The sequence below is a fragment of the Peromyscus leucopus genome, chromosome 7 (assembly GCF_004664715.2).
Source record: "Peromyscus leucopus breed LL Stock chromosome 7, UCI_PerLeu_2.1, whole genome shotgun sequence".
Taxonomy (NCBI): Eukaryota; Metazoa; Chordata; class Mammalia; order Rodentia; family Cricetidae; genus Peromyscus; species Peromyscus leucopus.
This window is the reverse complement of record NC_051069.1, coordinates 113,379,786-113,653,341: the sequence shown is the minus strand read 5'-3', so window position 1 is coordinate 113,653,341 and position 273,556 is coordinate 113,379,786. Positions and strand designations below refer to the sequence as shown.

The following is a 273,556-nucleotide window of genomic DNA, read 5'->3' as shown; positions in this document are numbered from 1 at the left end:
CTGGCTGCTGTTGCAGAGGACCTAGGTTTGGGTCCCAGCTCTCACATGGCAGCTCACAACCATCTGTAACTCCAGTTCCAGGAGATCCAATACATTCTCCTGGCCCCTACAGGCACTACATGCAAGTGTTTGAGTATTTGCAGGGCTGGTTACCTCACAGTGTAAACATGAGGACAATATATACCAAGGCAAGACCCCAGAAACACACTTCCTCCAATGAGTAGCTTCCATGCCCCTCCCCAAGTAACACCATCGAAGTATTAATCCATCAATGAATTAAACCACTGATTATCTCAGGCATCTCATGATTAGTCAAATTTCCCCCAAAGCCCCATCTCTGAGCACCTGCATTGGGGACCAAACCTTCAACATGTGAGTTTTGAGGGGTACGTTGTATACGTAAATGAACGACTGCTTCAGCCCCATAAGACCAGCTCAAATAAACAGGGAAAATATCCAGAGACACAGCCTCCTAGGAGACTGTTAACTTATATGGATGACTCACGCTGTGACAGAGCCAAGGTTCCTCCATCTTGTCCCTGCCTGCAGCAGCCATCTAAGGTCTGACTCAGAGCTGAGCCCCAACCCCCACCCCACTTACACGGCCTCCTGTGGGAAAATCCCTTAGAAAATCAACCAACCATGTCTCAGGGGCCTGAGGTTAAGATGCCCCAGATAACTGCTTGTTTTGCTGTATTCCCGCCCCCCGCCGCGCCCCCCCCCCGACCCCCCCCCCGACCCCGGCCCCGCCCCCCCCCCCTGCAGCTGCCAACCAGGATATGGTTTCTGCTTTTAAAACTCCCTGCACACAGCAGTCAGCAGTCAGCGTTGCTCTGGGAGAACGGTTTCCCTCCAGGCAGTTGCCGCTGCCGGCGTAATAAAGACTCTCAAATCGGACTCTGGTCCTGGGGGTCTTTGCCCAATGACCACACTGCCAATGAACTGCAAAATGGCGCAAGCATGCCGCACAACAGGCTGTTCTTATAAACTTAAACACAAACTTGCCACTTGCGATGGCTACTCTTCGTTGTCAGCTTGACTACATCTGGAATCAAAAACTCAACAGCTAACACCTGGGTACACCTGTGAAGGTTTTTTTCTTAATGAAACAATCGATCTTTGAGGTGGAAAGATATGCCTTTAATCCAGATCTTTTGAGGTGGGAAGACCCACCTTTAACCTGGGCCATGCCTTCTGCTGGCAGCCTCTATGAAGGACATGGAAGAAGGACATGCTCTCTCTTTGACGGCTTGTCCTTGCTCTCGTTGGCAAGTCCATTCCTTCACTGGTATAGAGCCTACTTATGCAGGATTCTGGTGTCTACTGAAGACCAGCTGAGAAATCCAGCCTAGTGGACTGAACAACCACTGGATTCTTGGAACTTTTGTTGGTAGACAGTCATTGTTGGACTAGCTGGGCCACAGCCTGTAAGCTATTCTAATCCCCTCTCTATAAGTAGATAGATAGATGGATGGATGGGTGGGTGGGTGGGTGGGTGGATGATAGATTCTAGAGCAACAGATGTATAAGGATGAATTTTGTTAAAGTATCTGGAATAGGCTCTCTAGTTTGCCACCATCTACAGACACTGAAGCCTCTCCAGAAGCTCAGAGTGTGTTGAAAGCCCATGGTGTGAACTATTTTACAACTACAAGGAGACAAATGCATTTGATTATCCTGATTCACCAATTGTGAGAGGCAACTTTTGACAATTTGTGAAAAAATAAGGAAAATGATGGTGTTGGTTGGTTGTTCCTAGCGTTTTTGGATAAACTGACAAAGAAAAAGCATGCGCTCCATGATAAAATTAATCCATGTGGAGGTCTGAATGAGAATGGCCACTATAGGCTCATAGATTTGAATACTGGGTCACCAGAGAGTGGCACTATTTGAAAGGATTAAGAGGTGTGGTCTTGTTGGAGAAAGTATGTCATTTGGGGTGGGCTTTCAGTTTCAAAAAGTCCATTCCAAGCCCAGAGTTTCTCTCTTCTTGCTGCCTGCAGATCCTGATGTAGAACGCTCAGCTACTCTCCAGGACCATGTCTGCCTGCATGCTGCCATGCTCCTGCCATGATGATAATGGACTAAACCTCTGAAACTGTAAGCAAGTCCCCAGTTAAATGCTTTCTTCATGAGGGTTGCCATAGTCATGGTGTCTCTTCACAGCAACACAACATCTAAATCTAAGACAACCAACTTTTAGCATCTCAGAATATGGTGAAGGACAACAGTAAACTCAGAGATAAAACTGACCGACTCCAGATACACAAATAGTCTAAAGGTTTCTAAGTGTGCCCTGGAAGAGAACCTTCTCAGCAGCCACAGAGCTCAAGTTCAGAAAAATCAAACCAAAGCCTGCATTATAAAGTTAGCTAAATTACAAAGAAAATCCAAGTCCCAGGCTCAGAGGGTATTGACGGTTAAAATAAGGACATTAATTGGTAACAAACAGGATCCTGTAACTTGGGGGAGGACCCTATTGAGGCTGAGAGCTTTGAATTCTCAGATTCTCAAGAGTTTATCTCTCCACCCACAGCAGAATATGTACTCCCGCCTCCATCCTCTGAAATATTTCCTTTCCCCCCTTTGACTGAGAGAAAACAATCCTTCATTGTATGCTAAACCAGCAGTGATTCTTCCTGAAGGAGACACTCTGCCAGACCTTTTCTTTCGGGCCACCATCCAGCTCCCAAATCATGACACGGAGACTTCCTACAAGTTTTAAATGCTTGGCCTAGCTTAGCTCTTTTCTGGCTGGCTCTTTTAACTTAAATTAACCTGCTTCTCTCCATCTACCTTTTCCTCGGGTTTTTTTTTTTTTTTACCTTTCTTTCTTCTGTATGTCTTCCTTTGACTGCTTCTCATGTCTGCTGGCTGGCGTCTGCTTCTCATGTCTGCCTGGCTTCTGGCCCCAGTTGTCTCCAATTTCTTCTAAAGCCTAGATTTCTCCTCTTTATTCTCTCTACCCGCCAGCCCGGCCTATCCTTTCTCCTGTCTAGCTATTGGCCATTTAGCTTTTTATTAAACCAGTCAGGTGTCTTAGGCAGGCAAGGTGAAACAGATGTAACACATCTTTACAGAATTAAGCACACATCCTTACATTGTTAAACAAATGCAGCATAAACAAATGTAACACACCTTTACACAGTTAAAGTAATATTCTGCAGCATAGATAAATGTAACTCATCTTTGCCAGTTAAAATAATATTCCACTGCAGGACAATATAGATGTCTCTCAGGGCCCACCAATAGTTGCCTCTGAGACCTATAGCCAGACTTAAAGCAGGCTCCTAGAGGGGAGGTAAAGAGTGTAGTCCATGGGGAGATGCACTACACTACTAAGAAGCTTAATGAGTTTACTAATTAATTCAAGCAGAAGTCTGGGGAATATGTGCGAGAATGGATTTTAAGAGTATAAGGTAATGGTGGAAGGAACATAAACCAGATAAGGCTGAGTTTATTGATATTGGCCCCCTGAGTGGAGATTCTAAGTTTAACAGAAGCTTGCACAGTTAAAAAAAAAATGTTGCTGGCTGGTGGTGGCGCACACCTTTAATCCCAGCACTCGGGAGGCAGAGCCAGGCGGATCTCTGTGAGTTCGAGGCCAGCCTGGGCTACCAAGTGAGTCCCAGGAAAGGAGCAAAGCTACACGGAGAAACCCTGTCTCGTAAAACCAAAAAAAAAAAAAAAAAAAAAAAAAAAGTGTCAAAGGTTTGTTTGAATGGTTGGCTGAAGCATTTGTCAAAAGATGGCCTAGAGAAAAGGAGTTGGGGATGCCTGATTTCCCTTGGCTTAGGGTTGATGGGAGGATTTTAAGACTCAGGGAAATTACAACGCTAGAGTGGGTGTGCTGTGTAAAACCTGATCGTCCGTCCGTGATGGGAAGACCCAGAAGAGCCCTTCACTGATCCTGTGAGACACAAATGGTGCGGCGGGCACCAGCTCATTGAAGAGCCTGGTTGTTGCTCTTTTCCTTGTGCCGGACCTTACGGTTGGAGATGCTGCTGCTCAGATGAACGGGATACATTGGGTTTAACTGAGCCTGACGTAGCGGGGCCCAGGTGGCAGCCCTGAATATTCAAATCCGAGGTGATCATAGTTATCATCACCGGCAAAGCAGTGTCCATAATAGCCTGACCCCTAATGGGCAGCACAGGCTAAATGATTTTCAAGGTGGTATGACTTGTGTGGACCTTTGGTTCTGGCTAATTAATAATGGTGTTTCCAGGCATGAAACAGACCTGAGCCAGTTTGCAGACCTAGGACCCCTTGAATAGACAGACAACTTTCCCTGAGGAAGGGCCTTGATAAAAATATCCAAGAGTTTTATTGTTAAGATTTCTCCAGTCCTTCCCCAGGGGGACCTATAGCCTTTTACATGGGTAACTGTACACTGGGGGAAAGGAAGCAACCAGACTTTCCAGTGTCTACTGGTGTGGTGGTTTGAATAAAAATGGCCCCCATAGGTCCATAGGGAATGGCACTATTAGGAAGTGTGGCCTTGTTGGAGGAGGTGTGGCCTTGTTGGAGGAGGTGTGGCCTTGTTGGAGTAGGTGTGGCTTTGTTGGAGGAGGTGTGGCTTTGTTGGAGGAGGTGTGGCTTTGTTGGAGGAGGTGTGGCTTTGTTGGAGGAGGTGTGGCCTTGTTGGAGGAGGTGTGTCACTGGGAGGGGGTGGGCTTTAAGGTCTCAGAAACTCAAGCCTGGCCAGGGTGCCACTGTCACTTCCTGCTGCCTGAAGATCCAGGTGTAGAATTCTAGCTACTTCCAGCACCATGACTTCCTGCATGCCACCATGTTTCCCTCCATGATGATAATGGTCCAAACTTCTGAACTGTAAGCTACCTCAATTAAATGTTTTCCTTTAAAAGAGTTGCTGTGATCACTGTGTCTCTTCACAGCAATAAAACCATAAGACAATTACATGCTGGTTCTGAATTGATACTGATTCCAGGAGACCCCAAGTAACATTGTGGCCTCCAGTGGAAGTATGGCTAGTGGAGTTCAGGTGATTAATGGAGTTTGGCAAATGAAGACCAACTTAATAGGTAGAGTGGGTCCCTGAACTCACCCTGTGGTTATTCTCTCAGTCTCACTTTAGCATGGTCCCTGCCAAGAAAAACAGTGAATTAAAAACAGTATCACTTTCCTGCAAGAATTGTTGCAATCAGTGCCACCATTGAGGACTTGAAAGATGCAGGGGTGGTGGTTCCCACCACATCTCTGACAGATGGATTGTGGAGAATGACAGTTGACTATCAAAAACTCAATTGAACAGTGACTGCAGTTGCAGCTGCTGAACCAGATGTGGTGTTCTACTTGAGCAGACTAACACATCTACCTCAGTGGAATTCTTAGGAGCCCAGTGGTGTGAGGCATGCAGAGCTATTCCTTCCAAGGTGAAGGGTAAGTTATTGTATCTGCTCCTCCCACCACCAAGAAAGAAGCACAGCATTTAACAGGTCTATTTGGATTCTGGAGACAGCACATTCCCCACTTGGGTGTGTTACTCCTGCTCATATACCAAGTGACTCAGAAAACTGCTAGCTTTGTGTGGGGCCTGGAACAGGAGAAGGCTCTTTGACAGGTCCAGGCTGCTGGGCAGGCTGCTCTACCACTTGGACCACATGATCCAGCAGAATGGATAGGACTTGAGATGGCAGATAGGGATGCTGTTTGGAGCCTTTGGTACATCCCTATAGGTGCATGGCAGAAGAGACCTTTGGGATTTTGGAGCAAGACTCTACCATCATCTGCAGACAACTATTCTCCTTTTGAGAGACAGCTCTTGGCCTGCTATTGGGCCTTAGTGGAAACTGAATGTTTGACAACAGGCTAAGTTACCATGTGACCTGACCTTTCCATGTTGTCAGACCCATCAAGCCATAAAGTGGGACATGCACAGCAGCAATCTATTATTAAATGGAAGTGGTATATATGTGTTAGGGTCCAAGGAGATCCTGAAAGCACCTGTTATAAGAAAGTTACATGAAGAAGTTGTCCAAATGTTATGGTTTCTACTCCCAATACAATGCTGTCTGCTGCTAAGCATGCACCTATAGCCTTATAGGGTGTTCCAGATCAGTTGCCTAAGAAAGAGAAGACCATGTGACCTGTTGCAGAAACAAGGATTATACTTGACATGAGTGTTTCTGTTATGTAGCATGAATCCTAATTGGTCTTAATAAAAACCTGGAGGCAGATATTGGGGTAAACACTGAAAGATCAGAGAGACAAAGGAACAAGCCATAGCCACCTCTTACCTCACCAACGCCTCAGCTAAAAGATCTGAGCTCCTGTCTTCTCCCAACTTATATTCCTTTCTCCCCCCAATTCATATCACTTCCTGTCTCCACCTCCCTAGTGCTGGCATTAAAGGTGTGTGTGCCTCCCAAGTACTGGGAGCAAAGGCATGAGATCCCAAGTGTGGGGATTAAAGGTGCATGCTACCACTGCCTGGCTTCTATGGCTAACTAGTGGCTTAGCTCTGTACTCTGATCTTCAGGCAAGCTTTGTTAGATCACAAACAAAATATCACATTTCCCTTTTTTTTTCTAAAATTAAAAAAAGGTTATAAGAAAAACTATATACAATAAGTACAATAACTATATACAATATATAGGCAATAAATACATCAACAATGTCTAGTCCATTTGCATTTGACAAATTCAGAGAAAATACTCCATTATCTATCTTATCTTGGTGAGTCTAAAGTCTTGTACCTAATTTACTTTCTATCCTAACTTGCATTATCATCTAAAACTATCTTTTGATATCTCTCAACCTTATACATTTTACATCTCTTTAGTGAATTTCTTTTCTAAATCTGGACAAGAAAAATTATAACTGTAAATATCTAGTCTTCAAATCACTCAGAGATGCCAGAAGGAAATAATATTACCTGACAGGAAGTACAAGCAAGTGACTTCCAAAAAATGTGAGAAATGACAGAAACAGATGGCTGCCTGGACAGGTGACTGTAATGTTGGGGCAACCATCTTCCACCTACAGGCCTGGAATATCTGACAGACTTTTCTGTGAAATAGGATATTCGGAAGGGCTGTCCTACCTTGTCTTGGCAAAGTTCAGTAGTCCTTTATTTCGTGCCCTGCTTGTCCCATTTGGACAGTATACTGTCAGCAGTTGAGGCAAGGGCATTTTCTTGCCCAGTGGCTAACTTTTGCCACAAATCGCTTCTGGTGGCCCTTATGGAAAGGTATCAAGAAAAAGGTGTTTGCTAGATCAACAGCCACATACCATGTACCAGGAAATGTGTTAATCTCCATATGGAGTTTCTTTGATGCCCATCACCTTCTCTAAAGTAGATTGATGCTGCCAGGAGCAGACATGTCTCACTGTCATTTAAAAAAAAAGAACCTATGTTATTAAAACATCTTAAATGCCACATTCTGTATATACTGAAGTGTTTGAAGACAACCTATCTAAAATATATCTGTTTGGCCTTGAAAACATACCTAATATGACTATGAGCTTGATTGTAATAGGTGACTAATTACTAACCTGCATTTATTTATTATTTTAAATAGTTTTTTTTTAAGATTTTATTTATTATGCATACAGTGTTCTGCCTGCAGGCCAGAAGAGGGCATCAGATCTCATTACAGATGGTTGTGAGCCACCATGTGGTTGCTGGGAATTGAACTCAGGACCTCTGGGAGAACATCCGGTGCTCTTAACCATTGAGCCATCTCTCCAGCCCCCTATTTTAAATAGTTTTTAATAACTTTTAAGAACTAGCAATTTTGCATTACATTGTTAAATGAGAGGTATAGGTACAATACTTTGAACAAGATTAGAAATGTATGTACAGTATGTTCTAACAAAAATAATCTCAACTTTGTATTAATATACAGAGATCCATATCAATGTAAAATATTTAAAACTAGTACATGTTTTTAAAAAGTAGATTCAATTATCTATTGTTTTATACTATCATACCTATATCCCTACTTTTCTTTTCAGAGTAGATTCAATCTTTCATCCTATCATATCTGTATGCCCCTCTTTTCTTTTCAAAACAAGAAACCTAAATCTAATCTCTTTTGTTTAGTTTTTTTCCTGACCATTACCAATAGCAACTTGTAACCAACCACCTTAAATGATGACAAATACCCATAACCCGTTGAAAGGCCAAAAACCACCCACCCCACCTCTTGAGAATGTGGGCATCATGTTCTTAAGTTTATGTCCTGCTGTCTGGGGGTGATGGCATCTTTAGAGGACCCTGAAAAGAAATATGTGGGTTAACTGTCAAGTACTGGGAGAGGTAGCTGTATCATTTGTTGTTCAGTCTCTACATAATGGGAAAGTGCATGGCTTGTCTCAAGTCCTGGCTAGAATAGTCTGTGAGGCTAGATCATCTCAGCTAGCCACTTCAAGATTGTCCTGAGCAGTTCATAGTCCAAAGCCTATCTTTAGGTGGTGTTTGTCAGGTTAGTGGCATTAATTATCATAGTCCATGTGGAATTATCGTTGCAGGACCCCATCATCCTTTTGGAGACTTCAAAGGTCGCTGTTAGATGTGTCATGGTTCATTGCAGAAAACTTAAACATTTTAAATGTCATATGCAGCAGATCTCAAAAAGGTTAAAGGATCAATATTTGTCATGTGTATCCAGAGTTAAAAATCTTAATTCCTAGTCACCTGATAGAGACTCAAACCTGTCATCATGTACAGGAAGCTAGATGAAGCCTTTTTCTAGAATTAGTTAGTACTCTATATGACTATTAATATCATGACAAAAAGTTTAAAATATAGTTTATATTTTGATAATGTTTGTACAGATATTTACATTTTCTTTATCATGAAATATAACATCAATAAGAGATAACATATTTAAGTTTTGAGATTCCAGCTGGGCTGTGGTGGTGCATGCCTTTAATCCAGCACTCGGGAGGCAGAGCCAGGCGGATCTCTGTGAGTTTGAGGCCAGCCTGGTCTACAGAGTGAGATCCAGGACAGGCACCAAAACTACACAGAGAAACCCTGTCTTGAAAAAACAAACAAACAAAACAAAAGTTTTGAGATTCCAAAAGAATATTTCTCAAAGGACTTTGACACTTATTCTAAAATTTATAATGTGTTTGCAGTTCTGTGAGGGATAGTTATATCATGTTAGGTGTAGTTATGACCTGGTTAAATATATAATACATTTACAATTGTATGTGGGATAGTTAGACTATATTAGGCATAATTATGACCTGCTTATTGTTTTCATTTGGAAATTAATCATGACATAAGGAGGTACAATTGTGTGTCAAATTGACAAGGGGTAGATTTATGATGGGTGTTCTTGCTATATCTGGAATGAACTAAACCCCAAGTGGCTGGGTACATCGGTGAGGGATTTTTTCTTCTTCTTCTTCTTTTTTTTTTTTTTTTTTTTTGGTTTTTTTTCCAGACAGGGTTTCTCTGTGTAGCTTTGTGCCTTTCCTGGAACTCACTTGGTAGCCCAGGCTGGCCTCGAACTCACAAAGATCCACCTGCTTCTTCCTCCCAAGTGCTGGGATTAAAGACATGCGCCACCACCGCCCAGCTTTTTTTTTTTTTCTTTTTGATCTCAAAAAATTTTTATTCAAAGAACATTCATGGTTTTCAGTAAAGTCCATTCGTGTGTGTGTGTGTGTGTGTGTGTGTGGTTTATTTATTCTCTAAGTAGCACTGGGCTGTCCTAGAACTCACAGTGTAGAACAGGCTGATCTTGAACTTAGAGATCTGCTTGCCTGTGCCTCCCAAGTGCTAGAGTTAAAGAGATGGGCTACTATGCCCAGCTGCATGTATAGATTTGTGTGTGTGTGTGTGTGTGTGTGTGTGTGTGTGTGTGGTTTTTTTTTCTTCTTAATTTAATTATTTTAAGTGGGAAGACCTAGTTTTAATGCTGGATCTTTTGAGGCAGAAGAAAGACCCATTTTAATCTGGGTCCCTCCTTTTGGTGGCAGGACATGGAAGGAAGCTCTCTCTCTCTCTCTCTCTCTCTCTCTCTCTCTCTCTCTCTCTGATTTCTTGCTCTCACTCTTTGGCAAGCCCATTTATTCATTGACATTAAAGGCTACTTCTCTGGTATTCTGGCATATACTGAAGACAGCTGAGACATCCAGCTTTGTGGACTGAACAACTATTGGGTTCTTGGAGCTTCCTTTGGTAGACAGTCATTGTTGGATTACCTGGACCAAAGCCTGTAAGCCATTCTAATAAGTCCCTATTTTATATATATTCATTCTGTAAGTTTAGAGATCCATGACTAATACACATGACCCCATAATCCTATGCCTGGCTATTTATCCAAAAGAAATGCAAATATATTTGTGATGTTGAATATTGTCAACTTGACAGCACTTAGAATTACCTAAAAGACAAGCCTCCAGGCATGCCTGTGAGGGATTACCTCTATTAGGTTAACTGAGGTGGGCAGACCCACCCTGAATGTGGATGACACCCTTCAGCTTGCTAGTGCATAAAAAGACTAACTGAGCCGGGCGGTGGTGGCGCACGCCTTTAATCCCAGCACTCGGGAGGCAGAGCCAGGCGGATCTCTGTGAGTTCGAGGCCAGCCTGGGCTACCAAGTGAGCTCCAGGAAAGGCGCAAAGCTACACAGAGAAACCCTGTCTCGAAAAACCAAAAAAAAAAAAAAAAAAAAAAAAAGACTAACTGAGCATGCACATTCATCTCTGCTTCCTGGCCAAGGAGTCAATGTGGCCGAGCTCCCTCAAGCTCCATGCCTTCCAGGCCATGATGGACTGAACCTTGAACTGTGAGCCATAATATAAGTCCTTTCTCCCTTAAGTTGCTTTTGTCGGGGCATGTGACCTCGACAACAGGCAATGTAACTAGGACAGCACTGTTCACACAGATACACTTACATGCGTGCCCACAGCAGCTCTAGTTACAATCACAAAGCCAGTGTAAACCTTCTGGAGCTGGGTGAACAGTGGGAGGCTCACAGCGTGCAGCAACAGGAGAAACAAACTTGATACATGTGACAATTGCAGGAGCCTCCAACAATGGCTTACATAAAGCTTAGTTGCACTGCTATGACATATCTGTAGGGACAAAACCAAATGAGTGGTTTGGGCTAAGCCTGTCACCATACCAGCATGCTGTAAGGCAAGGTTCTGGAGGACAGAGCTGTCGTGCACTGATGGGGGGTGTGTGTGTGTGTGTGTGTGTGTGTGTGTTAAAATGCCTAAAACTATACTCCATAAGAATTCATCAGGGCCTGAGGGATGGCTCAGAGGTTAAGAGCACTGACTGCTCTTCCAGAGGTCCTGAGTTCAATTCCCAGCAACCACGTGGTGGCTCACAACCATCTGTAATGAGATCTGGCGCCCTCTTCTGGTGTGAAGGCATACATGCAGGCAGAACACTGTATACATAACAAATAAATAGATTTAAAAAAAAAAGAATTCACTTTATTGAATGTCGATATTTAAAATAAATACTTACAATGTGGCGATTGGTCTGGGAGGCTCTCCTCTGTCAGGGAGAGTGGGCAACTGGGTGGACAGTAGGCGGTGGACAGTAGGCAAGGGCAAGGGCCTTCTGAGTCAGAGGGTGCCGGGGGTGTGAAGGAAATGGAGGACATTGTGCCGAGTCCACGTCAGTGGTTCTGCCTCAAGTAGGTGAAGGAGTTGGTCACAGAGGGTCTGCAAACAGGGACAGGAAGTGAACCGGGAAGGGGGCGGGGCTTAACTAGAGGGATACAGCTGAGACTGGAAGAGGTGACAGAAATGCCAGAGCCACGGACCCGCCTGAGGACTGCAGGTTTGGAACTGCTGCAGGGGCTGTTGGAAGTGGCAGAGCGACTGGTTTTGAGAGACAGGACCGGGGAGCCTGCACCTCACAACTCAAGACAGCAAGGGCACTTGGCTGCGGCCCACTGATCTTGCCGGTTTTCAGTATTGCTGCCAGGCTGAGCTGCACAGCCTCTGTCCCGGGATTCACTGTGGGGCTGGGGATGCACAGGGGACTGTGGGTAGGCAGGCTAGGCTCAGCCCAGGCTGGAGTGTGAAGGGGGCAACAGCTACGAGTGGAAGAGGACTCTGGGGCTGTGCCACTTATGAAGTCTGGGGCCCCGCTGTGGGTGGTGGCGCCCGGCAGCCCCAGGGTGCTGTCTTGGGCCACTTCCTTCTCCAGATTCTGCACAGCCCTCACTCAGGTTTCTTGTGCATCACCAGAATTATACTTCCCATATCAGCTCAAGCACAGGGCAGGCACACGGGTCCCTTTTCCAGCACAATGAATAGGGTATCCAGCAGACAGCAGCTGGACAGACCAAATGCTCACACCAGGACCAGAACCAAGACTTCAGACGGCCATAGTTCCATGATCTATGAACTGCTCAGAGCCCCCAACCCTGGGGAGTGTGGCGGTTGTAAGCTGACTCAGGGTCACCCCTTGCCAATGTCCCCGCTGCTGCTGCTGAAAACTCCATTTGCACAGGTGAGGCCATGGGGTGGCAGTGCACCTTCTGTCCACAAACATCCTGGTCAAACGTGAGGCGACCCCTCATTTTTTGTGCGTGGGTGTGGTGGCCAGCAGGCAGGATCAGGCGTTTCTCTGCTCTGGAGGAAGGTACTTGAGGCCCAGGAGTCTGAAAATGTCTTCCTCAGAAGTTGCATGGAAAAATGTCTTCTGCAAGGAACAAGAGGGTCAGTGGCTGGGGCCCAGATCAGGCTTCCATGCAGTGTGGCTGGCCCAGGCCATGCTACGATCCAGTGCAGCTGGGCTCACGCCATGCTACGATCCAGTGCAGCTGGGCCCAGGCCATGCTACTATCCAGTGTAGCTGGGCCAAGGCCATGCTACTATCCAGTGCAGCTGGGCCCAGGCCATGCTATGATCCAGTGTAGGTGGGCCCAGGCCATGCTACTATCCAGTGTAGATGGGCCCAGGCCATGCTACTATCCAGTGTAGCTGGGCCAAGGCCATGCTACTATCCAGTGTAGCTGGCCCACGCCATGCTACGATCCAGTGCAGCTGGGCCCAGGCCATGCATGGCAGGGCCAGGTCCATGTCATTGTGCAGCGTAGCTGGGACCATGTTATACTCCCTGGCAATGTACATTATGTTTGAGATTGTGGACCAGGACCCAGGTTATAGGAACCGTTTTTCACCCTGGTTTCTGGCAACTTACCCGCTCGGGATCAAACAGCCCATGGCTGTTCAGCCACAGCCCCTTCTCTTGCCGGCTGAAACGTCGTAGCTCCCGTTCAAAAAGCTGGGGAGGGATGGGGAGGACACGTGCCTTTAGCCGGGCCAGCCCACCACAGGCCCAGCCCCCCCAAGGAACACAAGACCTACCTGGGAGCCAGTCCAGCCAAGAAGAGCGAAGGGGAACTGACTGTTGGGGGTGACCACAAGATCGACCCTCACGGCTCTCCGGGCTGGACAGGGCTGCAGCCCCCCGACTAAAGCTGCACGCGGGGGCTGGGGCAAGCACAAGATGCAGAAGCTCCTCTCGAAGGCGTCCATGGTGTAGTTCTGCCGCAGGAGGCGGCCAGAGTCTAAGTGGCTGCGATGATATTGGTGATAGAGGACAAGTCCCTGCGAGAGGGGAGGCAGGTGTGGCCGGGTGCTGCCCTGGTCCTGGGAGGGCAGAGGGCTGGTCAGTCGTCACTGCTGGGCAGGGTGCCGGAGTTCCTCACCTGCCTCTGCAGTTGGCTCATCACTCGGGGCAGCAGCCCCACTTCTTGGCCCTCCTCAGGGTGAGTGATAAGGAAGTCCACATCATGACCTTCTGACTTCCCCCTGAAAGAGAACGTTTGATTCTCTGGCTTCAGCACAAGGCCATGTTCCCTTCAGTGAGTGGAAAGGCCACCTCGGCATCCACAACTCACGTCCCTACCTTAGGGAGGAGCCTAGGGTATCCTCGGAAGGGACCGTGGGCCCTCTTACCTCCGGAAACCGCCGGTCAGCGTGACGGTGGCTCCAGGCAGGGTCTGTCTCACAGCGGCCTCCACCAACTGCTGCAGGGCCTCTGCGTCAGCTCGCCCAACTGGGGTGCTCAGGTCCTCGTAGTACTGGAGCCCTGTGGGCAGCACAGCCCGTCTTCCTCACAGAGCCCCACCCCCCCAGACGCAACAGCCACCACAGCCCTGTGGCTGTAGGAAAGGCAGAGGGAAGGGTTGGAGCCGGAGCAGATCGAGATCCTTATTCATGGTCCACTCCTCCTTTTAAAATAAATTCTTATTTGGGGATAACTATAGATTCTCATGCAACTGAAGGAAACAAGATCCCTGGTGCCCTTTACCCAACTCCCCCCACAAACTTAGTATCTTGAAAAACTCCAGTGAGTTTGAGACCAGCACGTCTATATATAGAGTTTCAGGCCAGCCATGGCTACATCCCAGAGAGCTGGGCCAGAGTTTAACATGTGCCTTATAAGGCCCTAGGTTCAATCCCCAACATTACAACAAAACAAACCAAAAAATCCTTCACAGAACTACATGGCACAATGAAGCTAACACAGGCAAGACACAGCCTGCCCGTCCTAGGTTTCGGCTTCTCCACTAATCAAAGGCAACCAAAAGGTGATTAAAAAAAAGACGTGACAAAGATGAGTCCGCTCCTAGCCACCTCTCCTTTGACCCATTCGTCTTCTGGCCTGTCAAAGGCACTGCTGTGCCCTCCATGCCCAGTTCAGGAGGTTTAAGCATGAGAAACGGCAAAGCCTTGCACACAGCAAGCTCTTAGTAAACACTGCTGGCCATCCTGTCTACCCTGCCCCCCCCCCCCCCAGGGAAGAGACAACTGAAGCATGAAACACCCCGGGAAGGACAATGGCAGGCCGTGGCGCCCTTCTGCAGAGTCTCCAGCCAAGACCACTGGAGCGACCAGGCAGGCTACACAGACCAAATGCCTGCTCATCACCTGCTGGCTTCCAGAAGCACTCACGAGTTTCATGCTATCATTTCTCTGTGTTTCCCAGAGAAGGTAACCAAGACTCATAGAGGTTAGTCCTGAGGCCATGGTTACATACCATGGAGAGGAGAGGACCCAAACCAGGCATAACAAACCCAAGGCTTATGCTGTTTTCCACTCATGGTGGCACCTATACCCCAAGACTATGTACACCAGGCACCACTTTGGACAGGCAGGCCCAGACCAAGACTGTCCTCAACACAAATTGAGATCAAACAGGAGGAAACATGAGGCCCAGATGCCACAGCAATGTTATAATAACAATCACTGAGGAAGAGCCATGGTAGACCCCAGCTCCGGGGAGAACACCCCAGGGAGCCCATCCACTTGCTACCAGGATCCCTCTGCACCAGCTGCTCCCCGGCACTCAGGCAGTCAGTCAGCATGATCCCCAGCAGAGCGAAGGGCTTCCGTGTGTAGGGCTCCCCAGGTCCAGGCGGCTCTGGAAAGTTCACCTGCTTTCTGCTGCTGGGTCAGTCTCTGGGGCTGCCCTCTGAGCTCATCCAGGGTTCGCAGGCCTTCCTGGTACCACCGGTTGGCAGTCTTCACACCAACCCCAAAGATTTGGGTGAAGAGCTACGTGGAAGAAGAAGGGGTGGACAGGTCAGGGGCAAATTCCCTGGAAGGTGTCCCTGAGAACGCTGCCTTCATGCCCAGTGCCACAGGAGGAGGACTCGATCCTGGAGTCTGGCCCACCCAGACCACTCTCACAGGGGACTGGACCCACATACCCCGAGAGTAGCCCCACTAGGGACAGCATATTTCAGCAGCCCAACCACCAGAAAACTTCAGGAAGCTCTCTCTTCACCCCTTATAAAAGGTCTGTCCCCTTAATGCCCAGGCCCAGCCTGAGTGGAGTTATCCTGATATACTGGCTCGCCAGGTTTTTAGTTCACTGGGAAAATGCCTCCACTTACTACAGCTGGGATTTACTGTGTGTTCCCTTCAACAGCCAACTCAAGGAAGAGTGAACAAAGAGGGCGGGTTCAACAGAGGCACAGGAGGCCTGGCCAGCCTCTACCACAGCAGGTGTGGAGAACTTGCTCCCAAAGGTTCAGATGCCAAAGGGTCCGTGGAGCCCTGGACTAAGAAGCATGTTGTCTGCCTTGGGCCAATCATGGAGAGACTCTCCCAGGAATTTTGGAATGAGACTAAGGCCAGCCCACACAGTAGTCGAGATTGTATACATGGTCCAAACTCTTCTGGGGCTATGTCTCCTAGCAGCGGAGGATACCCATACATATCAGGAGGATGAAGGCCAGGTGTGGCCATGCACGCCTGAGACAGATACAGGAAGATCTTGGATTCTAGGGCAGCCTCGAATTCTATCACAAACAAACCAAATAGAGCTGCCTTGGAGAAGAACTGTCTCAGCCCTGCCCTTCCTGGGTTTTTCCCAACCCTGTTTCCTTGATTCTCTGAACTCACAGTATAAGACAGAACCTGGCTTTCAAAATCTGGTACTAGCTCGGTAGCGGTGGTGGCACACGCCTTTAATCCCAGCACTTAGGAGGCAGAGGCAGATGGGTCTCTGAGTTCAAGGCCAGCCTGCTCTATAGAGCAAGGATAGCCAGGGCTATACAGAGAAAGCTTGCCTCGAGAAAACAAAGACAAAAACAAAAAAGATCAAGTACCACTCTTGCAGAGGACCTGAGTTCAATTCCCAATACCCAGGTCAGGGAATCTACAACTGCCTCTATCTCCAGGAGATCTGTCACCTCTGCCCACCTCACTCACCCATACTCGTGAGTGTGTATGTGTGTATGTGTGTGTGTGTGTACATACATGCACACCTACCCATGCATGCATCTGTGTAATTTAAAGAATAAACCTACAAAAAAACTAATCTGACACGATTTGAATAAGGCAGTGCATTCTGGTATCTCAGCATCTGGGAGGGGAGGGCAGGGGGAAGGTGGGCTCAGCTACAGTGTTCTAGCCCAGCTTGGGCTGTGTGAGATGCAGTCCACCAAAACCAACAAACCAACCCCTGGTGCTGTGGCACTTGTCTGTAATTCTAGCACTTGGGAGACTGAGGCCAGCCTGCACTACAAAGCAAAACTGTCTCAAAACAGATAGATAGAGAGACAGACAGAAAAAGACAGACAGACAGAAAGACAGATGAATAGATAATAGGCTGGCGAAACTCAGCAGGAAAGGCAGGACTGCCAAGCCTGGAGCTTTGAGTTCCACCTCTGGACTCTACCCAGCAGAAAGGGAACTAACACTTGCAAACTGTCCTCTAACCTCCACATGTGCCACGGTGTGTGCCTTCCCCCAAAGAAATAAACAAAGATTTTAAAAATTAAATATGCTAGGTCAAGAGCACCGGCTGCTCTTCCAGGGGTCTTGAGTTCAATTCCCAGCAACCACATGCTGGCTCACAACCATCTATAATGAAATCTGGTGCCCTCTTCTGGCCTGCACCAAGAATGACACCTGAGACCACAGAGATGGGGTGATACCCACATTTTGTTCAGTGTGCTCTTTAATACATACAAGAATATTCCATCAAAAAACCAGATGGTACTGCGTAATGCAGAAAATTCCCTGTGCTCAAAACAGCCTCTGCCTGCATTCCCCGTGGCAGCCTGGTGCCTATCAGGTATCAGTTTAGCTACCATTTCTTAGTGACCCACTATGACCCCAGGCGGGGCGAAAAGGCCTTTGCTGGCTGCTTGCTCATGCTGTGGATTATGCTATGCAGGGTCCTAGCCATCCCCCCCCTCCCCACCCCCCGACACACCTTCATGGTCTGGTGCCTTTCTGAGCTGCGGACTTGTTCCACCTCCTCACATGTTCCATGTTCCAGCAGCTCCTGGGACAGGAGACAAAACAAAACTCTGAGCCCGAGGGTGAGGCAGTTCCCTCCACACCCCGCGGAGAGGGGCTCTGTGATATCAGGGACCGGCAGTACTTGGAAGGGAGACTGCACCCAGGGAGGTAACCACAGCTGCAAGGCACAGCTGGGGTGGCAGGGCTCCAGCCACAAAGCTCTTCAGGGCTGGAGTTGTAACAGTCAACGGGACCTGTGATTGGCTCACTCTTCATGTGAGTCCCAGGATATACCAATGTTTACCTTCAGAAACATATATGACTTCATCTAAGAGCGGCTTTGCCACAATGGGTTCTTGAAGGAAAAGTATCCAAAAGGTCGGTTCAATGTTGGGTCCTCAAAAAACCCAGACATCCTGGCACTAATGATGGCATCAATGCAGCAGCAACCTCCACTGAATCTGCTCATCCACCCTAGGGCGGGGGAACAGCTCACGTACCCGTGAATCTGCGCTGGAGATGGTTTATTGTGGCCTCGAAGCGGCATCTGTGTGCATGCCCATACTTCCAGACTGGGCTCTGAACCACCAACTCTCCTGCTACCCCACCAGGTCCAGGGCCCCCCACTCCACACACTCACCCCACTCAGTACGACAAGCACCTACCTGGATTACTCTAGAGGAGTGTTCTCCAAAGAGGGGCAGCCCCTGCAGCTGGCTCGGGGATGTGACAGGGCAAGGAAGAGACTTGAGCACCGAGGCGGCTCTGGAGAAGGAGAGAAGACGGCCCTGGTTGCCTTCAAAACCTGCTGCCTCTGCCAGGGTCTCCAGAGCCTCCTGCGGGGAGGGCCCTTGGTTAAGGTACAAGGTGGGCATGGGACCTTGCCTCAACCTTTTAGCGACCAACCAGCTTTACCCATGTCCCTGCTCTCTGGGGCAGGGATCTGCACACAGACGCAGCTTACTGAGAGGGTAGTGTTATGGTGTGTGAGAGGTGTGGGACGCTGACAGGCGTAAGTTGGCATCGTCACTGAGCTTGGGGGCTCCTTCCTGGGTTCAGGTACCTGCAAAAGGGCAAGGCACGGGTCATCATGAAGCCGCAGGACCGGCATGTCCTCTACCCGTCAACTCTATATGTGTTGGCAGAGAACTGAGGTCTCAGAAGCGAGGGAGCTTGCCTCCTGTCTCCTAGCAACCTGGCTCCCGAGCATCTGGAGGACAGGTTCCTGTCAACTCAGTTCATCCCAAGTACTAAGGAAGAAACACCTAAATATACCAGAAGTTAGTAGGTCCCAAATGCTCACAACAGAGGTGGGATAGTCTAGCCCCCAAATCCCTGCTATGGTCTCTATCGGTTTCTCAGTCCCCACCTGCTCCTGAGGACACTGAGGCACTGTCACAGCTGAGCTAGTCCTTCACTAGCTCACCTCCAGGTGGTGCCGGACCTCCTCAGGGACAGGTTGCCCTGCCGCCATGCTCTCTGTAAACCAGCTGATGTCCAGCAGAACTGGCTGGGGGCGGCCTGGGAGAAGAGCATCCATGTTCTTCTGCCAGCAGATGGCCTCCTCGGCTGAGGTCTGCTCCATCACCACATGTGTCACCTCCGAGCTGGGGGGGGGAAGAGGAGGAGAATGAGACCCAGGGCCTCTGCTGCTCTGCCCTTATACCAAGCTTTGCTTTTGTAGTGCCCTCTACGGTGACTGTCCTGCTTTCTTCAAATGCCTTCTTCCAGAAAGCCTTCCCAGCCCCTCCTGAGACGGATGCACCCCTCTCCATTCTTCTACCTGGTTCTTAGTGCAGGGACACTCACCAGCCAGTTTGGTTAACTTGTCTGCCAGGGCCAGGTGGTTCTGATCTCAATGCTAATTGTTTGGAGACTTGCTATGTAGGACAGAACTCTAGCACCCTTGCAACCAGGATTACAGGCAGGCAACCCACCCTGCTAAGATTTAAATACAGACACAAGAGTCTTGCCCTATTTGTTCAAACCCCAGTGGGCAAACCCTTGCCGCATGCCCCAGGGAAAGCATGGTTTCTATATTTGCTTCGCATTGGAGAAATCCAATGTAAACTCTTTTGTCGGGCTGTTGTAAAAACGTAGAGCCATGTGCAATCCAAGTTGTTTTCTTCACTCTTATGTGAGTCTGGTGCACTAGTCTTTAGGGATGTTTCATTATTTGGGGGCAGGGTGCAAACAAGCTAGCCAGACTAAGGGGGCCAGGCTCCAAGTTCCTTTATTACTCTCAGTCGCAGAGTTACTCCATTGCCCTGGGCATGTTCTCTACAGGAGCTGGTTGGTGACTTCTGCAAACTCAGGACATCCTTGACCACTGGCTCACTGGGAGGGAGAGCAGCTAGCAAATATGGCTCACTAACTACTTTTCCTTGTATGGCTCTTTAAGAAGTCTCTGGCTTGATGGCACCGTCTTAAAAAAGAGGAACTCCGAGTTGGAGGAAGGTACTGTGACCGCGAAGTGCCAGGGTTGGCTTAGGTCCCAAAGCCGCAGGTGCTGCCGTCCGCAGCTGCGAACCATCTCCCGCCCTGGGCCACGGGTGGGTCCATACCCTAGGGTGGCGGGCTTATACCAGCCCCCCGCGAGGCTGGCACCCCACCAACACCGGGCCCTCGCGGGAGCCGCACACCTGTAGGTATCTAGGATGCGGAAGCCTTTGGACCGCGCCAGACGCGCGAGGAAGGCCCGGCGGCTGCGGCCCATGCGCGGCTCGGCCAGGTAGATGGCCACGCCCGGGAAGCGCACCGGCGGCGGCGCGGAGGAAGCACCAGCGCGGTGTGGGGACTCAGGCCGCACTCGCCGCCGCTTGGGCAGCATCTGGATACGGAACTCAGGAGGCACGGAAGGCCGCAGAAGCGAGGGAGCCGAGGTCCGGAAAGAAGGCGGAAGGACAGCGAGGAAGCTGGCGGGGAGAGGAAGCGGTGTCCGCTCCACTGCGGGGGGTGGGGGACTCGATGCAAATGAGGCGCGCTCGGGGAAGGGTTGGCTCCGCTCCTGAGGCCCCACCTCTATGCAAATAACGCCCGAGGACTCGTCTGCGGCTGTGGACCTCCTCCCTGGGAAAGCACCATTGGCTTCGCAGACCTTAGACGGGGAGGGCCTGGGTCCGTGGGCGGGGCTTCTTCGACTGGGCGGGCCTTTTTCTTCGCTAGGGGGCGGGGTCTTTACCATCCCTTTCCTATACTCCCCCCCCCCCCCGCAAAGGGCGGTGCCTCAGCTTACCCTGGACCAGCTGCCTCTGTTGGTGACACTGCGCCTGCGCGGCATCCTCTGCGTCTGCGAAGGAGAGCAGATATGTAGTCTGCGAGTGAGCTAACGGACTGTGAAAAAGTTTTCCAATCTAACGGCATTGGGACCAGCTGGCCGGCCATCTGGAAAAATAGAAATTGGCCCCCTCCCTCGCTGCTTAACGTCAAGTAAACCCCAGATGGATCAAACATTTAAATCAGTCTGAAAAGAAACCAAAACTGTACTGGCAGAAACTCGATTTTTTTTTAAGTTTCTAAAAATTATTTATTAAATTTATTTACTTTGTTTTATGTGTATACGTGTTTTTGCTTGCATGTGCGGCTGTATAACACGTGGATGCCTGGTGCCTGCCGAGTGAGAAGAGTCAGATCCCGGGAAATGGTGAGCTGCTGTCCCTGTGAATGCTGGGAACCTAACTCAGGTCCCCTGCCAGAGCAACAAGTGGTTCTTAATTGTTAAGCAATTTCTCTGGTCCCTTAATATTTTTTTTTTTTTTTAAGATTTATGTGCTTGACTGTTTTGCCTGAATGTATATATGTGTACCACATCTATGCCTGTAAAGAACCAGCCTTCCGCTGGCCGGCGGTGGCACATGCCTTTAATCCCAGCACTTGGGAGGCAGAGCCAGATGTATCTCTGTGAGTTCGAGGCCAGCCTGGTCTACAGAGTGCGATCCAGGACAGGCACCAAAAATACACAGAGACCCCCCCCCCCAAAAAAAAAAAAAAAGAAGAACAGCCTTCCTCCATTTTAGGCTTAAAAGCCATCTTATAGTAGAAAACAAACTAAGTCTGTTCCTGTTCATGATAAAACTTATGTTTCTCAAGGATTGGGCTATGCCCACCCCCAACCTTAACTACAATGGTTCTGTACTGCCTGTACAGAATGGCAATCATGTCTTTTTTCACAAAGTTGTTTATAACCATCTTACAACCCTACCTGTGTTTCAAAACATTATATGACTACCTGTTGTGATGACCTTGTTTTGGCCACATGTTCCATTCTGCTCCTATAACCCCACCTATTTTGCCGGTCAAATCTCCCATTTGGAAATCCCCTACCCATGAGCTGTAAAAGCCTTGTCTTCCCTAAATCCAATGCTGACCTCTCGAACCCCACCTTAGGGGGAAGCAGCCCGTGTTCATGAATAAAAAAGTTTGCTTTAATTAATTGCTTGCTTTAATTAATTTGCCCATGATGATTTGGGTTGGTGGTCTTTCTCCTCCCATCTTGGGGATAACACCTGGTGCTGGTGGAAATTTGAGGAGCATGCTAGATCTCCCTGAACTGGAGTTAGGGATGGTTGGGAACTGAACCCAGGCCCTCTGCAAGACCAGCAAGTGATCTTAACTACTTAGCTGTCTTTCCAGCTCCACTGGAATATTTTTGTGATCTCAGTAACACAACCAACTTGGTAATACTGGAGGGAAAAGGTGGCAAGTGGAACCATATATAAATTTACAATTTGGCCTGGTGAGGTGGCATGCCTCTGTACTGTCCCCACTCCAAGCTGAGAATGGAGGGTCTCCAGTTCGAGAGTAGTTTGGGCTAGCTGTGGGTTGTAAATACTGAGTGTGCTATACATATGTGTGTGCCTATTTGTGTCCCAGAGCATACCAAAGAACAGGTCTGTAATCTTCCTGGGACAGGGGGAGAAGGGAAGGGCTCTTTCCTAAAATGCTGGGGAACCTGTTTGAGACTCCCCGGGTCCTGGAAGTAGCTTTGACAGCAGGGCTAACAGTAGGAAGGATGTGTAGTCATGGGGTAGGTCTTGGACTCAGTGAGACTGAGATGCGCTTGAATGGAGTTGCCGTTCTTGGAGAGCAGTCCTTGGACTGTAGTAAGGACTCCACAGAGTGGAGACTTAAGATTCATATATTTGGGGGGTGGGGGACTGGAGAGATGGCTCAGTAGTTAAGAGCACTGGCTGCTCTTCCAGAGGTCCTGAGTTCAATTCCCAGCAACCACATAGTGGCTCACAACTATCTATAGTGGGATCCGATGCCCTCTTCTGGCATAAAGTCGTACATGCAGATAGAGCACTCATACCTAATATATACATATATATTCATGTATATACATATATATTCCATATATATGGAAATTGTCTTTACGTTTCATTCCTCAGTTGAATTAATCGCCCCACACAGTTCTTCTGTGGTAGTCACTGTAGGAAGGTGGTGGAGTGAGTCTGAGAAGGGGAAGGACAATAGTGAGGCATGTCACCTCCTCTGTATATATCCAATACTAGGTGGCCTTAAGATAAAAGGGATGTGTGTGGTACAATAGCCTGGATGAGTCTAGAGAGCATAAATGCTAAGTAGAAAGAACCATGCCGTGTGGGCTCCTTCTGCCTACATATATACCCCAGTAGCACGGGCCCACAGAAGTTCTGTTACTGAGGGCAGTGGCTCTTGGGAGGCAGGCCTGAGCCGAGGGCAGAGATCTGACGTGGGGGTGGCGAGTCTCTGGCCTCTCCTTTCCTGACCCCCCAGGCTGCTCTTGTGCCTCTCTGGAGACAGCGACATCTGACTTGTTTGGGTGGTCTGTTCCAGTGAAGTTAGTTCAGAGGTCCCATCGAAGTCCCAAGCCTCCCATTCCCCTCTCTGAGACCCCCACAAAGCAGAGAGCCTGCACAGACTACCTCGTGGCTGGGCTCCATCAACTGCTCTGAGGCTTGCTGTCCCTTTCCCACCCCCTCCAGGCTGGCTCTTCCTGCCCGTCTCAAACTCATGTTTGGATTACTTTTGCCCCAGCTGTATGAACTGGTGTTTTTCCAAGATGAATCTCCTGCTCCAGAAGACCTTGGCATGGTGTATGTGGGTATGTGTGCGTGCGAGCATGCGTGCATGCCTGTGTGTGTGTGTGTGTGTGTGTGTGTGTGTGTGTGTGTGTACTACTCAGTCCTCACAACCTTCCAAAGCGGCTCAACCCTCGCCACACCTCTGTCCCCCGCCTCCACCCCCCAGCATCTGTCTTCAGGTTCTCTTTGATGTTCTTTACACCTGGGTGGGCTCCTTCCAAGGCCCGAGGGGCTGGGAGTCAGCTCTGCTCCGGCACTTGCCCCTTCTGTCTTGATCTCTTTCCCCTACAGGCCACTTGCCAGCAGCATTTGGAAAGCCCGTGGTTAAACTCCTAACGCTGCTGGACCGGGGCTCCCGGGGATTGTCGGCCTTTCATGAACACTGGCCAGGACCTTCAAGTGCTTTGACATGTTGTAGTCATTAAGCCCTGTGTGCCTGTCCCATGACTGCTGTAACAAATTGTCACAAGTTGGGCAGCTTGAACCAGTAGAAACCTACTCTCTCCCAATTCTCAAGGCCAGAAATCAAACAAACAAACAAAACCCAGGTGTCAGCAGACCCACGTGCCGAAGTCTGCCACTGAGGCCCCTGCCCACCTCTTCCAGGCCGTGGCTGCACTGGCCTCGTCTCTGCTGTCACCTTCGGCGGCTGTCTTTCCCCTGGGCTCTTCTGATGTGTGTCCTCCTCTTTCCTGAGAATGACACAGGTCAAGAAACATTTCTCTAATTCAGGAGGATATCACCTCAAGGTTCTTACCCTAATTATATCAGCAAAAGACTCTTATTCCAAAAAAAAGTCTGGAAGGACAAGGATGTTTGCAGGGGAGGGGTGTTACTCTTCAATCTGCTACCTGGGTCTAGCTTATGGATGTGTGTGTGTGTGTGTGTGTGTGTGTGTGTGTGTGTATGTGTGTTACTCTTCAATCTGCTACCTGGGTCTAGCTTATGAATGTGTGTGTGTGTGTGTGTGTGTGTGTGTGTGTGTGTGTGACTCTTCAATCTGCTACCTGGGTCTAGCTTATGAATGTGTGTGTGTGTGTGTGTGTGTGTGTGTGTGTGCGTGTGTGACTCTTCAATCTGCTACCTGGGTCTAGCTTATGAATGTGTGTGTGTGTGTGTGTGTGTGTGTGTGACTCTTCAATCTGCTACCTGGGTCTAGCTTTACTGCTTTCTCTGATCTTTGTATGTAGATCTATCAGAACCTCAAGATCTGCGTAATTTTATTTTTTGAGACAGGTCTCACTATGTAACCCAGACTAACCTCAAACTTCCCGTACCCTGCCTCAGCTTCCTCATTGCTGGGATTATGGGTGTGTGCCACCGTGTCTGGCTTAGATTTGGATTTTTGGCATTCGATGTACTAATGCTGGAGCTGGGGCTTGCCAGGGCCTAGCTGATTGTGTAACAAATACAGAAGATTTATTTTTGAGAAACATTTGCTGCCTTTAAAGGAAGGTTTGTGTCTCTGCTTCTGGACAGGCACCACCCACAAGAACTGGGTGGGCAGCTGGAGGCCCAGGATGGGACCCCATTGGAATATAGGGGTGGGGAGAAATCAAGAAGCACCAGGACCCCAGGACCCCTTTCTGCCTTGGGGTTTGGCCAGAGGATTGTAGCAAAGGGAGCATCCTTAAATGAAGGTTCATTGGGTTTATTTGTCTAACCAACCCAGGCATAACTGGCAATGAGGGGCCTTGGAGGCCCAGAAAAAGGGAAAGACAAGGGGGGCTTGCAGACCCCAGCCCCACTGCTAGTTAAAAATCCAAAAATGGCCAGGTGTGGTGGCAAATGCCTTTAATCCTAACGCTCAGGAGGCAGAGGCAGGCATATCTCTGAGTTTGAGGACAACCTGGTCCATATAGAGAGTTCCGGTCTAGCCAAGGCTACACAGTGAGACTCTGCCTCAAACAAACAAAAAATCCAAAGATGAGTTCATTCACACTACTGCAGAAGCTGACACTATTATATTTTTTTAGTTATTTTCTCATTTACTGTGATTACTATTGAAATGAAACAGGGATACAAATTCGGGGGAGGGAGGTCCCTGGTTTATGGACACTGAGTTAGAAAATCTTGCCATCTCTCCTGGTTTCTGACCCACGGTGTAGGTAGGTGGAGAGTCCCGAGAGGCTGGCTGGGGAGGCAACAAGGTCCCCCTGAGCAGCCTCAAGCTAAGGTCAAGGTCGAGGGAAAAGGTGACAGCAGCCAGGAGGGTTTGTGGAAAGACCCTGGAGTCCCCGTCAGGGGCAGGGCTGCCCCAGAAGTTGAGAGGTCAGCTGGTAGATCAGGTGGGAAGTAACAACTGTCAGATGAATGGAGGACTTGGAGGCATCTGCATACCGTGCTAATGACATATTGAGTTTTTGATTTCTTTCTGAATATGCTGAATTGCTTGTAGAGGTCCCTTGGCCTGTGCTGGGGCTACGCACCATAGGCCCATGGCAGCTTGGAAATCTTACCGGTGGAGAATGACTTGATACCCAGTCCTACAGAGCACCCAAGCTGAGTGGTACAGCACACGGTAGGTCAGTGGCTATTTCACCTCCTGGTCCAGTGCTCATCATTGCTTTCATCAAGTACTGCACGCTACTTATCTGGGAAAATACACAAATGCAAAGTGTAATTTCTACTGAACATAGTTGTCATACCACTGTAGACTTGAAAATTTGTAAGTCAAACCACCATAAGCTGGGACCCTTTGCACTTTGGGAGTGGTGGCTTTCTATCTATCTATCTATCTATCTATCTATCTATCTATCTATCTATCTATCTATCTATCTATTGGTTTTTTGAGACAGGATTTCTCTATGTATCCCTGGCTGTCCTGGAACTCACTCTGTAGACCAGACTGGCCTGGAACTCAGAAATCATCCTACCTCTGCCTCCCACGTACTAGAATTAGAGGCGTGTGCCACCACACCCAGCTTGGTTTTATTTTTATAGTTTTTTTAAAATGTGTATAAGTGTTCTATCTGACTGTATGTATGTTCACCACATGCATGCAGTGCCTTCAGAGGCCAATAGAGGGCGTTGGATCTTCCAGAAATGTAGTTACAGCCCCCTATGCCGTGTGGGTGCTGGGAACTGAACCTGTGTTCTCTGCAAGAGCAGTCAGTGCTCTTAACCACTGAGCCATCTCTCCAGCCCCTGCTGTTGTTGTTTTGACAAAGTCTTGCTGTGTGGCTCAGGGCTGGAACTCCTAATCCTCTTGCCTTTGCTTCCAGGGGAAAGAGAAGGGAAGGTACAAACTACTACACCTGCTTTCACTGCCAATTTCCCCACATCCAGAGCAAAACGAATGTTTCCAAGGTTGCTGCAGCCATAGAGGCAGAAACATGATTTAAGTACACAAACACATATATAAACTATAACTTAGACTTTGTGGCTGAGGTTATAGCTCAATGTTAGAACACTTGTCTTATCATGCTTGAGGCCCAGTCAGAGCAAAAATGCAATCCCCACAAAATAAACACACACACACATACACACACACACACACACACACACACACACACACACACACACCATCTAACTAGCTAGCTATTTAACTTTAGACCATTCATTCAACAAACACAGCCTGCTGTGTAAGCACATGGAATACAGTGTATGTGGCATACCGAAGCCACTGTCCACATGGTACAAGACAGACAGGGAGAATGTACATTGGACCAGCAGTTTAGTCAGTGACAGTGAATGTGGCCCCAGGAATTCTTATCACCTACTGCTTTCCTGTAATGACGTTGATGTCTGCTTCCCCTAGAAAGAAGTAGAGGCTTGCCTCTGTGTGTGTGTGTGTGTGTGTGTGTGTGTGTGTGTGTGTGTGTGTGTGTGTGTGTGTGTGAGTTCTCTCTTCTATCTAACTGGGGTCGTCAGGCTTGGTGGAAAGTGCCTTTTCTAGCTGAGTCATCTCGCTGGCCCCTTTTGATTATCAGCTGGTCCTGAAACTTGCTTTGGCCAACACAATGCAGCAGAAGAGACTTCGTGGCCCTGTGTGTTTACACTTACAAGGTCTCACAACTGTCATGTCAAGAGGCTGGTCCATTTATGGGTAACAAGAAGCCATGTAGACAAGGATCACAGCTCCCAACACAGACTTGGGCTCCTGCTGACCACAAACAGAGCAGGAACTCACAAAACTGTATGTATCAGTAGAGTTTAAAATCAAAACCAGGGAAGGGGCCAGAGAAATGGTTCAGAGGTTAAGAGCACTGACTGCTCTTCTAGAGGACCTGGGTTCAATTCCCAGCACCCACATGGCAGCTCACAACTGTCTGTGACTCCAGTTCCAGGGGATCTGACACCCTCACACAGACATAAATATAGGCAAAACACCAATGCACCTAAAAAGAAATAAATTGTAAAAAATCAAAACCGAGGGAGAAGGCATGCCCAGGGCGGGAAGATGAGGTCTGAGCAATGCTCACACAGGCAAGCAGGCCTGTTGTGGACAGGGAGCTAGCAAGGTGAGCCTGTGTTCTGCATGGTCAAGAAAGGAAGCACCCAGGCAGCTGGAGCAGAGCACAGGGAAGAAGGTCAAAACGTGGTCAGATCATGTGGCCCTGGTGGTCACCTGAGGGTCTTTGGCTTTCACCCTGAAGTGGCGATTTCAAGCAGAGGTTCAAAGTAGGACTTGACCCTTGTCAGCTTTAACATAAAGGGATAATGGTAGGAGAGACCCCTCCTACAGGTGACTGTCCTGCCCCAGGTGAGGAAGGCAGACTTCTGGCTACACCACGATCTGAACGGATCTGCTCCAGCGGCAGACAGGCTGGACCTGCCGTCACCTGAGAGCAGAAAGCTGAATGTGATGTAAGTGATGGTCCTGAGACCGACAGGGACATCGAGGGAAGAGGGTGAGGACCACCTTGCTCGATGAGTCACAACCTTGGAGTAGTGAGGTCTACAGCTGCAAATGAGGACACTGTCAGGAGCAAGGAGACCAGCAAAGGAGGGACACAGGTGCAGATGGGAAGGGACCCAGTGCAGCTTCCTGCTGCGACAAGAAGAAACACCGAAGGTGATATCCAGAAGCAAACATGAGGAGGAGGGTGGAGAAGCTGGCTAGAGTTGGTGGGTACCTGAGAACCATAAGGTAACCCGTTCTCGAGGCCTCACCAAGTTCTGCTGGAGGCTGAGGGGTCAGGGAGCCTCCTGACCAGAAGCTGACCCTGGAAGAGTGGCCTCCATCTTCCATCCACTTGAAGGTGTCGCTCCGCCTGTCACTTAAGTGAAATGACAGCTTGAGCTCTAGTTTCCTCCTTCAGGAGACAGAATCCCGAGAGTCCTGCAGAAGCCGACATGCAAACTGTAAACTGACGGACAGGAATTACACTTCCCACCGGGACGGGACATCCCTTGGTTACTCATGGCGACACTGTGTGAGATGTGGACGGCTGAGCACACGCCTCTGGACACAGCGACTTAAGGACCAGATTCCTTAGCTTGACTTTGCCTTCTGATGCCCTGGAGGCCAGGGGGAAGGGACGAAGGCATCCTTGTAGGACTGCAGCAGGCCGAGTGCTGAACTCAACTCGAAACCACTCAGGGAAGAGTCCAATTGAGTTTCCAGCGTTCTCCAGTGTTGGGCTGAATTCACGGACACAACAAATATCACTGCATTTGTTTCAGATGTTGGGTGTGGAAAGAAGTTCGCAATATGCAGGCCTTGAGAAGCTTCTAGAGAAGCAACCTAGATGCAGTTAGCTGAGGGGAGCCCCAGGGAGGAATCCTAGCCCATGGGTCTCAGGCGAATCCGGATTCAGATAAACCGCGAGCACAAATGAATGGAGCCCTTAGGGACGTTTGTGCTCTGAATGAATGTGATTGTGTCTTCAAGAGAGCTAATAGATGGAAAGAGAGAGGGAGAGAGTCTGTTTACTCCCTGGGGGGAACCTTATGATGATGCCTTCAGGAGGAAGGAGGGAGGCAAGCCGCGGAGCAGGTGGGCCAAGAGTCGTGAACTGCAGGCGAGGCGCCAGGGCAGGCAGCCTGTGCAGATGACTGGAGTTTCCACAATAAAATGTTTCTAAGGGTGTGCACATCTCCATAATGAGGTCAGCCTGGCTAGTGCTCCCTGCCAGACTGCTCCAAGCACTCCACACATGTCAACTCTTTAATGTCCCGTCAGAGGGGGTGACATCAATACCCAGCTCTTGCCGGGGAGGGGTTGGAGACGGAGAGGGCAAGCAGTGATGGAGCCGTGCTGGGCTCCCTCAGGTGTCCCCAGGTCTAAACACAAACCTCTGGAGGACTGTCGCTGCTCGCCCTGGTGGGGGAGGGGCGGCCTGTACTTTGATAACACTTATCGATAGTTTTGTTATTTGGCCTGACGTTTTCTAATTTTTCTAGAGTGAGAGCACAGTACTTACACAATAGAAGTCTTTTGAAAGAACCGTCTTCTGCAGAGTGCAGCCAGCAACTGACCCGGAAGGGTATAGAGGAGCTTCTGCAAGGTGGAGATACTGAGCCCGGGGCTCCCACCCCATGAAAGGGCATAACCGAGCTAGGCACTGGCCAAGACAGAGACACACTGCATGGCACCCACATTCTTGTAGGGGAGAGCCAATCAAACACTGGAGCCTCTCTGTCCCCATCCCTGCTCCCCATCAGGGAAGGACTGAGCCCATGACTATATCCCTTCTCTAATTCAGCACAGCTGGCAGGGATCCAGGCCCTACCGGGAGGTAGGGAGGATCACCCAGGGTCCCCAATGGCGCAGGTATCCAGAACCATACAGGGTGTGGTCGCCAGTGGCATTTCAGTACCTCTAGGCATGAGCCCATTTTGGGGAGGAGCATCTGGGAAGGGGGCCAGGCAATGTGGTCACCTGCCACATATGAATTCTTCCTTCACCACTTGCTGGAGTGGCCGGGCGGTGGTGGCGCATGCCTTTAATCCCAGCACTCGGGAGGCAGAGCCAGGCGGATCTCTGTGAGTTCAAGGCCAGCCTGGGCTACATAGTGAGATCCAGGACAGGCACCAAAACGACACAAAGAAACCCTATCTTGAAAAAACAAAAAGAAAACAACTTGCTGGAGTAGACTCCTTGCCTCCTCCCACCAACAGGAGTCTGCTCCCTTGACAACCTCCCCCCCCCCGAAACTTTCAACAGGATTTTGCAGTGTCAGCTGTCTAGGAGACACACTGTGGGGGGCACCTCTCCCCTCCCCTCCTCTCTCTGGGAGTCCCACCTACTGCTTCTAAGCATTTTTGGCTCTGTCAACTCTTCGGCCATTTCTTGTGGTTGTACATCTGCATCGTCCCTATCCCTCTGCTCTGTGCAGGCCACTCCAGTGACTTTTATCCCCAACCCAGTGAAGACCCAAGCTCAGGCTGACTTACCGCGTCTGCTCCCCCCCCCCCCCCCCCGCCTCGCCCCTCCCCCAAGGTTCTCTGACCCGAGATCTCTGCAGGCCCCGCTCAGCCTTCCTCCCAGGGGGTCTGTGTTGGTCTTCAGTGTCAGGCTGTAGCCATTGTTTCCTCAGCTGGAGAGAAACCTCAGGGACAGTTCTTCCACATGGTGGGTGTCTTCGTCAGGGTTTCCATTGCTGTGAAGAGACACCATGACCATGGCAACTCTTACAAAGAAAAGCATTTAATTGGGGTGGCTCGCTTACAGTTTCAGAGGTTCAGTCCATTATCATTGCGGGGAGTATGGCGGCATGCAGGTAGGCATGGTGCTGGCTACATCTTGATCAGAAGGCAACGGGAAATAGTCTAAGACACTGGGCCGTGTCTTGAGCACAGGAAACCTCAAAGCCCACCCCCACAGTGACACACTTCTCTAACAAGGTCACACCCACTCCAACAAGGCCACACCTCCTAATAGTGCCACTCCCTTTGGGATTATGGGGGCCCATTACGTTCAAACTCCCACAGTGGGTAAACGAGTCTTACTTCCTCACCCTGTAGAAGGGGATTGTCTAGAGGACCGTGAGTGGGTGACTCATCAAGGTAGGCAAGGGTGTGAGGGTCAAAAGCGTGGACTAGAGCATCTCTAGCAAGGCAGTATCAGGTCAGGAGCAAGGTACTGGTCCTTGAGTTTTCGGACACATTCCAGAGCTAAGGGAAAGGGGCAGGACATGGAAAGGGTTACCTTACAGGCCCCCAGAGTGGACCTGCCTCCACTGTGTGGAGGCCCTCAAGTCTTTGCAACGGCCTGAGGGTGGTACATGGGGATGGAAAGAGACGTGGGACAAGCGAGTGAGTCAGCCATGATGCACAAACACTGAACTCCCAGCCGGGGGTGGGGGGGGCAATGGGCCAGGAAGACGGCCGACCTTGGGAACAGTGACCCAGACCCTGCAACACCAAGGGAGAGGGAAGTCAGAATGAAGTCCAGGCTAGACATGGAGAACAAGGGCTGTCTGAGGTGAGAGTGGGCGGTCATCTCTGCAGCAGGAGTGCTTCCACAGGGAGGAGGCGGGAAGACAATAGGGACCTATGAAGGGTTGGGCGAAGTGTTTGCCTAGGCCCTGGGTTCGATCCTCAGAACTGAAAAAAAAAAAAAAAAAAAAAAAAAAAAAAAAAAAAAAAAAAAAGGAACAGACCAAATGACATTTTTGGACCCCTTGCCTCAGAAGGAAGGAGAAGAAAGTGGGGTCACTTGGGAACTCGGGCCAACCTGAACTCTGCCCAGGGGAGATGCAGGCTGAGCTATGAAGACCTGCCTGGGGCTGAGGACATTTATGTGTGAATCACCCTTCTTGGCTGGGGGTAGGGGGGGGTGGCACTAGAGAAGGCAACCAGGCAGCTATAGGTCCTGGCATTAGACCTGGGGCACCCCGTGTCCTGGCGAGCATGCTCTCCCTCTCAATGCTGGCAGGAGCTGGGGAGCTGGGCTGGGTACCTGCAGGGTGTCTCCCAGGCTGAAGCTGGCTGCCCACTTCATGTTTTCCTTGGCTGGGCTTCTGGCTGAGTCTGCAAACGCCAGGAATATGAGTACCTTACCCCCCAACACACACACACACACACACACACACACATGTGCACACACACAGACACACACACCACACATACACATGTGCACAGACACACAGACACACACACATGTGCACAGACACACACACCCCACACACATGTGCACAGACACACACACACATACACACACCACACATGTGCACAGACACACACACCCCACACACATGTGCACAGACACACACACACACACACAGACACACACACCCCACACACATGTGCACAGACACACAGACACACACAGATACACACACACATACACATACCACACATGTGCACAGATACACACAGACACACAGACATAGACACAGACATAGCCACACACACACATACACACACACACACCACATGTGCACAGACACACACAGACACATACACATACCACACATGTGCACAGACACACAGACATAGACACACATACCACAGCTGTTGATGTGGCTGTCCCCAACGTGTCGTGCTTCCTAGGATTGGAGCTCACACCCTCCTCATCCAGACACTGACTTTTTTTTTTTTTTTTAATGGCATCTTTAGATCTCAGGGATCTCACTAAACACAAGAACAAGAAAAATACCACGTGTAGCAGAAGCTGTTAATGTCAAGCCCTTTAGTGACAGCCCGGGATGTCAGGAGAAAGCAAGCTGTGCTTCCCACCTCCCTTTGTAGCTCTCTGCCCTGGCCTGGGACCCAGTTGTGATTAAAGGCCCACGGAAATCAATGGAATGAACGCGGAGCTTCCAGAGAGTATTAGAAGTTTTGTTGTTTGTTTGCTGGTGGGTCGGCTGGTTTGGGGGGCAGGGGACATAGCGGGATTCCAGATGGTTTTGCTCTGTAGTACACACTAGCCTCAAACTCTTGTTTCTTTTGCCTCTGCCTGAGTGCGGAGAGCATGGATGCCAGCCACCACACCTGGCTACAGAGCGTTCTTAAAGGAAATGTCTGTGGGCTCGACGTTGTGAAGATGGCCGGATCACAAGCGTTGGTTTGTATTGTGAGAGAAAGGCTGTATGTTGAGGCCAAAGGAACAGCGTCAGAGGAGCCGGAGCCTCTGACGGTTGTTAACGGTTATTAGATTGCCTTACTCAGAACTCCTTGCCTAGATTTAATTTTAGGTACTACAACACCGTCATATTTTAGGTACTACAACACCGTCATCACAGCAGGGTGCTTGTTGGAGTTCAGCTGCTTGCAGCAGCAGGATTCTATTCTCTACTGCCAAGTGGTCTTAAATAAGACGGCCTCCCCAGGTGTTTAGACAGCTACTGCCTGGTACTTCTTACACGGAAAGATTGTGTGTGTGTGTGTGTGTGTGTGTGTGTGTGTGTGTGTGTGTCATGTCATACCTGTGGAGATCTGAAGACAACTGTCAGAAGCCCCTCTTGGAGGCCAGAAGAAGGTATTGGATCCCTGAGGCTTGAGTTACAGATGACTGTAAGTTGCCATGTGGGTGCTGAAAATAGAACCCGGGTCCTCTGGAAGAGCTGTCAGTGTTCCTAACCACAGAGCCATCTCTCCTGCCCCTTGGTTTAGATTTTATAACCTTTGGTGAGGTCGAACATTTGTATATGTTCGGTGGCTACCTATGTTCCTTTTGTGAATTGTCTGTTTATGTCTCTTAGCTCACTCTAAAAAAATTTATTTTACTCTACTTTTTATATATGGATGCTTTGGCTACATTTATGTCTGTGTGCCAAATGCATGCCTGGTGTTCATGGAGGCCAGAAAAGGGCACTGGACCCCCTGGGACTGGAGTTACAGACTGCTGTGAGCCACCATGTGAGTGCTGGGAATGGAACTGCGTTCTCTGGAAGAGCAGCAGGTACTCAACCTCTGAGTCATCTTTCCAGGTCTTTTAGCTCACTTTTCTTCTTTGGGTTTTTTGTTTTTTGTTTTTCTAGTGGTAGGACTAGAATCCAGGGCCCCATACATGCTTGGTAAATGCTCTCTCAGTAAGCTAGACATTTAAAAGGGAAATAGATTCAAATTAAACTTTAAAAATGCAGCTTTCTTTGCCAAGATGTGATGGTGTACACCTTTAATCCTAGCACTCGGGAGGCAGAGGCAGGTGGATCTCTGTAAGTTTGAGGCTAGCCTGGTCTACAGAGTGAGTTCCAGGAGAGCCAGGACCACTTTATAGAGAAACCTTGTCTCCAAAAACCAGTAAAAATAAATAAATAAATAAATTTTAAAAAATTAATAATTAAATAAAAATAAATAAAAGTAAAAATTACTGTTTTTCAGGTACAAGTATGCAGATGTATCTCCATGAAACCTTGAACCTTGAACCATGTTATAGAGGTTTAATAATGTCATTTTGCCTCATTTCACAGAAGAGAGAAATGGACTCAAAGAGAGTCACTGGCTTATCTATAATTTCTACATTCAGGAGGCTGAGGCAGGAGCATCATGAGTTCTAGGCTAGCCTGGACTACATAGCAACACCCTGTCCCAAACGAACAGAAAGAGTGCAATGCTGCGGAGTTTGACTTCCCAGCAGGTTGGGCTGAGGCCGCAGCTGGTTCCTCAAACTCCAGGAGGCGGAGGATGCTCACTCACTCTCTTCCCCAGTGTTCTGTTTCTTTGAAATTTCATCCCCAGTGACCTTTGTTGTACACAGGGCCAAAACTAGTATGCAACCAAGTTCTCTGCCCAGGGCGAGGAATACTGACATCTTAACCTGTCTGAAGTTAATCTTGATGAAGGTGTGCGGGGGTGGGGGTGGGGGGGCAGCAAACGGAGCCCATTTTGAAGGGTCTCCTCCTCTCTGGCTTAACACTGGGATGATTGTTACACTAACTTGTCACATGTCCTCTTCCCAGACCGGCAGGCTGCAGAATTACTCACCAATGCTGGACGCCTGCCCTGCCTGGATGTGGTGACCCCCCATTCCAGAGAGTCTCCCCACAGCTGGGCCCACTGTCTGCCCTGCGGTGAGTGGAAGGAATTCAGCACGAACTCTGCTCGCTCAGCAGCCAGGCCCGGGGAGCCTGGACTATGGAAAATCACATGTGGTTTTCAAGTCGTTGGAAACTGAGAGGATTGTTCTGCCAGTTGGTGGGGTGGCCAACCACTGCCTGGAAGACCCAGGTTCACACAGCACAGGGAACCACCTCACTTTGTGGGCCTGAGCGTCGGACCCCACTGGTGAAGTCCAGGCAGGGGGGGGCTGCAGAGAAGGAGATGTCTCTAGGGACTTCTCCCAGGGCAGGGAAGAGTCTGGTCCTTTTCCCTTTGGTGCCTGGAAAGACCCAGTGTCCAAGAGGGACACTTTCTGAGGTCCCAGAGGCCTCATGGCAAGAGTCAGGTTTCTTGGACCTCCAATTCAAAACGGCATCTCCCCAGATGCACATGGTGGAGTTAACCGGTAGACATGGGAGCAATTGAAAAAAGGGGGGTGCAGCTTATAGGGTCATCAGAACACATGGCTTACTCACCTCAGACCTTCCATGTTGGAGCTGTTGCCACAGAGAGTTAGTTCATAGGCTTCAGGCTCAGTGAGGGAGGTCTCTCTGCTGCCTAGTTCCTGGGTTCCTGCTGCCTCCTGCCCCATGTACAGCTCCCCATTAGAGCTCAGGGCTGACCGGCCTTCTGGCAGATAAGTTTTGGTCTCTGATCAGGCTCAGGACCCGACATCATCACAATGGTGCTCGGGAGCTTCTGGGAAGGAAGCTGGCCCCACCCTCCTCAGTGGTGCTGCCAGAGACCTGTTGGCTGTTGACACTCTCTCTCTCTCTGTCTCTCTCTCTCTGTTTCTCTCTCTGTCTCTCTGTCTCTCTGTCTCTCTGTCTCTCTGTCTCTCTCTCTCTCTCTCTCTCTCTCTGTGTGTGTGTGTGTGTGTGTGTGTGTGTGGCAGAATCTTTGGAAGGTGCATTCTGTTCAGTCTTAGAAGGCTTACCTGGGACTGTCTCTGTCACTGATGCTGTCCTCTGAACAAGTCACCTCTCTCTGGGCCTTAGTTTCTTCACTCAGAAAGAGAGAAACAGACTTACCCAGCAGGCTTTGCCTCGGGGCCCTGCCGGGTTGGACTTGAGCTTTCATGAGAGGTCCACGGGCAGAGTCTGGCCAGCTGGTATTCCGTTCCCCTCTCCCAAAACAGCTTTGGGGGTCCTTGTGTGGGCTCTTTTGCTGAGTTCCTGGACTCAGCCTTTTCTAGCCTCAGCTTTCCACAGGAGAGTTACACCTCTTTGGTGAACTCGCAAGCCAACATCCTGTTGAAAGGTCTAGACATTCTATTGTGTTTTTGTTTATTGCAGGGGGGTGGGGGGGTGCCATTGCGCATGTGTGTCAATTAGAGGCCAGCTTGCAGGAGTTGGTTCTGTCCCTCCACCATGTGGGTCCTGGGGACAGAACGCTGGTCACCAGGCTTGGTAGCAAGTGCTTGTACTCACAGAGCCATCTTGCTGGCTCACCCCCTAGATACTGTTGACCCATCGGCTAGGACACACACGGAGGTGTGTACAAATTGCCTTGGAACCCCAAGGCAACTGGGCTGGTAGAGAGGGGCTGGGTGGTCAACTGAGTGGTATGACTCTGCCTTGCCCACCTGCACCCAGGCATGCGGAGAGCCACGGGGATGTGATATTTCATCAGTTCCTCCCTGAAATGGTCCTACCAAGATGACCAGGGCCATCTTGTTACACTCTTGGGAAGCGGAGGCATACCTCTGGCTCCAGAGTGTGTTAGGTAGATTTCAGCTAAGACCTTTAGACTTACACAGTTCCCTTAGATGGAGCCACGGCATAAGGCTCCCACTGCGTGGGGCGAGAGGAGCATCTGCAAAGAGATGCTATGAATTCCTCAGGAACTTCTTGGAAGGCCACGGCATTCTGCAGACATGGGGCATAAGTGAGGAAGCTGTGGACACCATTGGCTAAGACAGGACTCTGAGATCTGAATACAGGAGAGATGGCAGAGTCACCAGTAAGCAGGAGGGGGTCTGACCCTTGTGATCCCTGGAGGCTTGAATAGTACCTGCAACGGTGACATTAGATTGATCCAAAGGGCCAGACCCCTCCTCTCAGAGTCAAGCCAGTCTTTCCCATTGAAGCGTAGGAAAACTAAGGTCTTGCTTCAGGTGAGAGGAAACAGGAAATGCCTTCCGTCTCCAGCTCCTTTCAGGCTCCCCCCTCCTGCTTCTGACCCATCGTCAGTCAGCATTAACTGACTAATGACTAATTATTATTTTCTTTTTTTGAGACAGGGTTTCTCTGTGTAGCCCTGGCTGTCCAGGAACTCTCTCTGTAGACCAGGCTGACCTCGAACTCAGAGACCTACCTGCCTCTGCCTCCTAAATGCTGGGACTAGAGGCCTGCACCACCACAGCCAAGCTCATTTATTTATTTATTTTTAAATATTCATTTTTAATTGTTTGCATATTAGTGTTTGCCTACAAATATGTCTGTGTACCATGTGCATGCAGTGCCCATGGAGGCCAGAAGAGGGCATCAGATTCCCCCCAGAACTGGAGTTACAGATGGTTCTTAGCTGCCATGTGGGTACTGGGAACTGAACTTGGGTCTGCTGCAAAAGTAGCAAGTACTCTTAACCAATGAGCCACCTTTCCAACCCTTACTTATTTTTGAGGCAGGGTCTCATTACAGAATCCAGACTGGCCTCAAAACCGCTATCTTCCTGGCTTGACCTTCTGAATGCTGGGATGACAGGTGTGCTCCACCTGACCGGGTCTACCAGGTCCACTTTAATTAGAAACTTTGATTTCTTACCCTGTTTGTAGTATCTCTTCTCTCCACCCTGAGAGCCTGACCTCAAGATTGGTTTCTCATAAGAAGAGGGAGGTACCCTTCCTTCTGTGGGGAGATCTGATATGCAGAAGGGAAAGAGATCTTTGTGTCCTTTCCCATGTGACAGCTTCGCTTATACGATACCACAGAGCATCATCTTTTGCTCTTTGCCCTTGGCCCAACCTTAGCCTCTCTCTTCTAGTTCTTCTCCTGGGCTTCTCTCTGGCAGGTAGCTCTCTTGGCAGGATGCTTGTTCCAAGGCCTCAGAGGTACAAACTACACAGATCCACTGACGGATCAGAGGCTCGGGCCTCCACCCTCAAACAGCCTCCATTCTCCCGGGCACTCTCCTTCCAGTTCTGCAGCACCAAAAAAATGGAGGGACACCATTCTTCTCTCAGGCAGTCTGTCCTGAGATCCCTTGGGAAGACCATGCTACATTCACATGGAAGGCTGGGGTCAGGAGGGGAGAGGAGTTACCAACTGTCTATTGGGCCCCCCAGAACACTCAGACATGGACACTTAGTGCTGCTCTTGGATCCGCTAAGTGTTCTTGGTCATGGAAGTCACCGGCCTCCCGCTTCCTCAGCTGGCCTTGGCTGTGCCCTCCAGACATTTGACTTAGATGTTGTGCTCTTCGGCAGAGTGGAGGGCTCCCCTCACAGACTCTGGTTTCTGGTTATCCCCCTGCCCCAGAGCTGTGGGCCCAAGTCAAAAGGACTTCCCGAGGATGGGTTCCTTAGGGGAGGAACAGCAGCCAAGCATAACATTCCGTGTCCACCTTCCTGGACTCCCCTCAGACCTCCAGGGTCCACCTCCTCCCAGGCCCTGCTGCTGGCATTCCTGTTAATGACTCACTGAGGCTGAGGAGAAGGCTCTCCAGACCTTGGGGTTTTGTTTTCCATTTTTGACATGGCTTCTGTTTTCTCTGGCAGAGAACATCCGGCCCAAATTCAGTCCAAGTATGACCCATTCCCAGGGAAGTGACATCCCATGGCCCCTCATGCACCCTCTAGCCTCCCCAGCATGACACATTGGACCAGACTGGATGCATGGAAGCAAATTCCCAGAACTGATTTTGAGCATAGTGATTCAGAGGAGGGCAGTGGGCGAGACTTGCTTCATTCATTCTTGCTGCTACCACCAGGCTGAAGTCACTTATGCGGTGGCCCAGCTGTGAGAGGGTTGTCCTGGGATGGGGACAAAGCTGATGAGGGCCAACAGCCTGTGGGATGCAAGTGTTGACCATGTGTACCAGGCACAACCCAGCACGATCCATTTAATATGTTGTGGACACTGGGGTCACTTGCCAAAACAGATGGCTAGGAAGGCAGAGACGGGATAACCTCGGGGACCAGTTCTTGATGTTGTATCCCTGCTTGCTTAAGAAGAGCCAGAAAAGGGGCTTCCTGGGGGAGGGGGGGTCACACCTCACTGCTCCCAGGGAGCAATGGGGTGTGGAGCCCAGTCTCTGAAAGTCTCCCTGGTTCTCTACCTGCTCAGGCTGGCTCAGGGAGGTAGGGTTGAGATGTGCTGACCTGCATTTTCCTTTTTCTCTATGTCAATCATCCTAGGGCCCCTATTCTCTATCGGGGTGCCTCCCCACCTTGGTTGAGAGTTGCCTGCCACTGGCCTGGACCTACAGCTACAAGCCTGCTTTTACATCCGTAGTCCTTCAACGGCAAATGCTCTGGCAGTACCGGGCTTAGCTGTGGTGGCCACTGGGGCCAACCAACGTTATCTTCTAGAAGCCGATGGCAAACACCCTGGCACTTCCACCGATGTATCCTGGGATGCTCCGAGTCTCTGTGCGCCCTCCGGGCCTGTGTGGTAGCCAAAGCTATTGTGAACCATTTGTTGTTGTTTTAGCCGATTCCGGTTAGAGAAAGGAAAGAAATAACTATTTGTCCACATTGGGACCCGAGCGCTGAGCTCTAAAGGGGGGCTCTATCTCCAGGACAGCAGCTGGGTTGCTGAGGGCAGTTCTTCACAGCCTCCCTCGGAAAAGTGAATCTTCACAGGCTGTCTTCTCTGTCGTGGACAGTGGTTGGCTCCACAGGCCTGGGAAGTTGGTGATAACTGCACGAAGGTGACACTGGTGACACGCAACAGGTGACACTTTGAAGAACCAGCCTCCCGAGAGGGGGAAGGAGTGGGATGCCAGTACCCGCGGGGCCTAAGTCTCTTTTACCCTCCCTCTTCTCCTAGCAAGCCGGGAGGCTCGGAGCAGAGGGCACAGCAGGTAGAGCATAGGCCTCCTTAGACCCCGCACATCCACATCCGCATTTAACTTCTAATCTGCTCTCTCTCCTCCCAGACCTTCCTTCCCCCAATGAGCCCTGCACCCAGACCCTCTAAGCTGGGCGCAGATGCTGCTGGTAGTCGGGGCTCCGCGCTGCTCCGCCTCCCTCCCCCGCAGCCCCCGGTCCAAGGCCAACTCCTTCTCCTCCTCCTCCGGAAACCCGAAGCCCCCGCCCTGGCCAGGACGTCGCAAGCACTCTGGAGGGCGGTCCGCGTGAGAGCTAGCCACGCGGGGTGGGAGCGCCGGAACCTCTCCCGGAGCCCTCGTCGTCCCTGAATCTCCCTCTCCCACCCCTTTTTGGATACCCTCGACGCCCACGTTGCTCCTCAGGGTCCCTCACGCCTTTTCCCGGCCCCCGCGCGGGGCACCGCCCCTGCCACCCAAGTCCCGGCTCGAGCCCACGCCGCTGCCGTGCGTGCCCAAAGCCATGGCTGCGGTGCGCACCGCACCTCTGCTCTGCGGCCTCCTGGCACTGCTGGCGCTGTGCCCCGTGGGGAGCCCACAGACGGTGCTGACGGACGACGAGATCGAGGAGTTCCTCGAAGGCTTCCTTTCGGAGCTGGAGACCCAGTCCCCGCCCCGGGAGGACGACGTGGAAGCCCAGCCACTTCCCGAGCCCACCCAGCGTGCCCGCAAATCCAAGGCAGGGGGCAAGCATCGGGCAGATGCAGAAGGTGAGAACCTGGAGGCGTGGGAGGCCATGGCCTCAGGTGAGCATACAGGGGCTCTGGAGGGTCTGGACACTTCCCCTGCTGCCCAGTGAGGAATGGCTCTCCAAGTGCAATACAAGGCAACATCGTGCCAGGCAGCAGTTCTAGCCAGGAGTTTGGAGACCTGGAGGTATGTCCAGCACAGGGTGGCACTAGGCTTTTGCGGTTCTGGGGAGCCAGTCGTCCAAGTCTCATGAGGATGTAGGTTTGGGCCAGAGGGGGATTGTGTTTCACCGCCTGCCGTTCAAACTGACCCTAGTCTGTTAGTGGCAGGCTTCTGCCTCCTCTCCTCCCACAGAAACACACAAGGAGGGGAGGGGGATGCGGAAGACTTCTGTTCTCCAAACTTCCAGGTGAAAGTGGGCAGTCTGAGATGGTCAGAACTAGCCGAGGTGATACCATCACGGAGGCATGTAACCCGGAGCCTCTTACGTAACCAGTTGTCCGTAAATCTTGGCTGGTTTTTCATGGCTCTCTGGAGGGTGGCAAAGGATCTTGTGATCTCTCTCCCAGGAGACTGTAAGGCACCACTCATCATTCCTGAGGTCAGCAGCTCCCCCTCTGGCCCCCACTGCTGTAGGTCTATCCTGCTCTTCCCTGCCCCTCACCTCCCTGCACACTGCCTCCAGCAGTCACGGCTTCCTAGACAGGGCTGAAATGACCCTGCTTCTTCTGCTCCATGTTTTGTGATGTTCTCTGTGTGTGTCATGTTTCCCATCCACCATGATTTGGAGCTCCAGGGTGCTGGGAGGGTGGCCCCTGCTGCTAGACTTCTCTGAGATGGGCCAGCAGCTAGCAACTGCCTACCTGTCCCTCTGTCCTTGATGTGGTCCCCACGGCTTTCCACCTACCCTAGACCTTCCTTTTAGGCTTCAAGGTGTACTGAATGTCTGCCTGCCTTCCTGCCTTCCTGCCTTGGTGCAGGGTTAGGGAACCAAACCCAGGGCCTTGCACATACCAGGGCACAGCTCTAGTACTGAACTTGAGAGTCTCTTTGAAGTTTTCTTGTCCCTGTACGGTGGCTCTAGGAAGCCTGAGCCATGTTCTTTAACTTGCCTGGCAGTCTGCTCAGGAGCCTTGCTCCTCCAGGCGCCTTCCCTGAGCCTTCATGCCTGGCACAGAACTGTGCTCCGGGACTAACCAGACATTGAAAAAGTGGATTGTGAGGGTCCCCCACGAAAGTTTTGGCAGATGGAAATGGCTCCCTAGATATCATGTTCCATGCTCAGTCGTCAGAGCAGCCGAGAGTTGATGCTGGGTGCTGGGGATGTGCAGACAGGAAGCCTGGACATGGATCTCATTCTACCTACCACTTGAGCAAGTGACTAACCTCAGTTTCCTGAGCTATACCGGGGACTGCCGAGTGCCCCCACACTCAGGCTGTGGGCACCCTGAGGGACCACATGGGTACACAGAATGGGCTCTGATTGATTCTACATCTTCATCCTTGGCAGTCCCTCCTGAAAAGAACAAAGACAGAGGGAAGAAAGGAAAGAAGGAGAAAGGCCCCAAGAAACAACCCCTGGAGGTGTCCACCAGGCCTCCCAAGAAAGGAGAGGAGAAGCCACCCAAGGCCACCAAGAAGCCCAAGGAGAAGCCACCCAAGGCCACCAAGAAGCCCAAGGAGAAGCCACCCAAGGCCACCAAGAAGCCCAAGGAGAAGCCACCCAAGGCCACCAAGAAGCCCAAGGAGAAGCCACCCAAGGCCACCAAGAGGCCCTTGGCAGGAAAGAGGCTCTCAACTGTGGCCCCCTTAGAAACGCTGGAGTGGCCTCTACCCCCACCCTCCAGCCCCAGCCCCCAGGAGCTACCACAGGAGAGAGGTTTGTAGCAGGCTCCTTGGGGGTCTGACCTCCTTGAGGACATGGAGAAATGAGGAGAGGTTCCTGGGACCCTAACATAAGGAAGCTTTGAAGCCTTGTCATGAACTTGGTAGTTTTATCAGCGAGTTCTCTGAAGGCTGCCACTTGGGCAGGGAGAGAGCTTGGGAGCTTATAGGTAGAGAAGCCTGTCTCCTGGTCCCACCTGCTTTCCTCGGCTGGCACCAGCTTTATAAGCTTCCCCCCACCCCCCAGGAGGCAGTGTAGCACTCTAGCCCCAGGGTATACCAGCGGAGTGCCTATGTTTCCTTGGAGTGAGCCGTGGTCTTAGGAGGGCGACCATAGGGTCCACAGGCTCTCAAGGTGGTCCGGGTAGGCACCCCTGTTTATCTGCTTCTGGGTCTTATGTGTTGTAGGAAGAACCTTCCCGAATACCTGGCAGGGACAAGGAGAGGGGACCCAGATGGAGGCCAAGGAGCACCAGCCGGGTGAGTAGCTGTCATCCTCTCGGTCTCAGGGTGACCAGCCACTCAGCCCTGCTAGACTCCGGGGCTTTCTGGACTGGACCTGGGTAGGTTTGTCAGGAGGCCATTGTTTATCTCCCCCTCAGAGCCAGAGGAGGAGACCGAGGCACCCACACTGGACTACAATGACCAGATAGAGAGAGAGGATTATGAGGACTGTGAGTAGACACCCCTACCCAGGCGTGGACTAGACTCTGGCCTGGGCACTGATGGTTCTACCTGAGATCCACCCAGCGCGGCTGCTTAGAATCTGCCTCCCCCTTAGTTGAATACATCCGGCGCCAGAAGCAACCCAGACCGACACCCAGCAGGAAGAGGCTCTGGCCAGAGCGCCCTAAGGAGAAGGCTGAAGAGCCAGAAGAAAGGAAGGAAATCGGTAAGATGGGAGGCAGTAGAGAGGACTCAGGGTCAGAGGAGAGGCCCTAGTTGACCTCCACCTTACCCCACAGATCCACCTCTGAAGCCCCTGCTGCCCCCCGACTATGGGGATGGCTACTTGATCCCCAACTATGACGACAGTGAGTATCTAGTATCCCGGAGTCCAAAGGATAGAGGCGCGTGGGTATCTGGGGCCAAGAGCACAGTCAGGACACTGGGCCTTCTCTGCCTACCTTCCTGGTTCCTGACTTTGCTCTTGCCTCCAATAGGGGTGTCCCTGGAACTCGCTCTCAGCCCTGTTACCCTGTGCGGGCCCAGCCCTCCCTCCCCTGGGCTCTAGCAGGCTTCCTGCCAGCTCACTGCATCTGCCTTCTCCAAAGGGTGGGCTGTGGCCCTTGGGGACTCCTTCCCAGATCCCACTGGGTGCCTCCGATCTCCTTTCTGGGCTCTTGACTATACAGGTCCTTACCTTTCCCTGCTCTTGTCTTACTATTGATGCCTCCAACCCTTGGCCTCAGCCCAGACCTCAGGGCCTGCCCCTTCCTGGCCACATGTGCTCGCTGCCACCCAGGCATCTCTCTTGCCCATCTTTGATTCTTCCTTCACATAGGCAGACCTTGTACCAGGTTTGTGACCTCAGTCCTGGCCCGTCTCCTACCTTCTTGCCTCTCTCCCCTATTGCTCAGGCCTGCCTTATGGGCTCCTGTGAAGTCAGGAGCCAAGGCCAGCGTGGGATCGGGGCCAGCTAAACCTGGCTTTCTCTCCTACAGTGGACTATTACTTTCCCCATCCTCCACCACAGAAGCCAGATGTTGGACAAGAGGTGGATGAAGAAAAGGAGGAACTGAGTGAGTGAGACCAGGCAACTACCATAGCACACCACCATCTGAGGTCACGTGTGTCTGCTAGATGGGCCTTCCGTTCCCTCAGCCTGATCCTTATCTGCATGCCCCAGGCTCAGCCTGACCCCTCCCCACATGCTCTCAGGTCAGCCTGACCCCCATGTATCTCCGGCTTAACCTGAACCCCACCACATGCCCTCTGCTCAGCCTGACTCCTCCTGCTTGCTTTCGGGTCGGCCTGACCCTCATAGACCCCTAAGGGCTCAACCTGCCAGGCTTCTCCATGCATCCCCAGCATAGCCTAGCCTCCCTACTCCAGGCCCAGGGCTGACCTGACTGGCCTCTCTTATCTGCCATGGCCCAGAGAAACCCAAAAAGGAGGGCAGTAGCGCCAAGGAGGAGACAGAGGACAGGTGGGCCGTGGAGAAAAACAAGGACCACAAAGGTGTGTGGCCAGTCCCGGGGGGGGGGGGCGTTGAGATTTTGGCTGCGTAGACCCTTGGCTTCAGCCCTTCCCTTTGCTCACAGGGCCCGGGAAGGCCGAGGACCTGGAAGAGGAGTGGACTCCGGTGGAGAAGATCAGTGAGTAGGGCTAGGTGTAGGGTGATGACCCCACTCAGGACCACACAGGGGACCAGATTTCCTGGTGCAGCTTTGACCCTCAGAAGCCCATCCCACCCACCATAGCTTCTTGTAGCACCCGGGAGAGCCTCGTGCGCTGAAGACAGCCTTACTCAGCTGCACCTGTGCTCTGACCTGAGGTTGGCCTGCTTCAGGGGTGGGGTGAGGGGTGGGCAGAACTTCTCGGTGTCCAGCAGCTGGGTGACAGCGGGATGGGGAGGGAGGGAGGTCTCCAGCTGCCTTTGTAGGCTTCAGTTTGAAGCCAGTGTGCCAACAGCCTCCTCTGGGTGAAGTCCCCTGGGAACCGGGGATTTCTCTTAAGTGTTAGGCACTGCCATTCTTCAGATGGCGGCTAATGCAGGGGACACAGGCTTGGGTCACATTGGCTCCTGGCCTGATCTGAGTCCCCTGGAGATGGGTGGCATCTGCAGTCTTCAGAGCCACCAGCTACACAGCTGCCCTCTGACGGGCTCCCACATGGAAGGGCCTCTGAATTAAGGAAGGGAGGCTGAGTCCGTGAGCCGCTAACCCAGGGTTGTGTGTCTGCAGAGTGCCCGCCCATTGGGATGGAATCCCACCGCATTGAGGACAACCAGATCCGTGCCTCCTCCATGCTGCGCCATGGCCTGGGAGCTCAGCGGGGCCGGCTCAACATGCAGGTGAGGGAGTGGACTGTCCAGCCTGCAGTGGCCCGGGGCTCCCCGGCCCGTGCTCAGCCTCCCCTTTAACAACAGGCTGGTGCTAATGAAGACGACTACTACGACGGGGCCTGGTGTGCTGAGGACGAGTCGCAGACCCAGTGGATCGAGGTGGACACCAGAAGGACAACTCGGTTCACAGGCGTCATCACCCAGGGCCGAGATTCCAGCATCCAGTATGTAGATGGGCTCTTAGGCAGTGGGCAGGGGCCCCAGCACAGCTCTGAGTCCCACTTGGGACATTCTAGATAGTGCTTGACCTGCACTGGAAAGGCCAGGAAGATCAGTGAGGGGCCAACCATGCCCCTGGCCCCCAGTCCACGGCTAGTCAGTCTGCATGTAAAGATTGGACAGTGCAACAGCCACTGCCCGTGGCCAGACACAGACTCTGGCTCCAGGGGTCCAGGCCATGCTCCACAGCCCTGCTCCAGGCTCAGAAGTTTGTCTCAAGGCCTTAGCGCCTTGGATGAGAGCAGCGTTGCTTTGACTGTGTCTGCTCCACAGTGACGACTTTGTGACCACCTTCTTCGTGGGCTTCAGCAACGACAGCCAGACCTGGGTGATGTACACCAACGGCTATGAGGAAATGGTGGGTGCCCAGATCTTCTGCTTGGCTCTCATTGTCTGGGCCAGGGCGGGCTCTTGGGGGAGCAGGGTACCACAGAAGAGGCCTGCTTCTGTCTAGACCTTCCATGGGAACGTGGACAAGGACACACCTGTACTGAGTGAGCTCCCTGAGCCAGTTGTAGCCCGTTTCATCCGCATCTACCCTCTCACCTGGAACGGTAGCCTGTGCATGCGCCTGGAGGTGCTAGGCTGCCCTGTGACCCGTGAGTGAAGGGGGGCTGGCTGTGGCTTTGGGTGGCTGCAATGGGATTTGGGTGTGGAGCCAAGGGCAGCTGATTCAGGCCCTGCACACCTGCTCTTCTGCAGCTGTCCACAGCTACTATGCACAGAATGAGGTCGTAACCACGGACAGCCTGGACTTCCGGCACCACAGCTATAAGGATATGCGCCAGGTTAGGAGCCTGAGTCACAGGCCGGGATGGGCCCTGTGCTGGGGTACGAGGGCGTATCCTCAGCCCTGTCCCTATATTTCAAAGGCATACTCTCCCTTCAAGGAATGTTGGCCACCTCTTACTTTAGGGAAGGAACCAGTCAGCACCTGGGGGCATCAGAGGGACGGGTGTTACTTGCCTCCTCCCATAGAACCCATCGGGAGCAGGAGGATGCTGGTCAGTGACATCCCAATGTCTCCTCCCTGCCAGCTGATGAAGGTGGTAAATGAGGAGTGCCCCACAATTACCCGCACATACAGCCTGGGCAAGAGTTCACGGGGGCTCAAGATCTACGCCATGGAGATCTCGGACAACCCTGGGGAGCACGAGCTGGGTGAGGGCCTGGGGACATTGTTTTGCCAATGCCTAGAGTACCAGGGTCCCTGAACTGCTTCCGTCCTGCGGGGCCTGTACAGTCGATATACAGCACTCACCATCTCCCGCCTGACCTGGAGACCCCAGGGGATCCAGGCCTGCCTTGCTGCGCACCAAAAGCCTCAGCTGCCCCCAGACCTTATGGGTACATCTGGGCCTTGCCAGGCTAAGTGCCTGCTGTGGATCCTGTCTTTGCAGGGGAGCCTGAGTTCCGCTACACAGCTGGGATCCATGGCAACGAGGTGCTAGGCCGAGAGCTCCTGTTACTGCTCATGCAGTATCTGTGCCAAGAGTACCGTGATGGGAACCCCAGAGTGCGCAGCCTGGTGCAGGACACGCGGATCCACCTGGTGCCCTCGCTGAACCCTGACGGCTATGAGGTGGCCGCGCAGATGGTGGGTTGTGGGGCTGGCCAGGGGTGGGTAGAGACTGGAGGCGTGGGTGGTCCTTCCCTGACTTCCCACCCCATAGTCACCTATGTATGGTCTTCCTTGCAGGGCTCAGAGTTTGGGAACTGGGCACTGGGGCTCTGGACTGAGGAGGGCTTTGATATCTTTGAGGACTTCCCAGATCTCAACTCTGTGCTCTGGGCAGCTGAGGAGAAGAAATGGGTTCCCTACAGGGTCCCCAACAATAACCTGCCAATCCCTGAACGCTACCTGTCCCCAGATGCCACGGTGAGAAGCAAGCAGGTCTTGGCATGCCAAGCAGCTGGGGTAGGGTGGGGCATTGCTGATAGGCAGCTGAGGTGTTGGCATTGAGATCCTGGAGGACAAGAAGAAACAGAGGGATATGGACAGGATGTGGGAAGTAGAGCACTAGTGTGGGGCTCCACAGATGGAAGGGGACATGGCTTCTTATGACACTCGTCCCTAGGTGTCCACAGAAGTCCGGGCCATCATTGCCTGGATGGAGAAGAACCCCTTCGTGCTGGGTGCCAACCTGAATGGTGGTGAGCGGCTTGTGTCTTACCCCTATGACATGGCTCGGACACCTAGCCAGGAGCAGCTATTGGCAGCAGCCATGGCGGCTGCCCGTGGAGAGGATGACGAGGAGGCATCCGAGGCCCAGGAGACTCCAGATCATGCGATTTTCCGCTGGCTGGCCATCTCTTTTGCCTCTGCCCATCTCACCATGACTGAGCCCTACCGGGGAGGGTGCCAGGCACAGGACTACACCAGCGGCATGGGCATTGTCAATGGAGCCAAGTGGAATCCTCGGTCTGGGAGTAAGTCAGCCTGGGAAGAGCTTGGGAAAGGCCCGTGACCTGGGGAGGGCATGACCACGGGTCTGTTTTTGTCTGTCCAGCTTTCAATGACTTCAGCTACCTGCACACCAACTGCCTGGAGCTCTCTATTTACCTGGGCTGTGACAAGTTCCCTCATGAGAGCGAGCTGCCCCGTGAGTGGGAGAATAACAAGGAGGCGCTGCTTACCTTCATGGAGCAGGTGGGACAGCCTGGGCTACCCAGGAGAAAGATGGAGCTTGGGAGGAGTGTGGACATGGAGTCTCCACGTGGGCCCATACCTCCCTTTTGCAGGTGCACCGTGGCATTAAGGGTGTGGTGACAGATGAGCAAGGCATTCCCATTGCCAATGCTACCATCTCCGTGAATGGCATCAACCATGGTGTGAAGACAGGTATTCTGCATGTTACCCCCCCCGCCCCCCCTTTTTTTAAGGGTCGACATGTACCTCTGGCTGGCCTAGAACTTCTGTATAGTCCAGGCTGGTCTTGAATTCACAGCCCTGCCTTGAGTACCGAGATTACAGAGCTAGTGTCATGACACCTGGCTCGTGTGTGTACAGCTCTGCCTTCCCAGGTGGGGCTCACCTTGTCCTCCCAGAGTAGTAGTCAGTCTCCCCGGGTAGCAAGACAAGCCTGGGGAGACCTCTGAGGACTGGGCCTGGGGGAATCTGAGAGGGCAGAGCTGGAGAGGCCCTTATCCTCTTTGTACAGCAAGTGGGGGAGACTATTGGCGAATCCTGAACCCTGGTGAGTACCGCGTGACGGCCCACGCAGAGGGCTACACCTCGAGTGCCAAGACCTGCAACGTGGACTATGATATTGGGGCCACCCAGTGCAACTTCATCCTGGCTCGCTCCAACTGGAAGCGCATCCGGGAGATCCTGGCTATGAATGGGAACCGGCCCATCTTCCGCATTGACCCCTCACGACCCATGACCCCCCAGCAGCGGCGCATGCAGCAGCGCCGTCTCCAGTACCGGCTCCGGATGAGGGAACAGATGCGGCTGCGCCGCCTCAACGCCACCACAGGCCCTCCCACCAGCCCCACCCCTCCCCCTACACCCCCCTCTTCCCCTACACCAGGCGTTACCTGGAGACCCTGGGAAACTACAACCACTGCAGGCTGGGAGGAGTCCGAGACTGAGACCTACACAGAAATAGTGACAGAGTTTGGGACCGAGTATGGGACTGAGCTGGAGGAAGAGGAGGAGGAGATGGAAGAGGAGGAGGAAGAGGAGATGGTCACAGGCCCCACGTTTCCATTCACAACAGTGGAGACCTACACAGTGAACTTTGGGGATTTCTGAGACTGGGATCCCAACGCCTGGCCTAATTCCAGCTAAGACAGCCCTTCTCAAGTCTGCTGGCTGTCACACAGCCGTCAGAGGTCCCCTGGACAGGCCCTCCTCCTCCCCAGGGTGGGACAGCAAGGCCACCAGGACTCCACAGCCAGAGTCTATGCAGAAGCTCCAGTTCTACCTGCCAGCCTTTGGGGAGGGGCAGGCAAGGAAGCCACGGTCACATCAATAAAACAAGCTCAAGGCACCAACCGCCCTGTTCTGCCCAGTGGGAGAGAAGAGAGTCTGGCTGGCTGGGGGCCTCTCCCTGACAGTCCCATCCCACACATGCCCAGATGCTCCAGGTTCAGACCTGGGAAAATTCATGGTTTATTTACAGGGCTCAGACGGCAAGGGAAAATGGCCCGGATGGCTCTCCTCAGGGACCCAGCCCCAGGTCTTCCAGCTCATCGTGTTCTGCTCCAAAGCCTGCAAAGCTGATAGGCTGGCAGGCCAGGCTGCGTAGGTTCACCAGGCAGGCAGTCTGTGTGGAACTAAAGTCAGGAACGGCCACCAACAGTACCACCTGGTCCTCGGGACCTGCAAGGCAGTAGTCGTACGGGGCCCGCCTTAGGTGCCTTAGGTTCCGGTGGGACCCGCCTCACGGGGAGGTCCCCACAGCTGCACCGTGTGCTCAGACCCACCTCAGACCCTCTCCAGGCAGCTCCACCACACACCAAACACAAAGGCCACCGCACAGACTGTCTGTCCTGCGGGGACCCTTGTACCCAGGTGAGGCAAAACCGTTCCTGACGACTCAGGCCCAGAGCCCCCCAAAGATAAAAACTTACCTCGGATGATTTTGGAGCCAAAGCTGGGGGTGTTGCCGCAGAAGTAGACATGAGGGCACTCAGGGAAGATGAACGGGTCAGTTTTGTAGAAGGGGTAACAGCCTGGAGAAAGGCCTGTTGCTGAGCAGCTGCCCATTAAGATGCCCCTCCCTCCCTCCCTCCCTGAGTGCTACAGCATCCCAGCTGTGACACAAGTACCCTGTGGTCACCCGGCACCACTAGGGGCCGTACGCTCCTAGTCGGTAGCTGTACAGGCTTTGGCTCTGGACAGAGTGGCTTCCAGAACAGCTTTGCTGAATATAAGGCCGAGCTGGGCCATCCCAGCACGCTTGGTCCCTCAAGTGTAACTGAGCAGATACCTAGGGTGTCTGGAGCCGTAGGGCTGATGTGACGGACCCGCAGGGTCCACTCTAGGATCTCTAAGTGGTCTTCCATGCTGCTGTACCGGAAGATATCGCTCACATTCTGTCCCGACGTCCCCAGGAACCTGAAAGGGAAAAGGCTCTGCTGACTGTGGCCTGGAGGGGGCGGCTATCACTGCCACCCCACCCACAAAGACTATCTCAGTACCTACCTACCCGACGGCCTCGTGGGGGTGCTCTAGCCAGCCTTACAGGGTAGATAGATACCAGGAGGGCCTTCTGCAGCCCTGTCCCCTCCCAGACTTACTCTGTCCCCATGTCTTGTACCATGCTGACTACCTGACTCCGTCAATGGTGGCTTGGTATGGGTTGGTGACCAGCTGGAGTGTGGAGTAGGCAGTGGCCAGTGGGAACATGCAGGGGTGCAGGGGCTGCTGGGGGAGCGTGTAGTTGGTTGGATCAAACTCGCCTGGCATCACATCCACGGGTACGGAGGCCTGGAAGGCACGAGGCAGGGGGAGCTTGTCTGCCTCAAGAGGCCCCACCCCCTACTCTGCCCACCCGTCTTCCCTTCCCCATGCAACAGCAGCTTCAGCAGCTGGATTTCCACAGCCCCTCCAGTCCCCGAGCTGCTCACACTCAGCTGCAGGAGGATCTCATCCAGCATTTTGACTGCCTCCACGCTGGCTGCCTGGGTTTTCTTGGTGAGGTACTTGGCCTGGGAGAAGAGACCCAGGATGTGGTAGGGCCCTCAGTGAGGCTCTGAGAAAGGCAAAGGCCAGCAGCAGGTACGTCTACCTGCCGAAGGGTCGACGGGGTGGAACTCCACCCTGGCCCCCCCATGCCATCGGGGAGTGGGGGACAGCCCTGGAGCAGCAGGCCCAGTCATGCTACCGGGCCAGGGCTGAGTCGTTGGGCAGACTCCATACCTTGTTGATAGAATCTCTGCTCTGGGTGTTGTGACTGAGGAGGTTGCCTGCCAGGATGACCCGGGAGACATGGGCGGCACTACATTGTTCTCCTTCGTCCCCAAGCTGCCCCGTCACCACATCCACCAGCAGCTGGGTGCCCAGGAGGCTCTCGCCGCCACCTCCGCCCAGGCCCAGCCCGGATACCAGCAGCACAAATCTGCAGAGGATGGTGAGGTCTTGCAGGCTGCTGGAAGGGGGGAGGCGATTCCTCCCAACAGAGACCCTGGGGTGCCCGAGTGCGGCTCCTCACCTGTCCGTGTCAAGTGGGGGTACAGGCTTCTGGGGAGCCAGGTCAGCAAAGCAGTGGTCCTCAACCTGAAATCTGCCATCGTCTCTCACAGAGCCAAACACTGCCAAGACCGTCCCTGAGGGGGGGTGGAGGCAGAACCCCGAGGTAGCCTCTGAAGGTCTCCTACCTCCTAGCCACCCCCCAGCCACTCCAGCAAAGCCTCCATTAGATGTCTACTCAGGCTCACTGCTCTTGAATGGAGACAGAAGACTGGTCTCCCAGATGATCATCCATGGACAAGCAGCCTCTGACCACGTGAACCCACAGCTGCTTCCCAAGACGCTAGCGTGGCAGCCTTGAACGCACAGGCCTCCCCATACACACCTTGCTGGGTCTCCCACAGCCACCCTCCTTTCAGGGGGTCCCCACCATTCCCACCTGTGACCAACTTCGACACATCGATGGTGCCTTTCAGTTTGATACGCTGCAATTCATCTTCTAAGACCAGCTCATCATCTGGGTGGATGTATTTGCTCCGAGGAGGCTGGGGGATCAGGTTGTGCTGGGAGGCAGAAGGCAGGCAGTCTCAGAGCCCAGGTCGCCATAGCTCCCGAGCTGCCTACCTGGATTGGCTTTCTTACCCCCTCTAGGCAGAGGCCCAGCCTCAATCCCCTGGGACAAGGCTGGCGCGTCAGGGGTGGTAGGGCTCACCTCCTCGCTGATCTCCCGCAGGATGGAGGGCTGGAGCGGCATGGCTTTGAAGAGAGTGCCCACCACACAGCACTGTTCCCCAGGCTGCAGCTCACACAACTTCTTCACCCCGACTCCACTGCCTGGGCGTGAGGGCACAGAGTCAGACTATGAAGGCCCACCCTGATGACCCCCAGAGGACCCTGCTGCCCAGCCTCTACCACAGGACACTTATCGGCAGGACTCACAGGAGTGCTGCTCCCCTGGCCTTGGCCAGGAGCGAGAGCATGTTAAGTGAATGTTCCCTGGACCTCAGTGTGATGGTGAAGGGGGTCCATCAGAGGGGATGGAGGGGCTGTGGGTGGATGGGACCTTGATGCCGAACAGCTACAGAGGCAGGGAAGGCCAGGGGCCAGGCTGTGTGGGGACGGGAAAGAGACTGGAGTGGGGACAGGCACAATCCCGGGACTCGTGGAGCCACCAGAAACTGGAAGGATCTACCCTAAAGCCTCTTGAAGGAACCAGCCCTGCTGACAACCACAGTTCAGACTTCTGGCCTCCAGAACCACGGGGAGTAAATATGTGTGTTGTCCCAAGTCTCCTGTTTACAACACTTCTTTACCGTGACCACAGGAAGCAACTATGAAACACATTATCTACATCTCAGTCACATGCTACGTCCTGACAACTACCATGTCCTTAAGACTTTGGATTCTTTTTTTTTTTCAAGACAGTGTTTCACTACATAGCCCTGGCTGTCCTGGAACTCACACTGTAGACTAGGCTGACCTCAAACTCACAGAGATCCGCCTGCCTCTGCCTCCCAAGTGCTGGGATTAAAGGCGTGCACCACCATGCCCAGCTAAGACTTTGGATTCTGATGTGCCAGCCCCTGCTCTGCCCAATGCTTCCTTCTCTGAAAATATACCTTACAATTGCCACTTCCTGCCCCTCCACCTGGGTCCACTCTATCCCCTGTGGAGTCGGCAGCCTGGTTCATTCAAAGCCCCCAGGAGGCAAACCAGAACATATGTGAGTGGCCTTTATGCTCAGCAGGAACGATGTGGAAAGCCAAGCTGGGCAAGAAGAAGGAATGCAAGTTCCAGAAAGCTCCAGGGCTTCATTAGCACAGACCCAATCCTAGAACAAATTGCTGAGGAGGCAGGGTGAAGTGGAGGCTGGGCCAGAACCACACTCATGCCCCGGAACAGCCAAGAACATTCCTCAGAGCTCCACCCAGAGGAGCAGACGATTCCACAGAAGGAAGCGTGACTCTCGCACCAGAGAGAAGCATCAGATGCCAGGAGAAACAACAGATTCCAAATCCCCACCTGTGGCTCTGCTATGGTTTGGGTGTGGTCCATCTCTCAAAGACCAGCCTGCCATGATGAGGGGCTCTCTAGTGAGGGTGGGCAAAGAGTGACTAATCTGCACTGAGGACAGGAAATAGCTGCCATCACTGCCAGAACTCAGTCTTTACCTCAGACCAGCCTCTGAGCCAAATCTAACTTAAATCCCACAGGTTAATTTAATCCTCGTTATCATCTTAAGAAGTAACAGAGAGCTAAAGAGGCTAAGTTTCCACGGTAAGTGGAAAGTGTTAACAGGTTAGAGAGAAGTCCGAGGTCCAGGTGCTGGGGTGCTCGGAGCAGCGTACCCCAAGCTTACCCCAGTGCTGCTGGGCCCGGCTCACCAGGAAGGGTCTCATCTGGATGAGGCGGGTGGCATATATGTGAGCATACTGTCGGCTAAAGCTGCGCTCTCCCAGTCGAAAGGGCTGTGAGGAGTTGGTGTAAGTCGCCACAGGCACCCGGGCAAAGGTGGCATTGCTGGCCGACGGTGGGGCGAGCAGGGTGTGGGCCCTCTGTGCCGCCTGCTCTGAAAACATGGCAGCCCTCCTGGCTTGTTCGGTCCAAGCAGCTGTGTCCAGGCTCAGGAGCATCACTGTGAAGACACACAAAGGCATCCCTGCAACTCCTACTTGAACCCAAAGAGGCAGCTCCCCTGGTGTCTCAACCCAGCTGCCCACACTACATTCATTGGGCACCGCGAAAGAAGGGGAGCACACGTGTGTCTGGAGATGTCATCCCCTGTAGCCTTCATCAGAAAAAACCTGGAGCTCACTCCAAACCTTGTTCATTGAGTTCTCCATATTTCTACCCACTTACCAGGGTCTCAAATTCAACAGACCCTCAAGTCGAATTACCGATCTGCCTTCATCCACTTCCCTGGAAACTACCCCACTTCTGGGAACTCTGCCAGGCATCAAAGAAGCCTGCCATAATATAATTAGTGATAAAAATAAAACAAAAAGTTGTCCCTGCTCTGCTCATGACTCTCCAATGGCTGCTTTTTCGGTAAATAGAGACCCAAGTTCTTACCGCTCCCTGTAAGATCAGCTCTGGGCCCGCTGGTCCTTCCACCCCCCACCCCCACCTGTTTCTCTTTGCAAGTATCCCTTCCACAGCAGGGGCTCCAGCAGAGCTACTCTAGGCTGGCTCTTCTCCTGTGTGCCCCCCAGATTCACTGGTTGTTCCCCTTCAAGTCTCTCCTCAAAACTCCCCACATCTAATTTACTACCTCTGCCACTCCAATTATTGGCATCGTTCGTTTTCCCAAGCATTTACTTTGCCTCCTCCAAATGCACCCTAAGTTCCAGGAAGGCAGAGGGTTTTGTTTTCTTCCAGGAGGTATTATTGCACAACCGCCCCACGAGTCGGATTAAGATGTGCTCGGGGGATGCACAGAGAATTTCAGTAAATAGTATGGAGTGCTTCAACATATTTTTCATGCGTAGGTAAAATGACAACAGTCTGGACACTGTAAGTTCTTAACACCGCTTTCTTTTCACTTTACTTTTTTGGTACTGCTAATACAAAGTTCCAATTCTTGCTAGCTGGCTCTGCTTTCTTTAATAAGGCAGCTCTGGCTTAGGAAGCGGACTCAACGAATTTGCCAAAGGGGCGCGTGTGAAATGTAAGCCAAACACGCACGGTGGTGGGCAGCGGCCCACACAGTGCCCCCAGCCACACGCGGCGGGCCACCCGCCCCGCAGCAGACACCCCCAGCTCGGGCCCACTCAGCAGCCCGTAGCACCATCGAGACCCCGGCCCGCGACCCCAGGAGCCCCGAGGCTGGCCCAGCACCCACGTTAGCCCCCGCTCGCCAGCACACTCACCGCGCCGCGCCGCATCCCGCCAATCTCCGCGCGCCCGTCCCGCCCACCGGCGCACCCGGCCAATCGTCTTCCGCTTCGCCCCGCCCATCGCCGCACGCCTCATCCGGCCAATCCCCGTGTGCCCCGCCTCTGGTAGCCGAGGGAACACCGAGCCACGCCTCCGGTTGCTCGGACAACGTACCCGCCCTCCCCCCCAACCCCCCCGCTCCTCACTCTCACCCCGCGCTAGGTTTCCTGCGCATGCGTGGGTTTGCCGCTGGGCCAGTGTGAGCATGTTGGGTAGGGTGGGCCGCTGTGAGGCTCTCCACTCGGCTCGTGTCACAGTCCGCAGTCGCTGTGGCTTGGTGGCTCCTGGGGGGGATGAAGCTTCCCTCCCACTCTCTATCCTGCGCTGGGATTGTCATTCTGGCTTCATAAGGCCCGTCCTGTCAAGCAGCCCGCACTAATCCGTGCAAGCTAGCCGCTCTTCTGAATTCTCAGCCCTTACCTACTTCTCAGATTCCCTTTGAAGCATGAGCTAGGGTCCCATGTCACAGGCAGGGAAACGGAGGCAAGGAACACTCACCCGGCCAGGGAGCCAAAGCTGGGATTCACACTAACCACCCCTGACTGACTTCAAGTGCAGCAGTCTTCACTGGTAACATTGTACCTTTTCATTTTTTTCCCCCGCCTAATTACTCAGTCCGAAACTTAGCATTTAAGGTAGCTTTCTTCTAACTTGATGAGTTTTTGTTTTGTTTTTCAATGTATGTGTATGGGTGTTTTGCCCTCATGTATGGTTGCGCTCTACATGAGTGCAGCGTCCTCAGAGGCCAGAAGGGGGCGTGATAGCCCCTGAATTGAAGTTACAGATGGTTGTAAGCTGTCATGAGTGCTGGGAAGCCTTGTGGAAGAGCAACTGGTGCTCTTAACGGCTGAGCCATCTCCCCAGCCCCTGGTTTGTTTTTGGTTTTTTAGTGGATCTATTTATTTAAATTATGTGAATGCATGTGTGTCTGTGTGTGGGTCTGTGCATGTGAGTGCAGGTGGCCTCAGAGGAGGTAAGAGAATGTGGGATCCCTTGGAGCCACTCAACAGTGGGTGCTGGGAGCCCAGCGGGAGCTCTCTGAAAGAGCAGGAAGTGCTCTTACCTGAGTCCTCTCTCCAGCCTCTTCTTCCTGCTTTAATAATATTTTAATAATTTGTTTTTAATATTTCACTTTGTCAAATACTCTTTCCTGTGGAAGTTGGGGGTGTGAGGGTGTGGGGTTTTGGCTGCTGATTCAAGTAGTCTGCGGCATTTTAAAATATTATGTTGAAACATTGTTGTGTTCCAGGGACAAACCCCATGTGATGGATGTAGAAACTAATGAGTGGAAGTAGAACCCAGAGTTATAGTAACACTAAGCTTTCTAATTGTTCCTCTCCCTCAGCTAGAGGTGCTCATTTGGTTTTTAGCTGCTGTCTACCAGCGTTGACTTCAACCCTCAGAACTCTCTTTAGTATTTCTTGCAGTAAATGTCTACTGGCAATGAACTCCATCAAATCCTATCTGTGGGTGTTTTTTTTTTTTTTTAGATTTATTTATTTTTTACATAAACACTGTTCTGTCTGCATGTATGGCTGCAGGCCAGAAGAGGGCACCAGATCTCCTTACTGATGGCTGTGAGCCACCATGTGGTTGCTGGGAATTGAACTCAGGACCTCTGGAAGAGCAACCAGTGCTCTTAACCTCTGAGCTATCTCTCCAGCCTGCTGGTAGTGGCTTTTTCTTGAGACAGGTGTCATATATCTGTGTAGAACTCACAGTGTAGCCAAGCAGGACCTTAAACTCCTGATTTTTCTGCCCATACCTTCTGAGTGCTGGGATTACAGGCATTGCCACCACCCTGAGTTTTGTGACGTGATGGAGACTGAATCCAGGGCTTTATGCATGCTAAGCAAGCACTCTGTCTGCTGAATTACATTCCCTCACTGTACTCCTGCTTTTGTTTGTTTTTGTTTTGAGTCAGGTATCTTGCTAATCTCCAGTTGTTAGCTTCTGCCTCCAGAGTGCTAGGACTACAGCTGTTCTAGTTAGGTTTCTATTGCTGTGATAAACATGACCAAAAGCGACTTGGGGAAAAGGTTTATTTAATCTTATAGAGAAGTCAGGACAGGATGGATATGTTGGCCACCTTGATAGTGCTCACACATCTGGGAGGATCTGTTCACTTTAGCTTTTTTTTTTTTCTGTTTCTTAGATTTCTTTTTCTAAAAATTTTTATGTATATAAATGTTTGCCTGCATGTATACCTGTGCACCATGTGCATGTAGTGCCCTCAGTGGCCAGAAGAGGGCATCAGGTCCCCCTGGAACTGGAGTTACCATGTGGGTGCTGGAACTGAAAGAATCCAAGCCTCTGAAAGAGCAGCTGATGTTTTTAACTGTTGAGCCATCTGTCCAGCTCCCTATTCCTTAACATTTGATAATTTTATCTGATTTTCACCTTTGCTGTTCTTTATTGTCACTGTCCAAATTACCTGAGTCTACTAAAGGCTTCATTTTAATTGGATTTTTCAGCTTCAGAATATTTTTGCTATCTAAAAAATCAGCTTAAAAGTTTTCTTTTTGTCTGTATCCCCATTTGATTGTACCGTGTGCATTTATTTGACTGTGTGCATCCTCATTAATCAGCATTAATACAGTTGCTTCAAAGAATTTGTCTGTCGGGGCTGGAGGGATGGCTCAGAGGTTAAGAGCACTGGCTGCTCTTCCCGAGGACCTGAGTTCAATTCCCAGCAACCACATGGTGGCTCACAACCATCTGTAATTTGATCTGGTGCCCTCTTCTGGTGTGTAGGCAGAATACTGTATACATAATAAATAAATCTTTAAAAAATTAAGAATTTGTTTATCGAGTCAGTCTTCTGGACTTTCTCTGGTGTACGGGTCTTTCCACCTCCTCATCCTCATGACCTCTCAACCTTTCTGGTGTGAATTTTATTAATTTTTCCCCCTTTGAATGGTTCATACTGTCCTGTTTCTTTTATACTCCATGATTTTTAATTTAGGGTTGGGGTTGAAAATTTTTTTGGCTTTTTTGGCTTATTTATTTATTTATTTATTTATTTATTTATTTATTTATTTATTTTGAGACAGGGTTTCTCTGTGTAGCTTTGCGCCTGTCCTGGAACTCGATCTGTAGACTAGGCTGGCCTCGAACTCACAGAGATCCGCCTGGCTCTGCCTCCTGAGTGCTGGGACCAAAGGTGTGCACCACCCCTGCCTGGCTGAAATTCCTTCTGATGTTCCTGTGCAATTATTTTAAATTAGCATACAAAATAGTGTGTTCATTACGACATTTCCACACATAAATATCATTATACTTTGTACCTTTTTTTTTTTCTTTTTGAGACAAGGTCTTCTACGTAGACTGGCTCTCCTGGAACTCACTATGTAGATCAGGCTGGCCTGGAACTCACAGAGATCCTCCTGCCTCTGCCTCCCAGTGCTGGGATGAGGGCGTGCACTGCCCCATTGTTATTCATTTGTTTCTTTTGCTCTTCTTTGCCATCCTCCCTGTCCCTCTCTTTCTGGTCTCTTTTCTTCTTTCCCTCCCTTGTGCGTTCATGGTAGGTGTGTCAGGTGACCCCCTCTTTCCTCCTCACTGGTTGTGGCCACCCCCCCTCCTCCCTTACCTCTCTCTGATATATAAAAACTGAGCATTTGGACCCCACAATCAGAAACTCTAGACCTCCAGGCTGGAGAGACGGGACAGAGGTTTGGAGTTCTTGCCGATCCTGCAGATGGCTCGGGTCTGGTTCCCAGCACCCCATGGCAGCTCACAACCGTCTTCCTTTAAATCATTCCCTTAGCTGTGGCACATTGCTCACTCAACAGCAAGATAACTGTCACAGACCTGGAAGGTCCCTAAAAGGCTTGGTCGCCAAGGAGGTGCTGGTGAAGACAGTGGAAACTTTTTTTTAAAGATTTATTTATTTATTATGTATGCAATATGTATGACTGTAGGCCAGAAGAGGGCACCAGATCTCGTTAGAGATGGTTGAGCCACCATGTGGGTGCTGGGAATTGAACTCAGGACCTCTGGAAGAGCAGTCAGTGCTCTTAACCTCTGAGCCATCTCTCCAGCCCCAGACAGTGGAAACTTTAAGAGGTGTGGTGTCGGAAGATACGCCCCTGGCCTTTTCTCTCCCTTTCTTCTCACCTCTTAGCTTTGAGGTGAGCTGTTTGGCTCCGTTTTACATTTCTGCATGGTGCATTTCCTTATTTAAGAGCAGTAGGGCCACAGATCCTGAGCCTGCACTTCTGAAACCAAAATTTAAAATAGACCTTCTTTCCCTCTCTGCCCTCCCAGGGTCTCACTGTGTTGCCAAGGCTAGCTCCCAAGTCCCAGGCTCAAGCACTTTTTCTGCTAATCTTCCGAAGTAGCCAGGGCTGTAGGTGCGTACCTTCGTTCAGACTAAGCCTTTTTGTAAACTGATTATCTCAGGTATTTTGTTACTGTGCTGGAAAATTGTCTGAGAGGTACAGGCTTGGTGTGTGGGGTAGTCAGTGTCTTAATTAGTGTTCTGTCGCTGTGAGAAGACACCATGACCAAAGCGACTTATAAAAGAAAGCATGGGGGGTTGCTTACAGTTTCTGAGGGTCAGTCTGTTTCCGTCATGGTAGAGAGCATGGCGGCAGGCAGGCATGGTCTGGAGCAGGAGCCCAGAGCTTACGTCTGATCCACAAGCAGAGGCAGAGAGACTGGGCCTGGTGTGGGTTTTTGAAACCTCAGAGCCCACCCCCAGTGACACCTCCTCCAGTGAGACTCCTACCCCTTCCCAAACAGTTCACGACCTGGGAACCAAACATTCCAACATATGAGCCTGTGGGGGGGGGGCATTCTTATTCACACCACCCCAGTCAAGGAGTTAGGGAATTCCGAGAGGAGGCAGAGTCCCTAAGACATATCTTTTTTTTTTTTTTTTTTTTTGGATTTTCGAGACAGGGTTTCTCTGCGTAGCTTTGCGCCTGCCCTGGAGCTCACTTGGTAGCCCAGGCTGGCCTCGAACTCACAGAGATCCTCCTGGCTCTGCCTCCCAAGTGCTGGGATTAAAGGCGTGCGCCACCACCGCCCAGCCGACATGTCTTAAACTTTGAAATGTGGACATTTCAGCAAGCAGTTGGAACTTCTGGAAGTTCTTGTCACAGCTTAGTTAAAAAAGCAAAGGAGGTAAACAGCCTGGGGCCTCGTCACTTTGGGCCTGTGGTGGGCTGAAATCCTGCCTGCGGGAGCAAGGGGAGGAGGCTGTTCACTTCATAGCAGACGGAAGCAAAAGGGGGTGAGAATACGGACAGTGAGTACAGTTCGCCGTGCCATCCTGGCCCAAAACTAAAAGGAAAGCTTGTGGTCACAGGTGTGCATGGTTATTGCCTGTCTCACACACTCATTTTGAGATTGGGGCCATGCAGAACGGCCTTTGACTGACTGCGGAGTTAAACCAGCAGTCACAGAATGCGATTTTTTCTTTCTTGGTTTGTCTGTGTGTGGTTTTCATGTCCAGGGCTCACATCAACCTGGCCAGAATGCACTTTGCACGCCCACCTCAACAGAAGCCTAAAAGCACAAACTCTGGCTGGTTCACTGTTTTGTCTTGTGGCAAGACCTACCATCCTTTTCCTGACTCTGCTTTCAGTAACTGTTTCGTCTAGACTCCATGGTTCTTTGAGAAGGGACTCTAGAAACAGTGTCTCTTACCTAAGGCCACTTCACCCAAGAACCAAGGTGATTTCTAGCTCTCTGGTAACAGATGTTGGGAGAATCATTGTGTATGGAAGGGCCACCCCTGGCTAGCTGAGCTCTTTTGATAACTCTAGGGATAATTGGCTGGTTTTGGGAGGAGCAGTTAGAGAAGTCACCAATGCCAGGCATCAAGACGAAGTAAATACAGTTACTCTAGGGCTGTCAAAATGGCCCAGTGGGTAGAGGCACTTGATGCATAAGCCTGACTGCTGGGGCGCCATCCCCAGAACCCACATAAAGGTGGAAGGAGAAATGGACTCCCCAGACCCAGGGATTTTGTTTTTAAACAATAGCTTTTTAAAAATGAATTATTTTAGATTTCTTTATTTTATTTTATGTGTATGAGTGTTTTGCAGGTCTGTCTGTGTACTGCATGCATGTGGTACCCAAGGTGGCCAGAAGAAGGTGTCAGATCACCTGAAATTGGAGTTATGGACAGTTGTGAACCACGGTGTGGGTGCTGGGAATCGAACCTGGGTCCTGAGTCCTCTGTAAGAGCAACAAGTGTTCTTAACCGCCGAGTCATCTCCCCAGCCCTAAAATAATAGCTTTAGCATCTGGCTTCTGGTCAGGCATATAACAAGTTGGGAAGTGACCACTCCATCTACACAATAAAGAAAACTGCTGAGCAAACCCAAAATTACCAGCTTTTGTTAGAGCCATCAGAGGATTGCGGTCTTAGGGTGAACCACTATCCTGAATACCCAGGACAGACAGGCAAACACGGAGAACCACAGCTTACTCATGGCTGGAACTGGACTCAGGCTGGAGAGCTTAAACTGTAATCAGGAAATTGCTAGACTCAACATGGACCGTCTTTCAGGTCTTGCTTTAAGACAGGATCTCACTGCCTTGGAACCCACGGCCCTCCTGCCCTGCCCTCCTAAGTGCTGGCATTACAGGCGGACACCACTACACCTGCCACTAATATGGGCAATATTGAGAAAACACACAGTCAGGGAGCCAGGTGTGGTTGTGAAGGCCCATAATCCCAGCAGAAGGATCGTGAGTTCAAGGCTAGTCTGGACTTCACGTGGTGCTGTCTTCACGAAACCTCTAGGGAAGCTGTTTCTCTTTTCTCAGTTGTTCACAATTTTACACATATCTAATGTATTTTGATAATAATATCCCCACTCTCCTCACCTCTCACATTGAAGGCGGCCTGGTCTACATAGTGAGTTGTGAGTTCCAGGACAGCCAGGGCTATGTAGAAAGACCCCGTTCAAGAAACCAAATAATAGGAATAGTAATAATAATCAATAATAATAATATAAATAAAAATGAGGAAGGAGAAGAAATGACTTGTCCCCAGCAACCGTTAACGGCGCTTGGCCCCTCAGGGAGGGGTGGCCTGTGAGTCCCTTCCCCACCCGTGATGGAGTGATGATGGGCCCAGTCTTGTTCAGGAGGAAGCTTGGTCTTAAGAAGACCCTACACTGTGCATGAGTCTTACCTTCAGAAGCCCTGGTAAAGATGTTACAATCATCTGGCTGAGATCCTCTACCTAAACAGGAATAGTGGATGGGCAAGGGCAAGCTTTGCCAGCGCTGGCGTCTGCCAGCTTTCTCTCTTTCAGTGAATGGCCGCAGTGAGAAGGTAGGCGCGCTGACAGCAGCGCCCCCTAGTGGAGTGCTTGTGCAGGCTCCCGGTAGAGGGACATGGGCCTTTGTAAGCCTTATAGCTCTTTGAAGCTTTTCTATTATTATTTTATTTTATGTGTATGGGTGTTCTGCCTGAGTAGGTCTGCATACATATACATGCCTGTTGCCCTCAGAGGCCAGAAAGAGTTGGATCCCCTGGAACTGGAGTTACAGATGGCTGTCAGCTGTCACGTGGGGGCTGGAATCGGACCCCAGTCCTCCGGAAGAGCAGCCATCTCTCCAGCCGCACATGATAGCTCTTGTGTGGGCCTAGGAAATTGGGCTTTCCTGGCTGTTGCATAGAATTCCTGAGTCATTCATGGCAGCAGTGTCCCAGCTCCCGGGCCTGGAGTGTCTGGGACCCTTTGCCCTCAGGCTTGGCACGTCTCCAGAACTCTGCCAGTGACCAGAGCCTGCGGTTTCTCTCCTTTGGCTCCTGCCAGCCTTTTTTTTGTTTGTTTTTGTTTTTTTATCGAGACAGGGTTTCTCTGTGTAGTTTTGGTGCCTGCCCTGGATCTCGCTCTGTAGACCAGGCTGGCCTACAGAGATCTCATAGAGATCTGCCTGCTTCTGCCTCCTGAGTGCTGGGATTAAAGGCATGCACCACCACTGCCTGGCTCCTGCCAGCCTTCTATCTTTCTTCGGCCTCAGCTCTCTGCCATCTCACCTCCCACTGATCCCCTTGTTCCTGCCCTGGCCCATGCCCTTGGGCTCTTCAGTAGCTGCTAAGGAGCAAAAAGATGCTCCACCCCCTTTTGCACCCGCTGACCACTCGGATGCCGCTGCCACCCTGCCGGCTCTGTTGTGTCTTTCTCCTTTTGAAATTTGTTTTATTTTCAGTCATGTGTGTCTGTCTGTGCATGATGGGTACAGCTGCCTGCGGGGGCCAGAGGCATCAGATCCCCCTGGAGCTGGAGTTACAAGGGGTTATGAGCTGCCAGATGTGGGTGCTGGGAATCAAAGCCAGGTCCTGTGCAAAAATAGTGCACCCTCTTAACCCCCAGCCGTCACTCCAGCCCACCGACTACTGCCGCCCCACCCCATGTCATTTTTCTTGTTCCCAGCTCAGCCTGTACTGCTAAGGGTAGGAAAGACAAGACTGCTCAGAGGTCTTTTGTTGAGCCTGATGTTGCAAACCGGGGGTTGTATCCCAGGAGAGTGTCTCTAAGCCACCTGACTGAGTCTAAGCAGCCTGGGAATACAGTCAGAGGAGGGGAGCTTGGACCAATCATAGCACCTGTCACGTGCAGATGAAGGTTTGTGTCTGAAAGAAACACTTCTTGCAGGTAAATCAGCCTTGCCTGGTTAGCATCAGTCACAGTGTCATGTCGTCGTTCCCCCCCCCCCACCGCCCCAGGGCCACTAAGGGAAGTCTCCCTTCTGACCTCAGCCATACACTGTTGCAAGGTCATCTTGAGTCCATTAAGGCTTGTTAGAATACAATGTGTCTGGTGTAAACTGTTGGAAACATTCCTGCCAGAGGCTGTACCTTCAGGAGCTAGAGCAACGAGCTGCTGTTGGATAGTATATTCAAGGTTTCCATGGAACCTTCTGAATGCTGGCAGAAGGCAGTCTCACTGACTGTCTGACTGATGGTCCTCTTTTTCTTTTTTTTAAGATTTATTTTTTTACTAAGATTTATTTTAAGATTTATTTATTTACTATCTGCACACCAGAAGAGGGCACCAGATCTCATTATAGATGGTTGTGAGCCACCATGTGGTTGCTGGGAATTGAACTCAGGACCTCTAGAAGAGCAGCCAGTGCTCTTAACCGCTGAGCCATCTCTCCAGCCCCTGATGGTCCTCTTAAAAATATATTAGTAGTAGTAGAATTATTACTATCATTTAAAAAATGTGCATGGGTGTTTTGCCTGTGTATATGTCTGTACACAATGTTCATGCAGTTTTCTCAGAGGCCAGGAGAGGGTGCTGGATTCCCTAAGTCCAGAAGTATAGATTGTTGTGAGCCACATGTGGGTGCTGGGAACTGAACCAGGGTCCTCTGGAAGAGCAGCCAGTGCTCTTACCTGCTGAACCGTCTCTCTAGTCCGACAGTCTCTGCTCAAGGCAGCCAGGGCAGCAACAGAGTCCAAGCTGCCAACTAAGGAGTCACATGTCCGCCCTCCCCCATCTTTTTTATTTACAGGAACATAAGCACCAAGAGAGTCTTCAATAATGGCATCATTAATTCAACCACATATTGTAAGAGTGCTTAACACCCGCCCAGAGTGCCCGGGAAAGGAAGGTCTCCTTCCTCTGTCTCTATGGTTGCTACAGGGAAACAAAAACTCAGAAAAGTCCCTGAGTGTCTTCAACAAGGGAGCCCTTTTCAAAATAGCAGTTTTAAAATAGGCAGAAGCCTTCTGTTCTCATACGACTTTCATAAGGGAAACCATTTTACCAAGGAGATATATCAGACTCCAGGCACCTTCCTATCTTACCTTAGGGTAAGGAGTAGAGGAGAGAGCCCAGGAAGTACTGGAAAGGTCACAGTTCAGGTATACTAACACCGAATCACAAATCTAAGCTATACCCGAGTCAGCAGTGGCCTGGGAACGTTTGTGCCTGTGATTTTCTGTATGGCTGGTTTCTGATTCTGTCTCTTCAGCTTCTTCCTAGGTGTATTACTGACACTCAGTCAGAAGAATGTCAGCGGCAGCAGGCAGGAGCATGGCTGTTTCTAATCAAAGAGCCCATTGGACCGTCAGGGTATGTCTCCAGGCTATCTGGAAGTCACTCTAGGTTCTCCAGAACCTGTGAGGGGTGAGGATGTAGAGGAGGTCAGAAGTTCAGGGGGTCCTGGGGAGATCGGGGTGGAGGTGCTGCTGATGGTGAGTGGCCAAGAGGGAGATAAGGTTCTATTTTGGAGCTGTGGGACTTTGCACATCAGCGCCACATTCCGAGAGACGAGCTTCAGTCAGGGGAGGCAGGGCTAAGGTTAGGAGACGGAGGACAGAAGTTGCTTTGGACGCCTAGGGTTGCAGAGACAATGTCCTGGAGAAAAGGGGCCATATATACAAAGGGTGTGAAAGAGAGACCAGCAAGAGGGATCTCCCTATTGCACACACACACACACACACACACACACACACATATGCGCACGCACGCACGCACGCACGCACGCAGTGCAGATGTAGGCATCAGAGAGACACCCTTGTGCAAAGCCAAGCCTCCCCTGTGCACCACCTCCGCTTGCAGGGGCAGACCCTGTACCAACAGCCTTTTGAGGGGAGACACCCTTTGCTACCCAGAGAGCAAACTCTGGGCGTAAACTGCTCCCGGTGGCAAACTCAGTGGACACAGTCTCCAAAGGCTCTTCAGCCTCTGTGTCCAGGTGGAGCTTATTTTCTCTAGTCTCAACTAAGGTGTCTGCAGAGCCTGATTTGTGTCAGGGTGGAGGGCTACCCTGACATTGCTCTCCTGAAGTCATGGTGGTCTGTGTCAGGGTGGAGGGCTACCCTGACATGGCTCTCCTGAAGTCATGAGGAGCCAGGCGAGCCCTGGGAAGAACACTGTCCAGACCTGAGGCAAGATGTGGCCTTCTGGAGATGGTCGCTGCTGGGCAGTGTCCTGAAGCCTATGGACACAGGCAGAGCAGGGCTTCTCCTGACAAAGAGTCTCTGCTTTCAGGTCCCTGAGCCCTTTCGGCGGCCCTGGTGGTCACTTCCATGTGCCGGGTTTTGGCAAAGAACCTGCTGAGTCAGTTGGTCACACCCTCCTCTCCTCACACCTGACCTCCCTTCTCCCTCTCTCCCTCTACCATGTGATGTCTGGCCACACCCACTTGCCTTCAACAAAATCGCTGGACAGTTAATTTGACCAGAATTCCCGACTCTGGTTATTTTCCATCCTCCGATGCTGCCGTTGGCTCCTTGACCACACTGTATCCGGGGTCAAGCCTCATCTTTATCCCCACTACAAAATCCAGTGTGGTGGTTCCTACACCTATTAGGATGGCCCAGAATAGTCTGTCTTACTGTGCTAAAGCGCAGTTATCAGTGAAGAAGGTTGGTTGGTTTGTTTGTTTGAGACAGGGTTTTGCTCTATATAGCCCAGGCTGTTCTCAAACCAGTGGCAATCCTCCTGCCTTAGCTTTCCTGCTCAGCTTTACTACATTTTTTTTTTTAAGAGAAGGGGGACTAGAAGGAGAAGGTCTGGAAGGGGTCTCTTGTCACGTGGCCGTGGCAGCAGACACAGGAAGTCACTGCCGCTCTTCCTATCTAGATGACCTGGCCAGAGCTGCTCCATTGTCTCAGGCAGAGCCTGAGCTCTCTGAACTTGGTGTTCCATGCCTTCCATTCAGGGCTGGCATCAGGTGACTGTCCAGAGAGGCCTGGGTTCCTGTGGAGTTAGTGACCACCAGCAATGGGGATGGGAAGACTGTGACACTCTGTTCCTTACAGCATCTGGTCAAAATGAAGTAAAGTCTCAAGTTTGTGTTGATCTTTCTTTCTTTCTTTTTTTTTTTCTTCCAGAGCTGAGGACCAAACCCAGGACCTTGTGTTTGCTAGGCAAGCACTCCACCACTGAGCTAAATCCCCAACCCCATGTTGATCTTTCTTCAGCGTTGGTTAGTGCTACAGTTGGCCTCCACTGGGGTGTTGGCTAAGCTGATGGATCACTTATCTGCAGGACAGGTCTGGCCAGATTTTATTGGCTCAAAACAAGATGCTGGCCGGGCGGTGGTGGTGCACGCCTGTAATCCCAGTACTCGGAAGGCAGAGGCAAGCAGATCTCTGTGAGTTCAAGGTCAGCCTGGTCTACAGAGCGAGATCCAGGACAGGCACCAAAGCTACAGAGAGAAACCCTGTCTCGAAAAACCAAAAGAAAACAACAACAACAACAAACCAAGATGCTGTAGGATGACCATGCAGCTCCTGGTCTCTGACTTCCTGAGCTTTCCATGGCCATTTGACTGGAGGTAGGGGTCCATGGGAATCCTCTTCCCACATGTACAGCCCCAGATGAACGTGCTAAGGGCCATGTCTGTGTATAACCTCTTACTGTTTCGTTAGACAGGGTCTCACTAGGTAGCCTTAGCTGACTTGGAACTTACAGTGTAGACTAGATGCCTCAAACTCACAGAGATCCACCTGCCTCCACCTCCAGAGTGCTGGGATTAAAGGTGTGCGCCCTGGTACCCAGCCCTATCTTTTTTTTTTTTTTTTTTTTTCTTAGCATAGTGCCCTTTGGATTCCCAAACAACTGGGGGCAGAGCTTCCAGCTTGGGGTCAACATGCCACAGGCTGTCTTACCTTGCAGCTTCGGAGCAGCAGCTTTGGCTCTTGGTAGGAGCGGCTCTCCACTAAACGGTGTTGTGCCCGCATGCCTGGGTGGGTGCTCAGACAGGGCTATGGCTTCTAGGACTCCGTTACCTGGAGAGGAGATGGGGGCACTCACTCGGGCCCACGTCATCTGCTTGTCTGATGACTGTTGCATGACATCAGACTGTGGATGTGTTAGTTATCACCACAGCAGCCTGCCTGCCTCGACCACCAAGGCAGGACGCCATCACCTGCCGCCTGGTGCCTTTCCAACGTCAGCCGCGCCACACCCCACACCCTTTAAAAGTACCAGTCTGTCACAGTTTTCTTCTCTAGCTCCTCTTGCTTTCCTGTCTGTCTGTCTGTCCGTCTGTCTGCCTGCCTGTCTACCTCTCTTAGATGGCCTTTTTCTCTTTCGCTCTCCCCCTCCTCCCTCCCCCAAAAAAGCTCTTGCACTCACCACTGGGCGTGGTGGTCACTTAGTGGTATACCTTGGCAGGGCCCGCCGAAAGGTACCCACTTCACCTTTTTTAAAATCATTACGGGACGTGTCCAGAAGTTCTGAACCAGAATCAGATTACTCCAGACAGATCACAGAAGAGGAAGATGTAGGGGTTGGATGGGTGCTGTCAGGAGCCTGTGAAGTTCTGATGTCTTCATTTGTAGCCTCTGGGTATGCGAGAGCCACAGAATTTCCAAGTGCAGGGAGTGGATCTGTTCTGCTGGCTTATTTCTCAGGGCTGTACCTCTAGACCTGGAAGCTCTCTGCTCTGCTCTGGGATTCCTCTGCACAAATGTCAGTGCGGTGTGAACTGACATTCCCAGGGGAAAAAGCCATACCTGGGTTACAGAGCCTACAACCGGATAGACTGATTTGAGCTGCGATTGTGGAGAGCTGGAGTCAAATTATCTCGGGCTATCTTTAGGGACTCGACAGCCATTTACTGTCCATCTCTGTGTGTGACCTGACGTCCTTGTGACTATTCAGGTCGATCCTTTTGGAATGTGTTAACACCAGCTTCCACCAACCAAAGGCTAAGAAAGTTGTCAGATATCTGAGGTGACAGGAGGGTCCTTTGTCTGTCTGCTAGGCAGGAACTGCTCTCGGGTTCTATCTGTGGGCAAAATTGCTGAAAGTGGAGTCTTTACTGTGTAGCCAGGAGTCCAGCCTGTCTTAGTCACTGTGGAGGAAGAGAGGGGATGTGAGCCCTGAAGAGTATCTGTGGAGAAGAGAACACCATAGCTCGCCATTGGGTGCTGTTAGAGTGTGGCCGTCTCCTTGACACGGGGAGACAAAACCTCAGGGTGAGGTCATACATGTGCACAGTACAGGGAGGCTATGTCTGCTCCTTCACCCTGGCGGCAGCCCCCTCTATATTGCCACAATTTCAGCTATCAGCCTAGAAGATTCTAGAAGTTTCGCTGCACATGGTGGTCTGCTGCTTCTGTCTGCACAGCATCCCTAGATCCTCTGATCTCCTGTTGCAGTGAAATCAGTACGAGTTAGTGCCAAGTAGGACCCCAGCCTGTGGAGGCTGGTCTGGATCAGAGGGCATGTGCACAGCCTTTGGGACAGCAGGCATCCATCAGGCCTTGACAGTGTGAGGCTCTGAGCGGCCCACGCCTGCTGGGGAAGCATGTGGGGTCACATATTTCTCATACCAGGGCAGGAGTCTAAGAGTCTGGCTCTCGCTGAATCAATGGTGTTAAGTCAGCTAAAGAAAGAATGTGTGGAGAGATACTGGACAGGAGCAAGGCGGGACTGAGATCCAGGGGTTCAGGGGGTCTCAGCATGAGATCAAAGGACACACAAACAAAGAGTCCCAGCCTCCACTGCCTGGGCCTTTAGTGGGGAACAGCTTGTGCTGTGCATTCCAGTCAGCCTGGTCAGCACTGTCCTCAGAGAGTCCCTCTGCCACCATGCCTTTCCCTGGCTTGTGAAGGCCCTGGCAGGGTGGATCACTGGGCCAAAACAAAACCTCCTGTCAATCCAGAAAACCTTTCCACAAGAGTAGATAGAACAGCTGGGCGATGGTGGCGCACGCCTTTAATCTCAGCACTCAGGAGGCAGAGCCAGGTGGATCTCTGTGAGTTTGAGGCCAACCTGGTCTACAGAACAAGATCCAGGACAGGCACCAAAGCTACACAGAGAAACCCTGTCTCAAAAAAAAAAAAAAAAAAAAAAAAAAAAAGACATAACAACCAGGAAACACTGGGTAATACTCATCTCTGACAGAGATCAAAGACAAGCATCTCACTCCTGTATACAGCCAGGGATAACCTAGTCCAGCCACTTCATGGAAAGATAGGGGAACCATATGTCACACACAGTGAATCCTGAGTACCCCGCAGGATTGGGCCATCTGGGTTTGCTAATTGCCTTTATCCAAAGGAAAAAAATGAACTCCTATCTTACAAGCCCAGCCAGGCGCCTGCTGAAGTTAGGCCTCTGCCTTCCTGGGGAAGCTGGGGAGATAAGGGTGCTGTCTCCCTCATGCTGACTTGTCAAGTGGGTTCCCAGGTCACTAGGGAACAGCCCTGGGTTGTAACTCGGGAAAGAGGCTTGCTTGACTTTCAGACAGATTTATATAACTAGAGGCCGAGAAAGATCTGGGAGTTACTAGATTTCTAAGCAAATGCTCCAGCAGAAGACACAGGGAACTCCTACCCCTCCTTTATGCTCTGGGGGATTAACTTGTTCTTATTTTGTTTATTTTAAAAACTTTAATATGTATTAGGGTGTGTGTGTGTGTGTGTGTGTGTGTGTGTGTGTGTGTGTGTGTATTTTACTTGAATGTATGTCTGTGCACCACATGTGTGTCTGGTGCCTGCAGAGGCCAGAAGAGGGTGTCAGGTCTCCAGGAACTGGACTTGTAGGCGGGTTTGAGTCACGATGTAGGAGCTGGGGAACAAACTCGGGTCTTCTGGAAGAGCGGCCAGTGCTCTTCATCACTGAGCCGTCTCGGAAGCCCCACTTGTTGTCTATTTATTTCTTGATGAGTTTTTTGTTTGTTTTTCTTTTTCTTTTCCTTGAGACAGGGTCTCACCCTGTAGCCCTGGCTGGCCTGGAACTTGCTATATAGAGCAGGCTGGCCCTGAACTCAGAGAGATCCAGTGCTGTGATTAAAGGCATGCACCACCCCCCTCCCGGCTGTTTGTTTATTCGTTTTGTTTTGGTGTGGTTTTTGGTTTCTACACAGGGTTTCTCTGTGTAGCCCTGGCTGTCCAGAAACTCACTCTATAAACCAGGCTGGCCTCGAACTCAGAGATCCACTTGCCTCTGCCTCCCAGTGCTGGGATCAAAGTTCTGCGCCACCACTGCCCAGCCTGTTCGTTTATTTTTAGCTGACACACAATAGTTGTTTGCATGTTTGGAGTGCCTTGTCATGGTTCTTTCTAGCCTCATATATATCCTAAAACTGAGCAAATACATCTGTCTCCTCAAACATCCATCTCTTTTCTTTTGTAAGACATCCAATGTCCGTCATTCCAGAAGGTCCATTGTTATTATCTGTAGCCGCCTTCCCCGGGGCCATGACACATTTCTCCTGCTAAGTGAACAGAACAGCAGTTCTTCCTCTACCCTCTCTCCACCACCGTTTCATGTTCAGCTTCCATGAGATCAACACTTGACTTTGTCTTATTTTTAAAAGAATCATCCTCTAGATGTCTCTGCTTCGACCCCTCAGAAATGATATTAGGGCACTGCTACACAGCTGAGGCCTGCCCCGACGGCCCAGATGAGACCAACACCTGCCCTTAGGGAACCACATTGTAGGGCAAAGAGGCTCCCAGAGGCCTGAGCATCCAGCGTCTGCTGGGATGTTGGGCACGGGTGGGGGATGGGTGGGGTCCTCTAAAAGGAGGAGATGACTGGAGTCCCTCCAAGGAGATGGGAAAACTCTGATGCTGTTGTAGCAATAAGGGCAGGAATCTTGGGGTGTCCTGTGTGGGGCTCTGGGGTAAGGTGGGTTGGGAAGTTCCAGAGGACCCAGAGCTCTGGAGCATCTGGAGTGTTCACCTCGGGTTAGAATGTGGTGTCTTCAGATCCAGGAGGCTTCTGTGGCTTCTAGAAGGCAGCAGGATCAGGAGAGAGGATTTGTATGTAACCTTCTGATAAGGTCCCCCAAGGGAGCCTCAGGAAAAACTGGGGTGCAGGGTCATAGGTGGTGGGAGTATACAGTGCCTATTCTCAAGCCACAGAACTGGGGTGCCCAATGTGCGCTTCGAGGCCCTGCTGCACTGCTTGGGTCTGCTTTCCAGTAGAGGCTGCTACCTGGCCATGGAAGGTGGGACCCAAGTGTGTGTGTGTGTGTGTGTGTGTGTGTGTGTGTGTGTATGTGTGTGTGTGTGTGTGTGTGTGTGTGTGTGTGTGTGTGTGTGTGTAAAATCTTGGGTGCCATTCCTCAGGAATGTCCACCTTGTTTTGTTTTTATTTGCTTGTTTTTTGGTTTCGAGACAGGGCTTCACTGTGTAGCCCTGGCTGTCCTGGAACTCACTCTGTAGCCCAGGCTGGCCTCGAACTCACAGAGATCCGCCTGTCCCTGTCTCGAGAGTGCTGGGATTAAAGGCGTGTGCCACCATGATGGACTTTTTTTTTTTTTGTTTGTTTTTGAGACAGTCTTTCACTTGGCCGGTTACTCACTAATTAACCTAGCTTGGCTGGCCAGTAAGCTTTGGGAATCCACCTGCCTCTGACTGGGGTACAAGCATTCACAGCACATTCAGCTTTTCCACCTAAGTTCTGGGGATTCTAAGGGCCTGCCTCAAGCTCACACAGCAGCTGAGCTCTCTCTAGAGCATTAAAAGACACCCTCCCCCCCACCAGGTGCAAAGCAGAACCTTGATTCAAATACAAAACAAAATGAACATCTGGCAGAGATTTATTTGCTCATTTACGAGGGAGCCAAGGAGATGTTACAACTACTTTGAAGGCAAACTCAGGGAGCGCCACATGTGTGGACAATCAGGAAAGTCTGCTCCACAGATGAAAGGTTGGCTTCTCTCACAGAGCGGAAGGGGGAATCACCTGCACTTCCGCGGCCTTCAGTTTCATATCCGCAGATGAAAGCCGTGCAACCTGGCGGCTAGTTCCCGTAACCTACAGAGGGTGAAATCCTCAAAGATAAGGCAAAGGACAAAGACCCCATCAGATCTCTAGATCCTTTTTCTGAACGAGGGTTCTGCCATGCAGCCCAGGCTGGCATTGACTCATGGTCCTCCTGCCTTCTGGGTGCGGGGATAATAGTCATTCACCACCGGTCACACCTCCCTCTCTGCCTCCCCCCTCCCCTCTCCCTCTCTGCCTCCCCCTCTCCACCTCTCTCTCCCCCCTCCCTCTCTGCCTCCCCCTCTCCACCTCTCTCTCCCCTCTCCCTCTCTACCTCCCCCTCTCTTCTCCTCTCTCTCCTGTTCTTTTGCGTCTGCTCCCAGCTCCAAGCTGAGAGCCCTTGCAGCAGGCTTGGAGGGAGGGTAGCCGAGAGCTGCTGCTCCATTCTGGTTTGGCTGAGCCAAGTCCCTAGTTTTCTGTCTCTCCCTTAGGTACTGGGGCGGGGGGCAGGGATCACCTGCTTCTGCACACTGTGATTCCAGCAGAGAAGGGGAGATGGGGAACACTAACAGTTCTGTAGGGGCAGTCCTCTCCCTGTGCTCCAGTTGTGTGACCCAGCGACAAAACCCTTGATATGAGGGCCTCATGAGGCAGGAGGCCAGTTTCTAGCATCTGCCTGTGATCTGGCTCTGCCTCCAGTGTCCATATCCCTGTCTTCCTGTACTTCAGGATGATTGTGATCCACCCTCCCCTCCAGTGTCCATGTCCCTGTCTTCCTGTACTTCAGTATGATTGTGATCCACCCTCCTCCAGTGTCCATGTCTCATCATGTCCCTGTCTTCCTGTACTTCAGGATGATTGTGATCCACCCTCCCCTCCAGTGTCCATGTCCCATCATGTCCCTGTCTTCCTGTACTTCAGGATGATTATGATATCCCTCCTCCTTCTCTCCCCCACTTTTCCCTCCCTCTCTTTCCCTAGGGGAGGGGCGCTTACTGGGAACGGAATACAGGGCATGCAATATGCTAGGCCAGGAATCCAGCACTGAGCCATCTCTCTAGTTCTGGCTGTGTTTTTAAACAGGTTCCCCTGTGCTTTTCCCACAGGGTCCACATAGTCAGCAAGCATATCAATAGAGACTGGGCAGTGGGCCTGTGTGTAGAGCAGGGAGGCTATGTGGTTGAAGGGAGATCCCTAGGGCTGCACCCGTCAGCTGAGCTGCTGGGCAGAAAGTCTGCTGAGTCTCCAACAAGAGATTTCTTCTTGACCCAGACCTCAAGAGCTGGGCTGCCCACTTGTGGCTCATTCCTGGGCCTCATGGAGGTTGTGTGCATCCCATTTCCTCTCTTGGAGTTCAGCAGTGGGCAAAACAATGGTTCATACTTCACTTGGTCGTGTGAACAAAGGTGGGACCTCATGGCGTCCCCTGTCCCCTGCCTGGTCCACCCCCATCCTGTACGTCATAGTCAAGCCAATGCCTCGGTTCTAGTTCAGCCACAGAGTTTATTGAGGTGACCCCAGCATGCCTCTACTCCTCTTTCTCATCGCCGTGGGTGATGATGTAGCAGAGGGACTTGTAGTCGATGTTGCCTGCCAGGTCCATGGGTGTCAGGGCAAAGAGCTGCTCCACCTGCAGGGGGTACCCCACAGTGTGCGTGCGGCCCGTGATGCCACCCCGTCCCAAGAGTTGTACATGAGGACTCAGCCTTCCCAGCCCAAGTGCAGTCGGATGATTTTGTCTGTTGGTGGACAGACTCAGAAGTGGGGCCGAGTGGGGGAGGGGCCAAAGGCTCACCTGACCACAAAGCCAACCCCACCCTCTTCTGAGTCTGCCTTCTCCCCTCTGGGTCTTAACAGAAACGGGATCTCTTCTGGGAAGATCCTGTTACCCTTTCAGGATCTGGGTCCTGAGCCCTGCGGGCGGCGGGTCATGAGGCCTTCCCAGGGGGCCTTCCCAGGGCTAGAGTGGCAATGCCAGGTACAGGTGCTGACCGGGGGGTGGGGGGGGTGGGGGGAGGGGGCAGGGGGGCGGGGGGGGGCAGGGTGTCTCACCTCAGCAGGAGAGAACTTGTCTGCCTGGGTCAGGAGAAGCTGCTTGAACCTGAGGAGGGAGAAGGCTTGAGCTGAGAGAAAGGGGGCCCTGGGAAGGACTGGTCACCAGCCAAAGTATAGTGAAGGCCGGAGACACCCAGAGGACCCACCTCACCACCCTCTTGGTTCTCCTGGGGTGGCCTGCCCCAGGGGTTGGAAAAACCTCACTTACTCGTCCTTGTTCACCACCCCCTGGCCGCTGGGGTCAAACATTCGGAAAGCACTCAGGATGGCTTCCTCAGGGTCCGTCCCTGGGGGCGGAGGCAGCCAGGTGAACTGTCACATTCCCGGCCTCTAGGTCCCACCCAGGGAGAACTTATAGGGAGCTGGGATCTTTCCTGGAGGGCCTTGGTGGAGGGGACAGCGAGCATGTGGGGCTGAAGGGCTAAGGCTGCATCAAACCATTTAAGATAAGGTAGGGTAGATGAGAGGGTACAGGAGAGGTGTGGAGGGGCGGGGGTTGACCCCACAGAATGTTTCTCGAGGAATCAAAAGGGTTGGCTGACTGGGAAATCAGAATTGGGATTTGGAAGTGGATGTTCTTCTGAGTCCAAGTCAGCCCAGGATGCGCCACATCCTCTGGGTCGACCACGGCCAGGCAGGGTCCACATCTCAGGTAAGTTCAGGTGAACCTCACATGGGGCCCAGGGGGTCAGGTTTGCTTAATGGCTAAGGAGGCTGACTGGATACAGATGGCTAAGGAGGCTGACTGGATACCGACTCACCATTGAGTTTCTCCCCAAAGAGTGTGAGGAAGACCGTGAAGTTGATGGGGCCCTTCCCTTCCTGCAGCATGGCATCCAGCTCCTCCTCTGGGACGCTTACCCGCCCTAGGAGGGTAGGACCTGAGGTGACCCAGGCTGCCCAGCCTGCTTTCCGGGCAGCTCCAGCTGTGGGGCTGCTGGGGGATGGGGATGCGTGACTGGACTGAGGGACACGTAAGGAGGCTATGTATGAGATAGAAGGCAGGCCACTGTCCTCTCTCTGAGCAGGCTGCTGAGGAGGAGAATGAGATCAGCCTCTGGGAGGTGGGCCCGTGGATCCACTCACCGAGCTGGGAATAAGTCTCCTTCAGGTCTGACTTGCAGATGATACCATCTCGATTCTGGTCAATGCAGCTGAAGGCCTGTGAGGAAAGCCTTCAGGTGGGAGCTACTACCCCCTCTCTTCCAGGGGAGGCAGGAGGTGAGGGAGAAGATTGGAGGGAGGACCCCTGACCACCCCCCCCCAGAAGAGAGGTATGGAAGGGGTGTGGACTGGGCACCCCTGCGTGAGAGGCTGTTGGAGATACATGGTACTCACTTCCTTGAATTCCTGAATCTGGGCTTGTTCGAACATTGAGAAGACATTGGAAGAGCCACGTTGGGCCTGCTTAGTGGCTGCAGCCTTGCCCCGGGTCCCAGCCTTCCTGCTGGCCTGTAATACTGATGGTGAGAGGGGTCCCCTCTCCAGTTCTGCAGAGTCCCCCTCCTGACCAAGGTTGTGCCTCAGGGCACAACCAGGAACACCAGGGTGAGAGACCTTTCTCCACCCCTAGAGATCACTTCCCTGAGGCCAGCATGGGCACAGAAGTGCCCGGCTCTGCCCTTCTGCGGAGCAGAGACTGGCACCTGGGTGTGACTAGTCTCCTGTCCCCCCGCCCAGCACTCACCATGATCTGCAGTGGTCTGCCTGTGTGATCTTGTCACAGGCTCTTTATGTCTCAGCCTTATCACACCCAGAGGCCCAAATAAGGAGAGGAATGGATGACGGGGCTAAACTTGGAAGCCCCCACTGGGAGAGGAAGACAAGGCCCCCGAGCAGATCCCATTTACACTCCTGGTGACCTCCAGGCTCCCAAGTGTAACATCCTAGGATCCATCAGCTCTTGTGGCCAGGTTCCATGCCTATCCTGGGCAGAGAGGACCAAAACTTTTACCGTTCCCGATCATGTCGTAGGGTCCCTGTGACCCCTCGTCTACCATCCCTCCTGCAAATCCAGGCTGAACCTCGGCTAATGCCATCATCCCTACTCTTCAGACTTAGGATGCAGTGCGTGTTTCCGAGGATGGCCTCTGGCCTGAATCCTCTGGGTTGGATGAAAAGCCTGAGCTCTGTCTGCTGCCCTGCTGGTAACAGACAGACAGATGGACAGCAGTTCTGAGCTCTGGCATGCTGCCCCGCTGATAACAGATGGACAGACAGCAGTTCTGAGCTCTGGCCGCTGCCCCGCTGATAACAGACGGACAGACAGCAGTTCTGAGCAGGCTGTGAGCCCCACAGAACCAGGTGCTTGGTTTGGGGTAACTCAGGAGTGAGGTGGCAGGTCCACGGCTGCTCTCCTCACATTCAGACCTGTGCTGTCGCACCTGCCCTGTGAGACACTAGGACCCACCCTGTTTGGGGCCTTGCTGTTCATAAGCTCCATTTCAACTCCGTGTTCTAACCCCTCAGAAAACTCTGTCATTCCCAACTGAGAGCTGTAGCCTGCTCCAGAACACACATCTGGAATCCAGAGGGCCTGGCACATGGTGGGCCTGTGTGATGCTGTTTTGCAGGAAAGTTTTGGAGCATAGTGCCTCCTGGGGTTCCCATGAAAAGTGGCTCACAGGTCCCATCTAGTGGTTCTAAATTTGTTTGTTTGTTTTCTGAATGAAACAGAGAACAGCTGCCTTTGACCTGCTGGGTAGTTGCATTGAGAAATAAATGTGCATTAAAATCACGCAAGTCTATGTTTACCTGCAGGTGTGTTTATGCTGCATAGAAAAGGCATTAAGCCCTGTCGTGATGTCACCTACCAGAGTTCTCCTCTGGAGGGACCTTAGAAACTGTGTGACATCACACAGCCCTGGTTCTTACTCCCCGTTGCATCCTCCATGGTTCTGAGGAGACAGAAGGCCGCTGAGACAAACCTACAGCTGGATCAGCCTCCACTCCCAACCAGAGCAGCGTCAGACCTGGCCTTCCCGCTCTCTATCTTCCACATGTTGCAGGGGCAACCAGGGGCCTGGGTCCAGCAGAGGGCTATTCAGTGCCTGGAGTGTCCCCGCGTCACCTCATTCCCATTCCTACAGCCTACCTCTCACACTCCCCTGGGCAGAGTGTCCGGAAGGCACAGCAAATTCCGAGACACAGCCAAGTTTAGGGAGTACCTGTGTATACCAGTGATGTTTCTTTGTATGACCTTATGCACAGAGGGCAAAGAACAATGACAGGCCATGTTTAAGTATTTTAAAATATTTAATTAAAAACTCCCCCACAGTCCCAGGTTGGTATGGAGAGGTGGCATGGTATTTGGGGAGGGGGAGGGAGAGAGGGGCCTGCCTGGGTGGTCTCTTGGAGGGGTACTGAGGGTGGCTTGCTTTTCCTCCTGGGTCAGGGATTCGAGTGTCGAAGACGCCATCCTGCTCGAAGGAGGAGGAGCTCCTGATAGTGCAGAGTGAGACTTCCCCTTGCTGGTCCCCTTAGGACAGGAACTCCGGGGCTCTATCCTCTGGCATCTCCTGGGAGGGTTCATCCCAGAACCATAAGTCCCTCAGGGGTAGAGGTATATGAAGGAAACAGTCTCTTTGGGGTGTTTGCGGCCTGGAAAGTCCCCTCCATGCAGCTGGACAGTCAGTTTCCCACAGCTCCCCAGCCTCTTGGGTCACAGGCAAGAAAACAGCCAGGCTTGGGTGAGCAGCAGCCCTTGCTCTCCGGGGAGCCCAGGTCTGGTCTGACCAAGCTGCTGGAGCTATCTCCCGATGCAGGGTGTGTTCTCAGGGAAGCCAGACCATTGCAAGGTCCAGAGGCACCCCCTTGGGAGACCAGGGAGGCCAGGCCCAGAGCTGTGAGAGGCAAGAAGTGTGAAAATGCAAGTCCTGAGTGTGCAACGCCTTTCTCTGTAGTTGATTGTAACAAGAAAGGCTTTGGTGCCTCTGATCCTCTTCTTCTTCCCAGCCCCCTGCCCCAGGTTGAGAGTCCTAGCGCTGTCCCACATTACTGACTGCAGAAAGGCCTGCTCGGCTTGCAGGGGCCTCTCCCCATATTCCAGGGATAGCAGCAGAATAGATCTTCTGCCCTGGTGGGCTGGCAGCATCTGTAGGGTGTCGAGTCCCCATAGAGCCCAGGTCCCTGTCCTTGTGGCCTGGATTTCACTGGCCCAGCATACAGGCCTTCTTGCAGGCCACCGCAGAGACCAGCGCTGCTCCCCTGCCGCTGCCCTCCTCCGATTCGATGAAGGTGATTTCGCAGTTGGGTGTCAGCCTGCGCACACTGGCGTGGAACCGCTCCTTGAAGCTGAGCAAGAGGAAAATAAGGCTGTCACTTCTCCTCCCAGCCTTTAGACCGCACCCTTGCACCCTTGCCACCCATCCATTTACCGTAGGCTACCCGACTGTAGCATCCTCGCGGCATCCAGGCCTAAGGGGAGCCTGGCGGGAAGGCTCACAAATGCCTGGACCTGAGAGCCGCGCCCTTTGGGCCTCCCTTTAGTAGGGAGAGATAGGACCCGGCAGCTAAGGTGGAAACTGACCTAGGGTGCAGCTTGTACACGGAGCCATCCACGCCCACCGTGATGCGCATCACGTCTTCACTACGGCTTTCGCGCATGCGATTTATGACCCCCGCGAGTCCGGCTGAGCACATGTGGGCGGCGCGCGTGGACACGCTCTCACAGGCACGGCGCACAATGTCGCAGTCGGTGACCGAGGGTCGAAGCCCTAGAGTGCTCAGGATGTTGTGGATCTGCTTGCGGTCGCCTGAGTCGCTGCGGGCAGGATGGGGGAGGGAAGTCACTGGGGGTCCCCGAGGAATGGGACCAGCAGTTGTTTGGTCAGCACTGCATTCTCTCTATAGTGAGGGTGACCATGCCACAGTCTCCAGGCTGTGGCATGGATGAAGAGGAGGCGGTGGCTGCTGGTAGTGGGGAGTGAGTCAGTGGACAGGTCTCGGCTTGATTAGGGAGCAGAGGCGACCGGGGGGGGGGGGGGTCGGGGGCGTTGGACCTGGCTCCACGTCTCCCTGTGCCCCTGACCTATAATCCTCTGCTTCCCCTAGAACCCTGGTCCATTCCTCTGTGTCCCTGAGGCCACCTCTGTCCCCACCCCATTCCTCCTCCTCCCGGACCCCGCCCCTGGTCCTGCCCCCTCCAGGCACCTCTCCACCTGCGACACAAAACGGGTCTCGAAGGCGCCACGCGTGCGCAGCTGCTCCGAGGCTTCTCCGTGGAACAGAAGATTCTCGTCCACCAGCTTGAGCAACACAAGTCGTACCAGCTCGCCCATGTACTTCCCACCAATGAGCTTTTCGTACCTGGGTACAGAACAGTCGGTTATGCCAGCTGGCCCTCGGGAAATCCCCACAGGTCCCATTCCGGTTAGGAGGTGACCACATGGGGCACCGTGATTCCTTTCTCATTCCCGCACCCAAGCCATTATCCGAGGTCCTGGCCCTGTGCCCTGCCTCCCACATTTGTAAACAGAGGCTTCAGAGGTCCTAAGAACACGCACATTTTTTAACCCTGCTGCTGGCCTGGTATATGCGAGGGACATTGAGTTGAGGAGCCTCTGTGGTCCCGAAATCTTACTGGCAGCAGGCCTTGTGTGAGCGCACAGTCTGGGACATTAGTCCTTCCACAGGACGTCATTCTCATTGACTCGCAGGGTTGGTGCCTGGCAGGGCACATGGCAGCCCTGGTATATTTTTGCCTAATCTGTGAGCCTCCATATTTCATCTTGAAATCCAACAGCTATTAATGACCTAACAGAGGCCTGGGAGGGTCTGAGATGAAACTCATTAAGTAGTTAACGTGAGCGTGGTACCATGTAGGTGGCTAGCCTGTAATAGGCACAACTCATCTTATGTATTTATTTACTTTCTTTTGAGACTAGATCTCACTATGTAGCCCTGGCCGGCCTGGAACACAAAGAGATCTGTCTGCCTCTGCCTCCCAAGTGCTGATCAAAGGAGTGCACCATGTCACGTGGCCATAGCCATGATTCAAGACAAGCTCTGTGCAGCTGGTTCCCAAGATGTGTTCTGCCAATGTACAACACCCCCTCCCCCCAAATGCTAATATTCATATTGTGGGACTGGCATACGTATGTACTTTGGGGGATTCTGGTTTAAACCAGATAAACCTTGCAGGTCTTTCAGAGCTGTCTCTGGTGGGAGGCTCCCTATCAGGGTAGAGAGGTAGGACTTTCCACTAACTACCACGACACCTCCACACCTCACAGGAGCAGACTGTGGCGGAGCTGAAGAGCCAGCTCGCAGAGGGACCGACAGTGTGCTTCTCCTCAGAGCTCTTATAAACCAGCTGTTACGCGCTGTGACCCGACTGAGGTGTGCCAGGCAGGAGCAGCCCCAGGGGTGGGCTAGGAGGGTGGGGCATCCTTACAGTTGCTGACCGGGGTTCGCTGAGCTTTCGTCCACCATTCGGTCGTACTCCAGCAGGAACTCATCCAGCTCGCCTGAGTCCCCGAAGGCGCCCCACTCAGTGTTGACACACATGCGTCCCTCGTCCCCTTCTACCAGCTCCACATTCTGCATCTCCTCCATGTAGCAGGCGTTGCAGCCCGTGCCTGCAGGGATGGGACACATAAGGCTATAAGAACCGGGGGCCGGGCAGTGGTGGCACACACCTTTAATCCCAGTACTCAGGAGGCAGAGGCAGGCAGATCTCTGTGAGTTCGAGGCCAGCCTGGGCTACCAAGTGAGTTCCAGGAAAGGCGCAAAGCTACACAGAGAAACCCTGTCTCGGAAAAAAAAAAAAAAAAAACGGGGGTGGAAGCTGGAAGGCTGGAGCGGCTGTGTACTGCAGGGTAGATGAGTCAGTCTGGGGACTGTCCTCTAACAAGGGTGGTGTCCCCACTCTTTCCCTGGGAATGTCAGGGGAATGGAGAAAAAACAAGGTGTGCCAATGTGGTTTGACAACTGGAAATGGATTTGGGGTGTTGTTTTATTTTTATTTATTTATTTATTTTAAAAACTTTTATGTATATGAGTGTTTTGTCTACATGGATGTTTGTGCACCACAGACATGCCTGCCCGGTGCCCATAGAAGCCAGAGGAGGGTATAGATCCCCTGGAACTAGAGTAATAGACACTAGTGAGCCATCCTGTGGGTGCTGGGAATCGAACCCAGGTCCTCTGGAAGAGCAGCGAATGCTCTTGACTGCTCAGCCGTCTCCCCAGCCCCTTGTTGTCTAGCACTTTGTAGGCACATCTTTTGTATTTTTGGTTGTGAGCCTAGCCTTTAACGGCTGAGCCATCTCTTCAGCCCTTTGTAGGCACATCTTTAAGTCTCTCTCCTCAGCCCTTCTAGGGGACTCTCAATATCAGTAAGGCAGAGTGTAGGCCCTTGGAGCAGTCCAGAGGCCACTGCGGCAGTCCAGAGGCCCCTGCAGGCAGACCCTGCTGTACTTTGTCACGTGCCCTGCCTCGTGCAGAGTGAAAATGTGGAGTTCTTGAGGAGCATGACCGTTTGGACTGTTCACCTCTCAAGCTGGCAAGGACAGCGAAGCCATGCTATTCAGCAGTCCTCACTAAAGGAGTCTGGGGCCAGTGACATTCTGACTTCTAGAAATCCAGGGTTGGATGCGAATTCTCCCAATGTTTTCAACCTTGGTAATTATCGTGACTCTGATGTTGAATACTGAGCAGTCACCGTGTCTGTTTGTGGGTAGATATGAGTGATGGGCCACCAGAAGGTACCCATCACTTTTGGATCACACCACAGGAGGCGGTGTGCCCGGGCAGAGTTGGTACAGCTTGGCCTGGGTTAAGTGAGGTATCTTGGGAGCCCCAGGGGGAATTATTTAGGGCACAGCTGGGGGGATATATATAGGGAGGCACAGCCAGACACATCTGGAGGGAGAACTTTTCACTAGAAAGGCAAGATAGAAACTGAAAATAGTCAAGAGAAGGGAGATGCATTGGGAGCAGGCTAGAGCAGGGGTTCTCAACCCGTGGGTCGTGGGTCGCAACAGGAGTCACCTAAGACCATTGGAAATATCACACTGCCGTCCACAACAGTAGCAAAACTACAGCTACAAAGTAGCAATGAAAATAATGTTATGGTTGGGGGTCATTGCAACATGAACTATATTAAAGAGTCACAGCATTAGGACAGTTGAGAACCACTGGGCTAGAATGTAAAAATATACGCACACAGCTGGATGTAGTGGTGTACACCTTTAGTCCCAGCACTTGGGAAACAGAGGCAGGAGGATCTCTGTGAGTTCAAGACCTTGTCTACATAGTGAGTTCTAGGACAGCCAGAGCTACATAGTGAGACCCTGTCTCAAAACAACAACAAATTGTGTGTGTGTGTGTGTGTGTGTGTGTCCACCTATAATGTTTTAAAAATGCATGTTTATAGTATGAATATATTATTTAGCATGTATTACTTAGGGGACAAATATAAGTATAGATGAGAACCTATGAATACAAACACATGGCATTGGAGATCTGTCTCTGAAGGGCCCAGAACACAAAGCTCTCTGGGTAATCAGGGCCCAGAGAGCCCAAACAAATATCCCTGTACACCAGTGTGCACAGCAGATAACAGATTTGATTGACACACTCACTGCTTGGGAAGACCACAGGAACTTCTGAGAGTGTGGGGAAGAGAATTGGTGTTGAGCTCCCACCCCTGGTTAGGAGGGGACCGCTGTGGCTTCCTTCTCTGGACTCGCCTTCCCTCCAGAGTGGGTTTAGGGCCTGGCAGTTCAGAGATCCAGTGCTGAATCTCTGTTGGAAGCAGGGCCAGGCAGGGGTAGGGCCGACTCCCAGCATGGATGACGCCACTTCTGCCGATTCTCTTCCACTCGGACAGATTTGTCCAGTGTGGTCCATTTACTAGATAAAGTGGTTTAATTACATCCAGATAGGCAGGGCAGGTGTGCAGCTGGGAGGCCACCTGATGCCCTGCTGCTGCTGCTAACGCTGACGTGCTTCCCATCAACACACAGTTCCCACACCACCACAGCCCCAAGGCCGCTTGGCTCAGGGACCAGGCCCCCCTGGCTGGCATCGGTTGTTAGTGCTCTGGCACTGACTGCTAAGGCCCAGTGCAGCCGGGAAGGGTAGCCGGGGACGGAGCCCTTACCCACAATCATGCCGACCTCGCACTGGCGGTCTTCATAGTAGCAAGAAATCATCGTGGCCACTGTGTCATTCACCATTGCCACCACATCCATCTCAAAGTCCTGTCAAGAGTACAGAGAAGATGGAAGTGGAGCTGGGGAGAGGGCCCTGTGTGAAGGAGCAGGGGCCCAGGACAGCCCCTCGGGGCAGGCAAAGGTGTCCTCACCCCTCTCCTCTTGATAGCATCTCGGAGAAGTCCCACGATGTTGTTCCCTTCTGCTCCGGAGGCCTTGAAGCCCTTGGTCCAGTTGAGGAGGATGCCCTGTAGGGGTAGGAAGGCATTATGGCTACTGTGGCAGGGATCTGTGGCCTTAAACCAACCAGGTCACAGGTCCATGGCACCCCCACCCCCTACTTCCCATATGAGGAAGTAGACTCACATAGCTTTGAGAGGTACCGGGAACAATTTTCTACACACACACACACACACACACACACACACACACACACACAGAGAGAGAAGCCCAGGACCTTGAGAATGCTCTATCTTTAAGTTGTACCCTCTAGCATAAGAATGTTGAGCAGCAAAACTCAGGGGTATTATTCCCTAGTAGAGGTAGGACAGGCAGGTCCCTGGGAGGACAGTGCTGAATAACATGGAGTGCTGTGGAATAGTCCTTCTGTACATTGTGAATATGTATTACTGTCATTGATTAATAAAAAGCTGACAGGCTGGTGGCCAGCCAGGCAGGGAGCGTAGGTGGGACAGCCAGACACAGAGGACTCTGGGAAGAAGAGGGGCAGAGTCAGAGGAGATGCCAGGCAGCTGATGAGGAACCAGGATGTGTAGAAAATGAGGTGACAAGCCATGAGCCACATGGCAAAGCATAGGTAAGAAATATGGGTTAATTTAAATGTAAGAGTTAGCTAGTAACAGGCCTGAGCTATCGGCTGAGCATTTATAATTTCTATCAAGTCTCTGAGTCACTTATTTGGGAAGTGGCTGCTGGTTATTTGGGAGCAGGTGGTAGGGACAGGAAAACTCCACCTACAGTTGGGGTTCCTCTCTTACAGTGAATCCTGCTGCACATGAAGATATCATGTGTGGCTTTCTCTGTGGAGCTTGGGTCTTAGAAAATTACTGGAGATGTGGTTTTGGCTGCTGCTTTTGCCCCTTGGGACATGACCTGGTTTTATCTCTGACACAGAGGCTGTATTGATTTATTTTGATTTTCAACTTGACTTAATGTAGAATCACCTGGGAAAGGGGTCTCAGCAAGGGGTTGTTTAGATTAAGTTGGCCTATGGACAGTTAGTTATCTTGATTACATTAACTGAGATGGGAAGACTTGCCCCCAGTTGGGGGCACCATTCCCTAGGCAAAAGCGAGCTGAGCACAGCGAGCATGAATTCTTTGCTCTGTATTTCTGATTGTGGATGAAGCTCCGGCCTCTGTGACTCCCCTGCTATGAGACACTATAACCTGGAACTGTGGGCTAAATTATGCCCGTTCTTCCCGAAGTTGCTCTTGTCAGAGTACTTAATCACAGGAACTATAAAGGAATAAAGGAAACTAAAGCAGAGATCTGATGGTGTGTGTATGTGTGTATGTGTGTGTGTCTGATGTAACTTGTGAACTTGCCAGTGGGATAGATTCTCAGACCCTTCTCACTTGTGACTCGGCCAGAAGCAGGGAGGTGTCTTTGTGCTCTGTGGTCAGCTGGGGCCCCCGGCCAGCTGCCACCTCCCACTGCGAGCAACTTGCTTAACCTGTTTCTTTATCTGTAGTGGGGTGACCATAGCATGTCTCCTGAGAGGCTTTTCCACACAGCAAGAATCAGCTGATGTTATGTCTGTTTGCCAAAGCTTTTCAAATAGGAGGTGACAGGGGCCACAGCTGAAGTCTCCTCTAAGCTTGGGCTCTTTTACAGCCTGGGTTGGGGAGCCGCACCTGAAGGCTGTGGGAGCAGCGTCTCCTTCCATTCATCCCCCCTCCCGTCTCCTCCGCCTGGCTCACCTTGTCTATGTCTTCGTGCCTTACAGGGAAGGAGAAGGTGAAGCCCAGGGGCAGCTTCTTGTGCTTCATCTGATGCTTGTCCAGGAAGTCAGAGATGCACTCGGAGATGTAGTCAAAGAGCTAGCAGTCAAAATGCACCAGAGTGGCATTGGGTCAGGGCTGGGACAGCAGCAGCCCTCTCCCCAGGGTCAAAGTGTCCCTTGGAGGTGTTTAGACCTTTGACCCCAGAGGCTGCAACTGTATGCTGGACCTGTCTGCTGTTTGCTTCTCATTAGGATTCAGGCCGTGCACCTCCCCAGATGGAGAACCCTGCAGACTGCGGTCCCCGGGGCAATGAGGCACAAGACAGGCTGATCCTCTAAGCCCCCTCCCTCGCTTGCCCAGTGAGGACTGACTAGCACCAAGCCTGGATGGCTGTCCTGTGAAGCACTGGGTGGAAGCACATTCTTGGCCATGACTATGATTTCCGTCTCTTGTGCTGTTTCCTAGGTATCCTGGCCACCTGACCCCTGCTGAAGGCTGGTCCCAATCCCTTCCAGTGGAATGGTTCACATGACCAGGCGCTGCTGAGCACTTTGCAGATGGATGAGGGAGCTGCCTCATAACATGCCCAGTCCCAGGCTGAGATGTGCTGAGTGGCTATGGGTAGCCTCTTGCCTGGCTGCCCCTCTGGTGATGGGTTCTGCCTTGCCCCTGGGCATGGCTGGGGGTTTTGGCTTAGTCCGTGGCTCCTTCTATTTCTAGGTCCCCAGTCTGAGTCTCCCTCATGCTTAGGGGACCCTGCTGCTTGGGCAGACAGTGTGGCTCTCGCCACGCCACTTGGCATATACCTGTTGGCGGGTTAGTGGTGGCCTGTGAGCAAGGTTGGGCTTTGTGGACTGAAGAAGACTGGGCAAGCTTGGCTTCTGGCTGCTCACTCCTAAGCTTTACTTTCCCTCTAGGAAACTGGACAGAAGCTGGGTTCTCCTCTGCGGACCTCTCTTCAGCCCCTTCCTGTTCTGAGACGGCTGGAATCGGGACTCGGGACACTTAAAGCCTCTGAGCCACCTTCTTGGGTCTCTCTCTGGTGCTGAGTGGCCCACCATCACTTCTGTTCTCGAAACCCTCCCATCAGGACCAATTCTCCTGAGATCCTGGGTGACCTTGACCCCTAGCCCTCCTTTTCCAGCCCCTCAGGCTGCTCACCATCTCTGCGGTGCCCGTCATGGCGTCCTCGGGGATGGAGTACATTTGGTGTTTGGTCTTCACGCTCCACTGTCCCGCCTCCCCCTCTCCCACCTTCACCAGCATCACCCGGAAGTTGGTTCCTCCCAGGTCTAAGGAGAGAAAGTCTCCAACTTCTGCAGGCAAAGGGAGATATGTTCAGCCTCATTGCCTATCTGACAGGTGGAATAGGTACGGGGACCCCCAGACATTGTGGATGAGGAGAAGCTAGCCTAGACACAGGGGTGGGGGTGGGTGGGGGGGTGGGGCAATGCTAGAGCTGTGGAAGGGTCAAAGGTGAACTAGGGAACATCATCGGGAAAGCCCTGCCTTAGATAGAGACAGCCAGAACCCAGATAGCTACATAGAGACCTAGATTAATGGACTACACTCTGGATAAGGAGGAGGTTCATCAAGCGACCTCAGAGACAAAAAAGGAAGCCAGTTCTCCTGAGGCTTGGTAGCTCCAGGCTGGGCCTCAGCACCCCAGGGCTTCAGGCAACTGGACAAAGACCTATCAAGTGACCTGGGGATGCCATCATTTGCCTAAGGAGTCCTGTCTAGGGACAGATGATCCCTGCGGGTACCTGAGCCTTCTGGGGTGGAACGCACGTAGGTGGGCAACATCTTTACACTGGCCTCCTCGTGGGTCTCCAGCCTCAGGCCACGGTCCATCTCCTTCTGCATCCGCCTCATCACCTTCTTCAGGTCTTCCTCCCGCAGCTGGAACTCTGCCAGGATCTGCTCTACCTGTACAGGGAGGGCGTGGGAGCGGCTGTGGCTGCCACCCAGGAACCTCCACACACCAAGGGTCTCCTTTTTGTCTTCTGACCCCAGGTGCAGGATGGCCCACACGTCAGACTATTTACTATAGTTTATTTCAGATATTCCAGGCCCAGCCCCTCAGCAATTAGCCTGGGTGCTCTGAGGGGGGTGAACAGCAGGGAGCTGGGTAGCCTTTCTCTTAGCAGGATCTTTGAAGTACAATGCCTTGAAGTGCCTCCCATTGCCCCTAAGATTCTGGATGATGTGGTGATATATTGCGCACCCTAATAAATTTGCCTGAAGATTAGAGGACAGAACAAGCCACTAGATTAAACATAGGAGCCAGGCAGTGGTGGCACACACACCTTTAATCCTAGCACTCAGGAGGCAGAGATCCATCTAGATCTCTGTGAGTTCAAAGCCACCCTGGACTACATGAGAGTGGCTCAATCTAGGAGAGAAACAGAGCCAGGCAGTGGTGGCACACACCTTAAATCATAGTACTTGGGAGTCACACGCCTTTAATCCCAGCACTAGGAAAGTTGAGACAGGAAATGATATGGGTGGACGGAGAAAGTTATATAAGGCGTGAGGAGACAGGAACTAAAATCTTTCTGCTGAGGAAAGCTGTACAGGCTGAGGAGTCCTAAAGGTAAGAGGTGGCTTGTTCCTTTGTCTCTCTGATCTTCAGGTAAGTTTATTAGGGTACACAATATATCTCCACAGGATGAGGGGAGGAAAATGCTCTAAATGGGACTTTCGTGAGGTGGGACTGGAGCTGGCATTACTGTGTAAACAGCCAGTTTTTTTTTTTTTCTACTGTAGGACTTTATGGAATGAATGGGCCAGTATGCATAGAGTAGTCAAGACTAGAGTAGCTGGAGTGACCCCTAGTACCAAACAGGGGTCTGGCTAGCAAAGCATGGCCATCCACAGTGTGCCGGCTTTAAGCCAAGAGGGAGGATACTCTCAATATTGATATGGGAGACGTGTGCATGAGAAGCCCAGAACCAACACTGCCATTCCTGCAAGTGGATGGCCAAGGTGGGGGATTCACCCTCCACACGATGGCATAGGATAGCTGGGCCCTGCAGGGTGGGCAGCTGTGTGCCTGTTCACTTTGTAGAACAGTGTGTGTCCGTGCATGTTAGTACACAGGGTAGTGAGAAGTCATTGCAAAGATACTTGTACTTTGAACCAAACAGGGAAATGAGGGATCTTCTGATAAAAGTTACAGATCCAATTTTTATTTATTTATTTATTTTTTGCTTTTTGTTTTTCAAGACAGGGTTTCTCTGTGTAGCTTTGCGCATTCCCTGGAACTCACTTGGTAGCCCAGGCTGGCCTCAAACTCACAGAGATCTGCCTGCCTCTGCCTCCCAAGTGCTGGGATTAAAGGCGTGCGCCGCCACCGCCCAGCCAGATCCACGTTTTAAAATGAGAATCTGCTCTCTTTGTGTTCTGCACATAAGCTCAGTGCGTTGGAGGAATTTGGACTACAGCAGGGACATCATCTTCGGTTACCCAGATTTGCTCAGGGGGGCTGGGTGGAACTGTAAACCCTGATAGACTAAGCAGGGCACAGTAATTCTGTCTCCTTTGCTTGGAGCTCGGGCATATGACTGAATTCACCAATGGCAGGTGAAGGGAAGCCTGATTTTAGTGGGAGAGGGGAATTCGGTGCCTCTTCGTTTGTGAACACAGCTGTGTAAGGATGTGATGGTTGGCATTGCCACCACCGTCTTGTAGCCGTGCAGAGACAAGAGGGAAAAGACTGTTAGCCTATTGCCCACGGCAGAGAAGAGAGGTTGATGTCAGACCTCGCCAACTCTACATGCAGGTTATGGAGCAGTCACTTAATCCATGGGGATTTTTGATTCCCTTCAACCAAAAGCATTCCTAAGAGATATAGAGCATTGGTTAATAATTGGTTAAATTGTTAAAACATAGAGTTTAAACCCAGGGAAGTTTAAAGGACTGGGTTCGAAAGACAAGGGTTTGAACAAAGGCACTGAGCAGACACCAGCATCAGCTGAGAATGAGGGGAGCATGTAGCCAGCCACTTCTGCTCCCAGCCCTCTAGATCAGGCCTCTAGAGACATACTCAGCACTCTCTGGAACAATCCATGTTGTATCCAGCAACCCAGGATGTTCCCCAAAGCAACACCCTTGGCTTCCTTTGTCTCTTTCCTAGACTTGTAGGATTTACTGAGAATTAGCAGCTGTAAGATGTTTGTCTCTCCCTTGAGGTACAGCTGTTCAAAGGGACCCAGTGACAGGTTGGGTGTGGTGGCACATGCCTCTAACCCCAGTACTCAGGAGACAGAGGCAGGAAACCCTGTCACAAAACTAAACCAAACCAAATCAAAAACAATCAAAGGGACCTAATTATAAGATACCTGTGGTTTTATATCAGAGACAAGTAGGGATGATCTTAACAAAAGTTCAACCTCAGGCCCTGTTGGGCACCATCCCTGCCTCTCTGTCCAGGTAGCTCCTCTTGGTGACTAGAGGCTGGATTCCGGGTTGAGTTAGAGCTAGGGTTGGTTAGGGTTAGGGTTAGGGTTAGGGTTAGGTTTAGAGTTAGGGTTGGTTAGGTTTAGGATTATCGTTAGGGTTAGGGTTAGGATTATCATTAGGGTTAGGGTTAAGGTTAGTGTTGTCTTCAGTTCAAGACTTTTCAGCAAATACTTCAGGCTTGGGTCTCTGAAGAGGCTGATGATAAAGACTTGGCCCAAGTTGGCTGGTTAGTGTCTGGCTGGACTATCTCATTGATGAGGGCCCCAAATGACTCATCCTTTATGGAGTTAAGAAGAACTTGTCCAGAGCTTAGAGAGTCCTTGTGAGAATGTGATATAAGTAACTGTTGTTTCCTTCTCTCAGACTTGGCAGATTTGTGGGTCAATCTCTCTGTCTCACCACCTTCCTGTAAATGTTGGGAAAATCAAGTGTACTCGATGGTATCCAGGCTCTGTAGCTTCTAAGCCAGAGTGTGTGTCCTGAGGATCTGACACCAATGAAACCAAACTGATGCTATTTGTCAAGAGGACCAATACTGCTTCTATCAAAACTTAATTTTGATTTGCAACTTCAGGACACAGAGTATGTAAACACTTCACCAGAACTACACCAGAACCTCTTCTCTGAAAGAAGACCTCCCCCCAAACACACCTTCATACTCCCTGTTCACCAGCAAGGCCATGATCAATAACCCAAGACGCCTACCCCTACTATGCCCCTTTCTGGAGAAGGATGTAGAGCTTTTTGGCACTGAGGCAGTGAGATGGGACCTTCTGTAGAGCCCAGCCCCATTCCCATAAACAGAATTGCAGCTGGCCTGTGGATCTGCCCACATTTAAAAATCTATTTAAAATCGAGATCCTTTTCTACAGGAAGTCGAGACTGCCAACAAACTGGGTCTGCATTCTCACTGAGGCTATAGGGAAGTGGGGAGCCTGCCCCCCAGTGGTAGAAGTGGTTTAAGTCCCCTGACCACAGAGCCCTCAGTCTGAGCTTTGGTCAAACCCGGCACACTCCTACTCATCCAGACCACTGGGGCTAGAAGAACACCCTCACACACCCCTATTTCTCTTCCCCAGGCCTGGTGATGCAGGTTGGAGGGTGGGGTACTGGAAGGTGCTGAAGCGGAAGCTGCTAAGGGGTTCTGCTTTTGCTGTGGAGAGTGTCTTCCAAAGGTGAGTCCCGTCCCTGGAGACGGAAGCCCCTTCCTTAGATGGATGCCCATCCTTCCAGCACCAGGTCAGTGTACAACCCAGGGGGAGTCTGACCAGGAGTGACTTCACAATTCTTTAGGCTGTGGGTATAGGAGGGGGAAAATGGGCATCATGTCCATCATGTCTTGATGACGTCTCCCTAGCAGTCCCCATGGATTGTACACAGGAGCAAGAGCTATAGTCCAGGCCCACCCTGGCCATCCCTGGGTCTCCCCCACATTCCTGAATCATTCCAAGACACTTCTAGGACACTGAATACACATTGTCTAAACCCTCTCCACAAGCCCATAGAGCTAGGAGTGAAGAGGTGGGTGGTAAGCAGATGCCCGGGCTCGGAGCCTACACCTACCCATTGGGCTGCTTCCTACATGATTTGGGGACCTGGTTTTGGCTGGTGTCCAGTGAGACAGTCTAGTGTGTATGTCTCTAGAAGGGTCTCATGTTGCAGGGAGACCCTGTTAGCTCGCTAGCTTCTCTTGTGGACCTTGTCTGAGAAGTCACAGGACACATAACCAGGGTTCAAGGTCACAAGCGAACATAGGGCTTTTCCTGTGGGAGGGTTCCCCTCCTCCTAATTCCCCAGGGAGCACTGGAAGGGCCTCCTTAGCAGATGCCAGCGATGGGCAGTGTGCTGTGTGGTGGGTGGGATGTTAGAGAGGAGCTGAGAGCATGTTTGCCGTCTGTGTGTTCAGGAACATCTGTCCCAAGTACAGCAGCCATGTGAGGCCAGTGCTCATAGAGAGCCGTGGGAAAGAATTTCATGACGACGGAGTCAGTTTGGGTGGTGAGAGGGGAGGCAGGTATCAGGGTGGGCGGAGAGGGTGCTGCTGAGAGTCCCTAGAAAGTGGGGGGGTTGCAGCGAGGGGAGGAGGGAGCGACCCCAACGTCTGTGAGAAGCCTAGAGACTCCTGGCTGCAGAGTCGGGGCTTTGGGGGACAGGGTGGGAATGGGGGCATTAGGCTGTCTCCACACTCAGGGTACAGTGACAGTAAGCACAGGACGGAGAGGTGGCAAGGTCTAGAGAACATATACATCTGCTGACAGCTTGAGGCACGGGGGTTTTAGGTAGAGACACATCGGAGGATCACATGGGCTAGCCTGAGCTGCTGGAGCAGGGCTCCATTGGGATTGAGCACTCTGGGAAGCTGAGTCAAGCATGCCACCCACCTGCCTGCACACACTTGTCTCAAGTGTTTATGGCTGGCTGTGTGAGGACAGAGTTCAGGGAAACAGTGGAGATACACACTTGAAAGCCCTCAGTGTGGGGATTTCTCAAGGCTACAAGTCTGGATGAGGTCACAGGTCAGAAAGGGGGAGGGATGGAGCCGGCAGGGCCAGATGCCCTGAGCAGGCTTGGAGATCCCACCTTAGAGTGCAGTAAAAAATAAGACACCATCGCTGGGCAGTGGTGGCTCACACCTTTAACCCCAGCACTTGGGAGGCAGTGGCAGGCAGATCTCTGTGAGTTCAAGGCCAACCTCGTCTACAGAGCTAGTTCCAAGAAAGCCAGGGCTACACAGAGAAAGCCTGTCTCGAAAACCATTAATGATAATCACCATCAAGTATTGTGTTTACCAGAGGAAGAGGTCTCTTTCTTAGCACTGGGAGAGGGGGCCCCAAGGAGCTGTGGACCTCAGAGAATCTGGAAAAGGGCTAGAGAAGCCTGTGAATAAAATCTACAGCACCCAAGGTCCAGAGATAGTCTCAGTGCCCCCATGTCCAGCCTCAGCCTGGCCTCTCTTTCCCCAGACCCTCTGGTGACTATATACACAGGAATGAATGACCTAGGTCAGTCATCCACATACTCCAGAGGAACAGAACCCCACAGTCTTCCAAGTACAGCCACGAGGTATCCCTGCGAGATAAGCAGCACTGGGGAAAACCCCAGTCTAGGCACTATTGTCCCAGGAGCAAACCCCTGCGGACTCCTCGAGAGATGGACAATAGTGGCGTCAGTAAGGAGGGTATGGAGGGACGAAGGGCCACATCCAGGACTCTTACAGGACTGCATCTGCCCTTCCAATGGCCTTTCAATTCCCTCCCCAACCTGAGGGTGCTGGCCTCAGAGTTCTCCTTCCCATCCCAGGCCTCTGGCCTGTGAGTGGCCCTTACCAGAGTCAACTGGGCTCCACTCCTGGCGGTATCCATAGCCATCTCTTGGAGAGGACAAGCAGGAGGTAGTTGAGGAAGCAGAGATGTTCCTGCCTCCTGAGGCCACCTGCTGCAGGTGAGGGCTGTCTGGCTGAGTGTTGCAAGAGACAGGCAGCCAAGGGCTTCCGCACTAATGGGCCGGATGAGCGGCTGCTGAAATACTCTGCCTGCTTCCACAAGGTCAGGGCCAGGCAAAGGCCCACGTGGGGTCGGGTTTGACAAAGGCCGCGAGGATGGGGCTATGAGGCAGGCTGCTCTGCTCTTTGAACGCTGCTTGGTATTGCTGTGGGGGGGCTGACGAGGTGGCTGGAGCCAGCCCGTCCACACCCCACCTCTCAGACTTGCTAAGGAAGACGGCAATGGGTGCCTTGGAAGGGCTGAAGCAGGTATGTGTATGATGAGGAACTGTGTGTGTCAGTGAAGCTTCCAACTTGCTCTAGGAGCAGTGGGGATCCCCATGGGTTTTCATCTATGGAGGGTTGGCTGTGCACGTCACACAGTCTGGGACTCCGTCATGGAACTTGGGTGGGAAGGGGGACCTGGGAAAAGGAAGGAAGCCAAGTTTCTGTGAAAAGGATAGAGCTTGGCCATGGGGTCTGGAATGGGGGTGAGGATGGGAGGGGAGGGAGGGGAGAGGTACCAGTGCAATACAAGCAGGAGTAGGTTCAGGTCCTCGGGGCTGCCCTGACATGTCCCCCAAGTAAAACAATACATGTTTCACTCAGAATTTTTTTTACTGGCGTGGACCCTCCTCAAACTGCCTTCAACCCAAACAGCAAGAAATAGAACGGAGGAGGCCATTAGGTTTGTCACAGTAGTGCTCAGGACACAGACTCGCTTCGAGTTCCTCCATGAGGCTCAGACACCCCCTAGGCCTTCTCCTGGGCTTGGCCTGGAGTGACCCCAACATACTCTGCACTTGCTGGCATCTCCAAGTCCTGCTAAAATTAGCCACCATTGGCAAGTAGGTCAGGGTACAGAGGGTGCCTTGTCAGAATGCCAGGTTCTCCCACGATTGGCCAGGATGGTCACCCCTTGACACGATTGATCCCTTTCCCAAAATAGAGCAAAGCTGGCCTCACCAGACCTCATGTGATCCCCCAACCCCTGGCTCTGAGCCCCTTTTGCTGTGGGGAAGAGAATGCCCATGCCTGAATTTGGGGTGCCAGGCCAAGGAGCAGCTGCCTGGGGGTCTTGGCCCCCACTTCCCGGGGCAAGCCACAGCACAGATGAGGAGGAGGCAAATCCTCAAGCTCTGGCCTCAGGGAAGTGGGAGGCGGGGTGTGGACCAAGGCAAAGCCAGAGACAAACCAACCCACTTTCCGTCTTGGCTAGACTTCTTGTACAGGAGCAACAAGCATCCTCCCAGAACCTGTTCCAAGGGATGATCTCTTTCCATTCACTGGTACCTTTGAAGGAAGAATGGGACCTAGCTAGCTAAGCACAGAGCACCAGGTTCTAGCAACTCACGCTCACCCTCCTGTGAATCCATCTTGTCCCTGAGAACCGCACCGGAGCAAGGGCAGTGTAACGCAATGCACTTCCCACATTCGAGAGCTGTGACTGGATGGTGTGTGCAGAGACGGGGGATCCAGACAGAAGGGACAAGATCTCACGATGGATGCACAGGACATAAGGAGCTGCACAAACCCCATGTCTGCTTAGGATTTGGAGAAAACAATAGAGCTTTGCAACCATGACTTAGGATGTCTTTCAGTGTTCATCTTTTGATAGAATGAGAGAAGTGAGCAGACAGAATGGGTCGTTTTCTATGGCCTAGTTGGTAATATGCATCCTTCTTTTTTCTCTTGTGAGTGTGAGTGTGTGTGTGTGTGTGTGTGTGTGTGTGTGTGTGTGTGTGGTGTTTGTGTGCATGCACCTATGCACTGCCATGCAGAAGAGGCCAGAGGAGGGCATTGGGTGTCTTTTTCTAATACTTACTATCTTATTTTTTTGAGACAGGGTCTCACACTGAACAGGAGGCTCATGCTTTCGGCTAAGCTGGCTGGCCAGTGAGCTCCTGGAATCTGCCTGGCACTGCCCTCCAAATGCTGGTGTTTCAGTAACATGCTCACACTTGGCTTTTATGTGGGTCCCGGGGATTCAAATTCAGGTTCTCTTATTTGTACAGCAAGTGATCCTGCCCATGGAGCCATCCCTTTTCCCACGCCTGTGCCTTCTTGTTCAAGAAGCCAATTCATAGGCATGGCTGGATTTTCTTTTTCAGTTACCTCAAGGTAATGGCATGACAAGTGTAGTACCTGATATTCAAACTTATTTATTCTAATACCAAGAAATGGGCCACAACATTGTTCAGTACTTAACACGCAGTCATAACAGGCCATGCTGAAAGCTGATGAGCTAGTCAGTGGGTGAGGTATTTGCCATGGAAGCCTGATGGCATGAGTTTGGTTTCTGGAACCCACTTAAAGATGAAGGAGTGGGGGCTGGGGAGATGGCTTAGCAGTTAAGAGTACTGGATGCTCTTCCAAAAGATCCAGGTTAACTCCTAGCATCCATGTGGTAACTCACAACCTCTGTTACTCTAGTTCCCTCTTCTGGCCTCTCTGGGCAACCAGGCACATTCATGGCGCATAGACATACATGCAAGCAAACCATCCGTAAATATGAAATAATTAAAGGAAAAAAGATGGAGAGAGCCAACTCCATGGATCTATTGTCTGACCTCCACAAGTGTGCCAAGGCATGTGTGGCTCCCACCCACATACACAATAATAAGTTAAAATGTTTAAAATAAAAATATTTTTGAAAGAAGTAAGATTGATCTATTATTATTTTTCAAAATTAGTGTATATGGGTGTTTTGCCTGCATCCATGTTGGTGTGCTGTGTGTGTACAGTGCTAGAGAGGACCAGAAGAGGTCATTGGATCCCCTGAGATTGGAGTTACGATGGTTGTGAGCCACTGTGTGAGTATTGGGAATGGAACCTAGAAGAACAGCCAGTGAGTGCTGCTAACTGCCGAGCCAATTCTCCAGCTCTCGGGTTGACCCTTCACTCTTAGCCTATGTAGAGATCTGCCTGCTTCTGCCTCCCGAGGCCTGAGATTAAAGGGGTGCACCACCACTGTCCAGCTCTGAAGTTGCTTCTTAGGGGGTATTGTCACAGCAAAAAGTAAAAATACGGCATGCAAAGACATCAGTGACATTCTGTTGAAAGGGACTGGCAGCCACCCTCCTGTAGTTCTCTATTGGACACTGCCTCTGCTATAGAGTTTAGGTACATCCCCTGTGCTGTATTTAGGTCTAGCCTGGGTAATTGATCGGGTCTTGCAGACATGATGGTGGCTAGGCCATAAGATACTGGGACTCCTGTCTTCTTCTCTCTCAATCTGTTCCCTCTGAGGAAGGCCAAGTGTCTTCAGTGGGAGCATAGTGTGGGAAGCTGAGTGCCCCCATGACACTGGGAAAGTAAGTGAAGAAACTGCTAATCTGCCATATTGGAAACAAATCTACCAGCCACAGTCAAGCTTCCTGACGCTGCTGCCCAGACACTCCTTGACTAAAACCCCAAGAGAGAACAGAAAGCAGACTGCCTGCTGGACTCACAGAGACTGTGTAGGACGACAGTAAGGTCAGCTTGTCTTGAAAGTGGTTTTTAAATACAGCACACATTTTTTCTTTTTCTTTCTTTCTTTCTTTCTTTCTTTCTTTCTTTCTTTCTTTCTTTCTTTCTTTCTCTCTCTCTCTCTCTCTCTCTTTCTCTCTCTTCTCCCTCCATCCCTCCTTCCCCCTCCCTCCCTCCTTCCCCTCCTTCCTTCTTTTCTTTTTTGAGATAGGACTTCTCTATTAGTTTTGGAGCCTTTCCTGGTTCTCACTCTGTAGACCAAGCTGGCCTCGAACTCACAGACATCCGCCTGGCTCTGCCTCCTAAGTGCTGGGATTAAAGGCGTGTGCCACCACCAACCGGCCAGCACATTTTTAATATGGGACAAATGGTTGTTTCTTTTTGATATTGTTTGTTAATGACATGTTTTCTCCCTGTATCGATATGTGTAGATGATGTTGATGATATTCACATGGGAGGAAATAAAACAAATGGGCCACCATAATGGTGTAAATATGAATAGTTTTATTTTTATTTCATTTTGCCTGCATGTGTGTCTGTGTGAGGGTGTTGGATCCTCTGAAACTGGAGTTACAGACAGTCATAAGCTGCTATGTGGGTGCCAGGAATTGAACCTGGGTCCTCTGGAAGAGCAACCAGAGCTCTTAACTACTGAGCCATCTCTCCAGCCTGAGTAGTTTTATATTTATGTATCTGTACTTTCTACATTTTCTGTGATGAATGTTTGTACATGGAATATTATTTTTACTTTTAAAAAGATTTATTTATTCTTATTTTATGTATATGGAAGTTCTGCGTACATGTATGTCTGTGCACCACATACATGCCCCTTGCCCACAGAGGCCAGAAGAAGGTATCTTATCCCCTTGGAACTAGAGTTATTAGTGGTTATGAGCCATCATTGGAATCAAATTTGGGTCTTTACAAGTACCCTTAACTGGTAGTCATCTATTATTATAATTATATTTTGAGACAGGGTCTCACTAGGTAGTTGTGGCTGGCCTGCAACTTGCTACATAGACCAGGCTGGCCTCAAACTCACAGAAATCCACCTGACTCTGCTTCCCAAGTGCCAGGATTAAAGACAGGAGCCACCACATATGGCTGGCATATTATTATTATCATCATCATCATCATCATCATCGTCATCGTCGTCGTCATCATCATCATCATTATTTTGATTTTATGAGACAGGGTTTCTCTGTATTACAGTCCTAGCTGCCCTGAAACTTGCTTTGTAGACCAGGTTGGCCTCAAACTCACAGAGATCCACCTGACTCTGCCTCCCGAGTGCTGGGATTAAAGGCGTGCGCCACCACTGCCTGGCGGCTGGCATATTGTTTCTAAATTAGGTTTAAAAGTAGAACAGAATGGAAGGACCACACTTAACTATTTTTTGTACAAAGGCTCCAAGGCCCAGATTCACAGTTAAATTGGCCAAATTTCTAGGCCCCTTAGCCAGAGGGAAATAAAGTGGATGCCAGGGAGCCCACAACGCCAGCCCATCCCCCAGCTGACCTGTTCTCTGGCTGCTCTCAGTACCAGCCAGGCTCCAGGTCCAGGCCGACTGATGCAATGGGGTCTGGAGGCCAGTGAGTGTCGCAAGTGTTTGCTTACCGCAGAGTGAACTGGACATTGGCTGGGCCTTTGTGTGAAGGGGCAGGCCACGGGCCTGGTGAGTGGGAGGGGTCCAGCAGCGGGAGTGGTTTTGTGACTAGGATGCTGGGATGGAGAACAAGAGGCAGGTAGACCAAGAGCCAGCAGAGCACACCCTGACACACGCCACAGCTGATCTGAGACCAGCGACTACGTCTTGTAGGAGGCTATGGCAGAGTTTTGGCACAAGTTACAGCTTGTGTGCCTTGTGGAGACCGAGGCCCGTGAGAGTGAAGGGATTTACAAGGATGCCACAACTAGAAAGCTCTCAGTGGGGTCATACCCCGGCCGTTCTGATTCCAAGACTGTTCAGATTGAGCCTCTTCCTCCTCCTCCTCCTGAGACAGGGTCTTGCTGTACACCCATGATGTCCTCAAACTCATCATCCTCCTGCCCCCACCTCCCAGGTGCTGGGATGACAGTCGTTCAAGACTTCATTCTTCCTGACTAGCTGTGGAGGGAGCATTCTAGGACCAAGCACACATGGCCCGGAAACAACCTCAGAGCTGCTTCCATGGGAAACGGATGCGGAGGCTTCAGCTTTAGCGGGCAGATGAGGGAATGTGGTAGCCAGGCTGCTTGTCTCTGACAGCAGGAGGGGCTGGAGGGCTGGGGAGGCTGTCAAGAGCAACATTTAGAAGGCAGCACCACAGGACAAGTGGTGGAGACCGGGTAGAGTGCGGGGCATGGGGTGGGGACCGGGCAGAGTGCGGAGCATGAGGTGGAGACTGGGCAGAGTGTGGGTGTGTGGGGGGGCACTCGGCAGAGTGCGGGTGAGGAACGGAGTAGTTTCTGGGTGCCAAGCTCATGTACTCTGCTGCTGTCCACTGCTGCTGTCTTCCTTCACTGATAGCAGAGCCCAGCCTCCCCAGGCTTCCGACTGTAGACGGAGGCTCTCCAGGAGTCATCCTTGCCTTCAGCGATAGTCCAGGACATCTGAGGCATCTAGACTCATGACTTGTAGTGACCAGATTCTCACCCTCTCCAGTGTGACCATGGCCATTGTGGGACTACCCAGACCATATCGTGTAAGCCACTCTAATAAATCCCCTTTTAATACATATTAATTCTATTAGTTATGGGCCTTGAGAGAACTCAAACTAATATGGCATGTGAGGAAATAGGAATCATAGTGAAAAAAATAATTCAGAAGAAACTATTAGACAGGGAGCTCAGACACGGGCAGTCAACTGTCTTAGACATGTTTAGTGGGTGGAGAATTAGGGGAGATCAGGAGAGACATATATGAACAGATACAGATGATAATAAAAGCACCGAAGTTATTAAAAAAAAACCCAATAGAAATTTTGGAGCTTAAAAGTATAGTTACTGGACTAGGCATTGGTGGCTCACGCCTTTAATCCCAGTACTCGGGAGGCAGAGCCAGGCAGATCTCTGAGTTCAAGGCCAGCCTGTTCTACAGAGCAAGATCCAGGACAGGCACCAAAAGTACATGGAGAAACTTTGTCTCAAAACAAAGGTGTAATGACTGATGTGGAAACGTCACTGAAAGGGCTCACTGGCAGATTTTTAAAGTTATTTATTTTTATTTTATGTATAGAGGTGTTTTAATAGCCTGTATGCCTGTGCATCACATGTGTGCCTGGTGCCCTTATAGATCAGAAAGAGGGTGCTGGATCTCCTGGGACTGGATTTACAGACAACCTTGTAAGCCACCATGTGGGTGCTAGAACTTGGGTCCTCCAGAAGAACAGCCAGTCCTCTTAACCATTGGGCCATCTCTCCAGACCTCAATCAAAGATTTTAATGGTAATAAGATAGAATCAGTGAAGTTGAAAATAAGGCGATTGGAAGTATTCGGTCTACAGAACAGAAAAAGAGAAGAGAGAAGAGATGAACGAGGACCGAGGAGACCTATCAAACACATCATAATAAAGACAACGGCTTACGGAAGAAGAGGGGTGACGAGGGGCGGGGAAGAGCTGAAGAAATGATGTTGAAACAGTTTTCCAAGTCTGATGAAAAATACAAATACGCATACAAACAGAAGCGACCCCAAGTGGTCCAGGCTGAGACAGATCATAGTCACAGAGTCAAAAGACAGAGACTCTTGAAACCCGCAAGAAAAGAGCAAGACACGGCACACGAGGGACCTGCAGGGAGATTGAAAAGCTGCCTGCCTCTCTTTAGAAGCCGTGCAGGCAGGACGGCAGCAGTGGCACCCTTAAAACCCAGGAAGAAAAAACCGAGAGCTCAGGGCCCTCAAACTGGTCTCCAACACACAGGAGGGACTAAGACATTTCTGATGAACAAAACAGCCAGAACTCATCCCCAGTAAGCCTGCACCACAAGAAATGGTCCGGAGAGGTATATTCTAGGGAGATAGTTTGGAAACTGCCTGTGGCTGAGAGGGGACCCAGGGTGGGGTAGGACAGTGTGAGAGGATACAGTTGTGGTTCCTATAATCGTCCCAATCCAGGGACCTGGTAATGTGTCCCTTTATATGACACAGATGAGGACACATACTTGACATCACACTCAGTGGTGAAAGACTTAACTTTTTTCTCCACCGGGTCAGGAACATGACAGGGAATCCCACTTTTGTTCCTTCTGTTCATCACAGTTCTGAAATGTCAAGCCAGAATGACTGGGGAAGGGAAAACAGAAGATACCCAAGCTGCAAAGGGCTACAGTGCGGACGTGTTTACTCTCAGAGCCCGGATGCAAAACCCTAATTACCAGTCAGACGATCTTAGGGTGAGGCCTCTAGAGATAACGAGGTCACACGGACAGAGGCATCCGGACTGTGATTGATACCTCGATGTAATAGTCCCAGAGAGCTTCTTGGCCCTTCCACCATGGGATGGTACTGAAAATGAGACATGAGACTGGGCCCTGACCACAGGACAACTTCATCTGGGACTCCCAGACTCCAGAACCGTGAGAAAAATTCTGCTTTTTACAAGTGGCTTAATTTATAAAATTTTCTTTAGCAGCCAATTGAACTGCAAACCATCTCCAATTCAGATGATGTCATCGTATCTGTAGAAGGTCACAGATAATCCATAAACACGTTTGGGTTAATGTACCCACACAAAAGTTATACACCAGCCATTCACACAAAAGTTATACACCAGCAAGTAATTAAAAAAAAAGTGTGAAACGACGCCACCTACAACAGCACCAAGGAATAAAGTCCTTGGGAATAAAGTCAAGGGGTGAAGGACTCATGGACAGCTGCAAAGCGTTACTGAAAGAAGCAGGAGGGTACCTCAACAGGTGGAGGCAGTGTTCATGACAATAGTGCTGGGAAACACCACCACCCCAAGTGAGCTACAGCGTCTCGGCAGTCCCTAACAATATCCAAATGATGCCTTTTGCAGAAGTGAAAAGCCTATTTTAAAATCAATATAGAATCTCAAAGAACCCTGAGTATTCAAAACAATCTTGAGGAAAAAAAAAACAATTAGAGGATCTGTTTCAAAGTTACTACAAAGTGGCATGGTAACCAAGAATATTATGATGGATGCTGACTTAATGGCGGACATATAACCCAGTGAGACAGAATATCGTGTCTGAAAACATAGCCTCCCTTGCACGGTCACTTGATCTTTGACAAAGGTGCCAAGACAGTTCAATGGAAGAAAAACGATCCCTTCAGCAAATGATGGGTAAATTTGGTATCCATGTACACGAGAATGAAGTTGAACTCTTTGCCAATACCATAACAAAAATGAACTTGCAGCAGATCAAAAGGTGAGCGGAACTGGGTAGTAATGTGAGATATGTGCTAGGGTACCACAATGAAGCCCATTACTCCGTATGCCAATCAAAAATTAATTAAAAAGAAATGTATTGAAATGGTGAAATCAAAACACTCTTAGAAGATATGGGAGGCCGGGCGTTGGTGGCGCACGCCTTTAATCCCAGCACTCGGGAGGCAGAGCCAGGCGGATCTCTGTGAGTTCGAGGCCAGCCTGGGCTACCAAGTGAGCTCCAGGAAAGGCGCAAAGCTACACAGAGAAACCCTGTCTTGAAAAACCAAAAAAAAAAAAAAAAAAAAAAAAAAAAAAAAAAAAAAAAAAAAAAAGAAGATATGGGATAAATCTCTGCATATTTAACCGTGGCCTCTTTTGAACTTTATTGTAGTATTTGAGGATCAAGTCTAGGTCTTCATACCAATGAATACTCTGCCCCTGAGCTACACACCCAGCCCTGGGATAACTTCTCAGATGTGGCACCGAGGACACTGGCACCAAGAGGTCACAGATAAGGAGACTCGATCAACATTTAAGAGCTGTGTATGGTGGCCTGTTCAGTAGCTCTAGAGCCTCAGGAGGCTGAGGCAGGAAGGTCACTGGGACCTGGGAGTTCAAGGCTAATCTGGACAGCATAGCGAGAGCCCCGTCTCAGATAGCCACAGCAACAAGCTCAGGGGCAGAAGGGCACTATCAGGAGAGCACTGAACGGAAGAAAATATTCGCAAATCCTGCATCCTGTAAGGGAAGGCTTAATTCATGTATACCAATAAGGAAAATTCTTGCAATTCAACAACACCAGAAAAGCAAATAACCCCATATATTGGCAAAGGTTTAGAACAGACTTTTTTTTTCCTCAAAACGATTTCAGAGTGGACAAAGAGCATGTGAGCAGGTGTTAGTCACTGGAGGGATGCTGACCACAACTGTGAGACAGCCACCGCTGAGACAGCTAAGTTAAAAAGGGCTGGGGAGAGGACCAGAAAATAGCAAGTGTTCCTGGCCATGGTGAAGTATTGGCAGAGGAGTGAGTTTGGGTCCCTCATACATTGCTGGTAGGGATGCAAATAATTCAGTTGCTGTGCAAAACAGCTTGGTGGTTCATTGTAAAGTTAAACAGGAACGCCATACGACCCAGCAATCGTACCCCTAAGTCCATTCTCTTAAAGAACTGAAACAGGGACGCAAACAAATTCTTGTATGCAAACGGTCGGTCATAGGAGTGCTATTCACAACTGCCAAAAGGTAGACACATAGCAACTACCTATCAATTGATGAATGAATATGTTGAATGAATATGAATGAATGAATGAATGAATGAATGAATGAATGAATGAATTGGTGAATGAAGGAAAAGATATGTGTGCAAACCAGGAAGTGCTATTGAGCCATGAAAAAGGATGAAGTTTTGATACACATTATAGTATAGAGCAACCTAGACAACATTATGCTAAGTAAAATAAAACTTATAAAAAGGGATATATGATGATTCCACCTTTGTAAATATAAAAAGGTAAATTCATTGAAACAAAAAGAATAGTGCCTGTTAGGGATATGGGGGAATAAGAAATTAGTGAGTTTCTGAATGGAATGATAAAAATAGTTTGGAAAGAGTGGGGAGCTATACAATATCATGGGTACTTAATGCCACCAAATTGTATTTTTAAAAATGGTTAAAATGGAGAGATAGCTCAGTGGTTAAGACTGCTTGCTGCTCTCCCAGAGACCTGAATTTCATTCTCAGTACTTACACCAGCTCACAGTGACCTGTAACTCCAGCTCCAAGGGTTCTGATGCCCTCTTCTGGCCGCTACAGGGCCCTGAACACACACACACACACACACACACACACACACACACACACACACACACAATTTTAAAATCTTGAGAATGGTTACAATGACAAACTTTATGATCTAGATATATATTTCGTCACAATAAAAAGGGAGGAATGATTGATAACATTCCATTTTCCCAGTAAAAGCAGGTGTTTTACTTCCTCAGTCACAATCCCACTTATTCTCTCATTCAACAATTTTATTGGCAGGTGCTTTGCATTGTTATTGATACTACACAGGTACCACGTAGCACCTATATGGGGCCAGAGCAGTTAAGTACTTCTTGACTGGTCCAGAATGGGAGCTAAACCTGAGGACGCCTTGGCAAAGGCCAGTTTGAGTATCTCAGTTAAACGAAGGGACTCACACTGGATGGAGATTAATCTGATGGAACTTCTACCCCAGTGTGCTGTTCCAAATGCTTCAAAGTCCGGTGGTTAGGAGAAGGTGAGGAGCTATAAAAGCCAGGGTAGGAGGAGCCATTGGCGGCTCCACACAAGAAAGAAATGAGGTATCTATGAAGTTTTTGAGGGAGAAACCAAAAGATGATTCTTGGGACCAATTTAGTATCAGCAGGGAGCGGGCTTGGGAGGACAGTGCACACTCAGAGTGCCCACAAATCTTCCAAAGGTAGGGCTGAGGCTGGGGAGGGTGTGAACTCCCCACAGAGGAGGACCGAGTGCTCTCAAGGAATACACTCACCGGCAAGGCTGTCCACCCAGGTCCTGCACAGTGACACATGCTCATTGCTATGGATTTTTGTTTCTCATTCTTTCTCTTTCTGAATGGGAGCTGCCCCTTGAGTTTGGTTATTTTTTTTTTAAGATTTATTTGTTTGTTTATTATGTATACAGTGTTCAGTCTCCATGTATGCCTTCAGGCCAGAAGAGGGCGCCAGATCTCATTGTAAATATGGGTGGTTGTGAGCCACCATGTGGTTGCTGGGAATTGAACTCAGGACCTTTGGGAGAGGAGTCAGTGCAGTCAGTGCTCTTAACCTCTGAGCCATCTCTCCAGCACCTTAAGTTTGGTTCTTAAATGTCCTCCCAAGGTTCAACAGGGATAGGGAACCATTTAGGTCACGGGGGCAGGGTGCCCCATGAGGACATAGTGTGAGTCCGGCCCTTCCTCTTCTTTCTTTCACTTTCTAGCCACAAGGGAGTAGTTTTACTCCACTACAATTTCATATCAGAATTGTGTCACGAGTCCCAAGCAGCAGGACTAACCAGTCAAGGACAGAGACAATTTAAAAACTGTGAGCCAAAGTAAACCTTTTCTTTTGTAAGTTGACTATGTCACGTATTTATTGCAGTGGTGGAAACCTAACAAAGATCCTAACCTAACCCTACCGTATTCCATGGTGGGATTGCTAATTCGGTTTTTGTTTATGATGGCTACCAATAAGCGGCGTTCTCTGCACTGGTGGAGAGTCTTGTCTCCTGCCTCTGAGGTCCTGTACTTTGCCTCAGATGCAGGAACTGCATGGATTGATGCATTTCCCATGAGTGAGAAGACAGTGTGTGTGGGTATGTGAACTGGGGCACACAGAGGAGTGGACTATGGAAGAGGTCGTTACCTGTGGGCCCCAATGCATGACCTCTTTGTCCACGATGATGATGACGATGATGATGATGAAGAACTGCTGGCTGCTATGTCTTTCTCAGCCTCCTTTGCAGTGACTGTACCGTGAATTTGAGTGACCGTACAATTTCCAGGTCCACATGCTTATGAAGAGACTATCTCTGCCTGTCTTTCCCAAGCTAGACCTAGACAACAGTTTGGTTTCAGGGAAAAGGCACAGCTATGGACTTGAAGCCTGGATTCCCGACTATGTGGAGAACATCCCAGCTGTCATACCTCCCACACTGAAGGATATGATGAGAAATACAGTTGGATATAGGACCGGCTACAGCAATGAAACGCGTCCTGATTGACACCTGGATGCTAAGATTGGTGATCAGCAAGAGATCTGAACAGGGTATGAGGTCACTCATTCCTTCACTACTGCTGAGTATCAAGTTTGTGCTCAATCTGAGGCTACACAAGCGACTTTTATCTGTCTGTCTGTTTGTCTGTCTATCTATCTACTACCTACCTATCTATACGTATTGCAGTACTCAGGACAACTGTATTTAGGAAATACGGAACGCTTCATGACTTTGTACAACACTCTTTGCACAATCATGCTAACCTGCCCTGTCTTGTTCCAGCTTTAGTTACATGTGCTGCCCAAGCAAGAACTTCTAGAAACTGGGGTTTAACTTCCAGGGAGCTTAGTGTCTAGGAAAGGAGAGAAAAGGTTTAGTAGACTTACATGAATGCATTTCCAAAACAAGAAGAGAGGGGAGATTTTCCAATAATGTAAATGATTTAAAATTTCACTCAGGAAGACAAGAAGAGAGGTACCCATAGTTGAAATGGGGAGTGATGGATGTGGAAGCCTTCCCTTATACAAATGCCAAGCTCAGAGGCTAAAAACAAACAAGAACAAACTATGCTTTGGGGCTGGGGGTGTAACTCAGGGCAGAGTGCTGGCTTAGCTACACAAGGCCTTGGGGTTTGATCCCCAGAAAAATGACAAAAAAATCTGCTTATGAAAGTCTTGCCAGTGACTTGGGACCAATACGACTTACTGAATGAGTGATGGTACTCAAGAGGTTTTGGTGGTCAGGGGACGTGTGTGAGGTGTAGAGGTGGGACGCCTCATCTTTTAGTGTGACAGTGCAGTGGGTGGAGATTGGAGAACAATTGTGCTCTAACTCTGCTCTTCTGTCTCCAGGACCCACTCAGAATCAAAGATCTATCTGTCTCCAAGGTCTGGAAGGAGGGGCAATAAGCTGGGGCATCGTACAGCAGGCATCAGGGTGATGGTGAGAGATGCTGGGGTGTGTATAGGCCGTGGGAGCAAAGGCTGTGGACACAGCTCATGGAAACAATGTGGACTTATGTCCTCAGGATCTATGCAGACCCACTCACCTCATCAAGCACACACCGGCAAATGACCAGGACTAGAACATATAAAGAGCCTTGCCAACTCAATAAGGTGACAACACTCCTATTTTAAAAGAAAACATCTCCAAAGATTGTCCAGTGCTGGGCAGTGGTGGCACACACCTTTAATCCCAGCACTCGGGAGGCAGAGGCAGGCAGATCTCTGTGAGTTCGAGGCCAGCCTGGTCTACAGAGTGAGTTCCAGGAAAGGTCCAAAGCTACACAGAGAAACCCTGTCTTGAAAAACCAAAAAAAAAAAAAAAAAAAAAAAAAAAAAAAAAAAAAAAGCTTGTCCAGTATAGATACAAAAACACATGCAGTATCATTAGTCCAAAAGCTAAAATGGAAGATCACACTGACACGCCACTGCATAGCCCAGGATGGCTCCGATTAGAGACACGGACACACGCAGGAACTGGGGAGGATGTGCAGCAGCTGGGGCCCTCTGACCCTGTGCTGGGAAAGGCAAGCGCTACCTCCAGTGTGGAAAACAGTTTGGCAGTTTCTTCCGAGGTTAAATGCCTCCTTCCACAATGTCATTCCACACCTCTCTCACCGCTCGCCGAATGAACACCCGTGTTCACTCAAAGACTTGTACTAGAACGTTCACGGAAGCTTTACACATGACAGCTTGGGCTGGGGACAACCCAGATGCTGACGCTGCTGAGCAGTGGGAAGGGGACAAAGGGCAGCGTGCTGCTGACACAGCAAAGCTCATTGCCAAGGAACAAGCCAGCTACAGCAGACCGGATGCAAGGCTTCTTCTTACAGATGTTCAGGGAATGGCAAGGAAGGAAAGCACAGAACATAGATCCCCAAGGGCTGGAGTGGGAGAGGAGATTGACCGCAAGGAGGCAGGATCGAGGGGCTTCTTGGAGTGATGCAAGGACTTTTTTTTTTTTTTTTTTTTTTTTTTTTTGAGACAGGATTTCTCTGTATAGCCCTGGCTGTCCTGGAACTCACTCTGTAGACCAGGCTGGCCTCGAACTCAGAGATCTGCCTGCCTCTGCTTCCTGAGTGCTGGGATTAAAGGGACATGCCACCACTGCCCAGCTCTATAGAAGCAGTCTTATTGGTGATGGTGGTTACATTTGACCAAACTCATCAAACCGCACCTGAGAAGATGGGTTTTATGCTTTGGTTTTGAGTTGCAGTCTCACTGTGGAACTGAGGCTGGCCTTGAACTCCTGAGCTTCCAGTCTCCACTTCAGAGCTTTAGGATTACAAGTGAGTGTCACCACATCAAACTTAAAAAGGTGGATTCTATTGCAGTAATACTACACATTCAGAAAGGAGAGCAGAGGGTGATGCTCGAGACCGATACAGCAGTCTCCCAGAAAACTTTTGGGGCATCTAGGACCATGGAGGCCGTTGTTCCAGCTCTGATGGTGGGATGCAAGGGATCTGATGCAAGGGATGGGGGGGGGGGGTCCTCTGAGCTGGTATGGGGACTTTCTCTAGCTTCCTTCCTTGAGTAATTCATACCTCCAAAACTGCTGTTTCAGTTCTTTTTTTTTTTTTTTAATATTTATTTATTATGTTGTTTATAGTGTTCTGCTTGCATGTATCCCTGCAGGCCAGAAGAGGGCACCAGATCTCATTACAGATGGTTGTGAGCCACCACGTGGTTGCTGGGAATTGAACTCAGGACCTCTAGAAGAACAGTCAGTGCTCTTAACCTCTGAGCCATCTCTCCAGCCCTGTTTCAGTTCTTATCAAATAGGGATCTGATGCTAAACCATTCGACAGAACTGTATAGTGGTTAGAAGATAAATCTTGCCATTCCCACAAGACTTTCTGTTGTTATGGGGCCAAAATTATATGAACCCTAAAAGGCCTCTGGTCAAGAGAGCCAGAGCTTCCTGGAACTCAGGCTGCCTCTACCGAGTGGGAGAGTGAATTCCCTGGAAACAGGGCCTCTGGCAGCAGCTCCTCTTCTCCTTCATTTTAGGTCTTAGCCCAACTATCATTTGGTGACTGTCACTATTAGAGCTTTGGTTTATAGTCTTTGCATTCTGTGTGGCAGAGCCAGGGACAGGCGACATGCCCCCTGCAGGTCCAGAGCCCCCAGCCTGCCCACCCTGCTCAGCAATGGCTCTGCAGCCTGGAGATGCTGTCTGCTGTCTCCGGTCTCATTTGTCTGGTGTCCTGTGACTTTGAACTGCTGTGGCCCCTGGGCTAGCTTCTTGGCTGTGCTGCTTCCAAGCAGACCGTTTTTTGTTTCTTAAAGAGCTCGTGTCCCTTCCTGCCTGCCCATAGGGCCTCATTCTGCTCGGGGCCAGGTGGTAATATGGCCAGCACTGGGCACAGACCTGTCCGGCTTGTCCTCGCGGTCATCATCTGCTGGATTGCTTTCTAGACGTGGAGGTATCTGGGGGATGTGATGGCAGAAGCCCCTCCCAGTGTGGATGTGTGTCGTGGACACGGCACAGCCATGCTAAGGACGCCAGTGCCTCGGCCCCACTGGCGTGGTAAAGCCTTCCCTGGGTGAGCCACAGAGGAGTAACAAAGTCTTCCTCTGGTCTGTGTGTGGACAGTGATAGTTTGTGCAGAAAATATCCACTGTAGCTTTCCCATGGGTATTGATGATCTGAAGACTGCTCCCCCATAGAGACTGCTCCTACTCAGGTTAGCTAACCTCACCTCCTTGTTTATCCATATACAATAACTCACTTCCCTGCTTCACTCTAGATAATAAACACGCTGAGATCCTGGAGTGCCGAGGCGTTGCCATCCAAGAGCCCAGTTCACCCAACCCCAGCTTTTCTGTACGTCCATGTGCTCGTCTTCTCTTCAGCCTCTCGCCGCTCTAGTCAGATCAGTTTCTGGAGCCACGAAAGGGTGAGGCACCACACAGCTTTACTTCTGGAAGATGGCTTGGTCTGTTTGTACCTGAGGCGCTTGCGGCACATCTGGCAGCCGTCAGAAACGCTAACCTGAGCCTTTCTGAGACCGGGAACCACTGGCTTCTAGGCTGTTGCCCAGGTAACAGTTATCATGTTACCTTCAGATGTGCTCACTTTAATCCGGTATCTGGAATAGCCCAGCATCCCTAATGGACAGGATGCTATTAACAAGTCATCCCTAGGCATCAGGGACAGGAAGTCCAAAGAAATGGAAAAAGGGTGAAGGGGCATAAAAAGCGACCCTGGATGGATCAGGAGGGAGGAGGTCAGGAACCCAAGTGAGTCAGCAAAGGCAAGTTCCCTGCAAGGTGACGGAACCCCAGTTTCATGATGGAAGAGGGCTAACAACTAGCTTTCCAGGGGAAGCCTGAGTGGTGGCTTTTGCTGCGTTCTCCACTGTAAACACTGCAACCTGACAGCAGGCGAGGGAGCCGAGCAGACACAGCACTAGCTCTAAGATCCTTTTCTGCTGCTGAGGTAGAATACTCCAACCAGAGCAGCTTAATGGAGAAAGGGCTTATTTTGGCTTGCAGTTCCAGGAGGATACAGTCCTTCAAGGTGAGAAGACATGGCGGCCACAGGCATGGATAGCATGGAGGCAGAAGCAGGGGACTGGATGGCCACATTGTAGCCACACTCAGGAACCAGAGAGTAAATAAGAAACAGGGCAAAGCTATACACCCTCAAAGCCCAGTGACCCACTTCCTCCACGGAGGCTCAACCTCCTAAACCTTCCCCAACCTTCCCAAACAGTGCCACCAACTGGGGGCCAAGTTCAAACACGGAGGACATTTCACATTCAACCACAACAAGCTCTGCCTGAACCCCAAGGCCTGCTCATAGAACCCCTTCTCCTAACCTAAGGCTTGCCTTCTCTACCAAGTTGCCTCCGAGCCAAGAATGTCCCTAGACATCTGATCTTCCAGACCCACGGAAGAAGCCACTTTGCCCACTTCCAAGAGGCTGAAGTTCTCCGGGATGGCTTATTGGAGTGGACTGGACCATGCCTGAATGAGTGGAGGAAGCTATCCGCTCGATCTGCTGACTTTCTCCGGATAATCGCAGCCAAGGTGCCCCTCTTAAACTTCCTGGGTGAGTGAACTGCTCAGGAGTTCTGCAGTTTTACATGGTGTGTGTGTGTGTGTGTGTGTGTGTGTGTGTGTGTGTGTGTGTGTGTGTGTGAGAGAGAGAGAGAGAGAGATGTCATTCCTGAGGTGGTCAGAGAACAACTTTCAGGAGTCAGTTCTCTCCTTCTGTCATGTGGGTCCTGGGGATGAAGTTTAGGTCAGCAGGGACCTTCCTCTACTGAGCATCTCACTGACCTTGCCACCTTCTTGTGTGAGACAAGATTTCTCACTGAATCTAGAGCTTGGCTAAACTAGCTGGTCAGTAAGCCCCAGGGATCTCCTGTCTCCAATTCCCCACGCTGGGATTTCAGTCATGTGACTCCATGCTCCACTTTTATTTGCTTTGTGGGGGATGCAGACTCGGGTCCTCATGTTTTCTGGGCAAGAACTTAACTAACTGAGACATCTCTCTAGCCCCCTTTGCAGCCAGTTTGAAAATGCGTTGAATGGGCTGGAGAGATGGCTCAGAGGTTAAGAGCACCCACTGCTCTTCCAGAGGTCCTGAGTTCAATTCCCAGCACCCACATGGTGGCTCACAAACATCTGTAATGAGATCTGGCGCCCTCTTCTGTGTACATAATGAATAAATAAATCGGAGCACACTTAAATGTACCTTTCTAAAAGAAAGAAAGAAAGAAAGAAAGAAAGAAAGAAAGAAAGAAAGAAAGAAAGAAAAAGAAAATGCATTGGGGAGCTAATTTACTGATGGCAGGATTACTCTACAGGAGCCCAGTACTCCAGGGTTAAAAGTGAGAAAAGGTATGATACCCACCCAGGAACTATCACTAAAACGCTCTCCAGGTAAAGCAGGCCGCTAAATATTTACACATGACATAAAGCGATTTCAAAATCACCTACCCAGTTACTCAACACTTGATAAGCTCTATTAGAGGTATGTTTGTATATATGAATAATCATCTCGTTCATTGCAAATATTTCTGTGGGTACTTTGGTACCTGGTGGGCCATGGCCCCTCCCTAAGGCTCAGAGATGGCTGCTAACGGCTCACAACCAGACTCACTCTGGGTCTTTCTCTGCAAATGGAACCAGCTCCCCTAGAAAGACCAGAGGAGTTACTCTTTCCTTAAATTTGGCAAAGAAAATACAGTGCCCATGGGCGATTTGGGACACATAATGAAACATTGGTTGCTTATCTGAAATTCAAACCTGAGTATCCCAATTTTTTATTCACCAAATCTGGACACCCTAGCCTCTTCCCAGGGGCCCCCAGGAACCAGTGACTATAAGAGTGCAAAGACTGGACCTGCCTCAGAGGGACTCACAAGCACAGAACCCTCACCTCAGGCTCTGCTTTCATGACTCAAGAAGTCAGTAGCAGAGCAGGCCCACAGTCCTCTGTGAGGACCTCTTTTCCTTCAGCGGGAGGCCCTCTCCCTGGCAGTGGAAGGAGCACTGGTAGTCCTTGGCACGCAGAAGCAGTCAAATACCAAGAGTGTATGGGGAGCGGGACAGGTGGGAGAGAACTGACTCCTGTCGCCGTGGATCTGCATCAGTGGTCTCTCTCCTGTACTCGGGAACTGGAAGACCCCCATATACCCTGAAGGTATTTCCTACTTCAGAATCCTCCTGGGACAAACAGCCAAGGGACAGACAGTATTCCCTCCATGCAGGCTGCTCAGCAAGGTGACATTGGACAGGAAGGCTGAGGATGTGTGTGCCATTCACAGCACACTAAAGATCTGTCCGTGCCAGGAGCTCCCTCCTCTCGCCCACCTGCTCCCTGGCACACTGGGCTACACAGGAGGCTTTAGCATGAAATGCAGAGGCCGTGACCTTGGAAAAATCCGAGCAGAACCCACCCCACCCCTTTATCCTCCTCAGTGCTACCCAGAAAGGCAATGGTTCCATGTGGTTGTTTTATATTTAAATGTAAAAACTTAATTAAAACTCTGTGTGTAAAATAAACTTTTCTTATTATTAGTGGGGAGGGGGCAGTGCATTCCAAGACCTCAGTGGAAACTTGAAGACCTAGGAGACAAAGAGTCCTATATATACAGCAGCTCTCCTATTTATTCATACCCATGATATAGTTTAATTTATAAATTTGGCATGGTAAGTAAGAGGTTGGCAGCAACAACGAATAATAAAACAGATTAATTATAACAATATTCCGTGATAAGTGTTCTTTCAAAATATACTGCTCTACTGTGTTCTCCCTTCTGTGAGAGGAGGTGATGTAATACCTCTGTACCTTTGTACCTGTACAAAGAGACAGGATGAGGGAATGGCGCTGGGCATCACGAAGCAGTCAGACTGCCACAGAAATGTTACTTGAACGCAAGTTTGAGATATTGTCAATCTGATAACAGAGACAGCTTCCAAATGAATACTGGGCAGGTAGCAAATGTAGCCCATGCTATATGTGGCTATACAGAGAATAGTGGATACACTTTGACCACAGTACCATTTACAGGGACGGATGTGAGATGTTCCACCATACTATGCAGAACAACATACAATTTTAAACTTACGTTGGGGGGCTGGAGAGATGGCTCAGCACTGAAGAGTACAGACTACCCTTGCAAAGGAACAGAGTTCAGTTCCCAGCACCCATGCTGGATGGCTCACAACCACCTGTAACTCCAGCTCCAGGGGATCCAACGCCCTGTTCTAGACTCTGAGGGCAGTTGGACCCACATGTGCACACTCCCAGACCTAGACGTGTGTATGCACATAATTAAAAGTAAAAAGGAAGTCTTTAAAGCTTCTTGTTGGCTTATTTTTAGAATTTTCTGCATAATATTTTTGCATAGCTGTAGGCCACAGGTTCATGAAATTATAAAGTGAAACTACGGATGGGGGTGTGGCCTGGACTTGGCCACATCTGCTGCTGACGAGAGAATGTTCCCAAACCCAGTGAGCTAATAATGGATAAGGCCGTGGGACTTCAGGGAGAGTCAAGGAAGAGCTCGTGCTTGGGGTTAGTAATGTGGGAGACAGATGGTAGAAGAGGCAGAGTCATAGTTCCTACATGTCCCAACCCTGGGGACCTGCCACTGTGTGGTAAGGGGGACTTGGTAGATGTGAGTTAGTGAGTGACAGAGATGGTCCCGGATTATCTGTTTGGGCCGGTGTTATCACAGGGGCAGGGGAGGCGGAGACTCCTGATGATGGAAGCCTAGGGGAGAGAGATGCAGCTGCCCACCCTTGAATACAGAAAGGATCGTGAGCCCAGGAATTTGACTGGCCTGTAGAAGCCTGAAGGGGAAGGCAATGGGTTTCCTGAAGGAGCCAGTTCTGTAAACACCTTTATTTTAACCCCAGGAGATTCACTTCAGACCCCAGAGCTTCAACATAATAACAAGTGTGTGCTGTTTTTGGTTCTTAGGCTTGGTGGTGACAGGAGACTCCCACTGCACAGGGTAGGACCTGTAGGTCTGTTTAGCTCAGTGCTCACATTTCTAGTGTGTCTACCCATCTCCTTAGTGTGGCTATCTTATGCCCTGCAGCTGACCATCCTGACAGGCAGTTCTCCTTCCTCTTAGCAGCTGGGGGAGACAAACAGCATTGTTCTAATTAATTAGCAATCAGTCATAGGCCCAAAGAGGCCCAAGTGGCAGCCTCCAGAGTCAGCCTGACCTGTCTGTCCACTGAGGTCCAGACATCACCTCCCTCAGGGACAGACTCGTACTGGGGAGTGAGAGGGAAGCACAGATCTGGCCTCGGGCTGCGGAAGATTCCATCTGGCAGGACCCAGATGTAGCAACTCAGTAGTGGAGGCTACAGGGAACTAGAGATTTGGATACACACAGCCTGTGGAGATAAGCACAGGAATGAGGAGGATGACGAGTCTTGGGGAATCGGGGTAGTTCATCTAGTGCCTTCTGAATCCAGTTCTGCCAGCAGCTTCTTGCTGCATTAGCTGAGAATCTACCTGTGCCTTGCTTGACCAAGTCAGGGACCCCGATGCACACACTAGACATAGACAAGCATACTCATGTGTGTGCTTTAAAGATTCTTGGGGGCCCCAAAGGACCCCTGGGAAGCCAGGGCATAGACAGCCGCTTACAAGGAGAGCTGACCCTGCAGTTCTCTGAAGAGGGGAGGTAGAAATGAAAACAGAGAAGCATCAAGACACACATGTATGTATACATCCCATCTCCCTGCTAGCGGGCGAGGTCCAGACCTCAAAGGAGTGAGTGTCAGGCCTTGCCGTGATTCATTGCCTACCTAAAGCAGGCAAACACATATGCAGGCACTGCATAGTTTCTTTCCCAGTATGGAGAATCGCCAGATCTCCAGCCACCCTGTGCTAAAGACACCAGCTTCCTTCTGCCCAAGTGTTGGGAAGTGGTCCTCTTGTTTGGCACTTCTTAACTAAACTGGAGCACCAGTGGCAGGCACATGTGGGACTCTGTTGGCATCCTGGTCTGTCGCCCCCTGAACTGTGCGGGTCCTCTCACTCAGGCTGGCTGGCTGGTTGTTTTGCTTCTAACATCATCGGCTCTGCCAGAAGCAGGCTAAGGGGTGTTTATGCTGACCTTGCCATTTCACACAAAGAGGAGAGAAGCCAGGGGAAACCATGCCCCAAACGACTGAATCCTGCTCACTTCAGAATGGGAATCCTGTCATCTCCCCAATGGGAGACATGAGTGGGTTCTCCATTCATGTTTCATAGCAAACATGTCCGGTCCTCATCTCTCTCCTTGCTCACTGCTCAGCCCAGGGCCAGCACTGACATCTGGAACTCTCTGTTGTTGGGGAAAGGGACTACCCTATGCTCTTCAACATGGAGCAGCCGCCCTCAGGCCCCTGAATTGCTTCCAGCAAGGAGGAGGAGAAAGAGGAAGAGGGGGAGGAGAAGGCCTTTGACTTTTGGTGACTGTTCAGTACTACCTCAAAATTAGGTAGTGGGTTCGTCTCACCCAAACACCCCAACACCCCATAGGCTCTGACCGCCCCCCCCCCACCTCAGAGTCTCTCAGCAGACTGCTTCCCAGATCTCTGTGCGGCGCCACTCCTGGGTCACAATGCCAGTCTAGGAACCAGAGATCTTTCTGGCCCACGAATGCTCCCAGCCACATCTTTCTTAAAGATCCTGTACACAAAAACCAATTCTGAGATGTAGACCCTCAGAGGTGGCAGTCAAACCTCTGAGGGTTGGAGACGTGCAAACAGACGCTTCTAAAATGAGGTAGATACCTTTTCCTTCTTGGGGGCCTCCATCCTGATTCTGTCATCCAGCATCTGAGCAGCTGCCAGCCCGGGGAGCTGGGACCCCTCAGTGTTCCCCACCAGATCTCCAAAGCGGAACTAGCCCAGGATTCTCCCACACAGTCACAGCCAGCTCTAGGCCTCGGAGAGTGCAGTCCACCTCAGCTGGTTGAAGTCACAGTTTCCTCCTTTTCATGTTCCCTTCTGGACCCCTCCCCACCGAGGCCACCTCAGGCCCGGCGTTCTCCAGGAGGAGCCATGTGGTTCCAGGGAAATGTCCTCAGTGTTGATGGACTTTATTCCAGTGGTGCTGAGCTGTGAGGGCCTCCAGACAGACTCAGCAGAAAAGGTCTCTCCCTCCAGCGGCTTGGGGATGGCTTTTGAGTAACGAGGCGACAGGTAACTGTGTCCCTCACACCCCGGCTTTCTTCTCTGGGCTCAGTTAGAGTCGGTGCTTCTGTTCCTACCAGGTGTGGAGTAGATTTCTCCTGCCAGGGCCTCTGTGCTCTTGAGAGGGCCTGTGGTTTCTATGGTGACCATTCTGTCATTAGAGCTACCATGCAGAAAACTGGGACTGATGGCCAAAGGCTTCTACTCCCGTCACCATGGTGACCACTCTGTCGCTCTGTCACCAGAGTGACTGCCGGCCTGGCAGACATTACCACCTGCTTAGTTCCCAGGTCAGTGCCTATCACACTTACTAAGGAGCGGAGGCCTCCGTGTCCGAGAACCAGACAGAGGAGAAGGCTTGGCTTTTCCGGGCTGCCAGCCTGGCTGTGTGTACTGGGAACTGCTAGGAGTTTCCTGCTGCTTTCCTTTCCTGTTCTAAAACCTGAACTGGATGGTGGGCCTGAGCCACACAAACCCAGCTGGGTCTACACTGCTAAAACGGAGGCCCATGTGACTGTGTGGGTTTGTAGTCCAGGAAGCCCCAGCCCAGGGTATAACTGCACCACAGATGTTCACCACCACAGCCCAGATGTTCCTAGTGAAGCTGGCCTCTGCAGTGGGAAGATCTAGGCAATGGAACTGGAAGCCAGGGTGCAGGCTGAGAATTCAATCTGTGCCAGTGGTCTGGAGCAAAAGGCAGAGTTTCTGATCCAGAACTCTGAGGTCTTGTGTGCATTTCACACTTACAGCCCTTCTCAATCAGGCCTGGCCTTTTTCAAACAGTCAGTGTGGCTAGTGACTGTTTTATTAAATGGGGTGGCTCCCAACCCCTGACCTGAGCTACTACTGTTCTGAAACTCAATGGTCGGGGGAAGTGAGCTGGAATGGTAGGTAGAACTTTCTAGATACTGTATTTTGAAATCACCTTCCACTGACAGTTTCAGTTTTTCAGTTTTCGGGAAGGCTGGAATAGAAATCTTGGCATTTTGCCGGAGTAAATATGTACGAGTGTTTGTCATTGATGGTTTGTAGAAGCAAACCTCTGGTTCAAAGGATGTATGCATCTTACATTTTTGGCAGCTAGGACCACATGACCTTTTCAAGCGGATTTACCCATCTATTAATACTTCTGCCAACAGTAGGAGTCTGACTACATTGTCAGCAATCACTGAGAAGATAAATCTCGGTGGTTTTTCTGTCTTCTCATTGCTGTTTGAACCGTGAAGTGATGGCTCTCTTCTTATGTGTCTATTGATTCTTGTGTTTCTTCTCTTTCATTGTGTGTGTGTCACTGTGTGAGTGTGTGCAGTGGGTACAGGTGCCTATGAAGGCCGGTGGTACCAGATCCCCTAGAGCTGGAGTTTCGGCCAGTTGTGAGATGTCTGATGTGGGTGCTGGGAATTGAACTCAGGGCCCATGGAAGAGCAGTGTGTGCTCTTAACCACTGAGCCGTCTCTCCAGCCCTAGCGTTTCCTCTTTTGAAAGTATTTATTAGCACGTGTATTAAGTGTACAAAATGAGGGCATGTTCATTCAAGTGCATCTTTTTTCACACACATAAAACCATCTTCTCCTCATCCAAATTGCTAGGCCTCTCAATTTTTTAAGGATTACTTGTTCAATTAACTATGTTGTTATTGACCTGTTTTCTACCTATTAGCTGTGGGAACAATTTTTATATTCCATCTAAAATTCACAGTTTGCTGTTAAATTTACAACTTGACTAATGGTGTCTTGCATCATACAGAAGTATCCACTTTCATGAATTCCAGCCTCTTCTTATCTGAAGGATTTCTGTTTGTTAAAGAAAGCCTTTTCCATTCCCAAGCTGTAAAACTAAAACTGATCTTCCACCTTCCATTCTAATATTTTATTTTATTTTTGATTTTTTGAAATTAAAGGATAATTGCATAATTTCCCCCTTCTCTCCCCTCTCTCCAACCCCTTTCATGCCCCTATCCCCACCTTTCTTCCTCTCTAATGCATGACCTTTCTTCTTTGTTATTGTTATATATATGCATAAATATATAACTACAGCCTGTTGAGTCTGGTTAATGTTATTTGCGTGTATGATTTCAGGGCTGACCGCTTGGTATTGGATAACCCATTGTTGGTTCATAAAAGGGAATCCTGTTTCTCTTGCTGTCAGCATTCCTGAGCTGCTTGTAGCTCTTTTTTATGGGGGGGGGGCTATGAGACACCTCTTCCATGACACCATGTGCCTCGGCTTCTCCTCCACGTGGGAGCTGCCAAATCCTGCAGCTGACACTGTTCTTCTGGTAGGTTTCCTGGCTTTTCCATGACCTTGGCTGAGCAAACAGGCTGTAGATTTGACCTGGAAAACCCTTCTTGTGTGTTTTGAGCTTCACAAGTCACCACTAGTGTGCCTTCCTCACTTGGGCCACCCAGGATGATGTCCATCCTGGATTCCCTGTGCCAGAGACCATGATGGTCAGGCGGTGTGTGCTAGGGATAGAACCTAGGACCTCATTCATGCTAAGCAAGTCTTCTCCCTCTGTGCACAGATTTGATAACCAACAGCCAAGGAAGACACAGCCAGATGAACCATGTAGGAGCTTTCTGAGTTAGTGAGTCCGGGATTTACAGACTGCCTTCCCTGCAGGGGCTTTCCCAAAGCTCTATTTGTCCTAGGGACTGCCTTCCCTGGCTGAGGACTAAATGTACTGGACAAATGCCAGACATTTGAAATGGGAATGCATGGCCATGTGTGGAAGTCTAGTCTTGCCAAGTACGGTCTCATCCCTGCCCCTCCTTTGTCCTGACACAGCCAGTGGCAGAAATAAAAATATGTGGCAGATCATGTCTATCTTCTCTGCTGCCTAGAGAACCCAGTGGAAACTGGGACGTTCCAGTGATGGGTTAGGGGAGTAATGTTCCCAGGGTCAGGGTCTGCTGAGGATTTGTGTTGGTTATCAAATCTGTGCACAGCAACCCCAGCCCCAAACTTTTCAAACTGCCTATTTAACAATTGGTCATTCTGTGACTGTGTCAGGAGTATCCGGCATTCTGGTGGCATTCCTCTTGTTCTGGCTTCCTACTACTCTCACAGATCCCAGGGCAGCTTTTTGTGCAGTGTGAGGCAGCTTGCTTCTCCTACCCGTGATGCTTGGTGGCTGTGGTCAGCACTACACAGGAAGTGGAAGACGAGCTTCAGAGAAATGGAGGAGCAGTCAGGAGAGCCTTCAGGGGCTACTCCTGCTCCAGAGCCTGCACAGATTTCCCTCAGCCTCGGTGGGTGGGCGTGGGTCCCACCTGAGAACGGTAGTATACAGAGGAAAGGCAAGACAAAGAGGTATGTCCTCGGAGGTAGGCACACCAACCCAACCCTGGCAACACCCACAGCAACAGTCACAAAGGAAGAGTCCCTACAAAGAAACTGTACCCCGGGCTATGGATGCCACTGATCCACAAGGCCTGGCTGGCCCAATCCTGAGCTAGTCAAGAGCATCTACTCCTGCACCAGACCAGACCTCATCACACCAACACTAACCATCCAGAGGGCTCCTGCCTCACACTGTGAGGGGTGGGGTTGCTGCGAGATTGTGTCTCTTAGAAATGATAAGGAAGCTTTACCCATGATATCTAAACAATATGGCTGCCTAAACAAGACCTGAGCAAGTATAGCATCAACAGACATGCTTACATGGAAGGGGTATCTCATAGCATCTGAGCCAGGTGGCGGTGGCAAACACCTTTAATCCTAGCACTTAGGAGGCAGAGGCAGGCAGATCTCTGTGAGTTCAAGGGCAGCCTGGTCTACAAAGTGAGATCCAGGACAGGCACCAAAAGTACACAGAGAAACCCTGTCTAGAAAAAAACAAAAAAATAAAATAAAATTAGGATCTGGAGAGACGGCTCAGTGCTTAAGAGCACTGGCTGCTCTTGCAGAGGACCTGGGTTTGGTTCCCAGCACCCACATGGTAGCGAATAATCACCTGTAATTCTAATTCCAGGGAGTTGAATGATGGGATGCCCTCTTCTGGCATCCATGGACACCATGCATACACGTGGCACATGCACATATATGCAAAAATAACATGCCAGGCAGTGGTGGTGCAGCCGGACGGTGACTCACACCTTTAATCCCAGCACTTGGGAGGCAGAGGCAGGTGGACCTCTGTGAGGTCGAGGCCAGCCTGGTCTACAAAGCAAGTTCTAGGACAGCCAGAACTATTGTACAGAGAAACCCTGTCTTGAAAAACAAAATCAAATAAAAGAATTCGAATAACACTCATACACATTAAAAAAAAATCTTAAAATTTTCATTATGTTATTTTCTATAATAATATTATTATATGTGTTAGTGTGCATGCATACATGTTGATTATGCAGGGGATTGACATGTATATACTGTGTGCATGCGAAAGTGAGAAGGCAACTTGGGGGACTTGGTTCTCTCCTTTTACCGTGTGGGTGCTGAGGATCAGTTGGCAGGCTTGCAGCAGATGTCTTTACCCACTGAGCCATCTCTCCTGCCCTGCAAAGGGGCTTTTCTTCAGCATCTCGGGACTCAGGGGGAGACTGGACCCAGAGCTAAACCACCCCACAGCTGACGATTGTCTCAGTGATTCACCTTGCAAGCTCTTCTCTCCCCGCATTCCCGGGTCTCCTGAACCACAAGGACAGTACAGGAACTTCTAGACACTCTTCATCCGGATCCCCTAAATCTTCTCTACTGTATTTGCTTTGTCTTTGGCATTGTGATGAGTAACCTTGGTTGTGAACCTGACTGTGTCTGAAATCAATTTAAAACACAAACTACTGGGCACTTGTGTGAGGGATTTTCTTGAGCAAATTAAACGAAGCATCCACCCTAAATCTGTGCAGTACCTGCTGGTAGTAATCCTGATAGAAGGTCATGGAAGAAGGAAACTTTGCTTTTTGCCTGCTGGCTACCACTCTGTTGCTGTAGCATCCCTTCACCTATATTAAAACCAAATTCTTAGGAATTCAAATGGAGGCTGAAGACCAGTCTCTCCAGGTGTATTGGCTAGTTATGCATGTCAACTTGGCACAAGCTAGAGTCCTTAGAAGGGAAGGCGCCTCAGTTGAGGAAATGCCTCCATGAGATCCAGCTGTAAGGCATTTTCTCATTTAGTGATCAAGGGGCGGGGGCATGGTGGGTGATGCTATCCCTGGGCTGGTGGTCCTGGGTTCTATAAGAAAGAAGGCTGAGGGCTGGAGAGATGACTCAGAGGTTAAGAGCACAGGCTGTTCTTCCAGAGGCCCTGAGTTCAAGTGCCAGCAACCACATGGTGGCTCACAACCATTTACAAGATCTGATGCTCTCTTCTGGCCTGCAGGCAGACAGAACATTGTATACATAATAAATAAATAAATAAATCTTAAAAAAAAAAAAAAAAAAGGCTGAGCAAGTCATTGGAAGCAAGCCAATAAGCAGCACCCCTTCATGGCTTCTGCATCAGCTCCTGCCCTATTTGAGTTCCTGTCCTGACTTTCTTCAGTGATGAACAGCAATGTGGAAGTGTAAGCCAAATAAACCCTTTCCTCCTCAACTTGCTTTTCGGTCATGGTATCTCATTGCAGCAATAGAAACCCTACCTAAGACACCAGGAATCTTCCAGACTTTCAACACTAGATTGAGTCTGCTGAGACATCCAGTCTCATGGACTGAGCAACTACCAGATTCTTGGCCTCTCCAGTGTGAGACAACCACTGCTGGACTATTTGTACAGCATCCTGAAGCCAATCTAATAAATCCTCTTTTAATAGATGTATAGTTATTCTATCAGTTCTCTTCCTTTAGAGAACCCCAATACAGGCATATATATGTATATGTTCATATGCACTCATACATATACACATGTATATAGATATATATGTAGATATAACTACATGTAGGTATCTATATGTATATATGCATATGAGCTCTTCATGAATAAGTTGTATACATGATGTTCATTTATTTCTATTCATAAAACCAGAGAACCTAAAATTGACCACATACTCAGTCACAACAAGTCTCAACAGATACAAGAAAATTGAAATAATCCCCTGTATCTTATCAGACCGCCATGAATTAAAGCTGGATTTCAACAACAACAGAGAGCCTACAAACTCTGGGAAACTGAACAACTCTCTACTGAGTTACCACGGAGTCAGAAAAAATAAAGAAATTAAAGACTAAAAAAAACAGAGAATTTCCCTTTATGACCAGAGCAGCAATGCTATTATCTAATCTATAGATCTTGCTCAGATCTTAGCCTGTCTTTAAATCTCTGCTTCCAACAGCCTGTAGGGCACCTTCAACCTATCATAAGCTCGCTTTCTCTCTCTCTCTCTCTCTCTCTCTCTCTCTCTCTCTCTCTCTCTCTCCCTCCCTCCCTCCCTCCCTCCCTCCCTCCCTCCCTCCCTTTCTCTCTCTCTCTCTCTCTCCCTCCCTCCCTCCCTTTCGTTCTTTCTTTCTTAATTGAACATAGATAACAATGCAAATAATCATCGTTGTTAAACATCTGCTATGAGTAGGGCTTGGAATATTATACTTTATCGTTTTTAGCAACATGTCTACAAAAAGGATATTTTTCAAGTTTAACAGATGGTGAGGGGAGAACCCTCACTTTTGTGGAATGGGAGTACTGGGGCTGAATTCAAGTTGGGTAACAGCTGGGGAAATGGAGTGGAAGACAAGTATCCTTCTCAATACCTTAACAAGCGTGGCTTGGGAAATTTGCATATGATCAGATGAGACTTCCTGGAGCCAAGGGTGGCTGAGCGCCAAGAGTGGAGGTGGGCTGCAAGGGAGTTTGTTGAGCGTTTTAGGATTCACGGTTGAACCCCAGCTCTGCCTCTTACTAACCATTTCCTAAATCTCTCTCTGCGATGTGGTTTGCACCCACCCACTGTCCTCCTGGTCATTTTGTATAATTTTAGGTGAAGCGATTTTCTACAGAAATGGTTCTCATCTGCCGCCTGCAGAGCCACTGTGTCCGTGCAGGTGAACGGGGCGATGACAGCATCTGGCCGCTTGGCTGGTCGAACAAGTGTGCCCGTATCAGGAGTTGCTGGGCCTGGCCACAGCCAGTGACGTTTCTGATGTCTATTATTGCAACGGAAGGGATTGAGGACATTTTCTTTTACTCCTCTGTTTTTAGGATACGCAGGGAAGAGGGTTGGTGCTGTGACTTGTAAGGTGTACCGAGAAGTAGCGCGTAGGGACAGGGATGGGCTGCCATTCTACCGGACGAGGAGGTAAAAGCGACGGCACGGCGCGGCACTGTCTAGGATCGCCAGTCAGGGCCCACGCCACAGCCCGGAAGGGGAACGCACCAAATCACTGCCACGCAGGCGGAGACGGCTCCTCCTGGCACCGATCTCCGCAGACCGGGCCGTGTCCCGCCTCTCCGAGGCACGCACGCGCACGCGCGTGCTCTGTCTTCCGGCCTCCGTAGCGCGTCCAGCGCAACCCGCGACCGGAACCGGAAGTGGACCCCCCCAAGCCAGGAGGAAGAAGCCGGCGCGGCCCCGTCAGCAGCCGGCCGCGGCTGTTCTGGAGGACGGCGGCCGCGCTCCTGGGAGCGGCTCTGGGGTCCGGCCGGCGGCCCGAAGGTGCGGCGCCATGAAGCTGTACAGCCTCAGCGTCCTTTACAAAAGCGAGCCCAAAGCGGTGCTGCTCAAAGCCGCGTACGACGTGTCTTCCTTCAGTTTCTTCCAGAGGTCCAGGTGAGGGGGCCGGGCCCGGGGGGCCGGACCGGGAGGCCTGGGGTCGGGGTCGGGTCCGGGAGGGCGGCGGGCTGTGCCGGAGGAGGAGGAGGAGGAGTCAGCATCCCTGGCAAAGGCCCTGCCACCCCTCAGTATTGCCCTGTTGTGGAAAGATTAGAAAGAAGACTTGCAAATCGTGCGGAGGACCAGGTTCCCTGCCGAATGTTGGGAGGTAGGAGATCGAGACCCAGAAATAAGTATGTTGACTACCACCTCGCACCCTGTGATTTAACCAGAGTGTTTGGTATCTTAACAGCCACCTTTGTAGTTGGTTAAAGCCGGTGGTTCTCAGCCTTCCTAACGCTGCGACCCCTTGATAGAGTTCTTCATGTTGTGATGAACCATTCCCCGCCCCCGCCCCCCGCAACATAACGTAATTTTCCTTGCTATTTCATAACTGTAGTTTTTCTACTGTTGTGAATAGTAATGTAAATATCTTTGGAAATAGAGGGTTGTCGATGAGGTTGCGACCCACATGTTGAGAACCGCTGGTCAGAGCCCATTCCGACAACCCGTGCGAGAGGTATGGAGGCATTCTTTTTATGACTGAAGGCACTGATTCCTCAAGGATTGGGCGTTGGGCTCAGCTAGAAGTCAAACTCATATTCTGTTTCTTAGTGTTTAGGCCCTGGTGATCAGGAAGGGTCCACACTTTTGATTTGGAAGGAAGCATTGAATTTGTAGGGCTTACTGGCTTTTAAAGGGGTCTGATGTGCTTTAATTGGAAGTGCCACAGACACCCAGTCCATTTGCGGGAGTGAGCAGAGTGATTCAGATATAAAAGGAGAAGGACCCAACAGGATAGGACCTGTGGTCATTTTGCCCCAAAGCCTGGGGGAAATCTGCCTTTCTGGGTTCTGTCTCTGATCTTGACCATTCCAAAGACTTGATATAAGTGGAATCATATACTGTTTGTTTGTCTTTTTGTGTCTCACTGATTTTATTTAGCAGAATGGCCCCAAGGTTCATCTATGTTGCTGCAGATACCAACATTTTCTTCCTTTTAAAGTCTATACAACATTGGGTTTTATGTAAACCCTGTTTTGCTTATGCATCTGTCTGCTGATGGACATGAGACTCTGCACATTGAGGCTATGTGAATAACGTCTGCAAGGGGCTGGAAGATAGCTCGAGCTGGGGAATTACCTCATTCAGGATCGTGCTTGCTACATGAGGGCCTGAGTCTGGTCTCACATGCTCACACTGAAAAACAAAATAGCCGGGTGTTGGGGCACATGCTTGTGCTTCCAAAGCTGGCAGGGAAGCAGAGACCAGATGATGGGGGTCAGGGCATAATGACTGGCCCTCCAGCCTAGCCTACTTGGTGAGCGCCAAGCCAGCCTCATCGAAGGCAAGATAGCCTCTGAGGAATGGTGCCATGTGTGCCCAGGCACCTGCACGTAGGTGTGCACCCATATGAATACACACAGAGACCCCACTCACAGTTTTCTGTGGTGCGTTTTCCCAGAAGTGGAATCACTGTGTCATCTCTTGGCTCCTTCTAGTTCTTCCTGCCTCTCTACTTTATGTTCCCTGACCTCTGTTCTGTGCTTGACGGTGTTTTTCTCTGATGGAACCTTTGGTGCCAACTTGGCTCTGATCTTTTAATTTTTTCCCTTTCTATTTATATGAAAGAGTCTCAGAGCTTTCACTGTACCTCTGTCTTATTCTTTGGCATCCTTACATTAGCTAGTTTCAGATGACTAGCAGTGACACAGAGAGACACATGTTCCGATCTAGTGAGACCCCTCATTTTCATCTTTCATGTCAACATGATTACTGAAGTCTTTGAATAATCTCTCACAATGAATGCGCTTCTTCCTAATCACGTGACTGTACCCCTGCTCTAAATATTGTCTTTTTAGTTTTATTGCAAAGGCTTTCTTGAGAATTTAAGAAAAAATTTAAAGAGTATTTTTTGTGATTATTTTGACCATGCCATTCCCTCATGATAATAATAGTGTATTGTGTGCCAGGCAAGGTACCAGGTGCTTTTTATATATTAACTCATTTTAACTATCACACCAGACTTGATTTTACTACTGAGGTCAGCACAGTAATTTGCCTGACACTTAGTAAGTCTTGAATCTCTGAGTTAGATCTTCAGATATTTCAGTTAAGAGTCCTGTACTGCAGGGTATGGTGGTGCACACCTTTGATCTCAGCACTCAAGAGGCAGAGGCAGGTGGACCTCTCAGCCTGGTCTATGTAAGAGTTCCAGGACAACCAGGGCTACATAGACCCTGTCTCAAAACACCAACAAACAACCCTTTTACTGAGGGCTAGCTGCCCTGTATCATGCATCTCCAGTTGAAGGTTTCTCATCTGTCCTCTGGCTGGACCATCTGGAATTCTTCCCTTCTGGCCAGGTCTGCAGCTTTCCTTTGGGCCCATAACAAACGTCTGTTACAGCTTTATGAGCTATTTCCACTTCTTTCCTTGACTAAGCTGTTCTTTCCATTCCTTCCACAGTGCTGGGGCATCAGCAGACCTGACCAAGCTCTCGCCCGGTGTGTAGGTCTGTGGCATTCCCAGCCAGGGCTGTCCTGTGGCCACAGCACTAACTGGTGTGCTTCTGCCTGACCGTTTTTGCCACTGGTGTTTTTCTAGAGCAGTGTGTATTTATCCTGCTTCTTGGAAGCTAGTACAGGAGCTGCTTTCTGCTTTCCACTAGGTCCCGAGCATGTTGGCTTTTTGAAAAATTTCAGTCACATTTTTAGTGTGTGTGTGTGTGCGCGCGCGCGCGCGCGCGCGCGCACATGTGCACACATGTGCACACATGTGCACGGGATGCTTATGGAGGTCAGAGAACAACTTGGGAAAGTCATTTCTCTCCTTCCACTATGTGAGTTACAGGGATCAAACTCAGGTTGTCAGACTTGACAGTAGGTACTTGTATCTAGAGAGCCAAATCACTGGACCCCAATTCCTGTTTTGATTGAAATGTTAAATTGACCGTAGCCTAAAGAAAATGTCTGAGCTATCTGGAAGTGGTTGGTACACAGATATGACTTGAATAGTGGTATATGTATTTATGTTCATATACAATGTGTTTATTATTGTTTCTAAAGTTAGGAGGGAATGAAATAAAACTAAGAGGCAATGACTGTCTCCTTAACTTAGAACTTCAGAGGTCTCTTTCCATTGTGTTGGGGCAGTGTGACTTGAGAGAAGGTTATACATATGTTTGTGTTCCGCAGTGTTCAGGAATTCATGACCTTTACAAGTCAGCTGATTGTGGAACGCTCGGCGAAAGGCAGCAGAGCCTCTGTCAAGGAACAAGGTGAGAGGACTCCCCGCCTTCTCAGTGCCGCCGGCCTGGCGCTCACACCGTAAGCAGCACAGGGTGCTGCCTGCACCGCGGGATTGCTCCCAGGCCTGCAATCCTCTGCTACCCCGTTTCCTCTCCTCCTCCTATTATCCAGAATTCTGAACCCAATGTTGACGTCCAGGCTCACTGCACAAAACTTGCTGTGCAGCTGTACTTGCATAGCTTGTACTCAGTGAAGATGAGACTCACTGGACGCAGCCTGTAGGCTGAGAGGTGACAGGGACCGATTCTCCTGGGCCAGCAGCCTTCCCATAGGCTGAGAGGTGATAGGAACTGATTCTCTGGGGCCTCAGCAGCCTTCCCATTCTGCTTTTCCTCTCAGAGTTGCAGATACTTCAAAAGAGGATTTCTAGCTAGCACTTGTGAGGTAATACTGTGTGCTGTGTTCCTTAAGTTTTGTGGATTTTTTTTTTTTTTTGAGCAGAATCTTTATTTCATAATTCTGATTTCGGATATCAGTTTGGGGCATTTATTTTAGACTCACACATTTCACAAACAAATTTGAAGTTACATGAATTTCATCAGGCATAAACAAAGACGACTGTGCTGGCTGATTTTGTGTCAACTTGACACAAGTTACAGAGTCATCAGAGAGGAGGGAACCTCAGCTGAGGAAAGGCCTCCATGAGATCCAGCTGTAAGGCATTTTCTCAATTAGTGATCAATGGGGGAGGGCCCAGCCCATGGTGGGAGGAGCCATCCCTGGCCTGGTGGTCTTGAGTTCTATAAAAAGGTGGGCTGAGCAAGCTGTGGGAAGCAAGCCAGTGAGGAGCTCCCCTCCATGCCCTGTGCATCAGCTCCTGGCTCCAGGTTCTCTGCCTGCTTGAGTTCTTGTTCTGACTTCCTCCGATGATGGACTATGATCTGAAAGTATAAGCCAAATAAACCCTTTCCTTCCCAACTTGCTTTATGGTCATGGTGTTTCATTGCAGCCATAGAAACCCTAGCTAATACAACAACCTCACATAGGTGGTGGCCCTAGGATAGAGTTCCTGAATTGATGATGATAGCGTCACAGACACAGATGCAGTCAGCGATACTGACCATATATTCTCCATAATGATATCTGTGCTGTGACTGTCACAGAAATGAAAAGGACTCATGGTTGTGTCTCTGCAGTCGCTCCTTTATACTGTCTGCCCTCCTGGTTTTATCACTTAAGGACTGTTCCTCACACTGGCAAGCTCCTCAGTTTCTATGGAAACTGACTCCATGTTTGGTTCTTTCTTATTTGGGAATGGATACAAAATAAGATGGTTATTCTCCATCTCACCTCCTCTCTGTTCTTGTTGATCTCTGCCCTTCTCTGATTCCTGGGACTTAAAATCCTTCCCTCTTTTGTTTTTCTTTCTGTTTAATACTGGATAATATAATCTTCTGGGTCAGATCCTTAGAACGTGGAGGTTGTTATTTGTAAGCTCTCATCCTTGGTTCTCTTATTCTGGGGATGTGGTTAGCCATTTCATCTCTGAAACCTTTCAAAGCGATGAAACTTAACAGTCTGTGGACTGTGATTATTTTGCAGAGGCTTTTTGTAAACCATTCCATTTAATCATATGACAACTGTAGTGCAGTAACACTAGAGACCTCAGCCAGGACTTGCTAATTTTTTTCTAGACAGTTCCTCTTAGCCACCCACCACAGGCTGGAGTAGGTCAAACCATGTCTTATTACAGGAGATTGAAGATTGAAGCCCTTGGAGGTAATTTTCTGCTTTTCACCTACTCTTAAGAAATTATTTTAAAAAAGTAGAAGTAGCTTGTCTTGCCTGGTGTACCCTCAATTTAGGAACAGCACAGAGCCTCAGAGGGCCATAAATTGCTAAGACTTAGCCAGGCCAGGCCTGAGCTAAAGGCAGTGATCTGGAATTGCTCTGAGGGACATTGCCTCTGGTGTGTTTTCCATCCCTGGCAGCTCATTTCGATCTCATTACACACATATCTCAGGGAACGTAGGGTGTTAGTCAGCCTAGGTATGGCCCATAGAACTGTGGTAGGAGCCTTTCAGTAAGCCTCCCTGCTCAGCGCAGTTGAGTTTCACAGTGGTTTCAGAGTGGCTGTGTTTGACTAGAACGCAGGAGCTAGCATAATGATGCATTGGCAGATTCAAAACTGTCAGTAGCCACATGTGAGATCTCTTGTCTCCTTAGAGTATCTTTGCCATGTCTACGTCCGGAGTGACAGTCTTGCAGGTGTGGTCATTGCTGACAGCGAATATCCTTCCAGAGTGGCCTTTACCTTGCTGGAGAAGGTGAGTGTGTTGTTGGACTAGACTGAGATGACAAGTATGGAGCATGGTAGACCTGGTACCTGAAGCAACAGATGACTGGTCCGGAGGGCACATTTTCAGCCATCATTCCCACCCAAACCAGGAGACACTTGAAATCCCTACCTATATATATTTCTATATTTCCTCCTTGGTGCTAACTCTGCCCTTCATGTGACCTGTATTCCTGCCACTGGCTTACATTACCTCTCCTCTAGAGTAGGGCACAGCTCCACCCTCTCCCCTTCGCTTTTGCTGAAGGTTCCTGTTCTCTTCCTGTTGCTGCTGCTGCTGCGGGCGGTCACTGTAGCTCTCTCCCTGGTATGGGTCAGTGGCTTCATGGAGTTTATTGTTGCTTTGTTTTTGAGACAGGGTCTTACTATGTAGCCCTGCCTGGCTTAGAACTCTTAATGTAGACCAAGTTAGCCTCAAACTCAGGGTTCCACCTATCTCTGTCTCCTGAGTACCGAGGTTAAAAGCATGTGCCAGCACACCACACCCATTCCCACCCACTCTGTGGTATTTAGTACCCAATAACTTCTACTTGTAAACTTGGAGGCAGAAGCTGCCTTGTCCTGTTCCTCATTGAATTAAACACTTCTGGGTACATGGAATCTGGTGGTTGCTTACATCCAAAGAACCTAGATCACTTTCTTGAAGAATTACTTTGGAAAACTAGAGGCCTAGTTTAAAACTAGTGTAAAATGAGAATACTTTCTTCATTCTCGAGGTGAAGTTTACCCTAGGCTGGGCACACTTTCCTTTTGTTTCTAGACTAAACATTTGAAAAGAGGAACTTGAACCTAGACTGTTCTCTTGCCATTAGATGGCCTTGTACCCTGGGGAGCCTAGGAGCCTCGTTTGGGATGAGTGCTGTTGGTGAAGCTGGGTCACTGAAGGTGCTGGGACCGTGGTGGGAGATGTGTTGTGTCTCCTTTGTTTTACAGGTACTAGATGAATTCTCCAAGCAGGTCGATAGGATAGACTGGCCAGTAGGATCACCTGCTACAATCCAGTACACAGCCCTGGATAGTCACCTTAGCAGATACCAGGTGAGTTTAAAGACACGTCTTCTAGACACTGCCCAGAAGCTCTGTGATCTGGGCAAGGTCAGTAACCATGATAGTTCAAGGCTGATGTACAGGTGAAAAAAGCACAGAGAAATACTTTCAGACTTAGAAATATAGCTCTCGACAGGCTTTCGATTTCTCTGTTCTAAGCCTTTTTATTGTGAGAGTTTGTTCAGCTTCCTTAGTTTGATTTTGTTTATAGGTAATGACTCTATACTTAGTCTTGCTTTTGTTTTGGTTCCTAGAACCCCCGAGAGGCTGATCCCATGAGTAAAGTACAAGCTGAACTGGATGAGACCAAAATCATTCTGGTAAGCAGGAAGGTGGAGAGGAAACATGCTGCTGACCAAACAGAGTCCATTTTTATTATGATAGTCACAGCCTGCTCCAGGAAACTTCATCACTCTCTGTGTACCCCACCTTAGTTCCCAGCACCTCTACTTAGAGGGGACCAAGCTGGGAGTCCGTGTGAGCCTAGTGTCTGCTGCCAGGTGAGCTTCTCTGGTGAGCTCTGTTCCCAGCCTTCAGCTAACATGTCAGGTTCCATGAGTTGCTCAGCTGTGTGCAGGAATAAAGGACAGTTAGGATAATTCCTCAGTCGATACCATTGCACACAAGTGTGCAGCTGCCTGGCAGTAGCTGTCTGGGAAGGAAATGAGCTGCTCTTGAGTATGAGCCAGGCAGCAGGACCACTGCTCTTGTGAGGGCTCTCTCTCTCCTCCTCTTTCCCCAAGGCAAGGATTGTAGTGCCGACAGACTAAAGCTCACCCCAGGGACCGGTGTTTCCTGTCATGGTGCTGCCAGTAGGCACATAATCTATCGTGTATATGATTTGTGTCTATAATTCTGAATTTTGAAGGAGCCATATTTTTAAATAACAAAAGGAAACATTGAAATTTAATGTTATTTAATCTAGAATATCCAAAATCTTTCCACCCTATCTTCAGAATAAAAAATTCACTAATGTGTTTCCTTTTGTAACTTTTTTCTTTATTTTTTATTTTATATGTAAGGGTGTTTTTGCCTGCATGTTATGCCTGCCATGATATTTGTGCAGTGCCCTTGGATGCCAGAAGAAGATATTGAATCACCTGGGATTGGAGTTAGAGATGGTTGTGAACTGCCACGTGGGTGCTGGGAATCGAACCCAGGTCCTCTGGAAGAGAGCCAGTGCTCTTAACCTCTGAGCCATCTCTCCAGCCTTCCTAGTGAAGTGGTTTGCATACTGAGCCTGAGTCTTGAAAGCTGCTGTGTTTGCACATGAAGAACATGCTAGGACCTGTCTCACCTCAAGTGCTTGGTAGCTGCCTGGCTCCTGGCAGGTGACTTAGCTTTGTCACTGTGTTAGTTTCCTGTGGCTGCTAAGGAGGAGCCATACATACACTGTATGACTGCACACAGCAGAAGGGCAGCCTCAGGAGGCTGCAAGTCTGATAGTGAAGTTTGCGCAGGCTGCTTCCCTCTGGGGCCGTGTGAACAGGGTCTCTCTAGGCCTTCCTCTGGTTTCAGACGGCTGCTGGCCGTACTTGCTGTGCCTTAGTCCTCCTGTGGTCACAGTCTTCTCTGGGGGCTCCGTTTCTGTCGTGATGAAGAGGTGGCTATGGCCACTCTAATCCATCGCCACCACACCTTAACTGATGACACCTGCAAAGACCTTATTTCCAAAGGTCACAGTCAGAGGTTCTGGGTGGATGTGAATTTTGGATAGCCACTGTCCATCCTAGTACAGTTGTGTGGTATTCACATATGTCTTTCTCTTCACATGGAAACCTCTGCACGTGTGTGCTTACAGCTCGCGAGTACAAATACAAGCTTTCCTAGAGCAGTGCTTGCCTGAATCTGTGCTGGGAAAAATACTGGGACAGCCCCAGGCCCTGCCTGTGCTATTGACTCGACTGGAGTATCTTCTGGGACTGTGTCCCAGTGCTTACTGGTGTCTGTTGGGAGGGGCCCCAAGGAGGGGGTTCTAGCCACTCAGCTTCCGTAAGGGCCTGTTGTCAGCAGCCACTTAACTGAGCAGAGCCAAGAGTCCTCTTCTCTCTTCTGTCCAGCATAACACCATGGAGTCTTTGTTAGAGCGAGGCGAGAAGCTTGATGACTTGGTCTCCAAATCAGAAGTACTGGGAACACAGTCGAAAGCCTTCTATAAAACTGTGAGTAACGCTGCCTGGCCCTCCGGGGTAGCCCCTCCCACACAGCGATTGCAGCGTGTTTCTCTGGCCCTCTACTTAACCAAGATAGGATTTGGGTACCACTCCTTGGGATGTGGGAGCCTAAAGCAAGTGCTTCAGCCCAGTGATTGGCAGCTTACACTTAGGCACTCTTCTACTTGACTAAGGCTCTGCCTGGCTGGGTTCAGAGGCAGCAGCACCCCCTTCCCATTCTGACTCCCCTGTTGGCAGAGCAGTTAGGCATTAGTCCTTAAGAAGCCAGCAGCTCACCGTTCTAAATGCATTAGTTCTCTGACAAATTTCTCTCTCATTGCAGGGCTCCTCCTGCTGACTGAGTTTCTCTCCAGGCATTACTTAAATTTCCAATTGTGAACATTGTGTTGTTCTGTTTCGTTTAATGTGTGTGGGTGTTTTGCCTGCATGCATATATGTGTACCACATAAATGCCTGAAGCCCATAGAGGCCAGAAGAGGACATAGAATTCCTTGAAACTGGCGTTAGAGATAGTTGTGAGCTGCCATGTGGGTGATGGGAATTGAACCCTTATCTCCTGGAAGAGCAGCCAGTGATCTTAACTGCTGAGCCATCTCCTCAGCCCCCACATTGTATTCTTGGCCCATTGTGGGATAGTAGTGGAGACGAATCTGCCCATGCATATTTACATTGAGTTGCATATTGGAGGAAGATGACCAGTAGGGCTAGGAGGGTGGTCTTTGATCAGAAAGCAAGAACAGGTACAATAGCAGCCTTACAAACGTGAGCCAGAGCCATGTTTCTTCTCTGAAAGACCATTCTCCAGAAAGAAACACCGTCAGGGCCGTCTGATAGCATGAGATAGACCCTCAGGCCACCCAGTTCCCATTGCTGCTTCTGTTGCTTACACCTGGCCTGGCAGCAGGAACTTTCTCGATTCATTGAGAGCATTAGCGGGGTGTGAAGAAATGTAAGGAGCCCGGATAGCAATGGAGGCAGTGTCGCTGTGGGCAGCTTGCTTTGAAGCCTCGAGGGCCAAGTTGGCTTTGCTTTCTCTGTCTGATTGCCTCAGTGGAACTCCATCCCCGCGCCCGCCAGCCCTTCTCAGCACCCTGTAGACCACCAGCCCTCCTTAGCGCCCTTCATCCTCTTTTTTCCTTCTTTCTTTCAAGGCCCGGAAACAAAACTCATGCTGTGCAATCATGTGATGTAGCCCACAGAGGCAGGCGCTGGATCGTCATGTCACATCAGAACTACAGCCCCTGAAGATGAAGCGATACCCTAGAAGAAGACCGGGAGCCAGGCTGACTGGCTGTTTTTATTTTGAAGTTCTCAAGAGGAGTGAAGGGGATGACTTAAGGGTGGGAACATTGACGTTCATGTGTGTGCTTGTGACTTTGGGAAAGAATCTGAGGTCCTCAAAGATGTAATGTTGAGAAAATGAAACCATAAACTCCTAAGTGGCTCTTATAGGTGCTGAAGGGCTTATTCTCAGCTAACCCTGGAAGGCTCTATGGGAAGGAATCTTCTTCCTGATCCTTGGTATGACTTAGGATTTCATTTGTGCATTAATAATATTAACTCTCCAGTGAGTGGGGTGGGGGGAGGGAGTCTCGGGTGATAGGGCTGGGTAGGCAGAGTTGGAACACTCCGGAATTCTACTCTCTTGCACTGTGGGGGTTGGGGGAAGCTCACCATGACCAGCATCAGGACTGTGAAAGGCAGTGGTCACTGGGTCTCCCCTGTTTGGTTTGCCTGTCTGCTAGAATTGGCATCTGCCAGGGACAGGGCCCATCCTAAGTACCTTTATCCGGTAACACAAAGATGGCTTGTGAGAGGTCCTTAGAATGGGCTGAGAAGGGCAAGATGTGCAAGTTGTGGTTTTATCAGCCAGCAGACTGTTCAGACTGGGGCTGTTCTGGTGTTGGGAGGGTCAGCTGATAGTGTCCATCTTCAGGGAAGAAGCACACAGGTGCCCTCAGCTGTCCAGTGTGGAGGCGCACTCACCTTGACTTGCAGTCGGACTTAGGACCTCAAGATCAAAGTAGTGTGGGCTGTCATCTCTCGGAGCTGGTTTATTGGTCTCTGTGTCTACAAGACTGTCTTGGCAACTGCTTGGGGCCCGCATGTTTGAGCAAGTCTCTCCTGTGGGTCCCAGGGCAGGTGCCAGCAGCCCGAAGATTCCCAGCACTCACCGTGGTCTGTCCAGCTCTGACCTACAAGCCCCTTTCCAGTCAGAGACAGCTGCAGGGTAGAGGAGGTTGAGGGGTTGGTCTGAGCTAGCACCCACTGCCAGCACAGTCTGTGGTGACCCCAGGATGTGCTGGGTCTCACATCGCCTCTTCATGTTCTGCTGTGCACAGAGTATATCGTGAGATCCTGTCTCCCCAGAAACAACCGCTGGGACGCTAGCCTCTTTGAGTTTTGAACCAGAGTTGTCTTACTCCGATGATCCCCGAGCCTGTTGAGCTACCCTCAGAGTGCCCATGAGGGGTGGGGTGTCTGCTATGGCTTCCAAAATCCTTCCTTCCTGGTATCTGCCTATTTCTCTGGGTTCTGCTAGTCAAAGGCTCAGGCTCTGCCCTGGAGCGGCCTGCCCATGTCATTTCTGCTGCCATAGACCTCGCCAGCCCAGGGCCCCCAGACGGCATGGGTCCAGTCGTGCTGGCACTCAGGGTGGAGTCAATGGCCTGGAGTGCTGCCTGGTTTTCTTCTTACTCTGGAGGGTGCTGAGGAAGAATGGGGGTGGGTGGAGGTAGACATTTGCAGGAAAGAGGTAACCTTTGCCCACATATGGCTGTCCTACAAGGTATCACTCGCCCTGCAATGGATTGAGTTGCCATGTGTTTCCCATCCCCCATTATTCTAATGTTAAATCACTTGGCAAAAGTGTATTTTAATAATGCCTAATTTCTCTGTTCTGTTTGAAAGTTTCTGTCTCAATAAAATTGTCTTTTGAAATTCCAGTACTGTCTTGTGTTACTTTTAGCTCTGTCCCCAACCCAGCCACTGAGGAGTGGGGAGATACTGTACTTTGTTCCTGCAGGTACTAGGATCCTGTCCCAGATAAACCTCCAGGCCGTTCTGGTAGGAATCCTATTTCCCTGTTTTCTGTTAACCAGGCGAGGGAGCTCTGGAGTAGCCTTGCCATCTCAGAACCCAGTTCTCTGCACACTGCAGAATTTGCCTGGGAGAGCTGCCTCTTAGCAATAGAGCCCCAGGAAGGAGGCTTTATTTTGCCCAAGTTTCCCATTCAGTGTAGGCTGGCTCCAAGCCACCTAGCTTTCCAGGGTTTGTGAGGACTCCTGACCCCAGGGGCACAGCTAACTTGTGAGGGTCAGGATGGGAATATTCAAATCTGGAGTGTGCTTTTGAGTTTTGGAATGGTCCCAGTGGCTAGCAATTAGTGGCCTGAGGTATCTGTGGCCTCTGTCTCAGAAGGTCAACTAGGCCTGGCTTTCAGCCTGTGCTTGATGTCCTTGTCACAGACCCCTCTGTGTGGCTTGGGCAAGCAGCCCTGGATCCAGTGTGCTGCCTTTTCCTGGTCTGTGGACCTAGTAGAGTTCAGAGTAACCTGAACCTTCCTGGGGGACAGATGCCTAAGCTCAAAGTAAGTGCTGTTTAAAAATGACGAATGAAACGTTCTTCAGAAGCATCCCTCCTGCCTGTAGTACTCAGCCCTATATGGGATGGTTACCCCTGGATACTGCCTTGAAAACCGTCATCACGGCCCTGCTGTCCAACATCCCCAGAAAGGCTTCAGGAATAATGCATGGTGGAGGCTCACTGTGCAGCTCGCTGCCTTCCTGAGGGAGGCCTGGCCTGGAAACGCTCCTCCGATTACAGCTGATAGGTGACTGGAACCCTGCAGCACCTGTGGACACTGGCCTAGATTCTTTGTATGAGCTCTCAAGACCTACTGCCTGCCTGCCCATCTACCTGAAAGCACCTCCCTGGGTGTAGCCCACAGAGACCACGAGGTAGACATCAATGGCCTCCTTTACAAAGTGAATGTGTCTCAAAACATGCTAGGGATGGAAGAGGCAGTTGGGAATGCTGGCCAGTTCTGGACCCCTTGGGCCTCCTGCTCCTAGTGGATAGGACTGGAGGTATAGGGGCTCATATTGGCAGGCTTTTGAGCAAAGCTTTTAGACAGGACAGGACCAGCACAGATTACAGGGAAGATTTGCCCTGTGCAAAACCTGGGGAGGGAGGGGGCTTCTCTGTGTTGCAGCCATGACGGAGTTGGCCCAGAGACCCCAGCACCTGGCCATGTTCTTTGTTCTGACTCTTGGAGTGTCTTTGCTCTTGGTTAAGATCTCTGACTTGGGCTCCAGGTTGAGCATCTCTGCTAAACCTCTTGATACCACCCATGATGGTTACCATGTAAATGCTGTGCTGTCTACATAACCCATGGGAACAGAGTCGGGGTACTTAACACATGACTTCATGTCTAGAACAGTCAACACATCATAGGAAGGTCTTGAAAGCAGCTCAAGAGGACACTTGGATCTTGGACCTGGGACTCCTCCCTGCACAGTGGCTGCCCTTTCTGGAGGCCACCCTTCTGGTGACTGGGATGACGGGCAAGGACAGGGCTTTGGGGATGGAGGCACTAAGGGATAAAGAGAAGGCTATGCCTCACTGATCCCCAGAAGGCTATTCCTCTCTTAGGACCCCATGTCCTTCACTCTGACCACGTCTAGGCTAGGGAGCAGATGGGTCTGTATTGTCCAGCAGGGTCCCAGCACATAGCACTCAGCTCTACTTGAAGCAGGTTGTCTTTTTTTTTTTTTTATTTGCAGTTTCCCGAGACAGAACAAAATAAGAATAAATTTTGTACACCTACAAGGCTCAGAAAGAAAAGACAATGGAACTCAGCAAAAAGAAGAGGAGGGCCGCCAGTACTGCAGGCAGTGACATGCTGCAGTACCGGCCAGCGGCCGACGCCACCACCCGAGAACACCTAGCCAGCAGAGCAGGAGTGACCTACTCTTTAGAGGGTCATGCAAAAGAATTGTCCCCAGAAAAAAAAAAAATCCCCAAATTATCCCAGACAGGCAGCTTTGTGGAGATAACAAGGTGGGTGGGGAGAGGAAAGGGGACCCCAGGATGCCAGGGTGGCTGGTCACAGGGCCTCACACTGTCCGTGGCAAGCCCTGCCACTCCATGGCCTTGGGCCACTCAAGTGGAGCCTGGCAGATGTTTACCCTGTGTCCATGGGTAGGAGACAGCTGTCCTGGGCACAGTGTGGATGAAAGGTGATATCCACTGAGTGTCTGTAGGTGGACAGTCCCCTTGGAGTTTAGGATCCTGTGTCCCGTCCCCCACTTCATGCCCCTCCCCTGGCTTGATTTGTAGAAGATAAAGAAAATCCTGGTTGAAAATGATGTGAATTTGAAGTGGGCAGCACTGGGGTGGAGGCCCTTGGACTTCTGCAATCAAAGCTCCTGACCACTCCCACCCAACACGGCTTCATACCTTTCTCCCTAGCCTGACTCCATAATGTTTCCAGCCTTGTGATCCCGTCTATCACCAAGGGCCAGGGCCACCCACAATAAACAGCCGGCACCTAGGAGTACCACCACTGGGCCCTGGAGGCAGCACACTGTCCTAATGGACCCCCCCTTCCACCCATTGGTTTCCAGGCCCCACGCCCATAAATCTCTCCCCCCAGCCTGCCTTCTCTCCAGGCTGTCTCTGGCCCACCTGGAAGGGCCTCACACAACACAGCCCTAACCAATTCTGTCCTTGCATGTGCCCCTGGCCGGCTCTGCTCTGGCTTCAGCTCTGCTCTGGCTTCAGCTCTAGGCCCAGGTTAGGAGAGCACGCCTACTTCATCAAACACCTGTGTGGACCTGCATTGCCCGGAGCCTAGAACCCATCCTCTGGTCCCTCTTTACCACATTCTGCACCATTCAACCAAGACTCGAGCACCCAGACTCCAAGCTCAGTGGGCAAACACCCTAGATGCAGTCTGGCCTGCTCCCTGCATCCGTCCGGTATTTCAGGTCCTCAGTCCTTGGTGGGTCTGCTGCCAACTTCACAGAAAGGAACCGCCCAGGCCAGGGGTGGGCCACTGTTGTTGCTCTGCTGCTGGTGTCAGGGAAGGGCCAAGTGCCCCAAACAGGAAGGAGGCCATCCTCTGGTCCAGTGCTCTCCTCACAGCCAGGTGGTTAGGCAATTCATGCCTTCTCGGGCATGAGGCCTGGAGGCAAGATAGCACCTCCACACCTCACTCCCCAAAGAACCAGAGCTGAGAGCCCAAGTTCTCCCACGACGACCTCAAGGACAAGCTTCGGCACACTCCACGGGGCGAAGGTAGGTCCTTGGCTAGAGGAGCACCCACCCAGCCCTTCACGGGATGAGGGACGGCGGCGGGAAGCAGGAACAGCAGCAACTCTCTCTCAGGCACAACTAGCGGGTAAGGAGGCAGCCCCCAGCCCTTCCCAAGACACCTGACACCACAACAGGCAGGTTAGCATGGGGCCCATGCATGGGAGGGAGGATGCAGACGCCCAAGGTGTGGGGTGAGTGCGGTACCTACAGACTAACACGGTCAGCACGGGCACATTCACGCCCTGAGGGTCCCCAAAGCCAGGAGCGCAACAGACACGTGTGGAGCTTGGGTCGGGGGGGTGGCCCCACAAATGCCAGATTTTTTTTTTTTACAGCTTTTTCCTTTCTTTAGTTTTTTGTTTTTCCATTTCATCCGATGCCAATTTTTTTCTTTTTCTTTTTTTCTTTTTTTTTTCCTTTTTTCCTTTTTTTTTTTTTGTTTTGTTTTTTGCGTGTGGTTGTTGTTGTCATCTTATTTTTAAAAACAAATCACATCTGGTCTTGTTTTTCTGCAGACACAGGCACCAGGGGAGGGGACGAGGCAGACACAAACATGCGACAGGCAGGCCGGGCGCCCGAGGGCGGCTGGGCTCCAAACACCAACTCTGTCCGGTGAAACCAGGCGCAGCTCTGAAACAGGAGGGCAGGTCACCTTCCTCAGATCATCACCCCCGCCCTAAGGACCCAAGCCTTTGCTACTTGGAAAAAGGGCGTGGCCGGAAGCCATCACGTTAATGCCCCTTCAGGAAGGGACCTGCCAGGAGAGGCAGCTGCTACCCTCACCCGTTACCTAGGCAGCCCCTGCCGTGGGTGCTAAGGGTTACAATGAGCAGCGCTCAGGACCCACCCTGATCCCTGACTCCATCCCCGACCCACGAGACTCTCGGGCTTCATCAGCTCACCTGTCCGAGTACCCCACACACTGGCCGGCCACACCCCCGGCACTCACCTCACTGCAGTGGGGCCACGGGAGCGCCCGAGCAGTGGAAATGTACATTCTGCCACTTGCCATCTCGCCGGTGCCACACGCGGGTCTCCTCGGACTGGCTGGTGCGGGGCCGGCCCTGGCCATCGATGTACTGGGTGAGGCGGATGTAGGCGATGCAGGCTGCGTCCTCCCCGATGACGTGCACGTGCGGGTTCAGGATGGTGGTGTGGATCGGCTTGCTGTTCTTGGCCAGCACTGTGGACAGGCAGGTATCCCGCACTCTCAGCACCGGGTACGGACCCCTCCCACCTTGAATCCCCTTCATGGGGGCTGCCACAGCCCTTCCCCTGACCGGGGGGGGTTAAGGGAGCCCCCTGATGGTGTCTCCCCGTCACGGCCACCCTGACTTCCTCACTCACGGTTCTCGAAGTAGAATCTGTGGAAATCCATCCCTTCGACTAGGTTGCCCAGAGCTTCAGGCTCAAATGAGGTCAGGCCTGGGTCACAGATTTTCCTGGGGGGCAAACCCAAGTGAGGAGGGGCCCCATCCTCCATCCTCACCCTCCACAACCCCCCACCCCAGCCCCCCGGGAGACTCACGCATAGGCCTCAAAGTCGCCGTTGTTGACTGCCTCGATGAGCTGCTCTGTGGTCTTGATGATTTCCTGCTTCCGGGCTGCAGGGAGAGACCAGGGCTGACCACTAGACACTAGCCTGTCCCATCCTTGGATACCTCCCCCCTCCCCAGCAGAGCCCAGGGAAGGGGCCTTGGAGAACTGAGAGCTGCGAGCAGCGTCCACACAGCGCCTCCCACCCTGGCTCAGGTCTGTCCTCTTCAGAAAGGACTTTCCAGTCTCTGGCACCTGTACCCACATCGTCCCCATCACACGGGTCCCTCCCATGCCACCCATGGCTTCCTCATTCCCAGGAGCAACAGCTTCTCATCAAATAGAGCACTTTTAAGAAGCAAATACCCTATCCAGCTTAGAAAATGTCTAAAGCTGGGTGGTGGTGGTACACTCCTTGAATCCCCCAGCCCTCGAAAGGCAGAGCCAGGAGGATCTCTGTGAGTTTGAGGCCAGCCTGGTCTACAGAGCGAGATCCAGGACAAGCGCCAAAACTACACGGAGAAACTCTGTCTCAAAAAACCAAAAAATAAATAAATAAATAAATAAATAAAAAGTCTAATAAAATGCAGAAAGGGTTATAAGCCTGCCCACAGCCCAGCCCACCGTCACCTCCCAGCATCTGCTAGCCATAACTGCTGGGCTCCCACTCAGCCTCTCCCCTGGCCTGTTCTTCTGCATCACCTTCTAACAGCCTCCTCCACTTAGAGACTCTTACTCAGTGGGCATGGTCATAGGCTGCAGGGTTCCTTGGACAGGAGTAGGGGTGGGTTTGGGGGCAGCAAAGACTGAATGAAAGGATGGCCTGGGACTCTTCAGAAAGGTCAAGTTGTTTCTCATCACTGTCTTGGTTTCCCAGCCTCTAACCTGCTTGTAGCCCTGGGCTATGTGCTGATCCTACCAAAACCCACCCTCGTGTCTGCAGCCTTCCGGTCCATTGCTTCTCCTGAGCACTAGGCCTTGGCTTTGAGATGAACCTTTTAACCCTGAAGAATTTAAAGCATGAAAGCACAGAGAACAACCCTGTGGCAGGGCTTCTGGAACCAGTGGGTGTCTGGGTGCCTACCCCATCAGGTGCCCTGAAGGAGGGCTGAGTCCACCCCAGAGGCTGCCTGCTTCACAGGAAGCCCACCGATGCCTTGTGTGTGCCAGCACAAGGATTATCTGCATCTCCTTGTGAACAGGAGCTGTGACTGCAGAAGTTGCTGGATGGCCCCTAGGGGACTTAGGTGCACTCACGTAAGAGCATATGGAATGTATGTGGAGTCCACAGCACAATGTGTACACGCGCATGCAGTTTATGAGTATGAATATTTGCATGTACATGAGAAGGCACACACGAGTGTCAATATGAGTATCGTGTGGATGTGTGCATGTATGCATGCATGCACATTTGTTCGTGAAATGCATGGGAAGTATCCTCGTGTTGTGTATATGCATGCTGTGTGAGCATGTGTTGGTGTATGCATGTGGACCCATGGGATTCCCCCATCTTGGAAAAACGTCCTGTCCTAACCCAGCTCTCTTGTGCTATCTTACTTCAGTTTCTTCTCTGTTCTTGAGTCTAAGTCATATCACCATTTGAACTCAGGGGAAGGTCATCACTGTTGCTCACGCCCTCTAATGGCTAGGTCCCTCCGGAATGCTGGCTCTAGGTGGTGGGTGGGCTATGAGCACCAGGGCCCCTTTCCTTCCTGTTCCCCTTCCTAACCACACACCTATGTACCCCACTCTGCCAGAGTACCAAGGCTCTGTCCTAGACACGCAGCAGCTCTTCCTGTCCTTACCTTTTGGGTCCCAGGGCAGCATCTGATACTTCAGTCCCCAAAGCAGTACCTACTCTTCCCAGTGTCCATCATTCTCCACACCTCACACCCCCTCACATTCGCTCCTTCTGGAGATGTCACAGGCTTCTGGCCTGGCTTCTACACTTGCAGCCAGCTCCTTCCCCAAACCCCGGCTTCCACATGTCCACAAGTCCCCAGCATCCCCTGGGGCTTGGTAATCCCTTTGTAATAGGTTCAGCTGCCCTGTCCCTCTACAGGAGTCCCTCAGCACACGGCAAAAGTGGCTCGAACGAAGTAACATTACCACTTGGTTCCAAGCATGCTTTGATTCTACCTTCCACTGTGGTAAGTGGACTAATTTCCCATTTAATGAAGTTAGGCTGTGGGAGTCAATGTTAAATACACTAAGAGGAGGTCCATAATCACAGCACCAGTCAGAATGTGCTGGAGTTTGGGAACAGCATTCTTGTGAGAGCCACTGGCCCATTTGGCGGTTAGGAAGCTGAGGCTGTCTATGAATGGGACCTGGACACCTCCTGACCTGCAGAATGGCTGCTGCCCAGACACCAGTGGAAATCACACATGAAGGGAGGACCAAGAAGCCCTGAATACAGGGATAACCCAGGTGGAGTGCCTGAGACCAAGGACAAGCTACCCCTCTACCCTGCAAGTCCAGGGAAGAAGCCAGAGGAGGGCAGGGCTTGGCTGGGGCCCAGAGTAGTAGACTCACTCTGTCCACGGCTCTCCTGTGGGAGGCTGAGGGTATCTGGGTGAGACCAGTGAAAGTTTGCGCCCCTCCCACTGGCCCAAAGCCCCCACCTTCACAGCTGGCAGGCAGGGCAGCTGACTAGGGATCAGCCGGGATCAGCCTGAATCCTGTGTAATCCCTGATTAGGAAGTGAGGCCTGGGGTACAGAGAGCATGAGCTGGGGAGGGGCTTGAGCCTGAAGAGGGCTGATTGGAACCTGTAACCTAGTTGGTGGGTTGTAACCCTCCCAGGAAAGAGGGGCCCAATACCATCTGACGTCACCCACATTTCCCTACATTTTGCTGAATGTCTTTTTTTTCCCTTCTGCCCAGCCCCTCACAGGATGACCAGATGCCAACATCCAGTCAGTTCTCACAGCCCCCTCATGAAGGACCCCCTTTCCCTAGCCGAGCTCAGCAGAGACCTTACAAAGGCAGATCGGTGTCATAGCCTCTAAAGTGATGTGGTTACTTGGCGCTCCCCACAGACGAGCAAGCAAGCACCTGGCCATTGCACAGACCCCCCCCCCCGCCCCCGTTGGCAGATCATGTTCCAGGCCGACCCCCAACAAAAACAGTGTGACCCTTGAGAAGCTGTCTTGCACCCAGCAGTGAAGAGCATTCCCTCCACACTTTGTGAGCACTGGCTACTTCCACCCCGGACCCTGGCCCCTTACTCCATCACCAGAAATAACCTGGCTGAGCCCCTCACAACTCATCCCCTCAACTGACCATGGAATGCTCTAGGGGGGTTCATGTCCTCCAGAGGCTACACCTTACCCCTCTGCACTGCAAACCGTGGATGCCCACCCTTATAGGCCACTGTGGCCGCCTCTGTGCTCTGGCCACCTGCAACATCCCCCCACTCCGGCCCTAACAGGCAGAGGTGATGGGGTAGGACACCCCAAGACCACCTCTCACAGCTACTCACCCAGCCACTGCCCTGCCATGCCGAGGCCCTGGCCCAGCAGCCTCTTCTCTGAAAACATCTCAGCACCACCCCCAGCCCCGCGTCTCCCCGGAGGCGGGGGCAGCGGTGGCTGCAGCCCTGGATGTCATCCATCCCTGTAAGTGATACTGGCGGACAGTCGACAGACAAGCCGAAGAGCCAGCCACCTGCCTGTGCTTCTTCCCTTCCTAACTCGTCTTAGCCCTGGCTGCATGCCCCCCCCCCCGCGCCCCATGTCCAGCCCGGCCACCAGCATGCCAGAATTCCCAGGAGCGTCTTTTCCTCTCATCTTGTCCAGGAAGGTCTACTCTCACCCAGGCAGCCCTTTTTCAAGGGTTCCTTGTGCACTGGTGGGCACCTGCTCACCACCATCTTCTACCAGAATGTGGTGACGGCATGGGAGCAAGGACTCCAGGTCAGTAAAGTATTTTGGGAGCTTTCCCGAGTACATGAGCTCACACACACACACACACACACACACACACACACACACACACACGCACACGCACACGCACACGCACACACACACACTTCATGTCCATAATCTGCATTTACTGAACCCACTGCTTTCTTCACGGACTTTGACTTGATTTCTTGTGACCTGACAGATGCTGTGCCCCCCACATCTCCACAAGCTGGGTTGTTCCCAGAGTCAGGCTGGGGGGCCACGCCCCACAATGGGGGCTTGCTCCTCCATGGAGCTGTCAGGGCCACTAAAGTGCTACTTACATGGGGTGGGCAAGGGGCCAGGGAGAGTCGGAGATGGGCAGGGTGGGGGGCCCACTGGTGGGAGGCCCTCAGCTTCTGGGGTCCCTGAGCCCCGCCTCACTGAGTTGAGGATGTCAGAGATCCTGGGGGCTGGGGCAGAACAGACACATGAATACAGGTGGGAGGAACATGCAGGTAAGAGACCTCTAGAGAGCCAAGCCAGATCGTAGGGGAGGCCAGAGGGAGACGTGAGCACACCGGGAATCACGGGGACACGGGGATGGGGGAGGTCAGAGGGGGGTGTGGAAGGAGGCATCGGGAATGCAGGTACTTCTGTTCATTCTAGTGTGCTGAGCTGGAAGCTGCCGAGGGCAGAGGATACCCTCCAAGGAGAGGCAACCTGGCCCCCAAGAAGCCAGAGGCTGTCGCTGCAAGTGACTGATGTTTGAGAAGTCCTTAACAGGTGGGTAGAGGAGTGGATGGAGGGGAGGGGGATGTTCAGAAGGAGGCACTGTTTTGGCCCATGTGGGGCCAGGCCAGTGGAAAGCCAGGCTTCTCTTCTGAATGTCTCCTTACCTACAAGGCCCTGGCTGGGGTTCCCATCCTGACCCCTTCCTTGACCTCCCCTGCCTTGGTTAGTGAATGGCGTTCAGGGACGGGGTGCATGAAGAATCGGGGGCGCTGCTCTGAAGACAGGCTCTGGGGCACTGTGACCAGGGCAGGGTAGAGTGTGAGTGGCCAGAAAATTCTTGGCAGAGGTGGTCTGAGGGACCCCAGGTAATTATTGCGCGGGGGTGGGCCCGAGATGAAGTGAGGTGAGCGGCGTGCAGGAAAGGAGGAGGGGGGAGGAGATGAGGCGCTGGGCCCAGAGGGAGAAGCCAGGTAGCTGCCCAGCTGTGTTAACGCATTGTGCCTTGAACAAGGCCGGGCAGACTGGACACCCACCAGGCACCCTGGTCTGGGGGAGCTGGGCCGTGCATGGCAGGTGCAGGAAGCTGAGCACTGGCCATTCATTCTCAGGGAGCCTTTGGCAGCAGAGACGGCAAACCTGCGGGGGGGCTACTACTTACACGGGGTGGGCAGGGGGCCTAGGAGACCCGGAGACAAGCAGGGTGGGGGCCCCACTGAGAGGGGTCCCTCAGCTTCTGGGGTTCCACAGCCCCTTCTCACCGAGCTCAGGATGTCAGAGATCCTGGGGGCTGGGGTGGAACAGACACACATGAACACAAGGCAGACAGACCTATGAGGAGACAGAATTGACAGGACAGGCAAGACGGGTTCCCTGCTCTCACCACAAGGGGATCCGGGACCTGGCTTCCTATTTGGTGCCAGTCTTAGGAGCAAGAAACCTCCAGAGGTGGGGTAGAGGGAGGTTTGGGTGGACCCCCGGAGGCCTAGAAGTCAAGGCCCAATTCTTCAGGGACCATCTAGTGGCCATGAGCAGGAAAGCAGGCTATGACAGCATCCCCCACAGGCCAAGAGAGGCCTCTGGCTGGACAGAGGCAGCCATGGGGAGCCCCAGTCTGGGGGCCGTGTGAGGGTAGGGCTAGAGCCAGGAATCCAGGCCTGTCCAGTCCTCGGCCCTGAATGTCCCCTCAGAGAGCTGCCAGGCCCTTCAAAGTCATCCCCACAGCAGCGGGGCCCAGGCTACTTACACGGGACTGGAAGGGGGCTAATGGGAACTGGAGATGGGCAGGACAGGGGGCCCTCGGCTTCTGGGGCTCCTGAGCCCCTCCGCACCAAGCTCAGGACATCAGGGACCCTGGGGGCTGAGGCAGAACAGAAGCAAGCCGTGGATGGCAGACACTCAAGACAGAACGTGACAGAAAGAGCCAAGAGGCACAGGACGGCTGCAAAGGTTACAGGTGTAGAATCCCAGGCCACTGCCAGGGACCTGGGGGACAGAGGTGAGGAGGTCACTCTTGGGGGCACCCATAGGTGTTAGAAGTCTACTGTGGGCCCATGCCAGGTCCTGCCAAGATTAGGCCAGAACTGTTGAGTGGTCCTCACTGAGCATGGTGGCCTTGGGAACTGTCCTGGCTCTGTCCCAGCTCTGGCACCTGGCTGGGGAAAGAGTGTCCCTGCCCTTCATTCCCGAGGCTTCCCCGACCTTGGCTCCTGCTTTAACGCCCGGCCTCATCTGCGGCTGGCCTGCTGTTCCTGTCCCCTTACAAGCATGAGGCTCGGCCACCTCCTTCAGAGCTCAGTGTCCCACGGGCCAGCTCAAGGACAGAACCTTTGGCATGGAGGTATGGGTAGCATCCATGCTGCTGACTCTGGGTCCCGCTTCAGCTTGTAGGGCAGAGTATTCTCCTAGGTTCAAGGACCAATGTCCCGTGCTCATATCTGCTCTGGAGTGTGGAGGACACTCAGGGACAGCCTTGTAGCTGTCCAGGAGCCAACGGGGAAACTCTGTCTGACCATCCTAAGGGGCCAACCTAAGGACAGGTTAGGGCTCCATGGACAGCCCGGAGCTGTCAGACCTTGTTCCGGGCTGGGGGGGGGGAGGCAGAGAAAGTGGGAGAGGCTGGGAGGCCTCTCACTGATAGCAGGTGTCCTAGGGACTTCGGTGAGAACACACATCACCACGGGCAGGGCTCAGGGTGTGGTACAGAAGCCCACCTGAGGAGGGAGCTCCTGAGTCATCAAAGGAAACAACACTTCCGCTACCTGGCCACTCACTGGCAAGCTGAACAGAACCAAAGCTTGGGGAACGCAAGAGAAGAACAGCATCTTGATCAAATGTCACCCGCGTACTTCATACCCGGTGAGAACCGAGTTCCTGGCTCCCAGAACGGTGGCTCCCTCGCAAGTGCACTCTGCCTGAGACACCCCAGTCATGATGTCCCAAACTTGCTTTGACTCACACCAGACAGGCCGACAGCAGGCCCCCGAACCACTGTACCGCACGGCAAGAGCAGAGATGCCGCAGAAGGCCCGCCCACTGCCAACCCGTGGCCCGGCATGACCAGGAGGGCCTCTGTGAAGGTACCTTTGGCATCCTCGTCCTCTATGGTTGTATTGGTGCTGTCGGAAGACTCCTGGGGAAACAGAGAGACAGGGGTCAAGATGTGGCCAAGGACGGGCAGGACACCTCCAATGGTGGAGTCATCAGCCTGGCTTCCAGGTAGGACCTCTGCCTGGCTAGTCCTGATGACTTCAGGAGACAGACCCCCCCAGTGACTGGGGAGAAAGGTCTAGCTGTGTATGTTCTCAGGAGGGGCTTTCACACCAGGGCTCATTCTGTCCCCTGCGGGCCACCACATTTCCAACAGCAAGGGCTTCAACGTCACCTTCCCCAAGAGACTCTGAGACACTCAGCTGACTCCAAGAGCAGACCTTTTGACATCCCAAGATGGAAAAAACGTGGGGCTTGACTGTCTTTTAGTGATGGAAGGCCCTGAAACCTGGGCAGTGGGCAGATGTGGTTAGCAGCTTTTAGGCGAGGGATGTCTTCCCCCAGAAGAGATGAGATCCCTAATGCCACTGTCCCACCTAGGCCTGGAACTTCAGCAAGGCCCAGCGTCTACCACCTTCAAGTGGCGGCTGACATCTGAGCACCTCTATGCCAACATGTCCCCAGAAAGCCAAAGAAACCTCTCACAGGGCTTTGGTACAGACATTGACTGAACGTGGCTCTGGGACAGAACCGGAGGCCTTCAGATATAAGGTCAGGCCTTACCCCAGCCTGACGGTTGACTAGTAGTCCCTCAGAGGAGAGTATGACCTCACCTGACGTGAGGGCCGAAGAGGGTACCAGTCACTCAGGTGGGAGGAAAACAGACATTGGTGTTTAGAACCAGGGCATATCTAGCTGCCCTTGGCCCCTGGCATGGAGAAGGGCCAGGTGCAGATTCTGGCCTAAGAAAGGGGGGTACCCAGCATGTCACCTTGTGTGATCAAGCCTGGGTATGCCTGACCTGCCAGCCCGGCCCAGTTGCTGTATTGTTGATGGGTCCAACACCTGCCCATCTCTCCCACCTCACAGAAAAGCCAGCCCCTCCCGGCCCCAGGTGATGATGCCAATGTGATGGGAGCAGATGGCAGAGCAGAGAGGAGCAGGAAGCGCCGGGGCCACACTGGGGGGTGAAGGTGGAGCACAGTCAAGGAGCAGAGACGAGGCTCCTGAGCAGCAGACCGACCCCAAGGCCTGCAGCGGGCGGTAACTCTGGAAGCTGTGTGAGCGCTCTGCAATGGCGTCATTGGGTCCTGCCGCGGCCGCAGGCAGGTAGGCTTGTGGGCTCTGCCCTACCTTCGGGGTTAGGTCGCTACACATCTGCTCTCTATCATAGGCACAAATGCTTCTCCCAGGTCACCGTCCACACCCTCCTCCTGGGCCCATACCTCCTGCCCAAGGAAAGGGTGAGGAGTGAGGGGGCGGCAGTACCTTAATCCCGTCCACTGGGTTATGGATAACGGTGGTTTGAGGCTCCTATAGAGGGCGGCAGACAGAGGAAGGAAAGAGAGAGAGGGAGAGTGAGAAAGAAGGAAGCAGAGGATGGGGAGCCAGGGAGCCAGAGGAGTGGGCGGCGACCAGGGTCTGCCCAGAGAGAGTGTAGAGCAGAGGGACAGGGATGGAGGAGGCAGGCGGTCAGCAAGATGGCCCAGTAGGGATGGAGGCAGCAGGTGGTGGTCAGCAATGGCCCTGGGTGGGGGTAGAGTAGGCCCAACAGGATGGAACCAGCAGATCTGCCAGGCCAGAGGCCAGGAAAGATGGAGTTCCCAGGGCCTGAGAGAAACTGTAGATGTGTGTGGGCTCTGGGAGTTCTCCCCACCTCCTGCCCCAGCATGGAAGCAGGCAGAGGACTAGAGATGCTGTGGGGGTTGGCACATGGATGGACGGGGTCCCAGGTGGGGCTGGCTGTGAGGCCGGTGTGAGCCACCCCTGGCGCCAGGTGAGCTGACGCCTGGCACGCTCCTACCATAGCCCCACTGCTCTGAGCGACTCCCCGACTCCAGTCAGGATGAGCTCTTCTGTGCTCCCCTTATTTGGCAAAACCAGATTTCCTGCCTGGCTATCAAGGGGATACCAAACACACTGCTTCAAACTCCAGACCCATGACCCCACAGCTCAGAAGGTCGGTGCCTGAAACCACGGCTCCACAGCCCTGGGAATGTGATGTTCACCTGAATAAGTCACCCAGGGCAAGGGGGACAGAGGACAGAGTTGGCCTAGTGCCTTCTCAAGGAACAAGAAAGAATACAGTAGGGGTATCATGGATACCCTCATCCCTCCTCAGCAGGGCTCCCCAAGCTTCCTACTCTGTAATCCACAGACCAATATGGTATATGGCTTTGAGAAAAACAGTCCCAGATGGACAAATCCACTGTTCCTTCAACCACATACCTCCATCACACCACCATGGCCCTGCTGCTCCTCATAACTCAGGATGCAATACTCCAGGGCACAGTCCCTCAAGACCCCAGCCTGGGCCCCTCTAAGCTGTACAAGGTGACGGCCTTGAAGAGGACAGGGATCCACAGCAGGTCGCTGGCCTTCCCCCTCAGTGGCATCCTGACGGCCTTTTATTAGAGCTTCTTGAGGCAGAGTGGTCCAGGAGTCGCCACAGCTGGGAAGCCATATCTCTCTCTAGCACCTGGGTACCTCAAGGTCTGGCGCCTGCCTGATCTGGGGCCCCCTGACCCCACGTGGCTTCTCCTCTTGGGATTCACAACCCTATTCCTTGCCATTCTGTCCTGTCTCCACGTGGGACTGACTTGGTCAGAGACAAGCAGTCACACCAGACCCTGCCTCGCAAGGCCTCTCTGTCAGTGAGATGAGGCAGGGGCGGGGGCTCAGTACCAGGGCAGCAGGAGGGAGGGATCCTTTGGGGCTGGTGATGGCCGAGTTGTTTTTGGTGCTGTTTGTCTGTGGCTGTGGAGAGAGGGGAGAGGAAGAGTCACTAGGGAAGAAAAGGGACCCTCGCTGCCCCCAGCATCTGTGGGAGCATGGCTTCTCAAGCTAGAACCTCGAGGTCAGAGGCAGAGCCGCAGGTTCTGGCATCCTCCCCTGTCCCCCACAAAGGGCTTGGCTGGTGCCTCACCTTGACTCCGTCTGCTTTCTTGTTGAGTAAACTCTTGGCTGCTGCATTGGGAAGGAAGGAGGGATCGTGAGTTCCTAGGGCCTAGGGTCACTGTAGTCCCCTCCCCTCCCCCACCCCCTTTCTTCAGGGGTGAAGCTCAGGACCCGAGGTCCAGTCGACCGAAGCCAGAGGCAGTTGTGGCCTTGATATCTGGCCTGGCCTTAGAAGCAGCAGGACCTCCAGGGGTGCTGAGCCAGGCTGCCTGGGGGAGCCTCACCCTGGACCACCCTGCCCTCGGCATCTTCAATGATTATGGAGCTCCTTGCCAGGCACTCAAGCCTCCTTGTCCTTGCCTATGACTGGCAGGATGATCTGCCCCCCACTTCCCAGGACGGCGCCAGGTCAGGATTGGTAGGCATCAGGATGCAAAGGGAAGGTCATGCTCAACCTGGCCCTGCCCTCCGAAGTCTTGGGTTCCCACTGGGATGGTGAGCCAAAGCTGGCTGTCACCCCAAAGGGCTTGTCCCCGCCCCCACCCCTCCATCTTCTGATGGGCAACAACACTCTGCACCGGGGCTACACCGCTTGGCCTCCCTGTCCTCCCATTGAAAGGCCCCAGCAGCCCTTGCCATGAGACCGCGCGGCGGCTGTGACTGTGGCCGATGCCAGCCTCTCTGCCCACAAGCCCTGGCAGACACCTGGGCTCAGTGGATGGAACCCTTGGTTCCGACACTCCCCTCAGAGATGAGGATGGGTCTACCTTGGCCCCACCCTCCTCTCCATCACTTACATCCTCTAGAGCAGAGCTCAGAGTTTTAACTACAGAATTAAAACAGCAAACATGGAGCGCGAGAGAGGAAGTCAGCTTACCTTACAGAAAAGGAAAGATGAGGAGAGGAGGGGGTGAGGAAGGAAGAGAGGAAGAGAGAGAAAACAAGATTTGTGTTGGTTCAGAAAGGCCCCACACGGGGCAGCCAAGCCAGCCTGAACTGGCTCAGTGCTCCCCAAGAAGAGTCAAGCGGCCGTGTGGCCAACACAGCAGGTTCGAGGCAGCCATGGCGGGCACAGCGTGGTGGGGTCCCCAGGGCCCTTCCCCACAACATCCCATGCAGCTAGACACCGGCTGACCACACCCAGGCTCAGGCTCCCCTGCATACTTGGGGGAACCTGTGCTGCCTCCAGCAGACCCGGTGGGGACATGGGGGGCTGTAACACAGTCAAACGCTGTCTTCTGTCACACAGCAATGTCACTGTTGTGGTCAGAAATGCAACCATCTAGGCCACACCTTGAGTGAGAACTCTGAGGGGTTCTGCACGTGTCTACAGCTCTGAGGGTGACCCTCCAGAGACCAGAGCCAGGCCCCAAGGCTGCGTGCTGACCACCTCCCTCACCAGCCAGACGACACAACTTGAGCCCATCCAGGCTCTGTGTGCTGGGACATGGGGACGTGGGGACATGGCTACCCAAAGCCGCATACTATCTTGGAACCTGAAGGGCTTTTTGAGCATTGCTGTGGTGGGCACTGGTTTCCACAGCCTTCCCCTCTCAGAGTCTTTGGTTCTTGTCTCAACAATTCTGTTACAAGCAGATCTCTCTGAAATGATCCTGCCCTTCACACGTCATCTTCAGACCTGGGACCCCCTAGGCCCTCCATCCCAAGGTAGCCCCAAGGGGGTTCCTAGGGCTAGAAATGCTGACTTCCCACATCTCTGCAGAGTGGACTGCGAGGCACCTTTGACACTGTGGCTAGACTCTCCCTAGAGTTAGAGACAGGGCACTGTGTCCCCTGGCATAGCCCTCCTCTTTGTGGATGCTGTCCTTTCTCTTCCTCATCTTCCCACAGGGCTGGCTCATCCCCAGAGACACCAGCCCTACACCGGCAACATGAGTTTCCTCGGCCTGAGAGCTGGCCCCTCCACTCCTCAGGAGGCAGGCTGCTATCTTTTCTCTACCAGAGACTTGGGCCCTGACACAGCTGGGCGACAGGATTCTTCCTGGAGCCCGAGGATGTAAGACAGTCCTGTCTTGAGGATCCTTGTTATGGCTTTCTGGGCAGCAAGGGAAGAGGAGCATTTCTAAGATGTCACAATGTCAACAGGCAGTCTGCAGAAGCCAGGCTTGACCCTACCCACCAGCAGACCATACAGCCAACCCAGCATATCCCCTGGTGGATTCTGAGGTGGAACTGGTGAAGGTCAATATTGGTCTGAGATTCAGTTGTGGCATCGTGGTACCCCTCCTCAGACATCCTTGGAGGGTTCTCACAGGAAAAGGCACACTGGAAGGATTAGGCCCTCAGAGACCCCAGGACGGTCTTAGAAGTGTTCCATTTAAGTCCTCAAGTCTATCAAAGCCACAGTTCTGAGCTGTGCTACTGGAGATTTGGAGGTGGACATGCTATCCAGCAAACTTGGACCTGGGTGAGCCATGTCATTTCCGAATCCTTCCCGCTCCTCCCCCAGTGGCCCATGTGTGCTCCCCACGGCCTGGGGGGTATGGCCCAGCCTCCTTGATTGCATTAGCCCTGGCCATGTGCTTCCTGGAGGCAGCTTTCACCTCTGTCCTGGACTAACCATGGTTCACTGCAGCCAGGAACCTGTGCACACCGCTCACACCACAGTTTAGGGGCAGAGGAGCCACTGTGGAGGTGTCTCAAGTCAAAAAGATTTAGTAAGTGCAGCCGGAGCCAAAAGTGAACTGAACTACGTGGGATTCCAGATACCTAAAGCTGGGGCCCCTCAGGCCTGTGCCTCCAACTCAGGAGGACATTTTTCCATTCCCAGGCCTCAGGCCGAGCGATTGATTACTCCCAAACCACAGCCAGCCTGACAGTCACAAGGCACATATCCGCTCAATGTGGGCGGGGTGGCGGAAGCCAGACTGCACCACGCTCTGCAGCTAGGGTCTTCCTGCTGTCCAAGGTTCTCTGCCACACTGGAGTGTCTGACAGACACGGAGAAGGGAGACCCCCGACGTGTGTCCTAGGGTGTGGTGGGGGCCAACCCTACTGGAGTCGATGGGACCTTCGTCTCTGCCTCACCCACTCTCTAGTCACTATGGGCAGCCATGCTGAGCTGTCGACATGCACTGACCTCCCTCAGCACCTGGGGCAGAGCCACAACATGCAGGCAGCCTCATGCAAGGTTGCCCTTGCTCACTTGCAGGCAGGCGAGCAGTGCAGCAGGTGTCGGGCAGAGCATGGCTCAGAGGTGACCTGTCTCACACCACTGCCCCCTGGCAACAGGGCCTCCCTGGCAGCCACTAGCTTCTTATTTATTTATTTATTTATTCGTTCATTTATTTATTTATTCAGAACTTAGCCCCTCATATAGGCTTCAAAAAGGCTCTAAAATGGACTCCGGACCACCCACACTGGGCCCAAGTGGGCAGAACAGACCCCTCCTAGGATGACCTGAGCATCCCCCAGGAGAAGGATCCCTAGCTGGCAAAGCGTTGCTGTGGGCCCTGGGGGCGTTGTGAGGTGGATCCCGGCAGGCGTGTGGCAAGAGCTGGACCTCAGACTGTGAAACCTGTGCCCTACCCTCAGCCCACACTCGAGGCTGTAGAGGAAACTGAAGCTTGGCTGAGCCTGCCTGCTGCTCTAAAGTTGTGCTAGCTCTCGGTTTGCACAGTGGCTGTGGAGCCCATGACGAGCCTCGGGGTGACTTAGTCCTCAGAGGGTCCCACACCATTCCAAAGGAACAGGTTGTCAGAGGCCACCTTCTCCCTCAGGGGGTTTGGGACCAAGTAAAAAGGGACTTCAGGGAGGAACCTTCAGTCCCAGAAACTGACACCACCCCCACATTCACTCTGGGGAACTCTGTAGCACAGACCACCAGATCCGTCTGTCCCATCAGAAGAACTGAAGAGCCCTGCAGCTCCTTGGGACATCCTTACCTCCCTAACCTTGATCTAAGGGCTCCCCTTCCGGGACTGAGACCCTCCAGCAGCAGGCTCAGTGACTTCCTGTGAGGTCAGGGTCATTCTGAATTGGGTCTTCAGATTCCCAGAGGCCAGGACCTGAGGGTCTCAGCCAAATGTACCTGAGGTTTGATGTGGCCTCTCTTTTTATAGACAATGAAAGCCAAATGCATCTGGGGTTCGATGGGGGCCTCTTTTTTCACAGACAATGAAAGCCAAGTGCATGTGGGGTTTGATGGGGGGGCCTCTCTTTTTACAGACAATGAGACAGGAAGGAGGGCGAGGCTTCTGCTGGGATGTGACTGCGGCAGGAGCAGAGCTCCCAGGGGGCTGCCAGCCTCCGGGGAGGCTCCGGGGGCCTGGCCAGTGGCTGCGTGCAGCAGGGGGGCTGCATGCCAACAGGAAGGATGGGCAGGAGCAGGTGGACACTGGGCAAGACACATCTACCTTGTTCCACCAGCCCCATGGTGGTGCCGGAGGCCGCGGTGGACATTGTGGCCGGAGCGGTGGTCTGTCTGCCCACTGTTAGCACCAGGTTAGAGACGAGGAGGGGGAGGGGGGCGGACACAGACGGGGTGGGGCAAGGTGAGGAAAGAGAAGAGACAAAGGAAGCAGAAGAAGATTAGAGTTAAAGTTTAGGTGGGACATGGCTCCAGAATCCCTTTCTCAGGAGAGGGAAACAAGATCGGGCCGATAGGACACTGAAAAGCGTTTGCCTCCTTTCTCCTTAGAAAGCCCCAGCGGGGCTTCCTGTGCCCGGTGGGGCATGCGGGGCACACAGCAGACAGGACAGTCCCATTAGTGTTGGTGTGACCGTGTGCCCATTCCCGGCAGAACAGCATCACAGCAAAGTAACAGGAGGCAGGAGACCAGATGCAGACGGACAAGGAGAGACGATTATGAACGCTCGCACACTTAGTGTCGGACGACGACGACGAAGAAGAAGCCACAGACACAGCTGTCTGGGCGCTAGGGCCAACACCGTCCCCCCCAGGTGGGTCCCTCGGGTCTCTAACAGACCCGGGAGACTCCATTTCCCCATCGCCCACCCTGAAGAACCAGGGTAGGCGGCCCATCCAGAGCTGACGAGGTTTCCCCGTGCGCAGACCTCCGTCTCACCCACCCACCTTCGGCTATCTCCCACACACAACACGATGCTTCGAGTGCCGAGGACAAGGAGGCCACAGGGCTGCCCAACAGATGCTCGGACGGATACAGGTGGCGGGCCGGGGGTTGGCAGCACAGACACTGGGGTGTCGGGTGAGGGACACAGACCCAACAACACGGAGGAGGCGGGACTGGGGCATAGCAGACCTCGGCAGCTACCCAGTGATGGGCAGCCAACAGGCCTTCTGCGAAGTGGGAGGTCTCAGAGGCGAGGGCAGAAGCCGGGCCCCCACCAGCCTGGAGGAATGGGGCTGAGGGCTGGTGAGGAAGGAGGGGGCTTTCTGGAGAACGAGGGTGGCACTGAAACATGGTCCTCCCTGGAGAAGAACGTCTCACCTGAGAAATTCCGTGTGGCCAACATAGTGGTGAGGATGGCGCCCTAAGGGGAAACAGAGCCAGGGTCACCCTGTAAGTGTCCGTGTCCTGCCGGCTTCAAGCCAGGAGACCTTGCGCACGCATGCACGCACACACACACACACACACACACACACACACGCACGCACGCACGCACGCACGCACGCACGCACCCATGCACGGACGCACGGATGCACACACCAGCCCAGCCTTCTGGAGAAGTAAGAGTTCCAGGACCTAGCCTCTGCACCAAAGGTAAGTCACTATGTCCACAGTTAAAGCTCACGCTACCCACAAACCACAGTGCCAAGACTCCTGAGAAGTGGGCTTGGCTGGGAAGGCTTGGCGCCGTGACCCCTTCTGCGGCCCAAGGCAGTCAGGGCTCTCCTCGGGGCTTTGGGAAAAATCAATCAAGAATGGTTCCTAGGCCTAGCCCTGGCCTTGCCTGGACAGCAACCACCAGGCTCAGCCCCGCCTACCTGCCTCCCCAACCTGCTGGGCCCACCAGAACGCTCCTTCAGCTCTGCCTTTTACAAAACCTGCTCTGGGCCAGTATTCCCGTGCTCAGGATGCTGAAGTGGCCAGCTCTGCACCCAGGGCAGAGTGCTGACCCTCTGAGCGGTCACGGCATCTGGAACCCTCTGATCTGGACATGTGAACGGGCACAGACTTGGGGGGCTTCTCCTTCCTCCTCCTCTTCTCCAGGTCCCACTGACACTCCCACTTCCAGCCTGGGGCCCGCCAGGACATGAGGACGGGAGGGTGGGGGCTGGCCCGTGCCCACCTTGAGCTTCCTCCTGGCATTGAACTTCTTCAGGCATTCCACAGTCTCCTGTCTGTGCATCATAGAGGCCACCGTGGAGCGTTGCTGTCGGGGAAAGGAAAGTCACCGGGCAGTGAGGGCCTTTAGAAGTATCAGCCTTGTCCCCCAAGTGGGAAAGAGAGGAGGCTGAGGAGACAGGGTCAGGGGAGCGGCACTCTAGGGCCCCGCATTCTGAGTGCTACCAGCCGCCATGACGATGAGATCACTTGTTCCCCCCTGCTGTCCCCAACTTATTTCCAAGTTCAAGTCTTGCCCTTCACAGACCAGGGGAGTGGTCAGACATGAGAAACAGAACCGCAGGGCCATCTTGGGGGCCCTGGATATGCCCACCAGGAACTGGCCCCTAGAGGCTGCCAAGGATGACTTACGCAGACCCATGGATGCTTCAGGGCCTCATGGGCCGTGATGCGCTTGGCAGGGTTGATGGTCAACATCTGGTTGATGAGGTTTTTGGCTTCCGGAGTAACGGTGTCCCACTCAGGGGATGGGAACTACAGGAGGAAGTGGTGCACAGGGCAGGGCTGAAGTCCCTCCCCGGGGCAGAGGCCATGACGAGGAAGGTAGACCCGGGGCGTGGCAGTCCCACCCTCCACACCGGCGCTGCGCACTCACATCATAGGCCCCAGCCTTGATCTGCTGGTATAGCTTGTGCTGGTCCTCATCCCAGAAAGGTGGGTAGCCCACCAGCAGGATGTACAGGATCACCCCTGTGGATGGGGAGGTGAGCAGCATAGCCCTGGAGGGCACCAGGGTCAGTCCTCAGTGCCCCTTTGCCCCCCCATGCCATGGGGAGCATGGCACAAACAGCCTGTAATCCCTGCTCCATCTCCACCCTACGTCACTAGGGAGCCTGGCCAGCCTCCTCTGCTGTATGCCCACCAGAAAGAGAAGATCCCACCTAAGGAGGCTGTGGTCTGCCAGCCCCTGGTCCCTGTATCCTGGTGTCCACTTGCTCTGGACACAGACCTATAATGAGCACAGGCAGACAAACATAATGGCCTGGGGCACATTGGTAATTCTAGTCAGGGTGTGAGATCCCTGCCAAGGCAGCCAGCCCAAACGCAGGTCTAACACACACACTTGGCTCAGGGCAGGGGAAGCAAGCCACCTGCACGCTCTGGGAGAGAGGGGGGTGAGCCCTGAAATACACGACCACACATCCGTCACGCAACCCAACCACCTCTCACACCCAGGTCTTACCACATGCCCAGATGTCCACGGGTTTGCCATACGCCTCCTTCCGAAGGACCTCAGGGGACAGGTAGCCCGGCGTTCCCGCAAATCCTATCAGAGGGGAAGGGACCGTGAAGGGCCATGAGGAGCGGCCAGTACCCCCTGCCCACCCCCTGACACTCACCAAACCACGCCTGCTGGTCCCCCTGCACCTCGATGGCCAGGCCGAAGTCCGCCAGCTTCACTGCGGCCCCTTTGCATTTGCTGGCCAGGAGCAGGTTCTCAGGCTGCAGGGAGACAGCCATCAGGGCACAGGGTTCACACCTCGGACAGTTGTGGGGGGCAGGGGACAAGACAGGGGTGGCAGCGGTTTGCTGGACACACAGGCACAGCCTGCCTCCCAACATGGGTGTCCTGGGGCACGACTGAGTCCTAGAACTACACACTACAGCCCGGTTCCTCTCTGGGGATAAGGACAGCCGTCCTAGTCATTCGAAGGGAAGCTGGCTCTCAGCTTGAACTTGGGTATCCCGCCTCCTAAAATGGGAACCAAACCTGCGCCTCACCCTCACAAACGCCCACAACTGTTCCCACCAGTAGGCTACAGGGCCACCCCACTGGTAGAGGGCCGGTCCTGCCCCTCTCGTTTCACACACAGTGGAGAGTTCAGGGGTGTGGGCAGTCGCCTTCACAGGACATGGAGGAACACCCAGGGGCTACAATGCCTTGGTCAGCCCAGGGCATCTACCTGCCAGGCACAGCCCGCTCACCAAGTCCCACCCAGCTCCACTCCCACGTGGACAGAAAGGAGGCATGGGCCACTTGGCTGTCTGAGCCCACGGGTGTAGGGCCATTTGGTTCATCTAAAGAAGCGACCCGAGAGGCTGTTGTTCCTGGGTTGTGAGGGCCTGAGAGACTCCTCTGCTACTGCCTTCCTGGCCTTTCTGTCCAACCTCCAATCACAGTAGAGTTCTGGCCTGAGCCTGCAGCTGCCTAAGCTCCCAAGGAGCCAGTTTCTGGGCAGCACTCAGAGCTCAGCGGGATGTTTGGCTCCTGACCACCACCGGGGGGGCTCCTCAGCCCTCAGATCCTCTTGGCGAGCTCACAGGCACCCTCACCATTCCACAGAGGCACTTCACTCCTGGGGTCATACTGCAGCCAGACCACACACACCGCCACACGGCCTCTTTTGTTATCTGACTCAGAGACCTTACACAGCCTAATGGTGGCTCCTGGAACCAAAGTGTGCCCACCCTACACAGAAAGACGTGGGCTTCCTGAGTCGGGTGCTCTGGGTCTACAGGCAGACCGGAGCTTGGCTGTGGGTGCAAGGTAGGCAAGCCCAAAGCCTTGCCCATTATGATTTTGCCATTGTAAGCATGGCAGGGGCCCCAAGCATCACCCGGGGACCGCCACCCCTTCCTACAGGAAAGGACGATGGAGATGTGTTCGGCAAATGGGGCCCTAGACAAGGCAAGGAAGTCTGGGACCTTGGAGGGAGGCAGCAGTTGGGCCATAGAGGCTGGGCGGCACTCTGGCTCCTTCACAGCCGCCACTGGAGATGCACCAGCTAACCATGCTCTCTCCTGCCTTGAGCGACTGTGTGGCATCAACCTACTGTGCCATCCGTGGGTCTGCCTCGCCAAGATGGTGGGATCTCTCTCTGGGAAAGGAGGGACATTCTATCCTCTCCACGGGGAGATCTTGTTTGTCCAGGAACATGCCCTCTTCTATGCGTCAACCTCAACGTCAACTCTCTGGGAACGGAGTGCCTGTACCTCATAAAATGGGGGACAATGCCCCCCCCCCCCGTCTCAGGGGTCTTCTGCCAGATAAGGCAGGACAGGGCCCTCAAGGAAGCAAGGACACATGAAGAGATGCAGGGGACATCTGGGGCCTCTGTGTGACACCCTCCCCAGACAGCTATGGCCTAAGAAAGGAGTGACCACCCCAGTCAGCACTAACGCTCAGGGGAAGGTCGGCCTCACAGACATTCAGGCCAGGACTGGCATCTACACTGTCCCCGAACAGGCGGACTCGGCAACAGGCTGAAGCAGGCCATGGGAAAGAGGGGCTTACAGGGGAGAAGGGGGGAGGGGAAAGGGAAGCATCTGAGAGTTTGTAGTCAGTTATTTTCCCTTCATAAGGCAGGGTCTCGTGTAGACTGGGCTGGCCTCAAACTTGCTATGTAGCCTAGGCTAGCCTTGAACCCCCGAGCCTCTCGCCTCAATCTTCCGGGTACTGGAATGAAAGGGACGAGCCCCCCCACCCAGCTGCAAATTTTATTTTGAACAGAGTCTGGAGCCCGTAGTCTAGCTGTGGACAGCAGAGAACTGGAAAGAAAGATCTGAGAGGAGTTGGCCAAGCCGGACCAACCCTACTCTCAGCACCTGTCCCCAGTCACCTGTGTCCCCCACCCGCACCCCCACCCCCACCCCCGAGCTGCATCTTGGTAGAAGACTAGAAAGTGAAGAGTCTGAGTACACTTCTGTTAACAGGATGACTCTAGAAGGCTGGCCCCTCCAGAGACAGAGGCACTGGGTTGTAAGTGTGCAGCTACATCTCACATATATGCACACGCACACACATGCATGCACACACCCAGTGACTTATACACACATGCACCCATGCCTCTCTGGACACACATAGGCACGTGGCCCCGTACGGAGACAGGCACACACACACTCACACTCCTTCATGCAGGCATGCAGTATGCACTCATATCTTCCACACCCCACCTCCCTCTTCCTCCACACCTCCTTTTACACAGTTTGGAGGTGTGGGTAACAGCACCTCTCACAGGGCAGGGTAGAACTCACCTTGAGGTCTCTGTGGACGACCCCCATTTGGTGACAATGGAGAACAGCTTCCAGGATCTGCTGGATGCAGTGACTATGGCAAACAGCAGGCAGGTTAGTTGTGGGGTCCTGGGGTGGCCAGGAGGGGATCAGCAACAGGAGGCATAGGGAAAGTACCATGGAACACTGGGGTTCAATCCCCAGCCTGGGGGAGCAAGGAGGATGTGGGGAATCGGGGAAGGAGATGCTGGCCACAAGCGAGTCCTTCCTCAGGCCCAAGGGCAGCTGTTCTAGTCCATACACTGCCTCTCCTGGGCCCAGGTCTGTTTGGAAGTCTGAACCAGGTCCACAGAAGTAACTCGGAAGGGAAAAGACGCTGGTTTCCAGCTTAGCCCTTTAAGGCCGAGCTAGGCTAAACTGACCCCAAGCTGTGGGCAGCAGTAAGCGGGCACTGTGAGCGGCGTGAAGGGTGGGGCAGGTAGGAGCACGGTGCCACGGCAGGTAGGCGAGCCTGTCTGCTTCAGAGCGGACTATGCATTACTGTGTGCCTCTTCATCTGATAGATAACGGCCCCTGGACGTCCATCAGACAGCCCGACTCTCTCCACGTGAGGGCATCTAGCTCAGCTTCCAGGAGCCACTGTGCAGGGTGCCTCTCTAGCCAGGGGGCAGCTTGAGCACAGGAGTGCCCTCTGTCCCAGCTCTTTCCTCGTTGTGACATCTATCAGTGTCAGCCTCGAACCCTTCCTGTCCGTCCACACATCAGACTCGGGGCCACCAGCCCCATGTACACAGAAGCCCTGTGGCCAGCGCTCAACTCCCTCCCCATCCCAGTAGCCCCTGGAGCCAAGCCTAAGTTCCATGAAAATTACATTTAAGTGTTCTCCCCATGAAGCTCCCTCTTGACACCCTAATGGGTGTGCACCTGAGGTTTGTGAGTTCAGAAAGAACCATGTCCAATATGAGGGAGGCAGCCCTCTATAATGTGACCACTTCTCTCTCACCTGTTCTGGGCTCTTGAGACCCTCCTTCCCAGCCTCCTCCCAGGGTCCACCTTGGCCCCCCTCCTATCCCTGCTGTTTTTGAAGGGCCCATGTCACAGTAAGGAACTGCCATTTCTCATGACATCCTACTGTGCCTGGTATCATCACTTATCCTTGCCCTCTTTCTGGTCCCCAAGAGAGCCAAGCACTTGTCACTCAGGGTGGCTCTCAGTCCCACGAAGGTTAGGGGTCAGCTGTGTTCAGGGCAGGGCCTGCAGGACTGGGCACAGCATGCCTCACTCAAGTGGGCAGAGCTCAGTCTTCCCACAGGCCAAACACGGCATATACCAGAACCAACGGGCGCACAGCTATGAATTCAAAATACTTCGCCCAGCCCCGCCAAGTGCAGAGGGCTCCTCTTGACTCTCCCAGTGGCCGATGGGCCTATCAGACTACACAATGGATAGCCAGGCCCTGTGGCCCTATTTAGAGAGAATGGGAACAGACTATAGGTCATGTCTGTGGTTTGCAGGCCTGCTTTGCTGACCTCTCCTCTGCCTGGGATGTTCTTCCAATGGATCAATTGATGTGCAGTCATATTCACTAGGAAATGTCATCTCCCTAGACACCACCAACAAAGACCACCAGTCTGCTCCACACTGCAGAGAATACTGGGGGCCAGAGCTGGCACCTTCTTCCATGAGCTTCCTCTAGCTCGGTCTCTTGAGAGACCACTGAAGTCCAGGCAAGGCTCTAGACCTGGCCCTATGGTCCTACCCTCCATGATGGCATGACCAGGATGCACATAGCAGTGTATACTCTTCTACCCACCTGTCCTCTGAGGTGCCCTTCCTGCTGGTTCTGGGTCCCCAGAAAACCACAAGAGATCTCTTTAGGTGCCCAGAGGCACTAGCCCATGCTGCTGGGCTCATGATCTTCCCTTTCTGGCACAGTCTAGTTCTCACCCAGGTGGAGATTCCTCCCAGACTTCACAGCCACCCTGAGAGGATCTCTAGTACCCAGGAACAAGCTAGTCAGCATGCCAAGGCTCTCCAGGAGAACGTGGTGCCAGGCTGCATGAGGGACAGTGTTAACACTGGCCTGAAGGCAGGCTACCCCTGAATGGCCACACAGGGAACTCTCTTTAGGGACCGTTCTTCAGCTGCCTTGGCCCAACTGCTACCTCCATTGCCATTGCCAGGCAAAGTCAATACTTCTCTCTCTCTCTCTCTCTCTCTCTCTCTCTCTCTCTCTCTCTCTCTCTCTCTCTTTCTTTCTATTTTTTGAGACAGGGTTTCTCTGTGTAACAGTCCTCGCTGTCCTAGAACTTTGTAGACCAGGCTGGCCTTGAACTCACAGAGATCCGCCTGTCTCTGTCTCCCAAGTGCTGGGATTAAAGGTGTGCCACCACCACCCGGCGTCAAAGTTTTGGTCAATTTATAAGTCACTCTGTGGGCGGAATCATCCTCAAGCAGCATTCTGGACACTGGCCAGGTTCTGGGCATGGTTCTCGGTCTGGGACCTCATCAGCACTACAGTAACTGTCACTGTGTCTGGCTTCTAAGACTTAACAAGAATTAGTGTCGGTATTTGGAACTTTGTTTTCCAAAAAGACTTGGTCACCTCTAAGTTTCCCCTACAAGCTCCAGAATAAAAGCCCTGCGGCACTCTGAAAGGAACCTCCAGCTTCCTTGGATAGAAATGGTTTCAGAAAAACCACTCTGATCTGTTTTCCTGCTCTGGACAGTAGGAATCTGCCTCCACTGCATCTGGCCAGGCGGTGTCCTCTCAACCCCAGTCAGTGGTGAGATGCATCCTGGGGCGAGTCAATGGCTGAGGGTTAACAACCACAGAGCTGACCTAAACAGACTCCCCATTAGGCACCAAAGCCTGAGGCAGAAGCATAAAGATCCAGCCAGCAGACCACCAGAGATCTGAGTCCCAGCTGTGTGTTCTCCCTCAGTGCAGAGAACCGTGAGAAAGGAAAGCCAAGGTTGCGGAGGAACAGCCTTGTAGACGGGGCTGTCACACAAGTGGGGTGTAGCCTCTTCATGGGGATTCCTCGTGTGCTCTCCCCTCTTCTCAGGACTCAGGCTGTCCACCCCCTCCTCACAGCCTGCCTACTGAGCATGCCCTTTCCCTTGCGTTCCCAAATCCCCGAGAGACAGAGCTCTGTGAAGAGCTGTGTGGGGAGACAGAGTCCCATGTCTTCTGAGCCAGGGCTAGGTCCAGGAAACCTTAAATACTCTCCACGTAGGGTTTCCCTAGGAAGAGCATGGAGTCCTGTCCTCTGAAGAGGCATGAAGGTTCCTGGCAAGGACTCAGAACACTTCCCTCTCCCAGCCTCCAGGTTCCAGACCCTAACAGCCTGAGAACTTGGGGACTCTCGGCCACTCCCAGTCTTGAGCCCTCCTGGACTCAGCAGATCTTGGATAGGACAGTCTGCCCTATTCCTCCATCCCCTGTAGCAAGAAGGCTGGGGGTCCAGAAACGGGGGTTAAGGGGACTGGGGTTCTGCCACAGGCAGGCTCCTTAGAGCCACCAGGGGGCGCTGTGGACTTGTCAGAGATAGACTGAGGCTGGAACCCTGGTGGGGCCCTGGAAGGCTAGCAGGCCTGTCCGCTGGAGGTGAGCTTTGACCTCAATGGTAGAAGCAGTCCCCAGGTTAGAGGACAAGGCTTACAGGGACCCCCCCACCACATGGGGTCACAGGGATGGAGGTGGGGGCAAGGGTTGGAAGACGTAGATAAGGAGAGAAGGACTATTAGACACCCCAGCAGGTACTCGGAAGGGCCGTGACCGTCCAGCTTACTGATATTTCTCACCCAGCATTTCAGGTCAGGGAAAGGAGCTCCTGCTACCTCCTGCTTCTCTCATACGTAGAATATAAAGGAAAATTTCCTTTTCCTCCAGTTCCCGGGACAGGCCTCTTCTAGGATGTTTTTCAAAACAGTGTTTTTCCCCAGGGAGCCTTCAGAAGGACCCAGCACTCTTAGTTTCCCCAGACTGAGAATTGGGGCCACAGACCTGTCCCACCCTGTCCTTCTCTGGGGCTTGGCCTCTGCTGCCTGGCTCCATGGGGGAGACCTAAGAGGCCATGATGAGCCAGGATGCTCATGGCTTCCCACAGGGACTCAGGGCCTGTGGTGAAAGGCAAGGGTACCTGTCAGTGCAGAACCGAGTCACATAAAGCTCCTGCAAAAATAATATTCATTTTTCCCGATTAGAGATATAATACATGTTCCTTAAAGACGAGCTTTAAGATAGACAAGATAAAAAATTTAAAACCACCCATAACTCGACTGCTTGGAAAGGACCACTGTGGCCCCTTTTCTTTTTTAAACACACATCGATCTCTGCAGCCAGGCGTGGACAGGGCCCACAGGCAGGGGTGACCATCTGCAGATATCCCTGAGACAAGCCACAGTCTGGGTGGCATCTGATGTGGGCCCCAGAAGCCACAGCTGACACCCTTCGTTCTGGTCCTCAGCAGCCATGCCATAAACAGCCATCTCTGGGGCACCATTCTTCTCCATCGCCCTGGCAAAGACTGGCCTGGAGAGAAAGGCTGTTTCCTCAAATACCCATGAGGAGTCCAGGCCTCGACGGAATCCACGTTCCTCCACTCACCTGCACGCCAGAGGCCCATAGACCCAGGGCTCAAGCCTCTGCCTGGCATCCTGGACGGGAGGGCACGGGGCCCTTGGCCCTGTACTGAGACTAAGGTTTCAGGTCTCTCCTGACCTCATCACCCTGGAGCAGGAGTCCAGGAGCTCTGGGAGGGGAAGCAGTAGTACCGTTCCAGAGGCACCACTATGACCTCCTATGACCATGCTGGGTGGAGCCCAGGGTGGCTCTGAGAGGACACCATGGCTGGGGATTGACTCCTGGTCTGTCTGTCTGTCTTAGGAAATCATGTGGACATGCTTATCTGTGGGGGACCAGTGGGCCGTGGATGGGATGTCCAAGAGCAAAGCAGGAGGATGTCCAGGGCTCCTCCCCTGGAAGCCGCCCCAAGAGCACCTCCTTATTGCGCATGCCCAGCTGCTCCCCACTCCGGCCACACCTCTGTGCTAAAGGCACGCAGCGGCCCTGGCTCCTGCCTCTGGCTCAGAGAGTTCCCATAGGCCTGCTGACTGACACCTCTCCTCGGTGGCCTCTGAGGGGCCACGGAAATGACAGTGACTCACGGGACAAATGGGGGCCACAGAAAGGGGAGCGCGGGGGGGGGGGAGCTCTGAACCCACCTGGCATCAGCCTCGCTGTAGTACTCTCTGGCCACGATGTCTTCGAAGAGCTCCCCACCAGTGACCCTACGAGAAAGCACAGGGTCGTGGATCCTGGAGCTCATCATCATCATCCCGACACCTCCATCGCTGTCACCACCGCCATGATGACCATGGTCGTCACTGCCATCAGGACCACCATCATCATCATCATCACCACCACCTCACCATCATCATCATCATCACCACCACCACCTCACCACCACCATCATCATCACCACCACCTCACCATCATCATCATCATCGACAGCGCTGTTCTCATATCATCTCTCATTACATCACCATCACCGCTACCATGACCACCATCATCAATCATCTCCATCACCACCACCACCTCACCATCACCACTACCAATACCATCACCATCATCATCATCATCCCTGCTACCATCTCACCACGATCACTACCATCATCATCGCCATACCTTATCGCCATCACGCCCGATCACCACCACCTCCATCCTCCATCGACAACTTATCAAGGGCACACTTGCCCACCCCTGATTTCATGTAATACTCCCATCCTCACAGCCATCCCCTGAGAAAACGGAGTTTCTCAGATCTAAGTGGTCTCCCCAGAGTAGGTCGCATGGGGCTTTGAGCCAGGGCTTTCTCGTGTCAGACCCGGAGTGGTGACTCTAATTCGAGAGCCGACGAGATCTGGCTCTCAGTGCTCAGTGCTCCCCTGTCCCAGGCCAGATCTGAGGCCTCACACAGTGGTGAGTGTCCAGAGGATATGGGGCCGGGATATGGCTTCCATGGTGGGCTGAAGTCTTGAGATACCTGAACTCCTGTCCCCACGAGACCACGGATGACAGAGGCGGTTTACTCCGCCCACATACCCTCCTGTCCTTTGTCTCTGTCTCCAGCCAGCAAATGCCCACCCCAAAGGAGAAAAGGCAGCGTTGTGAGCATGTCATTTACCCGCATGGGCAACAGGAAAGTCAGATTCAGGAGCAGCCCAGGGAAGGGGCTGCTGTCTCCATGCTAGGTGGTCAATCGTTTGAGTCTCAGGACAAAATAGTCTTGAACCAGGCTTTGCAAATTCAAGTCTGGGAGGAGGAAACGGCATAAGGCCAGTGGGTCTTGGTGCAGAGCTGTAGCTCAAAGGATACCCTTGGAGGGTCCAGATCTGTGCCAGGGCTAGGCCTCCTGCGGTACCTCAAGTATTCGGGAAGTTGCATTTTGGTGTGTGGGCACCAGGCCTTCTCCTGGTCCGGAGTCTCAGGGCAGGGAACTGGGCCTCCACTGAGTTGGCTGCTGTGGGAAATTTGCGACCACGGCTGGGATCCCTGCCCCGTAGCTTCCATGCCCTGGCCTGGTGTGTACCAGTCATCTCCCGGAACCCACAGGGCTCCAGGTTGACAAGGCCTCAGGGCCTGCTGGGGCGCTACCAGATCACTTCAGAACCCGCAACCCTGAAGGCTCCGTGAGGCACGGGAGAGGGATGCTTAGGCCTTCTGTCCAGACCCACCTCAGTCTCTCCCTGCAGCTGCCTGCCTGGCGTGTCTTGGGAGGTCTGAGGGATAAATGTGTCATAGACACACATGTACAGCCCCTCCCCCATTCTCTTTCCTTCTCGGCTCCTGCAACAGTTACAACCATCTGTTGGCCATCAGGGGCCCTGGACAGGACCACCCTCAGGCCATGAGACTGACATGTCAGGACACAGATTCCGTCAGACTGTAGCGTTATCTAGCTGATAATTCTAGGCAGGGTCTTGTGGGACACATAGAGGTATCTGAGAAATATCCAAACTCCATGAAGGCCTAGCTTCCTCCCCAGAAGACCCTAGAGGGAGCAGACACTAAGGCCTGCATGTCCAACAGCCTGGACATCTGTTGTCTGAGGAGGAAGATGGGCCTAGGAAGGCACCTCCTGTTCCCATTCAGCCTGTTGCTCAAGGGCAGCCAGAGGGCATGTGGTAACCATGGCAACAGCACCAGATCCAGGCTCCCCTGGCTGCGCAGTCTGGAGGCCACCAGGGCAAGCCAAAGCCCCCTGGGCCCCCACCCAGCCCAGGGTCCCGAAGCGGCCCTGACTCACGGACAGCTAAATATAGCGCCGCTTAACGGGAGCTGACAGGAGTGAGGGAGATGAGATCATCGCTTCTAAATCCGGCAGGAAGTGAGAGGCGGAGCTGGCCCCGAACGCCTTCTCACTCAGCTACTGCACACACTCTCACGCAAACACACTCACATGCACACATGCACGCGTGTGCGCGCGCACACACACAAACACACACACACACACACACACACACACACACACACACACACACACACACACACACACGCTTGCATCCCCAAACCACATCCAGGTTCACACTCAGAAAACAGACATCGTGCATGGACCTTAGACAAACCACCTCTGTACCTACTGTCTCTCTCTCACGCTCAGGTACCATCACACGCGTGTGTGTGTGTGTGTGTGTACGTACATCCTGTCACTCATAATTATAAAACATGTGCTCACGCCAGCCAGCTGTACCCCAACCTGGCGTGACAGGGCTCGGCGCCTCCAGGCCTCAGAAGGGAGGAAGGAGAATGGGCACTGACTGCCCCCTGTGGTCCCCCCTCCACTGCCCACACCCACCAACTTTCTGCATGGAGGACCACCTCAGCACGTCACACTCAGACTTGTGGGTAAACACCTGTGCATAGCCAAGTCAGAGGCGGGTAGGCGGGGTGTGTCTGGGAACGAGGAAAGCCCCTGCCGAGGTGCACTCGAGGGGTGTCCTGGTGTGGGGACAGAACTGTTCCTGAGGCCGAGGAGGCCGAGGGCCCCAGGCTGGGAGTGAAGGAGGGTGCGGGTTCCTCAGCTCTGGCACTTACAGATCGAAGACCAGGTAGTGGAAGCCTTCTTCAGAGATGCTGTCGTGGAGACGTACTGCAGGAACAGAGAAGTCATGAGGAGCTGGACGTAGCCCAGGATAGTCCCTAGTGCCCACCCCCACCCTGTCTGGGCGGCCCACGCCGGCAGCAGTGGTGCAAAGCCCTGTGACCCACGGGGTCTCCCCCAAGACAAGGAGGCTGGTTGGGACTTGGGGAGCTACGAGCTGGCTTCGGGGGCTGCAGGCTGAGCCTGAGGGAGCACCACAGAGCTCTAGGCAGGACCTTGCCCTTCCCCTGGCCCCTCTCCGCTCTTCTGTTTCCAACCCTACCAGATGGAAACACAAGAAAGGCTCGCTGCTGAGCCCCTGACAGGAGCCACGCCATCTTAGGAGGGAATTCTGCAGGAAACAAACCCATTATTCATTCCGGACCCTAAGACTGCCCTCAGCAGGGCAGGGACTAGGCGCGGAAGAAGGCTTCAGACCTTGACTTCGGATTTCTTTTGACCAGTGGGGTCTCACAGTCTCCCTCCCTCTGGCCTCATTTCCACACCACTTGTGAACTTATATTCGGGTTCTCTCCCAGTCCCTGCCTGGGCTGGCAGGGGTTGATGGGCTGTGAGGAAGGAGCGAGGGAGCTGTGGTGAGGCCTCGGGCTTGGAGCTGCACCCTGCACCCTGCAGGAAGGATTGTCTAGGACTGAGTCACTCTGGGCCCTGCTCTCCCACGTGCGGGTTCTGCCCTTTGCTAGAACAGCGCTCTGTGCCAGGGCTGGCTCTGAGCACCTTGCATGTGTCGGCTCAGTGAGCTTACCCACCACCCCTCCAGGCTGCAGGAAAGGGAGCTGGGGCGGAGGCTGACTAATCAGCTGAAGGTACACAACCCACGAAAGGTGAAGCGGGGCTGTGGGATCAAGGGTCTGGTTCCAGGGAGTGCACAGCGCCAGCCTCGGTCCCCGGGCTCTTGGGATCTCTAAGTTCTTGCTGTCTTCTCCCACCCAAGACTGGGCCACGAGGCTGGAGGGTGAAGAGCAGCCACCTTCTCCCTGGTCCCACAGGGCTCCAGAACCTCAGGCAAAAAACGGCCCACACAATTCCTGCTCCTGGCGCCCTCCCCCACTGTCCTAGTTTCTAGCTGGCTGCCAGCACCTTCCTTCTTGGCACCGGGTCTCCCAGGCACCATCCTGATAGCATCCTTATGCCTAGGAGCTCTGATAGTGCCCTTCTCCCCAGTTCAGTTCCAGCCCCATGGGGCGCTTCACCTCATGTCTACCTTTGAGAGCACACCAGGCCCCAGGCCCTCCACAGAGCCAGGAAACAGGGACACGCTCTGTGACCACCAAACTAACTCTAAATTGGGAGGGACCACGTGCCCCCCCCCCCCGTCACCTCAACCTCAGTCTGCAGCTCTGTAAAGTGGGAAGCAACACCTGCTTGTAGGTTGCTGTGAATTATGTAATCACACGAAGCAGTGAGTGCTCCCTGTTTCTGTCATCATCACCACTGTCCTATGTGCTCACAGGAAGCAGTGAGTGCTCCCTGTTTCTGTCATCATCACCACTGTCCTATGTGCTCACACGAAGCAGTGAGTGCTCCCTGTATCTGTCACCATCACCACTGTCCTATGTGCTCACAGGAAGCAGTGAGTGCTCCCTGTATCTGTCATCATCACCACTGTCCTGTGCTCACACGAAGCAGTGAGTGCTCCCTGTATCTGTTATCACCACTGTCCTGTGCTCACACGAAGCAGTGAGTGCTCCCTGTATCTGTCACCATCACCACTGTCCTGTGCTCACACGAAGTAGTGAGTGCTCCCTGTATCTGTCACCATCACCACTGTCCTATGTGCTCACATGAAGCAGTGAGTGCTCCCTGTATCTGTCATCATCACCACTGTCCTATGTGCTCACACGAAGCAGTGAGTGCTCCCTGTATCTGTCATCACCACTGTCCTATGTGCTCACACGAAGCAGTGAGTGCTCCCTGTATCTGTCATCACCACTGTCCTATGTGCTCACAGGAAGCAGTGAGTGCTCCCTGTTTCTGTCATCATCACCACTGTCCTGCGCTCACATGAAGCAGTGAGTGCTCCCTGTATCTGTCATCATCACCACTGTCCTATGTGCTCACACGAAGCAGTGAGTGCTCCCTGTATCTGTCATCATCACCACTGTCCTATGTGCTCACACAAAGCAGTGAGTGCTCCCTGTTTCTGTCACCATCACCACTGTCTTGTGCTCACATGAAGCAGTGAGTGCTCCCTGTATCTGTTATCACCACTGTCCTATGTGCTCACATGAAGCAGTGAGTGCTCCCTGTATCTGTCATCATCACCACTGTCCTGTGCTCACACGAAGCAGTGAGTGCTCCCTGTATCTGTCATCATCACCACTGTCCTATGTGCTCACATGAAGCAGTGAGTGCTCCCTGTATCTGTCATCATCACCACTGTCCTATGTGCTCACATGAAGCAGTGAGTGCTCCCTGTATCTGTCATCATCACCACTGTCCTATGTGCTCACACGAAGCAGTGAGTGCTCCCTGTATCTGTTATCACTACTGTCCTATGTGCTCACACGAAGCAGTGAGTGCTCCCTGTATCTGTCACCATCACCACTGTCCTATGTGCTCACACGAAGCAGTGAGTGCTCCCTGTATCTGTCATCATCACCACTGTCCTATGTGCTCACATGAAGCAGTGAGTGCTCCCTGTATCTGTCATCATCACCACTGTCCTATGTGCTCACATGAAGCAGTGAGTGCTCCCTGTATCTGTCATCATCACCACTGTCCTATGTGCTCACAGGAAGCAGTGAGTGTTCCCTGTATCTGTTATCACCACTGTCCTGTGCTCACATGAAGCAGTGAGTGTTCCCTGTATCTGTTATCACCACTGTCCTATGTGCTCACACGAAGCAATGAGTGCTCCCTGTATCTGTTATCACCACTGTCCTATGTGCTCACACGAAGCAGTGAGTGCTCCCTGTATCTGTTATCACCACTGTCCTATGTGCTCACACGAAGCAGTGAGTGCTCCCTGTATCTGTTATCACCACTGTCCTATGTGCTCACATGAAGCAGTGAGTGCTCCCTGTATCTGTTATCACCACTGTCCTATGTGCTCACACGAAGCAGTGAGTGCTCCTGTATGTCATTATCATCACTGTCCTACGGGTATGAGAAACACCAGATGACTGAGACTGAGTGTGAGGCCACTTGGGGACCTGGGCTGCTTCCTGATGCCCATGGCAGTGGCCTGGCAGCAGCTACAATAGACATGGGCCCTTCCATTTCTTCCTCCACCTCCTGGATCTAAGCTTAGCAGCATGGCTTCTCCCCCAGCCCTACCCAAAGCATCCTCTGGGACCCACATCCTTGTCAGCCCCTCACCGAGGATGGCTGTGTTCTCCTTGGTCCCCTAGGCCCTCTATTTCTAACTGGACCCCCACTCTGTCCAGGCTGACCTACGTCTCCCTCAGTCAAGACCAGTCCCTGGTGCCTGCTGAGAGCCTGCTTCCGGGACCTGCTAACAAAAGCTCTGAGGTTGAGCCAAAGCACAGTTGTCTGGCTCCTTCCAGTGGGGGCCATCAGGGTGGCCGGTCTGAGATGCCCCAGCTGCCTCCACTCTGGGGTGCACCACTCTGAGCAGAGAAGGCTACAGGAGAGCTTTCTTCCATCTGTCCCTGAGGATACTGTTCTAGAGAAGGCCCAGCTGGGTCCCTCCGTGTGTGGAGGTTTGAATAGGAAGGGCCCCCATAGGTCCATAGGGAGAGGCACTATTAGGAGGTATGGTCTCATTGGAGTAGGCGTGGCTTTGTTGGAGGAAGTGTGTCCCTAGGGGGTGGGCTTTGAGGTCTCAGAAACTCAATCCAGCTCTCTGCCTGCTGCCTGTGGATTCAGATACAGCACTCTCGCTCCAGCACCATGTCTGCCTACATGCTGCCATGCTTCCTGCCTTGATGATAATGAACTGTAAGCCAGCCCCAGTTAAATGTGTGCCTTTGTAAGAGTTGCCGTGGTCATGGTGTCTCTTCACAGCAATAGAAACCCTAATTAAGATAGAGTTAGTTGCTTCATTGCCCCCAGGTTCCCCAGGAAAGGCCTGTTGGTGGGGTCTGCCTGTCCTCAGTCACCTGCTTAGAGACTGGAGAGCCTTGGCCAGGCAGATCCCATCTCCTTTCTAGGACACGGATTCCTCCCGCAGAAGGAACCACAGGGCTCTGTGTATGTGGAATTAAGGGAGAAGGTATGTGGACCCCATTTTTAAGAATGGTGTTTACTTTAATGGTTTTGAAGAAACCCTAACCAGCACATCAGATCTGTGAACATTCACAGAAAAGGCTAAGGAAGAAGAGAACTGTGGCAAAACCTATGTAAGAACAGAAAGTAAACCCACTCCGCTGGCTGGTAAACAGAGGTGGTGACGGGTAAGTCCACCGCAGCCTCTTGCCAGGCCAGGCATGAGGGTCTGGGTCAGGTGGCCAGTGGCAGATCTCACCCAGAGCTAACACACCCACCTCAGTCTCCCAGGGCAGAGGAATGGAGAAGGATGAGCATGTCCCCTTGCCTGGTCTGCTGTGGCCTTCCTGCTGCTGGGGACTCCCCTCCCTTCTGCTGAGTAGAGAGAGCTCAAGGACCCAGACACCCCAGTCCAGCTGGAGCTGTGGCTTCTGAGGGCAAAGCAGCTCCAGGCACCCAAACATTAGAGGACTTGGGGGCCCTTCTGCTCATGATCCCCTGACCCACAGCGGCACTGGCTTCCACCCGCCCGTCAAGCATGTGATGTCCGTATCGGGCTAGCTATCCGAAGTCCTGGCCGCAGCTCCTGTCACCTGTGTGGCTTCTCCCTGGGCTCCTCGTCCTCAGTGGGCTCCATCCTTTGGGTGCCCCTTCGCCCAGCTCCTCAGTCGAGAAAGTCGATAGAAAGACCTTTCTGACTCTAAGGCGGGCTCAGAAGAGAGTGAGCTGGTATGCAGAGGGCAAGCCCTCGTCCAGGAAAGGGGGCTCCGGACTCCGGACAGGAGCTGCGCCCAGTCATAGGTGCTGCTGAGGCTCCCCCTGGTCTCTGTCACTGTGCAAGGGGGGGGGTCTTTAGGACCTGCTCCTTCCCAGGCAGAACCATCTTCCACCCCCGAGAGCTAAGGACAACACCCTCAACGGCACTGGCTCCCACCTGCAGGTCCAGCACGTGATAGGTCAACAGTGGCCATAGCTGTCAGAAGCCCTGGCTGCAGCTCTTCCAAGTGACCTGAGGCAACCTGGGACTGCCTCTCCTGGCGCAAGGCAGGCAATTTATAAACATGTGCTGAATAATGAACTCCGGGGCCTCCCTGGGGATGGCGCTGAGCTCAGGGACACATCCAGGTGAGGCCTAGACCATCTGCACTCAAGGATAAGTGCCACACAGATGTCAACTTCCCTGTCACAAGCCCCTTTGCCTGGGGACCCTGTCTTGGATGGCTAGGGTCCAAGACCACATGGGTTCCTCTGTTCATTCCGCCGTCTTCCAGACACCCCAGAGGAACCCCTTCTCCATACCAGGACCCCCCTACGAAGGTCTATGGATGTATCCCTGTTGGCTCTGATTTGTGGCTCTCTTCCAAGCTTCTGAGGGCCTCTTTGCTGACACCAGGACACCTAGAGTCCAAAGACTGGGGTGACAGCCCGAAAGAGTTGGGCTGCTTCCTAGAAGGGGGATCCAGGCAAAGCTTCTTCCTGTTGCAAGCGACCCAATCAGGCCTCCTGTCTCCCTGTTCACAGCACTGCAAAGGTCAGGCCACACCCAGGGCTGCTGCACCTTCCCAGGTCTCCCTTTGACTCTGAAGGAGACTGGACCACTCTAGAGCAAGCACTTGGCCAAGCCCTGTGGCAGGGGGCTGGCAGCTAGGGGTCGATGGATTCACTTTACGGCTGGTACTGGGGTGAGGCCATGAACCTCACTTACAATGAGACAGTTCAGCAGGTAGGAACCGGACCTACAACCTTGGGTATTCACCATGGTGGCTGTAAAATACATCCCAAGCCCCATGGTGCATTCCCTCTGCTTGCCCCGCCCGTGGGCTTCAAACAGAGTATGCAGGAGTGATGCCATGTAAAGCAGATCACAAGAAAGCACATGGTTCCTCAAAGGGTTAAACGGGGTTCACATGTGAGCAACACTGCTTTCAGGTGTATAATCAGGACTGAAAGCAGGGGCTCACACACCAGTGTACCCCATGAGAACAGAACCATTCACAATGGCCAAGAGGCAGAAGCAGTCCCAAGTGTCCGTCCAGAGACAGATGAACAGACAAAATGTGGAACTGCCATGTAATATTATTCAGCCTTCAAAAGGAAGAAATGTTAGCTGGGCAGCGATGGCGCACGCCTTTAATCCCAGCACTCAGGAGGCAGAGGCAGGCAGATCTCTGTGAGTTCGAGGCCAGCCTGGGCTACAGGGTGAGGACAGTGGGGGCTACACAGAGAAACCCTGTCTCAAAGATGAAGGAAGAGGAGGAGGAGAAGAAGGGGGAGGGGAGGGGAAGAAGAAGACATTCTGACAAAGATGACCCCGGAGAACATCACCCAGTGAAATAAGCCAGTCATGGAAGGACAGGCCATGCATGGCTCAGCTCCATTTCCATGAGGCTTTGAGGGTGGTCAGTCACAGACCCAGAAGCAAAGTGTCAGTCCAGGGACAGGAAGAGGGGAATGGGGAGTTCTTTAATGAGGGCAAAGCTGATGGGAAAGAGGAAAAAGGTTTGGCTATGGGCAGTGAAGACAGGTCCACGCACTGTGGATGTAGTTAATGCCACAGGGCTGTGCAGCTACACGGGAATACTGTCCCGCGTTTATCATAACCTTTAAAGGCGACGTCCCCTCATTCTCTCTGTGTGTGTCTCTGTTCTCTCTGCTGTCTCACACTTGTCTCTGTCTCTGTTTTGTCTCTGTAGACTGTGTTTAGGAGGGTCCCCCAAAGGCCCACATAGTGAAGGCTTGATTCCAGAGATGGATCCTTTAAGGGGTGGGACCTAGTGAAAGGAAGTTAGATTAGTGGGGATGTGTTCCTGAAGGCGATCTTGAGACCCCCCATCCTCTCTACCCATTGTTCCCCCCATGCCATGTGTCTGGTGAACAGATCTCCCACATTTGCGTCTGCGACAGGCCCAAAGCAACCAGGCCAAGCAATCGTGGACTGTTACTGTGTGTGTGTGTGTGTGTGTGTGTGTGTGTGTGTGTGTGTGTACTATGTGCATGAGTGTATTCATGGTCACACATGTGGGGCCACATGTACGTGTGTGGATACATGTGGAGGCCAGAGGCTGACGCTTAGTGTCTTCCTCAATTACCCTCTGCCTTAATATGAGGCAGGGTCTCTCACTTGAACCCAGAACTCACTGGTCCAGCCAGCCAGCTTGCCCTGGGCGTCCTCTGTTGCCACCTCCTGAGCACTGGGATGGCAGGCCGGTCACCATGTCTGTTTGGCATGCTCATGGGTGCTGGGGAGCTGAGCCTCGGGCTTCTGTGACAGATAAGCGTTACCCACTGGGCCACCCGTCCAGTCCCTGGACTGACATCTCTGTGACGATGACCTAAAACACGTTTCTCTTTACAGGCTGATTCTGTCACAGCAATGGAAGCTGACTAACACTCTCTCGTCATCCCCAGTCTTGGAGGAAACTGTTGCCATGTCACAGCGATGCTTACATGGCTCTGGGGAGAGAGATACTTATGGAGAGGAACTGAGGAAGTCGAAGGAGCCATCTTGGAAACTAACTCTGAGGCTCCAGTCATGGCCTGGGCAGACACAGCCCTGGCTGGATTCACCACACACATGTGCCCTGGGCATCACCAGTATGCAGAGCCTGCTGGTGGAGAGGGGCCTGATCAGCTCAAGACAGCTCTGCTCCTGCTGCTGACCTGAAACTCTTTTTTTTTTTTTTTTTTTTTTTTGGTTTTTCGAGACAGGGTTTCTCTGCATAGCTTTGCGCCTTTCCTGGAGCTCACTTGGTAGCCCAGGCTGGCCTCGAACTCACAGAGATCCGCCTGGCTCTGCCTCCCGAGTGCTGGGATTAAAGGTGTGCGCCACCACCGCCCAGCGAGATTCTTTTTTAAAAAATTATTTGTTTTATTTTATGAGTGTTGTGCCTGCACGTGTCTACGTATGCCAGTTTGACCTGGTACTCACAGAGGCCAGAAAAGGGTGTTGGACTCCTGGAATTGGATTTATAGGTGGTTGTGCATTGCCTCATGGGTTCTGGCAGTCCAGCTCGGGTCCCCTGCAGAGCAACACGTGCTCCCAAGGGCCATCTCTCCAGCCCTGCTGTGAAATTCTTAACCACTTTTGAACCAAGGACACGTTGTAGTGGGTCCCACAAGCTCCGTGGAGGCCTGCCAGCAGATCAGCTGCTCTTGGGAGCAGAGGCTGGGACAACCCAGCCTGGTGGGCCAAGACTGGGTTTATTTGTTCTACAGCACAGATGGATGCCATACTTGTGAAACCACTGGATGAAAGAAACCCTTTCACCAATAAGAAGTCTGCTCGGAGCGCGTGGGCGGGCCTTAGTTCCGGCCTCTGGAAAGGAGCAGCTTTGCAGAGGAGGATGCTTCCCTTAAGGGGAACTTGGTTTTATACTGCTGCCCAAGTCTGCTCAGCTCGTGCCACCAGGTCCCTGGGAGAGTAGCAGGAGCCATTTCCAGTGTCAGAGGGGAGACAGAGCTCTCTCTCTTCCTCAGCCCGTCACACACTGCTTCCCCACTTCCCCCAACCCAGGGCCACCTCCCTACCTGTCCCCCAACACTTGCTCCTGGTCTTGGGGCGGCCTGTGGACAGCCTTCTGTTTAGAAGTGGGGCTGAGGTGAGAAGAGTAACAGAAGGCTGGGGGAAGCCCTAGGAGTCCCCTCACCTCCCCAGAGAGTCCCTCGATCTTCAGAGAGGGTTCCACAGGAGCCCCACAGCCTCAGCTCTGTGTCCTAGAATGCTCCAGTTTGGGGTCCTAACCTGACTGAAATGAAACTGCTGTAAGGACTTCTAGGGGCCTCTTCTCCCCAGTCTACACAGGAAGCCGGAGCCAAGCCACTGTTTGGAACCCACCCAGAACCACACCAGGCTTCTGGCCAGGCCAGGGAGATGTCTTATTGAAGAACTAAACAAAACAGCAACCCAAAGCACACCTAGGCCCCCCACTCGCCCAAATAAGGCAGTTCACGCAAACAGGCAGAATGAGCTATAGCTCTGGTCTGCTGCACAGTTGGGGGCAGTGAAGCAAGAGCGTGGAGGTACTGGTGGAGCTGGGCCATCTTCCATGATCCCCAAGAAGAGACACAGTACCCAGTGGCGAGGTAACAGGCTCGTGGCACTGCTCTGCAGGTACCCAGTGGTCCTGTGAACATTGCTGAGATCCAGGTTCCTGGGCCTACTGAGACCTGTGAGTCAGCCCTTCAGGGCAGGCTCAGGCACCTGCAAGCCAGGAGGGTAACTCTATGCTGGGTGTGGTGGTGGTGGTGGTGGTGGTGGTGGTGGTGGTGGTGGTGGTGGTGGTGCATGCCTTTAATCTCAGTACCTGGGAGGCAGAGGCAGGTAGACTTCTATGGGTTCAAGGACAGCCTGGTCTACATAGCAAATTCAGGGCCAGCCAAGGCTACATAGTGAGACATTGTCTCGTAAAACCAAAGAAAAAAGAGGGTGAGGGTCTGGATCTATCAGCAGGTGGCTGAGACCCAGAGGAGTCCCAGGATGAAGGTGATGTCTCTCCCCAGCCAGCTCTCAGTGTGGGCCAGTGGCCAGCAGAGGACCTCCAGCCCCTAGAGCAGGACAGCAGCAGGGATGCCCACACTCCCAAAGCAGATTAACCTTCCCTCCCTCTCTGTCAGCCCCTGGGCTGGAAAGAGATGCAGAAGCCAGGTTCCCAATCTGGTCATTCCTCCAAGTCCCTGGGGATCCCTTGAAAATGGGTTCCTGGGCTGTGTCCTGGCAAACCTGAATCTTTGGAGGGAAGAGCCCAGCAATCCCCTGATAAATCCCAGGGCCTCTGAGGTCCCTCAGCCCTGCATCTGGAGATGTGGGCGGCCACACCCAAGGTGTCTCGAGCTGTTCCCCAGCATGGGTAAGATCTGAGTTCCCAAACTCCTCCTCAGCTCCAGAGGGCCCAGAGTTGGGAAGAACAGGCACTCCTGTGGACATGCATGGCACGGGCCTTGCTACAGCTACGGAAGGACTAAGTGGCCCAGGGAGAGCCGAGACGACTTTCCAGGTCAGTATAACCTTGGTCCCTGCAGCTCCTTGAATGTCTGTCTGGGCTTTAGGAAGGGGACAGAGAGGCTGAGCAGCTGTGCTTTCTGGAGGACCAAGACTTGGCAGGGGAACCAGAATCCTGTGAGTGTTCTGTCTCGGCGCCCATCTGTGTGGGGTGCGGTCAAATGGGGCTGAGAGACTCTTGTCAAATACCCACTTCCTCCTGGCAGGGCCCCCATGGGTGAGGCTTGGACAGGTCACTGGCCCCGGGTTCTGGGTTCTAAATATCTCCGTGGGCATTCTCCAAACCACCCACTCCGCCCCACTCTGGGTTCTCACCAATGTTGGAATGCTTCAGCAGGCGACAGATCCGAGCCTCTCTCTCCAGCTTCTGGTGATCTGGCAACAGAAAAGGACAAGGGGTCACCTCGGGTCTCAGCAGTTGGGTCCTCATGGCTGCCACCCCAGGATAGGTCCCCAAGTGTGTGCGGCAGCCACCAAACAAGAAGCCACCCAGGGGATTTGACGAAGGAGTCCACCCATTGCCTGGCATCTGGGGCACCCATCTGGCTGGCTGAAAGGGAGAGGAAGGGTGTGGGTACCTAGGGCCATAAAGAACTGGTACCTGGGACAGAGACAAACAAAGGAGGCGGTGAGGAGTGTAACCCTGGGCTGAGTGCTCCCAACAACGCAAAGAATAGACCGTTAGTGGCACACGGACTTAACCCTTCATTTACTGTTCTAATTCCACTTCGAGCTAGTTGTGGGGTCTGTAGAACAACGTGGCTGCCAGGTGGCACCAAGCATGTGTCCCCAGAGGCCAGAGCCCACCGCTTCTCCTTGCCTCACCAGGCACGGATCTGGCTCTGAGACGAGCGGCCACCAGACATCTGCACCCTCGGTTCTCAGAAGGGCTGATAGGTAGCTCGCTTGCCGAATACTCATCTCCCCCTGGCTGGGCCAGCATTCCTGACTGTTCCCCCATCAGTTCATCCCTAAGGCCCCCAAAGATGGAGCAACTTACTAGCCAGAGTTTTACATTCCAAACAAAGGTGCCAGGAAGCTTTTAAAAGCTGATCGGGGGAGGGGCTGGAGAGATGGCTCAGTGGTTAAGAGCACTGGCTGCTCTTCCAGAGGACCTGGGTTCGATTCCCAGCGTCCACATGGTGGCTCACAAGTCTATAACTCTAGTAACAGGAAACCCCACACCCTCTTCTGTCGTCTGAGGGCACCACAAATGCATGTACACAGACACATATGCAAGTAAAACACTTACATGCATAAGGTAAAAATAAAATGAAATCTTAAAAAAAAAAAGCTGATCGAGAAAGCAATAGCAAAACCCCAAAAGGCCCCCTGTCCAGAAGGGAGGGCTACACCTGGCCACAGCCACAGCCACAGCCACAGCCACGGCCACAGCCACGGCCACGGCCACAGCAGGAAGGAAAAGCTTGAAGCTGTACTCCAGCTCACGTACAGCCTATGCTGCCAACTAGTGCTGCTGCTGTGCACGAACGCTTGTGTGTGTGTGTGTGTGTGTGAGAGAGAGAGAGAGAGAGAGAGAGAGAGAGAGAAAGAGAGAGAGAGAGAGAGAGAGTGGGTGGAGGAAGGCAGGCTTTTCAGCACTAGTACTAAGGACAGCGGCTGCCTCCCTGCCAAGACTGGGAGGGGGTGGACCAGGGAGGGGGCGGAGCCGGTATTTCAAACCCCTACCTCTTGCTGAGTGCTGAGCCCCTCCCAGAACGGCAAGCCCATAATGAATGTGCCAATCCAAACCTCAGAGGGGTGCCTTCCTGACTATGGGAACTCCCTAGGACCAACAGAAAAGGAAGCATGCAGGCCCCCATTTTTTTTTTAAAAGGCTGTTTAGGAGGTGTGCAAGCTAGTGTTTGGGTCTCCCGTCCCCAGTGCTGGGGAAAGCTGTCTACCTGCAGGAAGTAGGCCTGGCTGAGTCTTCTCTGTGGTCGGATACATGCCTGAGGTGGGTGCCCTCTGGTCTAGGGTATGGACCACAGTGGAAACACAGTGGAAACACACTTGCACCTTTATTCAGGGCAGCTACAACAGGCATGCCCTTGGAGCACACCCGGGAGGCTTTCCTTCCTCCCCAGACTCAAGCCTCACCCCACTGTCACCTGAAGTCCTGGCCTCCTCACTCCTTCATCCACCCCAGCAAGCACTGGGCCCCTCTTACAAAATGTACTCAACCCAGGCAGCGGTGGCGGTGGCGGTGGCGGCGGCGGCGGCGGCGGCGGCGGCACACACCTTTAAACCCAGCACTCGGGAGGCAGAGCCAGGCGGATCTCTGTGAGTTCAAGGCCAGCCTGGTGTACAGAGTGAGATCCAGGACAGGCACCAAAACTACACAGAGAAACCCTGTCTCAAAAAACCAACCCCCCCCCAAAAAAAAACAAAAACAAAAACAAAAAAACAAAATGTACTCAAGTCCCCTGTAGAGTGCCAAGTGAAGAGGAGGGGTGGGTGGGGTGACGAGGAGCGGCCCATCTTTCTCTCTCTCTCTAATGGGAAGCCCAGAGATGGAGCTCCTGATTCTCATCCCCTGTTAAGAGCTCAAGCATGAGATGAGAATTTGCACCCCCAACAAGAAAAGGGCACACAGGGCTGTGTACAGCTGGCTCATTTACTTTGACAGGGGCACACACATGCACGCACACACGCACTACACACCTGCTAAGGGACTGGTTAGGGAAACTCAGGCGAAAGATGCGCTATTTATTCCTCCTGCCAGAGGAACACCCCTCGGGTAGAACACAGCATTCATCCACACTCCCATAAAAGTACTTATCAGAAAATAACAAAACAAAAAATACCCAACACAATTTTACTCAATTTTTTTACTAAAGCGGAGTCTGCAATTATCCCACCCGCCTGCCTGAATTCTAATGATAGTGCAATGTCCCGAGATGCCACCCTCGGGAATGCCGAGGCCTGGAAGCTTTTCTAGGTGATTCTGCCATGCTCTCAGTGTGCGGGCCTGACTTGCTAGGTTGTCTACTCTATGAGACGCAAACCTCAGGTGTCCCCGAGCTCAGCAGCATGTGTGGGGCCCAGTGCTGGGCAACCAGCGAGGCCCAGGCCATCAAGGGACCTGGAAAGAGAATTGGCTCCACCAGAGCCTGCACACCCATGCTGAGTGACTCATGGCAGGGTGAGCAGCCCCTCCCCCACATGGGATGCACCCCTCCTCCCCCCTCCCTCCCCCGCACCAGCAGAGCAGGTGACCCAGTTCAGTCTCAAAGCCAAGGCCTTTTCTCCATGCTCTGGGGCTGTGACAAAGCCTTGGCCTGCATCCTGTGCAGCTTCCACACACTGAAGAATCTGTGTCCTCTGTGAAGGCTGCCACAGAGGCCCAAGCAAAGCAGCCGAGGGCCCAGTGACAAGGCTTCCCTCCTCCCTCACCCTATAGCCCCAGGAAAACCACCGTAAGCCCCCAGATAGTCTGTATCACCCACTTGCAGAAAGTGGGCCAATGCAAACCACTTGTACTGTCTTTGGGTAGGACAGTATATGACCTAAGGCTCAAGCTGCCTTTCAGATCCGGGGACCATTTCTTCTACAGCTTTCGGGAGGAGATGAGACTCTCTCAGGGTTCAGGGAGCGGACGGAACTATTCTACGCTGTCACTCTACAGGTGACGGAGCTAGTTTCCATCACCTTAAAGATGACAGAGGCAGGGCCTGCCCCCAGGTGCTGGCAGCCAGGCCACAGCATGTGACGCGGCCCTTCTGAAGCACCTGCCACATGACAGGCACCATCTGTGAGCATCACAGGTGATCACCTGTTTAATTCCCAAAATGCCCGACAGGCAGCGGCAGCAAGCTGGTGGCTGGGGACAGGAGGGACAGCCCACTTTTGATCCCAAAGACACTCAGGGTGTGGCTCCAGGGACTCAGCACCTGGAAGCCGGGGCAGCAGGCCCAAAAAAGGACAAGCTGAAGTGACATTTGTAGTCAATCTCTGCAAGCGACTCGCATTTCCTCTCCGCAGGGATAAAGAGGTAGAAGAGCGTCTCTGCCCACTTCGTGCACCTTCCCCTCCCCCAATCCTCCACCCTCGTGCCCCCCCCCAACCTGCTCCCTGGCAGAGGTGACTCACAGCAGGGGGTTGGGGTGGCAACCAAGAGGAGCCACCAAGCAGGGGACAGGAGGGGCGTGGGTGGCACCAGCCCTGCCAGCTGCAGGCTGTCACGGGAGGGCACTGGGTGGGATGGAGGAGGGGCAGCAGGAGGGAAATGGGAGGCCCACTTACACAGGAGGGGCCCCCTTCGCTTGCTCGCTCCCATCTGTGGTCCTGGGGCTCTGCATTTCTGGGAACCAGAGCCCATGGGCAGCTGTTCAGACATGAGTCCCACAGGTAGTGTGGCTTAGGATAAACGACACTCCTGTGCTGGGCCTCATCCGGATGATGGAAACAACCGCAGGGGCTGGTCCCAAAGGGTTGGACTGGACTGAGCATGAAACTGTGTTGAGGCTACCCCTACACCCATGCCTGGTGCAGGGTAGGTCCAGAGGGGGTCTCCCCATCAGTGGGCATGCCAGCGACGCCTGGAGAGCCTCTCCATTCTGGAGGGACACTCAGGACCTGTGAGGGACCCTCAGAGATATGCAGACCAAGTGGGAAGGGCCTGGGGACATGAACTCTGCCAGTGGGGAGGCTGGGAAAGGGCTAGCCGCGGCTTCCTGGGCTCTGATTCTTCAGACTTAATCAGCTGCCACCAGCATGAGCCTAAGGCCAGGATCACAGACTCAGGTGGATGTCAGCCTGCCTGTGCTGCCTCGGGTGTCTGTAGGGACACTGGGTAAGGGGTAGCTGGAGGTTCCTGATGGCCAGGGCATGTCACCGGATTCCGGCCCTCCCCAGTGAGCAGCAATGGGACACAGATTACCAATAAAGCTTGGGCTGAGTGTCCAGAAAACTACATCTACTTGCAAGGCCCACTGGGGGGCTCAGTATCTCTCCACTCAAAGGGTAGCAAAGATACCATATCTATCATTGCTGGTCCTGTTCAAAAGCTACAAAGGCCACAGCAAAGAAGGACTCTCCCCTGAGCCTGCCTCTCACTCTCATCCACTTAGGGAACTGGGCCCATGCAGTGGGATCCAGACTGCAGTGGGATCAAGGGCCGGCTCCCACTGCCTTCAGCATGTGGGAAGACCTGTCCCATGGTCACTGGCAGAGCCATAGGATCCCGCCTTCCTTCTCATCTCTCAGTTACAGACATCCTGGGAGCCAGTCTTCCGAAGTCCCAGAGAGCTGAGCAACCACATCGTACGGCACCTGGGTGCACCGGCCCAGCCTGGTCTGGCAACAACACACTTCGATCTCAGGTCACACCCGCCTGAGAGTTTGGCATCTGGACTTCACACTCCCAAGGGGCCGCGTGCTCAGGAACCCAGTTGTCAATTCCCAGGCTAGTTCACATGGAGATAAAGCAGCCTAGGCTCTCCCTGCTTGGCCCAGGCTACCCAGTGAGCCACCAGACTGGACACTGTGGGACATCCTGGGCCTTTTCACATGGAGTGGCTTTGACGCCTTGCTGGTCAGTTTCAGCAGCACCCTGCAGACCCTGGGTGGGTACCAGAGAGGCAGCAAAAGTGAGTTCAAATCTAAGGGCTGGTACAGGCTAGCCCCATGCCAGTAGGGAGGCCTTGAAGCTCCAACCTTGGATTTGTTCGAGGATGGGGAACCTGAATTGGGTGGGGGAGTGGTTTCTGAAGAAAGAATGTCACCCAGATGAAGGTCCCAGAAGAACTTGGCTCACACTTCCCTGGCTAGTTCACATGGAGATAAAGCAGCCCAGGCTCTCCCTGGCCAACCCAGGCTATGCAGGCTGCAGTGGGGCCTGCCTACCCAGCCTTGGGCACACATCTGGTGCAGAGGCTGAAAGTAGATTATGGACAGAGACTAACTCTTCCTTGGGAAAGACAAACGACCCGTGAGTGAGCCAAGAGCCCTGCACAGCCCCTCAGGGAATGGCTTCTGTCTGTGGAACACTGGCTTTGGGCAGGCCTGGGGGAGTCCCCCTGTTCTCCAAGGGTGCTCTCCAAGGGCGTCAGGTGAGTTAGCAGGCACCTGACAGGTGGAAGTGATGGTGAGGAAGTGATGGAGATGGGCAGTGGAGGAGGACATGTGTTCCTGCTTAACCGCCAGGACCGGAGACGGCAAGGATTTCCAGCCAGGCTCACACTCGAGGCTAAAGGATGGCAGGGCCGAGAAGTGGAAAGAGAGGGCTCTCACTGGGGCTGTCTGCACATGCTTTGTTTTAAGAAAGCATCAAGGCAACCAGCAATTAACCTGACAGCAGCAGCAGCAGCCATCGCGAGGAGAGACGTCTGTGTTCGTGTCCTGCAGCTGCCTGGAAACCCACTGGCATCAAGAAAGGGAATGGGGCGGTGGGGGTGGGTGGGTGGGAGGATAGTTGGGCGGTGGTGGCGCACACCTTTAATCCCAGCACTCGGGAGGCAGAGCCAGGCGGATCTCTGTGAGTTCGAGGCCAGCCTGGTCTACCAAGTGAGTTCCAGGAAAGGCACAAAGCTACACAAAGAAACCCTGTCTCAAAAAACCAAAACACAAACAAAAAAAAAAAAAAAAAAAGGGGGGGGGGAACGACGACAAGGGATTCTCAAGGGACCCTGACCACCTGCATGCAGCATAGTTCTCCATTAGAATTGCCACCCACACCAGAGTCATGGGCCTCGGAACTACTTCCCAATTAGTCAGGGATGGCTGGCATTCTGGGGTCTGGGCCCGTGGGCTCCACTGTGGCCACGCTGGAGCCACACGGCAGGACACTCTCTTCCCTCCAAGGGGTCACCTGTCATTGCAGCTGATGTCCCACTCCCAGGGCCCTCTTCAGGAATGAGAACCTGCCCTCTGCATGTAGGTGCCTCTCAGCTTCGAGGCAGAGGTGTGGCCTGCATTCCCGCCCTCTCACAGCCGAGCTGCCAGGTTGTGGAGTGAGTGACCTAAGATGGAGGTCAGTGCTGTGTGCCGCCATAACATGAAGAGAGACAGGAAGTCCTCACACACTCAACCATATGTCCCCCGGACTCAGTCTCTGGGGACAGGACGGCAACACCCCGCCCCCCCAGGACAGGGCACAGCTCTGGCTCATCCTTGCAAGTCACAGAATTATGCAAACATCCTTGTGTGGACGCCTGGGTCACCTCTCCTGGATACCAGACGGCCTGTCTTCCCTAGTACTGCTGACTCACTGTGTTCCACGAGCAGCCTGGGGCCCTGCAAGCATGCTCGTCCCTGGTCCCCGGGTGCACGTGACTGCAGCTTACAATTCATCTGACCTGATGCTATCAGCTACTGTGCTGGTTACGCCCATTGCCGTGGGGACAGGACTCCTACATCACTGACTATAAACAGGAGGGCATCTGAGTGAGGGGCCTGGACTCAGGCCTCAGTTTGGTCGGCTGACAAGTTGAGCAGTCACCGTCCTTCCAGCAGGCATGGTCTGAACAGCATCTCCTCTCCCGGCGCTGGGGCCATCGGTCTATATCTGGGGTGACGTCTCCCCACCTGCAGCTCTCAGACCAGCCCACCTTACCAGATGCCATCAAAAGGTCATCCAGAGACAGGGGGAGAGCTGTGGCTTTGTGCTGGAGACTAAGCATTAATGACACACACACACACACACACACACACACACACACACACACACACACACACTCGTGGGACAAGAGCAAAAGCCTCTGGGCTCAGTGGTCTCTAGAGTACAAAACTTGCCCACGGTGACCCTACACTTGAGGTGTAGGCCACCTCAAGGCTACAGGCTCCTGGTCATGGGCGACCTTGTGCCTGACCTCTGCCTCTGCCTCCCAACTGTCCCCACTTCCTTCTGGTCCTTTCCAGAGTCTTCCACTACTGCACAGGTCTTCACACGCATTCCAGACTGGACACCTTGGACCAAATCTAGCCTAAAGCCTGCTCTATGAGGTTAGGAAGAACGTAAACCCACTGAAGGGATACAGAAGACACCAGCAAGTGAGGTCGTGTGGCTCCCGCCCAGCCCACTTACACAATCCACACTGTCCACTGCTGTTCTGGTCTCTAGCCCCAGCCAGCCAGCCTAAACCACCCAGAAACACCTGCTTCACAAGGCATCTCCCATCAGCCTCTCCTGATGTCCACCAGCTGATGAGGCTCAAACACCCAGTCCCAGGCCTGCAAGAAGGTGAACACCTTGCCTGAGAACCGAGGGACAAATGACCCTAGGAAAGGCAGACTCATGGATAGGCCTTCTCTGATAACTAGGGCCCTGGATGAGGACTAACACATCTCCCTCCCTATACCAGCATGGTGCATTCTCTCCCCAGGGCCACAGAGCTCCAAAACACAACCCTTGGTAGCCACATCCAACCACATCGACCCCAGTCTTTGGGATTGTTCACATCAACAGCCACACCCTACAGCCAGTCAGCCCTGGAGCGCCTTACCCTCGCTCCACCTCCCAGGTGAGGCCATCAAGGGCCAGGGTTCCTCAGCCGTGGCCTGTCTCTCCACTTCTGACTTTACTCTGGGTCCAGAAATCAGGAGCTTAAACTAAACCAACTGAGTTTATGAACTGCCTTCCACAGCCTTGTTCACTGCACTGGATAAAACAGGATGCCTAGGTAGGTGTAAATCTCAGACAGACTTTAAAAATATTTAGTAATAATTCAATAATAAGAATTGAATATGGGACATAGTTATACGTAATTTCCTTCACTGTTTCTCAGACGTTAAATCTGGCAACCCCAGTCTGAATCCCTCATTCTGGGTGGCTGGCCTTGGGGACAGGACGGTTGGGGGGGGGGGCTTCCTTCCAGGGCTCTTCACACCCATAAGCTCAAGTCTAGTCAACAGAACCTTTATAGACTGACCCTGGCATTGGGGAATGAGTGCTTCCCAAGGGAAGACATTCCACATGCCAAGCCCCCAGGAAGCGTCCCTGGGCTCCCAGGAGGATTGTGGTTTTGGCCAGGGATGGATAGGAAGGAGGGGAGGGTCTAAAAGGGGAGAGGGCACAAGCTCCAGATGCTGTGCACTGCAGTACCTCGTCTCTACTGACCCAGTTCTGTGGATTCTGTGTGCTTATCCCTTGGGTAGGGGTGTCTGGGGTTGTGGGTAGTGAGGCCAAGAAAGGTGCATTGCCAGCTACAACAAGAACCCCACGTGTGGACCCTGGAGCCAAACCCAACCCCAGGCAGGTTTCTGAGATGCGGACCTCCCCTCCAGCCTTTCCTCTCCCGGGGTGCAGCCCCAGCACCCCAGGTTCCCCGAGACATCAGGACAACTTCTCCCTATTAGCTTTGGGCAGAGGGTGTCTCCTAATGCAGAAGACACCACGTGAGCCTCTGGGAGGCCAGAGGCCAGGCATGCAGCTGGGGCTAGTGGGGCACGGGCCTGAGGGCAGAGTCTGCTGGGCTTGGCTTCTGATCTGTGAGATCAGCCCACTCGTGATGGCAGGCCCGTCGATGATTTGAGCATCCACCTGGGACACCTGATCTGCCTTACTTGAGGACCTAGAGGAAGGCAGCCAGGACAGCAGTGTTCACTGTGTGGCCCAGCTGGCTGTTTCTACCCAGCTGGAGGACTCGAAGTTCTCAGTGTCTTTAAGACTGTTGCCTCCTCTGTACCTGGTAAGTTCGTGTTGTCGTGGGGGTATGGGGAGAGTCTCTCAGCAGCGATGGGGACCATGATGAGGACACATTCAAGTCCTCCCAGCAGAGCTGAGGAGCCGGCTCCCCATTCACACGGTCCACCCGGGTGCAGCCGCTAACCCGGGGCGAGCTTTGCACAGGCTTCTGTAGCCACGACTTACCTCCACACGGGGTGTCCACAGCACCCCCAAAGGAGCAGCTGTTTAGTGTGACAGTGTGGGGAGGGAATAACAAAAAGTGTTTCTAAGACTCATGCCTAATGATCTCCCTACCTCAGTCAATTAATTTTCCCTCAACTGCTTTTGTTAAGAGTAGTTTAATAATCTCTAATTATTCAGTACATTCACAGACTGAATGTCTCACAATTCTCTATTTAATTAAGTATTAAATTTTAAAATCTGAGTGTTGCAGCCTTTGGCGGAGTGTGTGTGTGACTCTGAGCACTGTCGTTTACTGGGGGGGCCTCCTCTCTTCCGCATTCAGCACCAACTTCCTCCTCCCACCGGCTCCAAGGACCAGAGCTGCCTCCCTCCAGGTGCATTGCATGTGAGGGCCACAGTGCTCCCCATAGTATGGGGATCTCTGAGGAAGAGTGAGGTCCCCATCCCTTCACTGAACTTGAATTACGAATGTAGGCAGGTGTCTAAAAATTCCCCAGGGTTTGGGGGCTTTTCTCCCTACTTCAAAAAAATCTAAACCCCGTATATAGGAAGGAGGACGTTGGGACAGGTGGGTGGCGATCCCAGGGAGAGCTGGACACCATGGACAGCACGGTCCTGTATATCCTCAGCTCTGAGCTGGGAGGCTGCAAGGTGAGCCGATGGCCCCAGGACCTGCAGGGCTCAACCAGCAGATCCAGGATGCTGCATGGAGAGGTGGGTTGAGTGTGCAGAGGACAGCAGTGTCCACGTGAAGCCCCGAGAGTCAGGGTGCCACTGCTATGCATGCAGCCAGGAAAGGAGCAGGGGGAGGGGCCGCGGGCATGGCTATACTCTGCGGCCAGCGCTCTCCTCTGGTTAGGCGGCTTCATCTCCATTCTCACCCGGAAAACTGAGGCGCAGGGGGGTTAAAGGACATGGGAGGTCATAGGACAGAGTTGGTGCCAGGCCTCCCCTCCAAAGGAGTCACCCACCTTGAAGCTGACAGCTCACCTGACACCTTCCCCCTCCCCTCCCCCAAAGGGTACAAGAGGCTAAGGTTAAGGAGCCTTGAGGACCTAGGGGAAGGCAGCCAGGACAGCTGGGACACAGGACAGAGACATGTGGACAAAGATGGGTGATGAAGGCAGAGATCTGTCTGCCAACCAGAGCCAGGAAGGAGCCTCCACAGTGCCACCTCCTGGGCATCACTGGCCTCCTAGCACTGTCCTCACCATCCTCACGAGGCAGACTGTGGGCACGGAAGGGAAACAGGCAAAGCCCACAGCAGCCGAGGCAAGGCCAGCTCTGGGTTATTATTGCTCAGCCTCGGGTTTGGTCCAGAGTTGGTAGGGTCAGCGTCCTGGCAGGCCTCCCTCTTGCCTAAGATTCTGGGGCCATGCCACAGCCGTGAGTTCCTGGGACGTCAGAAAAAGTCACTCTAAAAGCTGCAGTGGCTGAATACTGTGGGGTAAGCAGACCTTTGTTAGCTTCAAGGAGAAAACCATCTTGGGCCCACCAGTTGTAACAAGGTGACCACTGGGCCTAGACCTGGGTCCCATCCCAAGGAGGTGCAGAGCTCAAGCCCCGCCTGGGCTGGTGGACCCCTGCAGGCTGTGTGGCCCCACAGGGTCACTTTCAGGGGACCTTTCTTCACAGCTGGAGAACGTGTGCCCCCTCTCCCCACGGCTAGTGGCCTAGCACTGTGCTGCTGGCCCCGTTTTGGGCCACCTCATCCCTGCCAGTCTTTCCTGGCTCTTTTCACATCAAATCTTACCTGTGGGCCTATCCAAGACCCCGATATGTCTAGACAGACCCTCACTCATCCTACAGATGCACCCCACATGCTGGGCGGGGCTGGGAATGAGGCCTGGGCAGCCACTCGGAGACTGCCTAGAGGGAAGCTGAACGTCAGTGATGACCCAGCAACGTGGTCCCGCTGCGGGTCAGCATTGATCCTGCTGAGCCAAGCACGCGGTAGATACAGGTTCGAGCATTTGAAGACATCAAGGAAGTTTGATAACGCCTCTTCTGTGGGGGACAGATGCTGGAGCATCTCGTGCAGGATGGTGAGTAATCTGGGGTCTGGGGCACACACAGGCCAGATCAGCCAAGAGCTGATATTTGGGGGGAAGGGTCTATATTAAAAGTTCATCATGGGAAAAAAAAATGCTCAAGGAAAGGCCAGGGCTGGGCAGTGAGGAGACCCTCGTGGAAGCAGAGCAGCCAGGGCCAGCCTGCCGTCCTGACCACAGCAGGATATCCCCCGAGAGAGAGAGTAACGGGGAGAAGGTGTGGGGGCGGTGTCTGCAGATGCTTGTAACTCCAGACACCCCAGCTGCCACCCCGCCACCCATCATCCAGCCCAGCTGGCAGGGCTCAGGGTCTGTGATAAGGCCTCCCACTCACATCGCCCACACACACTGGCAACTCATTTCAGCAGCCTGGCAGTTAAGGGGTCCTGGGCACTCCGGTCAAGGAGAAGCAAGGTCAGAAGCCAGACCACGGCTGGAGATCCAGATGCCCACTCCTCACCATCCTCCCAACTTGTGAAGCACTTTGAGGACCTAAATAGGGGGGTTGATTAATTCCAAGGAGGCTGCCAAATTCTATGGAAAAATACTCAGATGGTTTTCTGCTTAAGCATAACAAACGTCTGCTTACCCCCCACAACACTCAGCCAATGCAGCTTTTAGAGTGACTTTTTCTGACCTCCCAGGACCTCAGTCCCAGCCCCGCCCAGCATGTGGGGTGCATCTGTAGGATGAGTGAGGGTCTGTCTAGACATATCGGGGTCTTGGATAGGCCCACAGGTAAGATTCGATGTGAAAAGAGCCAGGAAAGGCTGGCAGGGATGAGGTGGCCCAAAACGGGGCCAGCAGCACAGTGCTAGGCCACTAGCCGTGGGGAGAGGGGGCACACGTTCTCCAGCTGTAAAGAAAGGTCCCCGGAAAGTGACCCTGTGGGGCCCCACAGCCTGCAGGGGTCCACCAGCCCAGGCGGGCTTGAGCTCTGCACCTCCTTGGGATGGGACCCAGGTCTAGGTCAGCAGGTCTTCTGAGGGTCCCTGTGAGGACCAAGGAGGGCTGAGGAGTAGCTATTACCTCTCAGTGGTAGATGGAGAGGCAAAAGGAGACACGAAACATTATGGATTCTAGTGGCTTAAGTTAATACGTCTGGGTGGGTTTTTAGACAATTAAATTGACTGGGAAAGCAGCATGGTTTGCCGAACACAGCTCATGCGGCTTTCACCAAGCAACTTGCTTGGTCAAGGCTCCGGTGGGTCTGCTGTCGTGGCCAGGAACCAGCACAGAGCTGGGAGAAGAGCAGTCTTCGTTCAAAAGACCAGCACACAACAACGGGAAGCGACCTGTCTCCCGGACACCCCTGAGTACCAGGCAGCGCTCACGTCAGCGAGAGACACAGGACAAAACACCAGTGTGGTGAACGCTGGAGAAGTCTAGGGATGACGACAAGAGGAAATGGCGCTGACCACGAAACGTGCTCAGCGGCCTCCTGGGTACACGTCCCACCTGCATTACAAGGCCCGAAATGTTTCACACCTGTGTGCAAACGGACACTGACTGCATCAGGGAGCACAGACTGGTCCCGAGTTTTGGCACAGTGTACCCATCCAGCAAGCCCTCTGCGGGCGCTAACTCCAACACTGTCACCACCAGTGTGGTCCATGCAAACACAGGCACATGCATATTCATGCCACACAGAGCCACAAAGTCACACGTGTGCACACACACCCAACGTGCCTTGAATCGTGTGCTCTCTCCCCAGCAGGGAGTGTGCAGGTTTGAGGATATTACTTGGAAAACCCTGGGAACCGATCTCACCCTGGGCCTGGGCTCACTCTGAGCACACGGAGGGCTCCACACTAGTGGAGCGGCTCTGTGTCTTGGCAGAGAAGAACCGAGCTCACAGCCCCCAGATCCTGAATCATAGCTCAGGACAGAGGGAGGGCCACTGACAGCGGGTGACCCACATCTAGCCATGAAGAACGTCAGGAGAAGGGACACCCAAGCCTCTCCCACCAACTGTGGCTCCCCATCTACGGTACAGAAGAGAACTTGTTTCCTGTTCCGACCAAGGCTTCTGCATACCATCGCCCTCCCTGGCCCTTTGGGGCTGGAGGTCCACCATGGGGCCTGAGTAGCCCTGAGCATTCCTCAGTGATGGGGATGAAGACAACAGCTGGTAGAGAGGCACCCCAGGGTCTTGAAGACCCCTATCTTAGGTTCAGAGAATGCTTCCAAGAGGAAACACATGTGAGAGCCCTGGTGGTCTGGTATGAGGCAGGTGTTCAAACATGCTTACACCTATGTTGTTAAATTGTAGGCGTGGGGTCAGCTGTGTGACCTGTGGGTTGTCAGACTAAACGGTAGACCGACCCTGCCGTCAGCAAGTGGGTCACACCCTCAACATGCCCACCAGAGGAGACCCTGCCTATGTCCTAATTCAGCCCCAAAGCATCTTCCAGTCAGGATGAGAGAGGTCAGCGCTCCTGGGCCCTCAATTAGCTCAGATGTTCATCTGGAAGCTGGATCAGGCTGCAGTGTCAGAGGACAGGAAGAGGAGGGGGGAGGGAGGAGGAGGGGGAAGGAAGGAGGAGGAGGGATGGAGGAGGAGGGATGGAGGAGGAGGGGAGGGGGAGGAGGAGGGAAGGGAGAGGAAGAGGAGCAGGAGAAGCGGGGTGATGTAGCAATGCCATCTCATTGGCAGCCACCCACTCAACACCCCCACGGCCTCACCAGGTCTCCAGCCCACCTCACTTGGGGACTCTTATGCAGATTCCTATGTAGTTCCCTGACTTCCACTCACTCTGCACCCCGTCCCCAGGAAATCACGAGTGACTTCCAATAACCTGCCTGAAATGATGTCCCCTACCCCCCTACACACACACACACACACACACACACACACACACACACACACACACACACACAGGTCCTGGCTCTGCCTGGGGACCTGCTCAACAAGCACCAAGTAAGACCCTTCCTTGCACACCTGCGAGCCTGCAGAGACCTCCTTGGGGCACGCAATCCCATACCCTGCTCAGAAGACTCAGTTAAGAAACCATCTGGGATACCCCAGGTGAGCCAGGGACAGGACTTCGCCAGCAGCGAGACGTCAACAGCAGCCCTGCCATCGCCCACCCACAGCTTGGAGTCGCTGCTTCCCCTTGGCCATAGTTTTTAGGGAAATACCGCCCAGTTCCCCAGTGCCTCACCAGCCATGAGAACTCGTCTCTTCAGGTCTGGAACAGAGACCCAGCAGGCTTGAGAAGGAGAAGCTACATGGGGACCCGGAAAGACTCCATGGCAACCCCCAAATCAGCCAGTGAATGTTGTGATGGGCCTGGGGGCACACCCCTCCCATGTCCGCTCAGCCAGAGCCACCCTGAAGGCCCTGGCATTCATTCCTGGTCCCCTCACCACAGTCCCGAGAGGCAACCCCTGTCGGAGCCTACCTCTGGCAGACAGCTTCTTGGTGTTGATGATCTTGGCTGCATATTCATGGCCGGTACAGAGCTTGACGCATCGTCGGACCACAGAGAAAGCCCCCCTAGAGAGGATGCAGGGCAGGAGAGAGATATAGGGGGAGAGAGAGGGAGAGGGAGAGAGAGAGAGAGAGAACCAATTAATCTCCCGAAGGAAGACACTTTGGAACCTACCCACTGCCAGGCCTTAGGCACATGGCCAATGAGCAAAGGAAGCCTATGCCCCTCCCACACAGTCCTGGCTACCCTACTTGGCATCAGTAGGATGGGGCCAGACAAACACTCTTGTGGGGACTCTGTGAGGAGGAGCAGCCACGCCTTGAGAGGGTCCCCACTCGATCCCTTGTACAACACCCAGGTCCTGATCCATCGGCCAGCTGGAATGAGAGGCACCCTCAAGTTCATGATGCGCTGGCATGTCCTTTCCAGAGGCAAGGCCAGGCTGGAGCACAGGTGTACTCAGGGGGTTGATGCAGCTGGATACAAGGACTCACGGAAGGCTTGGGGGTAGCACTGTCTCGCTTAACTGCAAAGTCAGAGGCAAGGACCCCCTGGGATACACGACTGTCCCTGTGTCACAGAAGAGGACATGGAGGTCCAGGGTGGGTCACAATAAGAAAGTCCTAGAACTCATGGGTGTGGCTTCAAGTGGCAGCAGCCTGGGAAGAGGCTCTGAATGCTGCCCACAAAGCTGATGCAGAGACCTGGAGCGGAGGGGAGAGGAGGCTGGACCAGGCCAAGCACTCCCTGGTCCGGCCCCCACATCCACCTCTGCACCCCTAAGGTGCTCTTCTCATAACACCCCGTCTCAGATAGTGACCACCATTGTCTCTTTTTGGTATAGTCCTTTGAGATGAATCTTTATAAAAATATACTATTCACTTTCCTAGGGAAGAAATAAGTCACTGGTCTCCATCTGGCTCCTGAATGGCTCAGGCGACGATGGACAGCAGTTCCGTTCCACAGCCACTGGGCTCAGTGGCTTCAATTCTGGGGCTGAGACAAGATCTCACCCAGGCTGGCCACCGTGGCCTAGCTGCTGTGACCCTGTGGACAGGGTGAGGGCTGCTCAGGGAAGGGGGCGGCAGTATGCCATGTGTCTTATCAGTAGCTTCTTGGTCCATTTTTCCATTTATGTGCGAGTTACAGTCTCAAAATATCCCTTTGTAAGGAAAATGTAAAGAAAGAGTTATTTGTTTTTTTTTTTTTTCTTTTCCTCTCTCTCTCCCAGTTTTCTTTTGTTTTGTTGTTGGCCATGTTGAAAGGAACCCCGAGCCTTGCACACTGTAGGGACGCACCCCACCTCTGAACCGTACCCTACCCTGGACTACTGTCCTTCACAGCCACTGTGTCTGGGCTGGCTTTCTCCTGTCTGTCACTTCCTGGCTTCACAGGTGGATGTACCTCTAAGAGACTCAGTTTCCCCATCTACATAGTGAAGCAGCGGGGTCTCACAGAGCGGCCGTGTGGCTCTCTGTCCCAGCCAGCCTCCTCTGCTGTGCGTCCTCACTTTCCCTCAGGACCCGAGCTGCCATCTTTGTTGCTCATGCCCACAGAGCACGGTGCCCACAGCCTGGCTGTGCAAGCATCCTCTGTGAGGTCCCGGCCAGCCCCTGAAGGGAGTGGAGAACCTTCCTCTCCAGTGCCAGGGGCAAGACCGTGCATGTCTGAGATGTCAGGTACTGTCTCAGTTGGGGAGCCCATATACAAAGCAGGGTAGAGGCCCCCGCCCACACACACCCTCTCATCAGCAGAGCAGGTTCCCAGCTGCTGAGCAGACCCAGGGAAGGACACGAGTGTCTGTGAGCCAGCTCTGCTGCAGCGTGAGGGTGTCCGTACACAAAACTACCAAGAGTCTGTGGTAGGTGGACAGTCTACAGACTGCTTGGAGGGCTCCCTCCCGAGCCCAGATGCCCCCTTTTCCTCTGCAGAAGGCTGTGTGCTGTCAGCTCAGGTTTGGGCTAGGCACCCAGCAGGGCAGGAAGAAGCCAGGCCTGGGCAGCTGCCAGAGGGAAGGAGGAACAGGGATGAGGCTGGGAGGCAGGGAGGTATAGGCAGAGCCAGGCAGCCGGTAAGTTCTCGGTAGGAGCATTGGCAATGGTGAAGGAGGCCTTGGCCTCAGCCACAGGCAGGACACCCCATTCTAGTGACTCAGACACCCTCCAGGGAGAAGGTGGCCGCTGTGAAGTGAGTAGGAAAGCCGCCCCCCCCCATGACTCTGTGCCTGCGCTCAGTGCCCTGGAGCCACCTCGTCCATCCCTTGGAAGCCAGCTCTGAAAAGGGCTCCTCGCCATCGCAGCCATCCCCCAGACCACTGCAGGCCTGGGAAAGCGGCTGCAGAACGACCCTCTCCTTCTCCAGTGACTCTGACACCCGCCAGATGTCACTGTCACAGGAATGCCCCCTGCAAGTAGCCACAAACATGTTCAGTATGTACCACACAGGCAAGGTGTGGGGGGGGGGCTGACACCTTGGACATCTCCAAGGGTCCGGAGACCAATGTCATTGCATGTCCCCCTCAGGACTCACAGCACCTGTCACTCATAGCACCTGTCACTCAAATGAATAATTACCGAGAAGCAATATGGACAAAGATCTTTGGTCTAAACTGTGACCCTGTCCCTGCCTCGGGCTGACTCATAGGCATCCTTCAAGACCCAATTCACACGACTTGGGCTCCTCTGAGTATCACCCCTCACGGGGTCTCATGATAATTTCTCCCATTTGTTTCCATCCCCCACCCCCACCCAACTCCGTACTCCCTAATACTGGACCTAGGACTTCTTCGTACCAGGCAAGTGCTCTACCATCTAGTTCTCTTTTTTTTTCTTTCTTTCTTTATTTTTTAAAAACTTTTTTTTTTCATTTTACACACCAATCCCAGTTCCCCCTCCCTCTCCTGCTCCCTCCAGCTCCTCTCATATCCTCCCCCCATCTACTCCTCAGAGAGGGTAAGGCCTCCATTGGGGAGTCAACAAAGTCTGGCATACTAAGTTGAGGCAGGACCAAGCCCCTCCCCACCATGTCAAGGCCCTTTTTTATTTTTATTTTTTTTAAAGATTTATTTATTTATTATGTATACAGCATGTATGACCAGAAGAGGGCACCAGACCTTATTACAGATGGTTGTGAGCCACCATGTGGTTGCTGGGAATTGAACTCAGGACCTCTGGAAGAACAGTCAGTACTCTTAACCTCTGAGTCATCTCTCCAGCCCTCCTTTTTTTATTTTTTAAAGACAGACTGTCACCAAGTTGCCTAAGCAGACCTTGACTTTTTTTTTTTTTTTTTTTTTTTTGGTTTTTCGAGACAGGGTTTCTCTGTGTAGTTTTGGTTCCTGTCCTGGATCTCGGTCTGCAGACCAGGCTGGCCTCGAAATCACAGAGATCTGCCTGGCTCTGCCTCCCGAGTGCTGGGATTAAAGGTGTGCACCACCGCCCAGCACTTATTTTTAATACGTAATGTTTTAATTTATTCCTTTGAGAACTTCATAGATGTACACAATACATTTTGATCATATACACCCCCACTCCTATCTTCCTGGGTTCTGCTGAGGGGGCTCCCCTGTGGGGATCATATAATCCAACTCCTCCTGGGTTATCCCAACACATCCCCTTCCCAACTTCATCCTTCCCAGAGTCCACGAAGGCCTTGAACTTTTGATCTTCCTGCTCATCGTCTTGAGTGGGAGGGCTTAGATTCTCCACTCTATTATGACCATGTGGCTGCCCGTGTCTGCCCTTCTCCGCCGGGGCTCTCTACAGGCAGGCCTGTGTCCTGCCCACCCCGAATGCTGGTGCTAGGCCCCGCCCTGAGTCTATGACATGGAGATCAGAACGGACTGGAAGTGCCGCAGGTGTTCTGGATGCTGGAGCTGCTGGCTCTTGGTGCTGGTCCAGCCTAGCAGTGCAGGAGTGGCTGCTGGTGAACAATGGCCAGGGAGAGGAGCAGGAAGTAAGAGGGGCCTGAAATGGTTCATCAGGAGGAGTTCCCTCAGGGTCCTATGAAGTAGGCGGACCCCATTAGAGTGGCCCGGAAAAAGGGGCCGGCCGCCTGCCAACACTGAGATTACATAGTCCGACTCAGAACGGGCAGAGTCTGGGGAATGGGAGCTTGAAGCCCCTCTGCATCTAAGAAGGCAGGCAGGATGGGCAGCGGCGTCACTCACCTTGGAAAACACCACCAGCTCCCAAACCAGCCACCTACCCTTGGCAACGGGGGCAGAAAAAGGTCCAGAGGGAGTTGGACACAAAGCCATTCAGCCCGACACTCCTGCTAGACACTGCATGAACTTCATCTGAACACCAAGGTCACCTGTGAGACGCCTGGTGTGGGCCGTCTGCTTCAGAACTGAGGAGAAGGTGATTTGAATAACCTGTTCAGATCACGAGGCCCCAGGGCGCCAAGCCCGTTAGAGGGCTTTTAAAATCAAATAAAGCTAATTAAAACAAGAAAATACTCTTTGAGCCCTGATTTGCTGAGAGCTCCAAATGCTGTCTCATCTACCACAGGATCCACAGCAGGACCTGGAAACAGGTCCTGAGAGACGACGGCAAGAATTCATTCCATGCAGGACTGGAGCCCTGGAGCTGGGCAGCCAGAGGCCACTACTCTCCCCACCTGCTCTATCACTGGGGTGCGGTAGCCTTTGCAATCTCCGGGGGAAGGCTCCAGGGGAAAACAATCTGTCCTGTCAGGTGACCACAGGTGACCAGGGGAAGTGTCAGAAGGTGCTCAGTCTTCAGGGAACCCATCTGCCCCTATCTTCTCAGGAGCCTGGCAATTCCTGGTCTATGACAGTCTGGCCACCTACTATCCCCAGCTCTACTGTCCTTCACAGGCAGCATCTGGCTTCAGGATCTCCAAAGTCCCTGGCTCTGAGATGTCTCCAAGCCAGCCACCACCAGGAGCCTGCTGCTTGTTGCTAAGCATCTGTGGTTCCCGCGGCCTATGTCAGAACTCCCCATTCCACTCTGTGGCCCTCTCTGTCCTATACCACAGGCCTTGCTCGCTGCAACTTAGCCCTCTCCTGCTGTCCAGGCTGCCCCCTGCAGGCTGAAGCTGATGCCCACAGAGGAGGCGGTAGACCAGTAGTCTCAGGTCGGTAGTTACTGACTCTGGCCAAGATTCCTGTTGTGGAGGATCACGTCAATTTCACTCTGACAAAGACTGAGTTACCAAGGTTCCCAGATCTTGGAGTGTGGTTAAGATGCTGATAATGACATCCTTTGTCCTCACAGGCCCTGTTCAGATGCCCTCTGGGGACTTCAGATGGCAAGTGGATAGTAGCTGTTCATCTTCTAGAGCATGTCCGGGTGAAATGAGATGATCCACGCAGAGGCTACACAGCATTGTCCAGCGCTCAGAAAGTACGAGCCACATGATTCTGCTTCTAGGATAGTGTAGATAGGGAACCAGATCCCTGCCCACCCCACAAGAAGTCACAGAGTCACTGCAGATTGCACTCAGGACAACTGAGTCAAAGGGGTGTTCTTAGTCACCCCCCAAGGCTTTCTCTGCACCCTCACCTTGAATCCATGCCTTATGGTCTCTTCTTGCCACCCTAAGCTTTCCTGCCTGTCTTGAGTCTCTGCTGGCCTGCGCCTGTGAGGGAAGCTAACTATTTGCATAAGCACACCTGCCACCAGGACTTTGGCCCTCTCCCACAAACGCCTTGGGTTGCCTGACAACGACGTACAGTGCATTGCACATCCTCCCAGAAGCCAGCTACAATGGCAGTTCAGAGCTGAGTCGGGGACTCTGCCATTCACAGAAAGGCTGCCTGCAATTCCAGGGGCGCCTGTGCTCTAAGGGGAAAGATGCCTGGGGGCCTTGAATAAAAATCAAAGCTCCAACCCCCCTGCCCTGTTGATGAATGGACATTTCCCAGTCAGGTTCCTTGTCTAAGGGCCCACGGGGGTCAGGGATATGCCCTAGGAACAAGCACAGTACTCCGAAATGACCCCCAGAAGATCCTCTCAACAGGCCCACCCAAACAGATCCCCACAGGGGAGCCTCCTCAGCAGAGTCTTCCCACTAGACACCACCTTCTACTTCTAGCAGACCTTTTTGGAATAAGCCGAGCAGCAGGCAGTGGTTTTATTTCCTACTGTAAATTACTAAATGGCTGTTTTGAAAACCTCCTCCAACCATTTGTCCAGTCTTCTCAACTGGTTAGCTCCAAGTAGACTCTGCTGATCAAGTCGGAGTTAAAGTTAAAGTGGCAAGTCCTGGCCACCCCAAGGGCCTTCACAGTTTATTTACCCTTAAGTTGCTATTTATGTGCTAATCTAAACAAAATACCTTCCTCTCCCTGATCATAAGGAGCTCTTAAAAGTGAAGATGAAGAAGCCTTTTTTATCATCTGTCTATCCATCCATCCGTCCACCTATTTATCCTAATCTAAGATGGGGTCCTGGTGTTTTCCAGGCTGATTCTGAACCACTGGTCTCAAGCCGTCCTCTCGGTTCAGCCTCCTGAGTAGCTGGGACTAAGCGTTCACATCAACATGCCTAGTCCTTTCCTATTTTAACACTGACCTAAGCAATTTGCTAGAAACACTAACCTTTGCTTGGAACAGAGTATTGATGTTACTGCAAGATTTTTCTTTTATATGTTTTTCAACTTCTAAGCAACAATACTAGAACAGAAGCCATCTATCCACCCATCGTTAGCAGGAACTGCCTTTGCATTATTATAATTATGATTACAATGTGTGCAACAGAGTAACCAAGGTCATTAAGAACACAGTGGAGTCACTATGGCCTTCCTAACCTGCACACTGCCCATGCGGGTGTGGCTTCTTGTTACACAGTAGCTTGTCTATGTCTCTGCTCCCTGTCCTTGTCCTGTCAGTATTCCACATGCCTTGGACACATCTTCAACAGCATTGCTTTGCTGTGTGGACCCCCTGGGAGGGACCTGCAGTACTGAAGTAGTGACTGCTTCACTGGCCCTGGAATCAGAGCGGTGAGGAGAGCATTCCAGCTGTGCATCATTCTAGACAGGAGCAAAGCCCTCAGAGAGAAGTGCTTGCTGTCCGGTACCACCGCAGACAGCTGGAAGGCAAGCCAGGCTCCCAGGCTGTCTGTCCAGGCTGCCTGTCCAGCCCTGCCCAGCAGCCAGACAGCCTGGATTCCGAGCACTGGGCTTGAGGTGACCCTTGTGGGGAACAGGCATTTAGACAGCCCTGAATTCTGTCTGCATGCACACAAGTTCCAGGTGGTCTCCAAGCACCAAACATGGCTTTCTCAGCAAGTCGTTGCTTGGATTTTGCCTTTTCCGTGGCTGTTACTGCATATGTAAGACCCACACTTTGATGAGAGCCCCTTCTCGAGATGTGGAGAGCGTCCCTCACTTGACAGCTGAGCGCTTCTCTGGCAACCGAGGGGTTGCTTCCAATTTGCCATCTCTTAAACAGCCTGCCGTGAGCAGTTTGGTTATTTCCAGAGTTCATTTCCAAAAGCACAATCATTGGGTGCTCTTACATGGATTTATGACCCTAGCAACAGCCAGCCACACTCCAGCTGCCGGGCACTCTGGCCCTGGTCTCTCTGAGATTCCCCAAAGCCCTCCCCTGCTCTGCACTGAGGATTCTGTTTCTTGGGATGTAGATCACACACGATGTCCTCTGTATATCTGTATATCTGGCCTGAGTGATCACATGATGTCCTCTGTATATCTGTGTGACCTTTTCATGACAACAGTCATGTATCTAGTATGACCTCATTCTAACTTAATGACGTATGAAACTACCCATTTTTATTTTTAATTTAAAATTTTTTTATTTATTTACCTTTTCTGGTTTTCAAGACAGGATCTCTCTGTGTAGCCCTGGCTGTCCTGGAACTCTGTAGACCAGGCTGGCCTTGAACTTAGAGATCTGACTGCCTCTGCCTCCTGAGTTCTGGGATTAAAGGCGTGTGCCACCACTCTAACTCTATTTTTCATTTTTTCATCTTATGTATTTTGTGTTTGTTTGTGTGCATGTGCTTGTATGGTGCATGTGCGCATGCGCATGCACGTGCGTGCGTGCTTGCGTGCGTGCGTGCGTGCGTGAAGTGGAACATTGGAACATTCTTTTTTTTGATGCAGGACTTTTCAGGACTGCGAGTCTCCCAGGAGGGTGGCTTTCTCCTAACCTATTGACTACAGAAATCCTCATTCAAACAAGGCTCCAAGAGAGCTGGACCTTTTGAGAAAACTGGCTGCTGCCGGAAGCTCTGTGTGACCCACAGAAGCCCATAACGGGGGCTTCTGAAGGGTGAATGTGCTCATCCACGAGAATACACCCAAACACACACCCAGATTCCTTGGCCTCACCCCAGGACCACAGCTGCTGCCCTCGGAGGAACTATGCGCACATCTCAGATGGAGAAATCCCCAGCAGGGCGCCCATCCTCTCTCTGCGGTCTCAGCTGGGTAGGGTTAAGATGAAGGGGACACCCTCGGCTTCCTGTGACCAGGCCTGTTGCCTGGCAAAGCTCATGTGTGTGCACACGGTGGTACACTGGAACCCTGACACTCTTACCTCACGAGTTCAGGTGCTGTTGGTGCCAGGATGTCTTTATCCTGGTGATGACCCTCCGTGGCCTGTCTTCAGAACTGTCTCTTAGAGTTCGGTCTCACAGGCTGCAGCAGCTCTCAATCTGACCCCTCCCTGCCCCAGATGGACTGTCTGCTTATGCTGGGGTCTGCAGGCAGCAAGATCCATGTGTTGGGGTGGTACTCTGGGGCCAGGTGAGGTCTAACAGGCTCTTGGGGGCTCCTCCCCACCCAGGGGAGCCATCCTGTGTTCTTCTTGCCTCACGTTCAGGCCCCTGTATGAGGTAATGTGACGGGAGCTGGGTCTCTACCTCCCTTCCTGGATCCTCCCCATTCCCATCGAAGTCCCTAGTGTCACAGGCTGGCACAGGCTGCTTCTGTCTGCTTCCCACACGGGGACGGGTCAGGAGGAGGGAGCAGGACCACAGGCATCCCGGGCTGCTGCCAGTGCCGTGGACAGCTGAGAGGGGCATGCTTGGGCAGAAGCAGGGCCGCGGGAGGCTCATCAGTCACCAGGCACTGACTGCTGACTCTCCTGTCCCAGCACCAGGCCAAAGATTGGCCGCAGAAGTAACAACTGTGAGGCAGGGATAGAGCCCTGGGACACAGCTGCCTGCATGTACAGTGGCTGACCAGAGATGTCCGCCCTGGATCCTAGGAGGGCACTGTGGGCTGTGTATCACAGGATCCCTGGTTTAGAAGAACCCACAGGCCAACAGGCTGGTCCTTCACTTTCCAACATGAATGAATCCTGTCTCCTGGCCCTCTACTCCTCCCCCCATTCAGACACCGAATGCTCTAGAAATCTGCCCTTGACTTGGCAACTGGTGTTTCCACAGTAAGGGGTCATAGGAACAAGGGGGTGGGTGGTCTCAGGCAACTCAGACCTGCCCACTATCCTTTCCTGCTGTAAGATCTAGGATCATGTCCCCCATCTTGGCCCATTCCCCATGTTGCCAATCCTCCCCCATAATGTACCAGGAAGCACATGCCAGCCGAAAAGGTCACACAAGGCTGGCTCGCTCATCTCCCTGGCACCCCAGCCATGACTCAGCTGAGACTCATAAGGCATATTAATAAATTTCTAAGGTGAGCATATAAGGGTAACTGACCTCTCCAGGCTCCCACATGGCCATCCTTGGGCCACAGATGTGATCCTATCCCCTACCCCAGCACAGGGTTAGCCAGGAGGCAGGCAAGGCCAGACGCAGGTGGCCGTGCGAGCCTGCAGACAGGGCTCGGCAGATGGGGATGATGTGTTTACCCTGGTGGATACGCCTGGAACAGGGGATGTCAAGGGAAGAGGATCAAGGCTCAGCACTCCGAGCTCAGAGCTATCAAGGAGACTTTCAAAGAGTGCGGCTTCAAATCAGGCAGGCCAGGGTAAAATAAGTTCCGGGTAGGTGCCTGTGTTTTGTTTCGTTTACAGAACTAATTCGGGAAGCAAAGCCGAGGCATTTTCTGGTCCAGCAGGAGAAGCTTAGGAGCCGCCTCTCACCTTCTCACACACAAATCTGGACATCTTTAGAGGTCATTAACCCTTCCTAGGTCCACCAGAGAACTGAGGTCACAGGCAAACTGCTGTCTGTCCCCTTTGCACCCAGGCTGGAAAGCCAGGCAGATACAGAGAACGACAACCTCGCCGAGCTCAGGCTTTGGAGGTCAGGACTGGGGTGGACACACACTCAGCTAGTGCCGACGGCTCCATGCGGACAGGCCAGCCTCACGGCAGGCACTCACCCTTTTGTGAGTCGAACTCCACGAGCCCTGCCAGCTCCCACAGCGAAATCAAAGCACCATTCCCCAGCATCAGGCAGTGCGAGGGGGGACGTCGTCATTTCAAATACACTAGAGCATTCTATTCCTCTCAACAAAGCCTACTGCCCAGGATTCTGGCTAACTAAAGCCACCACCAATCCCAGTCCCTTCTAGATGTCCTGTACCACGCACGAGGGAAAGGAAGGGAAGGAGAAGCAGGCACGAAGGTCACAGCCTGGACACTGAGACCTGAGCATGGGGTGACAGGGCTCTCTCCCCAGCACGCTAGCTCCGGGCCACTGAAGGCCTGTTCACCAGAGTGGTGTCCACTACATTATGTCCATCTTTCCACCAAACACTACAGATCAAACAAAAGGACAAAAAGACACAGCAAGCAGGCTCCAGTGCGGCGGGGAGATGTTGGAACTGGCAGATTGGGAGCTGGAAACAACTATGATCAACATGTTAAAGGTGCCAATGGGAAGATCGGAACACACGCAGAAGCAGATGGGCAATGTGATCAGAGAGATGGAAATTCTGAGAAAGAACGGAAAAAAAAAAAAAACCCTGCTGCACGTCAAAGAGACGGGCAGAAATGCAGAATGCTTTACAGGAGCTCAAAAGCGATGGGCAGGCTGAAGAAAGGACAAGGCGGCTGGAGAAGCAGCGACAGCGGACGACAAAACTGAACCGTGAGGAGAGGACGCCCAGGACCGTGACATGGGCCAGGACAGGAAACAACAACAGAATACTGGAACGGTGGACCGAGCAGGCGCCACACCACATGCATCTAAGGAGTTCAGACGATGGGAGGTAGATTACTAGCTATCACTTCAGCAACTATTTTCTCTTTGTTCTGCTTCTTTTTGTCTTTCCTCTTCTGTCTGTTGTCCAGTGAGCATTTTACATCCTGATTCCACTTCCTCCTCTCTCTCTCTCATCCTGGCCCCTCTCATCTTCCAGGGTATCTTACTCCCCATCGGCTATAATCACCAAATACGTTGTTGCTGCTATTTTTAATCAACTATTATCCGCTCGATCAGGTAATAGTATTTTTATGTGTTTATTTAAGACATATTTCATATCACTTTCACTTACTCCTTCTCTTCCTTTCTGCTTCTGACCGATGCCATTTTTAACTTTTCGAACATTCTAATGTTTCCTAACAGACAAGTTTACTGGTGAACAACCCTCCCGTGGGTGTTTAAGAACACGTTATTGCTCCTTAACAGCAGCAGCAACAACGCATTTGGTGACTGCAGCGACTGGATGAGTGAGAGTGAGCCCCACACGAAGCCCACAAGGTAACGATCTACCTTGTCACCCGAGAGTCAGGGCAGTGTTGAGTGCAGGCTTGGATCAACGGCGAATGATACTGCAAACTCTAGGGTAACGACGGGATCATGACAAAGAACGATTACTGATACACAGGACAGAAGAGGGACAAGGATGAGAGAAAGGGAAGGAGGCGGGAGGAATCGGCATATAAAATGTTCAGTTAGGCCACGACAAACAGAAAAGGGAAAACAAAAAGAAAGAGAGAGAAAATAGTAGCTAATCTGATAGCTATTAACCCAAGGATATCAATATCAATTAAGTCTAAATACACCACTTAAGCCAGGTGGTGGTGGTGCACACCTTTAATCCCAGCACTCGGGAGGCAGAGGCAGGCAGATCTCTGAGTTTGAGGCCGGCCTGGACTACAGAGTGAGTTCCAGGACAGCCAGGGTTACACAGAGAAACCCTGGAGTATAAAACAAGACTCAACTATATACTGTCTACAAGAAACCAACTTTCAAAGTAAAGACACAACCAGATTTAGAGTAAAGACACAGTATCCTCCAAAACAATTATACTCAGTGCTATCTTATCAAAATTCCACTAACTCCCCCACCCACAGAAATAGTAAACTCTATCCCCAAATTCATATGTTATCCTAAGAGACACCAAATAAGTCAAAACAATCTTTGGGTCGGGGAAGCTGAACAAAGTTAAAAGACTCACATCTCCTGATTTCAGAGCTCATTACAAAGCTAAGGTAAAGAAAATGATATGGTGCTGGCATAAGAATAGACATACAGACCAGCAGGAGAAAATATGGTCCACCAATTCGCAATTAGGATGCTAAAACCATTCACTACAAAATGGACAGTCTTGTCAACAAATGGTGCTAGGAAAATTGGATAACCACATGCAAAACAATGAAGCTGGGTCATATAATCTACCATAAATCAAAGTTAGCTCAAAATGGACCAAAGCCTAAATTTAAGAGATCCAATCACAAAACACTTAGAATAAAACACAGATGGAAATCTTCATGACATTAGACATGGCAATGATCTCTTAGATGTGACACCAAAGGACAAGCAATAAGAACCATAAACTGGACTCCATGAAAATACAAAACTCTTGAGTATCAAAGGGTACCAGCGGGAATGAGGTGTGACCCAGGGTAGCCTAGCATTCACAAGGCAGAGCTAAATCCCCGGATCACACACATGCACACGAACATGGACAGAGACATGGGCGCAGACACTACCAAGACACTGAAAAGACAATCTACAATATGGGAGAAAATATTTGCAATTAATATATCCTATAAGAGCTAAATAAAAAAATCCCTAAAGTCAACAACAAAACCCCAAAGCACAATCCTAATAGAAATAAGAAATAGACATTCTCCAAAGAAGACACACGGCCAATAAGGGCACTGAGAGATGTTCAGCATCCGGTAGCCACAGTCACTTCCCGTCCATTAGGATGACCATTTTGACTATGAAAACAAAACAAACACAACAAAAACTTTAAAAACTGAACAGAAGTGCTGGCAGGAAAGCAGAGGACTTGGAGATTTGGCATCGATGATGAGGACATAAAACGATAAGACAGCCAGTGGTTCCTCAAAACAGTTAAACACGGGTCAACATATGATCCAGCAATTCTAGGCGAAGTCAAAGAACTGAGAGCAGGGACTGAAACAGGTACATGTACACCACACTCACAGCGGCACTGGTCACAAGTGCCTAAGGCAGAAGCAATCACACGCCCATTGAAGGATGAATGGCCGAGCAAAGGGCAGCACATGCCCACACAGGCAAGGTTACTCAGCCTCAGCAAGGAAGAAAACCCTGGCACACACGCTACAATATCCATGCGCTTTCAAAGATTCACTAAGACAAGCCAGTCCCAGATGATGAACGCGCCCGGGTTCCCCTCATACAGGTGCCTCGGACAGGCACATCCATAAAGCAGGTAAGAGCGTGAGGAGGGCCTGGAGGAAAGGGGAGGGGGGGCTGGTATCCAGTGCACACGGTGCTCCCCCGGAGCACAAGGACAGTGTGAGTGGGCTCAGTGCGACTGAACTCTGTCCTCAAACGGCTAAAATCGTGTAGTAGATATAAAATAAAATGTAAGAATCATTTTGATTAGTCATAGAGCAATATAAATAAATGCACTGGTATGCAAATTAGAGAAAACAATAGTGGACAGGGCCAATAATTCACAACTGACTTTATTATTGATTCATTTGTCCATTTCTTGAATCTGCCACTTCCTCATTATACATGTGATCTTGAGATGAATTTTCGTCTGTAAATGAAGATAGTACTTTCGCTAGCGTTTTTGTAAAACTAAAAAACACTGCATGTGATGTGTGTAAACAATCAAATGTTGCCTACAATCATGTTTTTAATAGTTAAAATGGTACATTTTATGTGATGTCCATCTGGCCACAATTTTTTAAAGTAGGTGGAGAAAGACACGCTCCCTAAAATAAAGCTTAGTCATTTCAGAATGAGGAAAACTGTGAGGTGCAGATGGACCAGTCCACAGCGACAGAACCACTCTTCAAGACACAGCCATCCAAGACATGGGCACACCCAACAGCAAAGTGTCGGCACGAGACGGAGCTGCTGGAACTGTGAGATGAGCTAGCCAAACCCACCATCACAGCTGGAGATGGAGAAGTCGGGACCAGAAAAGGACAGAGCCAGGGGTGGGGGCGATGGCTGCCGCAGAAACCCAAAGACCTGAGTCTGAGCCCCAGAACCCACATAAAAAGTGCCAGGAGGGGTGGCACACACTCACACACCAGCGTTTGGAAGGCGAAGACGGGTGGACTGGGCGGGGTGGGGGCGGGGTTGCCCGCTTAGCCTACTAGTCAAATTCCAGGCCAGTGTGAGTCTGGGTGGCACCTGAGGAGCAAACATCTGAGGTAGTTCTCTGGCCTCACACACACATGGGTGTGTGCCTGCACACATATGAACATATGTATGTGCACACACCTATACATACAGAAATGGAAAGATCTAGCAGGCAGAAACTCAGGAACCATTACTCATCTGGACATGGAGGAGGTCTAGAAACAGCAGATCTACCCTCCATCCCCAAACTCACAGCAAATGTTCACTGAGATAGACCCTGTGCTGGGCCATAAACACACTTTGAGTTGAAAAGAACAGAAATCAAACCATGTGTTTGGGCTATGGTGGATCCAAACTGGAATAAATTACAGAAAGCTTGAAAAATCCCAACACATCGTTATTAAATGCCATGTTTCTAAATTTTATAAGGATCAAAGAAAGGGGCTGAAGGAAAAATTTAAAAGATATTTTGATTAAAAAAATGAAAGTAGACCTCATCAAAAACTGCCAAATGCAGTTAGAGTGGAACTCAGAGGAAATTTTATGTCATAAAATGCATATATTTAGAAAAGAAAAAAAATCTAAAAATCAGTAACCTGAGCCACTTCTTAGGAAATGAGAAAGAGGGACGGAAGAGATGGCTCAGTGGTTAAGAACACCCGCTGCTCTTGCAGAGAACCCAGGTTCAATTCTGGGTACCCACATGGCGATGCACAGCCGTCCCTAACTCCAGTTGGGGGAGGGGGGACTGAAGCCCTCTTCTAACTGCCGTGGGCACCAGGCACACATGTGTTGCACACGTACACAGGCAGGCAAAACATTCATACACACAGAAATAGATAAATAAAAATGAACAGGAGAGGGGATGAAATGGAAAACAGGCAGAAGAAAACTAAAAACTAGAGCAGAAATCAGTGAAACTGTAGACAGGAAATCAATGCAGAAAATCAACAAAGCCAAAAGCTTTGAAAAGATCGATGCGGGTGAAAAGCCACTGGCCACGCTAGAGTGTGAGATCCAGAGGAGAAAGAGAGCAGAACGCAAGAGCGGGATGAGGAGAGAAGACACAGCACCACAGAGATGAAGGCAGGACCATCATCACTGAGCCCACGGACACTGGAAGGATGAGGAGGGGCCATGAGGACAGACCTGTGGCCATAGTTTGACAAACAAAATGCGATGGAACAACTCCTAGAAAGACATCATCCATCCGCAGTCACACCATGCCAGCACATGCCTGTGGTTCTACCACTCGGGAGGCAAGAAGGATCTCAAGTTCAAGGCCAGTGTGGGCTCCACTGGAAGACTGTCTCAAAAAACAAAGCACGAGAGAGAGCTTCTCTGACCAGGTCAAGGTCTCTCAAGAATGCAATGAGTAACCGACAGCTTTCCCAAGCAGAGAGAACCATGCTCTGATTTGTGGGTTCTATCAGAATTTAAGAATGTGTAACAAGCTGGACATGGTAGCACACATCTCTAATCCCTGCCCTTGGGAGGCAGAGGCAGGTGGATCTTCATGAGCTCATGGCCAGCCTCGCCTACATAAAGAGTTGCAGGCCAGCCAGGGCTCTATAGTGAGACCCTGTCTCAAAACAAAACAAACAAAAGGAAAGTGTACCAATTCTCTTCTGGAAAATAAAAGCAAAAGGAGTACTTAACTCATTTTAGCCAACCAATTTCACTAATACCTAAGTGAATATTATAGGAAGGAAATTGAAAGTGTGATTCTAATTAGTCTTAACAATAAAAACCCGGAGTCAGATATTGAGCGTGAAAGCTGAAAGATCCGAGAAAGCAGAGCAGCAGCCACTAGAGACTTCTTACCTCTACAAATCCTCAGGCCAAATGGGGGCCGAGATCCTGTCACCACCCACCTTATATTCCTGTCTCCACCTCCCAAGCGCTGGGGTTAAAGGTGTGAGCCACCAATGCCCACCCAGCTGTTTTTCTTTTAGACTGGTTCAATCTCATGTAGCCCAGGGTAGCCTTGAACTCCCGATCTTCCTGCTTCCTTCTCCCAAGTGCTGGGACTAAAGGTGTGAGCCACCACTGCCTGGCCTCTATGGTTAACTAGTGGCTAGCTCTGCCCTCTGATCTCCAGGCAAGCTTTATTTGTCAGAACACAAACCAAATATCACACAACAGAAATCCGTGGTGGAGATTTTTCATAAACTAGATGCAAAAATCCTCCACAGAGATTTCTAAGTTGAAGCCAATGGAACTCTCCCTTGGTATACAAGGCTGGCTCACGTTCAAAATCAATATAATCATGCCATCAACAAATTAAAGATGAAAAATAATGTGACCATACAGGTAGCAAAAAGAGTATTTAATAAAATCCAACGCTCATTACAGCACACACATTCACACACACACACAACACCCTCAGTAAACTAGGAATACAGAAGAATGTCCACAACTTGATAAAAAGAATTGACAAAGACCTACAGTTTCTTTCACACTTAAATCTAGATACCATCCCACAAGACCAGAAGAAAGCAAGGCTGTCTCCTTTCCCATTATGATCCGCCATCGTACTGGAAAGTCCCAGCTAATGCAAGTAAGACAAAGAAAAGGAAATACAGATCATACCACTGGGAATGGGAAAATATAACCATCTTTGCTTAGAAATGACGCATCTACGGAGAAACCCCCTCCAACCAACAAAAACCTAATCACAAGTGGTACAGAAGGGCGGGAGGTTATTAGGTTGATATTTAAAAATCAACTGTTGTCTTATAAGCAATTGGAATTTGAAACCTGAAATATAATAGCATTTACGTCAGCACCACAAAAAGTGAAGTAAGTGGGCGTATCTCTGGCAAAACATGCACAGGATCTAATAGGGAAAGAGCTGAAATTTGGATGAAAAAAAAATGGAAGACGGAACTGACTGAGGAATGTTAAACTGTCATGGATAGGCTGACTCAGTTTATGAGCTGAGCTCTTCCCAGCTTCATCTACAGGTGAAAGACGAGCCCAACAAGATATTCTGTGGACATAGACAAACTTACTCTAAAGCTGATGTGGGAAAGAAAAAGATATAGAATGGCCAAGACAACACTGAAAGGAAAGAACACAGTTCCAGGTCCCCGGAGACCCGGTGGAGAGAAAGGGGGTCTTGTCAACAATTGTGCTGGCATGAGTGAACATCCAGATGGAAAGGAATCTAGACACAGATCTTCTTCATACTTAGACAGTAGCTGTGGCTGGCCTGGAACTCCATCTGGACCAGGCTGGCCTCGAACTCACAGAGATCCTCCTGCCTCTACCTCCCGTGTGCTGGGATTAAAAGCCCTGCACTTCAGAGGGCAGTTGTTGGTTTCCTACATAATTAAAACTACCCTGCCACCTGAATCAGCAACTACATTCCCTGTGATGTGTTCTAATTAGCTGCAAAGTTATAGACCCTGAACACAGACGCTCCTGTAACTCCAACTCCAGGGGATACGATGTCCTCTTCTGGAATCCTCAGGTACTACACACACGTGGTGCTTACTTACATACAGGCAAAACATACATACACATAACATGCCCAAAACAGACGAGTCTTTTAAAAAAATTAGAATACAGGATGGACAGGTGTTATGGTCAGAATATGAAAAACCCTCACAGGCTCACGTGTTTGACCACTCGGTCCCCAGGTGGTGGCTGTAAAAGCGTCATGATTTGGCTGTGAGACTTCAGGGTATCTTGAGATGGTCTTCTGTTTCCTGACCGGATGTGATGTGACCGGCTGCCTCTGCTCCCGTCCCAAACCTGCCCGGCACAGGTAGGCTTTCCCCTTAAACCGGGAACCCAAACAAAGTCTCCCTCTCTAAGTTTCTCGTCAGTGTGTGGTCACAGCCATGAGAAAAGCTACTAATACAGGGGTGGGGGAGGGACAGAAGGGAGCCCTATGCTTTCTGTCCCTGTAAGCATAAAATTACTTTAAAAATGAAGCCTGGTTAATAAAACAAAACAAAACATTATTGGCAACAACAACAAAAACCTTTCCTTTTTCTTTTCTGGGCTGGAGAAGATAGGGAAATTCCGAGTTTGAGGCCAGTCTGGGCCACATAGTAAGAGCCTGCCTCAAAATGGAATTACAAAGTGACAAAAAATATTTTTCTAGGATACGGAGAAGGATTTTAAAAACCAAACACAGAGAAGTGCCAGCCACAGGACAGCGCCGATGCACTGGCCACACATGGAAATGTCAGCACTTGAGTGACAAGAACCCACACAGCGTTAGGAGATGATACTTCAGGGTCCTGGGGGACAGAGTGTGACAAGACATGCCTTACACTGAGCACCTGGGTGAGGTCTTGACCGTGACACTCCTAACACACACACACACACACACACACACACACACACACACACACACACGCCCTGCTCTACAGAAGGAGAAGACGGTAGGCAGGGGAGAGGGGAAGCAGAGGAAGGGGAGGGTCAGGGGGAAGGGTGAGAGCAGAGAGGAGGGTGGTGGGACTCGGTGCTGGAATCCCCACATTGTTAGCACTGTCCGGCTTTCGGCACTAGGGCCAGGCCCTCCGGCTCAGCCACATCTTTGACATTCCTTAACTGCCCACATCATGAGGCCTTTAGGCACATCGAAGGCCGACCCACCCCCAGGCCTGGTGCTTATAGGCCTGCAGCCTGAGCCGTGGTCCTCATCCGCAGGAGAGCTGAGCTTGTGTCTGGGCAAGGTGGCTTATCATCACACGGACTTCTGAGGACCTGGAAGACGGACAGGAGCTGGCTCTTGTTTCATTTCCTGGTTTTACAAACACAAACCTTTGCTTATTTTGTGTCCACTGCCTGCTTCGTCCATTCATCAGTTGGAGGGCTGGCTATTTTCTTACTGACTCCTTAGCTGTTCTTTATGTGAGGGAAACCACCTGTTCATCCCCTTCAGTACCAGTACTGTGTGTGCCACGGTCTCCGTGACATAGATAGACAGTGCTTGAGAGGATTTGGTCCAGAGCACAGTCTTCTGTCCCAAACATGAGGACGGGCACTTTGAGGGCAGAACTGTATCTTCTCTAGGTCTCCAGAGTCCAAATGTGCAGCCACCTCTGCCTGTCAGGGGATCTGACACTGGAGTGTCACAGGACAGGCTCTTCCCCCCAGTGCCTACCTTCAGGACTCTCCTGTTGTTACCCCCTCTGTTGGGACGCCTGGGGCAGGACAAGGTCACCCCATCTTTAGAGGGGACGAAGGTGGGCGGAAGACTACAAAGAAAGGACTGTGTGGGCCCCAGACATGGCCTGTGTCCTAATCCTGTGCAGAAAGGTGACCACTGACACCCAGACCATCTGTGCGGTGCCTACAGAAGGCACTTTGCCTAGCAACAGGCCTGAACACACAGCGCTTTTCCAGTCTCTCAACACTCCCTGCTGCGAAGCCAAGGACTGAGTGGCCATCTCTTCCCAGGCATCTGTCCATGCTGGTCTGTCCTTGTTGCCTGCCAGGCTGGGCTGGGCCAGAAGGGTACAGCAGGCATGGACGGCACTCGGGTATTGATGGTCCTCTGCAAAGGGTGGCTGTGTCCTCAGCCCAAATCCCTGTCCGCTTTATTTATATGCCAGGCACCCACGACGACGACGACGACGACGACGACGACCCCGAGGTCCTCAAAGTACCACCTTAGCACCAGGCACTGTCCCAAAGAGCAGCCAGGCACCAGACCAGCTCTGAAAGAGGGGTCTTACTTCAACCAGATGGGGTCCTCCAACCAGATGGGGTCCTCCTTTGAGAAGGCTGCCTAGCTGTAGGAGGGCTCTCAGGTCAAGGCCGGGCTACTGGCAGGGCAGGGACAACTTCAAAATCACTGTGCTCAGACGGTCCAGAACCTAAGCTCTCTGGACCCTGGGAGCTGCACTTCACCCTCGGGGCCTGTCCTGGATGTCTGAGCTCTGGCTCCATCATACAATGTGTAGACGGTCCTGAAAGAACACAAGACATCTCCAGATGCAGAGGAGTCATCTGGCCTCAGGGTGAGAGCACAGGCAGGAGTCAGGACAAGGATGCCGAGACAGTCTGTACTGTATGACGACTCCCCGGCCCCGCTTGACAACTTCAGTCTCCCCTGTGTGGCCTTAGAGCATGCCAGCAGGAAGGGGTCACCTTGGATGGCAGCCTGTGACATTGAGACATCTGTGGGACATCTGAATGTGTGCCAACGAGGAAGACACTGTCCCAAATCGTGAGCTGAAGGAGAAGCAGCCCAGCAGCAACTCCCACAGAAGGCCACTGGCAGCAGCCACACCACCACCTTCAAAGGCATCACTCCAGAGCCTGCCACATCCTCCTGGCAGAGGCTGCTGGTCACTGTGCCCGGGAAGGGACAGTGGGAAGTCACCACGCAGAGACAAGAATTGCATCAAACCCCAGAGGGTCTGAAATTACCTTTGAACAGTGACAGCCAAGGCCGTGTTGGCTCATGAAGGACAGGCGAGGAGACATGACATTCCTAGTCTGAGCAGGGATCTCAAGAACCCTGGGCGCTGTCTGAACAGCAGCTACACTGAGAACACACAGCCTCCCAACTCACTGAGTGTCTACTCTGTCCCTCTCCCCTGCAAGGCGTGCGTCATTTAAAGTTCTCACGACTAGGGATCTGTTACACTTCAGATCAATCCCATTTCACTTTTCTTGTTTGACTGTTTTGTTTTGGAGACAGGGTTTCTCTGTGTTCAAGGCAGGGGCGGTGGGGGAGTGAGCGAGTGTGACTGTCATACAGCAGTGAGTGTTGTTGATGCTACCATCCGTCCGCATGTGTGAGCCACCAAATGCTAAGTCTCGTGTGGGGTTTACCACAGGAAAGAAAGAGATGTTCCGGTGGTATATGTGGCTGTGTCTGGAAATCTTTAAGAGATAATGAAAAGGGGCTGGAGAGACGGCTCACTGGTTCAGAGCTCTGGCTTCTCTTCCAGAGGACCTGGGTTTGAGTCCCAGCTCCCACATGGTGGCTCACAACCATCTGTAACTCCACTTCTGGGGGATCCAGTGTCCTCTTCTGCCCCCTCCCCAGCCCCTGCACACGGCACTGCACACAAGTGACGCACAGACACATACGCAGGCAAAACACATACACGGAGATAAATAAAACTAATTAGTTAATAATTAAAACATTTTAAAAATCAGTGAAAATTTAAAAAAATTAAATAAAAGAAATAAGCGGGCACTTGAAACACTACCTTTAAAATGTTCTGTTTTGGTTGTGTGGTGCTGGGGTGGAATCCAGAGCCTCACGCATCAAGAAAGTGTCCACCACTGAGCTACACCCCCAGCTCTTAAAATATGGATCTAAAAAGAAGCCTACAATACTGTGTGACCAATCAAACCTTAGCCTCTGGTGATAAATACTAAAGATGGGGTGGAGGGAGCAGGTCCTATAATGCTTCCAGGCAGTAAACACTGAACTAAAAGCCAACGGGGATGGGATAAGCTTTCCGCATAGGCCCTGGAAGCCACACCCAGAACAGGCAGCCTCTGCCCCTCCCCAGCTCCAGCACCTGAGAGGGTACCGTGCCACAGAGAAAGGGACAGAGACCCTCCGAACAAGACAAGTTATCTGTCATGTCTGCCGCTGGCAAAGATGGGTGCCGGTCAGTGTAAAGAACCTGAGCCTGCAGAGGAATGGGCGGGGGGGGGGGGGGGGGGGACCAAAACCATGGATCTGGGCAGGACTTGTGAGTGAAAGATATTCTCCCCCCAGTCCCGGGGGCTGTTGTGACAAGGAGATAAGGAGAAAGGGAAAGAAACAGAGGGCCCTGGGCTGGTGGGGTCTTCATCTCTGCAAGAGAGCAGAGTGACTGAGCCATGTTAGTCTCTGGGGACGGGATGAGACCCGTTGAGTCAAGTGTATATCCAGTCCATGGTGGCCTGATGACACCACGTTCTCACTGACCCCAGGCATGCAGCCCAGGGGAACCCACCTCCCGTCCTGCCACCCAGCCAGGGTCCTGAACGGCCGACAGTGCCCACTAGCTCTGGTCCACATCTCACTGATCCTCAGTGGACTTCCAGGCCAACCACCTGTGTGTCCTGGGAGGCCCACCACAGAGGGAACTGCACTGCTGTTCCGTGGGCCACACCTCCCTAAAAGAAAAGTGGATGCTGGTGGGGTCACAAGGACTCCGCGTGCCAGCTCATGCTGGAGTATAAATGGGACGATACTACGTACGGAAAGAGAATCAGGTGAGGCCACAGTGGAAGCAGAGCCTTCAAGGACAGTTCTGGAAGCGAATGGAGCCAGGCAGACTTGTCCTCACCCCCGTCTCTAGAAAGGACGGGTGTGGCGTGTGTCTTCCATAGTCACTAGAGCATTTGCCGCTCTGGCTTTGCCCCGAGGGGATCCCAGGTCCTAGACACTTCTCACCTAGTGGGAACCTGACTCTGCTGTGCCTGGAGCCTGAGCTCCAGTCTGAGCTCACATCAGGCAGAGGCCCAAGGAACAGCTAAGTTTAGAGACGCGGTCACCAGGCACCTGTCAGGTGCTCTGGTAACAAGAGTGTTTCTCACCGAGTGGTCTGTGGAGGCTTCCCAGCGGAAGCTGGCTTGACAGAGCTGGTCCTTCCACATCTCCCCTCTGGAAAGTCTGCATATTAAGGCAGGCCCTGGGGCCTCTTGAGGTATAATTCACAGGGCAGCTCACCCAGTTAGAGTGTATGACCTAATGGCTTGTAATGTATTCACATAGGTGGGCATCCATTACCACGATCGAAGTTTCACATTTCATCACTTTCAGTTCTACCCACGGCCATCATCCCATACCCTTTCTTCCCACTTCAACTGAGGACCAGTGAGATGCAGGCCAGAGCCAGTGGGTACTGGCTGCCTTTCAGGATCCTGGCTGGATGAGAGATGGGTCTTCTAGCCACTTGTGTGTGAAGGGTTCATGTGCACGTGGAAACCAGAGGAAAACTTTGAGTTCCCTCAGGTGCCATCTACTCCCCCCCACCCCCCACCCCCGACACAGCCTCTTTTTGGCATGTAGCTCACCATGATGGTGAGGCTGGCTGGCCAGTGGGCTCCAGAGAACCCCTGTCCCTGCCGAGCTGTGTGTTTCTGTAAAACCTGGGTTCTGGGGATAAAACTCACTTCCTCTTTCTTGCAAGGCAGCCACAGTTCACCACCTGAACCAGCCCACTCTGGCCATTTTAAAAACTGGGCTATTCATATTGAGAGCTCAGAGTATTGAGAACACAAACTCTTACATGCATGGTTTTCAAATCAGTTCTGCCATCTATCAGCTGTCTTCTTTATTCATATCCTTGGAAACACAGAAGTTTTAATGTTGATGAAGTCCAATTTACCTGTTTTTCTTTTGTTGATTATATTTTAGTGTCACAGCTAAACAACCATCGCCTAATTCAAGGCCACACGCTCGCTCCTTTTCCATCTAAGCACTTTATGGTTTTAGCTCCTACACTTTAATCTACGACCCATCTTGAGATCACTTTGCATAGGTCAGGTTCAACTTCATTCTTTTGCGTTTGTCCACTGACGGTTGGTTTGTTCTGAAGCCCAGTCTTGTTACATGCAATCCTGCCTCGGCCTTGTCAGCGATGGGATTTATAGACGTGTCCCACCACAGTGAACAATGACCCAATTGTCCCTTTGTTGAATGAACCATTATTCTTTCCCCCACTGAACTGTCCGGGTACCCTTGTCAAGCATCGACTGACTGATGGGCAGGGAGCTAGCTCAGCAGTTGACTTGAATTCACAAGGTCCTGTGTTCAATCCGAAGCAGGAGCAAAAACAACCAACCAAACACAAACTGAGCACACAGGTACAGGTCTACTCCAGGCACTCAATTTGGATTCACTAATCTTGCATTATCTTTCTGCCAATGCTACAATGTCCTGATTGCTCTTATCTGTTTAGTTTTGAAACCAAGATACTGGATCCTCCAAGTTTTTTTTTTTTTATTAGAAAAAAATTTTATTGGCTATTCTGTTTTTTTGTTTGTTTTTCAACAAAAGGTTTCTCTGTGTGTCCCTGACTGTCCTGGATCTCGCTCTGTAGACCAGGCTGGCCTTGAATTCACAGAGATCTGCCTGCCCCTGCCTCCCAAGTGCTGAGATTAAAGGTGTGCACCACCACCGCCTGGCCATTTTGGCTATTCTGGATCCCTCAAATTTCCATGTAAATTTTAGGACAAATTTGTCAAGTTTGGTAAAAAGAAGGACCCTAGAATATTTCAAGTGTTATAGTGAAACTATGGTTAAGCTGGGCATAGTGGTGTGTGCCTTTATTCCCAGTACTCAGGAGGCAGAGGCAGGTGGATTTCTGTGACTGAATGCCTGCCTGGTCTATAGAGTGAGTTCCAGGACAGCCAGAGCTACATAGTGAGACCCTGTCTCAAGGAACAAAAAAGAAAACAATAACAACAACAAAAAAGGCACTGTAGTTAAATTTGGACCATCTTGCTGCAGTTTGAATCTGAAATCTCTCCCGACAGGCCCTGTGAAGGCTTGGGTGCGGCTGACAGGCTTTGGGGACCTGATGGGTTCTGCGGCTCTAACTCACCGAGGCCTTAATCACTGATGGACTCAGATGAACACATCCCCGGAAGGTGGTAGAAGGTAGAAAGTGGGCTCTAGTTGGAGGAAGTAGGTCACAGAGGTAAGGGCTGGAAAAGCAATTCCGGCCCTTCTGTCCACGTCCTGCCTCCTGTGGGCACTGAGGTAAAACCCTTCGTCCCAGCTGATGCACCTGCCATGACGGTGGGCCTCACCGTGCATGAGCCCAGAAGCAAACAGGCCAGGGCCCAGACACTGCAACCTCTGGAGAACTGGGCTGGAGTCAGTCTCCCAGGAACCAGCCTCCTTGGGTATCGTGTTTCAGGAACGCAAAGGTGGCGATGTAGCCCTCAATAGTCGTAAGCCTGCTAACCCATGACCAGGGCGCTGCTCCATTTACTTTTGGTCTTTACATGCTCTCGGCATGGTTTGTAGTTTTCAATGTGCAAATTCTTCTCCTCTTTTTTATTTTATTTTAATTTTTTTTTAATGTGGTAGTGGGCATTGAACCCAGGGCCTTAGGCACCAATGACCTTACCCCCAACTCCTCTTTTGTAAAACTTAGCACTATATTTTATTCCTTTAGATGTTATTGTACATGGAATTGTTTTTTGAACTCTATTTTGGGATTAAACATTGCTAGTGTGATGAATTACGATGGATTTTTGTATCGGTATCCTGAAACTAGCTGCATTTTTTTCTAACAGTTTTTAATGGATTTTTTTTGAAATTTTGTACAAGATCACATCAACTGCAAACAGCTTTACCTACTTTTTCCAATCTGATTATTTTTTTTCTTGTAAAAATATCCCTGGCAAGAACCTCATCACTATGATCTATGAAAAATGGTGATGTCACTGTGGATTTTCATAAATACCTTCTGTCGAGTTAAAGAAGATTCCTTCTACTCCAGTTTGCAATATTTTTGTTTTTTTAAATCAAGAAAGAGACTATGATTTTGTCAAACGTTAATACAGCTTGAATGCACATTTCACGTTCAGCGTTCAGGTTCGTGTGTTGAAGGCGTGGTCCCAGCTGGTGGCACAGTCTGGGGCACCTGGCTGGCAGGAGTGAGGCGCTAGGGGCAGGTCTTGGAGAGTGAAAGCCCAGAGCTGGCTCCTCCTAGCTCTGCTTCTGGGTCCTGTGGAGACATGGGAGCTCCCCTTCCTGCTCCCGACACCACTGTACCACCTCCCATACACACCGGCCCCCACGTGATGAACTGAAACCCCCCTGGAACTGTGAGCCAAAACCAGCCCTTCCTCCTCATGTCACTTCTATCGGGGACTTTGGCCCAGCAGGGAGAAAACAACTAACAGAGGGGCCTGAGGGATGGCTGCCGGAGGGATGGCGGCCGGAGGGATGGCAGTGCCGGAGGGATGGCGGCCAGAGGGATGGCGGCCGGAGGGATGGCGGCGGACGGAGGGATGGCGGCCAGAGGGATGGCAGCAGCCGGAGGAATGACTTAGCAAAAGCACCTACAGTGCAAACATAAGGACTTGATTGCAGATCTCAAGCACCCACTTAAAAGCTGGGCAAGGTTGTGTGTCCATAACCCTAACTCTGGAGTAGAAGAGGAAGAGCCAAGACAGGTGGATTCCTCGAGCTCCTTGGCCAGTCAGTCTAGAAATGCATGAGCTCTAGACTCAGTGAGAGACCCTGTCCCCAAAAATAAGATGGACGGCAGCTGAAGAAGATATCTGATAACGACCTTTGACCCCAGCATGTACGTGAATCTATGCATACCACACTACACACATATGTACACGTGTGTACACACACACACTACTACACACACAAACACACATAAAAAAAATTTAAGTAACTAATACAAATGCTTTGTCTGCATCCATTGTGATGGTCATAGTGTTTCTTTTTTTATTCTATCAACACTGTCTGGTAGAGAGATTTCTTTCTGAATGTTTAACCAGCGTTTGCCATTTTGGGGATGAATCCTACTTGTCATATTGTATAGTCTATTTGTGCATTGATAGGTTAGTTTTATTAATTTGTTTAGGAAGTTGCATACATATGCATATATATATATATATATTTTCGAGACAGGGTTTCTCTGTGTAGCTTGGTGCCTTTCCTGCAACTTGCTCTGTAGCCCAGGCTGGCCTCGAACTCACAGAGATCTACCTGCCTCTGCCTCCCGAGTGCTGGGATTAAAGGTGTTCGCCACCACCGCCCAGCTTGCATCTCTATTCACAAAGGATACCCACCTGTAGTTTTCTTCTAGCATCAGTGTCTAATTCCTTCTAACGTTAGAACATTAACATGGTCCAGTGTCATTCCTGAAGTAAACTGGGAAGCCGCCTATGGAGGCTGTGGTGATTTACTAATACAATCTCTAGTACAGGTCCACTCTGATTTCCTAGTTCGTCTTGAGCCAGGAGTGTGTGTCTTTCTAAGAGTCTGTTGATTTCACCTAGGTTATCTAATTTGGCACACAACTGTTCACATATTTCTGTGTAATCCCTTCTGTTGGGATGGTAGTGATGTCACCTCTGTCCCTCCAGAACCAATTAGAGCCCAGCATTACTTCTTTCCTGGCCCTACTACCTTTGTTGCCCCAGCAGGTGCCCATCTCTTGTTGCCCTAGCAGGTGCCCATCTCTTGTTGCCCTAGCAGGTGCCCATCTCTTGTTGCCCTAGCAGGTGCCCATCTCTTGTTGCCCCAGCAGGTGCCCATCTCTTGTTGCCCCAGCAGGTGCTCATGTTTTTTAGCTCTTACGTCTTTGACCTGCGTCTCCCCACGAGCAGGAGGCAGGCACCCTTGACTGTTTCGCTCACTATTACTTCCCGAGCAGCCAGGAGAATCCTGGCAGATGGTGAACATGCAATCAGGTTTGTACAATGAATGAACAGGTCTACGGGGGAGAATTGGGAGCAGACTGTAACTACTACTCTCAAAAGAAACAACAAAACCCTCCAGTCTGACGGCCACTACCGTCACGCTAACACCAGAAACTGAACTGTGGGTGGCCCGAACAGACACACGTTGGGAGTGTACAATCACTGCAGGTTTCCAAGTCAGAATACAAAAAGGAATTCAAAATATGGAATAATTTTTCATTGATTACATGTTGAAATACATTTGAGATGATATGTTAAATATGTTATTAAAATTCATTTACTGTTTCTCTCTTGGTTTTTTCAAGTACTGGAAAATTTTAAATCTGTATGACCACGTTATTCTAGATAGTGCCATTCTAGACAACGTGTATAGAGTAGGGGTTCATGTCATCGTGCATTAACAGAAAACAACAGGAATTCCAAATGTAGTTAGTGAGGCTTTCAAGAACCAAGGGGATCAGGTAAGGTCATCAGAGACACCCAGGAAGTTTTCAAACCTCCTCATGCTTCTCCCCTCTTGTCTGATGAGGTGGGCTGGGTGAGGCTTAAACACGGCCAGTGATGGAAAGCCACGGCCCAGTCATCTTCTTCAGCAGACCTTGCTCCTACTAGACCCCCAAGTCCCCTAACAAATGATCTGGAGCAAACCCTTCCGACTCTGAGTATCAAATTACCTTAATGTGCAAGAAATAATGGGAACAATTCCGTTACAAGATAGTGGAAGGATGCAAATCTCCTACAGGCTGGCCACTGGGCCAGCCTATGAGGGCTGGAGGGCCATGTTGCCACTCTCAAGGTGGCAAAATTAGCAGATCACGTAGACTAGCCACCTGGGTACCCCCGAGGACTGGGTACTACCCTGAATGGGAGATTGTGTTGTGGTTCTGGGAAACAGTCACAGAGTAAGGCTTGAGTGGCCACTGCTGAACACCTACTATGTGCAAGGCGCGGTCCTAAGCCATTGAATGCTGGCTCCTTGCTGCAAAAGGCACGGTTGGTGTATGTGTCGGCACATCATAACAGCTGGCATCTCCCCAGGAGGAGAGCCCACCTCTCCACTCGAGACTTAAGGTACGACTCACAAAACAGGAAGACAATGTCCGAGGGGTTCAACATCCACCCCTGTGCAACTGTGGACCTGGATCTTTCCTATAATGCAATCTGAAATCACTGCCTCGCTCTTACCAATCTGTTCTAGAATTCAACAGAAATGTGTATCTGGCTTGACAAAGAATCACAGTTTGGTTGTTTTGGGATCATCATGCCAAAACTAAGGCACCCTGTCCAAGGGCAGCTGAGCCCTGATCAAGTTTATGACTCTAACCCAGGAGACAAAAGCCATCCCAAGTTAAGACAGCTGGTAACACCACCTTTGACAGAAAAAAAGATATTTTTATAGCCAATAAATTCAGTCTTTCCTATGCATAAAATATATGCTTGTATGTACTATGCCCATATGATAATGCTTGAAAAACCAAGTTGATACATAATGCATTCTGTCTCGCCACTAACAAAGTGACTTCAACTGTAAAAGATGCTTCACAAAGCTGGGTGTGACGGCTCAAGCCTGTAATCCCAGCACTCAGGAGGTGGAGACAGGGGGATCAAGAATCCCGGACCAGCTGCAGCTCAAGGCCGGTCTGGGCTACATGAGACCCTGTCTCAAAAAGAGAAGGACAAACCAGACGCTTTACAAAGAACAAATCAGATGTCTTGTTTGTAGAAGGGCTAGGAAAGTGGGTTTAGTTTTAGAGCTGTATTGTAAAATTTCCAGCAAGGCCACAGATCTTGCTGGACCAGGAGATGCAAGCTGAAGGGGGTCTCCTAGGGGCAGAAGCTGCGCTTGAATCTCCATTCATTCCTTCCTACTGCATGAGTTACTTGCTGAGTTTCATGGTGGCTCAATTCAAAAAAAATTTTTTTTTTGGTTTTTTGAGACAGGGTTTCTCTGTGTAGCTTTGCGCCTTTCCTGGGACTCACTTGGTAGCCCAGGCTGGCCTCGAACTCACAGAGATCCGCCTGCCTCTGCCTCCCGAGTGCTGGGATTAAAGGCGTGCGCCACCACCGCCCGGCTCAATTCAGACTCTTAATCTCACTGTCCTCCACTTTTGGGAAGTCTCAGAAAGAAAGAAAAAAAATACCAGAATATATACTTTGGCTCCTTCAAGGGAGACCTGGAACTCCATCTCCCTTAGTACCAATGACCTTGACTTTGACAAGCATCCATGAGGGCATTTCCCTTCCAGAGCCCAGAGCTCCACTGAGCACACAGCCCCTCCCTCATGACCACCCCATGTTCCTAAAGACCAACTGGGCTCTGACTTCAAATACAGGGCCCTTTCATTTTCCATCACGTATCAGAGGATGGATGCCAAATTGGGATTTTAAGGAGATCGCTGATAGATGGACACCCATCTCTCTTCTGAAGAGGCACAATTCGTGACCACGGGAAAGACTTTCTAACGTGAGGGGGCTCAGGACACGACTCAGGCAGTAGGTAAAGTGCATGCCACACAGGCCTGAGGGCCGAGTTCAGCTCCCCAGCACCCACAGAGAAGGATGGATTTAGCTATAGGCACCTTATTCCCAGCACTGGGGTGGGGGGAGACAGGAGGGTCCCTGAGGCCCACTGGCCCCATAGTCTGGCCCCAGGGAGAGACCCTGTGTCAGGAAATAGGGTAGAGAATGACTGAGGAAGACACCCGACTTCTGGCCTCCATAAGCTCCTGCGCACACGTGAACACAGGGGCACAGGGCTGACTCTCTGACATGAGGGGTTGTTGTGAAGGTAAACACAGAGCCACATACATGGCGAGCCTGCCTGTTTTCAGATCACATACATGATGTGGCTATGTATGTACATACACACATACCCTTACGGTGACGGTCATGATTCCTGGGGTGACGGAGAGTTAAAGCAAAGATCACATTTTCCTGCGGATAACTGCTGTATTACTTGATTTTTTTCATCACAAGACTATATTACCCTAGTTTGTTTAACGAGTAAAATAAAATCCTAAGTCTTGCTGGTCTCAAATGGGGTCAGGGTGTTGGTTGTCAGGGAGAGGTGATAAGAAGAAGTGACATTTTCACCAAGGAGATGTGGACAGGGCCCTGGGTTTGGAAATGCACAAAGACAGTGTAACAAGCCACTGGCTGGAAGACAGTCATGGTCCTCAGGAGCCTGGGGTCTGAGGGGACCACAAGCTAGCCAAGAGTCTGCCAGCTGAGTGATAACACTTCCAAAGCACAGAACAGAGTGGCTTCTTGAGCCCCGATGAGCAGAACTGGATTTCAGAACAAACCCCTTGATGGAAACCCTGGCCTTTACGAAGAGATGGAACTTCTCTGTGCCCCTCAGTATCTCCCCCGTAAACCTGGAATGACCACAATACCTGTCCCACAGATGCAGCATGTCAATATAATAAGCACCAGAGGAGTGCAAGGGACCTGTCACCAGAACAGAGTCCGGCAGCAGGCATGCAGATGTATTCTTAGCTCCCAGCAAAGTAGGTTATGGTATAAAAATACCATTAAATAGTAACTAAACTAGCGTCACCTTAATGCGCATCTTGCCAGCAAAGCCAGCATGTGCAATTTCTTTTTAAATTACCCTATATTAGAGAATCAAGACCAGGGCTCATTCTGAAGAGCAAGCCATCAGGCAAAGGCCAGAGGTCCAATTACCCCTTCCCCTCAGATGATGGGAAGCCCACTCTGGCCAGGCCCTGAGACTCAGCCCCCAGGCAGGAGTCCCAGTCCCTGCTTTCATATGAGTAAGTCCTCCAGGCCCAGGGTACACAAGACAGCACAGAAGGAGCCATGGGGACAAGCGGATGGGCAGCCCTAGCCAAGGCCCTGAGGCAGAAAGGGCCTGGGGTCCTCCAGGGTAGTGGGGAGAAAGCAAACACAATAGAAAGCACGAGATTCCTCCTGCACTCAATCCCAGAACAAGGTAGTGTCCAGAGCTGAGCTGCCCTGGATGTCCTAAGTTTATTAAGTACCCGCAGCCCAGAGCAGATCAGAAGAAACATTGACAGCAGGCAGTGCACACACACCCCAGCCTGCTCTGGACGCTGATGGGGGGCAGGAGATGGAGTCAAGGACACATTAAGGTCAGGTCTGGGCCTATGGGGTGAGGCCAAGAATGGTGGGAGTCTTCTGGGCTGAAGGTCAAGGGTGGTCTCCACAGCCCAGGCTTGGCAAGGTAGTAACCACAGACGCTGTTATAAAAATACCATTAAATAGGAACTGAGCTATAGGCCGAGATCCCCATGCCCTCTCCCCAAAGTAGGAGTGTCCATGAACCCCGGAATTATATCCAAAACTTATGGCAGTACTTTTCTCCAGGGAGACCACCTATATTTTAAGAAGACAACAACCCTCTAAAGTGGAAAACTCACATGCATTAATCCAGAACTTGCAATCACTTCCTACCCATCATCCTTTCCTACCTGCCAAAGGCAGGGTTGGTGCATCGGGCTCATAGCCCACGGAAATGGGGATGGCAAGGCATGGTAAAGCCTCGCCAGGAACCCTCACCACCAGGGACAAACACCAAAGTAACTCTCATCCCTTGCACCAGCGACCATGTGCACAGTGTTGGTCACGTGAGGAGCAGAGCCGATGATACATGGTGATCACCTGTGACCACACCATGATCACCATGTGGCGGCCATGGTCACGGCCTGTCAACAAGACAATCCTGACTGAGGAAACAAGTTCTGGATTTGTACATAAAGGTATAAAAACTGGGAAGGATCATATGTTGATAGGAATCCTTGTCTCTGCATGAATGCAGCGAGGAATGGGGAGTGTTTGAGCCAAGACAGAAGAAGAAAATGGGCTATTTAATATTTATTTGTCATACATTACTTGCTATAATTTTAAGATAAGGCTTTAAGACAAAATGATGAACAACTTTCAGTTCTGGGTAAAAGAGGCACCAATGTTTATTGTTTCTAGGGTTTCTGGATTTTTAAAAGACATCCGATTTGAAAATATCCTAAGGCTGCTCCATGTGGATGGAGGGCTTCCCCACTTTACCCTGTGCTTGCCCTGGGCCCCAGGTTCACGGTGTCTGCAGCCCAGCAGCAAATGAACCATCAGGCAAGAACCAGCTGCAAAGAAAGACACACACTGAGGTGTCTCGTGGGCCGGGCCCCAGAGAGCCGTTCCCCTCGGCCAGCCCACCTGCTGCCCAGGCCTGAGGAAGGATAGATCCGGATCTGAGAGAGCCAGGAAGGGAGGGGGAAGCCCAGCGCTGCCACCAGACAACCAAGAGCAGCTGTGGGCCTGGAACCAACCCTTTGGCCAAGCAGGGAACTCAGCATCTCCTGACTGGAAGCCAGGAGCTACAGCTTTAAATAAACTTGGATGTGTCTACCTGGGGCTGTAAAGCAGCACCAACTGTGCCCCAGGCAGGCACCGTCAACAACTGGCCAACATGGCTACTGGGGAGGGGGGGCAGCGTTGAGTTCCCACAGTTTATCCTGAGGTTATCATCCCCTTCATCCCTCTCCTCGCCCATCCCTGGGGCCTGGCATCCAGCAGTCTCTACAAAGGTATGCTAGGCTGAGCTGACCACTCCTGACTAGCTGGCCCCTCCACGCCAGACTTTGGGGTCTCACCCTGGCACCTGCATGGCGGTGTCCCCCCACTTGGGTGAATGCTCATTCTCCTGAGCCTAGGGGAGAGCTGGCGGTCTCAGTCCTCACCTGTGTCTACTGGAAATGTCACCCTTCAGCCTCCACTCCTCAGCGGGGGTGGCAGCGGCCACCTTATGCTGCTGCTCAGCCCAGGACAGCTCGCACACACCACGGTGGAGAAACAGGACCAGCTAGGTGATCTGGAGGGTACGCTCTCTTCACACAGACTGCTCGGGAGATACCAAGAGGCCCCGGGTGGGGGTACGGGCTCCTGGGCACAGGGAAGGTGACAAGAAGGTTCCCTACGAAGGAGAGACTTCCCACTGCTCTGTTCTGACTCCTGCCACCTGCCCTGGCCGCACAAGACAGAGCTGGGGGGGAGATGGGCAACTGGCTGGGAAGAGCCCTCTTCGAAGCACCATCGAGAAGGTCTGAAGGGCTGCCCCCCACCCCATAACCTCGAGGGTGCCTCACCTCCACCTGAGGACTCCCAGCCCATCATCACCTCTTCCTCGCAGAGCACAACCCCCACTGGCTACTGGAAGCTTCTTCAATGACTCCAAGCATGAGAGGAACACAGCGCCGGAGAAGGGGTGTTGGCATGGTAGTTCAGGTCCACCCAGCCTCGGTCCTTGCAATCTGGCATAGGCTTCCTCCTGCCACTCCACTTGGTTCCTCGCCCCCGCCCCCTAGGCCTGACCCAAATCCTCTGGGCACGTGCAGGAAGAAGTGGGGAATGCACACACCCCCACACTCCTCCAGCTGGGCACTCCACAATTATCAATGATCAGCGTCCCTCGCCCACCACAAGCTTTCAGACGCTTTTTTAGTAAAGGGGAAAAAAAAAAAAAGGATTTGCGGCTGGATGTGTAAGAGGAAATCTCGCCAGCGCCCCCACGGTGCAGGAGGGATGGGGGAGGGGAGAGGGAGTGGGAAGGAGGACCCAGCTCTGGAGTTATGCAGCTAGCACCTAAGGATGCCCCTGCAGTCACCTTAAATCACAGAGGGAAGCTCCAGGCCTGACATGAGGGCACTGGGGGGCTTTGGTGTTTCGGCGACCCTAGGGGCAAAGGCAGGTCTGGACGCTTTTAACCCACAGCTTCACCCCCATATTGCTCATGCTGCGGAGTAGCGTCTTTGCGCCAGGGCACCTGTTCCCCACGAGGCCCTACCCGAAATACGCCTTCAGAGTCCCTCCCCCAGCCCTCCCACCACAGGAGGAAAAAAAAAAACATAAAATAAAATGGTCCAGAAGCCAACCTCTGTCTGCCTCGATGACCCTGAAATCAGAGGCCCAACTGGCTCCCGGCTTCACTCTCTCACCCCCACCCCATGGCCTGATCCTGGCTCCCTGACCTCGTCCACCCCCTCCAAATTCTTGTTTCCAGAAAAATCTGGGGGGAAAATCCTCCAGAACCCAGATTACCCAAGGGACCCAAGGCAGAAGCTGCTCCCACGCTGCTCCCCCAGAGCAGATGGGGCCACGCGAGGAGCAGGCGCGGAGCGGGTCCGCCACCGCTGCCGCCCGCCGCTCGGGTGGGGGTGAGGACAGCGAGCCCACACCGGGGACGACCCCCTGGGGCCATGGCCGACCCCTCGGGCACTCTAGGCCTGGCAGCCGCCCCCGCGTGTCGCTTGTCTCTGACCTCCCCGCCGCCAAATGCGTCACGTCTGCCCGGCGCTCGGGGGACACCTGCTGCCGCCCCCGCCACGCCGAGTCCAGATCCCCGAGTCTCGGTCCCCGCCAAGCTATGGCACGGGGCAGGGCCGTACGCGCTGCGGTGGGGCAGCGGGGGGCCCAGAACCCGAGGCGCGGGGGTCCGGGCGGCCCGGAGCACTGAGCTTGGGCCCGCAGCCCGAAGGAGCCGGGGGCGCGCGGGGCCGCAGTGCGCGCGGAGCCGGCGGCGATGGGGTCCCTGCTCCCGGGGTCTGCGGACAGCCCGCGCGCGCCGAGGCTCTTACTTGCCAATATCCTCGTAGAGCTGGTACTCGTCGGTGAAACGGGTGCAGGTCACCGTGGTGGCCATGGCGGCGGCGATCGGGCTCGGCGTGCGCTCGGCTGCGCTCGGGCGGCGGCGACTCCGGCTCCCGCTCGCGGGCACGGCGGCGACACGGGCGCGGGCGCGGGAGACACCTCGGCTCGCGGCGCCGGGCGGGGCCGGGCTGGGCTGCGCCGGGCGGCGAGCGCACGCGAGATCTGCTCGCTCTGTCCCCGCCAGGAGCGCGCCGCACACCTACGCGCGCAGAGGCGCGGGCGCCGCTGTCGCCGCCGCGCCCGCCCCGCCCGCCACCCCTTGCACGCGCCTCACCCGCACCCTACACACGCCTGCACCCGCACACACACCGCACCCGCGCCTTGTACCCCCACTAGTGCCCGCGCCTGCACGCGCACTGCGCCCGCACCCTGCACCCGCACCGCGGCTCCACTCGCACACACGTCGCGCCCGCGCCGGCACCCGCACTGCGCCCGCACCATGCAATCCCACCCGTGCCCGCGCCCTGTCCCAGCACATGGGGCTGCACCACGCGGTGCCCACGCACTGCGTCTGCCCCTCTAGGCCGGCGCCCTGCACGGACAAGCCACTGGGCCGGCTCTTCCACTACTGCAGTTGAACAGTGAACCCAGACTCTTCTCCCCTTAACGACCCACCTCCCTAAACACCAAGAGGGAACTGCACCCCACTTGGGAGGGGTTGTGTGTCGCCCTCCACTGGGCTCTTCCCTTCCCTGTACCCCCATAAGATGCTGCCAGACCCTTCCTGCCTGGCCAGGCAGAGCCGCCCATGAGTCTCCTAGCCGGAATGGGATGAGCTGGAGAGGATGGGGCTTGCTTTCGGTGATCCCAAGCCTCTTCCCTGCTTCTTCTGAGACCAGTGACTAAGGTGTCTTCTGCCCTGGGGTGAACATTTGGAGTCCAGATGCGGCCCTGAGCCAGCAAAACAGGGGCTGCTCTACTCTGTCAGAGAGTCCTGCTGCCCAGACAGCCTGGTCCAGCCCCTTGCCTCTGTTCTGGCCAGGAAGGGAAGCCTCCCTCCATTCCTCCCCTGTCTCTTTCCAATCTCTCTTGAAAGTGGCCCTGAAGGAAGGAGGGCACAGGCAGATTCCCACAAAGCTCTCCTTGGCCAGCATCCCCAAGTAGCCTCCTTGCGTTTGGGGCCAGGTCCCCCCTGGGCAGTTGAGAGGTGACACCGCAACCTGCTTGGATGGCATTGGTAGGCGATTGCCTGAATTCTTTCCACTTACTGATCCCCAAGAGCAGATTTGATGGACTTGGATCCCAACCAGAGACTGGCCCTGGACATCCTAGCAAGTGTCTTAGATGAAGGAGCAAATGAGGGTTCTTCGCTGGGCAGCTAGGGGTCTTCCCGAAAGGCAGATTTGACACAGTGCTGCCAGGTGAAAGCAGGCTTCCTGGAAAGTCCCCGTCATGGGTGTCCAGACCGAGCCTCCACTAGAAGACAGCTAGAGAACGAGACATGCACGGACAAGTGCAGGTCCCAGTCAGAAGTGTCTAGCTGAGAAGAATAGGAATCCTGGCCTTGACATCAGCAGGACCCAAGCAGGAAGAGAAACCCCATTGTGCCAAAACGTGTGAGCTTAGACATGGAGGACCCTGGGCCATGCAACATGCATAGGGAAGGGTGGGGAGAGGGTGAAGGTCAGGCTGAAGCTTGCTCTGGGGTGATGTAACCTCCCGTAGCACCTGCTGAGCCCAGCTGCTTCTGCTCTTTCTGAGCTTGGAAGGAGAAGGAGGCAGGCTGCGCAATAGAGTACAATTAGCAAAACAAACAAAACAAAATTGCACCCCTCCGTGAGTTAGGCTGTCTTTAGGCTACCAAGTCACACACCCTCCCACCAGCCGTCCGGAAGATGACAAGGTGGTGTCTGAATCTTAGTGGTAGCATGGATGTTACCCATATTTTACTGTCCAATCCCCAATCCCGGACCATGTGCTATTACCCACTCTTTCCTAGACGGGACAACACAGAGAGAGCGGACGTGACTTGTCAGACGTCAGCCGAGAGGTGCCGGGACTGTGGGAGCTGGGGAGAAGGCTCGGTTGGTTAAGTGTTTGCTGTGCAAGCATGGGGACCCAAGTGTGATCCCCAGAACCACGTGAAAAAGCACGGGGCCTGTGATCCCCGCACTGGAGATGGAGATCGGAAGATCCCTGGAGCATACTGACCAGGTTAGCTAAACTGGCTCCTCAGTGAGGAGCTCAGTATTAAAACAAAAAATGCAAAGTGACCAAGGAAGACAGACATTGACCTCTGGCCTACACATGCTTATGTGGAACACATACATATACACATAAAATACACATAAATTCATCCAAAAAGGGGTAGCTGAGATTGTCCATAAAGCCTCCCTTACCTTCTATTTTCACACAAACATATATATTGTGTTTCACACAAACAACCAGTGGTTGGTGGCGCACACCTTTAATCCCAGCACTCGGGAAGCAGAGGCAGGTGGATCTCTGAGTTTGAGGCTAGCCTGGTCTACAGAGCAAGTTCCAGGACAGTCTGGGCTACATAGAGAAACCCTGTCTCAAAAAAAAAATACATGCACCACATGTACACAGACATGCATATACAAAAACCATGCACATACAAAAACATGCACTTAAGCACACATACATACACTACACATATACACAAAACCACACAAATGTACACACCGGACGAGGACACAGCAACACTCTTTTATTAGGTCACCTATCAGGAGTGGATAGGCTGTGCTACACAAAAGTTGCAGCATCAAAGAGTGCAATCTGAAGGCCACTGTGTGGTCGGCCTCTCCCCCTGTTCTATCCCTGTGAGCCCCTGGACTTTGCCCTCCTTCGACTGAAGCAGGAGAGGTAACACGTGAAGCACCGAGGGTCAGACAATGGGGAAGAGGTGACCTTCCAGAGGCCTGCAGGCTCTCCGTGCCCAGACAGCACAGCCCACATTCTACCCTCAGGCCCAGAGGACTCCTCCCCAGCAAAATGGAAAGGTGGAGAGGGAGAAAGGTCTCCAGCTGTGACGATTTCTGCTCTTGGACCCCAGGAGCCTTCTCATCTGGCTTCAGCCCTGGATCGGAGGTGCAGACTCCTCCCTCATCCAACCTCTTTCCCCACCTCCTCCCACCCCCACCCCCTCCCCCACCCCCATGTCATCTCCACCTCCCACAGTGTCCTTTTGGGCTCACTTTTGTAGGCAAGGAGGGTTCTCCCTCCCAGGTGGCAGCTGGGGTGGTTGTGGGGAATATCAGTTCTGGAAGGTTATTGTTAGGACAGTTACCATGGCAACAAGCATCACATCTGCAGAGCCACAAGTGATGCACATGGGGCTCATTCTCCCAAAGAAAACCACCACTTTCCTGATGCCTTTACCTCCAGGGTCTGCTGCTGTGTAGGGCTGTGTTACCACTCACACCTGTCACGGGCGTAGCAACCTGCCCAGTAAATCAGGCTGTGTCTTCTGAGCAGCAAGACCAGAGCCCATCACTCCCCAGTCACCCGGCCCTGAGCACACCAGTCCATTTAGGACACTGTGGCAGGCATACGAGGTGGTGGCGGTGTTGGTGGGGTGGTGATGATGGCGGCGATATTCGTAGATGTGGCAGCAGTGGTGGCAAACATATTGGTGGTGGTGATGGATGGCAGCAACAGACTGACCTGCTTAGGATACGAAGCTTAGTGCAGTATTGGCATCCCGATCTGCCCTCTAACTATGATGCTGTGTTCAAGGGTGACCCCTTCCCCCCTGGGGTAGTGGCTGTGTGCCAGCTGTGTGCATGGACCTGCCCAGGCATGGACTCACACCAGAGAATGACAAGGTAGTTGTGCCTACAAGGCTTATACATCCAAATTGACAAGAGCACAAAACAGCTTTCCACAATGGTGCTCAGAACACAATAATGCCACACACACACACACACACACACACACACACACACACACACACATGACTGCTTGGTTTTTCATGATTTCAGTGGCTCCAACCAGCTGCAGTCCCCAAAAAATACTGAATGGCACATTGCAGACAGAAACAATCCTTATGTTTTTCAATTGCATGGAGTTCTGGGTAGCGTGTGGTTGCACTTCGTCCTGCCCTGATGTGAAGCATCCTTTGGTACTGCATCTCCATGCTATCGTGTGCGTATGTATGGGCAAAAGCGCATAGGGTTCTACACTCTCTGTGACCACTGGAAGCCGTGGAACACCATGTGCTCGTTCTCTCTCTCTCTCTCTCTCTCTCTCTCTCTCTCTCTCTCTCTCTCTCTCTGTCTCTGTCTCATTAGGGTGGAGAGCCTAGTCTACACAGATTTAAAGCAAAGAAACCTGCCAGAGGGTGGTTACCAGCCTGAGGACACCAGACGGGAGGTAGTGCCTTCAAAGTGGGTGTTCATGGAAGGTGCCGACCGTGGTCGGAATGGCATGGAGAGAATGGCCTTCAGGGCACGAGAGAAAAAGATGTCGCCAGAAGAGGCATCTCTGCCAAGGCCCTGTAGGTGGCATGGGCTCCTGGGTTTAAGGAAAAGAACAGGGGAGTGAGCCAGAAAAAAGAAAAAAAAAAAGCCCCACTGTGTTTTGTTGGTGGTTCCTCTGTAGTAGACTGTCTGGCATCTCAGATTCTCCAAGGGATGTGCGTCCGCCATTATCGCCAGCAGCGGCATGATAGATGGAGCTCTCTCGTCAGCCCTGAGTAATGTCCACAGGCCTGCCTCTAAGGTTCAGCCTGAGGACACCAGACGGGAACTGCAGACTTGCTCCCTGCTCACCAGGCACCAAGCTTAAGGTGGACACTACCATGTCCAGAAGAGACCAGACCATACCCCTGACGGGGAGGGAGGTGAAAGCAGTCCCAGTCAACCACCCCCAAACTGCAGCTTGGTATCCCCTCTCCTGTATGCTGTGTAGGCTTCTGGCTGTTTGGGGTTCCCTGGAGGACTCCTGGTACTCCCTGGCCCCTTGGTGAGGTAGACCCCTTCAGTGTGACCTTGCCACGCCTATTCTGGTGGATATCACCTTTATTCTCTATGAAGGGCCTCAGGCCTGGATGTAGAACACATGACACTATCCCAGCTTATCCCGAGCAGTTACATTAGCAAGAATGACCAGACTAACAGGCAGGTCCAAATGGCCGTGTGGAGCCAGGGGCAGCTCTAGTTCCTCCTTACCCCGTAGTGGGCACTAGGGGCTTGCCATCATGGGAACTCCCTCCTCAGGGAAGGGAGGCAGGAGGCTCGCACTGAAGCCACCTCCCATGCTATCATGTGCAGCCTCAACCATGGGCAAGCCAACTAAACATGAGAGGCCTGCGGCTGAGCTTGGGCTGGGGCCGGAGGCCCACCACAGAGAGGCCTGCTACCCCAGCTAGGCTGATCACTGAAGGACAGAAGTAACCGCCGTGATGGTCAGGAACCAGTTTTCAGGCTGCCTGCAGTCTGCTCTGGTGTCTATCGAAGAGTAAGCGTTTTCTTGCGCTCTGACATCAAGACCCAGCTATTCCCTCCTTGCCCCAAGCAGGGTTTGAGAGAGGACAGGGGAACACATAGAAGAGGGCAGGGGGGTTCCGGCAACTGTTTCTCGGGGCCACTTAGTACCAGGAGCCAACGTCTGATGGCGGTCCGTGTGTATGAGATAGCCACTCTGAGGAGCTGTGTGGATGTTTTTTATCAAACTAAACAGATATCCACCCTGTGACCTGTCAGCTCCCCTCTTAGGCATTCACCTGGAAGAAATAAAAACATGTCACGAGAAAATAGCAAGAATGAAATCTGTAACAGGACATTTATAGCCACTCTATGCACAGAGCTGAAACTTAGAATAAGTGCAGGTGAACAGATTGATGTAAATCAAAGCGTACTTGCTGGCCCGCTCCCGGCACAAACAAATCTCGGACCTAGAGCAGAACTAAAGAAGTCAGACACAGAGGCGCAGGGCAGGATTCCATCCCTACAGAAGTCCATGGGTGCAGATTCAGAACAGTGGTCATCTCTCCAGAGGGGACAGCATGGCCAGGATTGACCAGAGGGGCCCAAAGGAATTGCTCTGGATGACAGAATTGTTCTTTTTCTTTTTCCATGGTTACATGAGTGAATACATTTGCCCAAAATGTTGGAAACTTAAAATTGGTGTATTTTATGTAAATGCAATCTACATGAATTCCATGTGATTATGTGTGTAAATCGTACCTCAACCTAAAAACTACACGAAGTGTAAGTTCATGTTGCTATCCCATATGGTGACTATACTGTTTTTCATTCACATGGAACAAGCTTAGCCACAAAGCAAGTGAGGGTTAGGAAGCAGAGGAAATCTCAAAAAAAGTCTACAGAAGCAAGAGCCACTGGCAACAGGGTAAAACTTAAGAAATAACCCAGGGGGATGAAGTTGACTGAGCAGGAGCATAAGTGACCGGGGCTATGGAAAATAAACGTAGAAACACACAGGAGCAAGAGCTCACTTGATACTGTGAGTCCTGGGCACGGCCAAGGCTGTGACCAGAGATGCCCCGAGAGTGCCCTTAGCAGAACACCAGGAAGACCAGACACAATCTACAGTTTCCAGCTCAAGAAGCTGGAAGGAAGCAAAACAGCCTGAGAAAAGAGGGAGGACGCTCTTGACGATGTCAGATGGAGATCAGCAAACACAAAGAAACAGACCGCTAACCACTAACACCAACGGAGACATTCTTATTTATTTATTTCATTTTATGTTTTGCTGGGATGAAGAATGAATTCAAAGCCTTGCTTACTAAGCAAGTATTCTACTACTAAGCTCAGTTAGCCCAAATCTTCCAAATTTTAAAACAGTATATGAGAAAAATCTTTGACAAGTCTGGTCAGGAAAAAAAAAAAAAAGCCTGGAAAGTAGGAACAAAAGAAGAAAAAAAGGAAAGAGAGAGGGAGAGGAGGAGGAGGGAGGGAGAGGAGGAGGAAGAGGAGGGAGAAGAGGGGGAGGGAGGGGAGGAGGAAGGAGAGGAGGAGGGAGGGAGAGGAGGAGGAGGGAGAAGAGGGGGAGGGAGGGGAGGAGGAAGGAGAGGAGGAGGGAGGGAGAGGAGGAGGAGGGAGAAGAGGGGGAGGGAGAGGAGGAAGAGGGAGAGGAGAAGGAGGAGGAGGGAGAGGAGAAGGGAGGGAGGAAACGGTTGGCCCTCTGTAACTTCAACAAATCGCAGATCAAAAATATTTTGGGGAAGGTGCATCTGTACTAGACAAGGAGACGTCTTTCCTTGTTATTATTGTCCATGCACACAGCGTGTGTGTTGGGCATTAGAACCCATGTAGAAATGACCTAAGCATGGAAGGGGCCAGGGAGATGGCTCAGCAGGTAAAGGCAGCCTGACCACCTGGAACTCACACTGAAAAACCAAGCCAGATCTGATGGCACACACCTGCCATCCCAACACTCCTTGGTGAGATGGGGGAGAATCAGGACAAAGTCCGAGCCAGCAGGCCTAGAGTTAAACAATAAGAGACCCTGCCTCAAAACCAAGTGGAAACAGAGAATCAGCTTCCCGAGTTGTCCTCTCAACTCCACATACATGCACACTGTGGCGTGTGTATACACACACACACACACACACACACACACACAAACACACGCACACAAAGTGAGTACATAAAAACAAAGTCTATGAAAGGCTATGTGTAGGTTTTATGCAAAATCTATACCACTTTCTAGAAGGGAATTCGGTATTTGAGGAACCTGATATCTATGAGGGGCCCTGGTGCCCTTGCCCCTCTGATTCTCAGGGACAATTGTGTTATGTTCATTTTACCAAAAAGAAAATGTAGTTGAAATTCAACCAAACTACTCATATTGACTTCGAAAGAAAAAAAAAGGACAGAACAAATGCTGAACTTTGCACAATAAGAATGTATTCATGATGCCTGGCGGTGGTGGCGCATGCCTTTAATCCCAGCACTCGGGAGGCAGAGCTAGGTGGATCTCTGTGAGTTCGAGGCCAGCCTAGTCTCCAAAGCGAGTTCCAGGAAAGGCGTAAAGCTACACAGAGAAACCCTGTCTCTAAAAATGAAAAAAAAAAAAAAAACCAAAAGTATTCATGCATTATATTTGCGCATTAAGAAATAAAAAACAGTGAGTATTAAAAGGTGGAGAGGAAAAACACAAAACCCTGGGTGGGGTGGGGGTGGAGAGATGGCTCCAGAGCTGAGAGGGGTTGGTGCAGTAACAGGAGGGTTGGAACTCAGACCCCAGCACCCTTCTAGACTCTCTCTCTCTCTCTCTCTCTCTCTCTCTCTCTCCCCCTCCCTCCACTCCCTCCCCACCTCTGTCCACACACATACACACAAATATATATCTTTTCACATATTTTAAAAAGCTGGTGCTCTTTGCCACCAGGGTCCTGGTCTCCCTCATTCCCAATCACACAAAGGGACCTTTAGATGCCAAGGTGTAGAAGTCGAGGGAGAGGGTGACGGGGACGTCCGTCCTTTTCATCTGGCTTGTTTTCTGCCTGTGAACGGCAGAGACATTGAGCCTCGGGCTCTAGTTCATGGTGTTCGAGAAGCACGAGGCTGAGGTCGCCAGGTCTGTAAGGGTTGGGACGGCAGTGAGCCTGGGTTCCGGACGCCTGTGGGCTCTGCCGCTCTGGCTTGCAGGGTGAGGAGGGAGTCTGTAATGAAGATATGCACAGCAGCGCTATTTATAACCAAGAAAGCTGGAAACAGCCCAAATTGCCCCCCACAGGGGACAGGCCTGGCACAGAGTCCCGCAATAGGAGGCAACTGTGGGCCACGTGACGAGCAAGGAGGGCGAAGGCTTGTGTGTGTGCGAGAGAGCCTTTCTTGTGGAGGAAGACAAATGTAATGCAATTTGTCCACAGCCACCGTAATTAGGAAAAGCTGCTGGCAGGGACACATGTTCAGTGTTGGGCTCAGGCCGGCACACAACAGCAGGACTGCCTTTCTGGAGAGCTTCTGATCCTCACTGCGGCTAAGCAGTGAGCAGTCCCCTAAGTGGCTGAGGAAGTTGCCTGGAGGCCAGCAGCAGTGAGGAGGCTGTGGGGAACGATTTCCTGCCTCCCACTCCAGGATAGGCCAGAATGAGGTCCCGGGGCAAACCACAAGTAGGAACAAGTCTAGTCTCAACTGCACAGGGATATACCTGAGGTCGTGGGCCTTTCCCCAGACAGAAGTCTCCTCCCCAAGGTTTTGGTGTCTGGCCAGGCTGGGGTGGCACAGGCCTTTAATCTCAGCACTCAGGAGACAGAGGCAGGAGGATCTCTGGGAGTTCCAGGCCAGCCTGGTACAAAGTGAGTTTCAGGAAAACTCCAGAGCTACACAGAGAAACCCTGTCTATTAAAGAAAAAAAAATGTTTTTGGTGTGCTCTGGAGTGGGAAGTGGGAGGCACTGTGTTTGTTTGTTTGTTTGTTTTCAGAACTGAGAACGGCACCAAGGCCTCGTGGAGCCCCTTATTCTACCACTGAGCCACAGTCCCAGACATCTCCCCCAACCTTTTAAAAACTTCTTTGGGATAGGATCTCACTAAGTTTCTCAAGCTGGCCACAACTGAATGAACTTCCCATTCTCCTGCCTCAGGCTCCCAGGGCAGCAGTGCCAGGCTTGGGAATGTTTTAAACTCATCTCCTCCTTTGAGAGCCTCAGGCCCTTCCCTGTGCCCCCCAGGGGTTCTTCTGGCGGACTGAGGCAAGCACTTTCAGAAGGGCCTCTGGGTCTCCTGCTCTGTCCTACAATTCAGTCGTGGCAGGGTCAGGCAGATGGAGGCGGCCATGGATCCATCCTATGGATCCCAGAGTAGAGTGGCCCCTGCCTGACTCCCAGCCTAAGAGCACAGTGCCCTCTTCCAGGCTGCACCCTGCATGTGCTCTTCCCTGTATCCCAGGATTTGGTAAAGGGACAGCGCTCTCTTGAACTCCCCAGCCCTCCCCACTTCCACTGGACCCCAGCCCAGCGAGCACCAGGACTCAAGGGCCCAAAGGAGTCAAGACAAAGGTCATGCACACAGCTATACACACCATCTGCTGTCTATCTGCATCATGTTGGACTGAGGTGTCCTCTCTGAATGCCCCTCAGTTTCTGGCCTAGTTGGGCATTAGTCACATACATGGATGGCAAGACTTCTGCTCGAGCCTCAGCCTCCAGCCTAGGGGCCCAGACCTCACAGACCTCACAGCTGTCAACGTGACAGACCACCAACCAGACAGTTCCTGACGTAGCCACAAGGGAAGTCGTCAGGTCAAGGTGCTCCGCATGTCCCCAGAAATTTCGTCACCTGAGGCACAGTGGTAGCAACTGCACCCCCATTTAGTTCCTGTCACAGTGGCCCTGGCTTTCGGACTGTATCATTAGTGTATTAGTTTCTGTTCTGTTGTTGTAACAAACAAACAAAAACAGTAACCGAAAGTATCTTGGGGAGGAAAGGGTTTATCTGGCTTATACTTCCACATCATTGAGGGAATTCAGGGCAGGACTTGAAGCAGAGACCATGGGGAAATGCTGCTTATTGGCTTGCTGTCTTGTGTTCTTTTTGTTGTTGTTGTTGTTTTTCGAGACAGGGTTTCTCTATGTAGCTTTGTGCCTTTCCTGGATCTTGCTCTGTAGACCAGGCTGGCCTCGAACTCACAGAGATCCGCCTACCTCTGCCTCCCGAGTGCTGGGATTAGAGGCGTGCGCCACCACCGCCCGGCCATGCTCTCTTGTGTTCTTAAACAATCCAGGCCCACATGCCCAGGAATGCCACTGCCCACAGCGGGCTGGACCCTTCCCTATCGGCCATCAATCAAGAAAATGCCTTACAGACTTACCCATAGAACAATCTGATGGAGGCGATTCTTCAGGTGAGTTCCCTCTTCCCAGGTGACTCCAGATTTGTGTCAGCACAATCAGCCTCTGCAGGGGCCGGGTGGATCCTAGGGCCCCCAGGGATCTTTTCAGCGCCCCTCACTTTCTTAGTCATGCCTCCATACCCCAAAGGTGAATTGCTGGGGCCAGGTCTAACCAACGCCCTACCACAGTCTAGAAACTGTATTTACAATGACCTCGCCTTTGAGGTCACTTAACCGTGATCATAATGGTTATGAGTGCCATTTATTGGCAGGGGACAAGAAGGGCTCTAGTTGGAAGGTACTTTGGAGTCAGGATGTGGTAGTCCAGGGATGGAAGTGTCAGAGGGAAACAGGTGGGGTGGAGCACTCCCACTTTCCCGGCATGCAGGTGTGATGGAGCACTCCCACTTTCCCGGCATGCAGGTGGGATGGAGCACTCCCACTTTCCGGGCATGCAGGTGGGGTGGAGCACTCTCACTTTCCCGGCATGCAGGTGGGGTGGAGCACTCCCACTTTCCCGGCATGCAGGTGGGGTGGAGCACTCCCACTTTCCCGGCATGCAGGTGAGATGGAGCACTCCCACTTTCCCGGCATGCAGGTGGGATGGAGGAAAAACAAAAGGTAAAATAGTCTTGGATCAATACTAACTTCTGCAGGGGGGCAGTGAGTGAAGAGGCTAAGGGACCCTCAGATGCCCATTCCTACAGGGTCAGGTGAAAATGAGGTCTTCCGGAGCATCACAGGATCCCAGCCACGGGAGCAGGGTTGGAACTACAGCTGGGATCCGTCACAGGAGGAGGGCAGGGGCCATAGGGGTCTCTGGGGAGGTAGCATTGAGAAGGCGGCCTGAGGAAGCGTGAGTAAAAACACAAAGAGAAACCAACAGAGCCTAAGAAAACCAGAGAGAAGGGTGTGTCAGGAAAGTCCGTCAAGGAGTTTTAAGACAGGCATTCCAGCAGGGCAGTAGGCCACAGCCAGGTGGGAGGCCAGGAAATAGGGTGTGATCCTCTCTATCAGTAATTACTTATAATTTTCATATATTATGGACTGGCATATTCCAGTGTAGCCTTGTTCCTCATAAATGGCCATAAACCTGGACAAAATTCAGGAAGCAATGGTTTTCAGGCAGGAGACACCAGCACTCTAAAGATGTGAGTCCCTGACAGACTCATCCCCACAGCCATTCCATTCTCTCTCGGGGACAGTTTGAGTGGTCGTCATCGGGAGAGTATGGTGAAATCCCACATCATTAGGCCCCAGCCTCACTGTGCTGTAAGCCACACTTTTGTTCAGTACAGACATGCTGTAGGCATTACCCACGATCCCACTCCCCATTTCCTACATGCTTCGGAGCACATAGAAAAGCACACACTATATATGGTTCACTACTATGTATGGCCTTGGGCATCTGCTGGGGGTCTTGCAGTATGTCCCCTGTGCGTGGGGAGGTGGTCTTCTGTACAACATGGAGCTGTGGTGGCGACTGCATTTCCCCACCCAGTCCAAATCTCAGGGGGAACGTTTTAAATATTTCATCATTAAAGTAGTTTTTTTATAGCTACTCTTTAACAGAACAAGTTCCCTTCTATTCCTGGGACCTGATCTGAATAATTCTAATCCTTTAAAATGTGTTGAAACTTATGGCTCAGCCATATGATCAATTCTCGTAATGCTCCATATGCACTGGGAAATGATGTGTATTCTGTCATTACTGGGCATGATGTTCTGAATGTGCCAAGCACACCAAGTTGCTAACCACGTTACTCAGATTCTCGACTGAGTTTTGTTGTTTGCCTGTTCTCTCATTTAGTACGGGAGGTGAGTTAAAAATTGTCTACTGTGGCTGCCAGAGTTTCTATTCCTCATCTGATGGTTGTCAGCTTTCTGCTGTGAAGTTACTGAGTTCATGTGAAATTTTAAAGACTAGACTTCTGGTGAGTACACCCTTTCATGACTATGGCATGTCTCTATCTCTAGTTACCCTTAGTTTCTTAGTGCCAATTTTTATCGAAGGATGGTTCTGTTAGGGTTCAGTGTGCAGGAAAGGCTTAGTTGGCTCAAATGCTCTATGTTTCAGGAAAGAACTTGCCCTAAATAGGCTCCTGGGAAGCAACTGCTGAGGCCATGGCATCCTGCCCCCAATGTGTTACGTGGCTGAGGCTTTTGGCCATGCTATAGCTTCTAAATGTTCTCCTGAAAACTCACTGAAATCCTAACCTAGTGCCTTGGAGTGTGACATCGAGAAAGTGATGAAGGTAAAAATGAGGTCAGTATGGTGGACATTTATCTGGCAGGTGTCTTTAGAAGAAATAGAAATTTGGACAAAGGCATGCAAGAGGGAAGACCATATGGGGAGGGCATGGGAAGACCCTTCTCCCATGCCAAGGAGAGGCCCCAGAGAAACCAGCTCTCCCCACATGTCTATCTGAGACTTCCAGACACAGGACTAAGAGAAAGTCCTCCTCTGTTGTTTAGCATGCTTTATGGAAGGCCTAGCACACAAATATGATCAGAATGCTTATGCAGAGTGTGATTTACAGGGTGGCCTATGTGTCAAGATGTTGACCTCTTGGCAGCTTATAGGATACATTTTCCATCCTTTTGCTTTCAACCTCTGCATCTTTATTAAGACATGCCTCTTGTAGCCATGTAGTTTTTGCTTTTTCTTTAAACTACAATGATCTTTTACATGGATAATTTAATCTGCATACATTTAATGTAATCCTGGCATGCTTTATCTTCTACCCACTACGTAATTTTTTTTCTATTTATATCAGCTATGTGTTTTGTATTTTTCCTCTTTATTGCTTATATCCAATTAAACAACTTTTGCTTTTTATTCTCCTGCACACTAGCCCCTGGCTATGTTTCTTTAGTTATTTATTACTAGTTACAAGCTTATGCTGCTTTTGTAGTAGCCATGCTCAGAAACAAAAGCCTGGAAAGCTCCATGTACTCTTTTTACCTTTTCCCCAGGAAACTTATCTTCACTTTTGAAAAATATTTCCACTACAGAATTCTAAGAAATTCTAGGTTGGCAGTTATTTTCCCAACATTCTAAAAATGTTATTGCCTTCTGAGTACGTGCTGAAAAGTCTGCTGTCCATCTGAGTGCCACAGCTCAGGCTCTTTTCAAGACTGCGTTTGTCCTGCTTGGGTCCGCTGGTCTCCTCCATGTGTAGACTGATGATGCTGTTTCTAAAATAATCTAAAATCACCTCTTAGCTATCATTTTTCTTGTATCTTTCTGAGACTACACTTGTGTCTCTTTTAGAGATTTCCAATATGTCCCACGTATGTCTTATACTTTTCTGTATATTATCCAACTCAAAAAAAAACTTTGTACACCAGCCTTAATGTTTGCTACTCTCTATCCTTGCTTCTCCAAGTCCTACTAGTCCACTTCCATTAATCCTCTCCTGTTTCACCAACACTTAAACCCATCCATCTATTCTAAGTATCAACTGTGTTTTCACACTATATATATATATATATATATATCTAATGTATTATGTACACACACTATATATGAGTGTATTATGTACCACACTATATGTATGTATACACACACACATATATATTACTGACAGAGGTTGCTCTTGTCTTCGAGGGGCAGCGATAGAGTGAGAAAACTACTGTAATAAAGACACAGGGCTGTGGCTCTCGTGAGCTTCATTGTGCAGCATCATTGGTCAGACCTGCTCCTAGGGTGTTGCTCTCCACAGACCCAACTAAGATCCTGAACTCCATTTCCATGTCGTCAGAACCAGGGGGTCATTGAAAACTCCACTCAGCTCTTCACCGACTTTCTTATTAGTTGTAGCCTCTCACCATGTGGATTTAATTCACAGACAAGCCCCTTGGGTCCTGGCTGGCTGGTTAACCTTACAATTAAACTTGTCTCCCTTCCTCATGGAATTCCTGGAGTTCTGCCCACTTCTTACCTTAGCAGCACTGGTCCCATGCTGGAATTCCTAGATGTCTCTTTTTCTTTTTGGCCTTTTTGAAATTACAATTTTATTTTTTGAGATTATAGTTAATAACATCACTTCCCCCTTCTAATTCCTCCTCCAAGCCATCCTATGTACTCCCTTCCTATGCTCTCTCAAATTCATGGCTTTTTGTGTGTCTGTGTGTTCCTAAACATGTAAATTAAAAACTGCTCAGGCTGCTGAGCAGTGGTGGCGCACGCCTTTAATCCCAGCACTTGGGAGGCAGAGGCAGGCGGATCTCTGTGAGTTCGAGGCCAGCCTGGTCTACGGAGCGAGATCCAGGACAGGATTAGTTCAGATTAGTCTCTGTCTCATAAATAAAAACACCCAGGGGCTAAAAAGTGTGCTTACCTCACACTATCCAGTTCTCTTCTTGGAAATGTAGCTCTTTTAAGTTCTGGTTGTCTGCAGCTGTCCAATTCATTCAAATAACTTTTTAGCCTGGATTTTTCTAGCTATTCTCAATGTTCTCCTCTGGGAATGTTACTTTAACCAAGATTTATTTACATATATGTGTGTATCTGTGTGTGTATACCACACATGTGAAGTGCCTGTGGAGGCCAGAAGAGTGTGTCAGATCCCCCAGCCATGGAGACACAGGCAGCTGTGAGCCCCCAGATGTGGGTGCTGGGAACAGAATGCGGGTCCTCTGAAAGCAGGAAGCATCGTAACCCTGAGCCATGTCTCCAGGCCTGCGGCTATGTACTTTTCTCCCTTTTCTTTCCCTTTTTCTTTTGTGAGACAAGTCTCACTATTTAACCATGGCTGGCTTAGATATCTCTCTGTAGACCAGGCTGGCCTCAAACTCATAGAGATTTACCTGCCTTTGCCTCCTGAGTTCCGGGATTAAAGGTGTGTGGCTGGAAATGTAGTTTAAAAAAAGATGGATTATGTTCATGTGCATGAGTGTCCTGCCTGTATGTATGGGCACTGTGCACATACCCAGTGGTTGGTGGTGGAGGCCGGAAGAGAGCACGGATCCCCTGGAACATGGTTGTGACGTACCATGTGAGTGCTGGGAACCAAACCAGCATCCTCTGCAAGAGCAGCCAGATAAAAGCCCACAGGGAAAAGATAGGCGGGATAATTTAAGACTAGCTGGCTAGGAATAAGCCAAGCTAAGGCCGAGTATTCTTTTTTTTTTTTTTTTTTTGGTTTTTGAGACAGGGTTTCTCTGTGTAGCTTTGCGCCTTTCCTGGAACTCACTTGGTAGCCCAGGCTGGCCTCGAACTCACAGAGATCCACCTGCCTCTGCCTCCCGAGTGCTGGGATTAAAGGCGTGCGCCACCACTGCCCGGGAAGGCCGAGTATTCTTAAGTAAGAATAAGAGGGGCCTGAAGAGATGACTCAGAGGTTAAGAGCACTGGCTGCTCTTCCAGAGGACCCAGGTTCAATTCCCAGCATCCACATGGTGGCTCATAACTGTCTGTAATTCCAGTTGCCTCCTTCTGGCCTCTGCAGGCAATGGACACAAATGGTGTGACAGACATACATGCAAGCAAAACACCCATAAATAGAAAATAAAAATAAATCTTGAAAAAGAATCAGACTCCATGTGTGATTTATTTGGGAACTGGGTGGCAGACTCCCCAAAGAGTCAAAGAACCAACTACACACAATTTTTCTTGAGACAGGGTCTCTCTGTTATGTAGCTTGTCCTGAAAACTCACTATGTGAACCAGACTGACTTCAAACTCAGAGATCACCTGCCTCTGCCTCCTGAGTGCTGGCATGTGCCACCACACCCAGCTTCTTTCTACTTTCTTGACCTTGAACATGTGTTAGATATATGATCACAAATACTTGATTTCATTCTGCAAGTGAAAGTGTAGGTTATGTTTGCCTTCTTGATCATGTATTTTGATGTGCTAAAAGTCTTGGGTTTTTTTTTGTTTTTTTTTTGTTTGTTTGTTTGTTTGGTTGGTTGGTTTTTTTTTTTGTTTTTGGTTTTGGCTTTTCGAGACAAGGTTTCTCTGTGTAGTTTTGGTGCCTTTCCTGGAACTCGCTCTGTAGACCAGGCTGGCCTCAAACTCACTGAGATCTGCCTGGCTCTGCCTCCTGAGTGCTGGGATTAAAGGCTTGCGCCACCAGCGCCTGGCTAAAAGTCTTAATTTTAATAAAGATCACTTGATCTATGCCATATCAAAGAAGCCAGAGCCAAATCTAAAGTCAGGAAGAGACTTATGTTTTCTTCAGATTTGTGTTGAAGGTAAGAGTTCAGCTCTTATATTTAGGGCCTGATAGACTTGGGGTTAATTTCTCTTTGTGGTGTGAGGTAGAGGTCCAACTTTATTCTACGAAATCGGTAAAGGTGAAGAGGCAGAGCCAGTGAGTAGCCTGACTGAGTCGGCTTCGTGGGGATGGGGAGGGACTGCCAGTGGCTCCAGGATTCTTTCCGGGGTGAAGAACACAGTCTAAATTTAGGAAGTGGTAAGGCTGCAGAATGCTGTGAACATCCTAACGCACTGGCTTGGACACTTAAACAATGGATTTTATGCTATGTGAATTATACCTCAATAAAGCTGTTATTAAAGGGAGCAAACAAAAAGAACAGCTGGCGGCCAGATGAGGGAGGACAGACTGACGCTCCTGCCTCTTGCTTCGAGGAGAGAAAATGTGCTGTGGCCAGACCCCCACCATGCAAGGGACATGTTCTAGAGTAAACAGGCATCCCAGGCTCTTCCACTTCCACAGGGTCGCTCCTCGGGGGATAAGGGATCTTCCTTCTCTCTCCTGACTCGGGCTCCAGGGCTGCCACTAGCTCTTAATCCTGGCAAATCAATTCACAGGAGGAGAATTATAGAAACACCTCAAGCACTTGTCTCTCTCCTCTTGGGAGTGGATGGTCTGAGGAGAGGGCAGGAGCACTGGCCGCCCAGAGAGTCCTGGAAAGAGGTCAAGGTGAGACACAGGTCTCCCTCATGTCTCCTGAAGGGCCTGTTTCATTGCTCTGGGACAGAAGAGCTGGTGAGGGGGGGACGCTAACTCCTGTTTTGGCCTCCACTTACTGAAGAGCCCACCTCAGGTTACAACTGGGATTTGAACACGTGGACTGGCTGGTTCAATGAGGTTCCTTTGTGGACAGTAGGAGTTGGAAGTATGTTGGGGCCCAACATTATCTCTGTAGAGTATAGCATGACTTTCTGAGATCAAAGCTCATGGGACCCACCATAGTTCGGTCCTTGGGGGATAGAGGGTGAGAAGGGGTTCAGTGCCTTCTAACGGCATCCTGGTGGCCTTTCTAGAAGGAAGATATTGACAACAGCAGACCATGGTGAGGACTAGGGATCTGCATTTGGGTCCCCAAGGGTTGAAAAAAAATTGGCTGATGGCACTGCTGTATCGATCCTGTATGGGCACAACCTGGGGAGGTCAGACCCCTTCCAAGGCCCCAAGCTCTCTCTGGATTCTTGACCCCCGCCACAGAAGTGAGGGCAGGCCCTAAGGTCTGAGAGGCCATGAAGAGCCCCCAAAATACAGCTGGCTTCTCTGACGGGCACTGTACCCCCTTCTGGTGAGCCCTGAGACCCCAAGTGGCCTGGTTGGCCTCTTGGCTTTCACATGGCCATTTGAAGCCCTTCACCGGGTCTAGCTAAAGATCTGATTTCATGTTTTAAGTCCAGCCCTTAAGATACCCCTGTGCCCACCTGACCCTGGTGGAGCCCTTCCTGGGTCCCTCACACAGCTCCCCATCCATTCTTCCTGTCTCCTTGTCCAGAGCCCCAGCTAGAGAGGCCGTGAATCCTCCTTTCATGCCTCGACCAAGGTCACCTCAAGGGTTGGACACTGCAGACGGAAGTGGAGGGGACAAGGGCACTTCCTCCTCAAGTCCTCTTCCCTGGTGTCTACAGCTACATGGTGTTCGTCTCTCTGCTAAGGTCCATGCAGCTCTTAGGGAGGTCATCGAGGTGACACCCCAGCCTGAGTTCATCATGTGCTGTGTGTCTTTATAAACCATCCGAGGCGTGGCCTCCACAGCTTCCCAGACAGTTGAAGGCAGCTTTGCTGGACCAAGACTAGTCCCTTCCCATAAGCCAGATCTCCCTTTCTGTAGTTCAGTGGGATCTGCGTCTTTGTTTCCCGTGTCTGTCTGTCTGGCATTAGGGGTTGAAGAGCTGATAATAACCAGGCTACACCCCATAAAAGCAACAGCCAAATGCCTGCCTTCTTGCGCCTCCTCCAGGGGCCCAGAGCTAGCAGGCAGAGAGTCTGATTCCCGGGAAAAGCTGTTCAGCCAAACTTAGCACAGAATAGCAATTCAGGAGCTGAACTCTACCTAGCAACAAGATTAGCAGCTGATTTTGCAAGCTGGTATTTTTATCCCAGGATGGGAATGGCTGAGAGTGGCCACCTCCTGCTCCTCCGAGGGCCGCTCCCTCCTGTTCCACCCGGGGACCTTGCTCCCTACAAATCCCTCCTGGCCCCGCGCCCAGCTCTGTCTTCCCTTCTTGCTCTGGCAGTTTCTGATCCACGGAGGTTTGGGTGGGGCCTCGGAGCTTCCAGAGGGAAGCATCTACCCTGGGTCCACAGGGAAACGTCAGAGTCCAGGGCTCGGAGGCCCGAGTTGGCCTTCCCTTCTCCCTACTGCCTTGCCTTCCTTTGTCCCCTCTTCTCCCCTCCCTGTCCCCAGTACTTTACTTTCCATGCTGTTCCAAGAGCCCCTGGCACTCTGTGGCCTACCAGACAGGGTGCTCTGTGGGAATGGGGTTCCTTCTTCCCATGGGGTGCACAGTGAGCTCCTGGTGTCTGGTGGTTTCTGGTCCATGACTTCTGCTTGTACACTCGGCCTGTTCTCACCAACCTTCGCAATGACAGAACCTTTGGACACCCTAAAGCCCAGGAGCTTTCTGTGTGAACTGCCACCCGCAACTCCCCTCTTTGGGGAGAAAAAAAAATAGCATGATGTGATGGTGAGATATGGCAGAATAGGACTTCCAGTGTGAGAACAAAATAATGTAGACTCACTTTCCCCAGGTCTTCTCTTCCTTGATGTCATTCAACACACACCAAGGAACCTGAGAGCTGCAAAGAACGCAGCTGATGGGCTGGGACCGAAGGCCTGGAGAGCTGGACTACGGCAAGTCTCCGGAGAGGCTGTCTCAGTTCCCACACGCTCAGGTTAGACACAGCGAGCGAGTCCTGCAGTGCAGAAGATCTGCAGGAACAGACGGAAGAAGCCAGCCGTAGGAGAAGCTGCATTTTGTCAAAGGATTGGGCGAGAGCCCCCGAGAGCTAGCACTGTGTTCCCCAAGGGCACTGAAGAGGGGGAGAGCCAACACTACCCATCTCTCCACCAAGTGCCACAAGAGCCCAGGCCCCGGGCAGGACCGTCTGCCCTGGCAAGCAGCACACCGCAACAGGAACACAGGGTCTCTGAAACTTCCACGTCAAGTTTCTCCCAAAAGCGGTCGAGATGCTCACTTAGGTTACACCTAGAAAGGACTACCACCCGCTAAAGTAACTGAGACAGGAGTGAGAGTCCCTAATGAAATCATCACAGTTTCCATGACAGAATCTAAGATCACTCACAATACCAACAACCAGGAAAGCCACAGTGTAAGAGAAGCAGTCGACTGATGTTCACTCTGGGAGAAGCTGACACTAGAATGATCTCACAGAGAATTGAAAGCAGCCATCATTCAAATGTTCTGGCAAACAATTACGAATTATGTTGAATTAAGTGTAGAAATAGAGAATCTCAGCAAAACATGAGTACAATTATTTATTGATTGATTGCTTTTTTTTTTTTTTTTGTTTTTGTTTTTCCAGACAGAGTCTTTCTATGTAGCTCTGGCTGTTCTGGAACTCACTATTGTAGACCAAGATAATCTTAAACTCACAGAGATCTACCTGCCTCTGCCTCCCAAGTTGTTGGGATTAAAGGTGTTAAGACACCACATCCGCCGGGCGGTGGTGGTGGCTCATGCCTTTAATTCCAGCACCTGGGAGGCAGAGGCAGGTGGATCTCTGTGAGTTTGAGGCCAGCCTGGTCTACAGAGTGAGTTCCTGGACAGGCTCCAAAGATACACAAAGAAACTCTGCCTCAAAAAACAAACAAACAAACAAACAAACAAAAGGGATGGCCAGACTGCAACCCACAACTCCAGAGAGGCTAACAGGGAAAGACCCTAGGAGGGACACATGGATGATCCTGTGAAGGAGAAGTGGATGAGATCTACATGAGTGGACTGGGTGTGGGGGGTGGCAGAAGGCGAGGAGTGGGGGATAAGAACATAGAGAAATGGGAGGGTCAAGCTGGAACAGGGACAGAGTGGGAGGGCAGGGAGGAAGATACCATGATAGATGAGGACATCATGGGAATAGGAAGATGCAGGGTGCTGGGGAGGCTCTCAGGAATCCACAAGGTTGACCCCACCTTGGTCTGCTGGCAGTGGTCCAGAGGGTGCCTGGACCAGTCTACTCTGGTGACCAGCCTAGCAAATAACCTAGCTGTCATCATAGAGCCTTTGTCCAGTGACAGATGGAGGCAGATACAGAGATCCACGGCCAGGCACCAGGCGAGAGATACTACAGGCAAGGGACGTCGAGACCATGATGGGAGGACATGCAGAGATGACCAGCCACACTAGTGGAAGCCCATGAACTGTGGACTGGTGGCTGTGGAGCCCCCATGGGACTGGACTAGGCCCTCTGGATATGGAAGGCAGTTGTTTGGCTCGAACTGTTTGGGGGGCACCAAGGCAGGAGGATCGGAATCTGTCCCTGGTGCACGGGCAGGCTTCTGGGAATCCGGTGCCTGTGGTATGACATTTTGCATAGCCTTGGTGCAGTGGGAAGGGACCTGGACCTGCCTAGGCTCAGTGAGCTGGGCTCTGCTGACTCCCCAGGGGAGACCTCGATTTGGGGGATATGGAGATACAGGGTGGCTTGGGAAAGAAGGCTGGGGGTGGGAGGGGGGAGGAGGGGGGTCTGTGGAGAGCATGAGGAGTGAGCAGAAAAATTCTTAATAAAGAAAAATAAAATTAAAAAAGGACACCACATCCAGCTTTTGTAAGTTTATTTTTTTAAAGATTTATCATTTTAATAATTTCATATGTTTATCTGTGTATTGCATGTGTGTGAAGGTGTGCTAGGAAGCTAGATTTCCTGAAGCTGGAGTTACAGGTGGCTGTGAGTCACCTGTCCTGAGAACAGAACTTGGGTCCTTGGGAAGAGCAGTCAGTGCTCTTAACTGCTGAGCCATCTCTCCAGTCCCTGCTCTTACATTTTATGAAAAGAACCATGTGGAAATTATAAAACTGAAAAATGCAGTCCTTGGATTTAAAGCCTTGCTATATGGACTCCCGGGTACCCTGGTGACGACAGGGTTGGCAGCCCTCAAGACAGGTCAACGGGATTTACTCGTCAACAGCGGAGGACACAGACCAGAAAAAGAAATGCACAAAGTCTCAGAAACATGTGGGGAACTGCAGATGATCTTATATTCTTATCACTGGAGTTCATTAAGGGGAAAGAGTAGAGATCAAAAATATATATCTATCCAAGCCGGGCGGTGGTGGCGGCGGCGGCGGCGGTGGTGGCGCATGCCTTTAATCCCAGCACTCGGGAGGCAGAGGCAGGCGGATCTCTGTGAGTTTGAGGCCAGTCTGGTCTACAGAGTGAGATCTAGGACAGCGAGGACTATACAGAGAAACCCTGCCTGGAAAAACAACAACAAAAAATCCAAAACTTAATGTTTGAAAGCATTTTAATTTTCACAAAGGACTCAAACCCACAATTTTAACAAATGAATCAAATGCCAAATAATACAGACCCAAATCAATTCACAACACATCATTAAACTTCTAAAAACCCAAGGCAAAGGGAAAAAAGCTACAGCAGCCCGAGAGAAGCTAGTATGTTGCCCACAGAAGAACACCAGTCCGCATGACAGCAGGTTTCCTGGAACCCACGGCAATCAGAAGCAAGCAAAGTAGTTTTTCAAGGGCTGGAAAGGAAGACTCCAACCTGAAAACTCCATATCCAGGAGAACCACGCTCTAGGAATATAGAGAAAAATACATCCCGATGAAGAAGAAAAAGGAGAAAAGTTGGTAGCATCCTAACCTCATGGTTAAATGTCCCTGGACAAGCAGAGGGCACTGGGAAGGGAAAGCAGTGGGCGGAAGGGATGGCTTGGTAGTTAAGAGCATTGCTGCTTCTCGAAGGGTCCCAGTGGGATTCCCAGCACCCTGTCAGGCAGCTCCAACTCCAGGGGATTGGATGCCATCATCCGGCCTCTGTGGGTGCCTGCACACTTGTACTCCCACACATCCACATAAATAAATAAAAAAAAAAACTTTTTTAATGTAAAGAATAAAAATAAGGTGAGCAAAGCAGACTGTTCACTCAAGGATTTCTCGAATCACATTCAATGGCTAAAACAAGCATTGCAGTACCATCCGACGTGTTCCTCGGTGCTGAAGGAACCCTTCGACAATTACACTCTGAAATCTCAGAGGTAAAGGGACACTAGTGGAATTAAGGTTCAGACACTTAGTAGAAATGACGAGGTGTGGACACCACCGCTGTAACAAGTCGCGGATGTACAAGGTCATGCCAAGAGCAACCACTAAGACCCTATAGACAGCAATGCACTGAAAGGGAACAGGAAACAACGGAATCCTACCAGGAGTTCCAAGCCTCTGCAGGAAAGCCAGAGACAAAGAAACCAGGAAGAACGGTCAAAGGGGCCACACAAAAGACAAAACACCAAAAGCAGACAATACCTAATGTATTGATAATTAAATCTGCGCCAATTAAAAGACTGAGAGAGTAGATTTAAAACAAACTACACTCCAGCAGTCAGGAGGCAGGTGGATCTCTATGAGTTCAAGGCCAGCCTGGTCTACATAGTGAATTCTAGGATAGCCAGGGCGATGTATGGAGACACAAAAGACCCACTAAGCAAGAACAAAACCAAACAAAAGATCCACTGAACAAGAAATCCACTTCAGATAGATATGCTGAAAGTAAAAAAGGGGGGCACATTGTATAAACATTGGTTAAAAACATTTAAATTCTTATTAATGTAGGCAGAAATGGCTATACTAATGCTGAAAAATTGGTTTTAGAGGAAAGAAACCATTAGGAGTGAAAATGGACACAGAGAGCCGCCTACCAGGCATGGGTGGTACAAGCGGGTCTTCCCAGCTATTTAGGGGACTAATTCAGGAAAACAGTAATCGTTCATTTTCAGGAATTCAAAACCAGCCTTGGCAATATAATGAAACCTTATCTTTAAAAAAACAAAAACAAAAACAAAAAAACCTACCAAGGGGCTGGAGAGATGGCTCAGAGGTTAAGAGCACTGGTGCTCTTGCACAGGACCTGGATTCAGTTCCCAGCACCCATGTCAGGTGTCTCACAAAAACGCCCTCTTCTGGCCTTCATGGGCTCCAGGCATGCACATGGAGTACACAGTAGGTAAACACTTATACACACAAAGTAAAAATAAATAAATCTTAGAAAGCAAATCTACTAAGAAGGTAGATGTCTATGTGCATGTACACACACACACACACACACACACACACACATGCTCATGTGTTTATGAGAGAGATTGCCGTCACTGTGATGTAACAAACTACCCGAGAATACCCACCTAAAGTAGGAAGGATTTATTTTGACCCAAGGTTTCAATTTCAGGTCACTTGGCTTCACTGTTTCTGGGTCATAGTGAGGTGATACCATGGTGAGAGGTACGGGACAGGACAAAGCTGTTTAGTTCATGGAAGCCATGGAGCAGAGAGGTAGAGAGGGAGGGAGAAGAGGGAGGCAGAGATATGGAGAGGGAAGGGACCTGAGATAAGATGCAGCCTTCAACTGCATGTCCCTAAGGATTGTCTCCTCGGGCTCCAGCCATGGCTCAGTGCTTAAGTCCATGCGCTGCCCTGCACAGCTGCATCCCCGGCACCCACATGGCAGCTCACAACTGCCTGTGACTCCAGCTCCGAGGGATCCGATGCCCTCTTCCAGCCTCCAGGGGCACCTGGATTCATGTGCACATAGGCACCACATACAAACACATGCATTTTTAAAATGGCTCTTTCCTTCTAATTAGTCTTCTCTTCTGTTTCCATTGCCTTCCAGTAGCTCATCAACTTCTGACCCCATCAGTGAACTAATCCGTTGCCAGAACCAGAGTCTTCAAAATATCCCACTCTGAACACTGCTGTACTAGGGACCAACCTTCACTGCATGATCTGGGTTTAGCAGATAGGAAGAAAGAGAAATTTCTTCAACTCTAAAGGGGTCTCCCAAAAACTGTACGTCGTAGTGACAGACTGGATAATTCCCTCTCAGTTCCGGAGAAGTGAATGTGCTCTCGGTCCTTTCCAATGTCGTCCTTGAAGCTCTAGCCCCTGCAACAGGAGGTCCTAGAACTAGGGAGTTTGTAAGGTCAGAGGGTCTAAAACCAACACAACCCGTTTGTTTGTCTCTGTAAGTTAACAGAAAACACCAAAGTTAATATATACAATGGCTAGTCTTGGATGTCAGCTTGACTCCAACTGCAATCAACTAAAACCCAAGCATCTGGGCACATCTGTGAGGCATTTTTCTTGGTGGGATCATTTGAGGTGTAAACCTGGGCCATACCTTCTGGTGGCAGCCTATACGAAAAGACATGGACAGAGGCAAGCTTCTGGCTTCTGCCTGCTTGCCTCACTTGGGCCATTAAGTTCATCTACCCTGATGCTGAGACATTCTTTCACCTGTATTGGAACCCAATCCTTTGGGATCCCAGCATATACTGACGATCACCTGAGACATCCAGCCTCATGGACTGAGCAACTATTAGATTCTTGGCTTTTCCATCAGGAGACTAGCTGGACCACACAGCCTGATTAGACACATTGGACCAATAATAAATTTTGATTGCTGAACCTTGTGTTTTGTCTCAGGAATGAGTCAGTGGCCAAATAAGGAATGGACCTTGGGGTCTAGCTTTAGGAATGAACAGTTTTTAGCAAGGGAGAGGGAAGGGGAAAGAGCCAAACCTGTCTGCAGTGTTTGCTGTGCTCGGGCCTGTTAGAACCTTCAGAGGTCCAATTCTTCAAACTGACTTATGGGTTTAATCTACTTCATATATTAGAATCTCAACAAGGTGCCGGGCATGTCAGCACCACACTTAGGAGGCTGAGGGGGAGGACCGTGAGTTTGAGCATCCTGGGCTCCAGAGCAAGAGTCTACCTTGAAAACACAACCCTCAACATGGCTTTTTGTAGACATACATATTTGTTCTAAATTCTAAAATTTATACAGAAAGAGCTTACCATAAGCAAAGTAGACATGAAGAGAGGGTTCATGATGTCAAGGCTTACAAAGTGGCTATAGAGTTAAAATGGCTGTACTGGTGGAAGGGTAGATATGCAGGTGAGTGAAACTGAACAGAAACTTCAGAAACAGAGAGTAAATATGCCCATGCTCCTCCTCCTCCTTTTGGTTGAGTATTTCAGGGTCCTACAATAGTCTCTTGGACTCAAGTGAAATACTGCCTCAGCCTCCCCCGTCGATAGAACCACGTACACTCATCAACACTCTCCAGCCAGAGGGTAGGTTGCTCATGAAGAGAGAAAGGCGTCAGGATTGACATAAAAGCCAGTTGCCAGCAAGACTGGAAGCCACTCCTCACAAGGGCCACAAGGAAGGGACAGGGCACGCTCTAGAAAGTCACGAGAGAACCAATGCAGGTGGGAGTGGATGGATGGCAGGCAATGGCATGACCTATGTAAGTCATGGCTCTGGAGGGGGGGCTTTGGACCGTGGATCTGTCCCAGCTCACTTCCATTCTGAGGAATCCTTTCCTTTTTCTATTTTTTTTTTTAATTTAATTTTTTGAAGGTCTTGCTATATAACCTTAGCTGTCCCGGAACTCAGTATGTAGACCATGCTGGCCTCACATCCCTAAGAGATCCTCCCAAACTTGCCTCTGCCTACTGGGTGCTGGGACTCAAGGCCTGCACCACCACACCCAGCCCTTTTCTTAAACTGTCTCATTTTTATCACTATCTATATGTCCCTCGTCCAATTAATTCAGGAACACAAGATTCTGGAAATGTAAAGGGTGTCCCTCTGGACTCTGATCCACTGCTATTATCAAACCTCCTTTTCCAACCTCTTATTAATGAATCGTGTGTCTGTAGATGCACACATGTGCACTTGCAGAGGCAGAGGACAATTGCCAGTTGAGTCTCTCCTACGATGTGCGACCCAGGACTCGAACTCAGGTTGTCAGGCTTGGTGGCAAGTACCTTGACCTGCTAAGCCATCTTGCCAGTCCCCTCAGTTCACGCTGAAGAGGAAAAGGGCAAGTCAATGGAGGGAAGGCAGTCCTTTCAACAAACGGTGCTGAGTCAAGGAGACATTGGGAAAACAGGGAAAGGCCTGAAATACAAAATCCTCACGTTTTATATACAAGTTGACTCAAAGTAGGCGGAGGGCTTCAGTGTAAAATACAACAACAAAACTTCAAGAAAACCGTAGGAGAAAGTCTTCGAGATCTAGGATAGGAAAGAGATTTTTTTAGACCTGACACCAGAAGCCTGATTCATAAATGGAAATTTTGAAACACTGGATCTCATCAACATTAAAAACTTCTGCTCTGAGCAAAACCATGTAAGAAGGATGGCAAGACTATAGAAAAGGATGAATTACTAACTACTATGATGTTGTAAAGTATATATTTGGACCTCATAGATTCTCGGCATGCAAACTCCAAAAGTCCTCAGAAGCTGTTGGAGTGATGGGCTTTTGTATGCTAATGAGATAACTTTGGGGTAGCTTAAGGATAGGGGATGACCACTATAAAGTTCCTGTTGGACTGATAGTCTTTTGTATGCTAACGAGATAACTTCATGGCTGGTGTATCCTGGGTAGCTTAAGGATGAGGGATGGCCACTATAAAGTTCAAGGCAGGATTAGAGGATTGAACTTTGAACCTCCCTTGACAGGGAAGGGCTGAAAGTTAGACTGACCACCAGTCAGCCTTCATCAAACCATTAAGACATGGCTCCCAGTTTCAGAGGTTCTGGACAGTTATAACCTGTGAGGGTTCCTGGGCTCTAGTTCAGGAAGGCCCCTTCCCACACACACTGCTCCATGACTCCATCTGTATATTCTGCCAATGCTTTCAAAGTACACAGGAGTTTCCCTTAATTCTATACCTCGCCCAAGCAAATTAAATGAATCTGAGCAGAGAGTTATGGGAACCCACTTTATAGCCAGAAACAGAAGACCCATTTTTGGATGTCTGACCTCTTAGACTGTAGAATCCTTTGTGCCGTCATAAGAGTCTAACTTTGTTACAGTTTATTTCAGAGGTAGTGGGAAAGAATATAGGCTTGAACAGGATTGTTTTGTTTTTTTGAAACAAGGTCTACTGTGTAGACCAGAAACACCTGGGGCTTGTGATTGACGTCTGAAGAAGGAATAATCATGGAGACCAAGCTCTCAATCTGTGTGATTCAACACTATGGCCAGGTAGACAGTGAGAACTGAGTCAAATCGGAAGATATCAGCTTGTTGATTGTTGTGGCATAAAAGTAGACACACATATAAACACACACACATACACACACACACACATGTACATACCATGGGAAAACATTAAATTACATAGCCAGCAAATGACTTTTATCTAGAGTATATAAAGAATGTACATAACTTGACATTTATAAAAACATTTGATTCAATTAGAACTCGGCCAAGACTCAACAGATTTCTCACCACGTGAGGCAGAAAACACATGAGAGATGCTCAGTGCTCAGAATCACTAGCCACTCAAGGCATGCAAATTAAGTGAGGAAATGCCTTCACATGTCTGTTAGAAGGGACCCAAAAAAAAGTACTGAGGGCAGATGCCGTGGCACACAGCTTTAATCCCAGAACTTGGAGGCAGAGGTAGGCAGATCTCTATGAGTTCCAGGCCAGCCTGGTCTACACAGTAGACCTTGTTTCAAAAAAACAAAACAATCCTGTTCAAACCTATATTCTTTCCCACTACCTCTGTAATAAACTGTAACAAAGTTAGACTCTTATGACGGCACAAAGGATTCTACAGTCTAAGAGGTCAGACATCCAAAATGGGTCTTCTGAAGTTTATGACCACTTCATCCACAGAGGCAGGTTAAGCATCCATGGCACGTGTTCTGACTCTTCTATATGCCTCTTCCATGTTTATGGAGCCAGGTGATTATTTAATCTGTTGTCCAGGACAAGTGAATCAGAACCCAAATTCTACCTGTCACCTTGATTCTCCTTCCCCCAACGCAGGTTCTGGGGGCTGGGACGGGTCTTGTGTGGAGCCGCCACTCTGCTTATCACAGCATCCGTCAATCCGGGCACCGATGCAGAGAAACTGAAGCTCTTGGTGTTGCTAGTGGAGATGTAGAATGGCGCAGCTGCTCTGGAGACAGTCTGACAGCTTTAATAAAGTTACACATACACTTCAACATATGACCCAGCAACTACATTCCCGGGTATTTATTCCAAAGAAATAAAAATGTCTGCTCATTCAAAAGCCTGCATATGAATGTTAATAACAGCTTTATTTGTGATAGAAAAGGAGCCTGGAAACTGTCATTGGTGGCAGGGACTGACACTCAGCTTCCCAGTGTCTCCTCCAGCACTCTAAGGTGTTCCTTTAGTCTATAGGGACCTCAACTCAGGTAAAACTCAATCCTTGACTTCAATGCAGACAAGAATTTCATGGCAAGCGAGCACAAGCAGAGTTGGAGCTCATTAAAAACAGACAGGCAGCCGGGCGGTGGTGGCGCACGCCTTTAATCCCAGCACTCGGGAGGCAGAGGTAGGCGGATCTCTGTGAGTTCGAGGCCAGCCTGGGCTACCAACTGAGTCCCAGGAAAGGCGCAAAGCTACACAGAGAAACCCTGTCTCGAAAAACCAAAAAAAAAAAAAAAGAGTTGCAATTAAAATTACATGTGCATATGTGAGCATATACGTGGAAGCAGATGCTGATGCCAGCCAGGTTTGTCTACATGTCTGTCTGTATACCATGTACATGCCTGATACCTGTGAAGGCCAGAAGAGGGCACCAGATCCCATGGAACTGGAGTTGCAAACGGTTGTGAGCCACCTCATGGGGGCTGGGAACTGAACTTGAATCTTTTGGAAAAAAGCAGCCAATGTTCTTAGCTGCTGAGCTATCTCCCCATCCCTCTCTACCTTATTTATTTTGAGACAGCATCTCTAATTGCACCTGGAACTCTCCAATCAGTTACACTGGCTGGCCAGCAAGCTCCAAGGATCTGGTGTCTGCCTCCCGGTGCTGGGATTATAAGTGTGTGTCACCACAACTGGCTCTTTAAGTGGGTGCTGGGAATCCAAATAGTCTTTGTACATCCATGGCAACCACTGAATGAGCTAAGAGTTGCTAAATATTGAAAGACTGAAGTTTTTAAAAGATGGAGTCTCACTATGTAGCATGAACTGGCTACATAGATCATGCTGGCCTCAAACTCACAGAGAAGTGGCTGCCTCTGCCTCCTGACTGCTGGGATCAAAGGCATGAGCTATCACACCTGGCAAAAGATATTTATTCAAACATATTTTCATCAAGGGGGTTAAGAAAAAAGAGACACCCAGGGAAAGAATAAAACATACCCTAATGTGGGTATGGGCTTCTCAAGGAACAGCCAGAATTATATATCTTAGCATTAGCTATATGTATTATTTTAGTAGCATTCAAGTTATAGCAAAAGGGTTGCTAAGAAATGTCTCTCTCCCACTCCCGGGGTCTATGTAGTCCTAAGCAGCCTGGAACTTTCTATGAAGAGCAGGCTGGCTTTGAACTCACAAAGCTCCACCTGCCTCCCCCTCCTCAGTGCTGGGATTAAAGGAGTGCACCATCATGCCTGACCCTTTCTCTTTTGATAAATGGGATTATAGGTGGCTATGGGGGGGCCTTGGATTGGATTAAAATCTGGCAAAGTAAAACTATGCCACTTGAGTTGCATAAAGGGTTTAGGATATCTTTTACTGTAAATGGGGTTTCTGGTGAGATTCCTAGAAAATTGCAGGTTTATAGATGGGAAAGAAGGCCAGATGGTGGTGACACACACCTTTAATCCCAGCACTTGGGAGGCAGAGGCAAGAGGATCTCTGTGAGTTCAAGGCCAGCCTGGTCTACAAAGTAACCTGGACAGCCAGGGTCACACAGAGAAGTCATCTTGGAAAACCAAAACCAAAACAAACAAGAGAGAGAGAGAGAGAGAGAGAGAGAGAGAGAGAGAGAGAGAGAGAGAGAGAGAGAGAGAGAAATGGGAAGAAGAAAGGCCTTAAGCAAATGTTAAATATGCTAAAATTCTTGATTCTCAGTTGTTGAGAGCTCAAGCAGATTCCAGATTTGGGGTTGGGGAGGATTTTTCCCCTTCCTTTTTCCCCATACTTTTTCCTACCTTTCTATTCTGTCTCAGAAACTATCCAGCCCAAATGTCTTCGATGGGTGGATGGTTAAGCTATGGAGCATCCACCTACTCTGTCAAGCTACTCTGCAAGGAAAAGGAATAAACCACAATACACTGAGCAACCTGAATGGGCCTCAGGGAAATTCTGGTGAATGAAAATGCCAGCCTCAGAAACATCATAAAACACTGCATAACTCTACATAAACCACACAGGAAACAGAGCAGCTATAGTGAAGTTAGCCGCCAAAGGTTAGGGCCAGGGCACCCATAAAGAAGTAAGAAGGAGCCTCGTCGTGGCCAAACACTTCCATATTGATCCTGGCAGTGTTTCTGTGGGGCTGTGTGCAGCTACACACACACACACACACACACACGCACGCACGCACGCACGCACGCACGCATACACACACACACACACACACACACACACACACACACACACATGCGCGCGCGCTCAGACTTGGTGGGAGCCGAGTGCACTCTGGTTTTGATCTTGTGCTGTTCGCACTGGGGGGCTGGGGTGCAGCATCTTCACAATTGTGCAGTTGCAAAACCAACCTAGGATTACTTTTGGCTGCATAGCAAAGGTAACGATGTGTGAAAGGTAATCGTGGTAGGTGATGAGAGCAAAGCCCACAGGACCAGCATCCTGGCCATCTCTGGCCCCATGACAGGCCCTCTGCTGGGCCCATCTCTCGGCTACATCCCCAACTGCAGACACTCCTCCCTACCCAGGGGCCAACCACAGACCTGTCCACTCTCAGTTGGCCATCCCAAGCCTCACCCAACAAGCTTGTCAGGAGGTTCTCCCCGGTTACACCCTCTGAGGGCCGGATCATGTTGTCCCTCTAACCCAGATGCTCACACTGGCCTCCAGCGCCTCCCATTTCTGCGCAATAACCGACTGGGTGGGCTGGCTGAAGGTCCACAGGATCACTGTCCCTTACCTTGACCCTGCAGGGCAGCTGTGATGGACCGGGGAGAAGTAGGTACTGTGGTGGTCCACCCCGCCACTTGCTACAGCCAGCTGCCAATACAGTGGGGACCCACTGGCATTTAACTCTTGGGCCTTTAACTCTTCCAGGAGCCTAGAAAATGACCTTTGCAAAATTTCATCCATTCAATGCCAGCAACAGATTAAAGTTTAATGTTTTAAAAAGTTCTGGTGATGGATGGTAGTGGAGGCTGTGCCACCCTGTGAATGTGCATGGTCGAAGTGAGATCTTCAAGACGGCTCAGCAGGTAAAGGCACCAGCCTGAACACTTGGTTCCATCACTGGGACCCACATGGTAGAATGAGGGAACCAATCCCTTCAGATTGTCGTCTGATTTCCACATGCCCATGCACGCATGCGCACACCCACACCCACAAAATAAGTGCAATAAAAAACATGAAATAATTTCATGTAATGTGTGTCGCAATAAAAATGTAGGCACCAAAGCCTCCTGACGGAGGTGGGGGAGTATGTCAGGTGAATGAGAGAGGGAAGGGGAGGGGTCAGGTTTTCCAGGTATGGGGTGTGTGTGTCCGGAAGCAATGTTGGAAGCTTTGTGGTCTAGCAAGCAGAGGAAGCAAAGGTGGGCACAGGGTCAGCAGTTGGAAAAATAAGGACTAAAGGAGACACTTCGATGGGTCTAATGCGCTCTAGGTGAGCCCCCGGTTGGAGAGACTAGGAGACCACGGGGCCTCCTAACTGTTGACCTCCTAGGGTGTAAATGGGAGTCATCGAGCGTTCATTTGCTTGCAGTTTAGGTAAGCGCAGGACTAACTCCCAACCTCCTGTGGGGACAGCTGCCTCCCGACTAGGAGTCAGACCACTCACAGAGTAGTTATCCTGGAAGTGGACACCGTCTAGCTGGTATGGAGACGATGGAGAGATGGGCATGCTGTGTCATAGATGGCTGCTGAATGTAGATCTGGAGAAGGTGCCTAGTGTCTGGAGGAACAGGTGCATTTGCAGTAATGTCCCCAGACCTTGTGGACACAAGGCTCAGGCCTCCAACTCCCCACGTCCTGGGTCCAAGTGTCCAGCCTGGGAGCCCTGGGGAGAAGAAGATAACAAGAGGAAACCTGGGACAGGAGGAAGAGGGAGGAGAGGAGGGGCCCGGGATGACAGGGCTGTAGTGAGGGCACCAGGCTCTGGGACTCTAGCTGGGTTGGGGTGCCTTATCTGTGTTCGACCCCCTTGAGTCCACTTCCTGCCCTCCCGGAGCCCCACAGATCTAAATTAACCTGACATAGGACCAGCGCTTTTACGGTCCTCAGAGGCACAGTTTACAAGCTAGGTAGCTGGGGCTCCAGTGGGCACCTCTCCCGGCTGCTCAGCGGACATGGCTTTCTGCATGGCCTTTGCCACTGGATGTGCGTGTTTTTGCTCACGGAAGCATCAGGGATTAGCACGGGGACCGGAAGTTATGTCACCTCTTCCCAGGAGTCTAGACTCCATGGTGAGGCTGAGGCTGAGGCCTCGCTGGACCACTGGACAAGCATCTGTTCCGAGGAAGCAGGGCTACTGTGAAGGCTCGGCTCTGGGGTGTGCCTGGGCCGGGGTGTTTTGGAGTGCCAGCTCTGAGCTCTAACAGGGTTAGAGCCGTGTTCTCAACCGTCCTAATCCTTTATTACAGTTCCTCATGTTGTGGTCACCCCAACCGTAGGATTATTTTTGTTGCTACTTCATAACTGTAATTTTGCTACTGTTATGGATTGTAATGTAAATATCTGATGTGCAACCACTGAGAAAGGATCACTTGACCCCAGAAAAGTTGTGAGAACAACTGGGTTAGAGACTAGTGGACCCCAGCATGTGGGTCAAGGTAAAGTGAGGCCAAAGGGCCTCCCCAGAAGGGAGGAGAGTGTCCAAGGTTGTGCTCCCTGGCGGGAGGGTGGGAAGGCTCCCGTCGGATGCCTCCTGCTGTGGCTTCTCCCTACTTCTCTCTCCCCTAGTTCTGGACCCTGTTATAGGCCACAAGCTATTCTGTTACCCTGAGGAAGGGCCTTGTATGAGGACACTTCCCTATGTCAGCACCACTGTCCCCAGTGTCCTCTCAAGGTGACAGTGCCTCCTCCATCACCATTTTTACAAACCGCCTGGTCTGTTATTAACCAACGTCAGGCACAGAGTGCAGGAGGGGTAACTCCTGGGCTCTGGTACCTTCCTGTGTGCTTCTCCAGTCGCTGCAGGAGAGGGGTAGGCCCACTTAGGATACTCAAAGCATCCGAGTAGGGAATGTCTGCTTCCCATCAGATGAGTCATAGCAAGTGATGCAGGCTGCAGTCGGGATCCCACTGAAAACTAACCATGAGAAGCCACACTGCATGGCACACCGTGGCTAGGGGGACTTCCCTCGGGAAACCAGCTTACACCCTACACACAGGAGCTACAGACTCGGCGACTGTTTCTCAAAACACAAACGGCTCAACCTTCAACAAAACCTTATAGAAAACCTGTCACGTCCAATCCTCTCCTGTCCAAATGTCCCTCCTCTGTGTTCTCCTGTCACCCGAGTATCCTTAGCTACATCCCTCACGCCATCGGTGTCCTTGTGTCTGTCTCCAAGTACCCCACTCTCCATCCCTGCTGGCCTCTTGCCCTCTGCCTGTGATCTCATATTTTACAGTCCACTCTGTCCCCTTTGCTGCATTCTAGGTGGCTTCTCAGTCCCAAGTGGCAGGTTTGGACTCTGCTCCCACATCCAAGACCAGGGCTGTGTGTGAGGTAGACTCTGAGGGGAGTCAGTTCATGAAGAAGCTGGGCCTGACCCATTCCTAAAACACTCTCTGACTGTGGGATACTTAGCCTGTTTCACCGTGTGCCTTAAGGTATCAGCTGTCTCTTGGGGGATCTGAGAAAAGGCAGGATCTAGGTGGGACATGGGGGCTGGGTCCTTTGGCCATGCACACTCCTCTGCCGTCTCTTGGGTGTACTGCCATCACATAGGCAGAGCCAGAGGGGCCGGGTTGCAGACAGGCTGGATGCTGGTGCTTGGCACTTCATCACACAAGCTGGGTGCAACACAGCAACCTAGAGCAGCTTATGCATTTAGTGCCCTGTGATGAGAAAGATAGTCCCCAAAGGTAGGAGAGAGGCACTTGTCTGCCAGCAGGGGAGCATGGGAGCAGTCACCAACCACTGTAGGGACAATAGGCTTGGGCCTTGGAGACAAGGCCAGGATAAAAACAGCTCTAACCTGTCTTTGGTGTTTTAGTTAGGAAATAAAGATAAAACGCACGAAGTACTCTAAAGACACTGAAGAGATTCCCAAGAGTGGTGAAACCTGTAGGAGCAAGGCCTGAGAGTGAGGAAGAACTTCCTAGGAAAAGATGGGCTTCTGGCTGGTCAGTTCTAGAGTGTATGTAATGCACACAGGTGTATAATCATATTCACTAGTCATGTGTACAGCTCATAAGAATGAGATAAAAACACATTTAGGAAGTTTGTACAAGAAACCACCTAATAAAAGTATCAGAGTCTAGCCAGGCAGTGGCGGTGCACATCTTTAATCCCAGCACTCAGGAGGCAGAGGCGGGTCGATCTCTGAGTTGAGGCTATTTGGTCTAGGAGTTCCAGGACAGCCTGGGCTACACACACAGAAACTCTGTCTCACAAAACAAACAAACAAAAGAATTAAAGCCTGTTTGATTTCACCACAAAGTGGTAATGCACAGCACTTTTAACTCCACACCCAGCACAGTACTATCACCAGCCACAAAAGACCACTAAAAAACAAGAAAAAAGAAAAAAAGGTAAAAAACCAAAGACCATCAGGATGCAAGGGTCCTGCAGGAGACTCTGGCACAGTTCCACCCCACCTTCAAGCCTTGCTCAAGAGTAAGAGAAATCCAGACCAACCCAAATACTCACCAGCAGGAGATAATTCACTTCAGAAAGCCAGAGCCAGTCCAAAGAGGCAAGGGTGAACGAAGTGAGGACAAGCAGCCACTAACTTACACAATTTTTAAAATTTATTTTTATTTTATGTGCATTGGTGTTTTGCCATAGGTGTTGGATCCCCTGGAACTGGAGTTACAGACAGTTGTGAGCTGCCATGTGGGTGCTGGGAAGTGAACCCAGGTCTCCTCTGGAAGAGCAGTCAGTGCTCTTAACCACTGAGCCATCTCTCCAGCCCCTACTTATACAATTTTTAAGAAATAACTAAGCCATCATGGAAAGCTCTGGTTGTCATCTTGGGGCAAAGACAAGGCTGCCAGGGGGTTCCTAAGATTCCAAACTGCTGAGGTTGGGAAATAGGGATGGCTGCACCAGTAAGATGAGGGCTGAGTCCCCAAGGCAGGCTGTTCCCAGCACGAGGGTCTACCCAGAGGAGGCTCCCAGTGGTGGCCACCAGACCCTGGGCGGTGAAACCACTGTTCTAGCAAACGTTAAATTCTTGATCATTTTGAACAAGGGCCCATACATTTCCATTTTATACATAGCCTCAAACGCTTGGTTTCTATAGGACAGCATGTTCTTCTGCAACCTGCTACAGGCCTCAGAAGGACTAAGTTCTAAGACCCACAGTATGGTCACAAGACTCTAGGGTGTAACGGGGGAAGGCAAGGAACAGTGTATATATATATGACTATAGGGTGAAGAGCGAGGAGGATAGTGTATGTGAAACTAAGGGGCCTTTTTAGAAATGTGAGTGGCTGAAAGCTGCCGGGTGGGGTCCAGATAGTGCAAATGACTTGCTTCTGTTTTTTGATATTATTTCTGTGTAGCCCTGGCTGTCCTAGAACTCACTGTAAACCAGGCTGGCCTCAAACCTGCTTCTGCCTCCCAAGCTCCCAAGTGCCCGGATTTAAGGTGTGCACCACCACAGCCCAGCGTCCAAATGACTTTTTAATTCTGTAAGGTGTGATGTGTTTTATTAGACAGGTTTCTTGTGTCAACTTTCTGTCTGCAATCACCAGGTGTCTCCCTCTATTTTTCACCTTATTTTTTTAGGCAAGATTTTCTCACTGACCCCAGAGCCTGCCTATTTGTTGAGACTGGCTGGCCAGCAAGCTCTAGGGACCCTCTGTCTCTACCATCATGGCATGCACTACTTCACCTGGTGATTTTTATGAGTCTGGGAATCCAAACTCATCCTCACATTTGTGCAGCAATGTTTACCAACGGGGTCATCTAGCTCCTCAGGCCAGGAGAAACATCTGGAAACTGGCTCCAAATCTACTTCAGAAAACAATCAACCACGCCCCGTGGTCTTTGCCGCGCTCTCCAAATTCTCCTCTTCCCTAGTGGGCTCCTAGAACCAGTGCCTTTGCAGAACCACGGGAAGACACACTTGAATCGGACCTGTCTTGTGAGTGGAAGCGACCAAATGGCGCAGCTAAATTATCTTTTAAAAGCTTCAATGCGTATGTTTCCAACAACCTCCTGCTGGTTCAATCAGGAGCAGATACGAGGGCAGTGGTCACCTCCGCCCTGTGAACGGCCACACAGGCAGGGCAGTGTCTGCTGGCAGAGTTGATGTTAGGTGCCCATGGGAAACCAAGTGCTAGCAGTGTGGACACGGGGGTCCGGAGGAGGGGACTTTGGAAGGGCAGGAGAGCTCATAAGTTATGGAGGGGGCAAAGGGCACCAGGGAACAAGATGGAGACACACCCACTCGGGGCAGGCTGGAAGGAGGCCATCGGTCAGGAGACAAAGGTGTCTCTGCAACTGCAGGTGGCTTCCTGAAGACCAGCAGCAAGGGACAACACCGGGTTGTCCATTTTCTGGGTTTCATCACTTTCGGTTGTGGCAAGTGCTTCCTCAAGTTTTTGGGGATAACAAAAGCCTGCGGCGACTCCTGCCATCCTGAAGCGGACCACCTCTGAAAACGCTCACTACCACACATGAAGAACAGCCGGGGAGATGGGTTGGGCTGGGCTTTGGACTTCTCAAAGGTGTTGGGAAGACCAGAGGCTAGCAGCTGCCAGTCTATGCCCTAAAGGATAAGTGAACACATGTGATTTGGGGGGTGGGGTCTCAAAAAAGCAGGTACCACATGGAGTTAAGGGTGGGAAATAATGAGGTACAGAGCTAGGGAATTTCAGCACAGAGGTGTGAGGTTAACTTTGGTCTATGCTGGGAGAGGCTAGTACATACAGAGCAAATGGTGGCAGGCAGGCAGGCAGATGCGATATCCACTTTAGGCCCTGTGGCCCGGGTGCTCTGTGGCCGGAACAAAGTGGACAAGGAAGGCATCCTTGATGCTCCTGACGAGGGTGTGAATCTCTCTTTACCTGGCTCTACCCACAGTGGGAGAGCAGTGAGAATGACGCTGTCCAGATGAAGCCTGCCTGACTCACCCTTCTAGCTCTACCCAGGGCTTCTGCTTGACTGGACCCTTCTGCCTGATGACTGAGCAGGCCTGGCAAGGTCGGCTAACTCACCTTGAATTCAATCATGGTCTGCACAAAGCCAGGCTTAGGGGAAAAAAAAATCACTTCTCTGACCTGTCGATTAAAGAGTAGTGGCCATTCAGTGGTGTTGGAACCTCCCAATGGCCAAGGTCTGGTCTGTAGTCTCTAAGGGCCACTATGTATGACTGGTGTCCTATGAGCTGGAGTTCCATACCTAAGGCCATTAGTTTCCACAGATGACTACTGAGGGGCTCCCAAACTCCCATGCTGGGTCACAAGGCCGCCCTGAGCCCAGTTCTGTTAGTCAAGCTTCCACCATGGATCTACAACAAAGCAGCTTCTCTGCCTATGGGAAAGGCCACCTCTAAGTCCTGTCTTCTGGTGGCTTTGTCCTATCCTGGCCTTATACAATGCCTCTACCAGAAGGTAGATCCTTCTCCTCAACAAAGGGTTGGGGAGCCAGTGAGGCACCTCTCTAGGTTGTTGAGAGTTCAGAAAAAGGACAACTGGGGCCAGAGAGAAGCTGCCTGTGCCAGTCTTATGTCGGGTGATGAGGGTGACTGGAAACAGATAAAGTAGCCACAGGTCACACAATTTGGGGGTTGCTTGCTCCTGTATCTAGCATGAAGAGTTGAACAAGGACATCCCTGAGTCCTTGTCCAACTCTTTGCAAAACCTCGTATGGAAAAGCAAGAGGAAGTTAGGCAAGGCTACTTCCCAGTTGGAAGTCCACCCAGTGATCCAGAGGTTGACCCTGCAGTGATGTCCACAGCCTGGGCTGGGTATGACTCTGTTCCCACTCTGCAGACCATCCCTGCAGCCACAAGGGTGAGCTGGCCCTGTGATGGGCTCTGCTCCCCCTGGCACAAGGTCTTCTGTATGTGCAGTGGGGAATCTTGGGCTCTCGACTGTGAAGGGATAGACTATAGATCCAACACTGAGAGCTCACGTATGTTGGGGCTATCTATCTGACAAGTCAATTTTCAGTCTTAAGAAATAAAACCAAAAGCCGAGTGGTGGTGGTGCACACCTTTAATAATCCCAGCACTCGGGAGGCAGAGCAGGCAGATCCCACTGTGAGTTCAAGGCCAGCTTGGTCTACAGAGTGAGTTCCAGGACAGCCATGGCTACACAGTGAGACCCAGTCTCAAAAAAGAAAACAAACAAACACAAAAGAGAAAGAAAACCAAAAATAAAGCACTTTTTAACACCCTGAACAGCTGAATCTGAAAAGGAAGAATATGGATTTTTTTCTTCTCACCTGGCAGTGACTGTAGAAACACTAGGCAAGATGGGGAGGAGGCACCCCAGGCTTCCAGACCACATCCGCGCAGTGTCTTCTGGTGCCCGGTAAAGGCTCCTGGGCAGTAAGCTGTTTCAGACATCTACTCTGCAGACCTTCAGGCGGGTAGGGGAGATCAACTGCAGGTGGCCATAGCCAGTCCTCATTCTGGGAGTACCCAGCTTTGCATCGGGGCACCGGTGAGCACGGCCACTAGGCCACTGACCCAACAGGAGAGCTTACTGGGGACTGGCCAGGTTCTCTACTAGCTCCATGCTTTCTACTCATAAAAGCAGGCCATTCAGTTCCTGGCTGAGCTGGCTGCCAGCTGGCCCGATAGAGGAGCAGATTTGAGGTGGGGTGAGGGTCTGTTCCCCAAGCACAGTGTTCTGGCCAGTGAGTTCTCTGCACAGCAGCTGACGCCTCCTGGACATATTTCCACACAGAATGCTTGACTGTGCTCACTCCTGCACTCTCAGGGCCAATCAATGAAGATGTCTTTTTTACTTTATTTATTTATTGGAGGGTTATTTCTGGTCCCAGGAATTAGATGGGCCATTCCAGTGTTCTTCATTCATTTAAGAAGCTAATTTTCAAGCCCACAGGCCCTGCCTATTGAAAGTAAGCAGGGTCAGTGATGGATCTTCTGGAATAGGGTAGAGCACAGGAAAGAACAGTCGGAGATCTGAGTGGATTCTGAGTCAGATGTAGGATTATGGACTGGTGTGCAGGATTATGGACTGGTGAGAGCCTGTGTCCTAAGGGCTTGGGAGCCTGGTAAGCCGTGCGTGAGAGGGGATGGTACTGGCTAGTTTTAAGTCAACTTGACAGCCACAGTCATGAGAGGAGAGAATCTCATTTGGAAAAGTGTCTCCAAAATCTGGCTGTAGACAGGCCCATAGGGCATTTCCTTAACTAGTGATAAGGGAAGACCCAGCCCGTTGTGGGTGGTGTCATCCCTGGGTTGAT

At 51.6% G+C, this 273,556-nt stretch overlaps 7 protein-coding genes across 20 annotated transcripts; 2 read left to right on the top strand and 5 right to left on the bottom strand.

Annotated features, from left to right (window-relative positions):
• Positions 1-11,402: 11,402 nt before the first annotated feature.
• Positions 11,403-20,784, bottom strand: Polm (DNA polymerase mu). 2 transcript variants are annotated; one of them, XM_028870588.2, is made up of 11 exons: positions 20,356-20,778; positions 19,140-19,320; positions 18,678-18,776; positions 18,379-18,549; positions 17,685-17,756; positions 15,394-15,514; positions 13,913-14,045; positions 13,663-13,765; positions 13,319-13,561; positions 13,152-13,235; positions 11,403-12,650 (listed from the first exon to the last, which is right to left on the bottom strand). In XM_028870588.2, exons 1-11 carry the CDS (start codon positions 20,541-20,543, stop codon positions 12,564-12,566), a joined length of 1,482 nt encoding a protein of 493 aa, XP_028726421.1. In that variant the 5' UTR covers positions 20,544-20,778; the 3' UTR covers positions 11,403-12,563. The 2 variants fall into 2 exon arrangements, with proteins under 2 accessions (XP_028726421.1, XP_037063990.1); XM_037208095.1 differs by lacking the exon at positions 13,152-13,235 and having other exon boundaries at positions 20,356-20,784.
• Positions 20,785-40,958: 20,174 nt separating this feature from the next.
• Positions 40,959-50,617, top strand: Aebp1 (AE binding protein 1). Its single transcript, XM_028870585.2, has 21 exons — positions 40,959-41,468; positions 42,959-43,327; positions 43,741-43,812; positions 43,935-44,006; positions 44,114-44,224; positions 44,298-44,366; positions 44,997-45,074; positions 45,433-45,513; positions 45,597-45,650; positions 46,239-46,348; positions 46,424-46,563; positions 46,892-46,976; positions 47,073-47,217; positions 47,321-47,406; positions 47,656-47,779; positions 48,019-48,215; positions 48,318-48,497; positions 48,697-49,048; positions 49,129-49,268; positions 49,361-49,460; positions 49,780-50,617. Exons 1-21 carry the CDS (start codon positions 41,222-41,224, stop codon positions 50,373-50,375), a joined length of 3,408 nt encoding a protein of 1,135 aa, XP_028726418.1. The 5' UTR covers positions 40,959-41,221; the 3' UTR covers positions 50,376-50,617.
• A 94-nt stretch (positions 50,618-50,711) lies between these two features.
• On the bottom strand, positions 50,712-56,685 carry Pold2 (DNA polymerase delta 2, accessory subunit). Its single transcript, XM_028870587.1, has 11 exons — positions 56,627-56,685; positions 55,117-55,392; positions 53,470-53,591; positions 53,197-53,320; positions 52,780-52,894; positions 52,488-52,686; positions 52,196-52,276; positions 51,898-52,055; positions 51,556-51,683; positions 51,197-51,298; positions 50,712-50,945 (listed from the first exon to the last, which is right to left on the bottom strand). Exons 2-11 carry the CDS (start codon positions 55,388-55,390, stop codon positions 50,785-50,787), a joined length of 1,464 nt encoding a protein of 487 aa, XP_028726420.1. The 5' UTR covers positions 55,391-55,392; positions 56,627-56,685; the 3' UTR covers positions 50,712-50,784.
• Positions 56,686-75,832: 19,147 nt separating this feature from the next.
• Positions 75,833-78,183, bottom strand: Myl7 (myosin light chain 7). Of its 2 annotated transcripts, none has more exons than XM_028870865.2 (7): positions 78,092-78,183; positions 77,743-77,856; positions 77,491-77,579; positions 77,166-77,270; positions 76,613-76,691; positions 76,402-76,450; positions 75,833-75,979 (listed from the first exon to the last, which is right to left on the bottom strand). In XM_028870865.2, exons 2-7 carry the CDS (start codon positions 77,787-77,789, stop codon positions 75,878-75,880), a joined length of 471 nt encoding a protein of 156 aa, XP_028726698.1. In that variant the 5' UTR covers positions 77,790-77,856; positions 78,092-78,183; the 3' UTR covers positions 75,833-75,877. The 2 variants fall into 2 exon arrangements, with proteins under 2 accessions (XP_028726698.1, XP_028726697.1); XM_028870864.2 differs by having other exon boundaries at positions 77,491-77,566; positions 78,092-78,182.
• Positions 78,184-79,640: 1,457 nt separating this feature from the next.
• Positions 79,641-118,903, bottom strand: Gck (glucokinase). 2 transcript variants are annotated; one of them, XM_028870582.2, is made up of 10 exons: positions 118,346-118,903; positions 89,296-89,458; positions 88,691-88,845; positions 87,506-87,625; positions 85,715-85,810; positions 85,511-85,610; positions 82,799-82,982; positions 81,556-81,711; positions 80,933-81,166; positions 79,641-80,697 (listed from the first exon to the last, which is right to left on the bottom strand). In XM_028870582.2, the coding sequence occupies exons 1-10, from the start codon at positions 118,388-118,390 to the stop codon at positions 80,553-80,555; spliced, it is 1,398 nt and encodes a 465-aa protein (XP_028726415.1). In that variant the 5' UTR covers positions 118,391-118,903; the 3' UTR covers positions 79,641-80,552. The 2 variants fall into 2 exon arrangements, with proteins under 2 accessions (XP_028726415.1, XP_028726417.1); XM_028870584.2 differs by lacking the exon at positions 118,346-118,903 and adding an exon at positions 95,320-95,890.
• A 7,307-nt stretch (positions 118,904-126,210) lies between these two features.
• Ykt6 (YKT6 v-SNARE homolog) lies at positions 126,211-138,262 on the top strand. Its single transcript, XM_028870581.2, has 7 exons — positions 126,211-126,447; positions 129,687-129,769; positions 131,967-132,067; positions 133,030-133,134; positions 133,398-133,463; positions 135,204-135,305; positions 136,469-138,262. The coding sequence occupies exons 1-7, from the start codon at positions 126,344-126,346 to the stop codon at positions 136,502-136,504; spliced, it is 597 nt and encodes a 198-aa protein (XP_028726414.1). The 5' UTR covers positions 126,211-126,343; the 3' UTR covers positions 136,505-138,262.
• A 3,824-nt stretch (positions 138,263-142,086) lies between these two features.
• On the bottom strand, positions 142,087-232,868 carry Camk2b (calcium/calmodulin dependent protein kinase II beta). Of its 11 annotated transcripts, XM_028870580.2 has the most exons (24): positions 232,701-232,867; positions 197,243-197,337; positions 182,292-182,351; positions 171,742-171,796; positions 168,870-168,935; positions 163,662-163,734; positions 161,027-161,129; positions 160,870-160,953; positions 160,282-160,376; positions 160,038-160,160; positions 159,631-159,714; positions 158,829-158,871; positions 157,773-157,847; positions 153,425-153,462; positions 153,184-153,255; positions 151,768-151,812; positions 150,373-150,421; positions 149,036-149,149; positions 148,451-148,579; positions 147,402-147,530; positions 143,164-143,239; positions 142,983-143,077; positions 142,585-142,818; positions 142,087-142,265 (listed from the first exon to the last, which is right to left on the bottom strand). In XM_028870580.2, exons 1-23 carry the CDS (start codon positions 232,763-232,765, stop codon positions 142,586-142,588), a joined length of 2,001 nt encoding a protein of 666 aa, XP_028726413.1. In that variant the 5' UTR covers positions 232,766-232,867; the 3' UTR covers positions 142,087-142,265; position 142,585. The 11 variants fall into 11 exon arrangements, with proteins under 11 accessions (XP_028726413.1, XP_037063986.1, XP_037063984.1 ...); XM_037208091.1 differs by lacking the exon at positions 157,773-157,847 and having other exon boundaries at positions 232,701-232,868; XM_037208089.1 differs by lacking the exon at positions 151,768-151,812.
• Positions 232,869-273,556: the final 40,688 nt, after the last annotated feature.

Excerpts from the sequence above, each read along its gene's own strand:
- Polm (XM_028870588.2), bottom strand. The coding sequence starts at position 20,543 with ATGCTGCCCAAGCGGCGGCGAGTGCGGCCTGAGTCCCCACACCGCGCT. Across the intron at positions 18,550-18,677 it reads ACCATAACACTACCCTCTCA|GAGGCTCTGGAGACCCTGGC; the intron begins GTAAGCTGCGTC and ends CCCTCCCCGCAG. Across the intron at positions 17,757-18,378 it reads ACTCCTCTAGAGTAATCCAG|GAGCTGCTGGAACATGGAAC; the intron begins GTAGGTGCTTGT and ends CTCCTGTCCCAG.
- Aebp1 (XM_028870585.2), top strand. The coding sequence starts at position 41,222 with ATGGCTGCGGTGCGCACCGCACCTCTGCTCTGCGGCCTCCTGGCACTG. Across the intron at positions 43,813-43,934 it reads GGCCAAGGAGCACCAGCCGG|AGCCAGAGGAGGAGACCGAG; the intron begins GTGAGTAGCTGT and ends TCTCCCCCTCAG. Across the intron at positions 44,007-44,113 it reads GAGAGAGGATTATGAGGACT|TTGAATACATCCGGCGCCAG; the intron begins GTGAGTAGACAC and ends CCTCCCCCTTAG.
- Pold2 (XM_028870587.1), bottom strand. The coding sequence starts at position 55,390 with ATGCTCCTGAGCCTGGACACAGCTGCTTGGACCGAACAAGCCAGGAGG. Across the intron at positions 53,321-53,469 it reads TGCGGGAGATCAGCGAGGAG|CACAACCTGATCCCCCAGCC; the intron begins GTGAGCCCTACC and ends TCTGCCTCCCAG. Across the intron at positions 50,946-51,196 it reads TGGCTCCAAAATCATCCGAG|GTCCCGAGGACCAGGTGGTA; the intron begins GTAAGTTTTTAT and ends ACTGCCTTGCAG.
- Myl7 (XM_028870864.2), bottom strand. Across the intron at positions 77,567-77,742 it reads AGATTCAGGAATTCAAGGAA|GCCTTCAGCTGCATTGACCA; the intron begins GTGAGTACCATG and ends CTTTCCTCACAG. Across the intron at positions 76,451-76,612 it reads GGGGTGGTGAACAAGGACGA|GTTCAAGCAGCTTCTCCTGA; the intron begins GTAAGTGAGGTT and ends CTCCCTCCTCAG.
- Gck (XM_028870582.2), bottom strand. The coding sequence starts at position 118,390 with ATGCTGGATGACAGAATCAGGATGGAGGCCCCCAAGAAGGAAAAG. Across the intron at positions 87,626-88,690 it reads TGACGGGCACCGCAGAGATG|CTCTTTGACTACATCTCCGA; the intron begins GTGAGCAGCCTG and ends TTTGACTGCTAG. Across the intron at positions 81,712-82,798 it reads GCGAACCCCGGTCAGCAACT|GTACGAAAAGCTCATTGGTG; the intron begins GTAAGGATGCCC and ends TTCTGTACCCAG.
- Ykt6 (XM_028870581.2), top strand. The coding sequence starts at position 126,344 with ATGAAGCTGTACAGCCTCAGCGTCCTTTACAAAAGCGAGCCCAAAGCG. Across the intron at positions 126,448-129,686 it reads AGTTTCTTCCAGAGGTCCAG|TGTTCAGGAATTCATGACCT; the intron begins GTGAGGGGGCCG and ends TGTGTTCCGCAG. Across the intron at positions 133,464-135,203 it reads ATGAGACCAAAATCATTCTG|CATAACACCATGGAGTCTTT; the intron begins GTAAGCAGGAAG and ends TCTTCTGTCCAG.
- Camk2b (XM_028870580.2), bottom strand. The coding sequence starts at position 232,765 with ATGGCCACCACGGTGACCTGCACCCGTTTCACCGACGAGTACCAGCTC. Across the intron at positions 160,954-161,026 it reads GGACCAGCAGGCGTGGTTTG|GATTTGCGGGAACGCCGGGC; the intron begins GTGAGTGTCAGG and ends CCCCTCTGATAG. Across the intron at positions 143,240-147,401 it reads TGGCCCCTTGCCCACCCCAT|CCCGGAAGCAGGAAATCATC; the intron begins GTAAGTAGCACT and ends CTCTCCCTGCAG.